The sequence below is a fragment of the Panthera onca genome, chromosome B2, assembly GCF_046562875.1.
Source record: "Panthera onca isolate mPanOnc1 chromosome B2, mPanOnc1 haplotype 2, whole genome shotgun sequence".
NCBI classification, from domain to species: domain Eukaryota; kingdom Metazoa; phylum Chordata; class Mammalia; order Carnivora; family Felidae; genus Panthera; species Panthera onca.
Genome location: NC_138343.1, coordinates 86,246,976 through 86,535,333, shown reverse-complemented (window position 1 = coordinate 86,535,333; position 288,358 = coordinate 86,246,976). Strand labels below are relative to the sequence as shown.

The following is a 288,358-nucleotide window of genomic DNA, read 5'->3' as shown; positions in this document are numbered from 1 at the left end:
TATTTTTAAAAAATTTTAATGTTTTATTATTTATTTTTGAGAGAGAGAGAGAGAGAGAGAGAGAGAGAGATAGAGACAGAGTCAGAGATAGAGACAGCATGAGCAGGGGAGGGAGAGAGAGAGAGAGGGAGACACCGAATCCTAAGCAGGCTCCAGGCTCTGAGCTGTCAGCACAGAGCCCCATGTGGGGCTTGAAGTCACTAACCATGAGATCATGACCTGAGCTGAAGTTGGACACTTAACCGACTGAGCCACCCAGGCACCCCTTTTCTTTCATCTTTTAGTAATTTAAATCATATACACTTTTAATTTAACCTTTCTGTGACATAGCAAGACCAAAACATGTCAGGTTGGATAAAATGTATTCCTTAAGAATTAGTTATATATTATCCTAAGGAATGATTGTTATTAACACTCCTGAATAGTTTCTCACAACAACAAGAAGAGTGTTGTAGAAGAAGATCAGCAAAAACAATATTTTATAGTTGACCCTGAACAACTTGGGGGTTAGGGGTCCTGACCCCCTGAGCAATCAAAACTCCGTGTACAACTTTGATATCCCCAAAACTTTACTAATAGCCTACTGTTAATCAATAACAGTTGATTAACACATATTTTGTATGTTATGTGTACTATATACTGTATTCTTACAAGAAAGTAAGCCAGAGAAAAGAAAATGTTAAGAAAATCATAAAGAGAAAATACACTTATAGTTCTGTAGTGTATTTCCTGAAGAAATCCACATGTAATACATGTAAGTGTATTTATTGAAAAAAATCCACATGTAACTAAATGCAAATTTAGTTGAACCTGTCCATACCTAGAAAAATATGCTTGGAGGAAATACATGAAATGTAAATTCTGGTTTTTTAATTTTTATTTTCCTCTTTACACTTTTATATATTTTCTAATTTTCGGCAATGTGTATATATTACTCTTCTGCAATTAGGAAAATATAAGCATTTGACATAAGTCATGAATTTTAGTACAGGTTAGCCCGCAGACATCAATCCCCAGTCCATAAAGAAGGAACCACAGGATGTGGGAGGCTTTGGGCAGCAGCAGTCAGAGGAACCAGAAAGCAGAACTGAAATGAACCAAGGACAGTTCAGTACCAAGGGGGGAAACATTTGGCCACGAACATCATTTTATCATAGTGAGTATTCATTTCATTCTTAGTCCATCCACTCACTGCCCTCAGAGCCTTACATTAATTAACTCATTAAATCCTCACAGCAACTCCATGAGGGAGGTACTATTTTATTATACTCACTTCAGACTTGATAAAAAGACTGAGACAGAGAGATTAGTTAACCTGCCCGGGTTCTGACAGCCGGTGAGTGCAGAGGGCAGGATGTAATTAAGGGCCATCACTTCCCAGAGTCTGTGCTTTTAATCCTGACGTCCCACTACCTCCATGCTGGCATTTATTCGCTTTTGTTATGGTCCAGGAAGGGACTTTTAAAGGCGCAGGTGCTCTTGTAGACACTTTGACTTTCACCACAAGAGTCCCTTTATTGCCGTATTAATTGTGTGGCTCCAGAAGTTTGGTAGGGGTCAACTCCAGGATATTTGAATCCAAATTTCATGTTCTTCCTACCTCACTATGCAGAATACCAAGAAAGTGTTTTCTTGCTATTGTAAGAATGAATTTTCTTATACGAAGGCTTGTTACACTAAGAAGCCAGTTTGATCTGCACACTAGGTAGCATCTTGATGCAAACACTGCTGATTATTAAACACAATATTTTGATTTGTCATGAACAATTCATGTTTTACTTTCTAGGTAGGTTAAGAGATTTTAGAAGGCCAAAAATTGCATTACTTAGTATTATTTAGCTAGATTGTGAACATTGTTTAGAGAGAGTAGGACACCAAAAAATCAACTTCCAAAGTTGAAGGAGCACATATCTCCATTTGCCCCACAACTAAAAGTAAATTAGTCATCAAATTTTTTAAGTAATGTGTGTAGATTAAAATAGTACAATGAAAACAATTTGTGAACTCTTCAGTATCCTGAGCTGTCATATGCCCTTTACTAAAGGTATTAAAATATGCCAATCATTTGGGGTCTGAAAATAAATGATCTGTCTCTTAATTGTGTCATAGTAGGAATCAGCTTCAAGGATCCCTAAAAACACTGTCAATACAGAATGATTTGAGAATAATTTGAAAAGCAAAATAAATGACAACCCATTACTCCCCCTAATTAAAACAAATTAATTGCAGCAACTTGTCAGAGTGCTGTATAAGGTAGGTGAATATAATCAGTTTAAATAGCTCATTGATTACAAAAGAAATTCAAATCATATGAGATTTCATTAAGGAGCACTAGATAGTTAAAGTCTGTTACAACTGAGAGTTTCATACTGTTTTCAAAGTAGTTTATATATTTTTTCAAAATATTTGGTTTAGTGAAAATTATGGGATTTACAGTGTTATAAATGCAATCCATGGACCAATTCTTGTGCTATATGACTTCCCCCATCCAATCCTTATTCATGGTGTTAATTCTCATCCATTCAAAGAAAGATAATAATTTTCATGATGCACTTGATGGTTTTCTTTTTTCTCACTTTAGCAAAGTAGCCTGTATAGAACAAACAGGTTCTTGAGAAAACTTCAATTTTGAATATATTGTCTTAGACAACTTGAAAATGGAAATTAGGGAGGATGTGGCAGTGAATGGATGGTTTTGATTAAAGACCAGTCTTGAATAAATCCATTTTACCTGACCCCAGTTTGGAGAGACGATGGTATCCGGGATTGGCTAATCCCAACCAGTGCCTCCCTCCCATCTCACATGCCATCCAAACATGGATACAGCTCTGAGGAAATTGACTGAGATTAAATTGCTGCTACTCGATATATTAGAAACTAAAAATAATAAAATTTCAGAAAAAATTAAATTTATCAGAAAAAATTTTTTTTTCAGAGAAAAGTAAATTTAGTTGTTTGCAGACCAGTGAGGGGGGGAGGGAGTAAAAGACTAAACAGATTTACACACACACACACACACACACACACACACACACACAATGCTACAGAATTTCAGGAGACATCTTTAAAATTATGTGAGCAAGAAAGCATGTCAAAGAAGGTGATACTTAAGCTGAAACATGAAGGGATGCATTGAAATAGATCATAAAAATATGTGGAATCTAAAAAAGCTGAACTCACAGAAAGAGAGTATAATGGTGGTTGCCAGGGTCTGGTGGGGAGGGGAAATATGGAGATGTTAGTCAAAGGGTACAAACTCTCAGCTTTAAGATGAATACCTTCTAGGAATCTAATGTACTGAATGGTGACTATAGTTAACAATACATTATTATATACTGGAAAGTTGCTCTGAAAGTAGATCTTAAATGTTCCCACCACACACACACACACACACACACACACACACACACACATGCACAGTAATTATGTGAGGGGATGGAGATGTTAGCTAACCCTATTGTGGTATCATTTTGCACTATATACACATATGAAAACCATCATATGTACAGCTTAACCTTATACACTGTTAGATGTCAATTATATCTCAATAAAGCTGAAAAAGCAAACAAAAAAATATGGAGAAAAGAACATTGTAGGCAGAGTCTACAGCATGGGGGGACACCCTGAGGCAGGAGAGAGCTTGTACCTGGAGGAAACTGTAAGATGCCTCCGTGTGTGTGTGTGCGTGTGTGTGTGTGCGCGCATGTGTGTGTCTGTGTGTCTGAGTGTTTGTATGTGTGATAGTGAAAGAGGATGTGAGCTATGCAAGGTCAAGTAGAATAGATAGACAGAAGATACATTCTCCTTTCACAATACCCTACCTACTTACAGTGCTGGGGGAGGTCAATGTAACTTAACCAGACCTCTGACCTAACTTCAGTCATTCTTTCCCTTGGACATCTAGAATTTGGGAGTAGAGGCTGAGACAGTGCAGTGGGGAACTGAGCAGCACAGCCATATTGCATGGGCCAGTATCAGCATCAAGGGGAGTAAGAGTTACATGGAAGCTAAGGTCATGGGGAGCCAGAAATAGGAGCTTTCATGAAAAGGCATATGTTTTGTAGAGAGAAAAAAGAAATAGATGCTCAAAGAAAAGCAGAAGTGAGAGCACATGGGGATCCAGAGACTGACTGTCAGAGACAGTGATTGCCTAACAATTTTTCATTTCTATAAGGCCCTGCTCTTCATATTTCATGTGAGTCTGTGGTAGACACTCACCATTTTTGTCTGCTCAGCACTCATTCATCTTTTCCCCAACTATGGACTCTGGTGAGACTATCCATCACAGCATCCCTCTGGTCCTTTGGTCCAGGGATGAGCCTATGGCCCAGACTTCTAAGAAGATCAGATTTAATCTTGGTTGAGAGAGCCATCCTTATCTATGATTTGGCAAACTAGAGCCCATTCAAAATATTAACATTACATGTACACATAGGTGTAGAAAACTTTCCAGAAGGACACACCTCAACATCTTCAAAGTAGTTATCTAGTTTAACCAGAGATATGAGTTAATTTAATGTTCTTTATTCTTTCTGTATTTTAAAACTTTCATTACAGTGACATGTATTACTTGATAAATAAAAGACTATAAAAACACCTTAATAACATAATTCATGTCCTTTAAATTAAAAATATTTTGAAAATATGTTCACAGCAGTCATTCAAAAAATATGTATCATGTTCCTATCCTGTACATGGTATGGTGCCAGTCATGGTAACATCACTGGAAAAGAACAAGAACAAAAAATTCCACATCCATACTTTGGTGGGGAAGACATGGACATTTACACACAGACCAAACACGGTTATTCAAGACAAACACCATCGGGGCACACAAGGGGAAAGCCCTGAGGATTTATGGAAGGGTTTTGGAAAAGGTAATTGACACAGACCTAGAAATACTTCACCAGATATAGAAGTGAGATGAAAGAGTCCAAGGAGTAGCATAGTGGAAGCATAAAAGAGTGCTGCATGTTCAAGGTTGGGCTGGAGTGCTTGTCCCAAAGGACCGGAGCGGAGCACTTTGTGGTGGGGGATGAAGGAAGTCAAAGTGATTCATCTGTGAAGACTGGATGGAGAGGCAGCATTGCCCACAGGAAAGTGCAGAGCTTTGGGGTCAAAGAGACCGTGGCTGAAGTCTGGAAGTTGAACTCTCAAAAGATAACCAAGGGAAGCAGCTGCAACTCCGTTCCACGCAAGTGCACCTGTGCAATCTGAGTCAGGTACTCATAGAAGCACATTCTGGCACTAATGGCCTCAGAGGATGCATTCTAAGCTTCCCCTACAAATGACTCACTGCATATTGGGACTTTGTGAAAACAGAACAGGAAAACACTAACTTGACTTGTTCTCTAAAACAACACTGCAGATGAGCTTTAGTCCATTTTTCTTTGTTATTTCCTACCCAAACCTCCCCAAACTTCATTCCTCCGAGGATATGTTTCAAAAACCAATAAAAATTAGAACTCTTCTTTATGTACCCTTTGCCTGACACCTATCTTCCTCACATAAGTGAGATGTTGCTTACCTCACTCCTTCCCAGTGCAGTGCCAGCAGCTGGGGCCAGGCAGACAGCTGTGAACCTTCCAGAGTTGAGAGAATGTAGGGTGTGGCAAGCCAGTCCCCAGAGGAGTCTCTTGGCACCTAATACAATGTCCTGTGAGATCTGGTCTCACTTTTAGGCAGCTCAGACACTTCTGTTTTTCTTCTCGTGCCATCTTCTTTCTAGTGAAGCTTGCAAAGCCAAGCCATGGTTACATGCAAACGAAAGATACAGATCCAGTAAATGAGCCTACAGGCTGAAGAAATAAATTAAAATTTAGACTCAATTTGAAAGCAGCTATGCAGGGCCTTATGTTTGAGATATCCTGAGCTGTTCCATAGAAGAAGATTGTTATTTGCTGTGGTCCAATCTACATCATGGAAGCTATAAATGTAGATGCCAGTCACTGGAGATATTTGGAAAGAAGAGTTTAGTTGTTTGAATAATTGAAGCGACTACTGGCACTTGCATGCAAATTTGCAGCATCCCAGCATCCCCAGACACCCACTCTCCAACCAAGCCTGTGAAATTCCTCTTCTACTCTGTTCCTGGATCTCACATTTTTGTTGTAACCAACACCTCTCCTGGAGACAGCTTAATGTCTACATATTACTCCTTGATGAATCTGTCTACTGATGTGATAGACTCTGTAGGAGGTACATGTGATGAAGGGGTTTAGATGAAATATAGTTGGCTTCAATTCCTGGGACTTTATTAATAAATCAAGAAAAAAAAGCCCTTCTCCTATTTCTAAAACAAGGTTTCTCAAAATGTAGTCTTTCCCAGAACTACATGCATTAGAATCTCCGAGGTTATGCTTGTTAAATGCAGATTCCTGGGTCTTTTCCAGACACACTGCATCTCCAGAGGATGGAGATCTGGAACTACATATTTTGAAAGCAGCTTAGGCAATTTTGTTAGGCTTTAGCATTTGAGAACCACTTCTAAGGCAAAGGAATAAAACTACTCTCTTTCTTCTCTCAGATTGTCTTGTAGTGAATTCTTTGCCCACCAAAGTTGACTTTGAAGATGTGTCTTAGTCCTTTGGACTGCTATCACAGAATACCATAGACTGGGTGCTCTATAAACAACAGAAATTTATTTCTTACAGTCCTGGTGTCTGGGAAGTCCAAGATCATGGCACAAGCAGATTCAACGTCTGGTGAGAGCCCACTTCCTTGTTCATAGATGACTGTCTTCTTGCTGTGTCCTCACATGGCCAAATTAAGAACAAAGGAACTCCTTGGAATCTTTTTTGTAAGGGCACTAATCTGTTTCACGAAGTCTCTGCCCTCATGACCTGATCACCTCTGAAAGGCCCCACGTCAAGATACCATGATGCTGGGGATTAGGTTTCAACAGATGAAATTGTGTGTGTGTGTTGGGGGGTGGGTAGAAATACACACTTTCAGTTTATAGTGAGGATGGAGGAAGGTTGTGTGGGATAGGTTTCAAAGAAGGAATAAGAAAGTTCGGTGAAAAAGAACAAAATTCAAGATCGCTTCCTCATCATATCCTGACATCTGAGACCTGCCTCTGGAAATTCAAACATACAGATTTTGTCATGGATGTTTTTGAGATGTATACTTTCAACTTTGGTTCAGAATTATAGTTACTACAATTCTGATGCCTCTGATTCCTAGAGAGAAATTTACTGGCAGCTGAGGATGGAGAGAGCAAGAAGACTACAGTCAATCCAGAAGGTATTACATTTGTTTCAGGCCAAATTTAGGAGATAGCTGATTGATTGCATGTGTTGTCTATACTTTAGGGAATATCAGGATTCTCTGCATTTATACAGTACATTAATACTCATTTTATTTATTTATGCATCAATTCAGTACTTCTCCCATTGTGAATAATAGGTGTTCAATAAACTACTCAGTGAATGCATGCTCTTTGTTATATTTGTCGTTTATTTGATGTTGAGTAGTTGATCATGAATATAACCTCAATTATGTCACTGAAAAGATGGGGTGGTATAATGGAAGGGCTCAAACTTTGTAGATAGAAGATTATGGTTAACATGAAACAAGAGCTTTTTTTAAAAGTTCATTTATTTAAGTAATCTCTCCATCCAACGCAGGGGACTCACACAACCCCAAGATCAAGAGATGCATGCTCCTCTGACTGAGCCAGCCAGGTGCCCCAACAAGAGAGCTTTTTAAAACTATGTATCACAGTGCTCAAGGCATAATCTATGAAAGATAAAGTGTAGGTGGGTCCCTTGAAAGATATGTTTCTTATTATACCATATGTTCCCAAAGAGCAGCTGATAGAAAGCAGAGAGATTAGGTAGACTGTGATGAGCTGATTAAAATTTCTGTGGATAGTGGTGCCTGGGTGACTCAGTCAGGTAAGTGTTTGACTCTTGATACTGGCTCAGGTCATGGTCTTGTGGTCATGAGGTCAAGCCCCGTGTTGGGGCTCTGTGCTGATAATATAGAGCCTGCTTGGGATTCTTTCTCTCCCCCTCTCCCTCTGCCCCTCCCTCACTTGTGTGTGCCATATCTCTCCTTCAAATAAACCAACATTAAAAAAACTTCTGTGGATAATAGAGCTATCCTGCTGGATGTAGAGACAGCATGAGGCACAATGGCCTTTATCAGCAGGTGCAAGAAAGGAAGACAGACAACCCTGAAGTACACAGTTTCCACCACTCTTGGGTGCACACATATGACAAATAGAACTAACATGAATATAGTGTAAAAGGATATGCACTTTAGAGACTGTCTACATAGGTAGTTTTCCTTTTAACTCTTCACTCCAGATAACAAGCAAACCTTTGTACAAAAATTCCCTTTGCACTGATTCTTGGATAAAAGCCAAAGTATAAACACTTTGTAGAGAAGTTGACAAACTGATCCCTAGGGTTTAAAAATAATCCCAAAGTAAAACTGGTAAAGGAAGAGAATTATTTACCTGTTTTTTGACCCTAGGCAATTTACTTAGCCTCTTTTTGAGCCTTAGTTTACATATTTGTAAAAATGGGAATGGGAATGTAAAGGGATTGTGTAACTATTAGCTAAGAAGAAATATATAAAATGCTTAGCACAAAATAAATGCCCAGTGAACAGGAGCTATTTACATTAAATGGAATAATATGGAATGACTAATAGCAATCAAAAATGTTATTAAAATAGCCATGAATATAAGAACTGGGGAGGATGTTGAGTCTAAAACTGGATGTATTTTGACAATGATCTGTACATATTTCTACTGCAGCATGTGTTATTGTCAATTGCCCTCTCCTGCAGATGACACAAAATACTTTAAATGCTGAAGCAGATTTTATTTATTTTTTTATTTTATTTTTTTATTTTTTTATTTTTTTTTTCCAACGTTTTTTATTTATTTTTGGGACAGAGAGAGACAGAGCATGAACGGGGGAGGGGCAGAGAGAGAGAGGGAGACACAGAATCGGAAACAGGCTCCAGGCTCCGAGCCATCAGCCCAGCGCCTGACGCGGGGCTCAGAGCCTGACGCGGGGCTCAGAGCCTGACGGGGCTCGAACTCACAGACCGTGAGATCGTGACCTGGCTGAAGTCGGACGCTTAACCGACTGCGCCACCCAGGCGCCCCTGAAGCAGATTTTAAAAATGGTTTCAGGGAAGGCTACTTGGTTATCTTTCTAAAGTTACTAATACCCATAAACCCCTCTGGCCAGCAATGTACTCCTATATGAGGAAATTGCTTAGCAAATTCTCAACAGTAAGCTGCACAGAAATTTTGATCAACATATTTTATGGGAAAAATTACACTTTTGGATAATGTTTCTTTTTCCTCATATATATAATTTGCAACCAAATTTCAGACCATTTGTAGAATTATACAATTGCCATGAATCAGTTAAATGAACAGAAATGTTTTCTTTTTAAAATTTTTTTTAAAACTTTTTTCCTTTTCAAATAAGTACAGATGTAAGATATAAGAATTATGTAAAATATTTTAAGGTTTTAGGAATTATTATATAACTTTGTATATGATGGTTTGGCTAGGTTATAGGTTTAATTCACTTACCTGAGCCCATGAGTTTATCGAATTGGCTGAGATGTAAAAATTAGACAATTCCCACTGTCAAGGAACCCATATAAAGAAATGAAAATAATGATATAAGTAATATCTTTAGTAAAAAATCAAATGAGATTTACAAGTGCTATGAGTGAAGTATACAGCGATGGTGCTAAGGGATGAGGGGGGCTTTCTTGAAAAAGGACATTTGACCTGGGCTTGGGGGTCCAGATAAATTTGTATTCTAGAAATTGGTGTTCCACTTGTCAGAAAAGGCATAAGCCTTCTCTCTCAGAGAGAAGAAAATACATGGCTAATTAAGAGAACCAAAAAAAAGTAGCCAATTTTGGCTGAAACAAGGGATATGGGGAATCATATATAATAAATCATACTGGTGGGCTAAGGCCCTGTATGAAGTATCATAATCTTGGGAACTGTAAGCATTGAATCGTACTGAGTGATAATCCTGATGAAAAAATTACTCATGTGCATAGTGGTGGGGACTGTAAATGGGTTGAGAACATGTGCTGTAGTTAATGAAAAATAGTTGCTTTAGTCAACAGAAAAGTTGATTGTTTCTAAGCAGAGGATTGACATGACCAGGGAGTTAGAATACTAGTAACTTACTAGCCAAGAGGAAATGATGGCCAATATCTATGTAAACATGCAAGTCAAACACATGAATTGAATTTCTGCCCCTTCTTCAACCCACACTAAAATGACAGTAAGGAGATTTAAGTTTTTAAGCCTAAAATTACAAAGAGAATGTAGAGGAGCCAATAGCAAAAATTGGGGAGCTGGCAAAGTTGATGGATGAACAAAAACTTAACTAACAGCCCTGAGAAATATGAAGAGCTGAAAAGTAAACCCAAGTTACAGTCCAGAATTCTCAATGGCTAGGGAGTTGGTGGCATCAATTGGTTCTGAGAGTGTAGGTGGATTTGGGGCTGTAAACTGAAGAATTAATTGAAGATTTATTTAAGTAGAAGATGGTCCTATAGTGGAGGCAAATTTTACTTCTACTCAACTTAAGTTTTCAGCTGGGTCTCTTTAACAAAAAGATTAGCAAGAGCAAAACAACAGTTTATTAATGTGGGCTGTACATATCACATGAGAGAAACCTAAACCAAAAGTGGAATTCAAAATGATGGCGTGGAATTCCAGCCAATATAGCATCTTCAACAAAGGACAATACATATGTGAAGAAACGACATAACAAAGAAAGGCAGTTTTAGACTTCCAAGGGCCGCAAACTGGGAAGGTAAATATAATGGGAGGAAACTAATGGAGTAAAGTTTGTTTGCAGATTCCTTTGGTGCCATCTCTGGGCTGATAAGAGTCTGTCTCTAGTAAAAGGAGAATCTATATCCTGCCTTCAGGCAGAAAAGGGGGAGATTTCCATGGCTTTTCTGCTTCTTAATTGCCTTCAGCTCACAGAATTTTTATGTCAAAGGGACATATTTTGAGGTGACATATTCTGGTTTCCTTCATCTTCTCTATGCTTTCTTCTTTCACATAGAGCCAAGACAATTCCCTCTTTCAACCAGACAGGAGACCAGAGATTTATTTGGATTGTAAAATAGAGGGATTTAGGAATGGGGATTACCAAACAGATTTGAGGACAAGATTATTGTATGAAAACAGGGGTGTTAAATGAAAATTAACCCTGAATCTGAGACTCTCAGCCCACTCTTACCTCTCATTTATCATAATGCGCTTAGCTAGGCTTACACCATTTCAAGCAAAAATTGGAAGTTTTCCCTAGGGAATCTGATCAGCCAAGAGTAAAAGTTTTACAGAAATTGATATCAGATGTTTCTTCCCAAATCCAATCTGACTCTTTGAGACTACCCTTTAGTCAAACTCCTCATTGACAGCCCCACATATTCACTCATTCAAGGCTTCCAAGTAGCCCATTAGTGGATCGTTCTGAAATTTAAGCTGATACCCCAGGGTCATCACAAATTTGAATAAAACCTCTGACGTGGAAGATAGAGACTAAAACAAAAACTTAGAGAATCACACTATGCAGGGAAAAGAAAACATCAACGAAATCAATCATTAATATCCTCCAAGACACAAAAGATTACATCCACGAAACAGAGTCAGGTGCTATGAAATGGAATAGAGAGCAAAGAAGAACTATTACAAATTAAAAACATGAGATAGCAGAAATGAAAAAATAAATCTCTAAGCATGGTAAGTGAAAGTTAAGAAAACCTCCCAGAATGCAGAGGAAAAGGGGAAGGTCCCAGGCAGTCCAATATCCAAATATTAGGAAATTTAGAAAGAGCAAACAGAGAAAGTGAAGAGGAATATTTTTCAATTATATATATTTCAATTAAATATATGAGATTTCAATTATTTATATATCTCATATATAGTATACATAATTTATGTAATATAATTAGATATCTTAAATATCTAATGTGCATATATATGTGTATGTACATACATTTATAATATATGTAAAATCTCACTATTAAAGGGCATACGTTTTCATATGGAAAGGGCTCTCTGAGTTGAGTGATCAGCAAAATGGGTGAAAATACACCCCTCATTGTGAAATTTCAGGACACAAGAGACAAAGGAAAGATCCAACAAGCTTCTAGGGGGATAGAAAAATAAATAGTAGTAGTAGAAGAAGGCGATTCATACAAAAGATCAAAATAAAAATGTCACAGATAATAGCAACACTGGAGACTAGAAGATATTGTTTTCTAACCTAGAATTCTATACCCATACATATTCTCAATCAAATGTGAGGGTAGAATTTTATAAGTCTTAAAAAATGTACCTCCATGCACCATTTCTCAGCAAAATGAGAAGTTATTGCTAGGAAAAAGAAGACACGGGGTCCAGGAAACAGCTCCAACCTGAGTTAAAAGATGGGGGTCATCAGGATGATGGCGGAGGGTAGTTGGCCTGGGGTTGGCCTGGGGTAGGGCACATCTGAAGTTCAGTGAGAGGTGTCATTCAGATGACACTGAAAGCACACCTGAACTATCTGAATATATTGAGAAGATGCTCACACCATGGGGAGGATTCATGGTTGAATTTGTGATTGAAACACTCTAGAGAAAACAAACTGTTCATTAATGGAGGGAAAGACATATTATGCAACATGAGTCAATAAAAGCATTTAGTTGGTCATTACAGACACTGATCCAACTGAAATTACAACATATTTATAGAAGGATGAAGATTGCAGTGGGAGCTGAGGCCAAAGAGAGCAAAATCTGTACCTTCTGCTGAGAGAAATCAATGGCCAATGCCTAACATTAAAAAACAAAACAAAACAAAACAAAACTCAGGGAAGCCTGGGTCAATTAAGCATCCTACTCTTGATTTCAGCTCAGGTCATGATCTCAGGGTTCATGAGTTCCAGTCCTGCAGTGGTGGGCCCTGCACTGTCAGCATGGTATCTGCTTGGGATTCTCTCTCTTCTCTCTCTGCCCCTCTCCCCACTTGCACATGTGCACGTGCTTTCTTTCTCTCTCTCAACATAAATAAACTTAAAAAAAAAACTCAAGGGGGCGCCTGGTGGTTTGGTTGGTTAAGCGTCCGACTTCGGCTCAGGTCATGATCTCACGGTTGTGAGTTCGAGCCCCGCGTCGGGCTCTGTGCTGACAGCTCAGAGCCTGGAGCCTGTTTCGGATTCTGTGTCTCCCTCTCTCTCTGCCCCTCCCCTGTTCATGCTCTGTCTCTCTCTGTCTCAAAAATAAATAAACGTTAAAAAAAAAACAAACAAACTCAAGCAGTAGCAGTATATTCATGTTACTTAGAAGTAAGGATGTATGTATCCAAAAGAGCAGAAAAAAGGAAGTAGGAGTCTAAAATTAGATGAGACTGTGAGGCGACGCAGGAGCAGTGAAAAAGGAGGGTTAAGACTAGATTAGAGGGGTGTGTACAGTTAGATCTATGGGCTTCGGCAACTGGCTGGATACAAATGGGCCAGAAAAGAAGACATGGGTTTCAGACAGGGTAACTGAGGGTACAATGATGTCACTAACAGAATTCAGAAAAGAGAAGAATTCCGGAGAAGACATGGGTTATAGTGGAGGCAGATAAAGGGAGACAGTGAAATGTAGTAGAAATATAATGGCTTGGGAGTATGAAGATTCTAATTCTGCCACTTTGTCTATGTGACATTGGACAGGCCACATAATCTCCGTGGGTGGCAGTGCCTTTACTATCAAGCAGGAGAGGCAGCAGAAGATAGTGGTGAAGAAGCCAGTCTCTGGAACTAGATTGCCCATGTTCAAGTACCAGCAAACCCCATTCTCCCATCCCATTTACTAGCCATGTGGTTTGGGCCATGTCTGTGTGCCTCAGTTTCCTCATCTGTAAATGGAGATAATTATATATTTGTTTGGAGAATTAAGTGGATTAATACATGGATTCATGTATTAAATGCTAAATTCAGAGCAAAATCCTATGTACAAATTTGCTGTTTTTATTTTAGGTAAACTCTAATGTCCATTCCACATCTAAGCTTTTTATCAATACATATTAGGACATCTTGTATTTGAGATTCCAATGGAATATTCAGGGGAAAGAATAGGACAACTAGAAATACACTTCTGGAGCCAAGGAGGGGAATGAGGATGATAAAGATTTGCAAGTTATCTAAGGTGATTTTTCAAACTGGGAGAGTGAATGAGATTGTTGAAGGATAGGAGAGGAAAAAAACATAATATAAAACAAAATACCTGACTGAACATATATTATAAATAGACCAAATTTGAAAAATAAGAAAGAGGCCATGCAGAAGCATCATTAGACTTTCTTCCAGTGCATACCAGTTGCTATAAACATGTGATGGCCAGAACCTGAGTCTTGGACCTGAATATCAGTGTTTGAGCCTTGATTCTCAAGCCATGTGAATTGGTGAAAGTTATCCTCCCTAAACCCGCCTCTACTGGATTTCAACTGGAAAACTCAGAGGAGTTTTGTATGAATTAAATTACATCAGGAGCAATGCGCCCAACACAGTGCATATCATAGAATAACACTCAAGTGTTCTACAAGCATAATGGGGGTTATTTAGTACCACTAGCCTGCATATACCTGGGGTACCTCTGTGTGCGTGCCATCTGGAAGTGCAGCTGTTTAATCCCCTCTGTCAATCTCTTTTCCAGGTATCCCCTCTCATCAATCAGTCTTCATCTCTCTTAGAGTCCCTGTGCAGTTATAGCTTTCTAATAAGTGTCCTTAATGTAGTGTCTGCTCTGTTAATAAGGCCAACTACTGACCTAGTTCACAGAGCCATAACCATGTGCAACATAACATCTATAAAGTAGGTGTAACATTTTGCATCTGAACACTGAGTTCATGCTCAGTGCTGTCATTGCACTGAAGATCATGATTAGATTTGAGAGTCCTCTGGTTTGATGTGATGAAGGAAATTCGAATCCTTAAAAATGACAAGCTGACCTTAAAGTCAATTCCAGTAACTAAGAGTGAAGAAAGCAGTCAAGTTTGATGGGCAGGATATGAATACACTAGGAGTTGGTTGCAAAAGTAAAAGAGGAAAAGTAGGAGTTCAGTACATGCTCAATAAAAATTGAATGCTCAATCTCTCTGTGTTCCAAAGCACTGCTCTATGTGCTTGAGGAAAGGAGGAAAAAAATTTAAAAGACAACAAAATAAAAACAAATAGAACACTGTCCAATTCTTTGGACAGATTGATACAGGATAACTAATCATAAGTTAGGATCTGATAGTATAGATTTACGCTACATATTTGAAGTCTTATCATAATCAACATTTTAGCCTTTCCTTCTTATTTGAGCATTCTCATGCTTCTTCACAAAATATTATGGTATACATTTATATTATATTTATACTATAACAATAAATGTTATAATATACATTTAAAAGATTTATATACAAGAAATTGAACATAACTCACAAAAAATATCTGCTATACCCTCCAACGTGTGTAGTCATAGCCTTGAAATTGTGTCTTGAACTGAATTGTAATCTTGAGCCTTGAAACTGTGTCTTGCAGAAGTGGAAAGAAAAAAAATAGGAAATCTTTCATATCCTATAAGATGTATCACATTAAATAGGTCCACGTGAGAACAAGAGAGAGCCAGAAAAGGGAGACGCTTCAAATTCTTTCATTGCCCACTAAAAGTTCTGCACGTGTCTTTTTCTAGTAAACCACAGTATAATTCCAACATGTGGATTTATGCTCTATTTTGTGCTCTAGGTAAACTGGTCAAGGTTTAGTCAATACTCAGCACTGACTCATGATTCTTAAGGTTTTACATGGCCTAGCCCAAGCTAGTCAGTAGGGTCAGAATGGCCTCTAGTAATAGGCAATATTATTGTTATTATGAAGAGTCTCCTGCAGGAAGTAATGAAATCCTTAGATCCAGCAAAACACATGCAGCATAGGGAGGCAGCATTGGCTTTGAAACTTGATAATTTGTGTGTTGTATGTCTTTGGCTAATATTAAAGCATCAGTTCCCTCATATGTAAAATGACGATAATAATACTTTTCAGGTTTATTGGGAGCACTAAGTGATTAAACATAAAACAGGTGCGAACTCAGGGTCTGCCATACATTTGGAACTCAATAAATTTTAGCCATATTGTGTATTTCTCTAAATGGGAAAAGAAAACGTTCCTAGATAAATGACTATAAAGCCTATCTTTGAGTAGCTGAAGGTAGAGACGAGACTTGTAGTCACATCAGCCCCCTTCCATTTTGTTATGACCAGAGAGGTGAGCATCTGTTGGCCCTGTGAGCTTAAAACTCCACAATCATTTTTAGTGGGGAAAGGCTGAGAAAGGCAGCCTTGGTAAAATGCCAGACACTCTTGGTTGCTCAACTGGTATTAATTAATCCTCACTGGCAGCATTTTGGCAACAGACCTTGACTTATGTGACCTTTCATGCTGGATTGAATTATTCTCCGGTGATTCCTTTCCTCAGCCAAGCCCTTGAGAACCTTCTTCAGCTTCTGGCAGAATTCTGTGAGCATTATAGTTTCTTGAGAAGTCTGAATTTGGCACCTTAAATGTGTTATTGCTAAATAAGTGGAGTGTGAGACATTACATATCCAATTTTGGTGATGGAAGATGCCCAAATAATCATTGTAAATATGCAAAAATTCTCACTCTGAGTTCTGTGGGGGCTCAGGGGGATGGGCTCGGAAATAGTCTCCTACCTCCTACCTCCAGTCATTCACAAGGTTATTCAGCCTGTCCACCCCCCATGATGAGGGATATTGCTGGAAAAACATTGCTTCTCTCAGAGGATGAACAGCTTCAATTTAGTGTCTTGAGTTGAATGGGCTTGACCTTATTTTTAGTCCCTTCTCACTTTTTCTCCTGCTGTTTATGAAAGGTTTCCTATTATGTGATTTTATTCTGTTTGGAAAGGCAACAGGAGTCACAAAGCTGGCACTTCTAGTCCTACATGGGCCTCTTTCTGCCCGCGATTGATCATGCCCAGGCCCCAACTGTAGCAAAGGAAGAGCATGTACAGTTCTAGTAACCTTTTGCATTCCCCACAACTGCATTTTATTGTATCATATGTTTCATGCAATTAAAAAAATCTACTGTAAACATGATTCTCAAGAACAAGTTGTTATTTTTTAGTTGGAGGTACTGTTACTACCGTTAATGTTACTTCTTTCCTAAAACTACACAGCACTTTGTCAGGTGTGTTGAAATTGTCAGTTTATTCCTCTCTCCTCTACCATAATTTATGATTTTTTTCATTGTATCCCAAGCATCTGGGATTGTGACAGAGTAAACTATTCAATAAATATTTGCTGAATGAGTAAATGATGAGGTCCTGATGTAAGCAGTGAGATACATGTGATAGAAATGTAGCCAAAAATTTAGACCTCATCTGATGAAAATGAGTATTTTTCGCAAATGTTTTCACTGCTGTAGACTTGCTCTTGGTCAACTCCAACTTATCTTTCAGATAAACTTAGTTTCTCAGGGGAACCTTCTTTCATGCTGCTTATCTTTTAAGCTTTGTGAGTGTAGAGACCATTGCTGTTTTGTTTCTGCCCAACATTCTATTTCTAGCACTGAGTGGAGAGCCTGGCATTTATAACATGGCAAGTATTTGGTGAAAAATTACCTGTGCTCTCACTGCTCCTCTTTTCTCTACGTACTATCCAATTGTCTAGGCATTCATCATGATTCATTTGGACCACTTTGGTGATCTGATCGCTGGGCTTCCTACGTCTATCCCCTCCTCCTGAGAATTGGTATTAGGCACAGCTGCCAAAATAATATTCACCGAGTGATTCTCAGGCCATAAAATTTCTGTCCTAAATTGCTTTCAAATTAATTCTATTTATTAACTTATAAATAGGGACTTAAAATTTTTTATGTTTGTTTATTGAGAGAGAGAGAGAGAGAGAGAGCAAGCCAGGGAGGGGCAGAAGGAGAGGGAGAGAGAAATCCCAAGTAGGCTCTGCACTTTCAGTGCAGAGCTGGATGCAGGGTTCGAACTCACAAACTGTGAGATCATGACCTGAGCTGAAACCAGGAGCCAGCCATTTTGAGCCACCCAGGTGACCCGGGGGACTTTTAAGTTTTACCCCAGTTGTTTTCCATCATCTTTGAAATCTTATTTTTCATAGAAGTGCTTTGTACAACTCAAGCCATTTTTGCTTTGTCTTTAAGTTTACACCTACTTCTCTTGGGCCATACCCAGGTTCTTGTCTTTCCCTCAGTTGTGAACATTCAGGTCTCCAGAGTCATCTTTATATTGCTTATCTCACATGCTTTACATGAATGAAAATGACCTAGGAAATGTTTTAGTTCCATGGAAGATGGGCTCAAGATAAAACAGCAAGTAACATGAGGAGATGAACCACAGGCAAAGACTTGAAATTATTGAATAATCTGAATGAAACTATAAACTAAGTATATTTAAGCTAATCCTAGAAATAAAAGCCTTTCCCTTTCATCAGGGAAAAGGGAGAGAGGAGGAAGCAGGGAGTAGAGATCCCCACTGTGTCACTGCTGTGTCTCTGGCTGACTCACTGATTCTCTGAGCTGGAGTGGGGTGGGGTGGAGGTATGAGTCTTGGAAGTGAGTGAAAGCACCTTGGGGGTGGGGCGGGATGGTAGGTAGGTAGTAGTGGATAAGGATAAACTCAACAATGTCAGAGGCAGCATTGATTGGCTGTTGGAAGTCAGAGGGTCAGAGCCTGGGGAGAATGTCCACCTCAGGCAAAAAGACTTCAAGAGGTCTATACTTGAAGTCTTAGAAAAATCTGTCAGGCCGTCTTATTAGAACTTGAATGCCACTCAAAATATATGCTGGTATCCATGGTCTGTCTATATATATATTTTTTGCCTTTCTCGAGTATGGTAGTTTACCCCATAAGCAGCTACTGTTTCTTGAGAATATAAGATAGGGAAGTATACCTTGCATTCACCATCAGTGTACTGTTGGTCTACAAAATTAACTACCCAGATGTTTTTTTTTTTCCTTCTCAAAGGAAATAATAAATATTAATTGAATTCATGAATTTTATAATGAAAGTAAAATAAGATACAATATTGAACCATGAGTTGTAAAACATTTCCATAAGTGAGATTTTGAACTTATATATAAAAAAAGACTTTCAGTTGGTTTAATGTTGACATAAATATCTGCAAAGACACAAAATTATTGTGAAGAATTTGATAATGCAGTTGCCATGATGAATGTAGAAGAAATGCTTACATGTGTTCTTTCTGTATTTTTAAAGTTTCAAGGAAAATGAAGCCAAATCTTAGTAGATTCATTATACCACCAAAGGGCAAGATCAAAGAGCAAGCAAGACAAGCAAAAAGGTCAAATTAATACTGTTTACTTGAGACTTTTAATACAATATAGCTAACTTTCATTTTTAAAACTGAAATGCATACTAGTCTTTTTTTCCCAAATAAATAATGAGTTCATGTGTTTCTCACCAATTTATCATTTAATAAATAGCAGTTACTGGTTATAACATGAAAGATTTTATCCATTTCTAAGTATAGTGTTTCTTATAAAATTAAATTCTCTATTCCATTTTTAAGCAAACTTTATTCTGAAAAGTTACAGATGTATGCTCCAAGGCATCAATATAGAATTGGTCTTATTTTTCTCTTTAAATTTAGTATGACCGATTATTAATTATTTTTCTGCATCATTTCTTTCTTTCTTTATTTACCTTTAAAATTTTTTAAAATATGGTACAGTTAACATATAGTGTTATATTAGTTTCAGGTGTAGAATATAGTGATTCAACAATTTTATACATTACTCAGTGCTCATCACCATAAGTGTACTCTTAATCCCCTTCATCTATTTAATCCATGCCCCCATCCACCTCCTCACCTCCTCTCTGGTAATCATCAATTTGTTCTCTATAGTTAAGAGTCTGTTTTTTGGTTTGTCTTTTTCCATTTTGAATTGTTTTATTTCTTAAATTCCATGTATGAATGAAATTGTAACATACTTATTTTTGTCTGATTGACTTATTTCACTTAGCATTATATTCTCCAGATCCATCTATATTGTTGCAAGTGGCAATATTTCATTCTTTTTTATGGCTGAATAATAGTCCATAATGGTATGTGTGTGTGTGTGTGTGTGTGTATGTATGTATGTGTATATATATATATATATATATATATATATATATATATATATATATTTCACGCTTCTTTATCCATTCATCTTTATTCATCTATCCATTCATCTATCCATCATCATCTTGGGCAGATTCCATAATTTAGCTATTGTAAATAATGAAGCAATAAACATAGGCGTACAGATATCTATTTGAATTAGTTTTTTCATATTCTTTGGTTAAGTACCTAGTAGAATTATCAAACGTATCATAGTTCTATTTTTAATTTTTGAGGAACCTCTGTACTGTCTTCCTCAGTGGCTGCACCAGTTTGCATTTCTCCCAAGAGTGCACAAGATTCCTTTTTCTCCATATTCTTGCCAATACTTTTTGTATCTTGTGTTCTGATTTTAACCATTCTGACAGGTGTGAGTTGCTATCTCATTGTGGTTTTGATTTGCATTTCCCTGATGATGAGTGATGTTGAGCATCTTATGTGCCTGTTGGTCATCTGTATGTCTTCTGTGGAGAAATGTCTGCTGCCCATTTTTATTTGAAATATTGGTTTTGTGTGTGTGTGTGTGTATGTTGAGTTGTATAAGTTCTTTATATACTTGGGATATTAACCCTTTATTGGATATGTCATTTTTCAAATGTCTTCTATTCAATAGGTTATCATTTAGTATTGTTGATTGTTTCCTTTGCTATGCAAAAGTTTTTATTTTGTTGTAATCCCAATAGTTTATTTTTGCTTTTGTTTCCCTTGCCTCAGGAGACATATCTGGAAAAATGTTGCTATGTGTCAAAGAAATTACTACCTGTGCTTTCTACTATGATTTTTATGGTTTCAGGTCTCACATTTATGTTTTGAACCTATTTTGAATTTATATTTGTGTATGGTGTAAGAAAAAGTTCCAGTTTTATTCTTTTGCATGTAGGTGTCTAGTTTTCCCAGTACCATTTGTTGAAGAGACTGTTTTTATTCCATTGCATATTCTTGCTTCCTTTGTTGAAGATTAATTGACCATAAAATTGTGGGTTTATTTCCTGGCTTCCTATTCTGTTTTATTGATCTATTGTGCCTATTTTTGTGTCAGTACCATACTGTTTTGATTATTACAGCTTTGTAGTATATGTTGAAATCTGGGATTGTGACACGTCTAGTTTTGTTCTTTTTTAAGATTGCTTTGGCTATTCAGGGTATTTTGTGGTTCCATACAAATTTTAGGATTATTTGTTCTAGTTCTGTGAAAAATGCTGTTGGTATTTTGATAGGGATTGCATTAAATCTTCTGATTGCTTTGGGCAGTATGGAGATTTTAACAATATTTGTTCTTCCAACTCATGAGCCAGGGATATCTTCCCATGTATTTGTTTCATTTTCAATTTCTTTCATAACTGTTTTAAAGTTTTCAGAGTATAGGCCTTTCACCTCTTGGTTAAGTTTATTCCCATGTATTTTATTATTTTTGGTGCAATTGTAAATGGCATTGTTTTCTTAATTTCTCTTTCTGCTACTTCATTATAGCTTATAGTTAGCTGTGGGGTTTTCATAGATAACCTTTATTTTGTTGTGGTATATTCCCACTAATCCTACTTGGTTGAGGGGTTTTATTATGAATGGATGTTGTACTTTGTCAAATGATTTTTGGCACCTATTGAAATGATCACATGCTTTTATCCTTTCTGTTGTTGATGTGATGTGTCACATTGATAGATTTGTCAATATGGAAACTTCCTTGTATCCCAGGAATAAATCCTACTTGATGGTGGTGAATGATTTTTAAAAATGTATTCTTTGGGGGCACATGGGTGGTTCTGTCGGTCAAACATCAGACTTCGGCTAGGTCATCGTCTCATGGTTTGTGGGTTCGACCCCTGCGTTGGCGTCTCTGCCGACACCTCAGAGCCTGGGGCCTGCTTTGGATTCTGCGTCTCCCTCTCTCTCTGACATCCTTCACTCGCTCTCTGTCTCTCTCTCCTTCAAAAATAAATAAACTTAAAAAAAAGATAAAATGTATTGTTGGATTCAGTTTGCTAATATTTTGTTGAGTATTTTCGCATCTATGTTTATCAGAGATAATTGGCCTGTGGTTCTCTTTTTTTGTAGCGTCTTTATCTGGTTTTGGTATCAGAGTAAGGCTGGCCTCATAGAATGATTTCTATTTTTTGAAATAGTTTGAGAAGAATAAGTATTAACTCTTCCTTAAATGTTTGGTAGAATTCACCTGTGAAGCCATCAATCTTAGATTTTGGATGTTGGGAGTTTTTTGATAACTGATTCAATTTCATTGTAGGATATCAATCTGTTCAAATTTTCTAATTCTTCCTGATTCAGTTTTGAGAGGTTATATGTTTCTAGGAATGTATCCATTTCTTCTAGGTTGTCCAATTTGTTGGAATATAGTTTTTCATAATATTCTCTTACATCCCTTATATTTCTGTGGTGTCAATTATTATTTCTTACTTTTCATTTCTGATTTTGTTTATCTGAGTCCTCCCTCTCTGTCTTTTTTTGATGAGTCTTGCTAGTGGTTTATCAATATTGTTGATCTTTTCAAAGAACCAGATCCTGGTTTCATTGATCTGTTCTATTGTTTTTTTTTATTTGTTTTGTTTTAGTTTCCATTTTGTTTATTTCTGACCTAATCTTTATTATTTCCTTCTTTCTACTGGTTTTGAGTTTTGTTTGTTCTTCTTTTTCTAGCTCCTTTAGGTATAAGGTTAAGAGTGTTTGAGATTTTTGTTGCTTCTTGATGTAGGCCTGAATGGCAATAACCTTCCCTCTTAGAACAGCTTTTGCTGCATCCCAAAGATTTTGGACTGTTGTGTTTTCATTTTCATTTGTCTCCATGTATTTTTCAATTTCCTCTTTGATTTTTTGGTTGACCCATTCATTGTTTAGTATCATGTTGTATAACTTCCATGTATTTGTGTTCTTTCCAGGTTTTTTCTTTTGATTGACTTCTAGTTTCATAGTGTTATGGTCAGAAAAGATGCATGGTATGCCTTCGATCTTTTTGAATTTTTGAGACTTGTTTTACGGCCTAATGTGTGATCTATTCTGGAGAATATTCCATGTGCACTGGAAAAGAATGTATTCTGCTGTTTTAGGATGGAACGTTCTGTTCTGTTAGATCCATCTGGTTCATTATGTCATTCAAAGCCCGTTTCCTTATTGATTTTTTTTAAAGTTTTTATTCAAATTCCACTTAGATAACATACAGTGTAATATTAAATTCAGTGAACAATATAGTGATTCAACACTTCCATCCAACACCCAGTGCTCATCCCAAGAGGGCATTCCTTAATCCCCATCCCCCATTTAACGCATCCCCCCCATCCATCTCCCCTCTGGTAACCATCAGTTTGTTTTCTATAATTAAGAGTCCGTTTCTTGGTTTGCTTCTCTCTCTCTTTTTTGTCCCCTATGCTTATTTGTTTTGCTTGTTAAATTGCACATATGAGTGAAATAATATAGTATTTGTCTTCCTCTAATTGACTTATTTTGCTTAGCATAATATTCTGTAGCTCCATCTATGTTGTTGCCAATGGCAATATTTCATTCTTTTTATGGCTGAGTAATATTCCCTTGTATATCTATATCTATCTGTATCTATGTCTATATCTATCTATCTATCTATCTATCTATCTATCTATACACATACCACATCTTCCTTATCCATTCATCAGTTGATGGACGCTTGGGTGGTTTCCATAATTTGGCTATTGTGGATAATGCTGCTATAAATATTGGAGTGCATGTATACATTTGAATTAGTATTTTATTGATTTTCTGTTTGAATGACCTATCCATTGATGTAAGTGGATGTTGAAGTTCCCTACTATTATTGTGTTACTACTGATTACTTCTTTTATGTTTTTTATTAGCTTCTTTATGTATTTGGGTGTTCCTATCTTGGGTACATAAATATTTACAGTTGTTATATCTTCTTGATGGATTATTTTCTTTATTATTACATCATGGCCTTCTTTGTCTATTGTTAAAGTCTTTGTTTTAAAGTCTATTTTATCCAATATAAGTATTGCTACCCCGGCTTTCTTTCACTTCCATTTGCATGATAAATGCTTTCCCATTCCTTCAATATCAATCTGCTTGTGTCTCTAGGTTTGAAACAAGTCTCTTGTAGTCAGCATATAGATGGGTCTTGCTTTTTTATTCATTCCATCACCCCATGTTTTTTGATTGGAGTATTTAGCACATTGGCATTCAAAGTAATTATTAATAGGTATGTATTTATTGCCATTTTGTTACTTGTTTTATGCTTATTTTTGTAGTTCTCTCTTCCTTTCTTCTCTTGCTCTCTTCTCCCATGGTTTGCTGGCTGTCTTTAGTAGTATACTTGGATTCCTTTCCCTTTATTTTTTGCTTATCTATTACTGGTTTTTGATTTGTCATTACTTTCATATATAGCAGTCTATATTAAGTTGCTTATCTTTTAAATTTGAACCCATTCTTTACTCCTTTTCCACCATGTTTTAGGTATATGTAATCATACTTTACATCCTTTTATTTTGTGAATCCCTTGATTTTTATAGCTACACTTATTTTTACTGCTTTTGTGTTTCTTACTTTTCTTATTCCAACTTATGATCTTTCCTTTCCACTCAAAGACTTCCCTTTCACATTTCTTGTATGGCTGGGTTAGTGGTGATGAATTCCTCTAACTTTTTTGTTCATCTGGGAAACTCTATCTCTCCTTCTATTTTTTAAAAAAAAATTTTTAATGTCTTATTTATTTTTGAGACAGAGAGACACAGAGCATGATCAGGGGAGGGGCAGAGAGAGAGGGAGACACAGAATCCGAAACAGGCTCCAGGCTCTGAGTTGTCAGCACAGAGCCCGACGCAGGGCTTGAACTCACAGACCACGAGATCATGACCTGAGCCGAAGTTGGACGCTCAACCGACTGAGCCACCCAGGTGCCCCTCTCCTTCTATTTTGAATTATAGCCTTTCTGGATAGAGTATTCTTTTTTTTTTTAATTTTTTAAATGTTTATTTATTTTTGAGAGAGAGACAGAGCATGAGCAGGGGAGGGGCAGAGAGAGAGGAAGCTTTAGAATCCAAAGCAGGCTCCAGGCTCTGAGCTGTCAGCCCAGAGCCCGATGTGGGGCTCCAAGTCACGGACTGTGAGATCATGACCTGAGCCGAAGTTGGCCGCTTAATCGACTGAGCCATCTGGGCTCCCCAAGAGTATTCTTGACTGTAGGTTTTCTTTTTCTCTTTCAGTACTTTGGATAAATCATGCCACTTCCTTCTGGCATGCAAAGTTTCTGCTGAAAAGTCAGCTGAATGCCCTATGGGGTTTTCCTTATATGTAACTATTTTCTTTTCCTCGCTGCTTTTAAAATTCTCTATTGATCACTAGTTTTTGCCTTCTTAATTACTATGTGTCTTGATGTGGATGTCCTTGGGTTGATTTTTTGGGGGTGCTCTGTGCCTTCTGTTTCTGGATCAATTTCCTTCCCCAGATTCAGGAAGTTTTCAGCTATTATTTCTTCAAATAAAATTTCTGTCCCCTTTTCTCTCTCTTCTTGTTCTGGAATCCATATAATGCTGATGTTATTATGCTTGATGCTGTCACTGAGTTCACTAGGTCTGTTTTCCTGTTTTACTATTGTTTTTCTCTCTTTTGTTCAGCTTGACTGCTTTCCATGACTCTATTCTCTAGGTCACTGATCACTTCTTCTGCTTCTTCTTGTCTACTACTTATTCCTCTAGTGTATTTAAAATACAGTTATTGAGCTCTTCATCTCTCATTGGTTCTTTTTTATGTTTTCTTTCTCTTTGTTGAGGATCTTGCTGAGGTCCTCCATTCTTTTCTCAAGTTCAGAGAGTATCTTTGTAACTATTACTTTAATATTAGGAATATTACTTATCTCCATTTCATTTAGGCCTCATGTTGTGATTTTATTCTGTTCTTTCTGTGGTACATATTCCTGTGTCTCCTCATTGTTTCCACCTTTCTATGTCTGTTTTTATGTGTTAGGAAAGTCAGCTCTGTCTCCTGTTCTTGAAATTAGGTGGCCTTATGAAAAAGAGGCCCTGTGGTGCTGTGAAGTGCAATGTTCCCTGTTCACCAGAACCTGGCACTTCAGGGATGTCTCCTGTGTGTTTTTGCACCCTCCTGCTATGACTGAGTTGTGTTTGCCTTCAGTCTGGTTGTCTGCAGTGGCTCTCTTTGCTTGTTGTGGGCAAGGTCTGGTGCCTGTGCTGTTCATGGGCCATTGTGGGGCTTTGTTGGTCTTAGATTGAGTGAGACTAGGCATTTGCCTGAGATGCAGTAGTACTGAACTGCAGGGTGCTTTTGCTGTATTTCCCTGAGAAGCTTTTGTGGAGGGCAGGGAATGCAGTCAAATCAGATGTCTGTCCCTAGTGCACTGCCGAGGTCAGAGTCAGACTGGTGTGTGTAGTTATCTTTCCCTCTCCTTGGGGGAAAGAATAACTTTGGAGGGGCCAGGGGCTGGCTCCTGTCTGGGCTACCTGCACATTGCCAGCCTTTTGGTTTTTGATGGGTTCTGACCAGAATTATGTCTGAAGTGTGGTGCTCACAGGTCCATGTGGTCTGTTGTAAGAGAGGACCTGCAGCTGCAAGGGACTGAGGCTGCCATGGTTCTAAGGGTGGATCTGTAGAAGTATGTGGAGGCAGGGCTCCTGGTATGTGCAAGGTTTGCACAGGTCCACTGTGGGAGGATATCTAGAACTCAGGCTTGGCTGGAGGGTGCACATCTCCAGGAGAACATGGGAGTGGGGTGCACTATCAGCAAATTAAGTAGTGAATATTGGCACCTACTGGTTCCTGCAGGTGTGACTAGCCTAAGGGGTAGGGAAGGGAATGGTGCCTGCCAACCTTTTTTTATTGGAGAAGTCTTCCAAGTCTTCCCTGCCCCTCTGAGATTAGTAAACAAATCTACCTCCTGTATACCCCTTGTGTTTTTCAAACTGCTCCTTCTATATTATATCTCCATGAGGCTGTTTGTTGTGCTGTCTCTTTAAGGGGGAGAACTCAGTTCCCCTCACCCTACCTGCTCTCCCAGAGTGAGCCTGCTGATTTTTAAAGTTCCAGGTGTTAAGCTCTGCTAACTCTAAGAACTCATGAAATTCGACCCCTCTGGTTTTCAAAGCCAAGAGGATTTGGGATTCCTCTTCCCCATGTGGGTTGTCCCTGCCTGAGGTGCCTGCTGTGAGGGTATGTTTTTTCCCCTCTTTTCATCAGTGGCATCCCTCCCTTCTGCTGATAGTCCCTTGGGTCCCTTTAGTTCTGGACCACATCTCTGCCCTTCCTACCCTCTTTGATGTGGCCTCTTCTCTACATTTAGCTTTAGAGAATCTGTTCTGCCTTGTCTTTGGGCCATTTTCTGGGTTATTTACACTGATGTTGGTATTTACCTATTGTATCCTTGGGACAATAAGCTTAGGACCCTCATATTCCATCATTTTCCCCATAAGTGTTAAACTCCAGTTTCTCCATCATTTCTTTCATCCTTTACTTTTCTCCATCCTTAACTTTGTGTCTTTATATTTAAATTGGATTTCTTTTAGAAAAAATATACTGGATCTTGAGGGTTTTTGTTTTGTTTTGACTCTCTTACAGTCTTTGTCTTTTTTTTTTTTTTAATGTTTATTTATTTTTGAGACAGAGAGAGACAGAGCATGAACAGGGGAGGGTCAGAGAGAGAGGGAGACACAGAATCCGAAACAGGCTCCGGGCTCCAAGCTGTCAGCACAGAGCCCGACGCGGGGCTCGAACCCACGGACCGCGAGATCATGACCTGGACTGAAGTCGGACGCTCAACCGACTGAGCCACCCAGGCGCCCCCAGTCTTTGTCTTTTAACTGGTATATTTAGATCACTCACAGTTAAAGTGATTGGTGATATATTGGTTTAGTATCTAGCATATTTGTTACTAACATCTATTAGTTGGTTGCTCTTAGCTTTTTGGGGGACCACTACACTTTTTCTGCCTTCTCTAGTTTTAATCGAACATTTCATATGATTCAATTTTCTCTCTTAGCATGTAAATTATGCTTTAAATTTTAAAATTAAAAAAATTCTCTTTAGTCATTGTTCTAGATTCTGCATATATATTCACAACTAATATTAAGTCTGTTTCAAATAATGCTGACAGCACTTTATGGGTAGTGCTTATACCTTATAATAGAATATTCCCAATTCATCCCGGCAGTCCTTATAACACAACTGTCATTTATTTTACATATGCATAAGCTATAACTGCTGAGTACATTGTTGCTATCATTATTTTGAACAAACTCCTCTTTATTAGATCAAATGACTAAAAACATTAAAAGGTATTTTACCATCTTTTATTCCCTGATACTCTTCCTTTCTTTACGCAGATCTGGGTTTCTGACTTACATCATTTTCCATCTCTCTGAAGAACTTATTTTATTCTATTTATTTTATCATTTTATTGTTTTTATTTGAATGTAGCTAATACACAATGTGAAGAACTTCTTTTAACATTTCTCACAAAGCAGATCTTCTATTGACAAATTCTCTCAAGTTTTGCTTGCCTGAGAAGTCTTTATCTCTTCTTCATTTTTAAAGGATAATTTTGTTGGATAGGATATTCTGAATTGGTGATTTTTTTTCCATAAACATTTTTTAAATAGTTCACTTCACTATTTTTGTGCATGTATAGTTTCTGAACAGAAGTCTGATGAAATTGTAATTCCGGTTCTCTGTAGGTTGGGTAGTTTTTTGTTTCTTTTTCTCTGAGTCCCTTCAAAAATTTCCCTTTGTCTTTAATTGGTTTTATGAAGTTTGAATAGGTCTTTTTGTATTTTCTGCTTGGTATTCTCTGAGATTTCTGGATCTGTAGTTTTTCATTTGTCATTAATTTTAGAAAATTCTCCGCCATTATTAAATTAGAGAACATCAAAGACAGAGAAAATATTTTAAAACCAAGCAGACAGGAAAAACACTGTATGTACCAAGAATGACAATCAGACAGCAAATTTCTTATTCAAAAATAGGCACTTGAATACAATAAAATGATATCTTTAAGTACCGATTCTATACCAAGATAAACTAAATTTAAGAGTGAGGCTGTAATAAGAATATTTTCAGAGAAAGACTCAGAGAGCTAACAGGTCCTAACAGGTTTTAGAAGATCTACTAAAGGATCTAGTTTAGTAAGGAGAAAAAATGCAGAAGGAATTCTGGATTCTGTCAGAAGATAAGTGACAAGTTTATATTTGTGAATATAGTGGACTGCAATCGTAAAGAGTATCCCTCAATAGAACACATAAATCCTGAACAACATGATAATAATTAATACATATTTTCTTAAGTACATAGTTCATGGATCAAAAGTTTAGAAATGGAAGATCATTGTGGTAAGTGATCAGGGACACTTGGGCTGCCCAGAGAATGTTTATTAATGAATTTGGATTCAATAGATTGCTGGAATTAGCCACAAGGTGTAGGAAGGAGTTGGAAATGTGACACCCTTCCCTAATACAGCTAAAATTCTTGTAGTATGTGGTATTATTGTTCCCAAATTTTTAGTCCTTTTTATATCCATGTCCTTTGCTGCATTGAAACTAGAAGAGAGACAATGATCACTGTGGCAGGCTTTTGGCTATGACAACCAGATCTGTTTACAGATCCAAGCAATATCCTAGGAGGTTGCCAGTATATTTCATTCCCAGGGACACTCTGATCCACCAGCCATCACCAAACATCTGTATGGGTCAAAATGTTTTGAACACCACTGGGTGCTTGAGTCCTTTTTATTTAAAATGTCCACTTTGTTTTTGGCTGTAAATGCTAATATTTGGTCCCTGCTCTTTGGAGTCTCCAGGGTAGTGAGGGAATTCATCTCAGTGGCAGTATCCAGTGATCATTACTGGCTTAGAAATGTGAGCAAACAGATATTTTCAAGGATATTCTCACTAATACATTTCTCAATGCCTTAGTGTAGGGAATGAATATCTTTTGGGCCTTCTCACAGGACATAGTTGGTATGTGTGTATGTAGGTTATGCAAAATAAATCCGCTCTAACTTACCTATCTTCCTAAGTCTTTGTATTCTTTTCTCTGTATTGTGCCTGGGAAACACTAGAATCTCAACTTCATTAAGAATAGGCCACTACTGAGTCCAAGTTTTAGTCAAGCAGTTAAACTGTAAGAGTACATTCTGGCTAATAATGCTAATATTAAATATTAAACCAAATATCTCTAGTAAGGGAAGCCGTATCAGATAATTCAGCCTGATATATATTGTAATCTGTCCTTCTTGGTATACAAACTTAAAATCTATTTACATACATATACCTCAGAATTCTTTAATATACATTAGCAAAATATTACAATTCTTTGGTATATAACTACTTCCTCTTTGGTCATACTTATATTTGACTCCCTGGAGCAAGTTCAGAGTTGAACCTAGTTATGGCTCTAGGAACAAAGGGGTGTTGGGGTAAATTTTGAGCAGAATGGGCATTGCCTACTAAGGCATCTTTCTCAGGTGAGGTGATTATAGGGTTTACAAGCAAGGAAAGCTATTTTCCTTACAAAGAAGAGCCAGCTCATTGTCCTGATAAGAAAGACTGATGATGACTCAGGTTTAAAGATTCTCAGTTTTGTCTAAGTTGAACCAGATATTCCCATTCAGCTTCAAGATCCTATTCCTTACCAAATAGTGCCCTAGATTTTACATGAGAAACTTGGCAAGGTTTCAAATTCAACTGTTTTTATAATTCTGCAACCCATATATTAAATTTTATATTTAATTTTATTGAATTATTAAATATTAGAATTTCCAGTTCAAAGTACCGGTGTGATCTCTACTTACCAGATTCTTACTTATACAGAACAATGAATTATAAAAATGTTTATTAAAACATTGATTTAGCGATGTCAGCGTCCAGTTACATTGAGATTACAGTAGCAATGGTGACAAACAACACTGACCATGATCTGCAGTAGATTCTACTGAGTCCACTCAAGTCCTTACATAAATAAAATGACAAGCTCAATTCAAGTCCGAGGACCAGAGAACTACATAGCATTCCTTACAGAATCTTTAGTTTCTCAAAGTTAGGGGGCAGATATTGCTTGGGAAAATGGTCTCTCCTGCATTCTTATCTTCTCCCTCTAACACTTGCTATTGGCAGAGCTGACATCAAGTCAGCTGGCAAAGAAGAAAAGTAGCTTGCATAGTTCAGGTCCGGGATCGTAAAGTAAGGAAAAGACAGTGGGTTTGGCTCCAAGAGGCAATAATTTAAGGGCTGGAGGCAAACCTAAATGTGGCACAAATAAGCAGCTTGAAATTGAAATAAGCAAATCCATTTCTAACTAAAAAAGTATAGATTTCTCTGTAACTTATCAGAAGAAAGGATTAAAACATTCATGATTTAACCACCCATTTTGTAATCATTTTTCTTATGTATAAAAATGTGCCCTTAAAATAATGATACATGTAGGTCACCGCTTTAGGGAAGAATTTTGGAGATGGAAGATAGCTTTGAGTTTTCTAGTACATCTTCTTGTCTCTGGCATGTCTGGATTACATAATATTAATATTAGCCCATTGTATTCAAGCCAAAATTCTTTGTTCTGAGATATTATGCTCACATAGGAGTGGAATAAGCACCTAATGAGAGGTTAATTAAGTCAAGTCAGTTTTTGGTAATCTTTAGACATCAGCTTGCTATTTTTTATTGGGCAAGTATTTTGACTCCTTTGACTCTTTCTTTACTTTTTTTCTTTTTATTTGAGAGAGACAGAGAGAGACAGAGAGGCAGAGGGAGAGGGACAGAGAGAATCTTAAGCAGACTCCATGTGCAAAGCCTGATGTGGGCCTCGATGCCAGGCCTAGTCCCATGGTATCGGGATCAAGACCTGAGCCGAAATCAAGAGTCAGGAGCTTAGCCGAGTGAACCACCCGGGTACGTCTGCTTTTAGTTCCTTTATCTGTGAAATGAGATTTTTGAGGTCTAATATCTTTAGGACTGCACACATATGAAAGAATCTCACAGGATGTCCTCACTTTCCACTGGGATTACAGAAGGTACTTATTAGAACAGCAAGAGTCAGAACCACATTTCCAGTTATCTGTTTTATCACTCAAGTGGTAAAGAAGAGGAGAAAAATTATGAATTTTTTTAAGTTTATTTATTTATTTGGAGAGAGACAGAGACAGCATGAATCGGGGAGGGGCAGAGAGAGAGGGAGACAGAGAATCGCAAGCAGGCTCCACACTGTCAGCACAGAGCCCGTTGCAGGGCTCAATCTCATGAACCATGAGATCATGACCTGAGCTAAAACCAAGAGTCAAATGCTTCATCGACTGAGCCACCTAGGCACCCCTCAAAAATTATTTTTTAAATGACTTCTGTCATAAGCTTTTAATTCTGAGAACATACAGGCACTTTGTATTTATGGATTTTGTGGTAATAAGTCATCATGTGTTGGGAGTTTTCAACTGTCATTTTTAAATGTATGAGAAATGTGACTATAAAGAATTGGAGAATATTCAAGCTCATTAAAAGAGGTAGAAAAATACTAAATTTCTTTTTTTGGGTTTAAAATTTAACTGTAGCACTTGTGAATTTCTAAGGTTTCAAACTTGACTGTTTTCACATCCATATTCATGATGCTATATCTTATCTGGAAATGCTACCCACTAGGTTTATTTTAGATGATCTTGTTAACACCTTGACAAGCAGTGAACTTCTCATTCCATGTTTTTGTATCAGACTCAGAAATGTGGAACAGAAGATTTGGTATGGTAGGGTGAGAAAAAGAAAGAAAAAAGAGGGAAAAGGCCTTCTAATAATGCTCTAATATCAACATGGAAAGATTAATATGCAAGTCTTAACATGAAAAAAATTTTAACATGAAAAGTGGTCAGAAATGAAAGTGAAATATAGACAAAATTGTATTAAATATTCTAGTGATTGGGACATAGAGCATTCAATGAGCTATATTAAATTATTTAGTTATTTCCAATCAGAGGAATATTTTCAACTATATTAGAGATGTATTTCTCAAGGATTAAGTGCTTTAAAATGTTGCATTTGAGGGGCACCTGGGTGGCTCATTTGCGTAAGCATAGAAACTTCGACTCGGTTCATGATCTCAGGCTCGTGAGTTCGAGTTCCACATCAGGGTCTCTGCTGTCAGCACAGACCCTGCTTCAGATCCTCTGACCCCTCCCTCTCTCTGCCCTTCCCTTGCTTGTGCTCCCTCTCTTTCTCAAAAATAAACAAACATTAAAAAAATTGGTGCATTTGACTCTTAAGGAGAAATAAATCTGAAATCACTGAAGGATCAGTAATCATACCTTTAGACCTAGTACCTCAGTTTTGATTAGGTTATTTTCTACCATTTTTGTGAAAAGAGAAACATCTTAATATAATGATGAATATATAATAACATAAAAATTAGATTTCAGTGAACTTTAGGGTAATCTTTTCAGCCACAACAATAACCCAACAAGAGGGCTTGAGGCAAACCAACTTCACTTAATAATTTAACTTTTATTTTTGATGTCTAGTCATCTTTCATTATTTTCTTTAAAAATATGGAATCTGGGGTAGATGTATGTGTTGGTGTAAGAAAGGGGAAAAAGAAAATTCATTTAAAATTTGATTATAACCTGCAAAATAGCTTTTTTTGCAATTTAATAACTTCAGTAATGTACTTTTTAAAAAGTGCCTTCAGGGGCACCTGGTGGTTCCGTCGGTTAAGCGTCCAACTTCAGCTCAGGTCATGATCTTGCAGTTGGTGAGTTCGAGCCCTGCGTAGGGCTCTGTGCTGACAGCTCAGAGCCTGGAGCCTGCTTCAGATTCTGTGTCTCCCTCTCTCTGACCCTCCCCCGTTCATGCTCTGTCTCTCTCTGTCTCAAAAATAAACAAATGTTAAAAAAATGTAAAAAGTGCACTCAAATGTATCTAATAATAAAACTGTTGGTTAGGGATTATATCATCAAATTACTCATTACATTGAGGAAATGAGGAGTTGGAATCAGTCTTCCACTTCATACTATGTTTGACAAAATGGATGACATGTGTAAATTGTCTTTCTATGTTCAGTGTGAAGAGTGATCAGGTCCCTCTTCAGCTAGACAGCCAGCCTGTAGAGGTATACTACTGGGCATTACTGGTTTCATTTGGAGACTTAGATTGTACAGCACCTGGAAAAATAAATGGGGAGTAAAAGCTTGGTGTAGAGACTTCTCATTTCAATATTTGTCATTGAAGCATCTCTTATGCTTACCAATGAAAAATAAAAATACCATGCCCACTTCATATTCCTTAATAATTTTCTGCAGTAAGCCACAAGAATCCCACAGAAATGGAAGTTTTATAGACGCCTCCAGAGATACCAAAGTGACAGTGATATCTGTATCCAGGATCAGAAGATATCTGTCACTGCCGAAATGAATTGGTACGACTAAACTCAAATAAATCTTATTTATACCCCCTCACCCTCTTCAAGGTGCTTATTTCATTTTATTATTATTGTTTAATTTCCTGCCTATGACAGTGTAAGCTAAATAAGAGCATAATTTACATACCCTATATTGCAAAACAATCTGTATTAGATCTAATTAGATTGTTTTACCCTGTTGTCACAGTACTTCATGCAATGTCTGGCTCATGGTAAATTGTTTAATAAGTATTTATTGAATGTGTGTCTATAGAATAAACAAATGAATAATGCTATGATCTCATTGCTAAAACATGCACCACTAAATAGAGAGCAAAATTTTTATATAAGTGAACTAAAGCCCAGAGTAGGAAAAATCAAATGATTCATCCTTGACCAAGCATCAGTGGCTGAGCCAGTAATATTCAACCTAGTGGGAAATTCTAAAGTTTAGCCATTCATTAATCATTCTTTGAAAATCATGTATGGAGCACCTGTTATGTACTGGTTCCTGGAAAAAGCTTTAGGGTGGCAATTCCCAGCAGGAGCAATATGCAACTCCCGCCTCCCTTCCTGGTGGTGTTTTGCAGTTTATAGGATATTTTTTCTTATCACAATCATAATATTTAGCCATTAGGGACCAATAATTCTAGGTATCTTTCAATTTGTAGGACAGTCCTTCACAATGAAGAATTGATCCAGATTCCACAGGATTTCAAAGTATTTCACAAGACATTTGTGTATCATATTTCATTTGACTTAAACTATTGGTTAAGATGTACCATTATTTTATGTAACTGAGAAGGAAGAAATACTGCAGGTTAAACCGTGACATGGTACCTCTACTACAGTTCCACATGACAATCAGATCAGTCTCCACAGGTCTTGTTAACTTTCTTTTACCTTCTCTGAGGGATCTACAAATTCTCCTGCCATCTGTTGCACTGAATGACATATGATAAACAGTCCTTGCATATGTTTTATTAAGAAAAAATGTAAGCCACTAGGTATTTATGGTACCTTCATTTCTTTTTTTTTTTTTTTCTTTTGGTACCTTCATTTCTTAAAGAACAAATGTGCTCTTTATTCCTAAAGGAGGAAGCAATTAAATGTTCCTTTGGAAAAAAAAATATTGAAAGATGGTCATTCTTCCAAAGATGAATATTTTAAAATTTCAAAATCATGTCCCATTTCTCTGTTTCCATGCTTGTGAATAGCTATTTATTTCAATGCTCAGTCACAGCATAATCCTTTAAAATGGCATTTTCTATAGTAATTAAACTCACAGCAGATAACTGGAAGTGACACTGAGCAGCTGACAAAGTTTGCTGATCTTGACTGCCATCTAGTAGAAAGAGACTGTAAGTAGCTATCGACTGTAAGATGAATTTCCTAATTTGAGAGAGGGGGGAAATGTGAGGAAATAGTGTACTCAGTGACAATAGGGGAGAATTTTGCTTTTGTAATTATCCGAATCCAGAGCCCAACCCCATTTTATTTATGTATGGTGACTTTCCCAAGAATGCAAATGTTGTGTAAATCACAAGAAGATTGTGTTTCACTTTGTCCAGAACATACTGAGTTGTTCATCATTTTGGAAAGTTGAGATGCTGATGGAAAAGGTATTTGTGGTGTCTGAGTCTCTTACAGTACAAGCCTCACACCTATAACTGTCTGCATTATGAGCTACTATGTAATTCTTCATATAGTTGAAGATATCAGACTAATTAAAATTTTGTTCTGTTTTGAGGATTTACATGTTGACATACAGCCTCCTTAAGTATAAATAATTTCCTTTTGTTACTCCCTCATACTATTGTAAGGGTTAAATTGTAGTGTAGGGCTAATGCTTAGCTTGAAAAATAACAGCTTTGTGTTGACGATGAACGTGAAGAGATAACAGCCTTGCTTTGCTCTGGTAAACTACGCCTCATACCCTTGTAAATTAGGCTTCACCAATTAAGGAAACAAAAGTTCAAAGAAAAGAGCATCAGAGGCAGGGTCAAGGAGATCCACTGGTTGCAACTTAGAGGCAGAAAGTCTAAAGTAAACACCTCATTAGGCAACTGTTTCTAACTCATCTGGAACCTGTTTCTTTGTTCTGTTCCCAGGTGATGATAAAACGATGTGATCGGTTATAAAAACTCTGTACCCCGGCTGTTCAGGGCCGCACTCTTATCAAAAGAGTGTTGGTCCCGATCGGTCGGCCTTGCCTCTCATTGTAATAAACTTTGTTGTGACTGTCACTGGTGCCCGTAGCATTCTGTTTCAGGAGTCGTGTGGATGCAACACTATAGTTGAGGGCATTTCGTTGACTTCTTTTGAAGATAGAATGATGCTTTATTATATTTATACCAATATGTAAAACAAATATCATTTCAAATGATTGGAATGACATTGTGTATTATATGGTCAATAGTATTTATATACTGATATCACAATAGTGTTTGTATAATACTTGAAATTCACTGACATTCTTCATACAGATGTATTTGAAATGCACGCACATGTTTTTCTAAGGTATGCAAACGTCTAATCTGATCTTATTCAGAGTCTTAGAATTTTCACACATTCTTGAGTTAACTAAGCTCAAGGATTTTTTTTTTCCAAAAGAACTGGCTTTTTTTTTACTAAAACAATTATCTCCTAGAGAAGCTGTTCTTAATGATACATAGTAACTGGTAGGATACTGATGGGTTTTTGCCTAGTTCTTCCCATTTAGAACAAAACCAAAAACTTGCACCTAAGCATTCAGACTGCCTCCTAAAGACTGACAATATCCTTGAAACAGAACTAATTTCAGACAGCCATTTCCATTTTTATAGTCAGATGAAGACTGTAGCCTTTAATCTGAAAATCTTCAGCTTTGAAGTTTTTAATTATCTCAACTTTTTGAAGATTGTGAGCTTGAGGAAATGTCTAATTATCAATGGTTTGTTGTGATTTAAATAATCACAGATCTGTGCACAAACTTTGTGCACAGTCACTTGGCTTCAGGTCTGTGATGTGTGGGATCATGTAGGTGATGCAGAAAGGCCCCTAGGGGACCCATGTCTCCTGTTCCCTAGTAAAGTTCACTGTAGGACCGACAACTGGGATGCCACGAGCAACGTCAAAGGGACATTTTTGTAGATTTTAAGCACACTTGATGATTCTTTTGTCACGGGGTTGACTTTGACTGTGTCAGCAACTGATGGCAGTTGGTTGTCTCCTTGAATAATCTGAATTCATCACTTTGCATTCTGTCCCCACACCTCTACTGAAAAGGTGGTTCCCAGTCCCCTTCTTCTGTTGGGAATCTTAGACTGCCCAGAAAGTTTTCTGGATCCACTGGCATCTGATTTTCACTTCCTTGGGAGATGGTTCTTAAGTGTGTGTGGATGCCTTGATACACCATAGTAAACCCTCCAGAATATCCTCTCAGGGCACACATTTGGTTGCCAACAAGGGAAACTGTTCTCTCAGGCTGAATGGCGCTTGCACACTGGATGCAGATGGTGCTGATATGACCACAGTGAGACTGTGTTAAGTCTTCTAGGGTACTGAAGCTGGCTACATGGGTGCCACTTGGGTTCTGGCTCTGGCTCTGTGTCCCAACAGGCGGGCTCCAAAAGTCAGTGCTTCACTCCTGTGCAGCAGGAAACACCACAGGCTGCTGCAAGGCCATCAGGCTTTGGATGGATTTCATTTCAGGATAGTGAAAGGACTAAATAGGCTTCTAAATAGAAGGATTTGATCTGGTAAGATTGAAAACCACCAAACAGAAATGCACTATTTCTGTCCTTAGGTAGCTAATAGTGTCATTGGAGAGGTAGAAATAAACAATCACAGCAAAGAGGGAAAAGCGCTGAGAGGGACAAGCACACAGTGCTGCTATAAAAGCAAGAAGGAGGACACTTAACACAGACAGAGGGGCTGACAGGCAGGGATTCCCAGAGGAGGGGGTTTCTGAGCTGACTTGAAGAAAAGTGGAGCCATCCAGATGAATGGACATCTTTCCAGGCGGATGAACCCTGCTATGGAGGTACGAGCCAGCATAGCACGCTTGAAGATCTGCAAATGGTTCGGGAGGTTGAATCAAAAGAAAGAGTCATTAAAGTCAAATCTAGACTTCCTTTTAGTTACCCCACCTGAACCCAAACAATATGTATAAATCCACAGGGAAAAAGAGAATGAGAGAGGGGATATTAGTGGATAAAATTTATTGCATGTCGTGAATTAACCAAGTTAATAAGAGTAGAGATAATTTTTAACATATTTGAAAATAATAACGGCACAGGGTCCAAGCAACATAAGAACTGTCAGATGAAATGCTGGAGTTTTCTGGGGACCCTCTGCTGACACACTTGTGTGCTGCATGATCTCTGTCATGGTCTGCTCTCCACCTGACCCTTCGGGCTGAGAGGGCTCCTTTGCTCTTTGGCTTGGCTTCCTGTTCTTCAGCTAATACAGGCATGGCAGGAAGCGGGTGAGGGGGGGATGGGAGTGGTGGTGTCAAGGTCTTTATTCCACAGGCTTCTTCCTTCCTGGGCCAAAGTTTGGCGATTCCCGTTAAGCTCCACTTGTGACCACAGCTCCGGCAGGGTGATCACTCATTCTGTTAGCTATAGCTGTGCTTAGTTGTGACAACTCTTCTCTTTCCTTGTCCCTTCAGGCCTAGAGGAGTTGAGAGCTTTAAAGTCTTGATGATTCTTGGATCCTGTCTCATTGTTTGTTGATTTCCCTTAACTCTGTCCACATCTTTGTCAATGACATCTTCATTAAACCCTTCAACAATCCCATTTCGGGGTACTATCTGTTTCCTGTGAAGAGGTGTGTGTGTGTGTGTGTGTGTGTGTGTGTGTGTGTGTGTGTGTATGTGTGGAGTGGGGGGTTCCCAGGAGATGCTATGTGACAGGAGGGTGCATAGGGGTTTGGGGTGGAGGCTGATGGCCAACAGGTACAAGAGTATTTCTCTTTCAAAAGCTGGCATGGCTAAACTGGTGAATTCCAGCTGAGTAGAAGCCCTGGATAGAGTAAAGGTTATGTACTTAGCAGAGTAGAAGTTATACAGGAGAGGTGGGGGAGGGCTTGTTTGCCCCCCTCAAATGCAGAAATAGTCAAAACCTAAGGATAGTGTAAATGTGAAAGTACCGGAAGAGAAGTCCAGAACTGAAAGCGGTGCAAACAGAAGCACTGATGATGTCTGTATATGAAATTTAAACCTCAAATACTATTTCCATCCCAAGATGTATGGCCCTCGGACAAGGAATTGTAGGTTATTTCTCTGTAGAAATTGAAAAAGAAATACTTGGGATTTCAGGCAAATGCAGGAGTGTTAAGTAAAAGGCTTCATCAGAGGATGACCGATTTCTATTCCCTTGTCCCCATCCAGGCTACACTGCAGACAGAATATTGGAGAATCTTCTCTGGAGAACAGAATGCCTCCAGAGAAAAGTTCTGCACATATTGAGCTGATCCAACAGGAAGTCAAAGAATTCTCCAGTGCAAATATGGCTCCCACTCAGTCACCCCAAAGTGAAACAGGCTTAGTTGTTGACCCAACTCTTCCATACACAGAAAGCTGCCAGTTAGCTTTTTAAACCTTTATCTTTAATATATATTATCAACCAAATATCTCTAGGTATAAGAGATTATGCCTAGGCAAAAGCCCCAAGGGAAAGAGAGACAAAATAAACATTCAGAAAAAAATACCCAGAAGAAACAGAAACAATACAAATGTCAGAATTAACTTCTCCCAAATAAAATTTTATGACTCTCATATTTTAAGATGAGCAAGAATATGTTACAGCTATTAAAAAAACCCAGAATACTACTTTAAAAATCAGTTCAATCCAATAGATTTTTTTGAAAGCCAGGTGCATGTGCTGGTATAATAAAAACACTTGTAAGCACAGAAACAGAAAGATGAGTCTGGGAAAATAGACAGGAGTCTAATCTTGTATATCATGGTAAGCAGTCTGCAGTTTGGATGTGATCGGACTGGTGTTTTGGGAGTCATCAGATTGATGACTCCCGCAAGTAATACGGAGAATAGAGCTGAAGGGGCAAGAGTCGGTAGCTATACTAAACAATAAAGAAAGAAGTTTTTATATAACTGCGTGACATCATCCAGATTAAACCAAGGCTACTGTAGAGGGGGCCAGGTCAAGCAATATCAGAGAGAGCTAGAATTGACAGAGCTACATTATCAACCATGAGAAGGAGGTAGGGAAAGAGAAGGGGTTGTACAAATAGTGAAGCCCCTGTCTCTGAAGTCCTTCTGTCTCAGTCGGTCACTCCCTGTTTGGTTGGGCAAGCTTCTGTAATGATGCTGTGCTTCCCTTTCCTCATCTGTAAAATGGGTATAATAGTGGTATCCTTCTTAGGGTTGTGGTGAACATGACATGCAAGTGTGCAGATGAGAAACCTAGCAAACTGCTTAGTGCAGACTGAGCACTAAGTATATGTTAACTGCTAGAGTTATATGTTATATTTTATATAGTAATATAACATACATAGTATATGTTAACTCCTATAGTTGATACATCCATGGAGAGAAGTACAGCAGAAGGTTCAGACCACAGAGTGGGAAGACTTTAAACTCTATTCTGGAATGTGGGGTTTGAGGTACTAGATATCCAAGCGACTCATCCGGTAAAGAGGATTTATAGGAGAGAAGTTAGGCTTACATAGGAGTCACGGGTATCTGGGTGGAATTTGCAGCTCTGGGAAAAATTAGTTCTGCATCGAAGAGCGAGGAGGGGAGGAAGATAGCAGGAGCACCAACACTGAAGGGAAAGGGAGACTTCAAAGAAATGAAGAATGAGAAATCAGAGATATGGGTGGAGGACTAGTGGGGAACAATGAGAAATGATTTCAGAGTGCCTTGGAGTTTTTAAACATGATGAGGTTGTTAGACATGTCCATTGGCTCAGCACCTAAGGGACTGATGCCAAACTTGGTGGTCCATGGAGCACAGGAGCCAGAGGGCAGAGGTGCTGCAAACGTGAGAGAACCAAATGGAGCCCCTGGTTGAGGACTGTTATTTCTAGAAGTCTGTCTGGGAAATAGAGAACCGGGAGAGATTTGAGGATGTTTACACATGAAGGTTAAGACTTCAGAACAAGGGAGAGAGAAAACAGGAGAAAGACTGCACATGAGTGGTAGGGTCCCTAAGGATCTGTTCTCTTCTCATTTTTCTATTTTGCCTTCTTAGATAAGTGAGATTTGTAAATACAAAAAAGATGAATTATTGTTCTTGGAACTTTCTTACATAAGAGCTGTTTTAAAGCCCTCATGGGAGAGTGTGTTTTTCCTGTTATATATCCTTTCTCTGTATGTTTTCTTAAAATAAATAACAATATATGCAAAGGAACACTGAGAGGGGAATCAATCCTAAATGACGTCACATGTCTAGGGATTATCTCTGTGCCTAAACTTTTCTCTTTCAACTTCTCCAAAAAGGTAACTGACTGATCTGTCTATAATGGTAGCAGGTGTGTGTGTGTGTGTGTGTGTGTTTGTGTGTGTGTGTGTGTATTTAAAAGAGACTTCGGAGTTGAAATAGAACTCTTAATATAATTAAAGAGAGATTTTTAAACCGTTCAATGAAAACAATGACAAATAGAATAAAATGTATTTGGTCTCAGGGTGTGACAAACGCATTTCCGGTAACAAGCAGTACGTGCATGCAGCCTCTGGAGGGTGGCTCCTGTGCTGAGCTCTGTGCTCCCGCAGCTGTTTTAGAGTCGCCATAAACAGGAATAGGTAAACTCTTCTGCACAAGCATTGGATTGACCCAGGAAATGAACTACTCTTAAAGTTGAAGAACTGGATGTTTGCTATTCTGACTAGGCTTTCAATGCATATGCTGCTTGACTTGTAAGGGAAAGGTTATTTACACGTATCATCATTTTGAGAGAGCTGATGAAAGTTCCATAAGAAATGGCCTTCATGATTGCCACGCACATGTCCTTCTAGGCAAAAATACCGTGATTTGTGTTCCTCGTGTGAGGCCTGATTGTTTGCCAGGCACTGTGCTACATACTTGAAAAGCAATTAAAAATTGTACTAATTACAATCCTAGGTCATAAACACCAGTAGTACCTAATGTAGCAGAAGATGAATTTGAGACTCAAAAGACTTTCCTACAGTTTGAGATTTGGTGTGTGAGATTTAAAGCTATTAGCAGGGAGGCCAGTCTTCCCAGCAGTAGTATTTTTGGGGCTATACAACTAAGATATGAAGACATTATCCTTATTTAGGGGCACCAGCCATTTATCAAAAGAGAGTCTTTATGTCTAAGAAGTTTTCCTTTTCTTTTTAATGTTTATTTATTTTTGAGAGGGAGAGAGAGAGAGAGAGAGAGAGAGAGAGAGAGAGAGAGAGACAGCCACGTAAGTGGGGAAAGGGTGGAGAGAAGGGGGACAGAGGATCCAAAGTGGGCTCTGTGCTAATGGCAGAGAGCCCGTGGCGGGGCTTAAACTCATGAACTCAGATCATGACCTGAGCTGAAGTCTGATGCTTATCTGAGTCACCCTGGAGCCCTGTCTAAGAAATTTTCAGCTTACCTGAAAAACTCTGCAAAGTCCTATTCTTCTGATTGGTATATTCAGTCCTGTGTTCATATATGTTATATGACTAAAATCTATTGCTACTTTTCAGGGTCCCTTATTTTATGGAATTGGTGTACTCCTCAAAAATTATGGGTTTCTTTCTTTCTTTCTTTCTTTCTTTCTTTCTTTCTTTCTTTCTTTCTTCTTTTCTTTTTCTTCCTTACCTCTCTTTCTCCCTCTTTCTTTCTTTTTTTCTTTTCTTTTATCTTTTCCTTCCTTCCCTTTCTCTCTTCCTATTTCTTTCTTTTTCTTTTTTCTTTTATCTTTTCTTTTCCTTCCTTCCTTCCTTCCTTCCTTCCTTCCTTCCTTCCTTCATCCCTGCCTCCCTCTCTCCCCCTCTTTTCTTTTCCTTTATTTCTTCCCTCATTCTTTTCTTCCCTCGTTCTTTTCTTCCCTCATTCTTTTTTCTTTTCTTTTCTTTCTTTCTTTCTTTCTTTCTTTCTTTCTTTCTTCTTCTTCTTCTTCTTCTTCTTCTTCTTCTTCTTCTTCTTCTCTCTCTCTCTCTCTCTCTCTCTTTCTCTTCTAAATGTCTACAGCTCAGTTTGAAAGGGGTCCTGCTGTGGACACTGGGTAAAGAATAGTTATATATTATTAAACAGTATACATGATTATCTTCCAAATAAGGACACTTTCTAACTAGCTGCACACATGGGGATCTGAATGCTTCACATCATGTAGCTAAGATATGGACTTGTTGTAAATTGAGTAGCATGGCACATGATGGCCACTAGAGATGGAGCCACTCTCCACCAAAAGGACTGAGCCAGATTGGGCCTGGGATTATGTATAGCCTAGTGACACACAATCTCATGCCCTCTAAGGGTCATCTAGCATAGATGTGTATGATTCTTTCTATGTTTCCATAGTCACAAATCTGTTATAGAATATTTTTGTAAGTTTCCTGTAGTCTCCTAAGAAAGTATTACCTTGTGCTCCTTTATTTCTTGCTTGTTATTGTTATGTCATTTTAAACGTATAGTGATGTGAGACGAATAGTACAAAGTACAACCCTTACCCAGACACAACACTTGCTTACATTTCACCCCATTGCTCTATCATTTTCTTTACTCTTGCTAAATATTTATTTGTGTTTTTTTTCTGAAACACTTGAGAGTAAGTCTTAGACATCATTCCCCTTTGTCTTGATGACTTCAGTGTGTATTTACTAGGAACAAAAGATATTCTCTTACATAATCTGCATAACTGCAAGCATTAAAAAAAACAAACTTAACATTGATATATTACTATTATGTAATCCATGGTTCATAGTCAAATTTTATCAATTTTCCAGGGTGTTTTTTATAGTTATTTTTTTTTTTTCTAGTCCAAGTTTTAACCCAAGTGTGTGCTTTGATGTAGTTATCATGTCTCTTTATTCTGGAACTATTCCTGTCTTTCTTTGGTCATTCATGATCTTGACATTTTAAAAATGTACAGCTTGTTATTTGACAGAATGCCCCTCCGTTTGGGTGTGTTTGATATTAACTCATGATTAGACATTAGATCATGTATCTTTCGTGAGAATACAAAGGAATGATGATGTATCCTCCTTGGTGCTTCATAGCAGGTAGCGCAAAGATTAGCTTACTCCCATTACTAGTGATCTTAACTTTCACCAGTCAGTTTAAGTGCTTCTACCGAGATTCTCCTCTGTAAAGTAACAGTTTTTTTCTTTGTAATTAATAAATAGCTTAAGGTGGCATTCATTGATGATTTTTATCTGAATCATTTACTACCATGATGTTGCAAAATGGTAATTTTTCTAACTCCTTCTATATCAAAGAACTTTTTCTCTCCCATTATGTATTTATTTTCATAATTTGGATTTGTGGATTTTTATTGTAGTCAAAGGGTACAATATTTTATTATCATTATGTGAGGTAATGGATGTATTAAGGAACTCCATGGGGGAAACCCCTTCACAATGTACATGTGTGTGAAATCACCACATACACTTTAGATATCTTACAATTTTATTTGTCAATGATACATCAGTAAAGCTGGAAAAGTACATTCTCAGACCATGGAATTTGACTTTACTTAATATATACAATAATTAATGATTTTGAAGAGTGCTAGTTTTGTTTTAATTAGCCTGCAACTTCCTTAATAATCTACTATTTCTTTTTTTAAAAAAAAATATGGTATGAAGCTCACCACCATCAGTGGCATGATTTTATCTTTTAGATTTTAGGTGCTTGTACAGTCACATTAATCAAACCTCCTGTAAGTTTTTCCTGTTTGCTTGTACACCCTCATCACCTCAAAGAACAAAGGTCAGGAATGGATTGAAATATATTAATAATAAATAATTGCTCCTAATTATTTAATTATTATTGATTCATTTCTTCTGTGTGGTTTAACTCAGTAAGTGTTATTCATTCTGGCTTTTAATAGGTCTGTTTTGTTTGGGATACCTTCTGGTCACTTTCTCTTTGAAAACCCTACATAGTAGTGTTTCCATAATTGGACTTTATTTGCCTAGGTATAAATCTATAGTCTTGGACCCCAAAGTAAAACTGTGGGAATAAACTTCAGTGTGAACCTATTGATTACCATTGCTTTTCATATTGTCATTGAACAAGGGAGGCATGGATATATTTCATTGATATTGTACCCACAAAACTCTGTATGGTAGTTCAAAGGCTAAAGAACAAGGAATCTATGAATTGTGAAACTTCCTAGGGGAAAATTTCTTGGAGGAAAATTAGTTTGGAAAGATTTCAAATATAGGTCAGAAGTAAGGAAAACATACATATTGTGCCTTTTTGACAGGCCTCTTTTTGGACTTAGGAAAACAGGTGGGGTTATTAGGAGTGAAGGAAGGAATCTACTGGGGCAAAGGCATTGAAATAAGATTGACCATCCATTCGGCAGGTTATTTAGGGCTTGTGCTAGTTTTGTGCCCAGCCCAAATAAGGCATTCTGTTGCTTGGGGAAGTATTTTCCCTAAGATACTCTAAGTCCTTATTATGTTCTGTGGTATTTTTAGAAAACAGCCTTGGTTCTCCATTAGAGGGAGGTTTACTTGAGTTTGCAAGTTGTTATTTTACAAGGTGAAAACCACACTGATGTAAAACTTCACCATAAATATGGTCTTAAGTGGCACCTACTCTTAATCATATTTAGATACTTTCATGGAGAAAGAGTTTCTGTTTGTTTGCATTTAATTTTAGGGAAATGCTATGTGTTTCACAATGGCCTCAACTCAACCTCTCTGAAATGTTGTTGGTGCTGGAAACACAGCACTCTATAGTAGGTTTACATTTATTTGCTGGAATAGATGATAAAAAAGTTAAATATCTCCATGCTGCCTGCAGTAGTATATAGAAAATGAGTTCAGATGACCTCTATCTATCTCCAGAAGGTACGGCTTCCATTCTTCCCACACTGATTCAAACAACCTAAAAAATAAGTCCAGTTGCAGAGACTGAACGCTGCCACTCTATTGTGTGGGTGCACAGTGGCTTTCCAGTTCAGCCTTGCAAAGCTGGCTGCGGCTCAGTGATTGCACATCAGCTCTGCAGCAGAGAGCTTCAACATGAGGGTGATGAATCCACCCAAATTCAACAGAGTATTGCTCACACTCATTTTAATGAGAGGGCCTTTGCCTGTATGCTATTGCTGTTTTCCTTTTTCTTACAAGAATGTATTTACCATCATTTAGTCAGTTAAGTGGGGGACTGTTTTTATATTTTAGACTGTGAGTTGATTATTTCCTCATTTTTATGACCAACTGATGACTAGTTGCAAGTTAGAAGCAAATGTTGATTGATGATAATATTTATTAAATGCTTGCCAGTACTAAATGTAGCATAAAACATATGAAACCATGTTTCCTGTCATCTAACGGCTCATTATCTAAGATAATAAGATAGTCATATATTCACCCTTCTGCCTTACTTACCCATTAGTTCCAAAGGAGAGTAGCAATTAGTCTGTGAGTGAAACAATACCTTCTCTAGACATTCTTAATTAAGTCAGCTGTTGGTTCAGTAGAAGATATTTGAGAATGTTTTGGGGAGGGGTAATTGATTACAAGTGCGCCCAAGGGAACTTTTTGGATGATGGAAATGTCCCATGTTGATTGTGCTTGTGGCTACATGAGTGAATACATTTGTCAAAACACATCAAACTACATATTGAAAGTGGATGAATTTTAATGTATTTAAATCATACCTTGCTTCTAGTTTATAAAGCAATTTTAGACGTTAATGTAAAGCCAGACTAACTGATAGAATGTTCTTCAAAGTATATGAGCTATCAATTCACAGAAAAGGAAATACAAATTGGAAAGTATATGTTGAGGCTATAATCCTCTCAAAATAAAGGAAAAACAAATGAAAATAACATGAAATATTCTTTTTCACCTGTAAGTTTGGGGGAAATTATTGATAACAAACACACAGTGCAGAAAAATAGACACTCTCATACTTAACTGGTTGAAGTATAGATTGGTACCATTCCTATGGAGGGTAGTTTGGCATTAACTCACAAAATTGTGAGTGCATATAACTTTTGAACCAATCATTTCATTTTGGGGGAACTTGTCCAACAGGTATAATTGCATTCATGAAAAATAACATATGTATAACACATTACTTGTAGAATTGTTAATAATTTCAGATGATGGTTCAAATGTTCCAAAATAGGGGACTGGCTAAGTGAGTTATGTATGGCTTATCCATGCAATGAAATATGTGTAGCCATAAAAATGAGACAGTCTTTATGTTCTGGTACAGATAACTCTTAATAATGAAGTGAAATGACAAGTTACACTTTCCAGGAAGATAGAGTGGATGCAATCTTCCCTTTTCCTTTCCCTAAGCACAAATAAAAATTCTGGACATTATATGTGTAAACAAAGAAACAAAAACATAAGAAAACTCTGAAAGATGGAGAGAAGGCACAAGAGATAGGAATCTCAGAACCCAAGAAAACCACGGTGGTGAGTGCCCTGGGTTTCCTTTTTGCCTCATATATTCCAGACTTGCTGCTGAAAAAGTGGCAACTTGGAAATGCTAATGGGAGAAGACAAAAATGCCTCAAAAAAAGCTTACTCTCTCTAGCCAAAAGATTAGGAAATGGGAAGGCTAGCAGAACAGAAAACTTTTAAAGAATAACTACTCCAGTCAAACCCCACAGAAAAAAACTATGGCCCCACCCCCAGACATACAAGCAAAGGCTGAGTAGGGAGACAAGATTTCCATCCCACTTTCTTCACACCCCTTTTGTCAGGGTGGTGTCAGAGAATGTGTAGCAAGCAGGGAGACTGAACTTTCATCTATGCTGGGGATAAATTTGACTTAATAAAAAATTAAATTTGTTTTTGAGTGACACCATTGGAGGATGAAAAGACAAGCCTAGATTGGGAGAAAATATTTGCAAACCACATATCCAACAAAGGACTAATAAGTAAAATATATGAAGAACTCTTAAAACTCAACAGTAAAAAAAATTTCAAATACAAAACAGGCAAAACGTGAATCATTTTACTGAAGAGGATATACATATGGCAAATAAACACATAAAAATATGTTCAACATCATTAGCCACCAGGGCAATGCAAATTAAAGCCATAATGAGATGTTACTACCCACCTTCCAAAATGACCAAAATAAAAACTAGTGACAATACCAAATGCTGGTGAGGATTTGGAGAAACTGGATCACTCATGTATTGCTGGAGGGAATGTTAAATGGTACAGCCATTCTGGAAAACAGTTTGATAGTCTCTCATAAAACTAAACATGCAATTACTTTGTCATCCCTAAGTTTTACTCCTGGGAATTTATTCTAAAGAAATTAAAATTCAGGGCACCTGGGTTACTCAGCTGGTTGAACATCTGACTTCGGCTCAGGTCATAATCTCACAGTTCCTGAGTTTGAACCCTGCATCAGGCTCTGTGCTGACAGCTCAGAGCATGGAGCCTGCTTCAGATTCTGTGTCTCCCTCTCTCTCTGGCCCTCCCCTACTTGTGCTGTGTCTCTTTCTCAAAAATAAAAAATAAAACATTAAAAAATTTTAAAGAAATGCAAACTTATGTTCACACAGAAACCTGTACATGAATGCTTATATTGGTTTTATTTATAACAGACAAAAGTTAGAAATATCCCAATGAGTGAAAACTTAAAGAAACTGTGGTTTACCTTTACCATGGAATACTACTCTGTGAGAAAAAGGAATGAACTATTGATATATGCAACAACCTGAAAGAATCTTTACAGAATTGTGTTGCATGAAGAAATTAAATTCCTAGAGGTTACATACTACATAATTTCATTTATATAATGTTCTTTTTTAAAATTTTATTTATTTTTGAGAGACACAGAGACAGTGTGAGCAGGGGAGGGGCAAAGAGAGGGAGAGAGAGAATCCCAAGTAGGCTCCATGCTGTCAGTGCAGAGCCCAAAGCAGGGCTCGAACCCACGAAATGGTGAGATCATGACCTGAGCTGAAACCAAGAGTTGGATGCGCCTAACCCACTGAGCCACCCTGGTGCCCCTCATTTATATAATGTTCTTGAAATGAAAAAATTATAGAAATGAAGAACTGATTTGTGGTAGGAAGTGGGTGTGGCTATCCAAAGGACGGGGGAAGGATCTTTGTGATGACGGAACTGTTCTGTGTCTAGACTGCATCAATCTCAGTATCTGGATTGTGATATTGTACTATAGTTTTGAAGGATGTTACCATTTGGGGAAAATGGGTAAAGGATGCAGGGTTTGCTCTGCATTATTTCTTACAACTGCATGTGAATTATCTCAAAATAAAAAGTGTAATTTAAAAAAGTCAATATGCAGAATAATCTGTCTGATATGCTACATTATATGTAAAAATTGGGAGGAACAATCTGTACTCATTTTGTTTTAAGTGAATAATGGAATGCTAGAAAGACCCACTAAGAACCTTAAAAATCTTGTCACCAATGGAGGAAGGGAGGGAGGGGAAATGGGGACAAGAATAGAAAGGAGACTTCATTTATACTCTTTTAATTTTCCAATTTGTGTATGTTTCTGTTTTAGGTGATAATCTCAGGTAGGCTATCTATCTATCTATCTATCATCTATCATCTATCTATATAGATATTCTTTTGACACAGACCTGCACAGGTCTCCATGCAACTAGTTATGTAACAATTTGTTTAATGCTTGCTAACTGGTTTATAAATGTGAGAAGATTTGCCAAGAGGACAAATCTAGTTGAACAAAATTCAGAACATGGAGAATGGATTAAATAAAGCTGGAATTTGAGTGGTAACATAGAATGTAGTAAGAAATATGAGAAATAAACATACTTGTGAACTCTTATCTAATTTAAATTAATTTTTTCCATCCTCTTTTTCTTCATTTGATATTAACATCCTAGAAACTCTCTTTTGTTGGCTCTGCCTGTTGGGTCACAAAACTTCCCAACTCTTGATCAGTGTCGATTTCATCTGCCTACTTCATTGATTCAACTTTATCTCTTGTTATGCGTGGTGTGTGGGTGTGTGTGTGTGTGTGTGTGTGTGTGTGTGTATTAGGTGAAAGGGGAGTAAGGGATAAGGAGAAATGGCATATCCTACAGTTTAGTTTTTGGGTTTCTAGTCATTTCTCAATTCACTTTCCATCCCAAAAGCCCACATATATTAAACACTTACATGCTGGTCACCATGTAAGTACTTTAAACATTAGTTAACCTAATTCTTGTAACAGTGCTATGAAGAAAGTTGTTTTTTATTGTCATACCCATTTTATGGATGAGTAAAATAAAGCTAAGTGGGGTAAACAACTTTCCCAATGTCATCTAGCTATATGGGATGGAACAAGGATTTAAATTCAAATGTTTCTGACACCAAAGTGTATGCTCTTTGCTGTTCTGCTTATCCAACAGAGGGGTTATTGCATGAACTTTCGGAAAATAGAGGTGATGCCTTGACAAATGACATGTAACACATCTCCTGAAGACTTCATCTGGAGAAAGGTGAGAAATGGGTAATACACTGACCAGATTAGAGTAGTCTGTATGTGAAGTGCCTGGGTTATCATAAATGCTTGGGTCATCATGAAGGAAATGCATTCTTGATAGAAATAATGAAAACCATTATGTAAAAAAAATTGAATGTGAGAAAAAAGAACAAAGGGTTTGAGGTTCTGCATTGGGGTGAAAGACATGGTTGCGACTCTTACTAGGGGTAATTTGTAGTAGAGGTATCTTGGTTAATGAGAGAGAGAGAGAGAGAGAGAGAGAGAGAGAGAGAGAGAGAGAAGGGAAAAAGAGAGATACTTCTATTGCCTGGTTCTGCTAGGTGTGTTAGGATCTTGTCCAGATAGAGAATGAGGAAGATACGAGGAGTGGCTACATGACAGAAAGGGAGAGGCTGGTGATGTAAAGTATATGTGGAAGGTGATTAAGATGATTAGAATGGCTGAACTTGTTTAAATAGCATACTTGGAAAGAAAAGAACAGTGCCAGAATGAAGATTAAGAAAAGCAGACTCCTAGAGAAACAGAGGAGGAAAGAGAGAGTTGACTATGAATCAGTTCAATGACAGCTTGAGAAAATTGAAATAGGTCTTTGAAAGGAACTATCAGATGTGTTTTTGTATAACTGTTTAAGATAGGATGGTTCACTGTGCTGAATTATATCCATGCATAATCTTCAGTTAGTTTTAGGCTGATAGAAACATCACTTTCATGTAGCCTGCTGTATCTCACTTCTCATGTTTGGGTTTCTGCCACTGAAAGTGCACTCAGGGACCAGAGCCATAACACCGTGCCAAGTCCCATTCCAACTCTAAAATTGGCCATCATGGCCTTTTGGGAACCTCAAAGATAGTCTTCAGTTATAAATTGTCTCCTTTCCTTTCCACACCTCTTCACTTTATGAAGCCAGAATTAATGCCTGGCTTTCCCAGATAAATCTTGGGTGGCTGCCAGACCTGACTGGGACAATGGTTTAGAAAAAGCCTCTCGTTGACCTTGGGGAATTTGCACAAAACAAGGGAGAAATACCCCTTGCTGTGGTCCACACCTCCGGGACTTAATGGACCAAGTAACTAACTGCACACAAGGGAGCTCTGCCTGGGGAGACAGCCTCCATGTTAATCCTATGTCTTCAAGAGAGAAATTCTGAGCCCAAAAGGCTGTTGTCAAGGTCATCTCCTTGTTGAGAGTCCTTCCTCCAAAGTCAGCATCCCTCATTGCACTGTCTGATTGCAATGAAAGTCTCTTCATGACTTAAAAATTATCACCCAATCTACAGTTTGGGGGATGTATAGTAGACTTCTGTGATATGTTAAATCACTGTGTTCCAGTATCTAGCACAATGTATGCCACTGATATTTAACCCAGAAGAAACATGACACCCAGATTGCTAACAGACACATGAAAAGATGCTCAGCATCACTCATCATCAGGGAAATACAAATCAAAACCACAATGAGATACCACCTCACACCTGTTAGAATAGCTAAAATTAACTCAGAAAACACAGATTTTGGTGAAGATGTGGAGACAGGGGAACACTTTGCACGGCTGGTGCGAATACAAACTTATGCTACCACTCTGGAAAACAGTGTGGAGGTTCCTCAGTTTATCCAAAGGATACAAAAATGCTAATTTGAAGGGTCACATACACCCCATTGTTTACAGCAGCACTATCAACAATAGCCAAATTATAGAAGGAGCCCAAATGTCTACTGACTGACAAATGGATAAAGAAGATGTGGTAATGGAATATTACTCAGCCATAAAAAGAATGAAATCTTGCCATTTGCAACAATGTGGATGGAACTAAAGTGTATTATGCTAAACGAAATAAGTCAGCTAGAGGAAAATAAATATACGACCTCGCTCATGTGGAATTTAAGAAACAGAACAGATGAACATAGGGAAGGGAAGGAAAAATAAGATAAAAAGAGAGAGGGAGGCAAAATATAAGAGACTTTTAAATATAGATAACAAACTGAGGGTTGCTAAAAGGGTGTTGGGTGGGGGGATGGGCTAAATGGATAATGGACATTAAGGAGGGCACTCATTGGGATGAGCACTGGGTGTTACATGTAAGTGATGAATCATTAAATTCTACTCCTGAAATCATTATAATACTATCTGTTAAATAACTTGGATTTAAATAAAATTAAAAAATTAAAATTTTTTTCTATAGCGAAATGGTTACTACGGAGATTACGACTACTTAGCAAGAATCAGACATAGTCTAAAGTTTAAACAAAGTGGTAGGAGAGAATAAGGTAAACTTTGGTGCAGTACTGAGGAAGTTTATATTCTTCCTGGTTAAAACTCATCAGATAAAACACTGAAATTAAAAATCAGATACTCAATGCTAACCTACATTCCTCAGGGCCAGGGCCTCCAATAATGAATGGGATCTAGATAAATGGGTTCTAAAAATGTAATTATTATTTTTTGTTTAAATTTTTTAAAATGTTTATTTATTTTTGAAGGAGAGGCAGAGCATGAGTGGGGAAGGGGCAGAGAGAGAGGGAGACACAGAATCTGAAGCAGGCTCCAGGCTCTGAGCTGTCAGCACAAGCCTGACATAGGGCTCCAACCCACAAACCACGAGATCATGACCTGAGCCAAAGTTGGATGTTTAACTGACTGAGCCACCCAGGCGCCCCTAAAAATGTAATTATTAATTTAAGTATCATGTAATGATTATGGTCTCTTAAGAAGAGCCCTTTTCTTTTGGAATGTGATCCTAAAATTCTTACAGATGAAATAATATCATGTCTGGGGTTGGCTTCAAAATAACCCATGTGTGAGGGCAAGGGAATAGAGGTACAGATAAGGAATTGACAGGGTGTTAATAATTGTTGAATTTAGGTGATGGGTACATGAGTATTTATTACATCACTCATTCTACTTTTTCATATTTTTTCCATTATAAAAAGTAAAAAAAAATAATATCACATGATGGTCACACTTAGGACCATTTAGTTCTTGTGAACATCATTATTCTCCTCAAAGATCATCCAAAAGTTCATAGCAACTGTACATCATATTTACTACTTACCTCTGTCTCCTAGGTCTTCATTTAGCAAGCAATGTTGACAAAACGTATTTTCTTTTCAAGGCTCCAGGGAATTCACCTTGTTAAGTCAAGTGGGGAAGAATCTATACCACGTTCACTTGTGCTTCTAAGGAAGTTCTCCCTGCTGGGTCAAGAGACTTACATGTTCAATGCTCCAAAAAAGTGAGATTCTAAAAAAGGAGCACAGACTGTGGACAGAATTTAGTTTTATTAATCTCTTATGAGTCCTGGAGTGAAACCCCTGTCAATAAATGTTTATATGATTAATTTAAGTAGAATTTTCTAGAAAATTTCAATAAGTGCATTTCAAATGCTCATCTTTTGCAAAATGCCAGAGATTACTGAGTTCAGTTACAATTTAATCCAGAAAAACAACACTTTCAAATATACTGATTTTTTTTACAGTTGGCCTTTGCCATGCACAGTTCCCAGGTATATTATGGCAGTTATGGCTTAAATAACAATGTAGGAACCATAATTGTTAGTGCAGGTACAATAGGTAGAAAAATAGAGATGGATATAGTTTATTCATTAATCAACTATTTATGAGGGAATTATGACATGACATTATATGATCAGACTCTAGAACCAGGCTGCCTGGTCATATCTCATGTGGTGTTGGGCACATTGTGAAACTTTTCTGTCTCACTTTTCCCCAGCTTTGTCATAGTTGTGTGAATCGACCAAGTTAATAATCGTGAAGGATCTAGAGCAGAAGTAGCTCTCGCACTCATGGAGTGTGTTGTTAGGCATCAATTCTAGAATTTAATGCTGGAAAAAAGACTGGAATGTCTACTTGTATCCTCTTATTGTATATGAGGAGGCTGTAAAAAATACCAATGCCCAGGCTCCATCATCAGAGATTTGGGGTCTGGGATAGGGCCCCTAGGGTGAGTCTACCATGTAACAGGGATGAGAACTTGGGCTTGAAAGTTACAGAAAACCATCCTACTGGAGGCTTTCTGCTCAACTTTAATATCTAACATCTGGATGGAACATTTTATGTGGGATACCAGCCTTTCTTCCACAAGTCTCTGCATCTGTTCATACTATGTTAAAGCAGAGCAACACAAACATATAATTAGCATGCTCATGCCTAATATTTATTCCTGTGAAAACCTCTGATTTTTCCCAGCTTAAAAATAGTTGTTTGCTTTAAAATGCCATATGTGAAAAGGCCAGCATTGCTAGGGGTAGAGGTAAAAGCATTTGGCATAAATCTGAAGCTAAGAAAGGAGTTGGGACTCAGCCAGTAAAGTTGCTTTAGACAGTGACAGTTTTCTGCCATCTAGTGGATAGTTCAAAGAATAAAGTATGTCTTTATTTTAAGATCACAAAGCTATGAATTCCAAGCCTCCTGATGCTGGAAAGGAATATTTTCGTGTCAACAAAAACAGTTCTCCACAAATTGCACCTCAAATCTATTCTTGCATTTTTATTGATTTGTTGACTTCTTTTTTTTAATGTAAAAAATGCATGATGTCTTGTTACTTCTTTTACTGTTGCTAAACATAATTGTGGATCATAAGGTATGATCCCATTTTATCATGCCTTACAAGAGTAAGGGTGAATACAGTACGGTTAGATATTTTGAGAGATGCACCACATCCACATAACTATTATTGCAGTATATTGTCACAATTATTCTATGATATTATTAATATCATTGTTAACCTCTTAGTTCGACTAATTTATAAATTAAACTTTATCACAGGTATTTATGTAAAGGAGAAAAACATAGTATATACAGGGTTTGGTATTATCTGCGGCCTCCACTGGGGGTCTTGGATGTGTCCTCTGCAGATAAGGGGGGATGGTGGCTACTGTATGCTGAATTTCTAAGTGTTTGAATAGTTACAGGCCTGTGGCATAGATAAATGTGGCTCCATATTTGGCTCTTTTAAAAAATACCTATATTTGACTCTTAAAATTTCTCCTTTCTCCAATATTGGAAGAGGCAGTCATATCCAAGGTTAAAAGCATGTGCTCTAAAGTCAAACCTCCTGATTTAAAATTGAGGATCTCCCTTGGCCTAACTATGGGAATTTGGAGAACTTAATCTATTTGTTCCCCAGCTTTCCTATCTGATAATGATAGTACCTGACTCATAGGGCTGCTAGAGGGATTAAATCCATGCAAAGCGCTTAGTGTTCAATGTCATTACTGTTTTTACCATTGTTATTTGTTTACATGTGTACCCATATTTACTAATATGAGGAAGAAGTTCAGAACTGGCTTGTACTGAGACTCAATTCAATTTAAATAATCAACAAACATTTGTTTAGGCTTATATTATATTCAACATTATGGGGGATGCAAAGCTGAATAAGACATTGCCCTGTTCGTGAGTCAATGTTTTCATAAGCTAATGGAGGAGACTTAACTATAATTCAAAGCAAATGCAGTGAGTGTGAGACCAGAGTTATCATAACCAAAGTATGGGGGAGAGGGAGGATGTTTCCAGCTGGAGAACTTGACTTATGAGCTATAACTTAAGTAATGGGTAAATTGTAATGGAAATTAAATTGTGTAAATAGGAATGGTAGGGAAGACTCCCTAGGTAGGAGACTATTTTAAGCAAAGGAACCAAGTTGGAAAAAATCTAGGATTTATTTATTTTGGGAGCAATGAGTAATATGATCTGGCTAAATCGCAAGATTTCTTCATTCTTATTTGAGCTCCTACTCTGCCAGGCTCTGTTCTAGATGGTACATATATGTTTGTGAATAGAATAGAAAAAGACTCCATCTTCAAGCATGTGTATTCTAGTGTGGAAGATATACTGGGACAGAAACCTGAGAAGAGGTGGGGGGGCTAGATTTTGGAGGGGATCTAGTGGAGAGCCAACAAAGGCTACTAAGCAAGATGAAACCATGATCAAGCATTACTTAAGAAATATTTATCTGTTGGAGGCAATGTGTAAGATAGACAAAAGAATGAGGCCATCAAGGCACGGAAACATATTTCTTTTTTTTTAAATGTTTATTTATTTTTGAGGGAGAGTGCACGTGAGTGGGGGTAGGGCAGAAAGAGAGGGTGACAGAGGTTCCCAAGCAGGATCTGAGATGACAGCAGAGAACCCTATGTGGGTCAAAAACTCACGAGCTGTGAAATCATTACCTGAGCCAAAGTCAGATGCTTAATCTCCTGAGCCACCCAGGTGCCCCAGAAAGATAACTCAATAGGAGGCAATTTGAAGAGTCCAGGTGAGATTTAAAGAAGCTGTGCACCACGGAAGTGAAAAGGACAAACTACAAAGATATCCGGCAGGTGGAAGATTGGTACCAGCAGGAAGTGGGCATGTGCTCAATGACGTGAAATGACGATTCTAGGTTTGTTGCAGAGGGGAGGGAGCCTAAACCATGTATCCAGTGTACCATTTGCAGATCTGGCAGTGTAGACTCTGGAGGCAGACCTGCCTATGTTGCAATCAGTCAAGGAAATTATTTTATCTATTTAAACCTCAGTGTCCTCATCTGTACAGTAGGAATAATTAAAAGTATCATTTTATCAGATCGTTGTGGAAAACAACGACAACTACTTCCACATTACTGGGGATACGGTGAACACTTGACCCTGGAGTCTGGAACTGGGGGAGTAAAGAAGTAACACAGAGCCACCTACACCTGCTTGCATTGGCATCAGATGTATTTGAAGGGGTATTTGCTCTCACCTTGATATTACAGTTATTCACAAAGAAGATAATTAGCTGAAAAATTTTCACAATTACTCCACATTAGAAAATGAACCACAAATCAAAGGATCTTATTTTGCCTTTGGGAATCAAAATAGTTGTGAGTTTTGATATTATTCTGCTCATTTCAGTAGCTGTAAACATGAGGGACAAATAGATATTTCATGAAAAATCTGAGTGAGAATGAGACTAAAGTTTCAATCCCCAGAATGTTTTCTTCTCCCCAACCTCAGGGCCTGTCTCTGAACACTTGTTGGCTGCAGACCTCTATTATCCCATCCTTCGAAGCTACACACAAAGCTTAATATAGAAGCATGAGGCAGCAGAAGTGTGGGTGCTGGTTAAAGATCAGGCAATACAGGGGTGCCTGGGTGGCTCAGTCAGTTGGGTGCCAACTTCAGCTCAGGTCATGATCTCGCAGTTGGTGAGTTCAAGCCCTGCGTTGGGCTCTGTGCTGACAGCTCAGAGCCTGGAGCCTGCTAGGATTCTGTATCTCCCTCTCTTACTGCCCCTCTGCTGCTTTCTCTCTCCCTCTCTCTCTCTGCCCCTCCCCCACTCATGCTCTGTCTCTCAAAAATAAATAAACATTAAAAAGAAGGTTAAAAAAAAAGACCAGGCAATGCAGATCCCAAAAGTGCCTAGGTGCTTATTTTCTGGGTTTCCACCCAAAATAATTCTGTGAATAGTTGGAATCTAAGTCTGGAGGGAATTAATGCACATTAAGAGAAAGAGGACACTGAAACAGGGGAAGTGAATCTGTCAAGAAAAGGGGAAGCTTAATAAGGAGAAACAAGAGGAATGCTGTACCCTGATAGGACTGAGGCAGCCCATGCATGCTGTTCTGGCATGATAAGAGAATTTCAAATGCCCAAAGCTACACATAGTCAGCAATCAGTTAAAGTAAAATCCTCTGTACTTTTGAGAGACACAGAGAATGCATTTTGCAGTTTAAGCGAAGCAAGTGCAATTATATTTCTGTCTGTAAGTACATGATACAAAACTTGGGGGACAGATTGACTCCAAAGTTGGCAGGCATGGGATGGTCTGGCTTAACCTAAAGCTGTGCAGTGTATACAGAATCTACTTCAGATGCCATAAAGGAAAACTTCAGATGCAGTTCTTCTTCAGAGCACCTGAAAAATAAGTGTCTCAAGACACCCAAATGAATGCCAATTGAGAGAGGCACACTGTCTCATGATATAAGGTTAGGTGGAATTTGCAGGAAGGATAATAGAGTTGCAGTGAACTATCTGCACAACACTGAGTTCCATCTATCCCAGAAGACAGCGAAAAATTTGAGTGGAACTCAGAATTTAAGGCCAAGGACATAGACTTGGGACTCAGCTGCACAGAAAAGGCAGTTGAAATCATGAGGAGTTCATCACGAGGAGTTCAGAGGAGTTCATCAGCATAGAAAATGAGCTCAAGGAGCTTGAGGAGAGAATATGTAGAAATATCTGTTTTTAAGGAAGAGATGAATGGTGTGCAAAGTTTTAGGAGACATAGGAAAACTGGTGCCATAAATGCCATTGGAATAAAAGTGTTTTTTGCTAATATTAACATTTTATTTTTCTTCTTTGCAGACTTTTCCTTCACACATAAATAAATAACATTGGATCATATCATACCTGTTATAACATTCTTTTTCCACCTAACCCTACGTCATGAACATTTTCCCATGTCATTAAGTAGTCTTAAAGTTATTTTTTAATCGCTGTTTTAAAAGCATTTCATTGCAGTTATGTACCATAATTAATTTTTCCCTTTTATTGTACATATTTAAAAATCCCCTTTATTTGGACTTTTAGGTTGTTTTCTTGGGAGGGGAGGCTATTTTAACAACGCTGCAATAAACATTCTAGTGTAGAAATATTTCTATGGCTCTTATGTGACTTCCCCAGCATAAGTTCCTAGGTTTCAGAATATCCTGGTCAAAGCTTATTGAAAACATTTTAAAGGCTCTTTTTTAGATGCATTGCCAAATTGTTTTCCAAAAGTGTTTTTCTCTCCTCAGCAGTGTATGAAAGTAATGAGACAAATGTATTGAACGTGAAAAAATATCTCATAAATGTAAGGAGAATATTTAATATCATTATAATTTTAGAAGATCTGTTTCCAAGACTGCTATGAGCATCTACTGATGGGACTGCCTCCGAGCATTTGTGGGTTTTTTTAAAGTTTTTGAAATTATTTAATTTTTTAAAAATAAAAATTATATATATTTAACACATACACCATGATCATTTGTTATACATATACATTGTGAAGTGAGGACTATAATCAGATTTTGAAAAAAACGAGGAAAGGCCAACAATAGCAAATACCTCACAACAGCATAAAAAGCTGAAGAGAAAATGATTATTGACTTTGGCGACTACATAACCATTGGTGGCATCTGAGAGAGTAATTTCCCTTGCAGGGAGGAGACACACACCATATTGCAGTTCTCAAGAACAAAATTTTATTGCAATTTTTGGTCCATTAATTTTGTTTCCTGTGAATGCCTTGTAGTTTTGGAAATTTTTTATTATATGATAGGGAAAACAGTTTAAAAATTCAAATTAATTTTCTATTTTTTCAGGACTGTCAACTTTTATCACCACTCTTTTTTCTCCATTTTTTCCTTTATCCGTATTCCATCAATTTCCTCTTTGAGGACTTGGGTTGGGATTCTCAGATCAACAGCTTCATCCATGAAGAGACAAACCAGGGAGAGGCTGTCATTTGTATAAAGAAAGAATAAGCCCTTGGGATTCAGTATGTGGACTACCATAAATATCAAACTTGATTTTTGTTTTTGTGTGTATGGGAATAGCATTTAATGTCACTGTTTGAGTCATTGAATGGATGTCTGTTGAGCTCATTACTGTTTCTTGTTCAGAGAACCCTTCATGGACATCCACTCCATAAGTTTATTACCATTTGTGGGAAAATATTTGACCCAAATACTCTGTGCTCCTCTGTGACATGGATCATAATTCTATCACAGTGAGCTGTTTCCTTTCCAACCCAGAGATATACAATCCAGTCATTCCAGATACACATAAATCCTGTTATTTCTTTTATAGACTCAATGTTGAGCACAAATCTCATTTTTCACTCCTTTCTGGTTCCCAGTTTGAGAAATATCTCCCCCACCTTCATATTCAACAAGGTAGCTGGTCCTAAAGCTGGTCATTTGGGAAAATTCAGAATGGTCAGAATTCTGAAAAGAACTTCTCTGATTCTCTCTGGATGATTCATATTTAGTACCATCTGGGAAGCTATGCAGATGTCTCAGTGAATGGACTCATTTCTAATTCCTCTTGAGTTGGGTGGTTTAAGGGAAGACTTTTGGTATCCTTGCTCCTTGGTGTCCCTTTGTTATGTTGGCATAAAGAAAAAATCCAGATACAGTAATTTCTGAGAAGTTGGAAGGTCAAACTATATTATGACATATTTTCCCAAGTTTTGATAGATATTCTTTGCCTCTCTCTAAAAAGAGGTCATCACATTCCCCAATCATTTCTTTACAGTTATCCCAGCTAACTCTTAAAATGTTTCTGGTCAAATAATGAAGATCTAAAGGTTTGATGCTTTGGGGAAAGAGGTTCAGGATAAAAGTAATATCCTGCCAATTATAATTTCTAGTGATATTTTGACTCTTTTGTTGAAGAAACACTATTCTAAGGCATACAGTTTGTCTTTTGTGTACCCATCCAAAGTTCATTATATTTGAAGGCCACGTGATTTTCAAAAATGAATTAGAAATGTTTGGTAAGAATAAGAAACTCTTAAATATAGAGAGCAAACTGAGGGTTCCTGGAAGGGTAGGGGGATGGGCTAAATGGGTAATGGGCATTAAGGACGGCACTTGTTGGGATGAGCACTGGGTGTTTTACATTAAGTGATGAATCACTACATTCTACTCCTGAAACCAATACTACACTATATGTTAACTAACTTGAATTTTAAAAAAATGTTTGGTAAGAGATGTTTTTCCAAATATTTCTTTGTGGAACACACTTTGACATTAGAAGAACTCATAATCTGACAAAATTCTGAAGAGAACCTAACTAATGCTAATAGTGTGAATTAGCTAGTTTCTTAAGGGCTTGTGTTATAGACACAAACTTTGCTTTAGATAAAATAAGAGTTTGAAACCACTATGATTTTTTTTGAAGTCTAATTGACATATAATATTATATTAGTTTTGGGTGTATAACATAACGATTCAGTATTTGTATGTATTGCAAAATGATCACCCACAAGTCATCACGCATAGTTATGGGATGAGACTTAAGATCTGCTCTTAGCAACTTTCAAATATGCAATACTATATATTTAACTATATACTTCAAATATGCAATACTATATATTTAACTATAGTCATCGTTCTGTACATTACATCCCACGACTTATTTGTAACTGGAAGTTTGTACCTTTGACCCCCTTCACCAATTTTACACTCCCCCACCCCCATCCCTGGCAACAAGCAGTCTGTTCTTTGTACCCATGAACTTTATTAATTTTTCTTCTCCAAATTTTTATTTAAGTTCCAGTAAGTTAACATACAGTGTAATATTAGTTTCACCTATAAGATTTAGTAATTCATCACTTATATACAACACCCAGTGCTCATCACAAGTGCTGTACTTAATACCCATCACCTATTTAACTCCTTCCCCCACCTCCTCCCTTCCAGTAACCTTCAGTTTGTTCACTATAGTTAAGAGTCTGTTTCTTGGTTTGCCTCTCTTTTTTCTCCCTCCACAAATTTGTTTTGTTTCTTAAATTCCACATATGAGTGAAATAATATGGTATTTGTCTTTCTCTGACAGACTTATTTCACTTAGCAATTATACTCTTTAACTCCATCCATGTCATTGCAATTGACAAGATTTCATTCTTTTTCATGGCCAAATAATATTCCAATGTGTGTGTGTGTGTGTGTGTGTGTGTGTGTGTGTGTGTGTATATATATACATATGTATATGTATATATGTATATGTGTACATATATGTATATGTATATATATATGTATATATATATGTATACACACACACACACACACACACACACACACACACACACCCCTTTCTCTTTATCCATTCATCAGTTGATGGGCACTTGGGCTCTTTCCATAATTTAACTATTGTAGATAATGCTGCTACAAACATCAGAGTGCATGTTTCCCTTGGGGCCAGTAGTTTTGTATCCTTTGGGTACCTAGGAGTTTTAAAACTACTAAGAATACCAGCATTTCCTCCAATATAAAAATAATAAGAAATTAGCTAAAGAGTATCTTAGTCAAAACAGGAAAATCAAATTAAAATGAACTTTTTCTGATAGAATATTTTTAGAATCACAGAAATGATAATTAGAAATAAAATAACTCTTAGTTTAAATATTTAAAAATTTTATCACTGTAAAAAAGAGCACAGATGTGTTTCCCTTAGTTTCACAGGAGAGGCATTACTGTTTGGATCAGACAGAATTCAGTTATGCTATTTTTATATTAATGCCCTGAAATGATATCACTATATAGTTAATTTGAGTGTTGTAAAAATGGTTGGGACAAGAAGGTAAAAGTCATCATGCTACCTTATGTAATAGAAGTAGAAGCACCACAAAGCTACTCCATATTGGTACAGTTAATGTAAAAAATAAGTCTCTAAAAACAATTTGAGAAATTTGTACTATGCAAATTTATTCAGTATAAGAAACTTCTGAAAATGACAATTTGTAAAACAAGTAAAAACTGTATTATCCCAATAACAAACATCTATCTATAAATGTATATGATAATAATTTATGTGCTCAATAACTAGATCTAAAACATAGTGTAACAATCATTTTATTTAAAATATGAATTATCAATACATCAAACAGATTAAAAATACTTTTTTATTAAATTCAAAAGTGGTATTACTAACATCAGGCAAATGTTTTTGAGTTAATTTTTCATTTGTGGTTCTATATTTTGCAACCATTTTTAACCAAGGCCATTTGTGACAATGTTATACATTTTCACAATGGTTGACCAATCTTTCACTCCAATGTACAACTTAATGTTTCTTTTTTTTCTTAATGTTTCTTTTAAAGTTATAGTGACTGTAAGTTTTGAATCTATCATGGTACCCCTATCATATTTTAGGTAACCAATGGACCTAGATTGTTCCAATATAACATGTTTATGATTTTGTTAAGTGAAAATTGAAACCTTGGCCACCCCATCTGTTATAGAAACAGAAATTCCTTTCTGCCTTTTTCTTTGTCATGTTTAATCCTAACATGACAACATAAAACATTTTGATTTGTTGACTTGTATTTTCAGCTGTATCAACAAATATAGCTCTTTGCCTCCATTAGCTATTGCTTCTTCTCTCTTTTCTGTAGCCAGGAACCAAATGTGTTACTGCATTAAGAGACTTAGCCTTTGGAACCTTGCCCTCTTCAGTTCTAGGCCACACAGAATCATTAGTATAATGTTCCTCAAACACTGTCATAATGCTTTTCTCCCTCTATTTAAGAGCAGTTAGTAACTTTCTATTGCCTGTTATATCAAATATAAAGCTTTTATGCTAAGAGTTAATATCTGTCTTCATCTGACCTTTTCTCTTTGAGCTATCTCATTTCTTCTTGCTCTTTGGCACAGTCTCTCTGCTACTTCCAAGCCATCTGGTTGTTATTAGCACACAGGATTTGCTTCTAACTGCTTTCCTGCCTGTGCAGATGTCACTCCTTGAATCACTGGGTGCCCACTGCTAACTGAGGCAGTCCGTTCTATCTTTGGATAGGTCAGTTAGAGAGCTTTTCTCTTTACTGACCCCAAATCAATTACAGTATACAGTATAAGGTTTTCATTTTTATCTTTGTGTGTATGGCAGTCTAATGAGGTCTTCTTTCTTAATTGTTTTGTATATGTATATTATGTCCACAGTGGCGCTGTTTATCAGCTTTGGGGAAAGATCTCTACATCTGGCAATTTTTCATTTCCATACCCTGGTCTACCCGCCCACCACCCCAGAACCACAACAGCTCAAACTCTTAACTGAGCACAGTATGTGTTTAATACATATGTGATAACGAAGCTTTATTCTATATATGGAATTATTTATATGTGAAAAATATATACTTAAGTATACGTATCAAAGGATAACAGAATCTCTGTCTCAGAAATGATTCTGTGAATTTTAGTTGTACAGATACAATGCAAGCCTGATCATATGCAAGCTCAGCCCACACACAAGGCAAAATGCTTAAACATTACTAATTGTTTGAGTCAGAAAGCAGTACATTTTGCATGCTTATCTATAATCGGTTATCTTGGCATTGTTACTACAAAACAAAGACAATTATATCTTTCAAATAGCCTTTGTAGCCTGACCTTTTATTAGTGGCTCTAAATTGTTAGCATCTCCAAATGTCCTTGCATTTTAAGCTATTTCAAAAATTGTGTTTCCATTAAAATTTTAATGGAATCTCCTGTGAAACTATTTTAATCATTGTAATCAGCCATATCATATAATTAGATTTTAATCAGGACCTTTAACAGTAATCTGAGAGTAGACACTTATAAAAATGTTATGTCTGTGTGGGTTTCTTCTCCTGACCTCCTCCTACCCCAACCATGTGGCACTATAACAATTGACCATGGAGAAAAAAGTTTGCTTTCCATTGGTCCCACATAATGTGGAAAATATTGCCCAGGAACAGGTAGGTAGGGCCATGATCAGTCGATGTCTAGTAGAAAGATACACATATAGTGACAGGCTTTTCACTAAGGCTGTTGCTTCTCTTGTGACCGATAAACACTGACTTATTTGTAGAATGGCCGCTAAGGTTGGGAGTGTACCTCTGGGCCATGCAGAAGATTGGAACTCTGGGGCATGGTTGGCATGGGGTGAGGTGGATGGCATGGGTGTGGAGGAACGGTGAGGAGGGCTCATCTACAACCCATATTACTCTATTGTACTGCTTTGCAGGTCCTGAATTATCAGCAGTGAATTAATCTTTTTCAGTTCTTATTATTACTAGATTTTGTTAAAGCCCACTTTTATGTCTTCCCATTAGTCATCTATGTAATTTTGGAAGGCAAAATGCATGAAGCTCAGAGCTAATTATGCATTCTATTATGCCTTTAGATATCTGGATGAAAGTCATGTTCCGACGCTCAATCCCTTCCCTAAAACTCATTTCCACGAGTGATGACTTAATGATCTATTTACTTTAAAGGTTTGCCTTTGGGGGACAATGATTTTCCTGGTTAGCTCATTTGAAAGAATAGACTTCTCTTTCATGGAATCTGTAAGTATTTAGAAAAATCATTGGGAGCTTTGAAAATGCAATTGATACAAAATGTGTTGAAACCTATGCTTTAACTATCCCTAGGGAGAGGGGACCCCTTTATATCCATGCAGAGTATGAGAGCCATAGTGTCCAAATTCTCAATTCCATTTGTTAAGCATGAAACCAACCAGCTGTGGAAGCAGTGTGGATGAGGGCAAATTTGCAGCTTTGCAACTCCAAAGTCAGTGTGTGTGAATAAAAGAATGATAAAATGACACAGTTCTCAAGTAGGATGATTGTTAATCAGTTTTCCCTGATCAGTTTTGTTCTTCCACCATTAATAGCCAAGCTATCATATTATTTATAGCTAGCTATCTAAGAATGCAAACATTAGCCTCATGTATGCCTTTCACTTTGATCTCACTTTCCTTTTTCCCCCTGCGGTTTTAAAAACAGCAGTCTTCAGTAATAACATCCATGACTTCTAGGTATAGGTCATATTGTTGGCTACAATAAAGAGATATTTTCTTATGTTTTTAACAGCAGAGTGCAGTATTTTGCAAGGAGAGATGCCTTTGTGAGTTAGGATAGATATATTCATTTCTGTTAGACTATGCTTTTTCTGAGCTTTTATGACACAGTTCAATCAGAATGTGTGCAAAACCCCTTCTGCTATAAACTGTATGTTAATATTGGTAAAACATAAGTCATAAATGCAACTTCAAGCAAGTTCTGGATTTAGTGAGAACAAAAGCAAGGTGGATTTCAGGTGAGGACAGACTGTCTCCCTCTAGATGTCAGTGTCCATTCCAGAACCACACTTGCGGCAAAAGATTTCCTTGTTCTGGGTCAGGAAGCCTTCCCCCACCAAGGAGACTGAGCACTTCCCACAGTTGAAGCATTCGCTGTGCCACTGCCGGTCTTGAAAGCAGATAAACTTGGCACCTTTGAGACCTGTAAAGGAATTGCGGAAAAGAATATTCTTTCAATGAAGAGATTAAGCATTCCATCAGGTACTCTTCTAGGAACTGGCGATAACAGCAGTGAGCAAGTCTATGTAGAGGCAAGTAACCTAGAAGAGAATGCTGCTTCCCATGACCCTGTGTCCATCTGGGAATGTCGCCGTGGGCAAGGTCCCCCTTGAGATCCAGCCTGATTCCCAAATTTTTCTGTAATCTACACAAGTAGGTAGAATCTGAGTATACAAACCAGGTATTTTTGGAAACAGATGAAGATTGCCTAAGACAGATAAGGAAACACAGTAGAATGCCATGGGAAGAGGGAATGGATTTCGAAGTCAGAGATACCTAAGTATGAATATCTTCTTTCTGCTTTCTTAGAAGCAAAGTGAAGATAAAATAAAATAAATGTATACTTTCTAGCCTAGTGCCTGATGTTTCAATGACTTTTAGTTCTGTTACCTCTATTCCTATGCTCAGTTTTGCTTCAGATAAAGTTCCATGGTCATATTGTGGTGTGGGGCACAATTTTCCAAAAGCCCCAAATAGAAAATTTCATCCAGACTATCATGGAGTTAACCTAACATGACAACCTTACTACCTTGCCCAGAGACAACTTTAGCCCGGGCTTGCAACAAAGATCTGTGAATCTGATCACTCTGGCCACTGAGGCCATGCTATCCAATGGTTAGTCTCTAAGAAGTACTTTATCAGCCTCCACCATTTCAATCTGGGCTTCACTTTAGCTGTAACATTTCTACGAGAGGTAGAAGAATTTGAGTCTTCAGTGAGAATCTCTTTGTATACCCCTAATATGGATCCAGGTTACAATTTAAAGAATTGATTTTGAGGCGTTGAAAAGGAGAAAAGGTGTAGGGATTGGGAAGGAGTTGGGATGCCTTGGGCCTTTCTTTATTTGCCAAGGTTTTTCCAAGTGATCATAGTGCTATGAACTTCCTGTGATTTGCTCCTTACCCATAGAGTGAGGCTAAAATAGTTCATGTGTTGATGCACATACAGTTTCCAAATATTACATTTGGGGAAGCAAAAAAGGTGAATAAGCATTCTATTTCAGATAAACTCTCCTTAAATATGATAACGAACTTTTATTTTCATACTAGAAGTGTTATTTGATGTCTTTACATATAATTTACTAGTTCATAAATAAACGTACATCAAATTTCTCTACTTTCCTTGATTAAATTTATTGCTCACTTATTTATGATGCTATCATTACTTGCTAATAAGAGTAAATCAGTAATGAACCAATTAATTCCCTGAATATTATTCAAAACATTAATAAGCTGACTGCAAGAATCATGTTCTATATATGCATGAATCATCTTTGTTCATGAAACTAATTATTACACATCTTGAATTTTGATGCTCATGAGTTTTTCTTGATTTTATTAGGTAAGCCTGTACAAGTGGTAAATGTAAAAATAATTCTTCTAGAATTTTACAAAGAGAGAAATAGAAGCGTCTGGTAGTAGGAATTTAAGGAAGGCCTGACTCAGTATGTAAGATGTTTACAAACTGTTTCAACTTTGGATGCATTTACTCCCTCAGGTCATGAGGGTCATTTGCAGTAAGGAAGTCCCCCAGGAAATAAGTCTCTGGCACCTGTTTTATTTGACTTCATTTATTACTGAAGATTTTGTAGAATAAGAGCTAGCATTTGTTGAACACTTGAAAACGAGTCAGTCACTATTGTTTTTTTTTCTTTAATGTTTATTTCTGAGACAGAGAGAGACAGAGCATGAGTGGGGGAGGGGCAGAGAGAGAGGGAGACACAGAACTGGAAGCAGGCTCCATGCTCTGAGCTGTCAGCACAGAGCCTGACACAGGGCTTGAACTCACAGACCGTGAGATCACGACCTGAGCCGAAGTCAGAAGCTCAACCGACTGAGCCACCCAGGTGCCCCACGAGTCAGTCACTATTCTAAGCCCTTTACTTATATTGCTTCACAACTCTGACCTTACCTTTATGAAAAGATATTATCATCAACCCTATTTGGCAGAGAAAAATTGATGAACAGAAAGGTTCAAGCACTTGCCCAAATCAGCCAGCTGGTATATGGCCGATCTGGGATTCAATCCTAGGCCATCTGGCTTCAGAGCCTATGCTCTTAACTTCACCAGATTAAGTCTGAATTTATCTATTGTAAAGACCATAACCAGGAACATTAGCATTCTTTTCTCAAGAAATAACATTTGAAACTCCTTTTACTCAAAATAAACATGGAAGAAGGGTAAGACGTGATCCTCTTCAACTCCTCATTTGCAAGTAAGGCAAATGAGAACCTCAGTGGTGAGTCACTTACCCATGGCCACACAGTAGTCAGGGCCAGAGGCAGGACCAAGTCTTTTACTCCCTAGTCCAGAGCACTTCCCACTACATCAAACTGCTTCACTTAACCCAGAAACTTTGAAAGGTTAATCCTATCTTAGAGGGCGAGAGAAAAAAAAAGAAAGGTTTGTAGTTATACCTTGGGTTTGTTCAAATGAATTGAATTTATTCTGATGGGATTTAAAAAAAAATCACATCTGGAGACTCACAGATAGATTTAGTTAATATAAAAAAGTATTTTGAAAAAAATGTATTTTGAAATATTCTAATACAGTTTCTTAGGTTGGCACATTGTTTGCATGAATGTGCAACTTCCAACAGATAAATTTATGGCCGTATAAGAACTCCCTATGGTACATTAATTCAAATGCTCAATTTTCAAGAAACACTACTTATTGCAAAGCTTATGATTAAGATAATTATCATAAGACTGATTATTCTAAATTAAATACATAATCCTGTATTTGGATTACTTTTGGGTCAAATCTGTGGTTCCTGATCATCCTTATGTTACATGCAGAGCAATGTGGTTTTTTTTTTTTGGTCTGAGCCTGAAAGAGCTAGGCTCAGATACTGATATGAAACAATCCAACAGAAAAAAAATCACTTAGATACGTGAATCTGTGATAGATCAGAATTGAAACTCAAGTTCAGGGCTCATGGTAGGCTCTTTGCAGGTCAGCATTAGCCACTGAGTACCCAGGAAAATTTCAACCCATTTTGAATTATTTAATTTTCTCATTTCCTCATGGAAGTCCCCCCTTTTTTCTGGGTAGTTCAAGAAAAGTGTCATGGAATAAATCAAATGCATCCATTGGGCAGGAATCGCAGATTCTACTAAGGAGGTTTTTGAGCTCTCAGTACTGATACATTTCTGGAAGCCCCATTTTCTAACCAAAACTGGTGGATATAGTGGCTTAGTCTTTTGACTAAGGGATTGCCAGATGTGTAGAGGCAGGAGAGCAGAGTGGTTAAGAGTTCAAGCTTTAGAGCCTGATAGTCTGGGATTGCCAATGCAATCCAATGCAAGGACTGGGAAGGTGACATGGCTGAGTGATGGGGACAAGGTGTGAGGAACAGAGCAATGGGGCAGCCGCTGAGCCTATGACAGAGACCTGGCAGGGGAATGGGAGGGTAGTCTGCTCATCCCTGGCAGGCTCTTCATTTACTTTTAACCTCAGAGAGGAGTTTTACATGAGTTGTTTCCAAACATGTGCAGGCCAAACAAAACACACCTGCCAGCCAGATATAGCCATGAACCATGTGAGATTCTGGAAAACATGGTGCCCTGTGCAGGCAAACGGGACCTTGTCTGTTTGTCTGGGTAACTCTCTCCTTCCCCTTGTAAGTCAGTGAAAACCTGCCAAGCTGGGTTTGCAGTGAAACACTTTTTCTTTCTTTGAAGAGTTAACTTTTATTTTGTGATATATTTGAAGATGGAGGAGGAGGAAAAGGATAAAATAATCTTTAATACTGTGTTACACAAACTGAACTAAAAGAAATGAAATATGATCTAAGAATACAAGGAATGGGGAAGAGAAGTACAGTTCTGCCACATTATTAGGTGACTATAAATGCCTAAAAGAAAAGCTGCTGGTTTTCTCAGGTTATGCCAACTTCAAATTTTACTATAGGATTAGCATTCTTCAGAAGTATCTCTGAGGAAAATATAATGCACTATTTTACCTTGAAAAATCTATGTAATTGGATCAATTTATCATTTGTGATATTTTCAAATCATGTCACATGTGTTCTGTTCTTTCATCAGAATGCTATCTTGTTTTATTTCATCTATTCATAATTGAAATGTCTCACAAGTGAATAGAGAGAAAACAGAATGATACACTTGTTAGAAGCATCTTAAAATGAAGTTTAATTAATTCCTGACCTTGGCTACCCTAATTATTACAGCTTCAGATTTGTACAATCCTTGCATTTAATTAAAACCTTTTCTATTTTAGGGTTCCTTTGCCCTTGTTGGAAATTAAGTAGGATTTGTATTTATAAGCATCCCTTCCTCCCATTCAAATCTTTAAATGTCAGGCCTCCTTGTGAAGTTCTTCTCTGACCTCTCAGCGTATCCTGTTCTCCTCTTTCACTGAACTATTACTTAAAGTCATTACCATTATGTTTATTTATTTATTTTTAAAATATTTATTTATTTTTGAGAAAGAGAGAGAGAGAGAGAGAGGGAGTGAGTAGGGGAGAGGCAGAGAGAGGGAGACAGAGTGTCCAAGCAGGCTCTGTGCTGACAGCAGAGAGCCTGATGCTTGAACTCATTAACCAGGGCTCGAAGGCACTAACTTTGAGATCATAATCTGAACCAAAGTCAGATGCTTAACTGATTGAGCCACCCAGGCGCTCCTCCATAAGGTTTAGTATTAATTACCCTCTATAGAACATGGCTACCCTAATTATGCTATACATTTGTCTTGAGGGGTCTGTGTAATGTTTCTATTTATATATGGATATCCATGTGTGTGTGTATCAAAAAGAAACATAAGGGAAAGATTATATATATATATATATATATATATATATATATATATATACACATATATATGTATGTGTATATATATATTAAAGATAATATATATAAGGGAAAGATTATATATATATATATGAAAGATTATATATATATATATATATAAGATTATATATATTTTTTACTTGCCTTTTCTAAATTAACTATAAAGTATCTAGATAGCCACAGCTGTCCCATTAACAGACCATATTAAACTGAAGAACTCACCAGTAATGGGTTTGGTGCAGGCTTCACACCTTTTGGCATAAAGATGATTGTAGCAGTCCACACAGAATGGATAATCATCTCTGGACATAAACTCCTCTTCACAGAGCTCTTTCCTACAGCCACTGCACAGAAAACACTCTTTATGCCATGGCTGGTCACGAAATGTTATCCCACCTGAAGTCACCACCTGCCAAAGGACCACAAAGGCAGTGACCATGGAAGCTATTACAGTTCAGACCTGTCATGATCCTCTTCTGTGCCCATGAGTGTACTTTGGGTTACTCCATCCCCTTGTGTCAGGATGTCCTTTCCCTGTGGTTTTTTTTTTTTTTTTGAATCAATATGAGAATCAAAAGGCTATAAGGATTAAGTAGAACTGGCAAAAAAAAAAAAAAAAAATATATATATATATATATATATATATATATATATATATATGTATATATATCTCCTAATTTTTCTCCTATTGTGGAATAGAAAAGAATTAGGGCCATAACAGACTCAGGAAAATGAAAAAGAAGTAGAGCCCTGATTCCTTTTCTCATCTTTAACTTTCATGTTGGTCTTCAAAGGTCTACCATTAGAACGAAGATGTTTTCTATACTGTGTTCTTACTTCCATGTCTAGCTTTAAAGGATATTGAAAAAAGCTACTTTTCCCTGAAACCTTTCTTCCAGCAGAAGCAACCCTGACTATTATTGATAAGCACCATCATCCACTAATAATGACTAATATTTCTGAAGTGTGTTTTCAGTCCTTAGTCCTGTCAGGCCTTTAACTGTCAGGCCTCCTTGTGAAGTTCTTCTCTGACCTCTCAGCGTATCCTGTTCTCCTCTTTCCCTGAACTATTACTTAAAGTCATTACCATTACGTTTATTTATTTATTTTTAAAATATTTATTTATTTTAAAAGAAAGAAAAGGGATGGCCTTTTCTTATGTTCCTAACATCCTGACATAACCAAGACTCTTATTTTTTCCTCCTTTAAAAGGTGAGAAACTATTGAGGGTTACAGTGGTCAGGTCACTTGCCAGGTCACACACAACTAACATGCAAACCTAAGCTGACTCCATAGCCTGTATACTTAACCAGTAATATAATATTGAGACAAGGTTACTTTCCACTAATGGCAGTTGGTTAGTCCTTGCTGAATTAATGAATAAACACCAAAGGGAAAAACATTTGGATAGCAGTTCCAGTATTATCTCTAGTACAAATGGGGTGCTGTGGCAACTGCGTGGGTTTTCAGCTTTAGAATTCTAAGTAATGAACACAGCTTGTATGTTGAACCTTAATGTGTGATGTGCTAGGGTTGTGTCAGAGAAGCTTATTATTCCTCCATAACATACATACATACATACACACACGCGCGCGTGTGTGTGTGTGTGTGTGTGTGTGTGTGTATGTATATATATCCCCATGGATTAAACTGGCTTATATAAGTCTTTTTAATCCACAAATAGTACTTTTTAAAAGGCTGAGATATCTTTATTCAGAATCAGATGGGTAAATATTGAACAACTCTTCTTGGATAGCAGTTTTGTAGTCCTAGCATCTTTTGAATCCATGGCTATTGAGCTCCTGGAGTAGCTGTGGAAACTGGAATGTGCTCATGTGGTATCTGAAATGATTCCTGTGATCGTTGTATCCAAATTCACTAGATATAGAAAATGTGGAACCTATGCAAAGCCATCTCATTGCTGAAAAAATTTAAAAATGTTGTCTATGACACAAGCTTTTGAAAAGATTATTCTAGGGGCGCCTGGGTGGCTCAGTCGGTTAAGCGTCCAGCTTCGGCTCAGGTCATGATCTCGCGGTTTGTGAGTTCGGGCCCTGCGTCGGGCTCTGTGCTGACAGCTCAGAGCCTGGAGCCTGCTTCAGATTCTGTCTCCCTCTCTCTCTGCCCCTCCCCTGCTTACACTCTGTCTCTCTCTATCTTTCAATATTAAATAAAGGTTAAAAAATATTTAAAAAAAGAAAAGATTATGCTAAAGATATTTTAAGCCTTACAACAAATCTCTTAAAAATTAAAGATATTTAATAGAAAAGTTATTTTTCCTAAAGGAAAAAAATGTATACTATTCTAAATAAGTAAATGGGAAACATAATGGCATGTGTGAACTGAAGCAATTTAAAATACCCCCTACTGATTTCAAATGCCTTACCGCAGGCACAGCAGAATTGAAGATTCCTTTCATTTGTTCAGTCAAATTATTAGCAGGCAATGCTTAAAAGACTCAACACTTGAAAAATGTATTCACAGCAAAATAAAACTTGATATATAGACTATTTAATTAGGAAGAAGAAACTCTGGAACATTAAAAATAGTTTGCTTGTGATTATGTTCCTTTTGAAGAGGCATGCGGGCTAAGATGAAGTCTAACATCTAGGTTTGGTGTTTGCCACTGATTGATCCCAGGATTTGGAACAAGTTTCTTCTCTGGCAAAGTGGACACAGTATTGGTTTTGTGCTCAGTAGACAAGAGCCAATGAATCACAGGACACTCTGGGAAGCTCGAGGAGTTTGAATTTAAAACACTTGTAGTTTGAGGTTACTTGTTTTTGGTAGAAAACAAGTTTTAGTTTCACAAAATAAAATCTATGAAAAAAGTTCTAAGGGCCTGATTTTTAAGTATTTTTTGCCTATTTTGTTTGTTTTATATTTGGTCTCTGGTTTGAGTTGAAACAAATTGTTTTTCTTCAGCTTGGGTCATCTTGATCAGAAACATTTATAGCCAGCTTTCCTTGAATGGCTTGTGGTTTTAAAAATTAAATAGAAAACAATCTGGCATGTTGTGGTCTGTCTACTACCCAATATAAATATTTCACAAAGTTTTCATGACTTCAGATCATGTCCTAAATATAGGACAGGCTCCTATAACCTGGGAAATGCCAGTGCTTTACTCTCTAATAGTACTTAGCACTGATGTACTGGAGAAATTCCCCTCTGAATCTTTATACAATTGAAAGAAAGTTTATATTGCATTCCCAATAAATGGTTTTGAGGTAATTCCAACAGGTTGCACTAATATTTCAGCTTAAGTATTTAAGAAAAATAACCTGAACATGGCCAATTTATTGTCCCTCAAAACAGTGAGATCAACCTACCATTTTATTACAAGAATCTGTTCCTAAAATGCTTGCCATTGACTCTGGTGAGTCTTCTGAGTTTCATATATCGCAGGTTCATAGCATCTGAGGGTTGCTTATAAAGCCATTTTTAAAGTCAGTGTTTCTGGTAGAGTGATGGAAGTCTCCGGGTTTAAGATGGTTTTACATTATGTTACTATCAATTGTAATTTCGGCCATCATCATAGTATAATCAAGATTATAATCCGATGATTATAATTTAGGAGTTTATTGATGCCTCTGCAAATGCGGTACTCGTATTTTAAACATATGTAAAAAGTTACTGTGTGCATATGTTCCCATAGAAAGAGGTAATGAGACTTCTAGCTGTCCAGATGCAATTATACAAATAGTCTTGAGATCTGCCAAAGCAGCTCATAGATCAAAAATGTTTAGACAACGCTGCATGCTCATCACAATTTATAGTGTTATTTTAAACTTATGATGTCTCATGGGTCAAGGATTTCTTCAAGTACATCAATATCTATTTTATGAAATACAAACAGGTTTTATCAAAGTGATAGAGAGGAGTGACTTTTTCACATAAAAAAAAGAATTGGAGAAAGTTTACTTGAAAAGCTTGACTTTTTTTCTTATTGGATGATATGTTTTCAATGGGTATCCAAGTCAAAAGGCTGTAAATGACACTCTGGAACTGGAAGCAAAGGAAACCACTTGCTACCCTTATTCCTTTTTCTGTCTGTATGTCTAATTAATTTCTCTAGTGGTCTTGTCACTCTCTTGAGTCTACCTGTCTACTCATTAGAAATATAAAAGCTTCAAGCCAAGAAGACATTTGTGTTGCTGGGACATAATGTGAGAAGTTAAACATTCTGTTTAAATTGGTTCCCTTAATGATTCTGTGAGACAAATTCATATTCCTCTGAAAGGAAAGGGATCAAAAATTATTTTCTAAGAAGTATCTTGTATTCAACAAGAGATGTGTGTCCTCTACCAGAATACATGAAATCTTATGTAACAGCAGCAAATGGAATTGGACTATCTATAGCTTTTGGAACTAAAGTCATGTTCTGGGTAGAATTTTATGATGATAAAAATAGGTGGCCATCTTCACTGTGGCAGGCAGTGTGCTCTTGGACATGCTGGAATTTAAAAGTAACATGAATGTGTAAAGACAGACATAATATGATAGTATCAGTTCATTCCAAATATAGAATGAAGTTAAAAAGCAATGGTCCGGAAGGATCCACAAGCTTCATCCCCTGTAGATAATTACCTTCTTACAAAAGCTGCAGTAGTGAGCAAACTCCTTCTCAAAACACGGTACACAGTAATTGCCACTCTCTTTGGAAATCAAAGGTTTAGTTCCTATTGGCTGTCGGCAATGCTCACACACAAAGCAGGTTTCATGCCAGTAGTTTCCCTTAAATTCCATTTTGCGGGAACCTGTACCCCACAAATAAGAACCTGTTAGTACAAATGAAACATCATCTTTTTAAGTAAAGATATGTCAAGTTATTTAGAATATATATTTTAACGTTAAGATGATAAGCTAATTGTCTTTATAGAAAAATAGTGTTTTGTTGGTTTTTAAAACATTTATCTGAAAAAGAAAAAGAAAAGGTAGAGTTCAGCCATGATGATGATGAATCGCTCTTTTACTGAAAACTCTTATGCTGTGTAAGCTACAATTTTGAGATTTGAAAGTACAACTAGTGGAGACTCTGAAAGGCTGCATGTGGGTTAGATAGATTGGGCCATAATTATCAGTATTGGGATATTAGGAATGCCTGGGGCACCAACTCTCAAGAAGGATGTTGTGCAGTTATGGTCTTCTAGAAACTCTTTTGAATTCATAATAAGAAAATGAGAGAGAACTGTGTTGTTATGCTGATGTCCAGAGGGATTTAGTAGAGAATCAAAACAGCAAAAGTGCTTGCCTGAAAGTATAATCATGTACATGAATCCTTGTCTTCCCTAGAAGGAATAAAGATGACTGACCCTCAAACTATATTTTGTCCTGCTACAAAATGATGGTTGGCCCCATTCTCCTATGATGGATTATGCTTCCTGATGCCATTGTTTATGCCTAGGAACCGGTGCTTAATGCACTGTTAGTGTTATTGGTTTAGATTTCATCTTTATGGCTCAGGTTGTGGTTGAAAATGCCTGTATGAATTAGCTTTACAAAAATACATAGAATGCTGTATTTTACCCATTCAAAACAGAACGAAATGGTCTTTTTATTTCTAAAATACACTAAGTGAAATCAAGAGATAGCAAGATAGATGTCTTTCTCAAAAGTAGGGTTTTATTAGCGACTATACTCTTCCTATACTTGGGCATAATTCAAAGTGTTACAGCTTCCATTAGAGACCTGAACTCCCTTGTGATCTCACCAGGCATGATGGTCTTCTTGCAGTGGAAGCACTTGGAGGAGCACTCGTTAGAATAACATTCTGAGCACAGCAGTCGCTCATCCTTGGCAGCAAAAGGCTTTTCCACCAGAGAGTGATTGCATTTGGCGCAACTGAAGCATCGTTCATGCCAGTGTCGGCCTTTGTAACAAAGATCCTTCGAGACAGTAAATACGAGTTAATTAAATGTGCTTGTGACAAAACAGGTCATTTTATAAGACTAAACTGAACACTCCTGGGACTCTGGTACCCGTAGTTTGTGCTGGTAGCTTGAGGAAAAGTTGTCATTGATAGTATTACCCATAGAGAGGAGACTCTCTGGGGCAATTAAGAGCTAGAGCCTGGGCTTTCTTAGTTGGTCAGTAAAGACAGATAGAAAATAAGTGAACCTTTTCCTATTTCTTCAAATTTCCTCTCACTCCTTTTCATAAGCTATAAGAGGGGCTTTTCATGGAATGATTCTTATTTTTACCTTGTGATATTCTATTATTGTCTGAGATTAAACAAAATGCCAACACCACAACAAAGACAAAAAAGAAAAAGGAAAAAAATACAATAATGTGCATTGTGAGAGGAATGGACCGTGTCAGGGCACAATGGACTTAGTGGAGATGAGGCTGATTTGAAGTCAGAAGATATAGTTTTTTGAAACTTTAAATTTTCAATTATTTATGTATTTATTCATTTATACTCTTGTCATTCCAGAAATAAATCAACATTTTAGCTGTGTAGCTTTGGGCAAATAACTGAACCTCTTTAATCTTTAGCATCTTAAACTATCTTCTAAGATCACTGTGAAGATTAAAGTATATGTCATATTTCATAGTGCTGAGCATAGCATCTGGCGACCGATGGTAACTTTGAAGATGCTTATACCCAGCAATAGAGCAATGTGGTATTAATAGTCAGTACTAAAGGAAACAAGGCATTCCAAAGCATTTGTCTCCTTGTTTGCATGCAATAATTCTGGGAATTGAAGTGAGACCTACCTTGGAATCTGATTCAATTGGTTCTTTGCATTCCTCACAATAGTTAGAAAAAATACGATCGTAACAGGAAACACAGTATGGATTGTCATTCTTCAGTATGTACTTCTTCCCAAGAAGTGATGCTGCGCAGTATTGACAATCAAATTGACCAGTTGTCATTTTGGTTCAGTCCTGTGAATAAGAAAATGATTCATGTTCATAAAAACAATTTTTTTCTAAGATAAATTATAAAGCCTCAATAGGAGTCAAGCACTTGAATGGATTTGTGTCTTACACAAAACAAACAAACAAACAAACAAAAAAACCCCATCAATTAGGAAAATATGCTGTAGTCATGATGACATTTGGGAGTGATTTAGGAAAGGCTACTCTCCTATTTTGGCAGTTCCTGTGTGTTTTGTTAACAAAATGCATTGAGCCTGCAGCCAGATTGTGAAAAACATCTTTTATTCATCATTCACTAATGTGAACTTCAATAAGAATGTGATAGGTGTTGAAAGAGGATGGTTTCACCCCAAGGATATAAATATGAACTGTTGATAGGGCTTTCACTAACTGCCATCACTTACTAACTTGCTGGAGAGTTCTGGAGGAGAGTTCCTTGGAAATCACAACAGGCTCTTTTACTCTAACTGCAATGGAAGTTGATAATCAAGTACATTGTCATTTTCTAAGCCATTCTTTTATTTCTCAAATCTTTATTGGGCACCTACTGAGGTTTCTGCGCGTTAGTCCTAAGATATTCCGTGCTACATGCTTTCTGTTGGGACATCCTCGTTACTTGTGGCTTCAACCTCCCCAAATATGATGTTGACTCCAAAATCTGTAGCTAAAGCTACACTTGCCTCCTGGGCATCTCCATTTAGATGGCCCACACTAAGTTGACAAATAAAATTTCTGAGCCGGTAGGATTTGGTCCAAGTGCTAGGTCTTTATGACTGTTGTTGAGCCATTGCCCAGATGTAAAAGTGCAGCCAAACCATCAGTGGTAGAAAAGAACTCCAGGCTTCTTCAAGGTTTAGGACTAAACTAATATGGATATAGAATGGTTAATAATAGCAGCATCTTACAGAACAAAAACCTGGTGTGAAACATAAAGCCAAAGCAAGGATAAGAACTTGAGTTATTCTATAATAGGAAAGCATGAAAGAACAAAACATATGGATTTCAAAAAGTTTAACTGGGCATTGAACACGAATGTTTCATTGTCCCCCAAGGTAGTACCACTGATTTTCTTGGAAAATGAGACTCGTTACCTCTGGATTTACTAGAATATATTAGGAGCTATGAATATTTTCTAATTCTCCACCTCAGAAATGTGTTTTTTTAATTTTAGCAAAATCAGAAAATTAGTTAGTGTGATGCTTTTTACAGCATTTTTAATGCTAGTTTTTATTTAATACATTTAAATTGTATTCCCATACGTTTTTGCCTTCTTCTATTTTAATGGTTTTTTCCAGCAGACTGTCTTGCTGAATATATATTGTCATTAATTCTATATGTAGCAGTTTTGTTATATTGTTCCTCACTAACAGAGAAGAGACTGAGGATTTGGAACATGTGGAGTTTTTCCCAGGAAAGCTGAAAACTCCTACTAGAAAGTTCCCAATGGAACATGCCAAAATTATCTGCAAGGAACATTGAATTCCCTATTTGATTAATTCCACAGAACTGTCCCTTCCAAGTGAGTACAAACACACTCAGAGAGTTAGTGAGGACTTGGAAACAGGAGGAAAATAGATGTGATTCCCTTGGAAGATTTTCAAATGCGAGTTTTAATCACATTTACAATGATCATGTGTTTATCTCTTAATAGTGAAATAAGTTATATACCTTTAACTTTCATCACAATATCATTTTATATATTTTATAAATATATAAATATTGATACCACCATGTATATCAATAAATATAAATATTTCTCTAAATAAGTATCCCCATCCTAACCACATAATAGGCCTTACTCCATAGAGAATTCTTAACAAAATGAACCATACTTAAAATTTTTTTTAAAGAAGAAAACTTACTTCTTACCTCATCTTTTCTTTATGGCGACATCAGAGGGTTGGGTAGGGTGAGAACAGTCATTTCAACACCTCAAAACCTTGTGATTTTGCATTTTATAGAACTATACAGTGAGATTTAGTCTAGGTCAATATGTATTGAATATATACTCAGTAACATTTGAACTCCCTGTCCTCCTGAAGTCTGGATTCTTCTAGCTTAACTCTTACTTGGTAATGGTGAATATAATTTGAGGTAAGAGAACAAACTAAATGTTCACTTTCTTATTCTTGGTTGGGAAAGATACACTGAGAAATTCAGCCCTCATTTTCATGAAGTCTCTCATTTAACTATGGATGTATGAACACATCCAAATAGAGTTTCTTAAATACAGGTGTTATAACCATATAAATGATGCATATTCTACTAGAACCACGGAGTTCTTAGGGAACTAATAGAAAGAGGGTGAGGAGCTATAGTATCAGGAAACCTTCTCAGAAAGACTTTAAGGAAGTTAAGCTGTTGGAACACAGAAAAGAAGGAAGGAGGGAAGGAAGGGAGGGAGGGAGGATTGATCTCAATTTGGCAGGAAAGTAAGAGGGAAAGACAAATGGGGGAATGGTATGGGTTCTCTTCTGATGTTGGGAAATGGTGAGTCTTGTGAACAGATTTTCACCTTGGTACATTCAGGATTAAAGAAGACTTTGAAGCTAAAGCTTTTTAAAGCTATTTGAATTTTTTTTAATTGTTTAATGTTTATTTATTTTTGAGAGACAGAGAGAGAAGAGAGAGAGGGAGAGAGGGAGAGAGAGAGAGAGAGGCAGAGCACAAGCAGGGGAGGGGCAGAGAGAGAGAGGGAGGGAGACACAGAATCCAAAGCAGGCTCCAAGCTGTCAGCACAGAGCCTTATGCGAGGCCTGAACTCACAGACCCCGAGATCATGACCTGAGCCAAAGTCAGACGCTTAACCGACTGAGCCGCCCAGGTGACCCTAAAACTATTTGTACTTTTAATAGAAGCAGTGCTAGATGGGGTGGGGGCAGGCAAAAGAGGCAAAAAAATTCTCCAGTCATATCACCTTTTATCTAACATTATTCCATTCTAAACATCATTCTGTCCTTTTCCTTTTCTTTATCCCTAACATTAATATTTTTAAATACTCGGGGAATAACTCTGTGTCTAGGAGAGCAGACCAAACAACTTGCTTTTTTAATCATTCCCGAATAGGTAAAGCTGTAGGAAAGAGGATGAGAACCATGCGATTCTTACTTCAGGAGCCCTCATCTGAGGATTAATTTGGCAGAGATATTGGGAAAAGTTTTTCTTTCAAATAAATATTTAAAATCATTGAGCAAAGCTCATCTATAATTATGAAGCATAAGAAATCTTAATACTAACAATGTGACCCAATTAGATAGCATTTGACTTTTTTAGATACAAACTCAGAAATGCTAGTATCAATATCAATTACACATTCTTGTCAAACTTCTTTCAAAGAGGTTGTATATATCAATTAAATATATTCTAATCAAACTTATTTCAAAGTCATTCTGCAATTATACAATAGTTTAAGTGAAGAATTTTTATCATTGCATACTGGGGGTTTTAGAAGATTGATTTAGAGATACACTGATATATCAAAGAAGCTATAAAAATAAATACCTCAGAAATCCAATGCCTTGAATGGACTTGGCTTTCATTTTCCAGTTCCCACCTTTATTTTAGATTTCTACCTAAAAGGATGTGTGTTCATTGGCAATAGTTTCCATAGCTGAGAATGAGGTCTCTTAGATGTTATTTTTTAAACCAGGAATAATTTTGTGTCAAGTTATATTTTATGGTGAATTATTGATTAGATGGCTAATGCTGTGTGCAATATATCCACTTATATTTTTACTATGCTGAGCACAATTAATAGATTCACAAGAAGCGTACTTGAGAGAATGTCAAACAAGAGCAAGGCAGGGACCTGATACCATGCCTGGTATCATTAATATGCTTTTGTTTGCAAGGCATAATACATCATTCATTTAATCATGCAGTCAATAAACATAAAGTATCTTTCTACTTCCAAAGTAATCTGCCAGAAGTTGTAAAAGACATAAAATAGTAGATTCAAATCCTATCCTCAGAGAATTTATAATATAGTAGGAAAAGTAAGAATATTTTATAAATAAACAAAAGTTAAGAAGTGATGAGGAGAAATGAAAGGTTTTAAGAATTTAGAGCAGTCCTGAACACAGAGTGCACATTAGAGTTTAAAATTTTCCAAAGTGCACCCCTACCCCAAACCAATTAAATCAGAAATTTCTGGAAATAACGGATAAGAATAAGTATTTTTCATTTCCTGGGTGGTTCTAATGTCCAGTGAGGTTTGAAAACTACCAATTCATAGGAAGCGGACACACAGTTACTTTTAGCTAGGAAAAATCTGGGAACAAGTTGGAGAAGGTGGCCTTTAAATGAATCATGCAGAAGATGTTATGGATTTCTTCTCTCAACCTTGGCTTTACCCTTCTAATTGGAGAGGTCAGGAAGCTAAAAATAATTCCTGGCCCCTCTACAGAAGTGTTCAGGATGCAGATTTGGCTCTGCTAACACAAACCATGTGTATAAACTGGAAGATGGAAGGGAAACGGAAGACATGTTCCTGCTGCTGCTGCTGCTGGCAGACTGTGTCAGACCTATGTGGGTGCTTTCTACTATTTTGAAATGCCTGGGCTCAGGTTGTCCAGGGTTCAGTGACTAGATTTTTGTCTATGAGATATTGTGGTAATCATATCATTGTGGCAGCTGCAGCAGGCTCTGTATTACAGAGCAGAATCGATGTAGAGGTGGGAAAAGAGCAGTCTCTCCTATCCCTTGGTCTTTTATAAGAAAAATACTACCAGTGATCTCTCATATTCCTGTTTCTGAGCGTCAAGTACTGTATTAACCACTTTATGTGGACTGTTTCCTCTAGTCCTCACAATGGCCCTCTAGGTGAAGTCTATTATTATCCTCATGAATAATATTATCCCCTTAAAGAAGAAACCAAAGCTTAGTGAGGCCAAGATCACCTGACTCATAAAAATGCAAGATCAATGCTAGATTCAAAACGACACTTGTCAGAAACTGAAGCCTAGGATCTTAGCCTGTGCAGACCTCTCTTTCCCTGGAGATGTGGGGAAGGGCATTAAGATAGAGCAGCAGAATTAGGATAGACATTCATACTTGGATATGCGAGGTAGGCACGGGAAGCAGCAAGTAATTTATTCAGTGGCTTTCAGGGCACAAGGAGGCAAATATTGGAGGGCAAATTAGAAAGGTAGACTGGGAGAGATCATCAGTGGTTTAAGTTTCAAGCGGGAGTTGAACATATATATTTTTTTTTCTATAGAAAAGGAAATGACCACTGATGACTGGAAATAGGTACGTGAAATGTTTTGAGCTGAGACTTATAAAAATTAATTTAAAAATAACGATAGAAAGGATTGCATGATAGACATACCACAAATAGGCAAATCAATTAGGATTCCATTTTTCTTTTTTTTAAATTTTTTAATGTTTATTTATTTCTGAGACAGAGAGAGACAGAGCATGAGTGTGGGAGGGGCAGAGAAAGAGAGGGAGATACAGAATCTGAAGCAGGCTCCAGGCTCTGAGCTGTAAGCACAGAGCCTGAAGTGGGGCTCGAACTCACAGACTGTGAGATCATGACCTGAGCTGAAGTCGGACACCCAACTGACTGAGCCACCCAGGTGCCCCTGGATTCCATTTTTCAATATGCCATTTGGTCAAGAAATATTATTTTTCTTCCTATGTAAAAAAGTGTGTTTTACACGTTTTATGGGGGAATATGAGGAGAATTCTTATTGAAAAAATAATGGCAAGTCCTCCAAAACTGACAAATGACATCATGCTACAAATTTAAAAAAAGAAAGCAAAAACCAAGAACCTCAACCAGCCTAAAAACACACCCACTGAGTCATCTCGGGGTAAAACCACTAAAAACCAAAGACAAATGACATCTAACACATGGGGTAAAAGTATTACTTTTGGTGTAACAACAAATAAAGAAGTTACCTACTTCTCAACAGAAAAAAATGGAAGCTGGACAATAGAAAGACAAGGTAAAATTGCTGAAAGAAATTAGAAGCCAACCTAGAAATCTATACTCAGATAAAATAGCTTTCAATAATGAAGGCGAAAAAAGATATTTTTCAGACAATCAGAAACTGAATATATCAATAGCACACTCATTAAAATAAATACCAAAGACTGTTTTTCAGGGAAAAAAGCATTGATCTCAGATTGAAGCTCAGAGAGGAAGCAAGTAGTGAAAAACAATAAAAACTATAAATAGGTGTATCTAAATAAATATTGACTATATGGAATAACTTTAGCTAAGGAATTAGAAAAATTGGATAAAACAGGAAACTTCTAAAATAAGTAAATATTAAAACTGGTACAAGAATATAACATTTCAACTAGTTGGTAACTATCAGAGAAACTAAATTTATCATTAAAAGCCTATTTACACAGTAAAATGCAAGCCCAAAATGGCTTCACTTGTGAATCTTACCAAGCCTCAAGAGATAATACTAATCTTAATAAATTATGCCAAATATTATAAGCAGGAAACATGTTAGTTTTGAACCCATTAAGCTGATACCAAAATCTGAAAACATTAGAGAAAAAATTTATAGGCCAATTACACTTAAAATAAATAATACATTTTGCAGTACATACAATCTTTACTCAAATAATAACCAATTATCTCTAGTAATATATAAAAATGTTAATCATGTCATGATAAATTGCATTTATCCCAAGAATGCAGTTTTGGTTTAAAATTAAAAAGAGAATCACTGTATTTCACCACATTTATCAAATAAAAGAGAAAGCCATATAATTATCTCAGCAGATGCAGAAAAGACTTTTGATGAAATTTGACTTCAATTCAAAATAAAAAACTTAGCAAACTAAGAATAAAAGGAATTTCCTCAATGTAATTTAAAAATATATAGCAAACATATATAATGGTGAATGCTGATAGCTTTTACGCTGAGATCAGAAACAGAAAAAGAATGCCCGTGATCACGTTTATTCAGTTCTATACCAGAAGTCATAGCCTGTGCACTAAGATGAGAAAAAGAAAAATATCAGAATTAAAAGAGAACAAATAACTGTCATTATTTTCTGATGGCTGATTTTGTGTGAAGAGAATCTAAATGATTCTATAATAAACAATTAGAATTTGTAAGTGAGTTAACAGAGTTGCTAGATAAAATGTTTATATACAAAAATCTATTGTATTCTTACATAACAGCAAACAAAATGAAATAAAAGCTGTATACCATTACCAAACCCTCATATACCTTGTAATAAATATAATAAGCATGTATGAAACCCCTACACAGAACACTTTGAAAGAATATAAAGAAAACACAAATACATAAGTAGAAAGATAGACCATGTTCATAGACTTGGAGACTCACTATTTTGAAGGTGCTATTTCTCTTCTAATCCTTTTAGAATATAAGAAAATGTCTTCATTAACTTGTAATAGGGAAAAATTTCTTGAGCAATGCAGCCATATAGGGAGAATTTGATAAATTGGACTACATTAAAATTAAGGCCACTGTTTTAAAAAGATTCTAGATAAGAGCATGAAAATAAAAACCACAGAGTCAAAGAAAATATTGTAACTCATGAACCAACAAAGGAATCATATCCAGAATACATAAAGAAATTCTAAAAGTCAATAAGAAAAAAACGGACAATACAATAAAGGGGCAAAGGGCTTGAATAGACATTACACAAAAGAGGATGTCCAAATACTAATAAACATGAGATTGTGCTCAAGCTCATTATCAGTCAAAGAGAGGTTAGCAAGTTTCTTGATACAAAATCAATATACAAAAATCAACAGAATTCCTATACAACAGAAATATAATGTTAAAAACTATCATGTTTGAAAGCAATAAAAATAATACTTGTATTAAATGTAACACAGTATATCTAAACCTTATGATATTGGGAAGCCTTGTCATATGAAATCTCAAAACTTAAAGTCATTAAGGAAATATAGTATTAGAACTGGATAAACTAAGAGACCAGTGGAACAGCATGGAGAACACCAAATCAAGTATGAATCAAATCAGAACCAAATAATATCAGACAGAAATTATATATCTATTTTTGATATATTTACATTATAAATATTGATCTATTATATAAAGAATGAAATTTAAGTTTAGAAAGAGTAAGAAATTATTCAATAAGTGGTCCTGGAATAATTGGTTACTTACATGGCAAAAAACTAAGTTGGATCCCTACCTTATACTATACTCAAAATAATTCAATCATCAATATGAAAAGCAAAATTTGAAATATAGGAGTAAATGTCTATGCTTTCATGTTAGTAAAAGTTTTTTGAAAATATGCAAAACACAAACCATAAATGAGCAGATTGGCAATCAAAAAAATTGGTCATTGAAAGACACTATTAAATGAAAAGACAATCACAGAATAACAGGTTAACAGATGATATTTGCCACACATATAACTGACAAAGGATTAGAGTACAGAATATATAAAACACTCCCATGAGTAAATAAGAATTAAAAATTAACAGAAAAATGGGAAAAAGATACAAACACATGTTTCTTTTCTAAATGACAGATATTTTAAAGAAAGCTCAATCTACTCCATGGAATTTGAATTGATCTGTTTAGCAAACCATAATAAACTATATATTTACATTCACAGAGTCAGAAAAAATGAACAAGTCTGACAATATCAAATATTGTTGAGGATAAGGACCAATGGAAACTCACTCACTAAAAATAAAAGTAAAAGATGCAAAGGATAAAACTGCTCTGAAAAACAATATTTCATAATATTGTAAAGTTGAACAAGAACCTTTTGTATGACTCAGCAATTGCACCCGTTAAGTGTGTAAGTCAGAAAATCTTGCAGAGATCATGTGCAAGAACGCTCACAGCAGCATAGTTTATAGTAGCCATAATAGGAAACTGAATATCTCTCGAAGGGAAAAATGGATACATAAGTAGGTGTGTGGTCATACAACATACTAACATATGGCAATAAAAACAGATGAATTACAGGTAATTCATCCTCAGTATAGATGAACTTCACAATATTGAATGAAGCAATTAGGCTGTAAAAGTAAATACACTTTTATAAAGTTCAAAAACATTCAAAATGGATTATTATGAATTATAATAGATAGGTTATTAACATGTTAAAATATGTTAGTATGTTAGTTAACATGTTATTAAACACAATAAATTTTAGTCAAGCTATTTTAAAAATCATGATGATTATAAACACAAAAATCAGGATGCAATTAAAGTTACCTAACTTCTGGAATTAGACGGGGTATTGAGAAGTTGCAAAGAGGATTTCAAATATATAGGATCTAGGTATTTACCCAAATGATACAAAAATACTAATCCAAAGGGATACATGCACCCTGATGTTTATAGCAGCATTATCAACAATAGCCAAATTTTGGAAAGAGCCCAAATGTCTATCAACTGATGAATGGATAAAGAAGATGTGGTATATATATACAATGGAATATTACTCGGCCATTAAAAAGAATGAAATTTTACCATTTGTAATGACATGGATGGAACTTGAGTGTATGACACGTGAAATTAGCCAGTCAGAGAGAGACAAATACCATATGATTTCACTCATATGCAGAATTTATGAAACAATGAACTTGGGGAGGAAAAGGAGAGAGGCAAACCAAGAAACAGACTCAACTATAGAGAAAAAACTGAGGGTTGCTGGAGGGAAGGTGGGCAGGGAGATGGGTTAAGTGGATGATGGGTATTAAGGAGGGCACTTGTGATGAGCACTGAGTGTTATGTGTAAGTGATGAATCACTGAATTCTACTCATGAAATTAATATTACATTGTATATTAACTAACTGCAATTTAAATAAAAACTTGAAACTACAAAAAAAGTATTTAGGGAATGTTTTGATTTCTTTACTAAATTGCTATTTCTTTACTTTGCAGATATATTAGAAATATTCTTTCCTATATATGAAATGCTTTATTTTTTAAAGATTTCAAAAAATGAGTAGATGATAAGTAGAGTGGTATGTATTAAATTATTTTTTCTTATGTTTGTCAAAAGAGACATAATCTAGATTCATAATCTAGATATAATCTAGATGGGGGTAGCAATATCTAAGAAGGGTTTGACTGCTAATGATGGTCATGGAAGTTGTCCAAACTGGGAAGATCTGGGATGCATGTGGGCTGAATCAAAGGGAACTGAGCAGGACCATTTTAGATGCAAGAGAGGAGAGGGAAGCAATAAATCTCTCTCTCTCTCTCTCTCTCTCTCTCTCTCTCTCTCTCTGTCTCTCTCACAGTACCATGGAAGTGTGCAAAGTGGGAACATGGTTGCAATATGCATGAGCTTTGTGCATGAACATTGTGCAAATCAAGGACAACCTGTCTATGTCTTATTACTTTCCTGTCATGGATTACACTTTTGAAAACTGAGAGGGCTTTTCCTTCTTATGGTGGACTTGAAATATACAAGGATACAATTTGAGCCTTCTGGTTTCCAATAATGTCTCTATTGCCGATGTGTTTTTGAGGAATTTTACTTACTTGAGGCAGTTGAATTACTGTCAATATTTTATTCTAAATAGCAATTATAACTTACATAGTTTTGATTACAGCTTTTTGTTCCCCATAGAGACAGGTAATACTATATAAATCAACACATTATGTTTCCTAAAGTAGAGGACATACAATAAATGGTATATATGGTTACTTCTGTCTCTAATACATGATGTGTAAATTTTTCTAAATAGATGCAAATAATGCCATACCCACTACTTTTGCACATAAGTCAAAGTGCACTGTTCTTTAATTCAAAGTTTGCTGGGATACCTGGCCTAATTTCCATCTGGTTATTCAAAGCACCTTCACTCAGCCTGTGTAAATATATCTGTGTTCTTATGAGAGTACTGCAGGACTATTTCGACTGCCCGTTCAGGCTTTCATTGATTCAGTAAAGTAGATTTGTTTCTGCTTTTTTTTAGGGAAGAACTTGGGGAGAATTCAAATCTAAATGGTGTAAGGAATATTAAAATCCTCTTGGGAAGTGTTAGTGCAAAATGTTTAAGTCTTTGAAGTGTGTGATTGATATACCAGACTTGAACGGAAACAGAAACTGGATGAAGAATCCTAATTCACACTATATTTAACTTAATTTACCTGTGGTCCTTTTTCCATTTAGGATTTTATTTTGAATTGTTTCTCTGATGGCCAGGCAGGAGCATTTTGGAAACCTCACCGAACAAAGTATATTTCTCTGTGCTCTATGGTTATAGAAACCATCTATAGTGCATAGTTGTATAATCACCTAGTCTCTTGAGGCAACTGTTTCCATCATTCTCTCCTCCCTCCCTGCATGCACTCCCTACATATGTTTATTGGGTACTATATCCCATTGATTCTATTTCAGAAGCATCCCTTAAATCTTATTTTAGGCCCTCTTCCTATCTCTGATGGGCCATAGTGGTTTACATCTATCTGGGGATATTATTCAAGATTTCTTCCTCTATTGAGTGGAACCAAACACATTGCTACTACATGACTTTTGTTCTGTAATCATAAGCTCAATTTCCCCCAGGAAGTTCCAGAATATCCTCCATGTGCTCAAGAAGAATCTTTTCTCAGACTCATCTGATCATCTCCCTTCACTGGAAAAATCTCCAACAGCTTATTTTTGACTCTGAAAGAAAGTCTAAACTGCATTAGCATAGAGACCCTTTACTATCCTGTCTGCTTTCCCCTCCTCTAGCCCTTTCCAGACTCAGCACCGCCCAACATACACACATCTCCCACGTATGCTTTTAGTCACTTCCAGTGACTGCCTATTCTTCACACATGCTACATCCTTTAATGGCATTGAGTCTTCACCTGTGGCTTTTCTTCTAAATCTAATACCCTCTTTCTCGTCTCACTGACCTTGTCTGCCTGATGATTCTCCTCATCCATCAAGGTCCAGTTAAAACTCCTTTTCTCGGTAGCTTTCTCATATCCCTCAGGAAAGAGTAGCTGCTCTCATTAGTTCATACATATGTCTATTTTTCTTTTGCCACATTTTGTAACAGTTTTTTCTGTCCATGTGTGTCTCACTTGTGAGCTCCTCAGAGAGGAAGAATGTTGCTTACTTCATTTGTGTATATCAAGTCCGAGTATAGCAGGACCTCAGAACATCGTTTATGACTAAAGAAATGACTGGGAAACTTCCTGTTCTCTAAGGGCGCGGAGTCCAAGGCAAGTATTGATGAAAACATATATGCAAAGAGGCTTCTATCAACAGAATAAGGGATAAATTTTCAATTAGTAAAGAGTTAAGAATTTGTATATCCACTTGACTAGTGAATTAATTGTATCTATTACATCTGTGGCAAATATGTCCAAGGACTGAAAATGAAGGTTAGGGAACAGAAGGTAAAGCCCTAAGGACCTGTCTGTGGCAAGGAGAGTTCTTTCACTTTCCCTGTGAGGGCAGCTGAGGAAGACACCTGGTGGGTTCCTTCATTACCAACTGAGGAATGTGTCAGAGAAGCAGCAGAAGTAGGTGGTTTATCCGTGGATATTAATAAAGGCTTTTTTTTCCTCTCAACTAGGGGGACTGATATGCTTCTATTAACAGTTTTGGAGGTGTTGGCTCAGATTCTTCAATTCTCTGTTGGACGTTACACCAGACTTTTTGGATATGTGCACATAACATTTTGAGATGAACCATGTCCTTAACCAGTTCATAAGATCTTTGTCTTCTGAGATCTATGATGTTAGCTGAAATGTTGTTTGATCAAGTGACTGAATTTGACGAAGTTTAGGGGAGTTAAATGAGCTATATGAAAAAATAAATCTTCCAAAGTCTGGGTAAACTAGGCCAGATGGGATAAATATATGTTCTGCAGCAGAAGAAATTAAAATGCACATATTTAAAAATATGAAGGAGTTAGGATAACTAGTAAAAAAAAGTTCTTTTAGTTTTTTTTTTTTTTCTTTTCTTGGTTCTGAGGGTTGAGTTCAGCAGGCCTGTGTGTACTTCCTTATCTGTTTTTGCTTGTCACCTAAGACAAGGCATATTGAGAAGAATTAGGTTAGAAATCAGAAGCTGGAGATTGTGGCACCTGTTGCTTTAGCACTAGCATATAACTTATCCGCTGTTGTGGAAACCATTTAACCTTTCTGGCCCTTACGTTCCTTAGCTGTAAATGAGAACAGTAATAGCTGTCCATGATCCCACTCAAGAATCGAGTGGGATGTAGGAGTGGAAAAGTCATGGCTAAGTCATCTGTAGGTGTACTTGACTTGGTGGAAAATGTGCAGTTATAACTGTAGCTCCCATTTTGAAGAAGGAGGCTATTTTCTTCCCCCCTCATGCACTACTTTTTAAAAACTCAACAAACAATTTAAAAATAACTAAAGCCATAACTTCAGGCCATCAATCAAAAATAACCTAAAACAAGCATCATAGAATGGTGGTGGAATGTTTGATATTAGTCTCTAGGGACATATTTGCAAGTCCAGTTTGTTGGAAGCTGAATGTCTTGTGTAGAGAGGTCAAATAGTAATTCTCCTGAGAGCTGATGAACTACTCTCCCATGAAACAAAACAGCTGACTAGAGCTTTCCATCTGGTTAATTTGTTCTGTGGATACTAACAAAGAAAAAAAAAGTGATGATTTTCTTGGAGATTTACAGAATCATGTAATTATAGCAGCTATTATTGAAATGGTAAAATATATCATGGTAATACACAACTATATTTTATCAAACATTATATTCTTTAAAAATAAAAGAAGTAGAACTCTTATAAAATATGTAGGTTTAATACCATCCTTGAGATTTTTCTCACTGGGAAATTTTCAAGACCAAAAGATGAAACTGTATTATCTAAATCTCTGTCTATTCGGATCCCACTTTTCTGCTTTTAAATTTGTCATTAAGTTTGCCTCTACAATTTTGATCACAAAGGAACCACAAGCATTCAAATTATGTATAAGTTGAGTTTTCTCTTCTCCTTCCTGCAAAATTGCTGCTATTTCTGTAAAAAGTCTTCTGGAAGAACAGATCTGGTTCCTGGGTTGACTTAGGGTCTCTCTTGCAAGCCTTGTTTTGAAGTGCTGATTAAGTGCAGGGTTTAATAAATGTAAATACTGAATTAAAAGAGACGATTTATCTAAAAGTATTTAGCATAGGGCCAACACGTGGTAGAGGGGCAGAGTGAGTGTTTCTTGTATATGAATTCCCCTGGATCAACCTTATTTCCTACACATGGAATCTATGAGGACACTGCAGATCTAATGTAAATATTAGAAAGTATTTTTCCTGCTTCCTCTCTATGCTTTTTGGAAAACTCAACAAATCTTCTATGGAATTCCTTAAGGGTAGTAATTGTATCAGTTTGTTTTGTTTTGTTTTGTTGGTCTTCCTTTTATTTCAAGATCGCCTTCATCACACTCATTAATTACTAACAGTATGTAAACACTAGTAGCTGTTTTCTGAGCACTGAGGAGGGAGCTCCATTGATTCATCTATTTAACACTTTCTACCTGCTTCCCCTTGCATCTCATGACAAATACAAACTTACTTGGCAATAAGCATGACGTGTCGTTGTAAAAACGAAGTCTACCTAAGTCCACTGAGGAAAGACTGAATCTGTAACCATGACCATGTGTGTAACACACACTAATCAGCTCCATGACCCCCACAGGGCCAGGTATTTGCACAAGATTGCATGAAAAATTTGCTATGATCTGGGGAATATACTGAACCAGAGAGGAAATACAATATCTTTTGTACCTTTTTCATCTTTCCATTTTTGAGTTCAATATCATGTGTTATAAAGAGATTGTGAACTGATCACTGTAAAGCCAAGATGGCTATTTTATTTTCCTGAATGTTTTTAAATAAATTCTAATATCCTTCCATAACTAGTGATGAGAAAGCTCAAACCTTGCTCAATTAACTCACCTTTAAAGGGCGACAAACATATTCAATTTAAACAATGGCTTGAGAGCAGGTCAGGTTAATAATTGTGGATCCAGGCACTATGCCAAGTGGTCCAATCACAAGACAGTCGGTTCATCTGAACCCTATACAATCTTGAAAAACTAAAAGTACATGCTCCTTTATAATATAGGAGAATCAAGCAAAAAATACTTTCTATGATTTTCTTTTAAACAAATATGTTTTTAAGTATAAGAAATAAACCATTTCTATTCTGATAAAATAGTATTAGAAACTGTCCAAGAAAATGAATTGCTCTTCATTTGGAAGGTGGCCAATATAAAATGATAGATGTATTCTTTAACTAATAGATCCTACAAGGTAATTTTTTAAATCCCCGACTTACCTAAATGACAACTCCAGTCAAACAAATTAGTTAGGAAGAACTTTCAGCCATTCAACTAAGAGCAATAAATAAGATTTCACCATTGATCACATAATTCCTTCCTGAGAATATGCCAAGTCTAACCATACAATATATTGGCTTTCATATATCCTGGCATTAATGTGTATTACAGCTTCTGTTGGTTTATGATCTTCAAATTCATAAAACACAATGATGGAAGAAGAGTCCAGTTTTGGACCTTCTGAAATTAGGAGAGCCTGTCAACAAGTTCTACTTCACCTTGGACTTAAAGCTTCAGCCATTACTGAATTTTAAGATTATGAAGGCACATTTATAAATTGTATTATGATATTATGTATTATGTATTGTGATATGTTTAATGAATGCCCTTTGTGTTTTTCTTAGATATTATTTATATTCTACCCTGTATTATAAATGATTTGGAGCTTTGTTGTATTTCTTATAACCATCATGTAGACTCACTGAGAGCAGCTACCGTGTCTTACTCATTTCTGTGCTCTACTGGAAGATGAGCAGTGCCGCATATTTTGTGGGTGATCTTCAAAAATGTCTTGGATAAAACTGTTGGTAATTAAAAATGATTTCTATTTCATTAAAAGTGATGATGGCTCAAGACCAGGAAAATAAGCTGTGGCTCCTCCAGTCTTGGAATTTTCTGCTGGGGCATCATATGATTCCCTAGTGACTAGAAGCACTCTTCAAGCAGCATTCTCTTCTTGATTTCTGGGGCGGAGGCTCCAGATACTCTTTCTCTTCCTCTGAACTAATAGGCCTAATCAGAGGATAACAAAGTGTCCTATATCTTTGCAAGTCTACCAGCAGTTTTCCAGATGATTGTATGCATCGAGCAGGTATTTGCTCTCTCTTTGGATCTTTCTATTCTGTTTTCAAAGTTGGTGGTTCCTGCAGCTTTAGGCTCTTATTAAGCCTGTTGAAGGCTGGGTGGGGAGGGAAGGGCTGGACCTTTGATGGGAGGAGCTCTTCCTGGCCCTTCACAGACATGGGGAGGATGCAATGCCAGGCACTTGTTGAAGCCCAGCAGCCTGCTACTAAGGGCTGGTCATAAGGCATATGTACCCCTTGTCATATACATGACATTTACAATCTATCACCAAATTCTTAACTTTCAGTTGATTTTTTGGGATAGGTAACAGTAGTATTATTTATAAAACCACTCAGTTATCAGTATCCTATTTGGCATTTTGTCAACACCTAAATATTTATGTGGTTTAAAAAAATGGCATTTATATTCTTCCTTGCAAGGTAGAAAATTGTAAATGGTATCCGTAAGTGGTGCTTTAGAGCAAATGAGATAATATGTATCAAAATACCTTAAAAATTATGAGTTATGCAAGTATAAACATTGCTGAGAAGGAAAGTATGTAGGAATTAGAGTAATTATAGATGGAAAATGACAAAATTTTAAGAACATTTACAACTTGTTATGCTAATAGTGTTGTAATACTTGATATTGATCAAAACCAATCTTGGCATCTCATCAACTGACATTTCACTTAAAAATACTTAGAGTAACCCTTGAGGAAACCACAAGATACAATGTGATGGAATAGACAGGGAAGGTAGAGGGATTTACTTTTCACTGGGTAGCCTTTTGTACTTTTTGAATTTTGTTCCAAATGCATGCATGGACTATCTTAAATAAAATCTTAACACAAATCAAAAGATTAAGTTTATTTCACTTGACTCTCTTGTTCCTGATCATAAAATGTAAGAACTAGACGAGATAGATCAGTTTCAACTCATTTTACAGATATGAAAACTAAATTCTGAAGATAGTATTCATAGTTACTTTCCAGAAAGATTAGGAAAAATGGAATATATCTTCCAAATAAAACTGTGTAAGCACTTAATAGAAAATACCCAAATTGCTAATCAACATGAAATTTTAAAATATCACTCATTACTTTGCTTTATTACCACATCTGTCATTTGCATGAATTTTAACAAGCTTCTTTTTAGACTAGATTACTACTTTGTAATGAGTGACCAGGTTGTTAAACAAGCATGAATGATTTTCTTTAAGATTGTCCAAAACTAGATGCCAAGTTAGTGACCCACTTAAAGAATCTTACATTTACCACAATTTTGGTAATTTTTCACAATTTGTTTCTCAGCTCTGCTCTGTGTGACCTTGTTTTCTCAAAGAGAAAGAAAGAATTAACTTCCATTTTCCAACAAATTAGCTGCACAACCAGTCTTCTCTGCAATAGTTTTCTGCAATAGTTTAAAAAAAAAAATGTCTACCATTAGATCTAGGAGGGTGAGGAGGAAGAGAAATAAGGAGAAGGAGGAAGGAGGGAGGAGAGGGAGCCCAGAAGAGAAATTTCGGAAACTCAGGAAGAGGAACCCCTCTGGGAATAGTAAGATATTTAGAGATAAAGCCTCTTAGTGCTGCAGTCATTTTGATGTTTTTCCTTCCCTATAAAAGCACGCTTCTGATCCAATTCCATTTTTACGGAACCACTAAATCTAGGAGCAGGGAGGGATTTTTGAAATTCTCTAGTTTGTGCCTCTCATCTAACAAATGAGAAAAACTGAAGGCCAGGAAGGCAAATTGTTTTTTAAAGCTGAAAAAGTGGTTAGTGCAAAGGTTTCCACCAGAGTCCAGATCTCCAACTTCTCATGGAAGCCATTTGTCATTGTTTTCATATATAGATGGGCAAAAAGCTTGTATGGAGTGACAGCTTTGGTTACTGCTGTGATTTTTTTCCAAAAGAGAAAAAAACGTATTTGTACCTGGCTCTCCAGGTTTGAATTACTGACCAGGTAACAACCTCACATGCATAGAGAGGTTCATCCTGGAGCTGAAGCCAAGCCACCACTAGCTATACAAAACAAACCAATTATCTTCAACAGCAAGTACATGTCCCCTCCAACATTCAAGGCCAATTCAATTTCTATTGGTTTTCATTTATTATAGTTGTTACTGGTTGGGAAGAAAAACCCAAACCACATTCGGTTTGATTTTCTGAATCCTCACCAAAAATATGAGGAAGTGATGCATGTGTGTATATGTGGTTTGTATGTTTGTGTGCATGTGAATATGTGTGCTGTGGTGTGTGTGTGGGGGGGGTGGGGGTGGGGGGTGTTGGGGCTGGGGATGTGTGGTGAGTGCTGGAAGTTGATGTTAACTAGTTTTTCCAGTATTTCTGCCTGAAGCAAAATAATCTTCCTACCCGAATGTGATTTACAAAGATACCAGGCAGGACTGTATCCTGTGCTTTGGTGATAGCATTAATCAATAAATTCAATAATTCCCTTGACAGTTTAAAATTTGTTGGTGATGGAGGGGGTGACCATTTGAACGGCTGCATGGTGATATTGAAAACCAGCTTTAATTTAATTTTTATCTATTCTTGGTCTTTGAGTTGTAGACAAGGTTGGTTCTCAGCATCTGTTGAAGGAAAATGCTTGTGGTCAAAGTGCTCACAGCCTCACTCATCAGTTGTGGTTTACACCTTTGGAAACACAATGTGTTGATCTCATGTTGTTCATGCTAATTTTGAGAGTAAACGGCAAAATCTGTGTTCATTCCCTTGGAAACCAAATGTTCACAGTATTAGCTGACAAATACTGGTTACGAGCTAGTGTTGTTTTCATTTTCACCCGAAGCATCACTCAGTGTGTGAATTTTTAAGTCATGCGGATGTGTCACACACACAGGAGCAGAGATCTCTCCTTGCCTTGCTCAGGGCTGTGTCCCTGGCACCTAAAGCAGAACTTGGCACAAATATGTGTTAAATGAATGCAGGAAGAAAGAAGTCAGATGTTTGGCCACAGAATCTTAAAGGTTTAGAGCCAAACAGACACTCTTCTCCCGTTTTATAAATAGAAGCCAACCCAGAGTCTTTAGATGACTTGTGTTTGAATCACACTTTCTGCGACCTTCATAATCTAAGCTCTTTAGCATAGCATTTCAGACCTTTCATGATCTGGCTCTTTCAACCCAACATTATCCAACAGTGTACTTTTAGTTCTATGGGTTTCACAAAGAGCTCTGGAGTGCCAACTCCGGGCCATCCACAGTGCTTGGCAGTGAAGGTGAAACCAGGTTTCTCCTTTGAAAAGCTTCCATGCTGGGAGAGAGACTCACAAATAATTCTTTACTCCATGACTCTTCTACCAGATGAGGACTTTGGCTCTAAGTTCTCATGCACAGCTCTCGGTACTTCCCCACACACAGTTCATCTTGGCTCTAGTTAGTCATGTTTACTGCTCAACAGTAAGCTTGTGGTGGGACAGACGCTACATTCCCACCAGACTTCTGATGTCTAGCAGTATCACCAGCATATGTTGAGTACTCAGTAACCATTGTGGATGGAAGAAATGAGGGCAGAAAGGAGAGAGGACATGCGGAGATACTTGGGATAAATGTGTGGGGCCCTCTGGAGATTTCAGGAAGTTTCTAGAAAGCTTCAAGTGAAGCCTCTTCTAGAGCAGTGTCCTAAAGTTTGAATAAAGCTAGTCTGTAGGAAAAGCAGGGGAAAGTTCCTAAGCAGTGGGGAGTCCACATGGTTGTGGAGGTGGTGACCTAGCATGCCAAGGTATGTGGACGACAAGCCAGTGAGCACAATAAGAGCTGCTCGAAGGACCAGACCTGGAAGGCAGCATTTCATCCATAGTTGAGCAAAAGAAACGTCACTTATGAAACTAAATATTTTTACATGTCAGAGCTTTAAAAACCCAGCTATACATTGCTGCAAATATATTTAGCCTACTGTTTGCTTCTTGGTCAATGGAAGACCACACTATAAAAGCAGGTCATACGTGTGACATACGCTGACATACGCTGTTAACTAAAAATCTTAATTGACATTTCTGCAATTTACATCGATGACTTAAATTTATAAGAAACCAGGAATGGTTTCTTGAATTAAAAATCATGTAAGAGAAGCTCTCATTTCCCCAAGTTTCTATACTTGTCATTTCTCTTTTGAAATTATTGGGGATAAAACGTTCCTCCCTTGGCTCTTTGATTCTCTTATACTTGTGGGATGACTTAACCGATAAGTAACTGGGCAAAAGGGTCCTCTCTAGTGTAACCCATTCTCCCTCAACACTCAGGTGGAAATTGCGTGCTCACAGGCTGCAACTCTGCTCCTCTCCCTCGAGGGAATTCACTGCAGCCACCTAGCCTCAGGAAGGAGCACTGTCACCTGCAGGGCCCACATTCTCTCTCTTCTGGGAGTGAACTCAATTCAGGCTGGAAGGGGCAGTCTTTTGAAAAACCTTGTTTTCCAATTCCGTTTCAGTAATAATAAAATTGAAAATAAGTTGATTCACATATGACACCTGCGTCTACTTTCAATTCTTAGAACTCTGAAAGTAGAGATACGTGATTAAGTGGAACTTTCTAATCCATACATATGTTACAATAAAGGTGGTTTATTCTTAAGTATTGTTTGTTGTATTGTGTATGGATATGTGGGGAAAGAGGAGGTGAGTGAGTAATATACATACCAGCTTTTATTAACCAGGATGTTAAATTAGGATTCTCTGATTATGCTAGCTTTGTAGTTTAACATTAAAAACAAAATGAAGGAGTGAATAGCATTATTTGTAAGCTCTTAGAAAACAAGCAAAACAATAAATATTCTAATTATCTTGATCACAATAGCTGTTAATTCTTATTTTAAAGAATTTTGGAATTTGACTTAACTGTTTTCTCTTTAGGTTATAGCGTGTAAGGTTTTTGGATTTCAAATATTAGTTTCCCAGGTGCAATTTTCATAATGGCATACGTTCATTTCTATTAATTTGTTTCAGATCATTTGCGGTTTAACTAACATCAAAAGTAAAGTACCAATATGTGTTTTAATAATGATTTATGGTTTACAAAGTACTTTCATGTATATTATCTGAAACAGTGATTTTTAAACATTTTAGTTTAAGAATTTATTTAGCATCTAATGAAAACTATCACTTAAGAATATATACATATGCATGTGTTCACAGATACTTCTCAAAACTAAGGAAACCAGGATTCTTGGAACCAGGCTTTAGATTAGAGGTTGCCAACTCTAGCCCAAGGGCCAAAACCTAGCCACAGCCTGTTTGAATGGCCTGAGACCTAAACATAGGTTTTACATTTTTAAATGATCAACACACACACACACACACACACACACACACACACAAATGAAGAATACAATATTTCAACATGTGAAATGATATAAAATTTAAATTTCAGTGTCCTTAAATAAAGTTTCATTGGAACATGGCCATACTCTTTAATTTACATATGGTCTGTGGCTGCTTTTTTTTTTTTTAAACAATTTATTTTTAAGTTGGATCGCTACATCCAACATGGGACTCAAACTCACAACCCTGAGATCAAGAATCACATGCTCCACTGCCTGAGCCAGCTAGGTGCCCTTGTGGCTGCCTTTGAACTATCATGGCAGAGTTGAGTAGTTTCCAGGCCTAAAATATTTACTATCTGACCCTTTACAAAAAATGTTTACAGATCCCTGATCTAAAGTTTCAGAGTATATTTTGTGGTTTTTAGTTATATTATGTTGAGTGTTTGTTTAATTATGCTTACGTTTAGGATTTGAAAGGGACCTCTACACACTGCTTAAAAGAATATAAAATTATTGACTAAATGACTTGGAATGTAAGGGCATGGCAAAATGGTTCTGATATTGCTTTAAGGGAAAAAAGGAGTCTGAAGTGAACAATCAGTGTGATCTCAACTACATAAATACTATTAAAGAGTAGAAATCAAGTTTAGAAGAAAATATGCTCAAATGATAGACCTCTTGATTGAAGTTATGGATTTTTAAAATCATGTTTACTATTCAGGACTTCATATATTATACAATGTATCTCTTTGACAATAAGGAAAAACAAAATATTGAACTAAATTAGAGTACAGTTGTTCAGTTAAAGATTAGAATCTTCTGTGGTAGTATAACTATAAATATGTTCAAGAGAATGAGTTGATAGACTGAATGTAATTATAGGACCAGAAATCATTTTGAAAAATTAAATTTTACTTCATTTAGGTAGCATGACAGCTTGGTATCAGATGCTTTTTCTTTTCTTTCCTGCATGCAAATTTATACCCATGAATCTGCTAAAGAAATGTTGATCTTTGTGTTAACAAACAATTTTCCACAAAACTGAAGCATTGTTAGTTCTATACTGAGAGGCATTTGGTCAAAATTTATGATAGATTAATCCTTGTTCATAGGAGACTCATGAAATGGTCATCAACATAATGCATAGATTCATGATGTAAAGAAAATTAAACAATTTGACCATTTTTTTTCTGTAGCTACTATACTGGCTTTATCTACTTGGTGAACATTTGAATGAATATATAAATGAATAAATTACCTTGTATGACTTTCTGGCTCTGGAAAAAATACATAGTTTGATATCTTGATCAGGACAACTCTTAATACTCTTAAAACATATTAGGGATAACATGACCACATTAATTAAATTGTCTTATGAAGAGTTGTGAGAAATCATTGAAGAGAATAAAATCAAGCTGGGATACAAGGAGCCCAGAAGCCCATTCCCCACTGTCTTCAGTGCTGTAATTGTGACTAAATTGTGAATAAAACAAAAAGGTGTATTCTTAAATAATGTGAGGGGAGAATCTGATGTATCAAAATGATCTACTGAAAAGTAAAACTCAGAATCCATTTGGTGGTTACTGCTCTGGCAAAATGAACAAACAAAAGAATATCTCAAATCTATGTTAGCAGCAACAGTATTATAACAGAAGAATTTGAGAAGAAATAAAAATAACCATAAGAGACTCAGCAATAGAGAACAAACTAAGGGCTGATGGAGGGAGGTGGGTGGGTGATAGGCTAGATGAGTGATGGGTATTAAGGACGGCACTTGCTATGATGAGCACTGCGTGTTATAGGTAAGTGATGAATCACTAAATTCTACTCCTGAAACCAATAGTGTAGTGTATGTTAACCAACTAGAATTTAAATAAAAATTTGAAACAAAAGAAATAAAAATAAAAATAGAAATGTTACTATTACGCTAATACAAAATTCTACAAAATGGGTATTTTTATTCCATCTTTAAGACAGGGAGGCAAACTAATTTGCCTGAGGTTGCAGAAGACTCAACATGGACCAGACTTCAAAGCCTTGATTCTCTTCTCTGTGTCACACTATCACCATTGCATTGACTTTTTAGTCTTGTTTATTTATTTAATGAATTTGAAGATCTTTGTCCCTTTCTAGTGTGTTAACAGTCCAACTCAGAAGCAGCATTTGGAGGACTACATCTAATATTTCCTTTTACTCAAACCAGATCTTAAAGCTTTCTGTTCCCTGTCTCCATTTCTCATTTTACAGGTCTTTGGAAATGTGTCTATAAAATGCATTCACTCTTTACTGATCACCTGCAATCTGCAAAAGAGTGTTTGAGGTATTAGAAATTTAGTATTGCCACAGTCCTTCACTCTAAAGGGGCAGATAGTCTTATAGGCGAGACAGATAAATAAATGAGATTATTATGTGAGACCAGAAGGCACACTGGTAATATGAGAATACTCAAAGTGGTATGAAATGTGGACTTGGGTGGAGGGTATTCTGTAAATACTTCCCAGAGGATGCAAACCTGAGCTGAGATCCAAAATATGAGGGTGACTGAGTTGAGTTAACTTTGTAGGCAGAGGCTCTGCCAAGAAGTGCCTTTGGAAGTTTGGCAGAAAGCAGGCATTTGCTCTGTTCTTAATGTGCTGAAGGTCATTCGGCATGTCTGAGCAGTAGTGTGTGTGCGTGTGTGTGCATGTGTGCCCACCAGTGCCACAGTAGAAGAATGTAGAGGCTAAGTTATTCAAACTATTGACTGGTGATAATAATAAGGCCATTTAACACTTACTCTGGGCCAGGCACTCTTGCAAGTAATTTTAATATCACATGTTTATTTGTCATAAAAAACCCAAGAAAAAGGTACACCATCATGATCTCCATTTTATATACAAGGAAAAGGAGACACACAGAAGTTGAGTGACAACTTCAGGTTTCCAGACCTAGGGAGCAACACAACTGGAACTTGAGTTCCAGCCAATCTAGCATGAGAAGCATGGTCCTGGGACTAGTATTATCAGCTTCACCTGGAAGCTTGTTAGAAATGTAAAATCAACCCAGACCTACAGAACCAGAATCTGCATTTTAACAAAGACCAGGTCCTACCTGAGCACTTCAAAGTTTGAAGAGATCTGTTGTAATCCCTTATAATCTATTATTGTTTCTCTTTAACTTTGAGAAGGAATCTGGACATTACCTTAAGGCCAGTGGAAAAGGAAAAGTTTGAAGTAAGAGGTTGGCAAAGTCAAATGTGTTTTTACACCAATTGTTTTAGGTCAATCGCTCTGGCTTCAGTATGGAGCCTGCAGTAGCAGAGGGCAATCCTGTAGGCAGAGAGACCAGTGAAAGGCCTACTGTTCGCGAAGTACAAGAAGATGGCAGCCTGAAATTGGGTGGTGGCAGTAACAAAGGAGAGGTGTAGGCGAATGCACAGGACAACCTTGCCAGAACTTAGAGATTCTTTGGGTATTTGAATTGAGGGAGGGGAGGAGTTAGTTCCCCCAAGTTTATGGCTTGAGCAACTGCTTTCACCATGGTGTCATTTACTATGTAAGAGTATACCTGAGAGAAATTGGGTGGGGAGTCGGAAACGATAATTTGCTTTTAGATTAAATGATGAGATTTGGGAAGACTTTGGGGCAGCCAAGTATAGCTGTTTAGCCAGGGCCAAAGAAAGCCCCGGAAACCACGTATAAATGGCAGGGAAACCATATAAATTACTTGGGTATGTTGGAAGGGGTCTTTGTGCAAGTCCTGGTTTGTCCCTGATATCCCTTCCTCCTCTACCATTTAATTCATTGGGGTCCAAGCCTACTCCGAGCAGTTTTGTATTCAGCAGACAATTAAACATACAGGTCTATGGCTCAGAAAAGATACTTAAGCTAGAGATACAGATTTTGGATTCATAAGCCTATAGAACAGATGATAACTGAGGCAGTGAGATTTCCCAGAAAGAGAAAAGGAGTCCAGGATACAGGGGAGAAGAAGAGAAATCTGCAAAGCAGACCAAAAAGAGTGGTCTTTGTGGGAGAGAAGTAAGAGTTTGATATCATGGAAGCCCTGGGTAAAGCGTGTCTCAAAGTGGGGGAAATGGAGAATAGGGTAAAATTGATTCTAGACACTGAATAGATAACGAGAAATGTCTGCTGGATTTAGCAATACACTAGTGATTGACAATCTCCATGAGAGCTGGGAAAACCTGATGAGGACTAAAGCCAGATTACAATAGACTGAGAAGTGGGGCTCGGGAAGCGGAGATTAATAGAGTGTAGACAACTTTTCAAGAGATTGATCTATGAAGCTGAGGAGGAGGGTAACTGGAGGAGCTCAGTAATGAAGGAGAAACGTTTTAAGATGGGAAATTTGAGCATGTTTGAGTGCTGATAAAAGGAGCCCATAAAGAAGGGAAGATTAAAGACTGTGATGCTTGAAAGGGTAATGGACACTTGTATAGCTCTTCCTTTTATGTTCCAGTGTACCAGTAGGTAGGTATGGAGATATGGGAGGATGGTCAGAGAAATGGGAAGACTCCTCTGCTGGAGTGGAAGAGTCATCTGTTCCACATTCTGGGGTCTTTAGTGAGTTAATCCTACCAGCATTCCATCCTAAGCCTTGCTCTCCACAAAAGGAACTGTTCTGCTCCTTGAAAACTCCACTTTTATTTCCGTTACACACTGCTCAGGACAAGTATGTACATGAATTAACTAAGCACCTGCTTTAAAATTTAAACTTTAAACTTGGGGCCCCTGGGTGGCTCAGTCAAGTTGAACATCTGATTCTTGATTTCTGCTCAGGTTATGATCCCAGAGTTGTGCAATCAAGACCTGTATTGGGCTCTGTGCTGAGTGTGGAGCCTGCTTGGGATTCTCCCTCCCTCTCTCTTTCACTCTTTCCCCCTCTGTTCCTCCCCAACCTGTGTGTGCTCTTGCTCTCTCTCTAAAAAAAAAAAAAAAAAAAAAAATAACCCTTAAACTAAAATCCTTACCTTAGCCTTACCTGTCTTCAGGTGAGGACAGTTTAGAGAGACAGTTTAGGCATACTTCTGTCCAAAACCCTTTAAAGATTTGGTGAACCCACTGGTACCAAAATATGTCTGAAGCTGAGGTCTCTGCTTTCACAGAAACCAGTGGCTCGTAATCAGGACCCCAGAGAATACTCAAGGGCAGATTTCAGGTATCTATCAACCCCAGATATGTAATTGAAAAATCTATTTGCAATGGGCTTTTTTTTTTTTTTTTTTTGAGAAGAGGGTCCATTGATTCTATCAGAGTCTTAAGGGCATCTGTAGTCTGTGGAGATAGATAAATGCTCAAGCTGATAATTTCCAGGGTACCAAAAAGTAACCAATACTAATGATGACAATCAGAGAGGAAAAAAGACAATTATAAGAACATGGAAATACAAGTTTGTTTAACTGTCATCTGACTCAGAATTTCCCATGTGAACCCAAGTATTTGGTTTTCAATTCTAAAGAAATCATGTTTCCTAGATTGAAAACATAAAAAACAAATCAAAGCTTTTCCAACATGTTCTAGATGAACATTTATTTTCAATATTATAGTTGAAAGTTACTAGGCTTGCCTAAGGAACCCAAATGAATCTACCTTTATTCAAAATGTTGTTGGCAAGTATAATAAAAATCAGAGGTAAACTTGTCAGTGAGGTGATATGACATTAAAACACAAATCTGCTGCTCTTGCTTAGAATTGGCAACTAATGGTAACATGTGGAAATCAAGGAAGTGTAGAAAACAGACATCAGAGTTTACCTTCCCCATCAAACAATTTGGATTATGGCTTCAGGCATGTATCATAACAAATATGTTAAGAAATATCTTGTATGATACATGCTTGCAATATTTGCATTAAATATTAATCTATAGGCTTTGCTGATAAAAATGCTAGAATTTATACATGATGATATTGTGAATGTGAAATGACAGTTAAAATGATGTGAGGACTTTCTTACATTTTATTTATAAGGATTACACGTTTTATTCATGATTCTTTTCAGTTTCCACATGTTTGAAACCCAAACTAACAGCTTAGTTTTCAAATGGCTGACAGATACCACAGAGGGTCTGACTAAACTAGTGAGGGAGAAAGTGTAAACACATATGGAATGTATGCTTTTGCTTAAGAAACGCTGTTTGTTTCAAGAAGCAATGCTTAAGATTCCTGTAATAGATTATATATTTGTGTGGGCCAGACATACAGACATTTCAATTCAATCTCAGAAAACGTAACACTAGGAATGATCTTGGGGCGACTGGGTGGCTCAGTCAGTTAAGCATCCGACTTTGGCTCAGGTCATGATCTTGTGGTTCATGGGTTCGAGCCCCACATCGGGCCCTGTGCTGGCAGCTCAGAGCCTGGAACCTGCTTCAGATTCTCTGACTCCCTCTCTCTCTGCCCCTCTCCCGCTTGCACTCTGTCTCTCAAAAATGAATAAACGTTAAAAAATTTTTAAAAAATTAAAGGAATGGTCTCTAAGCCTGCTTCTGGAACAAGCAGGCAGATTTTTCTTGAAAATAGCAGGAATCTCACTAACTCACTTCAAATCTGTAAATGACTTCAAATTGTGCTCCGGATACATAAACCCAGCCATAAAATAACCGCAGTGATAAAGTTAGTCATTCAAATAAACGAAGCCAAATAAATCCCCAGAATCCTGCCACCTTTTTTTTGTTGTTGTTGCTGTTCTGTTTTATGGCAATGAAACTATAACGTGTATAAAAGCCATTTTCACAACTCAGGAGGCAACTCTGAAGAGTTATCTGTCCACTATGTGGCCCCCACACACATATTATTGAAGTGAGAAATCTGAAAAGCTCAGCTTATAACATTTGATAACTTTTGGCTCAAATAGCTTTTTAAAGTTTCTAAGAAACTTCAAGATATACACTTACTTGCCAAGTAAAAGTGTTCTCATAAGAGGTTACTAGAAATTTTATAAGAATCGCTTATACTTAAAAAGAAATGAACGCTGAAATACCACATAAAAACCACAAAGGAAACATGGAAAAGAAAACAGAACTTACTTTTTCTTAAGTTGCTTCTTCCTGTGATTTAAAGAGTAGGAAAGAAGAATATATGATGATTTTTTTTCCTCCAACACATCCAAATGTCAACTCCAAGAGGAATAGAATGAACCACCAGAGCTATCTGAGGGTCCCCCCAATTGCAGCTTTTTCAACTTTGTAGAAGAAAATAGGAGGGTGAGTGGGTTTCCTCCAAGTCTTGTGATGTGTACGTAGCTGACTCCTACTGGGCTGAAAAAGCACTCCTTGTCAATTTTTACTTAAAATTGGGAGTAACAAATTGTCTGCAGGATATCCTTAAAGGGAAATTCTGCCAAAATTAGTATTTGAAATATCTGGATAAGCTCCAGAATTTTAAAGTACAATGTGTATACACAGACAACTCACATGCACACTCAAGAAATTTCCACTGCCTAGGCTAAATTAAGGGCATATTTAAATTTTTAACAATCTCTAAAAGGATGATGTATTTTCCTTTTCCTTGATTAATCTGTTTTGTTTGTTTGATTTTGTTTCGTTTTCTTGCTTTCTGGTGACTATCTGAACCTGTCTCTTAGGTTAGAGATGGCTGCACTACAGAGCTTTTCTGTCGAACTATCTGGAAAGAGATGAAGCCCCATGTTCTTACCTGAAGAATTTTTGGTAGCTTGAGAGATAAACCCTGGGTTGTGGCTTCTATCACTGCCTTCTTGGGAAACTTGGGAACTTTGAGCCTTGGATTTGACTAGAATAACTCCAGGTAGCTACCTGCTTCCTGCACGCGCACTGAGGACTTACCACTCCCTGCTTCTTTCTGCCTGTTGCCCTATGAGCTGGCACCAATTGTTATGTCACAGTCCTGGCTATATGACTTCACTTAAACATAGACTCATCTGGTCTTTTGAAATCTTCAATTCAAAAATGAAAAGTGGGTAGAGATTTTGAGAGTTGGATCTAAAACTGTATTTGAATATCGTAATCCAGAACAGGAATTCTCCGTGGACCAGATGGACTAGGGGACATTTGCTCCTAGAATTTCTACTTGAGGCCATTTCTTCACTTTATAAAGTGGGGTGAGAGAAGAAATGTTCTCTCTGAACTTCATTTGTTCCCAGACAAAAACTGTTCTTGTTCTAAGTGCTAAAGAAATTATATGTTAATATTTTCTGAGATTGAACTCAGGTACACACACACACACACACACACACACACAACAAACAAAAAAACCCAAAAAAAGTTGAGTTGGGGAAATGTGTGCATTGCTATTCACCTGAATTTGATGATTTAAGATGAGAATGAGGGGCACTTGGGTGGTTCAGTTGGTTTAGTGTCCGACTCTTGATTTCGGCTCACGTCATGATCTCAAGGTTCATGAGACTGAGCCTGGGTCAGGTTCTGCACTGACAGAGCAGAGCCTGCTTGAACTTTTCTCTCCCTCTCTCTCTGCCCCCTTCCCTGCTCATGCTCTCTCTATGTGCCTCAAAATAAATAAACTTAAAAGATAGATATGAAAATGAAAACATGGTGAGCAGCAGCAACAAATCAATTCAGTGAAAGGACACAAGTACATTCAACTAGTAATAGATTGTAATCCGCATGACCCTACTGCTAGCCAGGCATTATTTTTACCCTTTTATAGGTGAGGACGTAGAGTCTCGGAGATATAAATTGCATATGTTCCCCTCTAATTATGGGGCCATCACCGTCTCTGTTTACACCCATGCTTCCTGAGAGGGTAGTCTACATTCTCTGATACAGCTTCTGACCCTACTGCTTTATCCTCCCACAGTTGCAATCTGTCTTCCACTTGAACCACTCCACCAAAAAAGCTTCAGTAAACTCATAAAAGGTCTTAATTAGCCCTCCAAAGGGCTAATTAACCTTCTTTAACCTTCTTTAACCTTACTTGAGATTTCTCATCTCTTTCCATGTCTGTTTCTTTTTGAAATTTGCTTTCATTAAATTTGGTTTCACTAAGTTACATTCTCTCGATTTCCTCCTTTTTTAGCACCATCAGCCTCCTCTCCGGTTATTCATCTCAGCCTTCCCTAGAGCTATGGAAACCATTAGCAATTATACGACTACCAAACCTGTGTTTTCAATTGTTATCACTCTCTGAGCCTCCAGACCTGTTACCTGTTGCCTGTTGGCCATCTTTTTCTACAGGTCCCCAGGCATCTCAAACTGAACAGTCCCTAATAAAGCTCCTCATCTTCTCCTCACTTCAAATCCTCTCTAAGGGCATGGGCACAATCATCCAAGCCGTCACCTTAGACTGTCCTCACTTATTCTCCACCATCCCCATCAGTCATCCCCATCACCAACTTCTGCTGGTTCTACTTTGTTAGCTCTCCCTCAAATTTGTCATCCTCCCTGCACTCTGGTTCTCACCTTTCTCACTTGGATTACTGGATCAGTCGTAGAACGACCAGTAGCTGCCTCAGTCCAGTCCCCTTCTATCATTTCTCTACATCACTATAAAACAGTATTTTAAAATACCAGTTTATCAAATTAGAAAATACCTGCTTCTGGAGCACCTGGGTGGCTTAGTCGGTTGACCCCCCAACTTCGGCTCAGGTAATGATCTCACAGTTCGTGGGTTCAAGCCCCATGTTGGGCTCTGTGCTGACAGCTCAGAGCCTGGAGCCTGCTTCAGATTCTGTGTCTCTGTCTCTGTCTCTCTGCCCCTTCCCTGCTTGTGCTGTGTCTCTCAAAAAATAAATAAATGTTAAAAAAAAAAAAAAAGAAAATACATGCTTCTTGCAGAAAACGTGGAATAAGAATTGAAAAAATAAAGAAAATTTAAAATGACTTGCAATCGAAGAGACAGCCACAAGTCAAATCTTAGCCCAAATCTCTTTAGAATATTAGGTATGTACATACAAAAAACTATACAAGGACATTTATACAAATGTTTATACGGTATATTTAATTAGAAAACCAAGACCACATTATATAGTGTTCTGCATCCTTTTTTTTTAACCTAATATACCATGAACAATTTTCCAAATCGAGTATCTTTAAGGTGGTTGTGAATAAAGGCTGCAATATAATGAAACACATGAAATATATTATGGACTAGTGGTCTCTCTTCTCTCTGTCTCTCTTGCTTTCTGATTTGTTTTCTTCAACACCAAAACTTACCCTGAGCGTTTATCATGTATGAGTCACAAGGACTTAGATTTTGGTGAGAAAGGGGGGAAGGAGAAAAATATAAAACACTCACTTTAAGTTCATTTACATTTATTAGATACTATTTAAACAACTGTATTTTCTATACTTACCATGTGTCATGTCTTCAAGCAATTAACCCAGTCTGTAAGTCTGCATAGTAGAGTTAGGTGAAAGGTATATTTTAGGTGAGTAGACAAGATCAGTAGGAAAGCAATTTGATCAAGTGCTTTTTCTTCTTCACATTGAATGACAAGAAACATATGAGAAACCCCATAGGACCTTTGTCTTAGCTTGACTAGTCAGATATAGGTTTTTTGGGGGGCAGACTAGCATCTGAATAAAAAAGAGTACTTCAGAGCCAAGGAGACTGCCTCCTTTCTGGGCAAGGCAGGCTGTCCATGCTCCTCTTCGACTAGAAGCTGGGGAAAAAGACTTGTACATATCAAGTCCACATTTTACTTTTCAGACAGGAGAGACATTGATTTCATAAATAATAGTAATTTTAAAGGATTTTGATATGTTCTCAAACTACCTTTCAGAATGGGCAGTCTTTCTAAAAGACAAATCTAATTACCTTATTTTCCTGGTTAACCTTGTAAAACTCCCCGTTTTCAGGATGATGGCTAAACTTTTTCGCTTAGTGTACATATAAGGTAGTTCATGATCTCCCTCTGGTCTCTCCAGCTTCAGCTTACAATGCTTCCCCAGATCATTTTTCACATTTCTCATACTTAGGGTTTCCCAAATGTCTCATTATTTCATATTAGTTCATGTCTTAGTACTTCCCGATCTCCTCCTCTCTCTCAGAAATGCCTGATTTCACTGGGCTTGTCCTACTTTTCTGTCAGGACTCAGTTCAGGAGGTCATCTCCAGCCTGTTCAGTTCCCCTCCCCACTGTGCAAGACAGTGGACTTTCATTTCTTCCCCCATAGCATCCTCTGCTCGTTGATTCTTGCCATCTCCTTGAAACAAGGTGTATTTATTTTTCATACTTTTACTTATTCAACTAACATATGTATTTTTAAATTATTTATTTAAATTCAAGTTGGTTAACATACAGTGTAGTATTGGTTTCGGGATAGAACCCAGTGCCCAACAAGTGCCCTTCTTAATGCCCATCACCCATTTAGCCCATACCTCCCCTACCTCCCCCATCTAGCAACACTCAGTATGTTCTCTGTATTTAAGAGTCTCTTATGGTTTACTTCTGTTTTTATCTTATTTTTCCTCCCCCCGCACCATGTTCATCTGTTGTCTTCTTAAATTCCACATGTAAGTGAAGTCATCTATTTGTCTTTCTCTGACTACTCAGTGATCAAGAAGAAGGAAATGTTGCCATTTGCAACAACGTGGATGTAACTAGAGTGTATTATGCTAAGTCAAAGTGTATTTTTAAGATTTACATTTGTATTCCTAGTTCTTCGTAGTCATACGGGATCCAGGAGATTGTTGAGCTCAGGATTGAAATTCACCATGTCTCCCCTTTCTTCATCGCACCACAACACAATCTCTTTCCTCCTGCTCTGTAAACACACATCCACGATGTGGATTAGTCATATTACTGATCACTGAAGAGAAATAGAGGTGCAAATAGAGGCAAACCTGGTAAAACAAATAATAAAACACTGGGAACTTATAAAAATTTAATACATATTCAAAGTAGTTATTCCTTCTTTTTTGGTGATGTAAATTGAATAAACACTTTTTATTTGTGTTTCTGTGTATTCTGTTTCTAAAAGCCTGAAAGTCAAGGTTTCTTTGTTAGATGGTTTGGAACAAATTTTTCCCAGGTTCTATTTAATTTTTTGTTCAGTGTCGTCTTCAAAGTAGAGCAACTTGTGTGAATCTAGGCCATTTTAATGGCCACTTTAATGTGGTCCTAGATTTCTGTGGAAAATGTGCATCTGAGTTTATGTTTTTCCTTCATCTCCCATATATACTGGGGTAAAGGCTTCATTGGTATTAGTCAAAGAAAGCAAACCTTCCATGGTCTCCAACCTCTACCCAACTAACATGTTAATTCTTGATAGAAAAAAAATGTCCCATTGGCCCTGGGATGAGTAGCATTTCTGGGGAAGCAATGAACTCTTTGTTCTCATACGCTGCAGGGATGAAGTTTTGGTGTGATGGTGGGGTGGTCTGGAGCCAAAGGCCAAAGAATTCTTGAAGACATCTTTGGTGCAAAAGGTGATTTATTAAAGTACAGGGCAAGACCCGTAGGCAGGAAGAACTGCATGGGGTCATGATGGGTAACTCCTTACATACCTTCAGGTTGCGAGAGGATCAAGGATATAGTATGTCTCTAAGGAATTTTGGAAGCAAGGTTTCCAGTAACTTGAGGGGCTAGCTGTTGCTAAGGAAACATTTATTACCATTTAATAAAACCTTAGTCATAAGAGCCTTTAGATGTATACTGAGGGGCCATAAGCTTGGAGTATGATTGCCAGCATGTATCTTGGGGCAGTTAAGATAAAGGAAGTAAACTTACAGGATCCTGGAGGTTGGGATAATGTTAAGCTAAGGTTCTCCTTTTGCCCTAAAGAGTCATCCTTGAGACAGCTGAGCTCCTAGAAGGAGGTCACTCTGCCTGTTTCAAGGACTTGTCAATGGGCTGTAGGCAGTAAGGGAATTTAATTTTTCATTTGCCTTAGATTCCCACATTACCATGGCAAGCACTTAAACTCTTTTCCTTTGTTCTTGGGTAGCCAGAAGTGTCCAAGGAGTATCACTCATATTCAAACGGGGGGGTGGTGCCAGCTTGCATTTTGCCCTCTGCTTGCCCCATGCTCCTTCTTCACGAACAATCACTGTTGCACTCTGACCTCATCTTTGGTGCTTTATGGTCTGACTAAAACACACTCCCTAAAAAGTTCAAGATGGTTCTATATTCAAATTAAGCAACTTATACATTTATTATTCTGATTTCATATCAGTATCTTTTCTGAAAATTCACTGATTTTGATAAGATAGGCCATGGTTCACTGAATCATTCTGATGGCTAGAAGTGGGTTTCCCTTGACTCTTCAGAAACATGTGGTCTGGAGAATGGAACACACGAACACATTATTCAGAAAGCTCTATTGTATCTGCAATAGTAGGAAGTGGCAGATAAGAGTATAGCTGTACATTTGCTGACATGTAGCTAACCGAAGATGATTTACTCAGGTAAAATGGTTCATGACTGGCAAACTTTCATGGAATGAGACACTGAGGACTATAGAACTATTTTTGTGCAAGAAAATATAATAAAATCTTTAAATATATTCAGGAAAAGAATTTTAAAATGTGAATACGTTACATGTAACATATGCATCAATTAATCCTAGTAGTAATTAAAATAATGGAAGCTCCAAAGTACCACAAAATTTAACAGAAATAGGCAACTTTATTTTTAATAACACTCTTAAATCTTCCCATCAAGATCATAGTAGATAACCATTTAAGAATTTTTATTTATCAGTGAGATTAGATTTTTACATACAAAATCAGCTATACCACTTTGTTTTCAAAAACAATAAAAATTGTTCTTATTTACTGTGAAAAATATGAACCATTTTGATAAATGAAAAAAAATTAATGTAACCAAGACAATCCTTTTCTTTTTATTTGCTTGGTCGTCTCTCCTATTTTTATTCCTACAAATTAGGAAGGCCAGAATGATTTTATTTGCTTCATTGTTTATGACCTAGTTTGAATCAAATGTGGATTACTCTGGTATCTGCTGAAACATAAATGATAAGTTCTTAAAGACTGGATAAAACCTTAGGTTTGGTTTTTAATATTTTGAAAGCTGAATAAAAAAAACTACGTGGAGTTTGTGGTCACAGAGGATTTGTCATTTTCTTCCTTTGCCCATATGAAAATACATTAATAGAAAATTACCAGTGGAAAAACATTTTTAAATTTAGGTTACATTCCTATCAACTTTAATAATAATGTTTAGTTAGCAATTGTATCAATTTCTTTCACTCAATATTAACACTCTGTCTGAATTAGAGTAGAGGTAGACTGATATTTGTATTCAAACATTTTGAAACAGGAAGTTTTAAATGCCATATGAGGAATTATATAAAATAGTATTTTAATATTTGAAATTTAACTTACTATTATATTCAAAATAAGTTTCTTTTTGATAATAATAAATTGTTGCTTAAGACTCACTTGCTTGAAATTATTACACCAAGGAACTATTTTAGTTACTTTTAACTACTAGTAGTCTTTAGAAAACAAGAATACCTATTTTCTTACATGGATTTCCATTTTTGGAAAAAAAAAAAGTTTCAATGACTTCAATGCACTTATAGATCCTCCTACAACAAAGCATTAGGAGCCAGAGTGACTACTGATATAAAAAATAACATTTAGAAATGCAAATTGGGTTAAAGAAAAAATACTTGTATTACATTTTTAGTTATTCTAATGTGATTTATATCTATTAAGAAGTAATTTTATTTTTTCTCTCACTCTTGTTAGTGTCTTGTTTTACAATAGACCATAGCAATAAATGGGCCCCTCTGGTGTTTTTCTGCAGCTGTAAAGACATCCCTGAAACTGTCAACCACATAAAAGTTCACTCCTGTGGGGGCAATGGGAGGCCCTCTATCTGCCAGAAATAAAAGCAGGGGCTTAGTAATAAAAAGTTCTTCTGCAAATTTCTGTATTTTAGGTTTGAAGCATTGTCTATTAATTTTCAAATACACGATTTTTATTGTTGACACCAAAGGGTTTTTTTTTTTCCTTTTTAAAAAACACATGGCCACATTTTAAGTTTCCACCTAATATGGGTATAAATATAATAATGTCACTTGAAATCTAACAACACAACGAATGAGTCCTTTTCTAGAGATGAAAGATATCAGAAAATTTATTCTTCATTTAGCATCTGAAAATAAAACTGAAATGGTTAATTTTTAGAATTATATTGTGAAAAAGAAATCTTCCATGGTTGAACCCAATTTATAAAATTCACATTTTTATAAGGTTTACATTGAATACAACACTACTGTTTAGACTGAATTGCGTGTATGTGGGTGTATGCATGGGGGCATTACTGGGAGGAACTGAGGACTGTGAAATGAACACTTTGTGGTAACCACTCACCATATTAAACTTTGGGAAAAATGTATACTATATGATAAAAGTAAATTAAGATCATTACTCTTCTGTCATAGATGACTTCCTGGATTTGAGAACAAGGTCTTTAATGGATGAAGAAAGTTCTTGAAGCTCTTTACGAGTAGTATTGGTGATATCTTCTTGTGCTTTGTCTAATTCATCACTCAAAGGATCATCTCCCTGGCCAGTCTTCTTATTTTGACTAACTAAATGCTTTACAACTAAACCTTGATACTTTACCAAAAGAGTATGCTGATCCTGTGAAAAGAGAAAGGAGAAGAAAAGTTAACAAACATTAAATTAATTTTCTGTGGAACAAGCATGATTTGTTCAACCAACACCGATCTTTATAAATCAGTATAATGATCTTAAGTAGAAAACTGAATCAAGTAAGGTCCTTGTTGGCAAGTTGACAGGTTAGGGGTGATAAAACATGAATACAGATCAATTTAATGTAAACCGACTTGGCTAGGTTCTATCACCAGACATTTAGTCAAAGTTACATGGAAGTTCAAAGAAGCCCAATTACTTTTAGCTGAGAAGTTTCTCAGAAGAATCTGTGCAGGGTAAGACTTTTTGAACTGGTCCTTGAACAATAGGTTAAATTTATAAGCTGAATTGGAAGACTGGACATTATTACATCTTTTGTGAAAGCTTAAATTTCCAAATTCAGAATATTTTTTTTTACTATAGATCCTGTAGGATCCCAAAAGATTCTTGAGCTATGCTGAGTTTTTAAAATCAATCTTCTATCACTGTTCACATTCTTCAACGGGAAATCATATTAACATGTTTTGTGTCTTACTGTTTACGATGATTCAAACCTATCCATTCAAAATCTTCAGAATCTAAAAGCTTTAAAAGTTTCAAGTGCACTGACAAGATGATACCTCTGGAATTTTACTACTGAGAAAGGCGATGATCTGTGGGACACATCTTCCAGGTGCATGGAGCATGCTGTGGGTTGAGAACTGAAACAGAAGGACTGATGTGAGGTGCAGAATAAGAGCAGGGTCTTCTGTGACTTTTAGCTGTTCAGCCAGTGCTTGTCGATGCTGGAACAATATCTGCCTAAACAAAAATAAAATCACAAAACACATTATCATATTTTCTCCAGCTCTCACCAATTTCACTTCTTCCCTTCTGTATTCATTTTTAGCTTCTCCAGTTTAGTTATCTAGCTCCATAAACATCTTAAGGGATATTTTAAATAGGAAGTATAGATATACTTGACCCTAAATGGTATGGATAAACTAATATGCTAGAGAATGATACAGAAAACTAGATAGCAGGGATACTCAAGGTATACTTTTTATTTTAAGTTGTTGGGAATCAGACAGAAGTGCACTAATGCACTTAAGCTTTCTATAGCAGGTCTCAAAGCCAACATAAAGTTTCCAGGCTTGATCTACTAGGGGATTAGGGAACCTTGCTACCCTATCAAAATGGGTCAGAGAGGGAGACCTATGTATTGAATACGATTAAAGGTATGCAGCCATTTGGATACAAGAGTTCTCTGTGCAAGATCCACACAGTCATCAACTTCAGACATGAAATATCATACATCGAAGAATCTGTTAATAATGTAGATTAATTGAATGTTGTTACCTTTCCCTTTTTTTGTCTCCCCTTTTCACCATAATATCACAAGCCTCTGCTGCAGAATCCAGACAAGAAAGAAAGTCTTCTATGCTCTGAAAAGGTATTTAATGCCATAATTTACTTTTATTAACAGGTTTCCTAAAGAAATACAGTCATTTAATACTGTTCTATAGTATTACACCCTAAATACAATTTTTAAAAAGGTCATTTTGTTATTAAACTTGACATTGTGATTTAGGACTAAAGAGGATAAAATGTCCCCAGCCTGTTCTCCCCCTTCACCTCCCAAAGAGATTTAGTTTACAATTATTCTTATAAAAATGTACTCAAAGGTCATAAATTCTAGCCCCATTATCTAAACAGAATCCAACTTACCTTTTCATTCAGAGAGCTATGTAGTTTTGTGAGAGCTACTTTGGTTTCTTCTGATAATTTACTTAAAATTTTTTTTCTTACCTATAAGGGGAAAAAGATTCTTTTGGGATTGTGACTTTAACATGTGGTGGATATAAGATCAAACAAAACAAAACAAAGTATATTTGTTGCTATAATAGAATACTGAATAGAGTTTTAGCTCTCAAACTAGGGATAAAAACATGCCAAAAGCATTCTAATATCTGAAAGCTAGCTAACAACCAGTCAGCCAATGAAGCTAGATATAGCTCTACTCCTCCCTTCTGGCCCAGCAATGTAAGAGGAAGATGGGGCAGGGGAGTGGCAGGGAGTGGGCCGAGGGACGAGGGAGAGAGAACCATTTACCTTGTGGGTAAAAGAGAATTTGGGGCAAGAGGCTACTCCCTTTTTCATTGGGGTGGGAAGAATGTTCTTCCTAATGCCAAGTGAAGGGGGGGTCTCACTCTTGAATAAAGTTTAAGAATGCCTATAAACTAGAGAACTTGCTCTATGGATGGACAGTTGTTATGCTATTTGGTGTGTGGTCTTTTCAGCACGCCGTCCACACAGATGTGTCTCAAGAAATTTGGTGGCATTCTTGACCCATCTGATGGCCCTACCTAGTATGAAATTTCTGGTGGAGGCCTACTGGAATGGCTTGGCCAGTAGGCCCTGAAAGTTACAGTGAGTCTTGGAAGACTAGGGCAACCTACTGACTCCCCGTCACATGGCACACTAAATCCTTCTGTAGCCCCCAAAGGGCACAGGACAGGACCCCATGTATTTCTCACAGCAGAAGTTGGCACAGAGGCAGGATACATGAAGTGCCCAAGCATCTGGAGATTCACTGTCAAGCTAAAGGAGGAAGGGGGACAGTACTTTGCTGGGGTAGACAGGAGAAATAACCTGTTTGGAAGTTTAGGGGGTGGTCCTTGCCATGAGAGGGTGTCACATGCTAAAAAACTTCCCCCAAACAACCTATGCCATCTATGTGGCAACGGCCACATCACGAGAGACCACAGCATTGGACCTAGGTCATAATCAGTGATATGCAGTCATTCTTATGAGGCACTTTTTGCCTCTTTCATTTTTTCTAAATCTCAAACATTAAGTGGATCAGAGAAGAAGGACAGAGAAGAAGTAGAGGAGGAGAGTTAGGGACAGATCACACTTTTCCTTCTCTAGGCAACTAGGAGCCACTGCCATACCTTACATTTCAAGAAGGGAAGAAATAAACTTTGAATTTAGTTTGAGATTAGAATTTTAACAAATAAACTGCAATTTATTTAAATATTGAACAGAGATGGTGCCAGTAAGTGAAAATGACTGCAGAGTTATGCAATCAGGCCATAGCACTGTTAAGGGATTTGCAACTCAGCAGGAGAAAGGGATGTGACACCATAATAATTAGGAAAAAATAAAAGTGTTGATTCTAAAGTAATTAACCATCATTACTTTCAAAAGACCGGTTATATTACCAATTTGAACTAAAAATCTGACGGATGTTTTCCCTAAAAACCCTTTCTTATATTTTACTCTCCTTTAGACTATTCCTGGTGTGAGAAAATAAAGCATGCTTTTATTTCAAAACTAAACACATCAAGAATGGCAAACAAATCACTATCATACTTCATTTGTGATGGTTGCAGGATCGTCTACTGCCATCATTAAATCCGAAGCTAAGAAGTTGAAAATGAGGTTAGTGATATCCGTACACACTGTCTTCAGCAAATGCTTTGTAAGAGTAGCTTGCGTATCATCTGGAAAATAAAGGTGTTTTATTAAAATGAATGTCCAAGAACAATTATGAGAATCAATGAAAAAAACAGCACCAAGTATACCTGTGAAGAACTTCACCCCCTTTTCAAAAAGCCGAATGTTATTATACAGGTTTGAAACCTCTTCTTGCAAGTCCTTGATAGTGCGCTTTCGACCAGTTCCAGAGGCAGAAGAAGTTGAAGACATGAACACTGAACGCACCACCTCGAGGTAAGTTTTATTAAGAGGTCTGTGCACAAGATAAATATATTTAGTTTATTAAAAAGTACTGGATTTATGCATCTAAGAAATTTTGCTTCTATGGAAATAGGCCTTAAGGGAAGACCTCTATATTTTTTAAACAAACAAGATTAATTTGGAGACTAGTTCCCAAGAATTTGTCCTCTAAGCCTAGGACTTATCACTTAAATACATTTACTTTTCTCCGTCTTACAGTACTCAAAATTATTGCACTAAAGACAGTAAGAATAGCAGTAACAGAAGTTTCAATTCAAATTCAAATTCAATTCAAGGTAGTTTTTAAAAGTTAATTTGGAGATAGACTATAAATCTGTTTCCCATCCTTGGGAATAATAAATTCTCAATTTCTAAATACTATAAAAGATAACACATTAAAAACTTTATGCTCAACAATTCAGAATAGATTATTTTATTTTTATAAAAAAATTTTTTTAATGGTTATTTTTGAGAGAGAGACAGAATATGAGCAGGGGAGGGGCAGAGAGAAGGAGAGGAAGGCACAGAATCTGAAGCAGGTTCCAGGCTCTGAGCTGTCAGCACAGAGCCTGACATGGAGCTTGAACTCATGAACCACGAGATCATGACCTGAGCCGAAGGTGGACGCTCAACTGACTGAGCCACTCAGGCACCCCCAGAAAAGATTTTTTACAAAGTAATGGCAAATGATTAGAAGTAACTACTCCATCTGTTTACATATGAAAAATATGATTATTTAATATATTCATGTACAAAAACATTCAGTGAAATGAAAAAATCTCACTACAAAAGCTATATTCTAAATTCAATGTTAGATGCACTGGGCTCCTGGACTGCATTTATAGCTTACACACTGGAACTACCTTGAGGGAAAATCACGTTAGTTAGTAATGGTCAAGTTATACACAATGTTTTTCACTTCTGTAAAATAAATTTAGCTTGGCTCAATTACAAGCTAGTGCTGTCTAAATTTATTCTCTTTGAAGACAGTTCGTTACTTTATTTCTCCCTTTTTTTTAAAAGTGCACTGTTTACTCTCTGTCAAGTCCAGATAGAAAATGGTCTTTTCTTTCTTTTAGATGTTCCTTTTCACGCTATGTTAGAGAGCAGCCAGCTATTATGTTGGTGTTTTTCTCCCAACTAGTACTGTAACATCAGTGAATGAGGATGCCTCCACACTCTCGCCTTTTCTTTCCTATATTGCCTTCCCCAGAGCACTTACATGTTTGTTGAATTGAACAGCCTCTACAGGCAAACAAAATCTGCAATTTGGTGGCTAGATTAAGTTCTAAGCTTTGAAAAGAAAAGACCTAGAGTATATGTTTTCTATGATCTTGGTAAAAATTTTTATTTAAAACCTCTGAATCTCTATCATAAAACAGAAAAAAATATGTTTTTATACTTACTTTATTAAGTACTCGGCAAGTTCAGAAATAAACTCCTCAGGGGCATCTTGTACGTGTTTTCTTAAAAAATCTTCAATCTCATCCTGGAACATAAAAGTGATCTCTGGCTTCTTCTTTCCTATAGTAGAAATGAGCAATGTGAAAAACAACAAAACCATAAAGCAACCTAAAAGCAAATAAGGTTCAACATATTTAATAAGATGGTAATTCATTCACTTCATACCACAAAGACTCTGATATTGCCAATGTCAAATAGCAATAACCAATGAAAATAATTTTAAAAATAAGAGATAGTGGCATCTCTTTTGAGTAATAATTTCCTAACTTCATTTTGTGACTGTTTTCTGAGTCAATTAGAAAATCATAAAGATGTTTTCTCCCCAGTCTAACTTGGATGGTACAAATAGTTGAAAATCAAGGAAAAAAATCTTTTAAGAAAAGATAACTTCGCTGTTGAACAATATATAATGAGCAGAATTTCTGTCTTTATAAAAATGAATAGGCACTAAAAATCAAATCATCCTTGTAAGTTACATAGGATCTTCAGGAAAAGTCTTTATAATCATGTGAACTACAACTCTGGTAGAATTAAGCTAAAAATTGTCTTTGGGAAAGGCACAGATTTTACACTCATTTTTTGTAATTTTACACTCATAATTTTACACTCATAATTTATTCTTCTTCTTACAAAAATAATTCCATACCAAGGAAAGCTTGTATGCAGCTAGTGTAATGGAAATAATTGTTAACTGTGCATGCCTACTCACCGACTTGGAGAAGTACAGGTTGCAGACAAAAGAAAGCTAACAATATTTCCGTTATTAATTGTAAAGATATAAAAGTGATTATTTCCAGCTAAATTTGGTTATTGTAAAACCTTAGAAATAAAAATAAAAAATAATAAAATAAATAATAGCTCAAAAATCAATCTTCACTATGCATCACGATCTAAGTAGTTGATATTACAGCTTTAGAACAGATACACCCATTAGAAGAGATAGACTATCCTTTCTTTTTGTGATTTGCTATCCATTCCTGATCTTCCACATCAAATAGTTTCTGCTTTGTTTGCTTTCTGCATGCATGTTATAAGTGATTACATTATATTTCCATATAGTAATCTTTCACACTGAGTTGATGCTGTATTTTAGCTGAGAACCTGATTCCATCCCCCATTGCGAGATTATAACACAACCCCTTTTCAAAAGCACTGAAATTATATTTTTTTAGGTAGAATGGTTTTGCTACCTTTATAGCCCCTCTCTATAACCTGTGCACAAAAGAAGTAACACATGCCTCATTTAATAATTACTTAAGGCTACAGATAATAGAAAAATATTTTATTAAATAAATATCCTTTCTCTCCCACCCCTAGTACATCTGGGGAATAGAGAAATTCATTTACTAATGAAAAATTAAAACCCACATAGGTCAGTCTTAATACTAGTTAAAATAGGAACAGGGCTACTAGTTTCTATGAAGATAGGTTTTTTAAAAAGTTTTTTAAATGTTAGAGAGAGAGAGAGAGAGAGAGAGAGAGAGAGAGAGAGAGAACGAACACAAGTTGGGCAAGGGCAGAGAGAGAGACGGAGACAGAATCTGAAGCAGGCTCCAGGCTCTGAGCTGTGAGCACAGAGCATGATGCAGGGCTCGAACCCACGAGCCATGAGATCATGACCTGAGCTGAAGTCGGATGCTTAACCGACCGAGCCACCCAGGCGCTCCTTTATGAAGACAGTTTTAATTAATATTGTTTTATGCATGCTGAGAACAGTAGCTATTTTTATCTATCTTAGAATACTTTAAAGACAGATCTTAGGCAAATACATTATCACTAGTAGTGGCACACTAATAACTGAAGCCCATGTCAACTGATTTCTACGCCTCCTGGCTCTAGCCCATACAAAATGAGCTCTGTGGAAGAAGTAAAATAAAAATTTCAGATTATTATCATTTCAATGTTTTTTCTGTGTTTACTGGGGAAAAGGAAGAGGGAGGTATCACAGTTGCATTAAGTAAATTTATTTACAACACAAACATAGAAGAATCATAACTTTACTTAGAAAAACTAACATGTCTCTTGCTAACTTAACAATACTGAATAATAACAAGTCTTGGAAAAGGAAGATGCATATACTAATTCTCTTCCTTAAATAGAAGCAACCAATCACTTAAGTGTTACCATAAAACTTAAACGTGCATAATATTAGTGTTTCCTACTTGAATATGCAGAAATCCACTTTTGTAAAATATTATAATTTGTTTTGCATGGCAGCGGGAAACCATAAAAGCGACTATGCAAGCTGCAACTGTGCAAGGTGTTCTTAATAAACAATGGGAAAATTTGATTGTTCTGTGACCCTTTAAAAAATGTTTGTGAAAACATTAGAAGTTCTGCTGGTTATGAATATAAAGGGAAATGAAAAAGAAAACTATTAATTTAGCATACTATAATTTAGCTCATTAGAAACCCTGAGCATGAAAGTGTTTGATTTCTTTGTAAAAAACTTATCAAAAATAATCTCAGTGGTGCTTGCTTCTTCTCATCCGGTGACTTATATTCCAGAGCAAGCATTTTTCTGTGGCTTGGCAAGTTGTCATACTCCTTTTTTAACTCCGGATCAGCTTACTGCATTTTATCCTTTGCCCTTTCAATGTTGTGAAACATCTCGTGAGAATTCCTTTATTGGAGGTTTTCTGCCAACCTCACCCCCTCTAAAACATTTTCATCCTTTCTGTCATGATCACTTTCCCCATTTACGTCAGTTAAGTGCGCTTCTACCAAGCTCCTCAGGCTGCATACTTGGTCTCTTGAACAGGGCAATACCAACGTTCCCACAGTCAGCTACTTCTTCCTTAACTCCATTTATTCCTGATTCATATTTTATTTCCAATGTTATCACTTTTTATTTCTTTGCTGCATTTTTGTCTGTGTTGGCCGGTTCCCTTTTGATTATCCATTTTTTTTTTTAATTTTTTTTTAATGTTTATTTATTTTTGGCAGAGACAGACTGTGAGTGGCTTAGGGCAGAGAGAGAAGGAGACACAGAAGCAGAAGCAGGCTCCAGGCTCTGAGCTGTCAGCACAGAGCCCGACGTGGGGCTCGAACTCACGAGCTGTGAGATCATGACCTGAGCCGAAATCGGACGCTCAACCGACTGAGCCACCCAGGCGCCCGATTATCCATTTTTTAAAATGTATGGATTCATCACTGGGAGACAAGGAAGCAACACAACTACGTGGGGTGTTGTCTGAGCATAAAGTGAGGAAGAGAGGCACAGGGATCCATCACTGACAAACTCTGAAATCAGTGATGTGACTATCACAGCTCATGATGTACCTGGGTTATTTATGTGCTCATCTGTGGACTGAGGAGCCAGCAGCAAATTTGTACTTTATGCGATTACTCACAGCTGATACACGCTGGTAACTCAAAACATGAACCATGTTGTTGGGGGGCTGGTGTCATCAACTAAACTGTGTAACTGAAATCTGTGTCCACAGAAACTATGCAAAGCGAGGACTTCTTGTATAAGCGTATACACGTAACAGTACGCATCGTAAGAAAATGTTTAAAATCATGCACAAAGGAAGAGTAATAAAGCTACATACCAGTATGAGATGACTCATCATCACTATCCTCTTCTTTTCTTCCTTTCTTCTTGATTTTTTTAATTTTGTACTCTCTGGCATTGCCACCACCACCTCCTCTCACACTTCCACTGCCCTCTGGTGGAAGAGGATACTCATTAGTCTTCCCTAACTGAATTACCATTTTTAGAATGATGACACTACATTGTCATATTTAACTTTACAGCAGAACAAGAAAAGCCAAGTAATTAACTTTTAGGTGCTACTTAAGGTTAGAGTTTCTTTATTACGAAGTTTTGTAATTCAGTCAATAAAAAATTAATAAAGTACGAAATCTGTTGAACTTGAGCAATTCAGAGAGCTTACCTGCTCTAAATACAGTCTCTCCTTCCTTCTCCAAAGACATCTCTTTTCTGTAGCTTTGTCTGGCTTTTTCTTGACCAAACCCATTCCTTTACCTCGTCTTCTACCTTCCCCAAAAGAAATGTGCCCTCATTTGCTCATTTCTGTTACCACAGCCTCATTAATATCTCCATTACAGTATTTCACAAATTTAATTACCCTTGGTTTTGTCTTCTTGGTCGAAAGATTATTACTCATGTTTATAGGAGACATCCTGAGTCTTCCACCACTGAACGAGACAATGAACTCCTTCAGATAGGAAGCATGTCTCACTAATGTTTGTATCCTTGGGGTTAAAGCAATGCTTGACACATTAACAGGTGCTTGATAAATTTTGACCATGAATATTAAATTGGGTAAGTGGAAAAACAGAGTTATCCATCACCCATTGGCCAAATAAAGACTAAAAAATACAAATTATGAGACAAACCAAAACACTGTAAATAAAAGTAATCTTAGTGAGGTATTTCTCTACCATTACATATTTACATTTAAAGTATTTATTCAAAAAAATAGAATACTTTCTAATAATGGGATTGAAATACTGAAAAATATTGAAAATATGTTTCTTCATAAAAGATTGATTTTTCAATAAAGTAAAATGACATATAAACTACAGATCTTTTTCTAAATCCTAAGTAGAATTCCTTTAAATTTCATCAAGTCCTCTAATTGTAAGTTCTATTATTTTCCCTTGCTTTTGGGATAGAAAAATATAATTTTCAAAACACAAGTCTAAGGTGAATGTAATTTTTACATTTGGTAATAAATTTCTTATTAGGGAAGACTTATATATTTGACATTGTTCCATGCACTATACCTAAACTATTACAACAGGATAGTACTATCACTGAGATGAAGATCAGATAACTCTGAATTTTTAGAAGGAAATAAAACAGACTAGCTATTCTGACATAAGTACAATTAACTGATTAAGGTAAATTTATAAGTATATCTTCAAATAATATGATAAAATATGCATGGCTGTGATACTACTATGATTTATTGGAGTAATTTACTTGTCTATTTCCCCCAGAAGAATACAGAGAAATTTCAAAGTATCAAATTGAAAGATTTTATAGTAAAAGGTTTTTGAAAAGAAACAATCTCAAAGAAATAGAAGTGAGTTCTCACAAATAAAAATTGAAGTTTTTATAACACATCTTCATTATAGTTGGTATTTATTAATGAAACATGTTGAATATCTAATTTCATTAACCTTGATACAGCGCTAGTAAAATTATTCCTACTATATAAAGTATAGAAAATACATGTGCACCTAGAATAATTTCCATTGGCTTTTAATTAAAAAAATGAAAGAAATAGTATCTCCTTGGGAAATTTATTCATTCAATATTTTATGAGCACCTAAAATACACCAACAAGTGTTCTAAAGACTAGGGAAATAACAATATATGAGATGGACAAGGCTTCCAAACAACAAAACGCATTACAGTGATGAAAGTGATGCAAAAAAACCAGGAGATAATATGATGGAGAGTGACCATGTCTACTATTCCAGGTGGTTAGGGAGGCCTCTCTGAGGAACTGACATTTGAAGTGGAGTTCTGAATGATGAGAAATCAGTTCCCTGATTAGGGAGAGAACATTCAGGTGGAAGGAAGAGCTAGTGGTAACCACAAACTTGCCAAATTTTGAGATTCAAGAAAAAAGGCTACCAGGGTAGAACATAAAGGGTGAGGGAGTGAACAATGGAAGATGGCCAGGTCATGAAATTCATTTAGTTCTGACAAAATAAGAAAGAGTAAGTAATCACTAATATTTCCATTTTCATCATCAAAATTTAATTCATTAGCAAAAGATTTGGTTAATTTAGCAGTTAAAGGTAAATCAACCAAATGAAAGAGCTTTCAAAGGGTCTAATAAATGCAGAGTTCACTCCAACTTGTAAAAAACTCATCTTTGAATCTTCTTGATTAATAATAATTTGTTACCTGTTGCTTTTCTCCTTCGTTCATCTTTTTTATCCTTTTTACTTGTGTTAATGCTTTCTAAAATGGAGACTTGTTTCAGATCTTCTTCAGTGATTAAATGAACAGGATTATTTTTCATTTCCTGAAATAAAACATGCTTTTCTTGGTAAGCAAAAATATATGGTATTACCAAAAACATAAAAGTTATTTATATAGTCAATCATTATTACTCATCCTGATTATTCTTGTTTGATTTCATTGCTAAGAACTATAGAGCTCTGTCCAACAGCTGACACTCTGAGGTGGTCCCTCCTTGCCAAAGATCAGTCTCTTCCCTTGCAGTTCCTGGCTCTTTGAATGTGTCATCAGCTAATGAGAAATCCTATCTGGTCACTGAAGAATTGATCTCGTAACATCAGATGCAATTTGGCTTGTTCAGCCGATTTGGCTTTTTTATTTTTATTTATTTAAAAAAAATTTTTTTTTACATTTATTTATTTTTGAGAAACAGAGTGAGACAAAGCGTGAGTGGGGGAGGGGCAGAGAGAGAAGGAGACACAGAATCCGAAGCAGTCCAGGCTATCAGCACAGAGCCTGACGCGGGGCTCAAACCCACAAACTGTGAGATCATGACCTGAGCCGAAGTCAGACACTCAACTGACTGAGCTACCCAGGCGCCCCGCTTTTTTATTTTTTTTAACCAATGCTTCATAGGTGGCCCTTGCTCTTTTTCTTTTTGAGTTTCCCAACTCCAATGCCACTTGGATACCTAAGTTTACTACAAAGATTAACAAAATCTACACTCCCAACCCTAACATAATGACCATGTATGAGTTGCACATTTAGTCATTTAAACTGTTTTTTCCTCTGGACTCATTCTTTACCTCTGCTTTTTTAAAAAATATGTTCAGAATAATGAACTATTTATTTCCAAGTTCAGAAACTGTTTTTCATTATGGGACAGGGCTCTAAATTTGTAGCGACAAAAGTACATTTATTTTCATGTGAAAAATGGTATTTCCCTTTTGGTTTCCTGAAGAAAAATGTTTAGGATGTTACAGTTCAAACAACAGAATCACCTTCTTTTCCTGAAGTTATTTTTGTAGTTGGAGGGAGGAGCAGGAAGAAAGAAAAACTGATGACCCTGTTTTTATTTTAATAAAAGATCATAAATAATAATGTAGCCATCTAGCAACCGGTAGCTAATATATACCAGAAATTTTGTATACATCCCTCCTTTATTTACATTTATCTTTAAGAAATGAACCACCATCATCCTTTTTTTTGAAGATATGGAAGCAGAAGGTCTCTTTGTCCAAAGTCAAACAGAGAGTAAACAAGTTGAGATTGGAATTCAGGTTTACTGTTGTCAATCCTATGTACTTTTACTCTTCAATGCTGCTTTAGTAGCGGGCAAGTCATAGAAAATTATCGTTTTTTACAACTACTGGGGTGCCTGGGTGGCTCAGTTGGTTAAGTGTCCGACTTCGGCTCAGGTTATGATCTCACGGTTTGTGAGTTCGAGCCCCACGTTGGGCTCTGTGCTGACAGCGCAGAGCCTGCAGCCTGCTTTGGATTCTGTGTCTCCCTCTCTCTCTGCCCTCCCCCACTCATTCTCTCTCTCTCTCTCGCAAAAATAAATAAATATTTAAAAAAATTAAAACTATTAAAGAGCTTAAAAGGAATACAGATGAATACAAATTATTTATATATTTAATAAGCTCTCATGAATTTATTAACAGTCTAAGATAAATGGGCTTGTTCTACCTGTCCGTGAGCAGGCTTTATAAGTTGATGGCATTGCTAACTAGAAACACGACCTGAATATTCGTTAAAGCAGACCTGGCAGGACCTCTGCTTCTTGACAGCACTTGCTCTGAAGAACTAATCAATTTTGATAGCAACAATTTCTTTCCTCAGTAAGTTACCCCATTTGTGCATCCTGAATAGGTAAAATTAATAAGGCTCTGCTAGACTTAGTAAATATATAGTGTAGTGATTGATGGATACACTGTATACTTGCGCATTTAATCCACAGATAACATTTTTGTGGATTGTAACGTTGAATCAATACCCTTAGGTGACTTAATTGTGAAGTGTATGATTTAGATGATTTCAATTTATAAAATCAGCTCCCTCAGTTCCAACATACATGTCCTGATGGGAATGAAGAAGGGGAAAACAAATCGAGGAGAAGAGATACAAAGGAGTAATACATTAAAGGGAAATGAACAGTGTTCATTCCTGGGTATATACTGCTTACCCCATTTTTCAGAAGATGGCAGATGAGTCTAATGTGAAAGTACCATTAAGATTAGCAGGGGAAAGGAAATCTGGCATACCTTTTCAGCTTTTTGGTGCATCAGTTCACTGAACAGTTCTGCGCAGCTATTTATGAATTTTTCGCTGACTACAACAGTGTCGCTAAAGACTACAGCTGAAGCCTGCTTGCTGAATGCTCTCATCACCTGTTGAAGCAACATTGCAGCATCTTCAACTGATAAAGAACTGGGTAACAGAGGCTAGAGTAAGAAAAAGAATGAAAACAAATATAAATATAATATCATACATATAAACCATTTGTTACATATATGCTCTCCCTAGGTGACTTCAAGTCCAGTGGCCTTCAGAACCATCTCTATGCTGATAACCTCCCAAATTATATTTCTGCTTTCATCATCCCTCTGAGCTCTGGAGGTCTATGTCCTACAACTTCCCTAACCTCTCCGCTCATAGGTCTAATAGGCATCTCAAATGTCACATATCCAGAACAATACTGATTGCAGCTGCCACCCTTAGACTCCCAGCTCCTATCCACCTTTCTCCATCATCTCCCCCTCTCAATTAATGGTACTGTTCTCCACTCAGGTGATCAGGCCCCAAACTTTCATGTCACACTCAGCTCCTCTCATAAACCCACAAACAATTCACCATCAAGTCCTGATACCTTTACCTCCAAAACAGGTTTCTTCTTAGCTCTTTGATGGTCTAAAATTATCATTTTCATTAACTATCTCCCTCTAGGAAACTTTTCTGGACACCACATTCCCAGCAGGTAAAATGGTTTCTGGTACATAAATAGTACTTACTAAAATCTTTTGAATGAATAAACGAACACTTATATCTGGAATCTTTGGAAACTTGTATATTCAAAACAAGGAATTTTCTGCTTTGTAAGAGAATCTGGGCGCTGACGAGTAAAGAATGGATTGGCCTCATTTCTTTCTCTTCACCCACTCTTATCTTTTCGGCATAATAAAGGCAGGTCAATACTAAACACTGAAGTAAAACAGTATCAGGGCTAAAGCAGCTCATGTTAATACATGAGCAAAGGTTAATGAATGGATAAAAGATACAACAAATGCTACATTAATGCCTGGTGCCAGTAAAGCTGTAAATGCTTAGATAAGACTGTGAGAAATCTCAACAATTTCTGTATGGCAAGACTGATATGAGTGTCATATTGTTTGCTTGTTTGTTTTGAGATTTATGGAATTCTGGATGTTGTCTATCCATATATAAAAGGTCATTCTACCTCAAAAGCTATAAAGTCTTTAAGCAAGATTGAGGTAGTTTTTGCTATAACAATGATTGCTAGAATTTGGCTATAAAGCCAAGACTACTTTTATGTATCCTAATACTTAAAATGGCCACATACTAGTGAATATCAGTTGTCCCTGGTTTAAAGAAAAATTAACAAGAAAATGATAAAACGTACTGCAATATCAACCCATGTTCCAGAGCTGATGGCTTCCTCTACTGATGCTTCCACTTGATCTACAAGTCCTTGACCAACACAAGCTGCTTTCAAAAACAAGAGTTGTGTAGTCTTGTATCTTTTCTTTATGTAGCTCACAGCATCTGGGATTCCAAGTCTGGACAAAGCATCAAATTCTAGATATAAATCACAAATAGAATTAGAAAAGAATTCATTGGAATATAACTGTCATTCACACCTTTTAGAAATCTTAGAACGAATTAAGTTCTTCCAACACCTATTCTTTGTGAATGCACTATATTCTATTTTTCTTTTTTTAAAGAATAAAGCATAGAAATGTACCACAGTCTATTCCCTGGTTAGGCTACCTTCCCAAATTTTTATTACTAAACATATCTGTAGAAAAATTAGTTCAAATACTTCCTCCATCCCAGCTATGTCACTCCCTCTCCAACTGAGGGGTCAAAAGGAAACATGAGAACTACAGAGCAATAAAGTAGAAATGGGGCTTAAGAGAAATGTAATAATTTAAGTAAAGAAACAAAAAAGCAATTTATTTTGCTTATTACACTAACTAAAGGAATCAGACAATTTAGGACAAAGTAATTCTCTATTCTAAACTAGTAAGGGATTTAGCATATAAAACAAAAGTTAAAAAAAAAAAAAGACTTCAGTTTACAGCCATTAAAGTAATTGGAGATAGCTACTGTTCTCTTTATCCCCAAATAATCATATTTCAGTAAATTAATTATAACGAAGTTCTAACCCAAGTTCATGGTTGAAGAAACAAAAGTACATTACAGAAAGCCAAGAAAACATAAGTGCAGCCTAGTATTCTAGCATACATTTAAATCGCTTGAACATTAATGTCTTATAGGTTTATCACTGAGAAAGGAACTGAACTCTTACATGATTTGAGTTGGACTATGAAACTGATCAAACTAACTGAGCAACATCTATCTATATATAAGTGAGCTACATATTTATGTATGTGTGTGTGTGTGTGTATGAGTGTGTGTAATATGTGTGTGTATATATATTTGCTAACTGTTTTAATGACTAAATTCAATCTACTTTATCCAAATGACAGAACCCTAGAAACAGAATTAAGAATAATTTCAGGTTTTCTGAAGGAGTGGATGTCTAATAAAAATGAACACTGTAAAGTTGATAGCCAATAAGCCAAGCTGATAGCCAAGATTATGTAATTAAACAACTGGGCAACTTCATAAAATATATTTGAAGTTGTAACAGTATTATATCACTGGAACATTGGGAGCAATCAATAGAAGCTTTTGGCCTTTCTATGTTATAACTGTTCAATAACTATGAAATTAAACTCAATTCCAAAATCAACAAAAACCTGTGTGTGACTACTTTTATATTCAAAGAAAAACTTTATAATTTGCTGGAAACAGTAAAGTGTGTACTCCCAGGACTAATACAATACTAAGAATGTGTGTAGTATTAGTTTTAGTTTCAAAGGAAAAAAGAAACAGTTACCTAGATAGCCATTCTGCCTGAAAAAGGAATCCACCCAAGTACTCTGTGTTCTGGAGTAAATGTCAGGAACAAACACCGCCTTATCCTGTCTCCCACCAACCACAGTACCTCGTAAACGTCCACTATTAACAAGTTCCTCAAGCACAGCTTAACAAAACCAAACAAATAGAAATAAATCAGAGCAGGTATAAATGTCAAAAAGTAAAATACTATTTCACAAGTTAGTTACTCTTACCTTAAAAAAAAAGCAACTTAAAGTTTAAATTGCATAAATGAAGACATTATATTTTAGACAAAACTTTCCTGCCATTTACAAGAATATACTGAGGTCATAAATTCAGGACATTCTGGCAGCTAGCTAAAGGTGCTGACCTTGAACTAGTTAATACTAACGTTGAATTTTTTAGTTAGAGTAATTTTGGGGAAAAATCATGCTATTATTTATCTTATAATATGTTTGAAAGTGGATGACTAAATGCTTTGAGAATAATTAATATGCAATCACTGGTGTTACTAAGTTTAATTTTCTCATATTTAGAAAACTCAGGATACATGGATCACATTAGAATAAACTGTGTGAAATAAAGTCATGACAATTTTTATAAATTATTACATTTCGACTGTTTAAATTGAAGCAACACATGTACAAGTATAATGCCATGGTTAAGAGGATCAATCTGGATCTAAACACCCTAAGTCTAAACCTCAACTCTGTCACTTACTGACAAACCATGCAAGTCATTTAGTTATGCCTCAATTTTCTCAGCCATGAAACAGGGATATAATAACAGGCTCATGGAGTTATTGTATTCAAATTAAGTGTTTAGAACAGTAGCTGGCATATAATAACTACTCAGTAAATGTCAACTAAGTATCATCACAAACACCACTGTCATAAATCATCATCATCAAAGGACTGATGCCAGTCTGAGAACTGGATAGCACTGCCATTAACATAAAATAGATGCTTTTTATTTAAACGAGAATATTTAACTAAACATGTTGTTAAAATATCAAAATCCCCTGAAAAAAACAAGCAGATAAGGAGTTACTTCTAAGTGAATCAGCAAGCACAGTCAAAAGATGTCTGGCAAAGAAATGTTTATGAAAATTAGCCTTTCCCAGAAATAAAAATTAGTTTACATATGAATTTCAGGACTGCAATGCTGAGTAAATTAGGGTACATTAGAAAAGTAGATTTTTCAACAGACTGCACACATAATTTTAAATTCTGTGACTATACAACACAAATGTGTGTTAAAGACCAAAGTCAGCAAGTTATCAATTATTTGAAGAACTATACATGATAATGAAACCCCACCAATCTCCAATTAGTAGATTCCAATATATGTTACATTTTAAATTTCTCTTAAAATATTTAACTCCATATGCTGAAAAACATAGTGAATGAAAATTGTGTTTTGGTTTTATACGTGAATTTCTTTTCCATTCTTCATTTTAATTCTTCTATTTGCACAGATATCTGAGCTGAAAGATTATGTCATTGTTTTTAAAAATTATTCCAGCAAAGGTTTAAAAACACCCCTTCTGATAAGAGCTTCACAAACACACAAATAATACAGGTAATGAACCAAGACTATTTTGGAGATATTACAATGCTGTCTGAATGCTAAAAATATATTTTTATTGGTATTATTATCTTTGTAAAAATTGTTCACTTTTTATTTTAAAAATAATTCATTCATTCATTCATTCATTTTTTGGTAAGTTCTATGCCCAATGTGGGGCTTGAACTCATGACCCTGAGATCAAGAGTCACATGTTCTAATGACTAAGGCAGCCTGGCACCTCTATAAAAATTTTTTAGACAAATATTATTTACTTTCATGTTAGAAAATATAGTAAAAATCTGTAAGAAACAAAGTGAAAATTATTCTTAATCCTACAATTTTAAATCTCTATGAATGTATATGTGTAGCAGTATTCTACACACACACACACTTTTTTTTTCTCATTCTACTCCTCTGGAGGTAAGCCAACACTAAATGTTTGATGGATATAACAGATAGATATATACATGAAAATTGGTATATTTCAACTAGAAATATTTCAGTTATGTAAGTTTTAGCATTAGTGGAAGTAAAAATATGAAAAACCAGTAAGTTTTACAATAATACTCTAATAAGCAGCTAATTAAGTGACATATAATTTAAAGTAAACTCACAGTAAAGCAGCTGCTCTTGAAATCCATATTTTGAAATGAGAGAATTCACTGCTGTAGGCCTTTAAGAAAAGAAAGAAAAAGAACTTCTTACTCATTATACAGTTACACATATTTATGAATTAAAAAAATAACTAGGATAACGAGTTTATGAATAACACCAATTAATATAAATTTTTTTTAATGTTTATTTATTTTTGAGAGAGAGAGACAAGAGGATGAGCAGGGGAGAGGCAGAGAGAGAGGGAGACACAGAATCCAAAGCAGGCTTCAGTTTCCAAGCTGTCAGCACCGAGCCTGACGCAGGGCTTGAACTCATGAACCATGAAATCATGACCTAAGCTGAAGTCAGACGCTTAGCCAACTGAGCCACCCAGGCACCCCAAACACCGATTAATGTGAAAGACAAAAATAACACCACATTTTACATCCTTAATCAGAATTACACTACTGAAGTTCCAGGGGGAACTGATCTGTCTCCATAATTCAGGATCAATTTACTTTCTTACCAACTTTCCACCTCTGATTTAGTGATACTTGATCTGCCTTTACTTTGTTTTCTTCATTCTATTCTTTCTCTCTGGGAGGCTCTTTCCCCACCTGGGAATAGTCAAGTGAATGTTACAGGATTCTGCTTTTGAAGAAAAATGAAATCTTGTATGTAATGAAAGGAATTTGGAATGAAATACTCCTAGATTAGGTGGATGACTAGGAGGGATCCACTTAAAATGTTCCTTTTTGCTTATCACTATTTTCTATAATGACTACATATGTCTTTTTAAAGAAAAAAAACATTTAATGAGGTATAATTTACGTATCATAAATCCCATCAATTTTACACAATTAAATCATTTTAAGAAATTTATAAAATTGAGGAACAATCACTAATAGTTCTCGAGTCTTAAAATGTTTCCATCACCCAAAAAGTTTCATTATAGATATCTGTAGTTAATTCCTGCTTTCACCCCTAGTCTTAGAGAAACTGATCTGCTTTTGGCCTCTATAAATTTGCCTTTGTAGAAATTTCACATAGATGGAATCTATATGTGGTCTTTTATGTCTGGTTTCTTTCACTGAGCATGGTATTGAGGTTTGTACATTATGGAGCATGAATCAGTATTCATTCTTTTTTAATGATGAATAGCATTCCACTGTGTGGAGATACCACATTTTGTTTATCCATCCATCAGTTGATGGACATTTGGATTATTTCCAGTTTGGGGCTATTATGAATAATGCCACTATGAACGTTTGTGTTCATGTCTTTGTGTGGACATATCTGTTCATTTCTTTTGGGTAGGTCCCTGTGAGTCCTTTTCTTTTATAGTAATTACCTTTTAAATAAGGGAAAATATAAAGAAAACGACCTAGACTTTCTTTTTCTGACTTTATATATTTTCCCTGTTTAAGTCAATTATGCCTGTGTTCTGGTTTGGGTTTAGTCTATGTTTTTATTTTTATGCATATAATTAAGAGACTTTTAAGTTATTCCAAGTAACTCAATCATCTATTGTTGATTATTCAAGATATTGTAAATTTTCTCTATGACAAACTGGGAGAGCAAAAACATTTGTCTGAATATTGAATTGATATTTAAAACCCCTATGTTTGGGAATTTTTGACTAAATCATTATTTTTACCAAATTCTTATGTAGGCTAATTTGTTTTTCATTAAATTGCTTTACCCTACTTTTTCAGCTAAATTATCTAGAATCCCTAAACCAATTAGGTCCATTTAGGTGCTCAGTGAAGTTTGCTCTCCTCTGTTTATAATCATTACAACTTTCTCATGTTTTGTTTTTTTGTGTGTCTTCTGTTCCCTTCCACCTGAACACATCCCTACAAAAATGTAGAGGGCTCCTGGAAGGACTTTATCTTAAAATTTCTGGGCTCATAACATATTGTGGGTGTTCAGTAAATGTTTAATCAAATTTCACATAATTGCTAGCTTTTTTTTGTACACTAAAACTTAGCTGTTGAATTTCTATTTCAATTTGGAATACAGTGTAGTTTGGTATACCTACATATCTCGCTCTTATAATTATTTCCTACTCTTCTTTCTGGCTATCTATAACAACAACAAAAACCTTTTTTAAATCAGAGATGGAGATATTTTCTCTGAAGTTAGACCAGGAAAGTGGGGTAGTTCCTTATATTTGGGAGACAAATATGACAATATGGTACCTTAAGTGGAACTATCTGGAAGCCACAGAGCCTAGCAACATCTTTTAAGGCTCAGAATTTATTTTTCTCTCATGGTTTGATAATGCCTCTACACAGAGAAACTCAGGGCTAGTACGAGTCAGAAAAAATATTATTTGCTGAACCTGATGATAACTACACTCACCACAATACTTAGCCAAAGAAAAAAGATAAATGTTTGTCAATAAGAAAATATAATTTTAGTATTTTTAAAAATGTTTAGTTATTTATTTGAGAGAGAAAGAGAGCATGCACATGCACACAAGCAGGGGAGGGGCGGGGGGGGGGAGAGAGGGAGAGAGGGAGAGAGGGAGAGAGGGAGAGAGGGAGAGAGAGAGAGAGAGAGAGAGAGAGAGAGAGAGAGAGAATGCATCCCAAGGAGGCTCTGTGTTGTCAGCATAGCCCCCTCCCCCAGCGTGGGTCTTGATCTCACAAATCACAAGGTCATGACCCTGAGCTGAAATCAAGAGTCAGACGCTTAACCAACTGAGCTACCCAGGTGTCCCTATATTTTTAATTTTTTAATTTTCTGACCAAGTAATATATATAAAGAGCACAAAAGTTACAAAACTGAAGCCCCCTCCATTTTTATCACTCAGCTACCCAGTTCTTTTCCCAGAAACAACTACTGTTACCAGTTTCTTGTGTTAGGAGGGTGATTTGGTGCAAGCTGTCATAGCCTGTATGGAGAAAGGAGAGCATCCACATAAGGAAGAGAGGTGTAGCAGCAGTGGGAGCTCAATCACATAAAGGGGAATTAATTAAATAAGTAAACATATCTGACCCTTGAACAATGTGGATTTGATCTGCATGGGTCCATCTTATACGTGATTTTATATACACACACACACACATATATATGACAGTACTATAAGTGTATTTTCTCTTATGATTTTCTTAATATTTTGTTTTCTCTAGCTTACTTCACCATAAGAATATGGTATATAATACATAAAACATACAAAAGATGCATTACTCAACTATTTGTCATTGCATTGGTACGGTTTCTGGTAAACAGTAGGCTGTTAATAGTTAAGTTTTGGGGGGGGGGTCAAAAGTCATTTGCAGATTTTCAACTGCAATGTGGGTGGGGGGTAGATGCCCCTAATGTCTGCATTGTTCAAGGATCGACTGTATATTAAGAATAATGGGAGCTACATTTTTCATGGTCAAAGAAGGGAGTTGCAAATATGGAAAAGGAGACAACTAGAACAAAACTAATGGAGGTTTGGAAGGGAACTGGGAGTATCAGTGTGAACTCATGGTTTTTGATAAACATATAGATATAGAGAGGGGTGTATACACATGTGCATGTGCATCCCTTAACTTGTCTGCTGAGAGGGCTTGGGAGTAGTAACAAACAAACAGCAATAAGCAATTTAGTGTCCAGATCTTGGTCTGTAAATAGTACACTAAAAAGACCTAGGGTTCTTTGGGGAAATGGCTGATTCCAGGGATGGGACAAGGAAAATATGAACTGAGCCTAGAACTTTTTGTTGTACCAGAAAGAAATGCTCCAAGAATGATGGAGACATATTAAAGGACACAGAGTGCAGCCTGAAGCATGGGCCAATAGCTAAATCAGAGCCCATTAAAAAATATCTAAGTAATGATAATTATAAATTTTAATCCAATGAATAAAACAGGGAGCCAGGAGTTCATAGTGATTTATAGAAATAAACTGAAAGTTTGATAAAAAAGAGGATAACTTACATGATCTCAAACTGCCCTCCCCAAAAATACTTAATTATAAGGGAAAAACAAGTATTTTTATGAAAAGCCTAACAGATATCTGCTTATTAAGAAGTTATAATGTACATCATCAGTAACTACAAAATCTAGACTGTTTACCACCTGATAGGATTCAATGACAAGAACACACAATTACTTCAGTTATACTCCTGTCAAAGATGCATAACCTGAATATCAGAATGAAAAAATAGCAAACAAAACTGAACATTTTACAAAATAAGTGGCCTGTGGTCTTCAAATTGTCAAGGTCACCAAAGTTAAAAAAAAAGACCAAGTAAGTGTTCCAGATTGAAGGTGACTAAGGAGACATGACAATCAAATGCAATGTGTGATTCTGAACTGGATCCTTCACTATAAAGGCTATTATTGGAAAACTGGTAAAACATGAATGAGATCCAAGGAGTGGATGGTAGTAATGTACCAATATCAATATTTTGATGTTTGTATTACAGTTATGCGATTGTATAGGACAATGCCCTTATTTTAGGACACATAGACTAGAGTATTTGTGGTGTTGGGACACTCTGTCAGGAACTTCCTGTCAAACAGGACAGAAAAAAAAGGTTCTCTTGTAACTTTTCTGTAATTGTGAGATGATTTAAAAAAAAAAAAAATGGTTGCATTAAATTGCAAGCTCTGTCCTCTAACCTAGTCTTTTATACCAGTGCCTTAAATGTATTAAGTACTCAAAAAATGCTGTGATTTGCTGAATGACAAAAATAAATCACTGTGACTGCCATGTAAAAAAAAAATGTGCTGGAAGGTAATGAGAGAAGAAGGGAGACTGATTAGAAAGCTACTAAAATAGTCCAGTTAAAAAATGGACTAAAGTGGGGGGAATGGTCATAAATAGGGAAAGTATATAAATATTTAGAATACAGAATTCAAAAACCTTTGTGTTCTGAAAAAGGGGGCGATGAAAAAAGGATGATGTAAAGGAGGACTCCCAGGATTGTGGGAAAACCAACTGATAATAACATTTACTAGTAAAATGGAAACAAAAGTGGAAGAATAAATTCAGGTGGTGTGGGGTGGGGTAGCTCAGTGATAGTGAGTTATTTTAAATATGCTGAATTAGAGGGACTTCTAAAATATTTCAATACAGATGTAGGGTGGGTAATAGAAGTCTGAAATTTAAAAGAAAGGTAGGGCACCTGGGTGGCTCAGTAGGTTAAGCATCCAACTCTTGATTTTGACTCAGGTCATGATCTCATGGCTAGTGAGTTCAAGCCCAATGCTACTCTGATAGTGCAGAGCCTGCTTGGGATTCTGTCTCTCCCTTTCTCTCTGCCCCTCCCACACACAGACACACACACACTCTCTCTCTCTCTCTCTCTCTCTCTCAAAATAAATAAATAACTTAAAAACAGAAAGGTAAAGTCACCTAGGAAGACAGTAATGGACTAAGAAGAAAACATGGCCTGAAACAAAACTTTAAAGGGTAGAGAAAGGAGAAAGAGACAGAAAAACGTGCCATATAAGGCACAACCAAAGGAGTAAGAAGAAAGCAGTAAAGTGCAGTATTAAAACAACAACAACAAAAGGAATGACAACATTTCAAGAAAGAAAGAAGGAAGAGGTAACTGGAATTAAATGGTGCTGCAAAGTCAAGTAAAACAAGGGCAGAAAGTATCCACTAGAGTTCATGACATTGACATTATTGCTTTGTAAGTTGGTAGAAGCCAGATGGACGAGTTGAGAAGTGACAGAAGAAAATCGAGATAGTAAATGTAGACATCAACTCTTGAGAAGGTTCACTTTATGGAAACAAACAAAACAAGATGGTAGATGGAGTAGAATATGGGGTTGAGAGAGGTTTGACTGTTTTAAAATGGGAGAAATCTGGACATACTTAAATACTGATGGGATCCAAAAACCACTGAGGTAAAGTTAATGACACCGGAGAGAGGAGATAATTAAGAATGTAGGTTTTCTTAATTCTATATTAGAGTGTCACTCAGGCTCCAAACATTTCAAAAATTCTCACTTTAGAAAAGTTAAAGTGATTTTGAAATTAACACTGTTATTCATTTGAATTGTAGAATGTTAAATATTTAGTAAAAAGGGTTCTAAAATCATCTAGCCCCATCTGAGGCTCGAAGGACTTACTTATGTGACTGACTTATCTGCTGCAGCTCACATGGTTATTATGCAATAGAATGAGGACTTCTTACTTTAAACCGCAAGCTCTTTCCTTATCCCAGGATGACTCTATATACTGATTTGGGTATTCTGCAGACCTGCATCTGGGGTCATGAGGATGATTAAGGTAGGGAGTGGGAGGAGATGTGGGTTGAAGAGAGTTTGGCTACATTCTGGGGCTCTGGAATCTTCACTCCCAGAAGCTACCTACCCTTCTATATGTCTAAAATCCTAGAGTCCTGAATGAAATTTTAATAAAAAAAAAAAAAAAAAAAAAAGAAAAAAGAAAAGAAAAAAACCTGATAGAACAGAAAAAGCAAACCATGATCAATGAAATATAAAAATATACATAATTTATTATTATTATTATTTACTTTGAAAAAGAGAACACGAGCAGGGAAGGGGCAGAGAGAGAGAGAGAGAGAGAGAGAGAGAGAGAGAATCCGAAGCAGGTTCCATGCTGTCAGCACAGAGCCCACCGTGGGGCTCAAACTCATGAACCATGAGATCATGATCTGAGCTGAAGTCAAAACTTGGATGCTTAAACCAACTAAGCCACCCGGGTGCCCCAAAATACACATATTTTAAAACAGGCTTACCGGGTAATAGCACTGAACAGTCCACGGATGCGTGCTTTATGTCGAGCTACAAAAGCTTCAGTAAATATTACTCCTCTGTTATCAAGATCAATGTGTCCATTAATAATTTTACCTAGTCGCTGTGTTAGTGCCTGAGGGTAAAATGCGAATTTTTATTAATTTGAAAGAACAAAATTCTAAATATACATTTGTATAGCCTTATTAAAGGTACAATGCATGCTGTTGTTGTATTAACCACATGATTGAGAAATTTCAACAAGCACAAATTTATAGGATGTATAAGCTAAAATGAAGATTTAGGATCTAGGAAACTTCAAAATCTCACAGCCGGGCAAAGAACCGAATGAGTCAAATAGATAAGTTAAAAGGCTTAGCTACATGGTAAGAAGGGCTTTTTCTAATGTAAAATAAAATTGAATGATTAACCAATTTTTCTAGATATAGGCAGCCTGAAACATAGACAGTAAGACATATACATGGGTCTTGAAGACTCTATCTGGAGCTTCAAACACTGAGTAAAATAAATGTTATTCCAAGATGCTGAAACCTAGGGAAATGTAATAACTAAAAAGTTACCTTCTTGGACGCAATTATCAGTAAGTTACTTGTGCCCAGAGATCTATACTAGCAGACATGATTTCCTGGTAACCCCAAGAGAGTATTTCTCCATAGCTACATTATGACTGGGGTCAGGTACATCTGAAATAAGTCTGGATATATTTCACATCCCAAGATAAGTTAAAACTACTCAAGGCAGCCTGGCTGATAGTTTTCTGGTATAAAAAAATGCATTTCAAACCATTTCTTAATGACTTTTTAGAATACTGCCTGTAATATTCAGAAAAACTAGAACTGAAAAATGTTAAGAAACCATATGTATTTCCAAAATGTGTCAACAGCACAGTTTTATATGAAATCATTTGGGGCTGTTCTGATATCTTTAAACAGTGTTCTAAAAATTTATTTTTTGACTTTCTGTGATCAACATATATATGCTCACTTAAAATAGAACTTAGGCTCCTGATATGCTCTGTAAAACAGATCTGTATTCAAATTGTATTTTAGATGCAATTATAGGAAGTCACTCTCTTAAAATAGGTTAGTAAATCTGTTTGTATTATAAATTAATCTCATGCAATTATGGTTTGGTAAATTTTTGTAAGTTGGATTTTCTTAAAGAGATATATACCTAAAAAGAGATTTCGCTTTTCCCTTATTTATTCCAGTAAATACAAAACAAAACCATCATTTTTTGAGTACCTCCATTGTGCCAGACATCTCACTGATACACCATATATATAACCTTATTGAAGTCTATGAAAAAGACAATTATTCCCCTTTTAAAGATATGGAAATTCAAGTACAAAAGAGGTGAAATAATTTTCCTAACATTGAATAACAGTGGCATAAGCAGAATAAAATCAAAGTCTGTTTAACTCCAAAGCACATGCACTTTCCAGTATACAAAATGAATGTCTATAATTCTAAAATGGCAAACTATTTTAAGAACAAAGAAATAATCATTTCTAAATGGTCTGTCTCATCAGAGCCATCAATGTATTGGAAGCATCCCCAAAATATACAACTACATCAATAAACACTTGCAAAAAGTTAATGCTACAAAAGTCTAGTTTTTTTCTTCCAATTAAAATTCTTTATTTACCTGAAAAGACACTAAGCTATTAAGAAAAAGTACCTGTGTCAGAAAGTTTCCAGGAAGATCATAGGTCTTACATAGTTCTGATATGGTGACCTGACCACTTTCTTGCAATTTATCATTTACCTCTTCTGCTAACCGATCCAAATAGTTGCTAATAGTTAAAGAAAAAAAAAATTACAATTATTTTCCTCTTTTATGTGCAATAAGGTATGCTCACAAAATAATGAATAGGGTATGTTTAGGTAAACATAAGTCATTATTCATATTCTGAAAATTATTTTTCTTATCAATGTAATTAATGTAAGGTTAACCAAATGATAAATGCTGGGATTTTTTTAACTATGTAAATTCTGCATTTTTCATTAATATTTTTGGAACAAATCTGCTTTCGGAATTAAGATCATAGAGTAAAGATTGTAAGAATTATGTTTATGCTGCTTTAATAGAAAAAAAATCAAAGTTTTTATTATTCCCAAGTACTCCATACAATTAAGCACTTACTTTTTTTTCTTTGAGAAAGAGAAAGAAAGTGAGTGGGAGAGGGATAGAGGGAGAGGCAGAGAGAGAATCTTAAGCAGGTTCCATGCTCAGCACGGAGCTGAGGCAAGGCTCAAATTCATGACCTTGATATTGTGACCTGAGCCAAAAATGAAGAGTGGGACGCTTAACCGACTGAGCCACCCTGGTGCCCCAAGCACTTACAATTTAAATATAATGATCCTAAAAATGAAAATCAGCACTTGAGTTCTAAATAAAATGCCAAACTGGTCACAATTGTTCTAAATTTAAACACTATGGAAAAAAAAAAAAAAAAAAGAAACACAAAAAAGTGCTCCTAAATATTGTACTTACTCATCTATCAGTTGTCCCAGAACTAGCTGAACATGCTTTTCTGATTTTACAATGTCACCAATTCTACTTTCAATATGAGTCAGATCCACATTAATTACCTGGAAAAAAAATAAAATTCTATTAGTGATAAGTTCATATTGTTTCTTAAGTTTGAAACTATATATTAGAACATTTTTTTCTATGACTTTTATTTTTATTTTTTTAGTTTATTTTATTTTAAGAGATAGTGTGAGGGGGATAGGGGCAAAGAGAGGGAGAGAGAGAATTCCAAGCAGGCTCTGCACTGTCTGCACAGAGCCTGACGTGGGGCTCGAACCCATGATTGGTGAGGTCATGACCTGAGCTGAAACCAAGAATCGACAGAGCCACCCAAGTGCCCCAACCTATCTTTTTAAAAACTTACTTTCTCTTAGATGAATTTCAAATTAATTTGAAATACTGTCAAAAGTCTCAGTCAAATAAAAATGAGAGGTTTATTGCTTATTTACTTTCATTTCTGAACAACTACATTTTCACTTGTTAGCAAAGTTTGCATTAAGAAACTGTACTGTCATACAATAGGCAGGATTTGCACAAGATTTTCCAGCTTCTTGGATATAGTGTAACTTGTTGATGACATGTGCTCTTATATTTTATAAAAATATCTTCTTCTTTTTAAAATATTTCTTTACTCCTTCCATATACTAAAGTAAACATGAACATTATTTTTCTCCCTAAATACTTAAACCCTGTTACAATGAAAAATCATAACTATGAGTTTACTCGGTAAAGAATAAGCAAATAACTAAGAAAGAAGAACTTATTAAATCAATTCAATATGTCAGAACTTATTAAATTAATTAAATATATTAGTGTGGGATATAAAACTATTTCTTCACAGATACACAAAATAAGACACCAGTATTAGTGAATTCTTAAGTCATAGTATCAAAAAATTGAGAAAGGAAAAAAATTTATAAATTAAAAATGTACCTGTTGTAGATCAACAATGTTTACTCGACCTTTAAAGAAAAGACATTCATTGACTTTAATTCATGTGTAAGTATACACCAGACAAAAACTGTAAATTTCAATAGATTTACATCTTGGACAGTTGAAGGCCCCCTTCTTGAAAGCACATAAAGCTACAATAATTACCGTTTTCAAATGCAAACCATTAGCTGAATACATCCTCATGGCTGAAGGCACAGGCAATAATTTATTTTTGAAGTTTCATTTGTCACATTAGGCCAATAACGAACATCAATTGATTGATACACAATTTGGCCAGATCTATGGATTTAAGATGGATTTCCCTGGCAGAATTTATCTATTGTACCAAAGTGATACTGACAATTAAATTCAGATGAACTCATTTAAAAAATTTTTGGAATGAGTAGATTTCCATGTATTGGCAAAAGAAGTCTGTCAAGTATTCCAAATTATAGCTAATATTTTATTAGCAATATGGAGGAAGATGAACCAACACCAAGGGTATATCTGATAACATCTAATGAAGAGCTGTTTTCATAGTTGCTTATATTTTAATCAAAGTGTTCAAATTTGCTCAGTAGTTCAAATTTAAAAAAAAGAAAAAAAAAACTTTTTTATATGCTTATAATTGCATTTCCCATGATATACAGGTATAGCACCATATCGTTTCCTAATCTGCAAATACTTAAAGGTAAGTTTTTTTTTTAAAAAATGGCAGTATAGCTCTGATTTTCAACAATTTATAATCCTTCAAAATCTCTGTTCTCATTTCATAATTACCACCTGATAATAGACAGCTAAGTACCCTCCCCTGCATCATGCAATAAATTCATGAACTGTGAATAGGAACAGTTGATTAATTCACACACAGAACACATAACTCAAAATAATAAAAGATGCTATTTTGTAAAGTGACGATATTTGACTTCATTTAAATTATATGATCATCTTTACCTGAAGCTATTAAAAACATTAACGCTGATTTCCATATTAACAATTGAGAAGAGTGTCCCACATCCTCCAAATAATTTATTAGTTATGTTTTATAAGTTTTTTCCCTCTTCCAAATAACCAGAAGAAAAAAAACTAAGGAATTACTTACCTCCTCGGACATGTAGCTCATCTCTCATTTCTTTACTAATTTGGGCTGGAGTAATATATTCCTTCCCATCAAGTGTGTGAACTACATCTAGCTGTTTCTGAGCAATCAATTTATTCACAATCTCAATGCAGTTCCGCTCTGACAACCTGAGGAAAACAAGAAGTTTTAAAATGCACTTGATACATTTGGTGCTTAACAAACTTAACAATTTATGAACTTTTAAAAAAAGTTTGGGTAAAGAGTCACTAAGATTTACATTACAAAATCTGTACCTTTGATTAGTATAACCATACTGATTCAATGTGTTAAAACACACACACACACACACACACACACACACACACACACACGCACACACCTCTTGGGAGTAAGCAGGTTTACATAAACTTAAATCATGTACCTAACTGGTACAAACCATTCTATTACAGAATTTCAAGTCTGCTCTCTCCTACAGGCCTGCTTGCACCCTTCAAATCTGAATAGAAAAGTTAGCACATATAATTTAGGTAGCACATATAAATTAGGTAGCCCTACTTTTACTTCAATTCCCAGTTTAAGTTCAGTAAAAAAACCAAAACCAAACAAACCGGAATTTTCTTTAAGTGTATAATTGCCTACTACTATTGGTCTGTAGGCAGGGGATATGGCCTAGGAAAACCATGACTACAACTGTTATCCAAGCTCTTAAGTATGTGCCCTAGTTTGTCCTCAGTACTACAAAATACAGTATTAAGGGATTAAGGTCTTCAAGCCCCATTGGGAACAAAAACATCGAAGTAAGAGATAGTCAATGGATAAAAAAGGATTCTATCAACATTGTTTATGTGTTCTGTAATATTAAAAAGCAGAGTTAGGGTGCCCAGGACACAATCCCGCCAAGGTTGGTGGGTTTGCAAGAAATGTCAGTGTCCGGGAGTTCTTAAAAATGACGGATGGGACCATGGGTCTGGCCTGGCACACTCTCCTGGTGGACAAAAAAGGCAAAATGTTTAAAGGGTCAACACGGCATTTACAAAGTACTGCATTTTGTTGTTGCCTCTCCCTTCCAGCTTATTCTAGGTCAGGAAGTGCATACTAATCAATGATGCCATAGGGGGTTGGGTAAATAAGGATCTGAGGGACACTCTTAAGACAGTGAGAAATCAACAGCTTCAGCCATCAAGAGGGCGGGGCGCGGCAGCACTTGGCTGGGGCATGGCTGGGGGCGGGGGATGGTCCGGGGCGTAGTAGCTTTCGGGTTTCAAAGCTGGGAACTATACTTGGAACTGCAATCCAGGCTCGGGGAGGAAGGTGAGGGCGAAATCGGTGACACGGATTGGGAAGGTGCGGGGTCCAGAGCCAGGGATCTGCGGCCTCAGATCTCGGCGTGACTACCCAGGGGCTATTTTGGATTCTGCAACGAAAAGGGAGGGTCAGGCACCTCTGTGTGGCCTCGGCGAACTGCGCCCGCTGAAAGTCAGCCGCCAACCGCCTGATCTCCTCCCAGGCGTCCGCCATCCCGGCCCTACTCGCAGAGGTTCCGAAGAACTGCCGACACGTCAGCCTAAAGGAAGCGGGAGCCGAGGCGGAACGGGCCGCGCGGAGGGACAAGAGACTCCTCCCCCGACGCAGATACCGAACGCGCGCGCCCCGCTCCGGCAGGGACGGGCCGGAACAGCCTCAGCCCCGCCCACCTCACGTGGCGGGGAGCGTCCTGCTGGTTGTGAGGCGGAAGGGCCTTGTTTGGGAGCCAGGTGGCTAGGTTCCTGGAATATGGCAGGCAGGATGCAGGGGGGCTCAAGTTAGTAAAGTGTTACTTTAGGTTTTTGTATTGTCAATAGTGTTTAAGAGCAGTGTTGATCAAATTAACTACTTTTATTTTTCTTGTGCCCTTCATTTGTTTTTGGGGGAGGAAAGGGGAGGAGATGTGCCTGTGCCTGCGATTAGTATCTCTTCTTCGCTGGCTATTAAGGAGCAGTCCGTAGTGAATTATGTTAATTTTTATATGGACACAGAGCAATTGTACCTTTTGGGTGACAAATGGGAGACAGTACTGAAGGTAGGTACTCTATTTTTTTGCACAAAGATGACTAATTTGGGTACCGTTAAAGATTGGGAATTGCTTTCCTGTTATTCTAGATTTAGAATGTCATTCTTTCCCGTTTCTCCTATAGGGAATATTGGCTCTATCAAGTAATGAAATAGGAACATATGATAATATGCATATATAGCTACTGATGAAACGGAGGAAGCAAAGGGCACCTTTATTTTGCTTTACTCTGCATTGAAATCAGTAAAAGGTGGGTATTTACTCTGAAGTAATTTACTCTGAAGTACTCATTCTCTGTCAGATACCATGGATTACATTGGTTGGTAAGGCAGATATGATCTTGCCATAAACAACTTATAAGTCTAATGAAGCAGATTTTTTTTAGTACTTAATATAAACTATAAAAAGTAGAACAATAGGGAAAATATAGCATACCATGTGATCACTTGGCATCCAAACTTGTTACTTACTATATAGGACTCTGTCAGCCTGGAGTCTACTTTTTGGCAGCATCAGCTGCTGCACACCACATGTGGATTGTGGCCTAGACACACCAAACCCTTTCAGTATGTTTTCTGGAATGCCTGTCCTATTCCTCACTGCACCATGCCCCCATTTATTTTGTAACTTATTTTTCCATGATGTCCCAGATTAAATAAAACTCTTCAATGAAGCCTTTTTTTAAATTCCTACAATTATTGTAGGAATTATATATATGGTGTCTAGTAGCTAAATGCTATTATTGTCTCTAATAGCAAGCAAAACTACATTGCAATTTTTACTTACTACGTCTCTAAGTCTGAGCTCCTCGGTGCTCCTTAGCATTAGTATGACATCGGGTACATAGTACCCTGGTATACTCCGTATAGGTTAAATGAACAAGTCAGTGTAACTGTTTTGGTGCAGCATTTTACTTTGGTATAGTAATAACATTTACATTTATTCCTAAAAAGCAATAATTCCTAAAAAAAGGAATAATTACTGGTTGTATTTTTTAGATCCTAGACTAAAATGGTAGCCACTAGCAAGATGAAGCTATTTAAAGTAAAGTTAATTAAAATTAAATAAAATTATACCAACAATGAACAAGTGGAATTTGAAATTGAAAACACAATACAACTAGCATGCCCAAAATTACATTGGCACCCCCAAAAATGAAATACTTAGGCATAAATTTAGCAAAATATGTACAAGATCTATATGAAGAAAATGACAAACTTTGATGAGTGAAATCAAAGAAGAACTAAATAAATGGAAAGGTATTCCATGTTCATGGATAGGAAAACTCCAGGAAATCTTATATTTTCAAGATGTCAGTTCTCTTCAACTTGATCTATGATTCAATACAATCCCAATCAATTTCCCAACAAATTGTTGGGTGGATATTAACAGTCTTATTGTGAAGTTTATATAAAGAAGCAAAATAGCCAGAATAGCCAGCACAATATGGAAGAACAAAGTTGGAGGACTGACACTACTGGACTTTAAGACTTACTATGAAACTACACTAACCAAGATAATGTGGTATTTGTCAAAGAATAGACAAATACATCAATGGAATAGAATAGAGAGTCCAGAGATAGACCAATATAAATATAGTCAATTAATTTTTGAGAAAGGAACAAAAGAAATACAATGGAGAAAATACAATCTTTTTGACAAATGTTACTGGAATAATTGGATAGTCACACACACACACACACACACACACACACACAAATGACTATAGATGCAAAACTTAAAGCCTTCATAAAAATTACATTTGGAGTGGGGTGCCTGCGTGGCTCAGTGGGTTGACTGTCCAACTTGTGATTTCAGCTCAGGTCATGATCTGAGGGTCATGGGATTGAGCCCCGCATCAGGCTCTGCACTGAGCACAGAGCCTGCTTGAAATCCTATCTCTCTCCCTCTGCTCCTCTCCCCTGCTTGTGTTTGCACTCTCTCTCTCAAAAAGAAAATTACATTTGGATCATAGATCTAAAAGTAAAATGCTACTATAAAGCCCATAGAGATAACAGGAGAAAATTTAGATGACTTTGGATATATCATTGACTTTACAGATACAATACCAAAGGCACAAAGCATGAAAGCAAGAACTGATAAGCTGGACTTGATTAAAATTAAGAACTGCTCTGCTAAAGTCAAAGTCAAGAGAATGGAAGACAAGATATAAACTGGGAGAAAATCTTTACAAAAGACATTTCTGATAAAGGACTGCTATCAAAATATACGAAGAAGTCTTAAAACTCAAAAGTAAGAAAACAAGGAGCCCAATTAAAAAATGGGCCAAAGACCTTAACAGGCATCTCACCAAAGAAGATGTATAGATGGCAGAGCCACCTATAAAAGGATGCTCTGTATCATGTCATCAAAGAAACACAAATTGAAATAAGATATCACTACACAGCTATCAGAATGACCAAAATATGGAATATTGACAATACCAAATGCTGATGAGGATGTGAAGCAACATGAACTCATATTTGTTGCTAGTGGGAATGCAAAAAGGTACAACCACTTTGAAAGTTTGGTGCTTTCTTACAAAATATAAAAATACTCTTACTCTGCAATTGAACACTTGCACTCCTTAGTATTTATCCAAAGAAGTTGAAAACTTATGTCCACATAAAAACCTACACACAGGTATTTAAGGCATCATTATTCATAATTGCCAAAACTTGGAAGCAGCTAAGATTTCCTTCAGTAGGTGAATGGAAAAATGAACTATGATACATCCAGGCAATGGAATATTATTCAGCACTAAAATGAAATGGGCTATCAAGTCCTGAAAAGACATGGAGGAACCTTAGGTGCATACTGCTAAATAAAAGAAGCCAATCTGAAAAGGCTACATACTGTGTGATTCCAACTATATGACATTATGAAAAGGCAAGACTATAAAGACAGTAAAAAGACCATTGATTGTCAGGGGTTGGGGAAGGTGGAGGGATGAATAGGCAGAGCCTGGAGGATTTTTAGGGCAGGGAAAACACTATGATATTATAATGATGGATGTGTGTTGTTATCATACATTTGTCCACCCCAATAGGATGTAGGACACCAAGAGTGAGCCCTAATGTAAACAATTAACTTTGAGTTATTATGATGTATTAATGTAAGTTCATCATTTATAACAAATGTTCCACTTTGGTGAGGGGATTTTGATAGTGGAGAGGCTACATATGTGTGGGTGCAGAGAATCTAGGGGACATCTTTATACCTTCCTTGCAATTTTCTTATGAACCTAAAACTGCCCTTAAAAAACAGTTTAAAACTTTAAATAAAATATAAAAGTTAGTCCTTCATTCACAATAGCCACTTTTCAAATGTGCAATAGCCATATGTGGCTCATGGCTATCTTATGGAACAGTATAGAAAACCATTTTCATCTTCAACAAGAGCTCTATTGGACAGTCCTGGTTTCAATCTTTGATAAAGGCACACATTTGTTCACTCTGAAATCATGAGACTCAAAACAACTATCTGCACCTAACAACTATACCTTAACTGCAGTGTCAGTTATTTTGAGTGGGGAATAAGAATGAAAGGGGACTATTTCAATGTTGGCTAACATCATGATAAAGAGTAGAGGAGCTTTAAGTAATCTAATGTATGAATAGGATAATGGTAAACAGTACAAGTGGCTACTGAATAAGAGATGAGAGATTCCTCTTAAGAACAAACTGTATGTAGACTTGGAAAATAAAGCTTCATTTCTCTAAAAAAACCTTTCTAACAGCTTGTGTCTACAGACTTACGTCAAATTTTTGACACGTATATTATGTGGGAAGGACTCATGGTCCTTCACTACACTAGGTACATGATTGTGTACGGATGCTACACTAGGTACATGATTGAGAAACCATCCTCAGATTCATTTTAAATTCAAAGGCTAATAAAATATTCTAACATTTGTAATATGGATTGATGGTTTCTTTGATGATATGAGATGTGATCCTGTAAAATTCCTCCAAGGTAAACCATACTTTTAATAAAATTTGAAGACTTTTTCTTTGTTTACTAGAAAATAAAACAATAAAATGTGAAGTACTTTTTCCAACTCAACTAGGAAAATAAACCCAAGCAACTGCAAAATGTGTATTCTTAACCAAGTCATTGCAGAGAAATTACAAAGACATTGTGTTAATATTGTCACTGATATTACCTTATTGTAGTTAGGGATTTAACAAGCACCTTGATACCACCATCAAAGATGGCAGTTCAATCTTATACATAGAAAGCATCAATACCCTTGGAAGCTACTATGATTTATGGGTGAAAGAAAAGCCAAAAGGTCAGAAAAAAGAAGATGAAATTGAAGAACTAGAAATAAGGGAAGCAAAGAAGGTATAGAGGGTGGAATAGTTAACAATACCTCTACGGGGTCAAAGAGAATGAAAATAAATGCAAACCCATTGACTATTAAAGCAAAGAGGTTATGACTTTTAAGAGGGGATTTTTTTTTTCCTGCTATGATAGCAATGGAAGTTAGATTGTAGGATACCTCAGGAACAAATGTGAATAATGGGAGCAAGAACAAAGAACTGATCAAGTATTAAATGAATAGAAGATAAGTCAGTGAAAAGAGAGATTACAATAATGTTCAAGAGGTAGGCAGCAATTACGCAGGGACCATAGAATCACAGCGTATTAGGGCAGGAAAGCCTCTTCAGATCATTCATGCTAGTATCCACCCACAGTAATAATTTCTCTGCAAGGCCCTGGCAGATTATGTACTTTTTGTGTGACCACTTGAAGTGATGAAGTATTCCCTTCTTTGCAAAGTAGGATGATTCATTTTGGGACAGATTTAACAGAAATTCCTTCCCTATACTAAAGCAAGATCTATTTCTTTGTAACTTCCGTATTCTTTCCTAGAGTCAACAGAATGACTCTAATATATCTTTCCCATGACCACTCTCAGATATTCAGTATGTCCCTCTTGTTTTCTTTCTCTAAGTTTAGCATCTAAGATCCTTCATTAGATCTCCTGAAAGAATTTCCAGACCTCTAGATATCCTGGCCATCTTCTCTTATTGAACTCTAGTTCGCCAGTATTAGCTTTTGAAAGTGATGCCCAGAGGAATTTAGTATTTTACACACAGTCTGAATAGAGCAGATGACAGATTAATTTCCCTAGATATTATACTTCTGTTAATTGGACTCTTGGCTTAAATTGAGCTGGTAATGAACTGTATCTAAATTGCTATCAAACTAGGTTTAGTCAACTCTGTATCTGAAAAAATTAAATTTAATTTGATAAATTTCACCTTGTTAGCTTTGACCCATTCATTCATTTATTATTTCAACAAATAGTATTTGAGATCTACTATATGCCAGTCTTTTACCATGGGTGTACCAAGAAGAGCAAACTGTTCTAACTAGTTGAAATTATTTCCAAAATTAAATGTCCTGCAACATTGTTATTTCTGCCATCACCTGCCATGTATAAGTTTTTAAAATATAATTAAGTTTTTTTATTCTAGTTAATAGCAAAATTGATTAAAAGAGAAACAAGGATATAGTCTGTGATAAGTTGGTGACACTGGTATGTTAGGATTCTAGATTCAAAAAATTTTAGAGCTAGAGGGAACTTTAGGGACATCTGAAAGTCTGATTCATTAGTTTTATAGAGTTAACACATACCTTTGAATATGATTGTCTTAAATACCATATTTCCCCTTTTTTTAGGGGAAGATGGTGGAATGCCAACTTGTTTATGGAATTCCAGAATTGAAATTTATCAGTCTTGGAAAAAACTTTTCAAGACTTACTCTTAAAGAACTTTTGCTGTTCCATAATAATCACCATTTTCTTTATCAAAATCCTACAAAGCTATTTAATAACTTATTTTAGAATATTTTTTTGCTTTCCTATATTTTTCTTTTTATTCTCCTTCCAAAATGAGATTTAAAATTCTTTTTTGATATTTGTAGGTTTTGTTGGATGGGGGAGCAAGTTTTTGTTCATTGTGACCCTTCATCTTTATCAGTAAAGCAATAACTGGCATCCCTTCTGCTTCACATCACTTTATCATTGGTACATAACCTTTGTAGTCTGACCTATGGAGTCAAATGCATGTACTTTATAAACTATAAAATTACTTATCTATTTATGCTCCCCTTACTCCTCACTAGTGTTGTGACTATATTGTCAGAATTTCATTTTAGAGCCACATTTTTGTGAAACTTGTTCTGCAAATATATATATTTATTCCCAAAAACACTAAGTAGTCTTTTGTTTCCAAGGGAACAAATTCTATATTAGTCTTTTCTGGTTTTGTTCCCCCCCTCTCCCGCCATTTCTTCACAGTGCTGTATTTAGAGCCAGACGTATTAGCTCCAGGCATCAGTTGCTTTGCTGAGTACACTTCTCCACAGTATAACTGCCAGGCAAAATGACAAAAAGTCCAATTCGGAAAGGAACAAGTTAGTGTTCTTGTCAGTGCTTGGATGTTGTTCTCAAAGAAGCTAAAATTCTTCTATTTTATCAACAAAATATGATGTAAAGGACTATATTGGCAGTTTGTATCACTGCTAAGGTACTGGTGTGTAGAATGGTATGTAGAGTTAATAGTCATAGGGACACATTCTAAAGAAATGTATAGTATCTGTGTTTCCTCCAAACAAAAAGTCACACTGGCTCAAATCTCCAGAAATGATTTGTGTCTTTCTTCTTCTTCTTGGTACCTTTTCACCACTTTCACCTACTTCACCCACGTCTAACACCTAACCTCTGGCAACTGACGAGTGTGTTGTCTATATCTATGAGTTTGTTTTATTTTAGATTCCACATGTATGTGAAATAACATAGGATGTGTCTTTCTCTGTCTGATATCTTTCTTCTTTATCTCTTGCTCCTTCTCCTCTCTCAATTTTCTCCTCCTCTTCTTCTTCCTCCATGTATTAATTATTAGTTACACCAACAAGATATATGTTGTAAAGAGATTGAAGACTTTATAGTAGCAGCAGTGATAACATCTGGAAGTTGTGAAGAGCCACAGCTGGTATACCTAATATTCACCCTTTTAAATTCCATTCTGAGATTGTTTCAGAAAGTAAGTTCTGGTCAAGTTCCTAAAGGTACTCCAATCAAGAGTAGTTGGTAAAAATGTCTTCAGATATATAGATGCACAGTGTATGTTATTACAAATCTTTACGGCAATTCTTGTGTTCTCTTAAATTGATTTGTTTCTTTGAATCTTAAAATCTGTGCTCATGTTTTAAGCAGATTGACTGTGTTTATAAGACAAATACTATTGCTGATATCTGTTATTAATCATCATAGTAACTATATCCCTGTGTAATTTTTACATGGATTAAACACTTAATGTCTTCCTTATATCTGTTTGACCATAGCAATTCCAATTGATTTCATTTGGTCAGCAAATACACAGCACATAAGCTAACACTCTTCCTTTTAGGACCTAGAGTAGACCACTAATCAATTATAGCATTTGTCTTGCTAAGCCTGGAAATGCCTCAGAATCCTTCTCAAACAATGTTCCAGCCACTGCTAACAATATATTAAAGTTGGCACTTACTATGAAATATATTCCCCATTCCAGAGCAAGGCCATACTTCTGAGAAATATCCTAATGTAAAAAGACCTCTGGGCAGTAGCATCAGAAATATAAGGATCACCAGTGAAGTATGTCAGATACTTCTCTGAATGAGGAATTGTACCAGGAGAATCAGATATAGATCCTAATTTCTCAGGAGCCAGGAATTGACAGAAGAGAATTCTGTTTTAGACTTAGAGTAAATGTTGCATGGAAACAAAAAGAGAAAACATACTTTGGGGGTATATCTATAGATCTCTAAATTGTCTATCTGTGTGGCTACCACTCAGATTCCCCTTATTCTACTGAGTAGTTTTTTGTATTGCACAATGGTGCTTAATTGTGATGTCATACATGTTTCCTGGAGCTAATGATCCAGGAGGTAGTGAAAGGGGACACATATGTTTTTAGTTTTGTTTTTCCACAACATACAGGAAGGAGCTTCTTAAAAGTGGGAGTTCATTCTTTCCCTAGTGGTTCTTACTGTTTGGTTTCAGGAAACTTTTGTGGTGTTAAACATTTTGAGGATCTCTCAAAGAGCTTATGTATATGGGTTATATCTATTTATTGTGTTAAAATGGAAATAAATTAAAATAGTTATGAACAATGACTGCAGTAAAATGAGTGTTAATGTAAATAATATATGTTTTTTTGTAAAATTAATCTTGTAGAACAAAAAATTTAGTGAGAGGAGTGGATTTGCTTTAGGTTTTCCCAAGTCTTTTTAACATTTGGCTTGTCAAAAGAAATTTCAGAGAATTTCACTTGATATATTTTATTGAGAGAGAAACAAACTATTCATAACCTGGGAGACTTCAAAACTAAAACTGGTGGAAGCATGGCTTTCAGTAGTTACAGCTCAGTTTATAAAGCATGAATGAGGAAGTGCATTGTTTTTTTTTTTTTTTTTAATATATGAAATTTACTGTCAAATTGGTTTCCATACAACACCCAGTGCTCATCCCAAAAGGTTCCCTCCTCAATACCCATCACCCACCCTGCCCTCCCTCCCACCCCCCATCAACCCTCAGTTTGTTCTCAGTTTTTAACAGTCTCTTATGCTTTGGCTCTCTCCCATTCTAACCTCTTTTTTTTTTTTTTTTTTTTTTTCCCTTCCCCTCCCCCATGGGTTTCTGTTATGTTTCTCAGGATCCACATAAGAGTGGAACCATATGGTATCTGTCTTTCTCTGTATGGCTTATTTCACTTAGCATCACACTCTCCAGTTCCATCCATGTTGCTACAAAAGGCCATATTTCATTTTTTCTCATTGCCACGTAGTATTCCATTGTGTATATAAACCACAATTTCTTTATCCATTCATCAGTTGATGGACATTTAGGCTCTTTCCATAATTTGGCTATTGTTGAGAGTGCCGCTATAAACATTGGGGTACAGGTGCCCCTATGCATCAGTACTCCTGTATCCCTTGGATAAATTCCTAGCAGTGCTATTGCTGGGTCATAGGGTAGGTCTATTTTTAATTTTCTGAGGAACCTCCACACTGCTTTCCAGAGCGGCTGCACCAATTTGCATTCCCACCACAGTGCAAGAGGGTTCCTGTTTCTCCACATCCTCTCCAGCATCTATAGTCTCCTGATTTGTTCATTTTGGCCACTCTGACTGGCGTGAGGTGGTATCTGAGTGTGGTTTTGATTTGTATTTCCCTGATAAGGAGCGACGTTGAACATCTTTTCATGTGCCTGTTGGCCATCCGGATGTCTTCTTTAGAGAAGTGTCTATTCATGTTTTCTGCCCATTTCTTCACTGGGTTATTTGTTTTTCGGGTGTGGAGTTTGATGAGCTCTTTATAGATTTTGGATACTAGCCCTTTGTCCGATGTGTCATTTGCAAATATCTTTTCCCATTCCGTTGGTTGCCTTTTAGTTTTGTTGGTTGTTTCCTTTGCTGTGCAGAAGCTTTTTATCTTCATAAGGTCCCAGTAATTCACTTTTGCTTTTAATTCCCTTGCCTTTGGGGATGTGCTGAGTAAGAGATTGCTACGGCTGAGGTCAGAGAGGTCTTTTCCTGCTTTCTCCTCTAAGGTTTTGATGGTTTCCTGTCTCACATTCAGGTCCTTTATCCATTTTGAGTTTATTTTTGTGAATGGTGTGAGAAAGTGGTCTAGTTTCAACCTTCTGCATGTTGCTGTCCAGTTCTCCCAGCACCATTTGTTAAAGAGACTGTCTTTTTTCCATTGGATGTTCTTTCCTGCTTTGTCAAAGATGAGTTGGCCATACGTTTGTGGGTCTAGTTCTGGGGTTTCTATTCTATTCCATTGGTCTATGTGTCTGTTTTTATGCCAATACCATGCTGTCTTGATGATGACAGCTTTGTAGTAGAGGCTAAAGTCTGGGATTGTGATGCCTCCTGCTTTGGTCTTCTTCTTCAAAATTACTTTGGCTATTCGGGGCCTTTTGTGGTTCCATATGAATTTTAGGATTGCTTGTTCTAGTTTCGAGAAGAATGCTGGTGCAATTTTGATTGGGATTGCATTGAATGTATAGATAGCTTTGGGTAGTATTGACATTTTGACAATATTTATTCTTCCAATCCATGAGCAGGGAATGTCTTTCCATTTCTTTATATCTTCTTCAATTACCTGCATAAGCTTTCTATAGTTTTCAGCATACAGATCTTTTAGATCTTTGGTTAGATTTATTCCTAGGTATTTTATGCTTCTTGGTGCAATTGTGAATGGGATCAGTTTCTTCATTTGTCTTTCTGTTGCTTCATTGTTAGTGTATAAGAATGCAACTGATTTCTGCACATTGATTTTGTATCCTGCAACTTTGCTGAATTCATGTATCAGTGCTAGCAGACTTTTGGTGGAGTCTATCGGATTTTCCATGTATAATATCATGTCATCTGCAAGAAGCGAAAGCTTGACTTCATCTTTGCCAATTTTGATGCCTTTGATTTCCTTTTGTTGTCTGATTGCTGATGCTAGAACTTCCAGCACTATATTAAACAACAGCGGTGACAGTGGGCATCCCTGTCGTGTTCCTGATCTCAGGGAAAAAGCTCTCAGTTTTTCCCCGTTGAGGATGATGTTAGCTGTGGGCTTTTCATAAATGGCCTTTATGATCTTTAAGTATGTTCCTTCTATCCCGACTTTCTCAAGGGTTTTTATTAAGAAAGGGTGCTGGATTTTGTCAAAGGCCTTTTCTGCATCGATTGACAGGATCATATGGTTCTTCTCTTTTTTTTTGTTAATGTGATGTATCACGTTGATCGATTTGCGAATGTTGAACCAGCCCTGCATCCCAGGAATGAATCCCACTTGATCATGGTGAATAATTCTTTTTTATATGCTGTTGAATTCGATTTGCTAGTATCTTATTAAGAATTTTTGCATCCATATTCATCAGGGATATTGGCCTGTAGTTCTCTTTTTTTACTGGGTCTCTGTCTGGTTTAGGAATCAAAGTAATACTGGCTTCATAGAATGAGTCTGGAAGTTTTCCTTCCCTTTCTATTTCTTGGAATAGCTTGAGAAGGATAGGTATTATCTCTGCTTTAAATGTCTGGTAGAACTCCCCTGGGAAGCCATCTGGTCCTGGACTCTTATTTGTTGGGAGATTTTTGATAACCGATTCAATTTCTTCGCTGGTTATGGGTCTGTTCAAGCTTTCTATTTCCTCCTGATTGAGTTTTGGAAGTGGGTGGGTACTTAGGAATTTGTCCATTTCTTCCAGGTTGTCCAATTTGCTGGCATATAATTTTTCATAGTATTCCCTGATAATTGTTTGTATCTCTGAGGGATTGGTTGTAATCATTCCATTTTCATTCATGATTTTATCTATTTGGGTCATCTCCCTTTTCTTTTTGAGAAGCCTGGCTAGAGGTTTGTCAATTTTGTTTATTTTTTCAAACAACCAACTCTTGGTTTCGTTGATCTGCTCTACAGTTTTTTTAGATTCTATATTGTTTATTTCTGCTCTGATCTTTATTATTTCTCTTCTTCTGCTGGGTTTAGGCTGCCTTTGCTGTTCTGCTTCTATTTCCTTTAGGTGTGCTGTTAGATTTTGTATTTGGCATTTTTCTTGTTTCTTGAGATAGGCCTGGATTGCAATGCATTTTCCTCTCAGGACTGCCTTCGCCGCATCCCAAAGCGTTTGGATTGTTGTATTTTCATTTTCGTTTGTTTCCATATATATTTTAATTTCTTCTCTAATTGCCTGGTTGACCCACTCATTCGTTAGTAGGGTGTTCTTTAACCTCCATGCTTTTGGAGGTTTTCCAGACTTTTTCCTGTGGTTGATTTCAAGCTTCATAGCATTGTGGTCTGAAAGTATGCATGGTATAATTTCAATTCTTGTAAACTTATGAAGGGCTGTTTTGTGACCCAGTATATGATCTATCTTGGAGAATGTTCCATGTGCACTCGAGAAGAAAGTATATTCTGTTGCTTTGGGATGCAGAGTTCTAAATATATCTGTCAAGTCCATCTGATCCAATGTATCATTCAGGGCCCTTGTTTCTTTATTGACTGTGTGTCTAGATGATCTATCCATTTCTGTAAGTGGGGTGTTAAAGTCCCCTGCAATGACCACATTCTTATCAATAAGGTTGCTTATGTTTATGAGTAATTGTTTTATATATCTGGGGGCTCGGGTATTTGGCGCATAGACATTTATAATAGTTAGCTCTTCCTGGTGGATAGACCCTGTGATTATTATATAATGCCCTTCTTCATCTCTTGTTACAGCCTTTAATTTAAAGTCTAGTTTGTCTGATATAAGTATGGCTACTCCAGCTTTCTTTTGGCTTCCAGGAGCATGATAGATAGTTCTCCATCCCCTCACTCTCAATCTAAAGGTGTCCTCAGATCTAAAATGAGTCTCTTGTAGACAGCAAATAGATGGGTCTTGTTTTTTTATCCATTCTGATACCCTATGTCTTTTAGTTGGCGCATTTAATCCATTTACATTCAGTGTTATTATAGAAAGATATGGGTTTAGAGTCATTGTGATGTCTGTATGTTTTATGCTTGTAGTGATGTCTCTGGTACTTTGTCTCACAGGATCCCCCTTAGGATCTCTTGTAGGGCTGGTTTCGTGGTGACAAATTCCTTCAGTTTTTGTTTGTTTGGGAAGACCTTTATCTCTCCTTCTATTCTAAATGACAGACTTGCTGGATAAAGGATTCTCGGCTGCATATTTTTTCTGTTTAGCACACTGTAGATATCGTGCCAAGCCTTTCTGGCCTGCCAAGTTTCAAAGGAGAGATCAGTCACGAGTCTTATAGGTCTCCCTTTATATGTGAGGGCACGTTTATCCCTTGCTGCTTTCAGAATTTTCTCTTTATCCTTGTATTTTGCCAGTTTCACTATGATATGTCGTGCAGAAGATCGATTCAAGTTACGTCTGAAGGGAGTTCTCTGTGCCTCTTGGATTTCAATGCCTTTTTCCTTCCCCAGTTCAGGGAAGTTCTCAGCTATAATTTGTTCAAGTACCCCTTCAGCACCTTTCCCTCTCTCTTCCTCCTCTGGGATACCAATTATGCGTATATTATTTTTTTTTTAGTGTATCACTTAGTTCTCTAATTTTCCCCTCATACTCCTGGATTTTTTTATCTCTCTTTCTTTCAGCTTCCTCTTTCTCCATAACTTTATCTTCTAGTTCACCTATTCTCTCCTCTGCCTCTTCAAGCCGAGCTATCGTGGTTTCCATTTTGTTTTGCATTTCGTTTAAAGCGTTTTTCAGCTCCTCGTGCCTGTTCCTTAGTCCCTCGATCTTTGTGGCAAGAGATTCTCTGCTGTCCTGTATACTGTTTTCAAGCCCAGCGATTAATTTTATGACTATTATTCTAAATTCACTTTCTGTTATATTATTTAAATCCTTTTTGATCAGTTCATTAGCTGTTGTTATTTCCTGGAGATTCTTCTGAGGGGAATTGAGGAAGTGCATTGTTTTGTGATTTGTTACTAGAAGCTTACATTCCTTTTATGGTAGTAGCACTCTATATGCTGATTTGTTTGCATATCTTCTTACTTGGTTGGCTAGGAAGCTGTAAAGTCATGCTTATTTGAAGGAAATGTAAGTTTTATTTAAGGTTAGAGTTGGCATTTCAGGGAAATCAGGACAGTTTTAAACTTTGGTTATGTGACTATAAATGTTTGGTCCCAGGGGTATATTCAGATTGTGCCCTTCATTTTGGATTCTTTTTAACAGGGTCAATAGAAACCTTTTCAGTTTGTTACGATATCACACATCATGTAATTGCTGGAAAACTTCACTGTATGCCCATGAAAAAAAAATAAGCGTGAAAAAGACAAATAATGATGTAATACCACTTTGACAATAGTTTGACATCATAACCTCTGAAAGATTTTAGGGACACCGGAAGTTCCTTACTGACACTTTCAGAACTGATGCTTCAACCTTTTCTGTGATGACTGCTGACTTGGTGTAGAATGAATGTATCAAGTCTCCTGCTAGGGCTGTCCTTGACATTGCATCATTTAAAAGAATCAGGCCTGTGGAAACACTATAATCAGCCAAGATAATTCATTCAACCAAATATTTATTAAAGACATTTTCACAACTTTTACAATATTTGCATTCATAATTTAGAGAAAGTGTACCCCTAAATACAAGCAAAAATAGAGAGTTAAGATCTGGGGAAAAATAGTGAGGTTTTCAGGCTACATAGCTCTGTAAAGTTGGCTCATTCATTTATTCAATGCTTATTTATTGAACACCTATTCTGGGCAGAGGGAATACATAAATGGCTAAGACAGCTCTAGTTGTTACCTTCATCTGAGCTCATAGTCTAGTTGTATAACTTGCACCCCAAATATGGCTTTTAAGCAAAACAAAAACAAAAATGAAACAAACAAATATGTCAATTACAGGATTATCACCAAAAGGTAAAGAGGGACCCTCAGGGAAAGCAAAGATTTTTGGAGATGTACTAAATAGTTTGCCTACAGTAAATGCCACGATGGACTTTTTAAGCTGTTTGTTCATAGCCTCCATTGACGAAAGCTGAGGACGAGAACAACATGCAACTCAGAGTATCACAGAAACTGCTTTCTTTGAAACAAGGATTATCATCCATTTGTTGTCAGTCTTATAAGATGGTGACTCTAAAATGAAATTACTTTTAGGGGCTCCTGGGTGGCTCAGTCGGTTGGGCGTCCTACTTCGGCTCAGGTCATTATCTCGTGGTCTGTGATTTTGAGCCCCGCATCGGGCTCTGGGCTGACAGCTCAGAGCCTGGAGCCTGTTTCGGATTCTGTGTCTCCCTCTCTCTTTGACCCTCCCCTGCTCATGCTCTGTCTCTCTCTGTCTCAAAAATAAATAAATATTAAAAAAAAATTAAAAAAAAATGAAATTACTTTTGTTTTTTAGATCCATATTTTCATAGTACAGCCTCTACTGGTCCATTAGACCTGTAGTGCTGCCTACCAAAAATTAGTCCCAAGGTTCTACCTTATAGCAAGGGGACCAAGAAATGTGGAGAAACCCAGACTATTTGATGGGAAGTAAATGTCTGATAGAGCTGGAACTGTATTATACAGCTGAGGGAGTATTTCTTTAGATGGAAGGTTTTTTGTTTTTGTTTTTTCTAGAATGGGAAAGAATGGCCTGTGTTATGGAGTGAATTGTATTCCACCCCCCCACCAATTTATATGTGGAAGTCCTAATCCCAGCACCTCAGAATGTGACTGTATTTGGAGACAGAGTTTTAAAAGAGGTAACTACAGTACAGTGAAGTCATTAGGGTGGGCCTTAATCCAATATGACTGGAGTCCTTATAAGGAAGAAAATTAGGACACAGAAATGTATGGAGGGAAGATCATATGAGAAGAGAGAGAAGACAACCATCTACAAGCCAAGGAGAGAAGCCATAGAAACCAAGCCTGCCCACACCTTGATCTCAGATTTCTAGCTTCTGGAATTGCGGGAAAGTAAATTTCTGTTGTTGAAGCCACCCATTCTGTGGTACTTTGTTATGGCAGCTCTAGAAAACTAACAGTATGAGTATATGATGAAGAGAAGAACTATTGAAGGAGAAGTAATTAAAGATAGGAGAGTAAGGGAGAAGGAGGCAGAAGGATTTTCTGGAGAAAATCCCCAGAGTGACAGAAAACTATGTGGTAAAATCCAGATAGATGGTATGTAGTGATTTGAAAAATAGCACCAAAGATATCCATGTCAATTTCCTGGAAACTATGAATATTACTTTATATGACAAAAGATGTGATAAAGTGAAGTCTCTCTCTCTCTCTTTTTCTTTTTTAATTGGCAGGGGAGGGACAGAAAGAGATCGGGGGGAGAGAGACATTCTCTTCATTGAGTATGGAGCCCGATGCTGGGCTTGATACCATGACCCTGGGATCCCATGACCCTGGGCTCCCATGACCCTAGGATCATTGAGCCAAAATCAAGAGTTAGATGCTTAGCTGACTGAGTCACCCAGGCACCTCTAAAGTTAAGTCTCTTGAGAGGAACAGTTTATCTTGAATTATCTGAGTGTGTCCTAACCATAATCATGTGTGTCCTTATAAGAGAGGCAGAGAGAATTTTGAGACACATACACAGAAAGGGAGAAGGTAATGTGATATAACCTCAAGCTGAAGAATGCCTTAGCCACCAGAAGCTGGATGAGGAAAGAATACATTTCTCATGTTTTAAGCCACCAAGTTTGTGGTAATTTCTTACAGCAGCCAGAGAAAACTAATAAAGATGGGCTAAGGAAAATGTCTTCCCTTTAGACATGAAGTATAAAAGTAGGGATGTTTATACATTAATTATCTTGGAGGTGGTGAAGTAATTAAGACTACCCATTTTTAAAAATTTTTTAAGTTTATTTATTTATTTATTTTGAGGGAGAGAGAGAGAGAGAGAGAGAGAGAGAGAGAGAGAGAGAGAGAGAATGCAAACAGGGAAGGAGCAGAGAGAGAGGGAGAGAGGGAGAATCCTGAGCAGGCTCTGCACCATCAGCCGAGAGCCCAACACGAAGCTTGAACTCACCAATTGAGGGATCATGACCTAAGCTGAAATCAAGAGTCAGATGTTTAATCGACTGAGTCACGCAGGCGTCCTAAGACTGTCCATTTTGTAAGCAATAATGCCTCACAAGATTTTCTGATGTTTTTATTTGGTAGAGACCCCAGACTTTAGACTGAACCCCAAATATAATAGAAAGCATTCAGATTTTAAAAAATCTTTTACCAACAAACAGTAAAGCTTATTTTGCTTCATGAAGTACTTATAGATTAAAAAAATCAGACAGTAAATACAGGTTCAGTAATGAAATACCCACCTCCTCAAGATATGCATGTTTCATAAGTAAGAAATTTCCAATTGCTTTTCTTGAGGTCAAAACAACATTCATAGCAAGATTGCTTCTTTGAAATTCTGTAATAGTACAGTGTTCTAGATTGTGATATACTGCAACATAGCAAAGTCTAATGGATTTTCCTCATGAAAATCTATAAAAATTGCTATGATTGAACACTGCTTCAGAACTTGGTAAATGCATTATCTAAAATCTTGTATGTGTTATCATACTTATTCTGGCAGGTGGGGGGAAATTTGGGTGAATGTTTGTTGTTAGCAGAAGGATGAATTAGTTTTGCACCTATGAGTTGGCATCCCATAAAACCCATTCACAAATAGTTGCTTACTGGAGTTTTTTATCATTATGGCTGAGAAAGAGAGGCACATCTGTGCTCCTTGCAATATGAGACATTCATCTTTCAAGCAAATATACGTGCCAGAAGAGATTAGGATATGAGCAAAAAGATTCAGTAAGTGGTTCTATTTGAGACCATGATTCCAACATTAGAGGCAAAATTGAGATTCAACCCTATAGCTGTATCATGAAAAGCCACAATAACCATATGGAGGCTTCACACATTTTACTTCTGTTTGAGTAATTTGGTAGAGAAAACAACATGAAAAAGAAACATGTTTAGAAGTCCTTAAAGTATTACTAATTATTTATTTAGCTTGTTTCAGAAATTTGATATGTTATCTTAAACAAATATGAAATTCTCTAAGCATACAGCATAAAGTCATGTTCTAAACCCAAGTGTTTTTTTCTTCCTAAGGACATTTGTTCAACAACACACAAATGAAACAATGGAAAGGGACACTGTGTGTGTGTGCGCACGTGCTGGGGAGAGGCTAGAAGGTGCAGAAAACCCAACCACTGGGGGCATCTTCTAGCATTTCTTGAACCCCCAAAATTTTTTTTGAGTTGAAGTTTTCTTTCTTTCTTTTTTTAAATTTAAATTCAAGTTAGTTAACATAGAGTACAGTCTTGGCTTCAGGAGTAGAACCTGGTAATTCATCTCTTACATATGACACTCAGTGCTCATCCCAAAAAGTGCCCTTCTTAATGCCCATCACCCATTTAACCCATACCTCCCCTTCCCTCCAGCAACCATCCATTTGCTCTCTGTATTTAAGCGTCTCTTATGGTTTGTCTCCCTCTCTGTTTATTATCTTATTTTTCCTTCCCTTCCCCTATGTTCATTTGTTGTGTTTCTCAAATTCCACAAATAAATGAACTCTAAAGATTCTTCGCCTCTAATCTCTGACTCTAATCCTTCACCTGTTTCAATTCTCTTTACGAACAACAGCAACCTGTTTTATAAGTTTCCTGGGTTTAGTGACAATGTCATTCATTTTTGTACCCACATGTGTATATAGCACGGTGCCTTGAGGTAAAATACTAAATTGTCCTATGTTGATAATTACAATAGTCACTTATCTGTTTTGCTGATTTCAGTTTACATTTCTACAACATATTTATATTAAAAACATAATTATATTAAAAGTGTAGTTCAGGCCACACGTGCTTTTAAAAACACTTAATGGCTCTGATTTCGTCAAACTAATGAAGTACATACAGACTCCTAAAAATCTCCTGAAATAACCCTACACAATCTGTCCCAACTTACTGTCCCAGCTGTATCCTGATATCCTCAGCACCCTTAATGAAGGCTGGGATCCACCAACATGCCACATTGTTGTCCTTCTCAAAACCCACAGGATTACTGCAGATCTCTGAATATTTGCACCCAATAGTTTGTCTTTTTGAAAGACCCTTTCCTCTCTTTATCCCTGGCAATGTAATTTTCTCCTTCCTCTCTGCTCTAATATCCTTGATCTGCCCTCTTCTTGAATAATATAAGTACCTTAGAAAGCTTTAATTTTTTTCCACATATAATTTTTAAACTTTATTCCATTATTTTATTCTTCACATTAGTCAAAGGTATAACATTTTTTTTTTCTTCTGAGTTTCACCTTTCATATGTTCCTTCTTTCTTGTTTCAAATTCCTTCATTATGAAGTAGATCCATTTGTAATACTTTCTGCAAATAGGTATCGGTAGTAAAACTGTTATAGTCTTTATTTGTTCATCAGAAAATCCCATTAGATCTTCAAAATGGCTGCAGAATCTGACCGCTTTTACAACTTCGACCACCATCATTCTAGTCTTCTTCAAACAGGTGATGGGAACAGCTTGCTACCTGATCACACTGCTTCTGCTCGTCCTCTCAGTAAATATTGCTAATTACCTCCCAAAGATCCATTCTCTTCTCTTTTGTTAAAAATCGTATCCTATTATAGTAGAATGACATAGTAATGAGCTAAAAAATGACAATTCCTCACCTCTCTTGCAAATGAAATGGTTGAGGGGATGTCAGAATTGTCTCTGGGTAAAGCCTTGAGGAAAGCTCTCTTTTGAAGGAGCTGATAAATCTGGGAAGAACACTCATTTCCTATTGCCTCTTCCTGCATTTTAATGCCTGTCATGTGAAAGTGGTAGCAAGAATTTCAGCAGCCACTGAGTCTAAAGTAAATCCAGGAGGATTACTGAGACTTTGGTACTGATATCTTTGAGGAATAGAGTCTATGCTAGCAATCTCCTAATTGATACAATTTAAGACTACTGCCCACATAGCAGCTAGAGGAATATTTTGAAAATGTTGGTTTGTAAGAGAAAACATAAAGAAATGTTTTACATTTTTGGAGTAGCCAAAATTTTTTTATACATTACCCCTAAAAATACTAACTAAAAAGGAAAAACGTGACATGAAATATATTAAAATTAAAAACTTTCACCAAAAGATCACAATAGATATTAAAGATGCAGAGTGGTAGAAAATATTTTTTGACATATATATCTGACACAGACTTTATATGCAAGAAATATAAAGGACTTCTACAAACAAGTAAGAAAAATACTACAATCTAACAGGAAAATGAGCAAAAGACCTAATAGGTGCCTCACAAAAGAAAGTATCTAAATTACCATTAAACATTTGAAATGTGCAACTTCATTAATTGGGAGGGAAATTAAATGAAAACTAAATATAATGAAAACTAAGATAATGAAATAACAATATACATCCCCCAGAACAGCTAAAACTAAGAAGAATGACAGTATCAAGTATTGAAACACAGCTGGTGGATGTGTAAGTAGATACAACAATTTAGAAGAACTGATTGGCTTATCTACTAATCCTTATCATACTTAATAGCTTATACACCAACAATTTCACTCCAAGGTAAAATCCAGGAGAAATGAATATATATTGTGGTAAGCTGAATAGTGCCCCCATAATGATGGCCACATCTTAATCCTCAGAACATGTGTTACCTTGTATGATAAAGGCAGGTGTGATTAAGTTAAGGCTATTGAGATGAAGAGACTATCCTTGATTACCTGAGTAGGCCTGATGTAATTGCAAGGGTCCTTATAAAAGGGTTGCAGGAGGACTTAGGGAGAGAGAGAGCAAAGAGTGGAGTGATGCTGTTATAAGTCAATGAATGCCAGCAGCCTCTGAAAGCTAAAGGGGCAAGGCATAGAATTCCCCTTGAGACTCCAGAAGGAACTAGACCTGCTGACATCCTTATTTTTTCCCATGCACTTCATTTCAGACTTCTGAAGTATGAGAGCAGGAACCTTATTTTCATTAGTACTATGTTGCCATGTCTAGATAATGTAAGTGCCCAATAACAATTGTTGGAAAAAAATATGTGAATGAATGAATGCAAATGTTTTTATTTCATTCTTTTTGATAGATAAATTATCATGGTATATAATTGTAGGTTGACCGTTATTTCCTTCAGCATGTTGAAGAGGCTTCTGGCTTCTCCTTATTTTTCAGTTCTTTCCGTTGTAACTTCAACTGGATGTTCTATCCTCTCTGTCTCTAAACTTCATTGTATCCATCTCTTTATTTCCTTATGCTGTTCTCTGAGTAGTTTGCTTAATTCTATATCAAGTTTGATGAATCCTTTCTGTTTAACTCATCTATGTAAAGTGCATACATTGTAAGGCTAAATCTCAATGAATCATTACAAAATAAACATACCAAACATACCCTGTAACTACCACGTAGGTCAGTAAGTTTTGTCAGTACCCAGAAGCCTCCTGTCCTGATCAGGGTTACATTCTTTTAATATTTCCATTATAGAATTTTAGGATGACAGTTAGTTTCTTTTGGCCCTTTAAAAAATACAATTTATTGTGTTCTGGCTGCTATTGCTTTTATTGAGAAGTCAATGATGAGTTTTATTATGGATCCCATCAACCTAGTCTGTTTGCCTTTCTTGTAACCAATTTTATGATTTTGTTGTTTTTCTTTGTTTTTCATTGATTTTACTATGATGTGCTTATGTGTAGCTTTCTTTGTATTTATCACTTTTGGGTTTTCTAATGCTACCTGAATCTATGGCTTGATCTCTTTTGTAAGTTTTTAAAAATCCATAGCCATACTCTCTTCAACTATTTTTCTGCCCCATTTTTCTCTCTTCTTTTTCTGAGACTTCGGTTACACATCTGTTCAAACTTTTGCTGTATCCCCTTTGAATCTCCTTTGTAATTTTCTTTATTTTCCTTCCTTTTGTTTCTCTACTTAATTCTGTACATTTTCTTCTACATATTTTCCAGGTGACTTATTCTTTTTTTATCTGTGACTAATTTACTATAAGCCCATATATTATTTATATTCAGTCATTACATTTTTCATATCTAGAATTTTCATTTGATTCTTTTTTCATTATTATTTATTTTTATTTTTAAATCTACATCCAAGTTAGTTAGCATGTAGTGCAATAAAGATTTCAGGAGTAGAATTGAGTGATTCATCCCTGTGTATAACACCCAGTGCTCATTTCAACAAGTGTCTGTTCATCTGTTTTGTATCTTAAATTCCACATATGAGTGAAGTCATATGATATTTTTCTTTCTCTGACTTATTTTGCTTAGCATAATATCCTCTAGTTTCATCCACATTGTTGCAAATGGCAAGATTTCATTCTTTTTGATTACCAAGCAATACTCCATTGTATTTATGTGTGTATACACATACATACATATATACATACCACATCTTCTTTTCCATTTATCTGTCAATGGACATTTGGGTTATTTCCATACTTTGGCTATTGTTGATATCGCTACTATAAACATTGGGGTGAATGTATCCCTTTGTCACAGCATACCAGTATCCTTTGGATAGATACCTAGTAGTGCAATTGCTGGGTCCTAGGGTAATTCTAGTTTTCATTTTTTGGGGACCCTCCATACTGTTTTCCAGAGTGGCTGTACCAGTTTGCATTCCCACCAGCAATGCAAAAGAGTTCCCTTTTCTCTGCATCCTCACCAACATCTGTTGATGCCTGAGTTGTTAATGTTAGCCATTCTGACTGGTGTGAGGTGGTATCTCATGGTGGTTTTGATTTGTATTTCCCTGATGATGAGTGATGTTGAGCATTTTTTCATTTGTCTGTTAGCCATCTGGATGTCTTCTTTGCAAAAGCATCTATTCATGCTTTTGCCCATTTCTTCACTGGATTATTTGCTTTTTGGGTTTTGGGTTTGATAAGGTCTTTATAGATTTTGGAAACTAACCCTTTATCTGATATGTCACTTGAAAATATCTTCTCCCATTCCATTGGTTGCCTTTTAGTTTTGCTGATGGTTTCCTTCACTGTGCAGAAGCTTTTTATCTTGATGTCCCAATAGTTAATTTTTGCTTTTGTTTCCCTTGCCCCTGGAGACCTGTTGAGTAAGAAGTTGCTGTGGCTGAGGTCAAAGAGGTTTTTGTGTACTTTCTTCTCTCAGATTTTGATGGCTTCCTGTCTTAATTTTAGGTCTTTTATCCATTTTTTAACTTTAATTTTATTTTTTTTGTTTTTTACTTTTGACAGAGACAGAAGTGTGAATGGGGGAGGGGACGAGAGAGAGGGAGACAGAGAATCTGAAGCAGGCTCCAGGCTCTGAGCTGTCAGTACAGAACCTGACACAGGGCTTGAACTCATTGACTATAAGATCATGACCTAAGCTGAAGTTGGGCACTTAACCTACTGAGCCACCCAGGCACCCCCTATCCATTTTGAGTTTATTTTTGTGTATGGTGTAAGAAAGTGGTCCAGGTTCATTCTTCTCCATGTTGCTGTTCAGTTTCCCCAACACCATTTGCTGAAGATACTGTTTTTATTCCATTGGATATTCTTTTTTTTTAAATCTGAAACAGTCTCCAGGCTCTGAGCTGTCAGCACAGAGACTGATGTGGGGCTCGAACCCACAAACCGCGAGATCATGACCTGAGCCGAAGTCGGATGCTTAACCGACTGAGCCACCCAGGTGCCCCCCCATTGTATATTCTTTTTTGCTTTGTCAAAGATTAGTTGGCCATACGTTTGTGTGTCCATTTCTGTGTTCTCTATGGTGTTACATTGATCTGACTGTGTGTTCTTGTGCCAGTACCATACTGTCGTGACAATTACAGCTTTGTAATACATCTTGAAGCCCAGGATTTTCATGGCTTCAGCTTTGCTTTTCTTTATTTATTTTTAGATTTTTTTAATGTTTATTTATTTTTGAGACAGAGATAGACAGAGCATGAGTGGGGGAAGGGCAGAGAAAGAGGGAGACACAGAATCTAAAGCAGGCTCCAGGCTGAGCTGTGAGATCATGACCTGAGCCGAAGTTGGACACTTAACCAACTGAGCCACCCAGGCGCCCCTGGTTTTCTTTTTCAGAATTGCTTTCACTATTGGAGATATTTTCTGGTTCCATACAAGTTAGAGGATATTTTCTTCTAGTTCTGTGAAGAATGCTGGTGTTATCTTGATAGGGATTGCATTAAATACGTAGATTGTTTTGGGTAGCATTGACATTTTAACAATATTTGTTCTTCTAATCCATGAGCATGGAATCTTTTTCCATTTTTTGGTGTCTTCTTCAATTTCTTTCATAAGCTTTCTATAGTTTTCAGTGTATAGATTTTTCACCTCTTTGGTTAGGTTTATTCCTAGGTATTTTATGGTTTTTGATATAGTTATAAATAGGATAGATTCCTTGATTTCTCTTTCTGTTGCTTCATTACTGGTGTATAGGAATGCAACCGATTTCTGTGCATTGATTTTATATGCTGTGACTTTGCTGAATTCCTGGATCAGTTCTAGCAGTATTTTGGTGGAATATTTTGGGTTTTCCATATAGAGTATCATTTTGTCTATGAAGAGTGAAAGTTTGACTTCTTCCTTGCTGATTTGAATGCCTTTTATTACTTTGTGTTTTCTGAGTGCTAAGGCTAGGACTTCCAATACTATCAGTATTGGATTGAATATCCGTGAATATTCATTTGAATATTAGTGTCAAGAGTAGACATCCCTTCCATGTTCCTGAACTTAGGGGGAAAGCACTAATTTTCCCTATTGATGATGATATTAGCAGTGGATTACTCATATATGGCTTTTATGATCTTGAGGTATGATCCTTCTATCCCTACTTTCTTGAGTGTTTTTATCAAGAAAGGATGCTGTATTTTGTTGGATGCTTTCTCTGCATCCATTGAGAAGATCATATAGTTCTTGTCCTTCCTTTAACTAATGTGACGTATCACATTGATTGATTTGCGGATATTGAACCAGCCCTGCATCCCAGGTGTAAATCCCAATTGGTCATGGTGAATAATTTTTTTAATGTATTATGGATCTGGTTGCCTAATATCTTGTTGAGGATTTTTGCATCCATGTTTATAAGGGAAATTGGTCTGTAGTTTTCCTTTTTAGTGGGGTCTTTGGTTTTGGAATCAAGATAACGCTGGCCTCATAGAATGAGTTTGGAAGTTTTCCTTCCATTTCTATGTTTTGAAATAGCTTCAAAAGAATAGGTGTTAACTATTCTTTAGATGTTTGATAGAATTCCTGTGGAAAGCTATCCTACCCTGGACTCCTGTTTTTGGGGGAGATTTTTATTAATTCAATTTCTTTACTTGTTATGGATCTGTTCAAATATTCTATTTCTTCCTGTTTCAGTTTTGATAGTGTATATGTTTCTAGGAATTTGTTCATTTCTTCCAGATTGCCCAATTTATTGGCATACAATTGCTCATAATATTCCCTTATTATTGTTTGTATTTCTGCTGTGTTGGTTGTGATCTCTCCCCTTTCATTCTTGATTTTATTTATTTGGGTCCTTCCCTTTTTCTTTTTGATCAAACTGGCTAGTGGTTTATTGATTTTGTTAATTCTTTCAAAGAAGCAGCTTTTGGTTTCATTGATCTGTTCTACTATTTTTTTTTCATTCAGTAGCATTGATTTCCACTATAATCTTTATTATTTCCTGTCTTCTGCTAGTTTTGGGTTTTATTTGTTGTTCTTTTACCAGTTCTTGAAGGTGTAAGGTTAGGTTGTATATCTGAGACCTTTCTTCCTTCTATAGGAAGGCCTGGATTGCTATATACTTCCCTCTTATGACCACCTTTACTGCATCCCAGAGATTTGGGGCTGTGATCTTCTCATTTTCATTCGTGTCCATGTGCTTTTTAATTTCCTCTTTAACTTCTTAGTTAACCTATCCATTCTTTAGTAGGATGTTCTTTAGTCTCCAAGTATTTGTTGCCTTTCCAGATTTTTCTTGTGGTTGATTTTGAGTTTCGTAGCATTGTGGTCTGAAAATATGCATGGTGTGATCTCGATCTTTTTGTACTTGCTGAGGGCTGATTTGTGTCCCAGTATGTAATCTATTCTGGAGAATGTTCCACATACACTTGAGAAGAATGTGCAGTCTGCTGCTTTAGGATGCAATGTCCTGAATGTATCTGTTAAGTCCTTCCAGTCCAGTGTGTCATTTAAAGCCATTGTTTCCTTGTTGATATTCTGTTTAGATGATCTGTCCATTGCTAGAGGTGAGATTCTTTATGTTTGTGATTAATTGATTTATATATTTAGGTTCTTTCATGTTGGGGGCATAAACGTTTACAATTGTTACATCTTCTTGGTGGATATACCCCTTAATTATGATATAATGCCCTTCTTCATCTCTTGTTACAGTCTTTACTTTAAAATCTAGATCGTCTGATATACGTATGGCTACTCCATCTTTCTTTTGTTGACCATTAGCATGGTAGATGGTTCTCCATCCCCTTACTTTCAATCTGAAGTTGTCTTCAGGTCTAAAATGGGTTTCTTGCAAACAGCATATAGATGGATCTTGTTTTCTTATCCATTTTGTTACCCTATGTCTTTTGATTGGACGGTTTAGTCCATTGACATTGACATTTAGAACAAAAACTGAAAGATACGAATTTATTGCCATTATGTTGCCTGTAGAGCTGGAGTTTCTGGTGATGTTTCTCTGGTCCTTCCTAGTTTTTGTTGCTTTTGTTCTTTTTTTGTTTTGTTTCATCTTTTCTCCCCTCAGAGAGTCCCCCTTAAAATTTCTTGCAGGGCTGATTTAGTGGTTATGAACTCCTTTAATTTTGTTTGTCTGGGAAACTTTTAATCTCTCCTTCCATTTTGAATGACAGCCTTGCTGGATAAAGAATTCTTGGCTGCATATTTTTCTGATTCAACACATTGAATATATCCTGCCACTCCCTTCTGGTGTGCCAAGTTTCTGTGGATAGGTCTGCTGTGAACCTGATCTTTCTTCCCTCATAGGTTAAGGACTTTTTTTCCCTTGCTGCTTTCATAATTCTTTCCTTGTCTGTGTATTTTGTGAATTTGACTGTGATATGCCTTGTTGATGATCAGTTTTCGTTGAATCTGACTGGTGTTCTCTGTGCTTCCTGGATTTTGATGTTTGTGTCTTTCCCCAGGTTAGTAAAGTTTTCTGCTATGATTTGCTCACATAACCTTCTACCCCTTTTTCCCTCTCTTCATCTTCTGGGACCTTTATGATTCAGATGTTGTTCCTTTTGAATGAGTCACTGAGTTCTCTAATTCTTATGTCATGCTCTGTTGCCTTAGTTTCCCTCTTTTTTTTTTTCCTGCTTCATTATTCTCCCTAAGTTTGTTTTCTATATTGCTGATTCACTGCTATGCTTCATCCATCCTTGTTGCTGTAGCATCCATTCGAGATTGCTTCTCAGTTACTGCATTTTTAATTTCATCCTGACTAGATTTTACTTCTTTTATGTCCACAGATTTTACTTCTTTTATGTCCATAGCTTTTTTCAACCCCAGCTATGATTCCTGTTGTCATGACTCTAAATTCTGGTGCAGACATCTTGCTTATATCTGTGTTGATAAAGTCCCTGGCTGTCATTTCTTTCTGTTCTTTCTTTTTGGGTGAATTTGTGCCAAGTTCTGTGTTTCAGCTTATGCAGATTGTTTTGTTAGTCCTCACATCAATTTTCTTGGTGTGCAAAATGCTTTGGTGCTGATCTAGCTGCATTTCAGGGATGAAAGAAGCGGAGAATTTCCATGCTGCTCTGCCATCTTGACCCTGCCCTGTTAATCCTCTCTATAGTTCTAGTTTAATGTGATCTCATTTGATTCTTTTTTATAATTTCTACTTATCTGCCAATATTATCAATTTTATATTTTATTTCCTTAAAAATATTAAAATCCATTTCCAATAATTCTGTTATTTGGATTTTGGGTTTGTTGGTTTTGTTACCTGTTTTTATCTTTGTTGTGATCATGTTGTCTTGTCTCCCTGTATCTTGTTTATTTTTTTAATGTAAACAGCACATTTAACCCGATGCAATATGGCTAATTTAGGGTATGATGATGTTATTTTCCATCAGAGAGGATTCATATTTTCTTCTGGTACATGGCTACAAATTCCAGATCATCTTTTTTTTTTTTTTCAGATCATCTTAATTCAATAACAGTTTGTGATGATTCTTATCTGGGAGCCAGTGCTGATTAAAAGCCTGTCTTTTAATGATGGACTCACATTCCTAGGGTGTATTTCTGTGTGGACCCAAACCTAAGTCCAGGGTGTTTGCCATGACCCATATTTTGAGTATGCAGTGAACTCCAATTCTTGTCCCTTGATACCATGAATCTGTTCAAAATCCTACTAAGTTCCTGATTTTCTCAGATGGTTCTTCTGGTATAAGCATGTACATTAAGGAAAAGTGACCCCAGATACAAAGCTCTTCTGTCTTCTTAATTTTATCCCCTAGATCTTGGTCTTATAATTTATCCTTGCCTCTTTAAATTTCAAATGGAATCAAGTAGATTAAAAAAATATTTTGCCAGCTTTAATAGTTATTCTTAGCATGAGGGTTGATCTGTTTTAATTTGCTATAATTACCAGAAATGAAAGTCAGGAGGAATTACTAGCCTTTTCAGTTATATAAGTTCTATTTTATTCTTTCTAAAGTTTGTCCTTTTCTATAGAGACTTCTTTTGGTATGCCTTAGATTCCTTTTATATGTCTTTTATTTTTATTCTAAATACAGTTATCTTATAGTGTCTACTCAGTAACTACATTATTGGAGGATATAATTTGTTCTTTATTGTGGGTTTTTAAAAAAGAGAGCTCTGGGTTTGCCTGCTAGATTTATCTCTTAATGGCTGTATGACCTTAGGCAGTTTGCCTAAATTTTTAAGGCTAATTTTTTTTCATCTTTTTGAAATGGAAATCGTGTTAAATATAATTCTCATAGTTGGTTCTGCAAGGTCGATTTTTGTTTTTGTCTGTTTGGTTAATATAAAGGGAAGGAAATTGGGACTAAATTAAAGTTATAAGTTATAAATAAGTTATAAATGTTTTATTTTGTAGGTATAGAAAACTTGTTACTTTGGATCTTCCTGTAATCACAGTAATTCAGTCTGACATTACCTTGATGGATAGGACTTTAATCTTACTGCTAGAGAAACTTGGGAATTTTTGCTTCTAGAGCTATGGAGAGCTCTACTACAAAATGTGCTAGATGTAATTTAAAACCTTTTAAGGTTTATAAGGGAATTCCTCATTGTCCAAAAATAAAGAAAAAGCAGGAATCTAGTGGGGTAAGCCAACATTGGATTTGTGGCCTCATAAAGGTATTTTCTGATAAAAGAGGCTTGTGTTTTCGTGGCTAATACCTTGTTCCTGTGCAGTGATTCCAGTAGTCAGTTCCTTCAAAGGGATATTTTCTTGGTAAAAAAGATAATCTAGAAAAAAAAATCTTCCCATCAGCAAAGATATGTGACAAGGTCATTTGTTCATTCTTGGTTCCGGCAAGGGAGGGCAAAAGAGAACAAATTTCTTAAGAATTCCTGAATACAACACTGACCACTTGTGGAATTGTTATTCAGATTTATGTAATCCCAATCCTAGAAATTAGAATAATGTGGTCATGGGTATCTGGCAGAAACAAATAAAACTATTCTCCAGAAAAGTCTGCATTTAATTCTGATCCCATCATTATTTCCATAGATTTAGACTAAGTGAATTTACAATTCAGAATTAGAAAACATTTAAGAAACAAGCCATTGTGAGTGAGAATCCGTATGAACAATAGAATCTGAAATTGGGTAGAGCATCAGTGGGAGTTTTTGTTTTGTTTCATTTCATTTTTTTGTTAAGATGGGCTAGACTTAATTATGTTTATAGGTCAATATCAAAAACAGATTTAGATGGGAGTGTCAGGGGAAATAAACCAGAAGAATAGAGAAAAGTTGGAGGAAGAGGGCCCATTCATCCCCTGAGGAAATGAAGCTGAGGTTGAAATATGAATTAAGCAGGGAGAAGACCTTGACTGATTTGTGTTTCAATTTTATCAATGTAATAGGAAAGCTGAAGGAGGTGAGATTGAGTATTGGAATTGGAAACTTGAGGACATGGGTAAAAGTTTAGATTTTGCAAAGAGGAGAGGAAGATGAACAAGAGAAGGACTAATAATGATCAGTGTTGAGTGCCTGGATGTGCACATGAGAATTTGAGCTATTTTCATCTTATGAAGTGTGGCATTTTCTGTCAGGTATGGGAAGATGGAAAAGCTGTAAAAAACAGTTACAACCAAAGGCATATTAAGAGCAAGGACAAATGACAAATTCTTGCATCAAGAAAAATATGAAATTCTATTTAATATTTTTATTTTAAGAAGAAAGGGATTATGTTTAGGAGCTTTGAGAGATTTTGTTGCAGTTGAAGTGATTACAAATTTTAAAGTTTTTATGCTAGAAAGAGTAAACATTAGCTATCCAGAAAATTTATTTACACGAACAAATACTGGACAAATAACTCTTACTGAATTTCTTTACTTTTTACCTGATTATATTGGTTGCCAAACATTCTAAATAGTGTTTTCTCTTTCTCTAAATGTGTATTGCAAAGCATGGAACAAAAAAGTCAACCTTAAAACTTTTAAACTATATTCAGAAACCGGTTAGACACTATGCATGTTAAATTTGAAACCTTGACAGCCAAAGAACAAGTGCATGTATGAATTTTAAGTGATTTCCTACATCATTATTTCAATGCTACTGGAATCATTCACTGTGTTAGGTGTTCTAATCATTTATTGATTTTCTGGTAACTAGGATGGCAGCAGCAACAAAACCTCACTACACTTCTGTCTAGAATTACTGCTGTACCATAGCACATGCTGTGAGGAAAATTAAGTATAGATGAGAGATCCTTGTTGATTTAACTCCCAGCAGGTTCCACATGAAAAAAAAAAACCAAAAAACAAAAAACAAAACTTTGTTCCAGGACATCCTGAAATAAGAGAAGAATAAGGAGAAATGAGGGGATCTGAAACAATAAAAGGTAAAACGAATTGAAAAAGTAAACAAGGTAAGACATAATTTTTAAGAATTGTGAAATTCAGGGGCTCCTGGGTGACTCAATCAGTTAAGCATCTGACTCTTGGTTTAGGCTCAGGTCATGATCTCACAGTTCGTGAATTGCATTCCTGCTCTGTGCTGTCAGTGCTGTGCCTGCTTGTGATTCTCCCTCTCTCTCCCTCTCTGTCTGGCCCTCCCCTGCTTGTACTCTCTCTCTTTCTCAAAATAAATAATAAATAAACTTAAAAAAATAGAAATGAAATTCAGAGGCCAAGAAGAAAGGGCATCCCCAATAATGGTTTGGTGAGAGAGCTAGGCTTGGGAACTGCCCATTGTCAAAGGAAGTTGGAGTTGGTCTGATTCCAGTGCTCTTGGCATCTCACACAGCTCTTTGGCAAGAGAGTCTCCTCTGGAGGCTGCTAACAACTTAGTATCCCTCAGAGGGAGTTTATGAAGAACATTAGGTAAGATAGAGCCTTGTTTAACTTAGTTTCTATATTCAGTTTTGCTACTAAGAATTTCATAAATTGCCAATATTTTCTTTTTATTATTTTACCATTGTGATGTTTGTTTAGAAAGACAGTGAGAATTAAAATGAGATATATTTTAGGCCTGACTAAAATATGACCAGGGCCTAGAAACATCTCTCCAGACATCTCATTATTTTGACTTAGCCTAGGAAGCTCAAGAAAACTATTTCCAAACCACCCAGTTGTTATATGCTACTCCCTTGATAGCATGCTGCTTCGGTCCATCTAACTCCCTGCTTCTGTTTCTGCCTTGAGAAAAGAAGGCATCTAATGTGGAGTAACCGAAAATCAAAAGAAACATGCTCACAGAAAATATGGCTAAAAGAAGTAAGTTTTTTATTTATGGATGTGACAGAAGTAATAGCATCTGTAAAATAATACAAATGTATTAAATATAAAAATTATTTTTTTGTAATAATACAATAAAATAGTGGTATAAAATAAAACTAGAGAGTCAAGAGAAATCATATCGGTGTTTAAACTTCAAATCATAAGGCCCTAATGCTTTATTTCATAGGAAATCCCCTCAGATCTTCATCCAGAGGCTACCTGATTATCTACTTTTTTCCATTTGCAAATGGTACTTGGAATAGGTTGATCTAGATAATCCTGAGAAATCCACTAACCTGCAAACTCCATGAGGGCAGAGACCATATTTACCTTACTCAATTTTGGATTTCTAGTGCCTAGCATATGCCTACCACATAGTAGCAGCACGATAAATATTTGTTGAATTAATGAATAAATGAAAGTTAGTTAGGGTGATCAAGAAATCTAGATCTTTTGTATTACCCAGATGTGTGATATATCCTGTGAGACATGAAAAATCTCAACTGTGATGCTAACAGTCTTGTCTTTTGCAAATAATTGGAATGGAAAATGTTTCACCTTTTTTCCCCCAATCTGTTAGCTTTGTGTTGAATGACCTAAAATGTGGAATTTATAACTGAGAATATTGGCAACTACTTAGATTGAAAACAAACTATATTCAAAATATTCACCTCCATGTGGAAAACTGATACCATTTTTTAAGCTTCTATATATGTATGTTTTTAATGTGTCTTGCTTGTCTAAAACAGACTTTATCAAATTTAACTCTAAGTTTTGATGCATACAACCTAAATATTGTCTCAGCTAAGAAACTTTTGATCAAAGTAACAAGCTACTTCTTGCCTTAATTCAGCATAAGGAAGCTGGTGTTTCTGAACTCCAGACTAATCCCATGATAGCAATAGTCCTTGAGTAGTGTAGATTCCTTTTGCTTCTATTTCTGAAAAAAAGATAATGAATAGAAAGACAGCTGTAAACAATAGAAATCTATTCTCTTACAACGTGGTTTAAAATGAATTCAAAAACTTGTCAGAATATTATTATTTGTATGTGTTATAATCAAGGATGTGTGCCAGGGAATAATCCTTTCACCTAGAATGAGAGAGCTAACCATAAAATATGTTGATTAAGAGCACAGACCCTGGAGCCGGGCTAAGGTGCTTAAACTGTGGCTACACCACTTAGCAGCTATGTGAATTTAAAATGGTGGTAGTAATATTACCTATGTAAGAAGGTTGTTGGGAAAATCAAGAGTTAATATGAAGTTCCTAGAAAGTGTCTGGAATATCATTAGTGCTAGATAAGTGTTTAGTCTCCTATCCTTTCTGATAAAGTAACATGGAGAACTTTAATCATCCTTTGGAGAAACCTATGTGAAAGGGAAGAATGGCATGTAACCAGGTTAACATTAATTACATCAACAGGTTGGCTGTATTCTCTGTGCGTTTGGGCAGTCATTTTACTACTGGTTCTGTCCTAAGCTGACTTTGTTTTGGTGGACCTGGAAGAGATTTAGGGAATTCTTTGGAGATCAAATTCCTCAGCATGGCTCTCTCTCTTGGCTTAGACTAATGTACTATATTTGAGCAGTAACCCCCTTAAATAGAGCAGTCAGTCCCCAGGAGCTTAGATGTCCATCTCCAACTTCTTTGCTGAGGCCTGTTTTTCCTTGTAGGTGACAATTTTGGACAGGACCAAAGACAACTCCCAAGCTTGTTCTCTCTAATATGTGGACACATCTGCCCACATGCACCTTTTGTGCACACTAACCCCAAAGCGGTAAGTAGCACCTCTTCTTCTCTCCAAAGCATCCTGCCAGTGTGCTCTTGCCCTCTATAGTTCCTGGGCAGGAGTCAGTAACCAGTCCACATGGTCCTTCTAATGCTGGAGTACATATCAAGTTCTCTGACTGCTCTTCCTGAAGATCCTCTGTAGCCCTCTTTGCTCACAGCATCCCAGTGGCTCTCCCCACAAGAACCCTAAATCTTTTCTCCGATCTCACTGTTTAACCCTTAATACTCTCAGTGTAGGCTTTAGAATTGTCTAATTTTTGACAACATCACTTTGAAATGTTTAAGTTCTACTGGATGCAGTCCTTCATCTCATTTTAATAGCTAGTGTTCATCCTATCTGGGTATTTCAGTTAAAATTTCCCATTTTGTCCCTTTTTAGAAGCAAAACTTGGTTCTGTGAGGACATTAATGGTAGAGATTTTTTTAAAAGTTTTTTTTTTAATCTAAATTTTGTTTCCTGGAAGTTCCTTCTTTCCAGGTGTGTTGTTCTCTGTCCTTCATCCTGGGACCTTTCCTCAACAGACTGGTGGTCCCTGACTGCTCACATTTCAGAGTGAGATACAAAGAGGTGACAGAAAGCCCTCTCCACATGTGTGTAGATTGAAGTATCAACTGGTGGGTTTCTCTGTAGCATAATCCAGCTGGACAGTTTCATTGAAGAGTACAAGTCATAAAGGATCTGTTAGGTCTTTCCTTTAGGGATGGTCACCCCAAGGAGGAAATCCTCCAATCTCCTGCTTTTGAGTTGTGGATTATTGAACCTGGATTTCCAGTTTTCTCCAAGCCAAGAAGTGAAGGGTATTAGGGTTTCACCCTTTATAATGTAGTACTTGACTAACACAATCTGTGGAATCAGCTTTATCATCTTTGTGGAAATGACATTTAGGTGAGAACCTGAAGGTTAAGTCAGATGATTTATACAGGGAGTAGAAAAATCACTGGTTTAGTAGTGGTTGTAGCATATCTGAAATCCCTGAGCAGGTGTTTAAAGATTTGAGGTGTTACCAAAACCCAGTGGGCAAATAGAGCAGGTAAGATGGAGTAGAAGAGATAGACAGAGGGGCAGATTGTATAAATTGTTAAAGGACATAGTTAGAATTCTGGATTGATTCTAGGTGTAATGAGAAGCCATACAAAGATGTTAAAGAGAGTGGCATGATTGATTTTAGGTTTCTAATAAAATAACTCTGGCTGCTGCCAGGAGAATATATTTGAACAGTACAAAATTGTGAGTCAAAGAAGAGTTAAAGGCCCTTGGGAACTAGAGGCTCTTGCTGTAATTCAGACTGATGACTTGAAAATGAATGCCAAGAGGGAATTCTAATCCCAGGAATTGCAGAGGACTGGACTGATCCTTCCACAGATAATAATTATAATACACATACATGTGTCTATGCATACGTGTGTTTGTGTATATAGAATTTAAAAGCATTGAAAATGACCAGAAGCAGGCAGAACTTAGGACTTCACCCTAAAAGGAGACACCCATACACACTGGGCAAAATTCACATTTATATAATTTATTTTTAACACAGTCTACACTGAAACAGAAAGCCAGAATTCTACTGGTTTGAGAAATGCGAGGTTGGAGTTCCAGGATGTCAGAGTGACTAAAAATGTAGAAGAACCTCCTGCAAAGAAGGAATTTATAGAGAGGGAGACCAAAAATATGAAGATGAACTCTCTTCAAATCCTTGGCTAACTTCTGAACTATGTATGCATGGGGGAGAGGCCATGAAGTCCATTAAAAGTAATAGCTGAAAGGATGGAAAACTGAATAGAAATTTTAGATGCTTTTCAAAGCGGAGAAGTCAGAGTTTGGAATTTAGTCCTTTCAAATTAGGGAACTTGGTAAACTCCATGCGTTTTCCACCCACCCATCCACCCTCACAAAGCATAACACTAAGCCTCCACAAATTTTAGGTGATCATCCAGGAATTTAACTCCTTTCCAGAACAAAACCCAACATTTTTCTAGAGAAGCTAATAGATTCCAGCATTTCTACAATGAAACACAATATCTGATATACAACAAATTTCCAGACATGCTGAGAAACAACAAAAAAAGTTACCCATAATCAAGACAAAAAAAGCAAATGAATCAGATATGAAAATTAGCATACAAAGACTTTAAACTTGATTTTATAAATATGTTAAATGACCTGAGGGAAACAATAGTTCTAAAGGGTGAACAGATCAGAAATCTCGGTAAATATTAGTTCACAACCTAGGGAGTTCCCAGGGTAAAATTCAAAACTGGCCCTCATACACATAAGGCAAGAAGAGACCAAATAAAAAGGCAGACCGCTGCCGGTTGGTAGATGGCAGTTTTAATAAGCAAAGAAACTTGGATATGAGGCTTGTCTTGGGTGTCCACAGGATGAGTAGATCTGCATATACACCCACCAGAATCTAAAGCTTACATAGAAGGCTTAATGGAGTTCAATTGTATCAGCTTTTTACATGAGGGTAAAAAAAAATTCAGATAAATGAAAGCTGAGAGAACTAGTTTTCATTAGGTCTGTACTTCTTAAAAAAAGTTTATTTATTATATATTTATTTATTCATTCATTCATTCATTCATTCATTCATTTACTTATTTATTTTGAGAGAGTGTGAGCAGAGAGAGAAAGAGAGTCCCAGATAGTTTCAACAATGCATTTATCTTCATGCCTGTGTCCTTGAAAGAACTCCTAGAATAGGAACAGTGGGTAGAATGTACATTTCAAGTAAGGGAAGGGAATAACCAGCCTCTGATTGCCTGGGTCCAGCTCACAAGTCAATCATAGGTTATGTCCTTTTGATGACTTCCTGTAATAGTAAAGAATGAAAATCTATAAAAAAAGCTAGAAATTTTAGAATTGAAAAGTACAGTTTCTGAAATGATCAAAATCATGGGATGGGCTTAACAGCAAATTAGAGGAAGCAGAAGAGAGACAGTAGCTAGAGGACAGGTCAATAAAAATTATCCAATCTGGAGAAGAGAAGGAAAACCAAGACTGGAGAAAGAATTAACACAGCTCCAGTGGCCTATTGGATGATATCAAGTGATCTAACATATGACTAATTTGAATTTCAGAAAAAAAAGGAAACAGAATGAGGAAGAAAAATATTTCAAGAAACAACAGCTCAAATTAAGTGAAAAAACATCATCTCACATGTCCAGAAAGCTCAGCATATTCTAAAAAGGATAACTACAAAGAAGAACCACACTTTAGGCACATCATAGTCAAAGTGTTGGAGAGAAAACATGGATTTTAATCACATATCATACATAGGAACTCTGAGATATGAATGTTAGCTGCCTTTTCCTTAGAAATATTGGAAGATAATAGAATGGCATCTTCAAGATACTGAAAGAAAAATAAAATAATTGTTGAGCTAGGGTTCTATATCCAGTGAAAATGCCCTTAAAACATGAGGGTAAAAAAAATTGAGATAAAGGAAAGCTGAGAGAATTAGTTTTCATTAGGCCTATGCTTTTTTAAAAAGTTTATTTATTTATTTATTTATTTATTTATTAATTTATTCATTCATTTACTTATTTATTTTGAGAGACAGCATGTGAACACAGAGAGAAAGAGAGAGTCTCAAGCCTGACACAGGACTCAAACTGTGAGCTGAAATCAAGAGTTGGATGCTTAGCCAACTGAGCCACCCAGGCACCACAGGCCTGTACTTTCAAGAAATATAAAAGGTTGTTCTTCATGCCAGAAAGAAATAATGCCTGATGAAAATCAGATGTACTGTAAAGAAGGGCACAACAAATGGCAAATATGTAGTAAAAATAAAATATTGGTTTTTTTTTCTACTCCTATTTTCTGCATAAGATTACTGATGGAGGTTAAGGCATTTATAACACAAGTAAGATATATAAAAACAATAACAAAAGGATAGGAAGCAGTTAAATAGAATTTTACTCTCACAAGATTGTTAATTTTACATGAATTAATATACACCATTAAGTCTAAGTAGACTGTGGTAAGGTAATCTCTAGGATAACCACCCAAAATTATACAAACAGGTATAGCTAAAAAGTTGATAGACAAATTAAAACAAAATCCTGAAAATTATTTGGTTCACCCCTCCTTTCCCCCAAGAAAATCAGGAAAGGAGGAGCTGAGAATCAAAAAACAAGACAAATAGAAACCAAGCAGCAAAGCAGTATACTTAAAACAACCACATCCATAACAGCATTAAATTTAAATGGTCGAGCAGACCAATCCAAAGGTGGAGTTGATGACAGGAGAGATGGAATTGAAGGATGAAACAGTGATATGCTGGTAGTAGATTCTAGCTAATGTTGTTCAGTAAAGGTGTGTATTGTGAAAACTATCTGATATAAAGTGATATTGCTTTATTTTATATGTTAAAACATTTACAGATTTATCAAGCCTAACTTTAGAGCCACAAACAGAATTCACTATAGTTAATGGTTTACCTCCTTCCTTCCCTGCATCCGCTGGAGACAAAAGTACCCACCCAGGTACTAAATTATCTCTTTCTTTTGGATGTTTACAGTCTGGAAGGCATTGAAATACCTAAAGAATAATAAAACAGGAGAACTGGGGCTGATACACCCGTGGTTATTTCTTTCCAGAGTTATTACTTTCCTTTATATGATCCAGCACAATGTAGTATGTATCTATTTTTAATGATACCCAGGGGATAAGATTCCTCTTGGCAACTTAGAGCAATGCTTAGCAGGTTTCTCTGGAAAGGAATGTTTTATATGTACCATGAATCCCTTGTGTTTCTCTTTGAGTTTATTTGAATAAATTAAGAATTTGTTGAACACCTGCTATGTGCAGTACAGTGAGGAATGACAATTAAAGGCAAAATCAATATTAAAAAAGTGTCTTGATTCTTACTAAATTTAAATACATGTGTGGAGAGAGATACATAAATATTCAAGTAGTTAATTAAAAATCTAAACATTAATGCCAAACATTAATTGAATGGCAAAGACAATAAATGCAATACAAGTCCCTAGGAAGTATAGACAACTGTGAGATGGGCTGGTTAGGAACAGCTTCAGGGAGAACCTGAGACTTTCTCTGGCTCTGAAATCAAATGTAGGGTTCAGACTGATAGGGAAAAGGATGAGAGCTCATTTTAAGAGAAGAAAATTGAAGAAAGATGCTGTGCGCTAGTGGATCTACATGTTGTGCTTGAAAACAAAGAGCCAGCAAGCCCAGCTACAGCAGAGGGTTTGAGTGGCCATGCACCACGGTCTAAGATGGCAAAGGCAGGCTGGGCAGAACTCATGGGAGGCAGTGGATGCAGGTTAAGTTATTTTGACCATCACCAGGAAGTCACTGGCTGTGGTTGAGAAGAAATGTAACATGGTGGAAACAGTATGAAACTTAACCTTGTAAAGGGTTGCCTGGATTAGTGGCAAGAAGATTCCTCTTATTTTGACTTTAGTATAGTCTGAGAAAGATTTGAGTAAAGCAGAGTTAGATGTGAGAAAAGAATAAGCAGGTTTACTATAGTGCACCTTTATAAAGCAGATACGAAAATGCTAATATTGTTAGTTGTGGAATCGTTTCAATGAGAACATTACATATTGTTGAGTATCTGTGAATTTTTGCCAAAGAAAATTTGTGTGACCTTAGTTATGATCTTTTAGTGATCATATAGTTATATCTTCTAATAGCCTAGAACTCAATTTAGATGAACTGCCCTGGGTCCCCAGGAGAAGGGCTCAGAATTTAAAAGTCTGTCACTGGTGTGACTTTATTAGCTCTCCTTTGTTCACGGGGCATAAGCTTTCTACAGAGATGTCATTTTTTTTGTACTAATAAGAATGAATTAATAATTCCTCCATAGAGGCTTTCATTCTGCATTTCATTTTGGTTTCGGGCTTATTTCAACCTTCTTTGTGATAAAGTGGAGGCACATTTTTATCTTTACTTGTTTGCTATAAAATAACTCAGGTACCAAAATATCTACAGCATCTGTATAGAATATGGAAACTTTGGAGTGCTAATTGGCAATATGGTACATCACCAGATAAGCACTTCAGGTGGAACTCTTAAAAAGAAATAGCAAAAGCTCTTTTCCTCTACTTTTCTTGATAAAAGCTTTATTTATTACAAAAAGCTGGGGCTTGGGTTGTGGGCTGAATTGGGAAGGAATTGGAGAAGATAGTTTAAAGTGAAAAAAACACTTTAGAGAAAAATTTATTCTTTTGAGCTTTTCTTGTGATATTGTATCATCTGCACCCATGAGTCTAGTAGGCATCAGAGTTGGTGAATTTTCCTAGGAATTATCCTCTGCCTGCTTATGTCACCTTTGTGTATCAGGAAAGCTATAGATATCAAAGGAGGCCCTGGCAGCAGTATGGAATGGGACTCTGCAATTTGATGACATAATGATACTACCTGTTAGATCATTTCAGGGAAAAATTTGATAATAATTAGGCTGGATATGATTTATATAGTGCTATTATGGGTGAAAACATTAGAAACCATTTAATTCTGATTTCTTTTCATTTTTGGCTTTTATATATTGTTTTGGATTATATGTGTTATTAAATTTGGTAAATGCAGAGATCATTTAATGTTATCCAGAATTCTACAAACTTGATGCAATTTGGGTTCATTATAGATGGTCAGAATTACTGAATTAAATGAATGAATCATTGTGTGCTTCAAAATAATTTTATATGTAGAACAAAGCTTAGTAATTTTTAAGACATAGCTTTTGAATTCTTCTGGTCTTAACATAAAACCTAGCTTTAGATGAACCATTGAAAAAAATCAGGGAAAATTTTCTTGCAAAAAGTATCCTGCTTGCTAGAATCTGGACAAATCCTTGGCCAGGCCATTTCCACCATGGTTAAATTCTAGGATAATTATTCTCAACTAACCTTTAGGGAGTGTGGAGAGGATAGCCATTCAGAGATGAAATAGGGTTATTTTGTCCTCAATCCTCTTGTTCTGGGATTTCACATGAGTAAATTTTAAATTTCCATGAAATAGAAGCTTCCCACTTATAGATATGAAGGATGGATATGCAATTATTCACATATTGGCTTTTATCTGCATCTCTCAAAGGTTTAGAGATGTCTTACCTTAGCATGACTCTATTTCTGACTATTTTTGCTTGCATTTGTGAATGTTTGTGTGTGTGTAGGTTTCTGATCTCAGGAATGCTTTGCTGTGCTCCTTTATTTTTTTCTTTTTTGCAATTTCACATGGCTTATGAATCCTTTTCTAACATATTTTGTCTACTTATTTGAAGTAGAATTTTAACAAAAGGCATTCAAAGGCATTACTTATAAAAGATATTATAAAGTAGCTTCAAATACTCAATTTAGTATGGAGTTTGCTAAGGAACCAAAACCTGCTTTGTATTCTCTTCAAAAGAGTAGAGTTGCCCTGGGGCACCTGGTTGGCTCAGTAGGTTGAACGGCTGACTTTGGCTCAGGTCATGATCTCACGGTTTGTGAGTTCAAGCCCCACAAGGGGCTCTGTGCTGACAGTTCAGAGCCTGGAGCCTGCTTCAGATTCTGTCTCATTCTCTCTCTGCCCCTCTCCCACTTGTGCTCCCTCAAAAATAAATAAATGCAAAAAACAAAACAAAACAAAACAGGAGTGGAGTAGTCCCCAGTTTGCCTGCAGCAGAGCAAAATAATGATAAGATAGGGAGGAAAAATTAGAGGCACGTCTCAGTACTTACATTTTTCTTGTCCTTGGTCTAGCCTTCCAGAACAAATGTGATACAGTATTATTATGATGCCTGTTCCTAATTGAAATCTATAGCTTTATTGTGATTGCATTTAGACACATGCAGTCAAGTCCTATCCTATAAACTGATGGTTACCAGAGGAGAGGTGGGTGGGGGGGGGGGTGTGAAAAAGATGATAGGGTTCAAGGAGTGCACTTTTGATGAGCTCTGGGTGATATATGGAATTATTGAATCACTCTAGTGTATGCTTGAAACTAATATAACACTGAATGTTAACTAACTAGAATTAAATAAAAACTTTAAAAAATCCTATCCTATTATAACATGGAGATCCAAGTTTATATTTCATCTCTGAATGCATTACATACTGTATGAGAGTTCAGCCACTAAATAATTGGGGGGGGGGTGGTAGCAATCATGCCATTTCTTGAGGATAATTGGGAGATTGGATTGCCACTTGGTCTACTGTCTAAGGAAAGGAATGCCAACTTTGATTCATTTTAGATTTCCAGATATCTGTTGGACTGTAGCTAGAACACTGTTTGAGAGTTAAAATTCTTTATATTTTTTCCTAACTTTGACACCTCTTTCTATCAAATGACCTGAAAATATCTCTGATATCTCCATGACTTTGCTTCATTCCATTCTCACTGCTGGCTGGACAGTTGCAGGTGATTGTGGAATGATTCTACTCCTGAAGTTTGTAGATGAATGCAAAGAGGATCAACGTAGGGGCGCCTGGGTGGCTCAGTCGGTTAAGCATCTGACTTTGTCTCAGTTCAGGATCTCACAGTTTGTGAATTCAAGCCCCACATAGGGCACTGTGCCGACAGCTCAGCCTAGGGCTCTGTGCCGACAGCTCAGCCTGGAGTCTGCTTTGGATTCTGTGTCTCCCTCTCTCTCTGCTCCTCTCCTGCTCATACTCTGTCTCTCTCTCTTAAAAAGAAATGAAGATTAAAAGAAAATAAAAAAAAAAAAAACAGATGAACGTATAGGGAGGGGTTAATGATGAAAACCGTAAAAAAAAAAAAAAAAAAATGAAAAGAAACAAAAGAAAAAAAAAGTTGGCCCAGCAAGAATCAAAGATGGTGACAGTTTATGGAAGTGTCATGTCAGCGAGAGAGATTTGAAGACTGGAAAGGAGGCATTGGTCACGTATTAATGGAGGATGTGGGGAACTTCCATATATTTATGGCTGGACTTTTTCCCTTTTGCATAATGGATAGTATTAGCAAAACATTCTTTCTTGTGGGATGGAAGTAACAATTTTCTTTGATTTTCTTCTGATCCTCATGAAATTTCTAATTATAGTGACAAAACCTAACTAGCTGCTTATGTCCTATGCTGTAATGTGTAATTTTAATCCCTGAACTCTAAAAATGGTTTACCCACAGGTGTGTGCACATAGAGAGAGAGAGCCTTGCAGAGAGGTACAGAAAAGCCTGTAGCTGAGGCTTTAGGAAATACCTGCGGCATACGCCCTCTGGTCGCCGTTCTCCTGAAGTGTACGGTTTATCAGGGCACAGCAGGTGGGACTGGGACACCCACACGTGGGTGGTAGGCCAGGAGGGAAGAAGTTCTAACTCCTGTATATTCCTCCTCTGTTCTAAGAGAGTATTCCCATCACAAAAATAAAAGTAGTACATTGCCTGTGAGGGACAACTGGTTTAAAAATATTACTTATAAAGGATGCTATTTATTTCTAATTTAAATTACTTTCCCCCTTTTCTTGATCCTACTTACATAAAATAGGTAAGTAATCAACTTACACTATAGAGTTTTAAAATGGCTTTTAGAATGCATGGCCAAATTCTATTTCGTGGCCTTTCAAGATCACTGCCTTGGTTATCATTATGAAATAGCTGTCTCTAGATGGCAGCATTTCAAGCCTTTATAGTACATATTTTAAAATATAAAAAAGAGGTGGCTAGTGATGATTTGGGGGAACTGCCTAGTTTGCTGAGAAAAATCAAAGACTTGTTCAAATTTTAGGACATCTTTGACATTAATTGAAAGCAAACTGGTAGGAAAATAACTGCCCATGGAATAAAATAAGACTGTGTTTTTGTTCACAGCTGGGCTTCCTAAGGATCGTCAGTGTGATTCTCCCTCCACCACACTGTCTAGAGCTTTGGTGGAAAGAGGACCCTCTCCAGCCATCCTTCTCAGAGTGTGTGAGTGCAAAGAGAATATTCTGCTGCACCATCTGTATGGCTCCCTCACCAGTTTAGCAAAGGGGAGGAACTAGGACCTGACCCTGGTTGCATGCCCAGGACACTATCAGATTGGATGTCTATTATTACAGCTAACATTTATTGTCTGTCTATTGTGTGCCAGCTTCAATCTATTTACTTTATGTATGCTTGTAGATTTATTCCTCATAATAGCTCCAACAGGTAGGCACTGCTCTATTCCACTTGGAAAATGAATACTAAGGCACAGAGAGAGTAAGTGACCTTGTCCAAGGTAACACAGCTAGAAAAATGGCAGAACAGAGGTTTGAACTCAGCCATCATGCTCCAGAGATTTTGCACAGATCTACCATGCTTGACTGTATAGTTCTAGCTGGGGAAAAGGCCTGGGGAGAGTGAGAAAAGCACAGCAGCAGGTATGGTGTCACTTTTATTGGGCTTAAGGAAGAAATATCACTTCTTTATGCTCAAGGCTCTGCAGGGTATTCTTCTGAAGGTTTTGCATCTACTTTCTGACCTGGTACTTCAATTCAATTCAGCATACATTTATCGAGTGCCTCTTTATGATCTAGGAATCATGTAAGGTGCTAGGGACAGGAAAGCAGATAAGATATAGACAAAATTATACATTAAATCTTAGAAAGGTGTTCTTTATTTTATAAATGTCCTCTAATGGCAGTTCTTTGCTGATGTCCTTGAAGTAGTGGAATGACACAGTGAGAATGCAAAGCTCCAGATACATGCTTGTTTCTTAGTAGAAATCAGCCTCCCTTTTTGTTCACCTCTCAAATTATTCCGTGAAGTACCACGGAAGATGTCCATATCAGATGAATCTGATTAATAGTGTCCTGTCTGGCTATCAGTAGCAAGCCATGGTTGCCTGAAGCTGTCTATTAACCTGATGGCTCCAGGTGAGCGTCTCAGACCGCAAACATGCAATGACTTTAATGGAAGAAAAAGAATCAACTCTTTTTTTCCATCTCTGTGTTTTCGATCATTTTTGTTTTGACTCCTGACTTCCCCTTGATCTCTAAAATAGCAAATAGCATGTAGGAAAATCTATCATCTGTTAAACAATCATGCAAAGAATGACATGGCAATACTGCCTCTTTTTTTTTTTTATTTTTTTTTTAACGTTTATTTATTTTTGAGACAGAGAGTGACAGAGCATGAACGGGGGAGGGGCAGAGAGAGAGAGGGAGACACAGAACCGGAAGCAGGCTCCAGGCTCTGAGCCATCAGCCCAGAGCCCGACGCGGGGCTCGAACTCACGGACCGCGAGATCGTGACCTGAGCTGAAGTCGGACGCTTAACCGACTGAGCCACCCAGGCGCCCCAATACTGCCTGTTTTACATGAAGGGCATCATCTGACATACTTACTACCACCCAAACTCATGAATTACTTAAAATAAATGTATGGAAACCTCATCCTTAACCTTAAGCAATTGAACTTCTTGATTCTGATTATTTTCTACAAGTGACTTTGAGAGTTAATTACAAATTATAAAATGTGAAAAGAAGATGCTGAGCTTCACAAATACGTTTACAAGAAGGACATCAAAAGACTTTTTGTCTCTAGTATCTATGGGGTAAGTAGCAAATTTAGAGGTAGAGATGACTTGGGACCATGCTATTGGTATCACTCCACTTATTTCATGATAATAAGAGCAATAATCCATAGTTATTGAGCCAGGCCCTATGCTGAGTACTTAAAGTGTATCATCTCATTTAATACTCCCAAACGTCCGTTTTCACATAAGAAAACAGGCTCACAGAGGTTACTTTTCCAAGGTCACATAGCTACTTGTGGCAGAGTGGGGCTACCAACCTGGGAGATTTGTCTAAGTCTATTCGTATAGTTACCTTTCCATACTCTCTAACAAAGTCATTTTAGTTATTGACTTTAGTGAGTGCCCACTTGCTCAGCATATCAGAGCTGAAAGCCATTCCTGACTCCCTGAATTTTTGCACATTTATTGTGAGAAATACATTCATCCCCTAATTATATATGCATACTGCTTCAGACACCTTCATTTTACAACTTGTCATAGTCATTATTTTACCTTCACTGGTGTTGTGGGTTTCATCAGTGCCAGTATTAGTTACCTATCGATGAAACAAATGACTCCAAAACTTTGTGGCTCAATGCAACAATCATCACTTATTATTTCTCATGGCTTCTGAGGGTCAGGAATTCAGATAGAGTACAACAGGGATGAATTGTTTCTGCTCCATAATGTCTGAAGCCTAAGCTGGGGCTGGAATCATCTGGAGGCTTGCTCACTCTAGAGTCTGACAGTTGATGCTGGCTGTCAGCCAAGGGCCCAGCAGGGGCTTTTGTTGGAGCATCCATACATAGCCTTTCCATCAGTCCTGGGCTTTCTCACATGATGGCTGGCTTCAAGAGAAATGATCTCAAGACAACACCAATGTAAAAGCTGAATTACCTTTGTTTTTTCTTTTTGAGCGTGTGTGTGTGTGTGTGTGTGTGTGTGTGTGTACGTTTTTATGTGTGCAGCTTTTTAAGGTGTAATTCACATACTATACAGTTCACTCATTGCAAGTGTATTGAATATTTTTTCAAAGTCTGTACAATTGGCATTTATATAAATGGCTACATAGTTAAATACATACTAATGCTAGGGTTATTGATAAAGTGAAGATAATTAGGTATCCTTGAAGCATTCCATAAATCATCTCAACATCTTGGACTATGCTTGCCTTATTTAAAAAATGGGGTCCTTGATTGGAGAAAAAGCATGATGAGTGCCTGGGCATTATACATACATGCTCTGTATCTTTATCAGGAACTTTCTGTACACATGTGACTATCCCAAGAGTTGTCACACAAGATAACTGATAAATGTGACTTCTGTTGGGGTAGAGCAAAGAGTTCCAGGTGTAGATACTACTGCCTGGCTGTCCTGTATTTGTTCCTCCATTGCAAACAAATCTCTGATTTTGTCCAGGTATATGATGAGATGTGAGCAGAGAAGGTGGAATTCCACTCATGCCCCCTAGCTTTAGGTAATAAACAGTGAAGGGAAGCCCACACTCTTCTTTTATGCCTTGGGAGATGTAGTGTGACGGCAAGACACTTGGAGGTGTGACAGCCATTTTGTGACCGTGAGGGGAGAGCCAATGAAGTAACAGAGAAGACAGTTCAAAGCCCTGACAGTTTTGAGCAGCTATAGTAATGAACTGTGAAACTTCTACTTCAAAGAGTCTTGATTAGTGAGCTACTAAAATGTCCATAATGTTCAAACCACTTTAATTCACATATTTTGTTACTTGAAGCAGAACTCCTCCTAAGTGACAAACTCCTGTGAAAAATACAAGTCATATTCATCCTTATTGGGAACAGAACAAAAGTATATGACTACTTGCTCTCATTAACAGCACTGCTATAAACTGTGAGTTAAGATTATTACAGTTTATAATTTTTCTTTTGGGAAGTCAGTGTCAGTGATGGTGTTTGTATTTTCTAGGCACCTGAGGCCATAGTGACTGTGTGTTCAAGAAATATTTAAGATTAAGGCAAAAAATAGTTCACCCAAGATTTGAACTTTATGCTTAAAGACATTATAGGAGGTAAGGAGAAAGCTCTAAAGATCTGAGAAAATGATTTAGAAAATAAAAAAGTTGGGAATTGGAAACTATAAAATATCTTTATGGAAAGGGCATAGACTGCTAGGCTAGGATCATTTTGTACTACCAAATTGTGTGCAGGACTCCCACTGGAGTCAATCGGAGTCATATGCAAAAATCAATGTCAGGATCTTTCCTTGAAACCACAAACTGAAAGCTGAAAAATCGGAACTATTTCTTGATAGATGCCTGGGAGAGCGCCAAATGTCAGGGAGGCCAGGTGTTTGATGGAAATGAATGTGCTTGATACTCTAATATTGCTGGATAAATTAGCAAGAAAGAGAATTCCATCACTGTCTTTCCCAAAACTTGATTTTTTTAAAGCCCTCAGAACTTCTTCAATTATTTTTTCCAGATGGTTGAGAATTTTAATGAATAATATTCACTCTTTAAAGAAATGATATGAATAGACTTTTTCTTTCCAATAATCTTAGGAAAAAAATCCTTTACGTTTAGACCTGTACTTAATCTGTGGGTCAGAGGTTAACTTCTGTGCACTCTTGTTTCTGGAGTAGAAGGTATTAGTTTAACATGCAATGCACCAACCACTCTATTATGAGTCTCCTAAACTGTTAGAAAGAGGGTGAGGAAGGGAGGGTGCAGCATTTGGGAACGTCAAGTCTCTGAAAACCAACTTTTTGAATAATTTTTCATGGAGGTTCAAGAGAATAATTAAAAATCATCTTCTAATGATTAAAAATCATCCATATATGGTTATGTAATTTAAACAGAAGGTGTGATTTATTAAAATATATAATGCTTTAATTGAGTAGGAATTTGAAGAGCTAGTACATAGAATTTTGCTTAATATCAGTATTGATTAGAATTTTTTCTTATCAGTTATAATAACAAAAGGAATTTTTTAAAAATATTGATTTTAATCTTCAGTTATGAAAATTTTCTCAGGCTTTCCCAGGCCAGTTCTGTAATTTATAAGTTCATCATTCATGAGGATAAGTGCTTATTGTATTTTTGTTGCTGTCTCCTTCTTGTGAGACCCAGTTCATCATTTTTATTAGAATGTTATCATTCTATAGTATTTATTAAGTTGGTAACAGAGATTTATACTGTGCATCACTTTAGGACCTGCTATATGAGATCTAAGGCAATTTTCATAAAGAAGTAATAGTATTGATATATTGATTGAATGATCTAATTTTTTTGTTTATTTGAGAATCTTAAGAGTTTCTTGGTGGATAAGACCAAAGGTGTAGAAAGTCTAGTGTTAGTAGACAGAGTCCTCAAGAAATTTGCAATGTGCAGGAAATGTGATTTTCATTATATTGTGTGGAATTTAGGCTTTACAGATCATGTATTCAGCTCTTTCTTACATTCAAAGGACTGGAGGAGCACCTAAGAGGTCCCTTGACTTTTCAAGGACCATACAGTGGGTCAGTGGAATAGAAAGGGAGGCCATATCTTCTGACCCCTGTCCAAAGGTCTTTAGGCTATGTCATAATGTCAATCTCAAATTTTTCTAATAATCTACTGGAGTCTATCATTTTACAGTTCTCTAAACCCTTGTTTTTCAAGGGTTTGCAGAGTTACAAGTTCAATGAAGTTAAAGTGTCAGTACACAAAAATTGCATTTATTATTTTTGTCTTATAGCAATCTTTAAAATTTCAAGTTTACTTCTGGCTCCAGTGTTTTGGGATTTAATAAACTATTGCACAATCTACTTCTACTCTTCATAACGTACCTTCTCTGGGTTGCAATGGACTCATCACAAAGTAAGGATGTTGCTATAATTGATCTTGGAAGTCCAGCCCTACAATTCTATTAATCTATATACAATTTCCACTTACTCTTTGGATGAAGTCTTCCTGGTATTAGTATTTTATTGTGTTTCTTTCATTGGGCAATGAAGATTTTCTTTGAGTACGTAAAATAATCTTAGGCATGAATGGTTAGAAACATTTTTTTTTTTTGGCAAAGTAGCCTCTGTCTTCTTGGATTAAATTGGGTTTAAGGCTAACTCTGAAAGTAAAACCACTGTTGGCCTTTAAATGCCCTGGAGTCTGGATTAGAAGGAAAGTCCCTGGTGGGTAAGGAAGGCACTTGAGATGAGCACTGGGTATTATAGGTAAGTGATGAATCACTAAATTCTACTCTTGAAGCCAATATTACACTGTATATTAACTAACTAGAAAAAAGAAGTAAAGTCCCTGGCTAGCTCCTGTCTTCTGTATTTATTAACTCAAGTCTCTTTTCTGATCTCTCAGTCTTTAAATTCTCAAGTGCCAGAAATGCAGAATCATTACTCATTCTTTTTTCTCTTGCCACCTGCAACTGCCCACACTTACTGAACAGACACTCTGGGTAAGCTATGGCCTCATTCTCTACTATTCCTAGGGCCTTCAAGCCCTCTATTACCCGAAATTCCTGGGCATGTCAGGGGGTGGTCTGGTTACTAACTCCTTGAAGATTTCTGATTGTAGTGATGGGTCTGGGAGAACACTGAGGGGGTATAAACCCATATAATGTCAATACCAGGGTGTGAGGTGGGAGTCAGTGGTGCTGGAACTCCAGGTCCTGGTTTTTCTAATGTGTCAGTGCAGTGTCAGTGTGAAATTATACTGATGATGATGGGGAAGAACTAACTAGTAAGTGCCATGGGGGAAAACTGGAAATCTGTGCTTGTAATAGATCCAACATAAGGAGGGAAAATTCAAAATTTAGTTTGGTTATGAAAAAAAAAAGTTATAGTACTCTGGTGACTTGATCTTAACTTAGGTTTACTTTTTGAGCAACAACAAAACAACAGCTATATATACAGCTAAATATATCACATGGGTCTTATTGCTTCACTGTTCAATTTTATTCATGTACTTTCGGTGTTCATATAATCTAGTCCTGTACTCATGCAATGGGATTATTGTTTTAGATCTTACAGGAAAATTAGATTGCATCCTGACCAAGGTAATTTTGAGCTTAAAGGATTTGTGTGAATGCTAATGAATGCCCACTCGAGAACTCTCAGGTACATACAGGCAGATCTTGAGAAGCATTTTGATACAGCGAGCTTTTTATCACACATCAGTTCTTTGAACAAATTTTTTAAAGCAACATCTCTTGTTTGTTTCTACATGTTCATTGGAAAAATAATAAGAATAGAGACAAACAATATGTGAAATGATTATTTACCCACGTACCCCACAGATAAATGAACACCAGTAACACTTTGGCATAAACTTTTATAATTCTTTTGTACACACACACACACACACACACACACACACATTTTTTGTTTTGGATACCAAATTGCTCCCAATCTATTTCTTTTGTTTCTACTTTAAAATATTAACTTTTCTGGGTTTCACTAGATTTATCAAAAAATGAGGGTGTTGCTGTAATTGATCTCTGAGGTTTAGTCCCACCAATTCTATGGACTTTTAAAATTTTCACATATTCATTGGGTAAAATCACTTGCACAACAATATGAAAATTCTTTTAAATTTCATACCTAGTAATGTTTTGTGAACATTTCAATGTCATTGAATATTATTTAATAATATAATTTTAATGACTTTATATTATTCTATTATGATTATAGTATAGTATTATTACTAACCTTTTTTTAAACATTAAGGATTTTTTTCTAATTTTCCAGTTATATTTTATGCTCAATCATCATCCTTATAAATAAACTCTTATACTTGTGTCAGATGATTTGTGTATAATAAATTCCTAAGTGTGTAATTTGTAGAAATCAAGATTCCCAAAGTTTAAGTGTTTTATAAATGTGGTGAAAATTACCTCCAGAAATGATGTGCCAGTTTATATACTCCCGAATTTTAGTTCAGCATATTATTATTCAAAACTATTAATTGATGAAGTTTAATATGATGACAAATTGTTTTATGTTCGTTCCTTTGCCAAATTTTTAATATATTTTTTAATAACTTGTATTCCTTTGCACATTAAAAAAATTTTTTTTTTATTACATTTCTTTCTTTTTGAGAGGCAGAGCATGAGTGGGGGAGGGGTAGAGACAGAGAGGGAGACACAGAATCCAAAGCAGGCTCCAGGCTCTGAGGTGTCAGCACAGAGCCCAATGTGGGGCTCGACCTCACGAACCATGAGATCATTACCGGAGCTGAAGGCAGACGCTCAACCGACTGAGCCACCTAGGTGCCTGCTTTGCACATTTTTTGTACTTACCTACTTTATTCCTTCACATGTTAACACCTTGTCAGAAGTGTTGCCAAATGTAGTTCCCTGGTTTAGTCCATGACGCACTAGCTGTATGATTTTTGGAATGCCGTTTATCTTGTCTGTGCTTCGGTTTCTTTAAAGCTGGAGTGATGAAGTCCATCTCTTTAGTTAATGTGTTCTGGGTCTGAAAACTGGCTCAGGTTTGGGGTCTGAGTGGGATTGTGACTTTTTATTGGACTGAGCACCCTCACCTTCCTGGTCTTCCATTCTCACCTTTGTACCTGGTTATAGAAGTTAAGTAGCACCACTGTTGGCTGCAAGTCTGTTTTGTCCCTAGAGGTGAGAAGCTCTTTTAACAATTCCCTGCAGGTCAAAGCCCCTAGGTTGTCCGTCTGGCCTTGCTAGTTGTTCAGCTGATGGTGGCTTCCTGGCTTCTAGTACCAAGCACCACCCTGTGGACTCTCATCTCCACAGATATTAACAAACCTAGCTCTGGGTCTGCCTCTCCTTTAGTCAGCCCTGGCCTGCAGAGAGGGCCACCTACCCTCTCTGTACCCATACAGCTTCTCAGTCATTCTGGCATTCTTCTCACCAGTGCGTTCCTTATGGCCTTGCTGAATGCTTGTTATTTGGTGTTCTGTCCTTCCAGTGGAACGTAATCCTCTGATGAGTATTCCAGCCTTACCTAAGAATTTCATTCCAGCTCACCCACCCCTCAGCCTCTTTAATCTTTACTACCTGTCAGGCAAGTCAGACATTACCACCTCATTCAGCAGGGCCCATCATTTTCCTTAGACTTCCAGGAGCCACTCTGGCAACAAATGGAGTATACTCCCTGAAGTTCCTGCCAGCTTGTTAGCTCTCATGCTCTGAAAAAGTGCCCCAAGTAAATAAATCCTTTTTTTATCCAGTCTTATATTCCAGCCCCACCTATTAAGCTCCCTCTGGATTTAATACCAGATTCACTTTCCTGGCTCCTGCTGGTGTAAGGCAGATAATTCTTGCAGCTCCTTGGGTGTATAGTCTGTTTCCTTTGTCATGCCCAGAGTGGACCCACACAGGTTATGCCAGGATGTAATCCTAGCCCTCAGTCTGGCAACCAGGAGAGGAAGTGCAGGCAGTTTCTGAGAGGGGTACCTGCTGCTTTGCTACGGAGAGGCCTCTGCAGCATTTTCTGGCACAGGGACCTGCAAGTCAAAGTCCCATGTTGTTCTACCCCGGGCCCTGACCTTAGGACAACAGACCTTCCTTGACTGAGTATTTAATCATCTGTGGAGCTCTGAGACTTTAACTTTCAGAGCTTTGATTTGCTGTTCAGATGTGTCTTTTCTTGCACTTTGTAAGCTATTAAACAGGCCAGTGATTCTCACACTTAACACTTAGCCTTTAACTGCTTTCTCACAGCACTTAGTTTCTTGTTATTCCTTTGTAGTTAGCAATACAATTTACCTGTAATCAACCAACTCTGCTGTGTTTGTAAGTATTTTTCCTCTTTATCTTCCAAATGCTTTTCAGGTCACTATTGATGACTGTTAGCAGTTGGGATGGCTTGTGCCAGGGACTATCCATGTCCCATATATTATGCAGGATGGCATCATCTTTGAGTTGCTGAGCAGTGAGAGACCCCTTCCCCCAAACCCACCGTATTGCCTCTTTTCTTGGATCACAAGTGGCACCAACCATGTTTGTTCAGGTCCTCAAGAAGCAGGTTCCAGGACAGAATTAGAGATGTGTATTAATTCCCTCTGGCTGTTCTAACAAATTACCATAAATTTAGTAGTTTTAAAAGTGCACATTTATTCTTTCACAGTTCTGGAAGCCAGAAGTTCTGAGATCCAGTTTTGTTGGGCTGAAATCAAGCTGTCAGCAGAACCACAATCCCTCCAGAGGCTCTGGGGGAGCATCTGTTCTTTGCCTCTTCCAGCTTCTGGGTTCTGCCATACCTTTGCATCACCAACATCTTCAGATCTCTCTCACTGCTAATCTTCACATTGCGTTCTCCTCTGCTTGTGTTTATGTCAAATCTTGCTCATCCTTTCTCTTATAAGGGCATGTGTAATAGCATTTGGGCTCACCAAGGTAATCAATCAATAATCTCCAAATCCTTAACTAATCATAGTTGCAAAGACCCTTTTTCCAAATAAGGTACATTTACAGATTTCAGGGATTACGAACTGATATCTTGAATATCAAAATTAAAGCCTCCTACAATATGCAAGAGATTTATTGGGGAAATATATCCATGAAGGAAAAAGAGGAGGCGGCTAGAGACAGTTAAGGCCTGATGTCTCTGAAAGAGAGTGACAAGGAAGAGGCAATGTGTATAAAGTGCTTCAGACTGAAATGTAATTGCAGAAAATTTGGGCAGACTGATGGAGAGTCCTTGAGCCAAAGTATTCCACTGAAAAGGTTCTGTCTCCAGGAACAGGTCTGTATCCATAAGTCCATCTGAAAAGTCATTGGTTCAGTGCTGCTCATGGGAACTGTGGCCTGGGCAGGAATGTGGTGGTAGATCCAGAAAAGTAATAGCTTGAGCCATCAATCAATTATGCTTCCTAAAGAGGAGAGCTGAGCATGTATTTTCATGGCCACCGCATCCATTGATGTACCTTTTTCTCAGATCTTGTCATCAATCTTCACCTTTCTAAAGGTCCCTGACTAGCTAGGCAACCTATAGCCATTACCCCGTAGCTGTTAGTGATTCACTGATTCGTGCAATTTACTTTGCTATGTAGACCATCTTGAACCTAATCTTGAGTGTTCCATTTAAAGAGTAGAATGCTGCTGTACATGTCCAACTTCATAATTTAGCACAACAAATAAGGCCTAATTCATGATGGGCAGCCCTGGTCACAGAATCACATGGTATCTTGTATCTCTGCCAGACTCGGTTCCAAGCCAAGACCTGCTTTTCAAATGAGGGCTGGTGTTGGAAAGAGCATAGCCATACACCCAAATTCTAAAATCTGTGTTGTGATTCTCCTATTCGGTATTCTGTCTGCCAAAGTCACTTCAAATACCATTGAATCTATCTGGTCATAAAGCCTAAACGGCTGTGCCACTTATACCACAGCTTGTACCCAATGTTGAGGCCTGTCTTACTCTGGAACCTACTTGGAACTGGCAGCTTTATATATTAGCTTGAAATGGGTTGGGGCAGCACATCCAAATATGGTATACATTCTCTCAAAAATCTGAAAAAAAATCTACCAAGCACTGTGTCTCTTTCTTCATGGTGTGAGTGCCAAGTGGAGATCTGTCACAGACCACTGCTCATCCAGAAACGTCATCTATGTGGTTAGATCTCTGAACTTTCAGGGGGTTTGGCTCACCTCTCTTTGGGCACGCATCTGCATTTCAAAAGTATCTTTTACTACTTCCTGATTACCAGGTCTGATTACCATATTGCCATCAATGTAATGAACCAGGATGGTGTTCTGTGGAATATCAAAGCAATCAAGTTTCCTCTAGGACATAAAACTGACAGCCAAGAGCTCATATAGCCTTGAGGTAAAAGAGTGAAGGTGAATCACTTCTAATTTTCTCTATTACCTGGTGTAAGAAAGAAAATGTTTGCTGGGTCAGTGACTGCATAAAAGGTGCCAAGGGCCGTGATGATTTGCTCCAGTGATGTGCCACATTGGGAACAGCAGCTGCAATTGGTGTCACAACCTAATTAATTTTATGATAATGCATTGGTATCCCTGAGCATACATCTGGCTTTTGCACTAGCTAAATAGGTGCATACAAAGAGAATAAGATAGAATCGGCACTTCTGCATTTTTCATGTGTCTGATGGCCGCACTAATCTCTGCACCATTCAGAGATATAGTTATTGTTTTCAATAATGGGGGGAATGTAAAGGGGCTTTTACCATAATGACCCTTACAACAGGGGTTACAGAACCAATGTTTAGACACTCCATATTGGAGGAAAATAACCACAAAATGGGTCTTCAGTCCCAGTGGGATCAATCGTGAGATGGACTCAGCCCAAACCTCCATCTATTATCTTACCTCCAGAAGCCCTTCTGCCGGTCTGACCATAGTGGAATTCTAGGCTTTAGGGGTAAACAATGAGTTCAGAGTTGTATCTGTTAATTCCTGAATGAGTATTTCCCTTTCTCCAGTGCACAGTCACCCTGGTGAATGGCCACATGTCCCTCTGAGGAAGGCTTGGAGGATAAGTTTTAGTAAATATGTGTGGCCATGTGCAGGGTCTAACTCAAGACCCTAATCAAGGGACTCTGGGTCTGAGAACTTAAGTGGTCTTTTATCCCTACTATAGTGACTCACATCAAGTTTCTGCCACTAGATCTGGAATTTTTTTCACTTTTATGTGTCAAACAGTATTTTAATGGACACCCATTTTTTTATTCCTCAGGATTTTCATACTCAATTACCCACCATCAGAGATCATTTTAGGTTAAAAGACTTTGATTACTGCTCCACCCCATTGGCTTATTATAGTAATTGCACACAGCAAGTCTCCAGTGATTAAACAGTGCCACCTGGTCTCTATCCATCTGGAAATGAAACTAGGGAGCCCAGTTTTATGATGGCATCTGCAACCATCATCTCTCCCTTATAGAGAACAGCCACCATAAAGCTTTTTGAGGATGTTGGTCTTCTCCACAGCAATGCATTTGTTAATACCTTGGTGAAGGCAATGCTCTCTGGGCTCTACCAAGAGGAATGGCTAGAGATGGCTACACAATTTGCACATAGTAGTTTTATTTGAATATTATCTCCTTAAGTCATCATACTTCTTTTAAAATTCTATACAGGGTCTGTCATCTTATCCTCACTGTCTATAGGCCACTAATGAGTTTCTACTTTAAATTTTATCCATCATTTCTAGGTGTTTTGTACTTAGAATTTTTTTCTGCTTATATAGTCTGTCAGATTGCAAGGACTGTGTTATTCTATGGTTTAAAATTAATGTTCATATTAGTTAGAATGCCATCTACATTTATTCATTATTTCATATTTCTCTTTACTACAAGGACCTTGTTATGGTTTAATTTTCTGTTTAAAATTCCTTACCATATGATTAATATTGTTTAAAGTTTTTAAGTAAACCCTCTATTATCAACTCATAAGTAAGTTTTAATCTTAATCTTTTGTGTTTTTATAAGTATCTGTGATTATGCTCTGCATTCTAGTGAGTTTCTCAATTTGTGTACACAGTGAAGTTTATCTCTTCTCATTCCAGTTGCTATATTTTCTATTTCCAACATCTTAATTTAAACGGTTACATGTACCTCCATCCCAAAATATTCTATAATACATATGTAATGAGCAGAATTCTAAGACAACCCTCAAGATTTTCATCCCTTGGTGCATATGCCCTGTATAATCCTCTCCCCTTGAATGTAGGAAGGTTTTTTTTCTCTTACTTGTTATTCATCTCTGAGGAGTGGTTTTGGTTTTGCCTTCAGTCAACCCATTTGTCCCAATATAGAACCAGGTCATATAATTTTTTTAATGATGATGGTGGGGATGGTGAATGCAGAGTTGGGGTGGTGGGGGGAGAGGAAGTTTCCTGGTTTTAGGTCCTGGTTTAGAAGCTGTTCAAAATCCTCTGCCTCCCTAATTTGGACTATAATGCCAGACAGCATTCTACAATAAGATATATATTTATTATTTTTAAGCTTTCTTTCAGGACTTGGTATAGCCAAAACATAGACCCTGGCTTCAAAAAGTGAGACTGTCATTAGTTTTATGTGGAATTTTTGAGCTTCCTTTGTCCCCACTGTCAGCTTCTGGCCCAAAGGCCAGCCATTGTGTGGATTCAGTCCCCACACACGATTTGCTTTTCTACCCATTTCTAGTCTGTCAGTTTAACTGTTAGGTTGTTTGATTTTCTCTTTTTATATTACTTTTCTTTCATTTATCTCTGAAACAGAGACATTAAAAAAATCTTTTTAATGTTTATCTATTTTGAGAGAGAGAGAGAGTGCAAGCAGGAGAGGGAGAGAGGGAGACACAGAATCCAAAGCAGGCTCCAGGCTTGGAGCTGTCAGCACAGAGTGCGATGTGGGGCTCGAACTCATGAACTGTGAGATCATGACCTGAGCCGAAGTTGGACGCTCAACCGACTGCGCCACCCAGGCACCCTGAGACAGTTTTCAAAGTATGAAATCATTATGTCATTTTCATCCAGAAGTCCCTCCATATGGTTATATTCCTTATAAGATGTATTTAGTTTGTTATTGTTTCTTCTCCCAAATCAAGCATTTTTGTGATTGAATGAGGGAATTTAACCCATTTACACTTATTTCTTTACAGACAGATTTGATCTTTCTGTTATATTGGCCGTGCCTGGTAGTCCTATTAGTGGGCATAAGATGATTGTGAGAGATCTCGTTCATGACTGAAACCTGGTGAATAGGGCTTATCCTTCTGGATTATTGTGTTGATTTTGCCCCTTAAGGATATTTGTATGTTAAAAAAAGTCACAGTCTCCATTACTAGAAGAAGGTTGATTAATTTAATAAAACAAAATACCATAAAATGTCTACATGAAATTTAAGTGTAGACTAAGTCTGGGTCTTCCTCAGAAGAACCTGACTGAAGAGCTGCCACTACTTCTGGCTGCCATCTTTCCTCCAAAGACTTTGGTTATTATACATAAGGCAGTGGCTTATTTTAGCTGTTTTCTACAGTTGCCCTCCAGGGCTCCAAATCCCTACTCCTTGGACCTGGTGAGTAAAGAATTTTTTTAAAAATAAGCTTTTAATTTGGAATAATCTTAGATTTACTGAAAAGTGAAAGACAAAGATAATACAGAGAGCTCTTATATATCCCTTACCCAATTTCCTCTAAAGTTAACTGCTGATAATTCATGGTACATTTATCAAAAAACTAATGATACTTCACTTTAACTGCATCCTAGACTTCATTCAGATTTCACCAGCTTTTTCCCTAATGTTCTTTTTCTGCTTCAGGATCCAGTCCAGAATGCCAAATTGCATTTAGTTATGATGAATAGATCTTAAAACTTAAATAACAGATTCAAAAACATTTGATTTTTGACAACTCCAGAGCAAACTGTAGCTGTGTCTAGGATATATGATTTGAAACTGCGATTTGTAGGGACCAATGATGTTGCCTGTTGTGGAGAGCCTTATATAGAGACAAGATCACATAAGTATGCATTCTCTATTGGTTTCCTTGACATTGTGGAGGCCAATAAAAGTGAAGAAAAATTAAAACATCAAGGCCTTAGCATCATGTTTAGTTGTGTCTTCTTATGGATAGAGATTTGTTGCTAATACAGAAAAGAAGTATCTGGAATTCAGGACAGGTCAAGCTGACCCAAAAGAGCCTTTTAAGATGGATGGCAGACCATTTAACATCCCAAAGAGCTGGACTCTCTAAGCTGGTTTCCCTGGCTACTGGAAGACTCTCTACTCACTGGAGTTGAATGACCAATTGTTGAACATTTGAAAAAGAGGTCAGGGGACTATGTGTTAGTATTGGGGGTACATAGTTACTAAGAAGGCAAACTGTCTCCAGAGCACTATAGGTAACTGAAAGAAGATATTCTCCACAAAGGTACATCCTAATTTATCAGAAAAATGTTACATTTGTGTATGTTTGAGACTCTTGTGCCCTTTCTAGTAGCTAGAAGGGGTGTAACTTTTAAATATTAAATGCTTTTACTCTTAGCTGACCAAATACTCATAGGATTCAGAATAATGCATGGAGTAGCACTTCTGTCTTGAGTCATACACTCCAACCTACAGAGTCCATGGGAATCTAGGGATGGATCCCCTACCCTATTCATCTCATGCCTCCAGCTCTTCAGGTTCAGCTATGGAGCTGCCTTATGAAGCTCCTGTCTCATAGTTACAGGGAAATTCAAAACCTTTGCTTCTTTTGACCTCTGCTTTCTCTTCATACTTCCCAGATACCACTAGCCCCGGTTTTCCACCCAGTTTCAGAGGAATTATTATTCAGTTCTGTCTGTTTCTATTTTAGTTAGGGTTGGGATTCTGTGGGTGGGGGCAACTGCACTTTGGATTGTGCGGGAGAGGAAGCTACAACGCAATCGAACATTACTCAGACATATTATAGTACATATGTCCCATACACTATTATGCTAGGAACACCCTGGTTTCTTTCTCTAGTTTTAGTTGCAACACCAAATGTCTGCTTTTCTTCTCCTTGCTTACATATGTAACAGGAAGCCAGAAGGGACTTGGCATTTCCTAGAAGTCAAGAATGGAACATAGGGTGGGGGGAGTGAAACGGAGATGAGGAAAATACCTTGTAGTGACTTACTTGTTTTATGCTTTTACGTTCTTCAGACTTGCTAGTTTCTCTTTTTTTCTTTCCTGTATTCCAATTTGGACTCAGTGTGTTGGCTTGTTTTTCTCTTCTGGTGAATTGGGAAGTCTACTTTCTATTTTTATTATGCTAATGGTTATTTTTGACTTTTATACCATATTTGAAGCTCCTTTTCTCTAATGAACAATGTCAAAATGAGACAAAGTTTACTGCAGAACTGAAATTCAAACCTAAGCAGTTTTCATTCCAGACTTGTGCTTAGTTATTATGCTCTTAAACCTACACAATGATGTTTCAACCTTCCCCTCATTTAAGCGTTATTTTTAGTATTATTTCCTAGCCTTTTTAATACACATTATTTACAGTGAGATTTCTTGAATTAGGGTTACATTCTCCTAGAGTATTCCTTGCCTAAGTTTATCTTAGTCAGTAAATGATGGTTTGTTTTACTGGAATGCCATTTCTCTGAAGACTTGGGAAAATATTGCTGAATATTTGTTGTCATATATATTTACAAAGGAATCAGCAGAATCCCCATTCTGTATATATCTTTGTACATTGTGTGTATGTGTGTGTGGGGGGGGGGGGGTGGGGAGAAGGAGAGATATTACCTAGAAAAAAGAAAATATGCAAAGAGTATATGGAAAATTTGGTGTTTTATGTATTCTAGGAAATAACTGTTATTAGATTGGTATGGTGGATGAAGCAAAGTGGAGTATGCCATGGTGTTAAAAACGTATGCTCACGCCATCTACTCCCATAGCTTTTGCAAGTCTGTCAGACAGGAGTAGGGCTGTGTGATAGTTTACTATTTTTATGGGGGTCCATATAGCTGTTTTCTAAAAAATAACATTTACCACCTCATAAACCATTTCTTCATTCCTCCACTTTAATTAATTGCCAACCAACCAAACTCAGCTCCATCAATTAAAATTTTTGCTGAAATTGGGCTTTAATGCATGTTAATTTATAAACATAGGACTTTGCTTTTTTAATTACCAATCAAAATGAGTTCTCTTTTCAAAAAAGTGTCCTCAGTTGTTACCTTTTATTATTTTACGTGTTCTTCTTTATCTTACTGAAGTGTCCTCATTTATCTTTAAAATTTTTTTTAAAGTATATTTCTCTTTGCAACCTGGATGTGTGAAGCACAATCATAACAGAATGTAAGTACATGACATTGTAAGGAAATTGAGAACAATATGAAATCATCATATATTGTGGTGAATGAAGCCATTATCCCTAAACTTCCCACAATGAACTTAACAAAGAAGTTGATAGCTCTTTCTAAACACAACCACTAAGTTGATACCAAGCAGTAATCAATCATAAGAAATTTTGAATGTACTTAGAGCCAATTTAAAAGTATAGGCTTTTATTATTGTAGAGATGCAAATGAACCTAAATTTTGGTGTCTTTTATGTACGGAAACAATGAGTGATAACTTCATGAAATATAATCATTCTTCCCATGCCATTAACAAAGATTCACTCTCTTTGTGCATATAAGGTTTTTCTTTTTTCTTTTTTCCCAGTCTCCAAGTTCAGACATTTTATCAGAATACATCTAAATATACATTTTTCTCATTGATTTTGCTAGAACTGAGCTTTTTAATATTTTGATTTGTAGACTCAGGTTTTTCTTTGGTGAAGAAGACTGTTCCTTGATTAACTTCATGCTTTTTAACAGTTCCTTCTCCTCTATTGATCTTATCTTGGAATTCTTGTTTTTATAAGTTCAGTATTTCATATTTGTTTTTTAGGGATCATCATTTGCATCTCTTAAACTTCTATTCTTCTTCTATAAGATTTCTCTAACTTTTTGTCTCCTACTTAACATATCTAAGTTTCCTTAGACAATACTTTCTGATACTCTTTCAGGTTCCAGAACATTTTTTGCCTTATTAGCTTTTAATAATATGCTGTTTGAAAGAGTTTTGCTCCCAGAAATGGTGAGCTAGCTTATTCAGACAAATGAAGAACAACTAAACAGATTTGTAAAACATATACAAGAGTTATAAAAATAAGAACCAAAAACCTGATTGCAGGCACTGCACAGCTACCTTGGTAGAGAGGACTTGACAGTTTAAGACACGTAGAAAAGGAAAGAACAGGGAGGTGTGTGTCAGACAGTTTGGCCTTGCTTTTTTCCCTCAATGCACTTGCCAACTTGAAAGCAGTGACTGAAAGTCTAGGAAACTCAGCAGAACTTCTGTCAACCTCACAGTATTAGCAGAACAAATATTGGAATTGGGGCAACAAGGAAGTGTACCCACAAACAAACTAGGCTTTCAGTTGAAGCCCTGAAGGACTATACCTTAGGAGTAAGGGTAAAAATAGCATAGAATAGCTCTTGGAAGGCCTGACCTCAACTTCAAAATCATTTTTTTTAACTTTATTTATTTATTTTGAGAGAGAGAGAAAGACCACGCTGGGGAGGGGCAGAGAGGGAGAGAGAGAGAACCCCAAGCAGGCTCTGCACTGTCCACACTGTCAGTGTGGATGCCCATGTGAGGCTCGAACCCACGAACCATCATGAGGTCATGACCTGAGCCAAAACCAAGAGTCGGAAGTTTAACTGACTAAACCACGCAGATGCTCCTTAAATCGATTTCATCTGTGATTGGTTTAAGAGGATATCCTCCTAGACTTATTCTTGGCTGAGAAAATGCAAATCAATTTTGGATGAAGAAAAAATTATTATTACCTTCAAATGACCTCTAGATATTTCTACATATAGTTTTCAACACTCAGTAAAAAATAACAAAACATGAAAATAAAAGTAACTAATTAAAAACCAACAAAAACCTAAACATGTCCAAAAGAAATGCCGATATTATAGTTGGCAGACACAGATTTTAAAATCACTGTGATAATATTTTAAGATATTCAATGACAAGTTGACATATTTAACTAGAGGACTAGAAATTATGAAAGACCTGAATGGAAATTTAAAATTGAAAACCAAAATAAATAAAATTAATTATGAGGGGCTTGGCTTTAACAGCAAATTGGATGCGTTTACAAAATTGAACTGGAAGATAGGTTAGAAGAAATATCTAGAGTGAAACAAAGAGAAACAAGATGGAAAAGATGCAACAATGGAAAAGAGAATACTATGCATGTGGCATGCAGTTAAGATGTATGCAATTGAAGTTTTTGGCAGAGGACAGAGAGAATGGGGCAGAAACAATCTGGGAAGACATATGAGTGAATATTTTCTAAAATTTATGAAAGATATCAAACCATATATGCAAAAGTATAGATTTTCAAACATATGAGTACAAAGAAAATCCCACACAGTCAAAGACAAAGGTAAAATCTTAGGGAAACCAGAGGAGAAACCAGAGAAAAAGATATTCTATCAAAGGAACAACACTGAACTGACAGTTGGCTTATCAGAAGACAAGGGAATAATATCTTTACAGTATTGCAAAAAAATAATTACCAACACAGATTCTGTACCCAAAGGAAATATTATTCAGAAGGGAGGACAAAAAAAGACTTTATCATAGAAACAGAAACTGAAAATTCATCAGCAATAAACCTACATGAAGGAAATTCCAGAGGGAGATTATAAGGCAAAAGGTACATGACTACAGATGGAATGTTGGAGGTGAAGAAGAAATGAAATGTATCAGAAGGAATAAATGTTAGGTAAATATTAATGAATATTGTATTTGAAACAATAATAACGTTTTATGAGGTCATAAATATATGTAGAATTAAAATACACAAAATGACATAAAAAATTCATTGTCTGGGAAATGTTAAAGAAAGGTAATATACATAATAAGTATTTAGTAAATCAAGTAGTAAGACTGTGATGACAGATAACAGTTCACTAGCACAATAGTAAAAGAATACATAAACCACAAACAGTTATGGGGGAAAATGAATTAGGCACATTTAGTTAATCCAAAAGAAGATAAAAGAGAAAAACAAATACAGAACAAGTAGAATAAACATTAATTGACTAGCAATTATACATGAGGCACTGGACTAGGGGTATGAAATGTATTTAACAAATATTCTTTGCCTTTAAGGATCTTAGAGTCTAGGTATTAGGGAATGTAATAGAGCTAGTAGGAATGTTTGGATTCCCCAGAAGCAGACCTGAAAAGGATTTGAGTGAGTGCAGTTTGTTTGCAACTTGCAGAACACACTGGTAAGAGAATGAGGAAACGAGACAGTAGGAAATACAGCAATAATAAGTGTGCTATCAACCAGGTATTACTATGAGCTCACTGAGCTTTATTTCAAAACTTTTTTTAATGTTTATTTATTTTTTTATTATTTTTTTAAATATATGAAATTTATTGTCAAATTGGTTTCCATACAACACCCAGTGCTCATCCCAAAAGATGCGCTCTTCAATACCCGTCACCCACCCTCCCCTCCCTCCCCTCCCCCATCAACCTTCAGTTTGTTCTCAGTTTTTAAGAGTCTCTTATGCTTTGGCTCTCTCCCACTCTAACCTCTCTCTTTTTTTTTTCCTTCCCCTCCCCCATGGGTTTCTGTTAAGTTTCTCAGGATCCACATAAGAGTGAAAACATATGGTATCTGTCTTTCTCTGTATGGCTTATTTCACTTAGCATCACACTCTCAAGTTCCATCCACATTACTACAAAAGGCCATATTTCATTCTTTCTCATTGCCACGTAGTACTCCATTGTGTATATAAACCACAATTTCTTTATCCATTCATCAGTTGATGGACATTTAGGCTCTTTCCACAATTTGGCTATTGTTGAGAGTGCTGCTATAAACATTGGGGTACAAGTGCCCCTATGCATCAGTACTCCTGTATCCCTTGGGTAAATTCCTAGCAGTGCTACTGCTGGGTCATAGGGTAGATCTATTTTTAATTTTTTGAGGAACCTCCACACTGTTTTCCAGAGCGGCTGCACCAGTTTGCATTCCTACCAACAGTGCAAGAGGGTTCCTGTTTCTCCACATCCTCTCCAGCATCTATAGTCTCCTGATTTGTTCATTTTGGCCATTCTGACTGGCATGAGGTGATATCTGAGTGTGGTTTTGATTTGTATTTCCCTGATAAGGAGCGATGTTGAGCATCTTTTCATGTGCCTGTTGGCCATCCGGATGTCTTCTTTAGAGAAGTGCCTATTCATGTTTTCTGCCAATGTTTATTTATTTTTGAGAGACAGAGACAGAGCGTGAATGGGGGAGGGGCAGAGAGAGAGGGAGAGACAAAATCTGAAGCAGGCTCCAGGCTCTGAGCTGTCAGCACAGAGCCCGACGCAGGGCTTGAACTCACGAACTGTGAGATCATGACCTGAGCTGAAGTCGGACGCCCAACCAACTGAGCCACCCCGGCTCCCCTAACTGAGCTTTATTTTATTATTTTTCTCTTTTTTATATTAAATGTAATTTATTGTCCAATTGGTTTACATACAACACCCAGTGCTCATCCCAATAGGTGCCCTCCTCAATGCCCATCACCCTCTTTCCCCTCTCCCCCACCCCCCCCATCAACCCTCAGTTTGTTCTCAGTATTCAAAAGTCTCTTATGGTTTGCCTCCTTCCCTCTCTGTAACTTTTGTTTTCCTCCTTCCCCTCCGCCATGGACTTCTGTTAAGTTTCTCAGGATCCACATAAGAGTGAAAACATGATATCTGTCTTTCTCTGCCTGACTTATTTCACTTAGCATAATAGTCTCCAGTTCCATCCACGTTGCTACAAATGGCCAGATTTCATTCTTTCTCATTGCATTGTAGTATTCCATTGTATATATAAACCACATCTTCTTTAGCCATTCGTCAGTTGATGCACATTTAGGCTCTTTCCATAATTTGGCTATTGTTGAAAGTGCTGCTATAAACATTGGGGTACAAGTGCCCCTATGCACCAGCACTCCTATATCCCTGGGGTAAATTCCTAGCAGTGCTATTGCTGGGTCATAGGGTAGATCTAGTTTTAATTTTTTGAGAAACCTCCACACTGTCTTCTGGAGCGGCTGCACCAGTTTGCATTCCCAGCAGCAGTGCAAGAGGGTTCCCATTTCTCCACATCCTCTCCAGGATCTATAGTCTCCTGATTTGTTCATTTTAGCCACTCTGACTGGCATGAGGTGGTATTCTCAGTGTGGTTTTGATTTGTATTTCCCTGATGAGCAGTGACATTGAGCGTCTTTTCATGTGTCTGTTGGCCATCTGGATGTCTTCTTTAGAAAAGTGTCTATTCATGTCTTCTATCCATTTCTTCACTGGATTATTGGTTTTTTGGATGTGGAGTTTGGTGAGCTCTTTATAGATTTTGGATACTAGCCATTTTTCCGATATGTCATTTGCAAATATCTTTTCCCATTCCGTTGGTTGCCTTTTAGTTTTGTTGATTGTTTCCTTTTCAGTGCAGAAGCTTTTTATCTTCATGAGGGCCCAATAGTTCATTTTTGCTTTTAATTCCCTTGCCTTTGGAGATGTGTCGAGTAAGAAATTGCAGCTGAGGTCAGAGAGGTTTTTTCTTGGTTTCTTCTCTAGGGTTTTGATAGATACCTGTCTCACATTCAGGTCCTTCATCCATTTTGAGTTTATTTTTGTGAATGGTGTAAGAAAGTGGTCTAGTTTCATTCTTCTGCATGTTGCTGTCCAGTTCTCCCAGAACCATTTGTTAAAGAGACTATCTTTTTTCCATTGGATATTCTTTCCTGATTTGTCAAAGATTAGTTGGCCATATTTTTGTGGGTCCAATTCTGGAGTCTCTATTCTATTCCATTGGTCTAGTTGTCTGTTTTTGTGCCAATACCATACTGTCTTGATGATTACAGCTTTGTAGAAAAAATGGACAAATTCCTAAACACCCACACACTTCCGAAACTCAAACAGAAAGAAATAGAAAACTTGAACAGACCCATAACTAGAGAAGAAATTGAATCAGTTACCAAAAATCTCCCAACAAATAAGAGTCCAGGACCAGATGGCTTCCCTGGGGAATCCTACCAGACATTTAAAGCAGAGATAATACCTATCCTTCTCAAGCTGTTCCAAAAACTAGAAAGGGAAGGAAAACTTCCAGATTTATTCTATGAAGCTAGCATTACTTTTATTCCCAAACCAGACAGACACCCAGCAAAAAGAGAACTACAGGCCAATATCCCTGATGAATATGCATGCAAATATTCTCAACAAGATACTAGCAAATCAAATTCAACAGCATATAAAAATAATTATTCACCATGATCAAGTGGGATTCACTCGTGGGCTGCAGGGCTGGTTCAATATTCACAAATCAATCAATGTGATATATCACATTAATAAAAGAAAAGATAAGAACAATATGATCCTGTCAATTGGTGCAGAAAAACCATTTGACAAAATACAACATACTTTCTTAATAAAAGCCCTTGAGAAAGTCAGGATAGAAGGAACATACTTCAACATCATAAAAGCCACTTATGAAAACCCCACAGCCAATATCATCCTCAATGGGGAAAAGCTGAGAGCTTTTCCTGTGAGATCAGGAACACGACAGGGATTTCCACTCTCACTGCTATTGTTTAACATAGTGTTGGAAGTTCTAGCATCAGCAATCAGACAACAAAAGGAAATCAAAATTGACAAAGATGAAGTCAAACTTTCACTTTTTGCAGATGACATGATACTACACATGGAAAACCTGATAGACTCCACAAAAAGTCTGCTAGAGCTGATACATGAATTCAGCAAAGTCTCAGGACACAAAATTAATGTACAGAAATCAGTTGCATTTTTATACACCAATAATGAAGCAACAGAAAGAGAAATAAAAAAACTGATCCCATTCACAACTGCACCAAGAATCATTAAATACCTAGGAATAAATGTAACCAAAGATGTAAAAGATCTGTATGCTGAAAACTATAGAAAGCTTATGAAGGAAATTGAAGAAGATATAAAGAAATGGAAAAACATTCCGCGCTCATGGGTTAGAAGAATAAATATTGTTAAAATGTCAATACTACCCAAAGCTACCTGCACATTCAATGCAATCCAAATCAAAATTGCACCAGCATTCTTCTTGAAGCTAGAACAAGCAATCCTAAAATTTGTATGGAACCACAAAAGACCCTGAATAGCCAAAGTAATATTGAAGAAGAAGACCAAAGCGGGAGGCATCACAATCCCAAACTTTAGCCTCTACAACTGAGCTTTATTTCAAGGGAAAACTCTGTGATATGGTGTAGAAGAAGCACTTCAAAATATATCCCACAAGGCACAAAGAGTCTAGCTAGAAGTCAATCATTGTTGGACAGCTGTTCCCAGAGTATGGATTCCTTGGTGCTTCCAGCCAGCTGCTGTGTAACAGCAGAGCAGCCTCTCAAGGCTTTGGAGAAAGCCATTAGACAGATACAGATACTGGTGTTTGGAAGTCGGGAACACGATGTATCAACAGCTTTGGCTACATTGCATCCCTTCATCATTTAGAGCCACTCTTCCTTCTATTAAGTTTCACTCCATCCTGTGATAGCTTCTTCAGGCTGGTAAACACTCAAAATTTCTATCAAACATGCTTTACATGGAAAGGTTTGTAGGACAAACTATACTCTCTGATGCTAAGGCCACAATTCATACTCATCACATACTTTATTTACCACCTGTTTGAGATTTTCTTTACCCTCAGCCAGCATTTCTATTGATCTAGGATGCTTAATGAGTGGGGTAACCCAGAATTTTATGCCTGAGGGATCTGAGACCATGGTTCTTGTACTCCTGTAAGGCAGTGGTTGCTACAACTGTCCACCAAGAGCTGTCATGCATGTGGAAGTAATCAGAGGTAAGTCAGTGACTTTGTCAAGTCCCAGACTTTCTGCTCATGATCAAAGAGCAATTCTATCTCCTCATGATAATCAGGGATTAACTGATTATCAATGACTCGTGTTAATATAGCATAGCAACTCTTTGTTTTTGCCTTGTGGTCTTTAGGCATGAGGAGCTTAAAATTGCCAGGCATAAGATATAAATTTAGAATTAGTGGAATCTTTGCTGTGCCCCTGATAGAAGTACCTCCTCATCCACTCCCAGGAACCAGAAACTAAATCAGTAGAGCCAAAAGTTGTGGGAACAGAAAGCATAAATTCTTCAAGTGGATTACTGGGAGTGACATTTAGAAAAACTTTCCCTATATCCACATTTTGGTTCCCAGACCAGGGACATAACACTGTAAAATAGACATTGGTTCAGTGTCTATACTTCACTTTGAAGGACAGCACTGCACCCACAAGCTGGAATCTCAGGTGCACTATGAAGGGGCCCCTGCAGTGTTAAATTAGGAGGGCAACTTCTGAGTGATGAACTTTGTGATAGGCACCAGGAGAGTGTGTGTATGTTCACCGTCACACCGTCTTTCCTGTGAAGTGGGTGCCTTGGCCTGTAGTGATGTTACGTACGAATCCCATGATAATAAACACTGTTAGTCCTTACAGAGTGATGCTGGTAACGGGACTTCACAAAAGGAGAGCAAACCTATGCCCAGAATATGTGCTGATTTTGTGAAAGGGTAAATTTCTGCACTTCTGGAGTAGAAAATATGTGAAGTAACCAATTTGCTATCCAAGTGGCTGTTTGGTCTCCTAGAGGGGTGGTATTATACTGAGGACATAGTGTCAGTCTCCACAGCCTATCAGCTAGACCCACAGCAAGCTCAGTAGAGGTGAGAGGAAGCCTGTGCTTCTGACCACGTGCAGCCTCTGGAACAGATGGTATCATGGTTGGGTTGGCCTTCCTGGGTTGATTAGATGTGAGACAGTAAACTTCTCACATACCAGCTCAAACTGAATTCCTCTGACCATTCCCTCATAACTGAATATTAATCCTAGTACTCCAGTCGAATTCGTATTCCTGGTATTTATTTGAAACAGATACATTTTAACCTTGAATATATTGCTCCTTCTAAATTTTTTATTTTTAGGTGCCTTATTTTCAGATTGTATTTTGCCTTACTTAGTGTTGATTATAACATCTGAGAGCACATTTTTCTCATTCTTTTTGAATTAAACCTACTAAATACTTTATATTATTATAATGATGAAAATAGTTATTATTGAACAGTAGCAGGCAATATTCTTGAATTATAAGCATCACAAGGGCAGAGATCTTTGCTACGTTCATAATATATTCCAGAAACCTATAAAAGTGCCTAGCACATAGTACATGTCAAAAAAATTATTGATCAAATAGATTTTCCATAATACTCTTGTAGGGTATTGTTATCCTTATCTTACTGATGCAAAAGTTAAGGCTCAAAGTGGTTAAATGACTTTCTAAAAGTAACACAGTCAGTGAATGGCAGAGGGAAAATTTGGACTTAATTCAATCTGACTTCACAGGTGTCACTTTCCCACAACTCAATAGAGATTACAGGGTGACCCTGATTGTCAGACAACTCATTGTCACACAATTGATTTGTGTTTCCCAGTATTTGGAAAACTCAATGGGGGCAGGAAACTTTATCAGATTTTGTAGCCATAGGAATTAACAAGTAGCTTGACACAAAATAGGCCTTCCATAAATATTTGTTAAATAAATGGCTCTGATTTACTCAAATAGCTCAGGTGAGTTTATGGCCATAGGGAGTCTGACTTTAAACCTGCTGTGTCTATTTATTGATCATGAGTATCATCATTCTGCCAGACTTTTCAGGTTCAGTTACACAGGACTTAGTTATGTAGCCTCAGACACAAAAAATGGGAGGCTACTGCTAGGTTTAGCTACTAACCTTGGAAATAAGAAGGTATGGGGGAGAGCAAAAGATAGGTTCACATTCTGCCAGTACTTGAAAGCCACTTTAACAGAAACACAACCTATAATCCTTGGTTAGAGAATTATCTCTGACATTATTACTATTATTTATGATTATGATTCTTATCACTGACTCAGTTATTATTTTGGATTGATTTGTTTTAACGGTACTCAAATGGTCCCCAATGACTATGGAGTTTTTCCCCATAAAAATTAACTCACATGGAATTGGATTCACTTAGAACTTAAAAATGGGAGCAGAAAAGTGCTCCTTGAACTTAAGTGATCATACATTTCTAAACTAACATATTCAGAGAAAAGATCTTCCATGCTTGTACTTGTTTTCCATAGATCCTATATCTTTTGAGATTTCTTATTTAATGTGGGAATTAGCATTTAGTTCCCAGAAGGCATTAGTGAAAACATTTTTCCTTTTCACGGAATTCACGGGCATATTTTGTTTTGAAATATGAAAATAACTTGTACAGATGTAACAAAAGTGCAGAAAAAGAACAAAAAAAATTAACAAATGCATATTTATGGGATCAAAGAAAATAAGAGGTAATGGTCCCTGTCACAAGCGTAAAAAAGAATTAAGCAAAATTACCAATCTAATTCATGTTTTCATTCCATAATTCAACATAAACCCCTATTTTCCCTAATAAAAATGTAGCCTAAAATTTACTTTATCAATCAACAATAATATTCTCAATATAATTGTCAGTGTAAGAATGGCTAACACAATGAGAACAGCTTTTACTAGTTACAGTTAGGCCAGTGTGACAGACAGACAGACAGACAGATGGCCTTGGAACACTGCTCTGGTGCTATGACAACTGGCATTTAAAACTTCCTCAAATACCAGCAAAGAGGCAAGGAGAAATTTTACTGTATTTCTTTTACCTGAGAATTTTGACTGTCAAAAATGAGATAAAAAGGGAAAAATATCACCAGGAAACTTAGATTGTTTTAGAAATTTAAAATTCCTAAATTTAGAAATTTTAGTTTCTAGGAAGAAAAAAAGAAACTTTAGTTTCATTGACATTCAGTCCTCTGATTTTATACCTGAGAATAGATCATTTAAATATGTATTTTAATATTTCGTGTGTGTGTGTGTGTGTGTGTGTAGGTGGGTGTGTTGCTGGTTAAATCTATCATATGTCACTTTTGCTAGAAAAACTTTTGATAGGTTTAGTCTGAGTAACATCACTGCTATTATCATTTTTTCAACAGTAGGGGTGAAAATATGAATGCGTAACATTAGATTATATCCCAGTGGAAAAGAACTAAGAGAGTTTCTGAAGCAGAGTAGGGAGGTTTGCAACATTCTGTTATAATTAATGCTTTTCCTGGTCTTTGGATAAGGAGGCGTTTATTGCCCTCTGCTCTAAGCAGACATATTCATCATAGACATATTCTATGATGAATTCGCTTTGAACTGTAAAACAAAGAGCTTTTTCAAAGTATAGACTATAAAGAGATGATAGTTTCTAAAAGAGTGACCAGTATGATGAGAGAAATATTTCCATTCATTATGTAGGTTTATATTTTACCGTACAAGATTAGGAAAGTTACTCTTTTTATACAAGGATCGGTGAAATAAATCTCAGTAACAAATGCAAAGTTGAATTTTATAATTCAAAATTAATATTGATAATAAAAAGTAGCTCAAAATCAATATTGATCAAACATTTAAAGTATTTTAAAACCATGAATAATGTCAGTACCATCATGGATATTGCCATAATTATATGAGGTCTGGTAGACTAGGTAACAGAGCAGGAAATCCATGAGGTTCCTGTAAGAGATTACACCCCAATAGCAACCATGCCAAAGGACCCCTTTTTATGAGGTTCCTCAATCTGATGGTTACATTTGGCATTACCTGAAGAGATCTTTTAACTTGGAACTTTTAGAGAGCCACTGTGCTACAATATGGCATGAAACATAGAGTTCACCAAAAGTTAAATGAAACTTAAAACACCAGTGTTGCCAAGGCTTAGCTAGAAAACCTTTCTCTTATTGAGGTGCCCATAGTGGCATAAGGCATAAAAATCTGAAATCATGGAAATGTAGGGAAGACAGAGAAGCCAGGTAGCAAATCAGATACAGTATTTGAGACCTAGGGTAGGTATGTGTGGGAAGGAGCCAAGGCTGGATGCCAGCAGTGAATGTTTAGCAGAGAGCTGAGCCAGAGCAGTACTGAAGATTTTGCCAAAACACAAATGTGGAAAGCAGGTGAGATGGCAGGAGGTGAGGACACTGGGTCATCTAAGTTAATTAAGTAAACTGCATCTCTTCCTGGCCTGGGGCTGTTTATAATAGGCTGCTGGATGTGTGGCACAGGGAAGTGCTGACTAGTACCTGAATAATAGAATACTGCTGAGACCATAAGTAGGATTGAATCCAGCAGTGCCTCTGAGGCAATTCTTTCTGCATTTATCTTCTGGTTTACCTTGTTCTCTGCCGGTGCCTCTTCTTTGAAGGTCCATGTGCCATGCTCATCTGGTTGCTTCCTGATGTCTGCACAAACTGGTACAGATATATATATATATATATATATATATATATATATATATATATACACGTGTGTGTGTGTTTGTGTGTGTATATATATATAGTCTTGTTAGTAAGTGTCTTATGGGAACAATAGCATTCTCTGTTCCTTAGTTTTCCTCAGCACACCACTGTTCAATAGTCCTTTTTATCATATGACAGAGTGCAAAAAGTATACCAAAGATGAATTATAATCTAGAAATGTTTCCCATTACTGGGAGTTACAAGTTTATAGTTTTGGGCTAAGAAATAGCAATTTTATTCACTTAGTATGTATATTAAGATCAAGAGAAGGAGAGAGGGAAGGAGGGGAGGACAGAGAGAGAGAAGAAAGAAGGAAAGGAAGGAAGGAAAGGAGGGAGGGAGGAAGGAAGGAAAGAAGGAAGGAAGGAAGGAAGGAAGGAAGGAAGGAAGGAAGACTTCAGAGAGAGAGAACAATGACAGAAGAACCCAGCCAAGTCAGATGAGACTTCCAACAAGGAGTGGCCTGAGCAGAGTCCTGAACAACTGAGTGGGAGTTATCCAGGGAGAAGTGGGGGTGGGTTGAGATTTCTGGAGAGCAATTTCCAAGCAGAGGGAAAAGCTGGAGATGAGAGGTTGGGGCACATGACAGGAATGACAAGTAGTTAGATGTGGTGCCAAGTGAGAGAAGGGTGATGATGAGGGATGAAGTTGGAGGCATAGGAAAAGGGGAGAGCGCAAGGGGCTTTTGCTGTGCTAGGGGATTTGGACTTTATACTTATGACTATGGGGAGTCCAAAAAGATTTTAATTGGTACGTTGTCATGATCAGATGTGTGTCTAGAGAGTCATTCCAATGGCGGTGTGAAGTGGTGGTCAGAGGTGGGTAAGGCTGAGAGAAGAAGGCCAGGTAGAAGGTAGTTGCAGGAGTCTAGGGGAGACTTGATGGTTACCAAGACTATGGTAGTGAGGGTGGAGCTCAATATAAGTGGGTAGATTGGAGAGGTTAAGGACGTAGAGTCAGCTTTTTGACTGCTCTGCTTATTATTTCTTTTTTAAAAATGTTTTAATTTTTAAACTTTTTTTCAGCTTTATGGATGTGTAATTGACAAAATCGTAAGCTATGTAAAGTGTATAACTTTATGACTTGATACACATATACATCGTGAAAAGATCCCTGCTATGAAGTTAATGAATTAATTAACACATGCATCGCCTTACATATTTAGTTTTGTTTTTGGTGAAAACATTTAGGTTCTATTCTGTCAGCAAATTTCAGTTATATAATATAGTGTTATCATTGTGTTGTAGATTAGATCCTGAGAAATTTTTCATTTTATAATTGAGATTTATACACTTTTACCAACTTCTCCTTATTCCTCTTCCACCTCCCAAGCCCCTGACAAGCATTTTGCTGCTCTCTGTTTCTATGAGTTTGACTTTCTGTTTACTTATTTTAAAAAGATTCCAGGTATCAGGGATACCGTGTAGTGTTTGCCTATCTCCGCCTGGCTTATTTCACTTAGTATAATGATCTCTAGATTCATCCATGCTGTTGCCAGTGGTAGGATTTCCTTATTTCTTAAGGCCAAATTATATTCCATTATATTTATATCACAATATCTTCATCCATTTATCCGTTGATGGACACTTAGGTTGTTTCTATATCTTGGCTATTGTGAATAATGTTGCAATGAACAGGAGAGTACTGGTATGTCTTCAAGATAATGGATTCATTTCCTTTGCATATATACCCGGACGTGGGATTGCTGGATCATATGGTATTTCTATATTTAAGTTTTTGAGAACCATCCATACTGTTTTCCACAGTGACTGTACCAATTTACATTTCCACCAACAGTATACAGTGGTTCCCTTTTCCCACAACTTCACCTTGCTATGTCTTGTCTGTTTGGTAATAGCCATTCTAACACGTGAGATGTGATATATCATTGTGGTTTTGATTTGTATTTCTCTGATGATTAGTAATGTTAAGCACCTTTTCATGTACCTGTTGGCCATTTGTATGTCTTATTTCTTACCTATTTGCTACTGCCTAGGTCTGTGTAATGCTGAAAAAAATAGGGATCTGACTTTCTTTGTTTTCTTTTCAATATAAACATCTCTGCTGGTGCCTTCTCTTGAAGGCCTCCTATAGAGCAATGCCTTTTGTGACTACGGGGGGTAGATTTCATACACTTGCCTGAATTTGGGTGCGAAAAATAGCTTTCTTTTTTTAATGTTTATTTATTTGGAGAGAGAGAAGGAGAAAGTGTGTGAAAGCTCATGAGTCAGGGAGGGGTAGAGAGGGAAAGAGAAAATTCCAAGCAGGCCCCATTACTGTTAGTGTGGAGCCTGACTTGGGGCTGGATCTCAGGTCATGAGATCGTGACCTGAGCCGAAATCAAGATTCGGACACTTAGCCAACTGAACTACCAGGCACCCCAGAAAAATATTTTTCAAACACAGTGTTCAATAGAAGGATTCCATTCTTCAGATGATTTTGTTTGGTGGTATTTGCTGTCTCACCCTCCTGTTACTACGTGGGTTTCAAGCTTTTTGCCTGTAGCATTAAGGCGGTCATTCTGTTTGTCTGTTTCATACTCGATCATGCTGAAAAATCTTTCTTCAGGAGACTGAGCTAGTGTCTCTGATGACACTTTGACAACAAGATCAATGATTACCAAACATTTGGGTTCATCAGAATCCCCTGGGGAGCTTGTTAAATAAAAGATTCCTGGGCCCTGCCTTCAGGTACTCCAATTCAGGATGTGTGGAATGGGGGCCAGAATCTCCATTTTTAATAAGTGCCCTAGGTGATTCAGAAACAAATGATCAGGTAATTATACTACCCACTCTTCACCCCCCAAATCCCTATGATTTAATTGTTTATATTTTATCTTATTTTTGAAGTGGAACTTGAAATAAATACATTACAATAAATAATGAATAAAGACCATGATTTTTGTATTATGTTCATTTCACTATTTATTTTGTGGGCTATAGTCAGTTTAAAATAATGAAGGTATGGAGCTTATTAGGTGAATGGCAAGGTATTCCAGGATGTTAAAAGTGGCTTTGCCTGACATTTAGAAATTAGAATATCCTGATGCCAGGGCAAGGAGCAGCTGTGTCATGCTGTGGGACATACAGAATATGCATATGTTGGAGGTGGAGGTGTATTCTGGGGCAGTGACACCTGGGGTGTGTGTTCCACAGTCAGGCAACACTGGCATCACTTGGGAGGCTGTTAGAAATGTAAATTCTCAGACCCACCCTGACCTACTGAATCAGATCTTCTGGGGTTTTAGGGTTTCTTGTTTTAACAAGCTCTCCAGGTGATTCTGAAATACATGCAAGTTAAGAATAACTGGTCTAGTGCACTTCTGTCTCTCCATGGAGACTGTATGTTTGGGTTTTTAAAGTTTAGCAGTGTATCTTAAATGGTAGAGATATCGCCTGATTTGTTTCTCTAGAATAAATCCACATCTTAGAGTGTATTTAGTTAGGATTTGGTCCACCCTTAAGTGAGCAAAACAAAACAATAGTGGATTTAAAAGGTAGAAATTGCTTTCTCTCAAAGTACAAATTAGGAAGAAGGATCCAGGACTGGTTAGATACTCCACAATATTGGATTCCCAGTCTCCTTTTATTTTATTTCTCAGTCTTGCAAGCACTGCATTCCCAAGTACAACCATTATGTTACAAGGCTGCTCTGTCCAGAGCACGTACATCTACGTTCCAGTCAGCAGCAAGGGGAAAGGAGAGGATGGACACTTCACAGGAGATTCAGACACTACTGCCACTTACATTCCGCTGGCCGGGGCTGCACAATTGGTCCTCTTTAGCTTCATAGAAGGTGGGGATGTGGAGTGTTGATTCTAAAAGGTGACATGCCCCACTGAAATTCAAGAGTTTTATTGCTGAGGAAGATGAGGAAAAAGAGAAATGGGGTGAAGAATAGGGGGATGGATTTGTTGTTTCTGTCACCCAGGAAGTGTACATTTGTGATGTGTTCCTTTTCTACTTCTATTTTTTTTTAAACTTTTTACTTATGTGTAGTTACTTATTCATGCATTCTATCTTTCCACTTCAGGTTTTAATCTGTTTCTTTAGTCATTCTCAATGATTTGGGGGAAAGGATGCTTAATCCTATGGATGTTATTATGATGAAATGATCTTTATTGTATCTAATCTCTATCTATCTATCTATCTTTGTATCTGTCTGAATGCGTACATAATGTGTCCACGACAAACTTTTACTTCTCTTAAATACTATTATTTACCAATTTGTTATATATGTGAATGTATAAGGAACTTTCTGTTTTTTAAAATAATGCTTCTAATGGCCCTCTTTCTCAGAATTTATAAGTTATGCCATGTCAGAGAATGATTCCAGAACCTTTAGGGAAATATCAAATTTACATGATAATATCAATGACTTATTTTAGGCCACTTTAAATAATTCACTCCTCATTTTTTCCAACTTAATACTTCCTGACATTTGAACCAGACAATGGCTGAATACAAATGTTTTATGTGCTCTTTAGTGGAGACACCTACTGTAAAATGGTTATTGAAAAGCCTATGAATCATCCCTTCTCTAAAATATTCAGTTCTTTAAGCTGATTGCTATTAGCTGTTCATATTATTTTAATTAGAAGAAAACATGGCTGCTGAAAATCAGCTGAAGGTTCTATAAATAAAAGTATCCATCCTGCAGAGTCAAATTTTAATTAACCTTTTAGTATGCCAACCTTTCCACTAGCATTTTTCAGGGCTTTCAGCCATTCATTTTGTTCAAAAGCCATATGGGCTATTTTTCATCTGTATATAATCCAAATCTATGAGAGAGCGTTCCTGGAATACAAACGCACTGTTCATCAGCTGTCACTTAAATACCTTTATTTAAATGAAAAGACATCCAAATGCAATACAGTGTGGTGTGATGGAGGAGAAAATACACAAGATAGAATTTATCTTTTTCCCATTTATCTACTCATTTGAGTCACAATTTGTATCCTGATCTGCTTCAGGCATGTTAGGTTTCTTAACGATAGACTACTTACTGGTGATTAAAGCAACACCAGACTGTAATTACTGGGAATCAGTCCACTTTTCACTTCTAGTCATTATCCACATGAAAGGTGTTTTCATAAGCTATTTGTTGGAAAATCCATAGATGACATAAATAAGTATTTTCTGTGGATTGACTTTGTATGTTGCTCTGACCGTGACCGTGGAAGAAATGCCAGTTCAAAGTACAAAAGGTAGCTAGACCTGAATTCACTTCAGTTCCTGGTTACCAGAAAAATTAATTTTCAGAAAAATGTTTCTAATTGTTATGCAGTCAATGAAAACCATCAAACACAACCATGGCAACCACTGTCAGAACCTGACCTTAATAAGCAAAGAGGACTGATATTAATTCAGTTTCTATGGTTATAGTCAAAGTAAATGTGATATTTTTCTATTTAAAATTTACAACTCTCTGTGATTATTATAGTAATCAAACATCAACTACATCAAATTTATTAAACTTACAAAAGAACGAAATGATAAAACTCTGCAGTTTGCAAATAATACTCTGGATCTACAGTGCTGATTTGGTGAACCCAGTTTTGAGTAGAAAGCACAAGGCTGACCACCGAATGCTTGAAGCAATTCATTGCTATGATCCTGCACTATCTGGACATTTCCACTTCTCTGACCACTGCTTTTCTGTCATTTGGTTATATCTCTTTCTGAAATTCAGTTCCTTTCAGGTAAAATACTTTATAATCTATACATACACCAACATATAAATGTTAGTTATTGCTATTGGGCAGGTCAGAAAGGTAGACAATCAGGGAAAATGCTTAAAACCAAGGGTTCAATGAGTATAGAACCTTATGGTGAAGACAAAGTGAGAGTCTAGGGTGAATTAGAGGGGAGAGAGAAGGATAGATATGGATATGAATGGGCAAACCATACAGCCAGAGTGGTAGCATCTCTGACATAGCTCCCAACCTTCTCTCTCCTCCAGCGTCTGCAAATACTTGCCCTCCCCTACACTCTAACCATGCTTGGTAGGCAGTCTCTGAAATGGCCTCCAGTGATCCTCACCTCTGGGTACTTATATATACCCTTGGATAATCCCTTCTCCTTGAATGGGTCTAGTAACTTGCATCTGAAGAGACAAATATAGAAAAATTAATTGGATATTACTTCTGTGATTTGATTACAAAAGATAATGACTTCTATCTTACTGGCACGCTCTCCTGCTTTATAGCTTGTTTCACTCTCATGGAGCAAGCTACAAGGTTTTGAGATACTTTCTGGAGAGATACACATAACAAGAACCAAGGGAGGCCTTCTGGCCAACAGCTCGTGAAGAACCAAGGCCTCAGTACAGGAGCTAGGAAGAATTGAGTCTTACCAATAATTACACGACTGAGCTTAAAAAAAAAATCCTTTCCACTTGAGTTAAGTCATGCCTAGACTCCTGACCTACAGAAACTGTGGGATCGTTGCTACTGTTATTTTAAGCCATTTGGAATAATTTGTTACACCACCATAGTACTACCGCCAGATTCTGAAACAGCTGTACAATCCAGCCACATAGAAGGCAAGGGGAAAAGAGCTGGAAAATGGAAGGAAAGAGTCCTCTCAGCGTATAGACAGGGATCAACATCCAGAGATGCAGATCAGGAAGAGTGGGAGGGAAGGAGGGTGAGGAAGAGAAAAAAAAAAAAAAAAAAGAGAGAAAGAAGCATAAAGCATACTTTCCCTCAAAGATCAATGTTAAAGTAGAAACAGGACAAGGACAACATGAACATGCTCTAAAAACAGGGTGGGAGGGTGGTACCATAGTACAACCAGAGGAAAAGCTTGGCTCTTAGAGTGGAGTATATTGTAAGATCTCCTACTCCTCACAGGTTACTCCAGTGAGTTACTCCATTAGAGAAGAATAATCCATTATATTCATAATAGATCTCTCCATAGGATACCTGGTTTAAGAACTTGCAAATATTTATACTGTCGCAGGAAACAGAACTCAGACTTATGAATCATACATTATATACCTCATATTTCATGCGTTATCATGTTTTATATTTTATATTCAATTGTAGAGTTGTCTTTTTCCTCTGATTCATGCAGATATTACAGGGTGATGTGAATGGAGTGTGTGTGTAACATAATCTGAAGAAACTACACTGTGATGTGCTCTCTGAAGCCACTTACCGCAGCTGTCCCACTGAGATGCCTCTAACTCACAAAGTGCGGAGTTTGCAGTGTATGCCACCAAGAAAAAAAAAAAACAAAAACCAAACATGTTTCTGCAGACATCTGTGGCTTAGCTGATAATCACAAAGAGCTTTCTACAGTTGTCATCCAACTTGGGGTCCGGAGAATTCTCACAATTCCATCAGGGACTGTTGAGAGAACTGTTTCAGGAATATGGTGAGTGATCATCTTAGATCTCAGATATAAAAATTCCCATTAGGTCTTTTGAATTAGAAGTTTTTCCAGGAAGACTTGCTTTAACAGTTTGTATCTACTTCCAGTGAATGAATAGCTTCATCAAAATGACTGCTGGCTCTCAGCACACTCTACTTCTTATATCTCTCAGATTTTCCCAAAGAGATTGGGCTCCAGTGTAGGTGGAAATGGCGCCTATAATCAGGATCAGAATCTCTGCTGTCTTTTGCTCTAGCTACACTGATCTGTGCCTCCTGTAGAGAAAGGGGTGGCTGGGATTTTCCTGCTAATGCTCCACTGGGCCTACCCAAGGCTTAGAGCTGAACTGTACTGTTATAGGCTTTAAGTGTTAGCATTTTCTCAATATTTATTCTAATTGTTCTGCTTTGTTTACAAATATGTGCAGCCATTAGGCAGACCGTATTCTCTTCCATATCCCACTTGAGATGAATTCACCAGTTTTGGTAGTCAGGAATCCTTGTGACCCACTTCAAGTTCAGGTTTCTGCTGCTCTCGGAACCACAACTAGTTTTCCAGTGCTTAAGTCATGGTGCCTAATGGCTATTTTCTGAGAACTTTCTGTAATTAAAAAAATCTCTCTTGATCTGCTCATCTTCTCTTAGGACTTGGCTTCCATGGGAAGATGAGGAATGGGCAGTTTTTTCCAGATATGTCATTACAGATCCAAACTCCAATTATAGGCATATGAAGATACGTTTATGAAACAACTTTTGAGTATCAATATCAAACATTATATTAACTTTCTCTGATAAATTTATCTCACATACACTACCCTCCTTTTCCTTTCAATATAAGTGTATTACTTTATAATAGGTTTATTATAATTGTCTATACTGATTTCCATGTAATTTTAAATAATATGTTTAAATTTTGTCTTGATTCATCATTTACAGATAGTCCCTCTTTCTCCCTTATGATCAAAGATGAGTTAGTATTTATAAGAAAACAGTTTATTTGTCAAACAAACTCTGTCACTAATGCCTGTATAGAAATAATTTTTCCGTTCTGCACTCCTTTCCAACAGCTACCTAAGAAAGGAAGGATAATTTTGTGAATCTTTGCGTATATGAAAATATCTTTATTCTACTCTTACTCTTTTTTTTTTAATGTTTCTATTTATTTTTGAGACAGAGAGAGACAGAGCATGAGCAGGGGAGGGGCAGAGAGAGAGGGAGACACAGAATCTGAAGTGGGCTCCAGGCTCTGAGCTGTCAGCACAGAGCCCGATGTGGGGCTCAAACCCACAAACCCTGAGGTCATGACCTGAACTGAAGTTGGACGCTCAACCGACTAAGCCACCCAGGCGCCCCATATTCTACCCTTACTCTTGAATGAAAAAATTCTAGTTTGAAAATTTCTTTCTTTCTGAATCATCAGGTGCTGTTGTTGAAAAGCTTGATTTAATTCTGATTCTCATTCTTTGGATGGACTTCTTTTTAAAATTGTTAATATTATTATTAATTGTTTAGGGTTTTGTCTTTAACATAGTATTCTAAAATGTCATGAATGTGCCTTGTTTGGGATATTTAAAAAATTAACTGTGCTGGTACATTTTCGGGTTCTTTTAATCTAGAAATGTACATTTTTTAGTTTTGGGAAAGTCTGCTTTTGAAGATATTTTTATCCCCATGACTCCCTTCTATTCTCTTTAGGAAACTCATAATAATTAGTTGTTTGAGCTCCTGGTTTGATGTTCTTAATTCTTAACTTGTCTCTCATATTTTCCTTCTTGACATTTAATTTATTTCCAGTCTTCTGTAGAAACTTTTTTTTCAACTATGTTATTTTAGTTCTTCCTTCTAAGGGTCATCCATTTGTATTGATGCAAAAATGTCTATCTCCCTGATGCATTAATTTGAAGTTTTGGTTTTAGTTTTGAGATATTCTTGTATCTCATGCATTATCTCTCCTCTGGATTACTTTTCATGGTTTTCTTACTTGGTCTCTCTCTCTCTCTCTCTCTCTCTTATATTCTGGAGATTTTTCACACATATTTCCTGATCCTTGGTGATCATTCCTCCTTAACAACAAGGCCGTCAAGGTCAAAAATAAGAAAATAGACCTATATGAGTGGAATGTCTTTTATCCCACTGTGCATTAGTCTGAGCTAATGGCAAAGCTATGTGTATGTGTTCTGATGATGTTTATATGTTAAGCATTTTATATCTAGTTGAATGACAGGAAATGTCACTTCCAATAACTATTGCAACTTTGGAAAAGAATGGATAATTTTTTACTATGGATTTTTTCAGAGTTCCTGAGGGCATATCTGAAAGATACATATCCCTTCCAACGTGACTTTGTCATAAATATCACCTACAAGGGTTGAATTCTAATCAGGGTTCATTAGTGAGTGAAAAATATACTGCTGTACCTTATGACATAAAGACTTTGGACTGCAAGATACAAATGAATAAAAGAAATGGTCTGGCAAGGAAAAGGATGCAAATGTCCTGGGATCTCACTCTCAGCAAACTCAGTCCTTTCTTTCCTCAAACAAAAAGAATCTTGATCTCACGAAACAGAATGCTTAAACCTCACAGTTAATGACAGACGGTGCTCAAACTGCTGTGTACATTTGAGTTTTCAGCATAGCCCTGGGCTTACAAATATCCAGCTACTTTAGAAAAAGTTTTCTTTATCATTCATAAAAAATGCATCAAAAATCTTTCACCGACAATAAAAGATTTTTTTCCCAAGGCAAAAGAATAATTAGCCTGATTCTTGCTTCCTTAGTCCTATTCTTGCAATCAAACAAAATAGAACCAGACTTGAGATGCAGGCAAGAATTACCTTCAGGGACTTTTACTAGTAGGGCAAAAGAGGAGCTTTCTTCCATCTTATGTTTAGGAACTACTCTCCAAAGACCCTGGAGCTAGAAACACTAGTATTTTGTACTGTTCTTTTTTGACTCACCAATCTCCCATGTAACCGCTTTTTTGGGAGAAAGGAGTTGGTGGTGGAGGAGGGAGTTCCTGACTTTATTTATTTATTTAGTAACTTTCTATTTTTTAAAAATATTTATTTTTGACAGAGAGAGAGAGATAGACAGAGCATGAGCGGGGGACGGGCAGAGAGAGAGGGAGACACGGAATCTGAAGCAGGCTCCAGGCTCTGAGCTGTCAGCAAAGAACCCAACGCAGGGCTTGAACTCACAGACTGCAAGACCATGACCTGAGTCGAAGTCGGACGTTCAACCAACTGAGCCACCCAGGCGCCCCAATAATTTTCTATTTTGATATACTTTCAAACTTACAGAAATGTTTCAGGAATAGTACAAAGAACTAGAAATACCCACATAACCTATACCCAGATTCAATTATTTACATTTTGTCCCATTTGCTTCCCCTCTTATATACTTGCATATTGTTCTTTTTTTTCTGAGTCATTTGAAAGTAAATCAAAGAGATCACAAATTTTACCCTTAAATAATTTACTGTGTGTTTCCTAAGAGCATGTTCTTTCTCTTACCTATCGATAACATAGTTATCAAAATGACATTTCCTTACTTTTTCCCTATTCAAGATCCAAACCAGTAGCAAGATTTACATTTATGCAATTTTTGTGTCTCTTTGGTATCTTTTCATCACTATTTTTCCTTCCTAATTAATAGGTAATTTGTGAAGAGATACTTTGAGACTACATAAATATCCTGTTCATCAAACTTTTATCTACTAGATTTGATGTCTGCTCATGGCTTTCTAACTCCATTCTTTCTTCATTTATTGGTCTTCATTCTACCATAAAAAGTGCATTTCCTTTTTCCTGCATTTATTTTTTTTACTCATCCGTGTCTTTATGTCAGTATGGAGTCATGGATTCTTATTTTACTCACCAGGTTATAATCCATTACTATCAGTATTTATTTTAGTGGTCAAATAGCCCCAGGTTCAGCCAGTGGGAGCCTTTTTGAGTTGACTTTTATATTCATTTGACACATTCCTTTATTCTTTACTTCCTTACTTTCTGTCACAACAAGAGGTTCCAGGTTTATCTTGTACTTTTCATGTCTTAGTGCTGGTATCGTCTAATTCTCCTAGGAATTCTGATTCCATTTAGTGGAGAATAAATTTAGAAGCCAAGACCTGGAAAGTAGGCATGTCATTGCTACTGGTTTGTCTTTGCTCCTCTGCCTTCTCAGTGAATAGAAAATATACATGTATGTGTGTGTGTGTGCGTGCGCGCGCGCGCATGCGCACATGTGTGAAAACTTCCTCCAATTATCTTCAACATATTTATTCGTTTGCTCAAGCCTAGAGTATACAAAAGAGAATTTCAGAATTGATAAACCATAGCAAACCTACTAATTAGAGTTTAATATTTACTAAGTTTTCTGTTTGAGGTAAATTGAATAAATTGAAATATATAAATCATAAAGATACAATTCAATGAGGTCTGAAAAAATAATATACCCATGTAGCCCTATCCATAACAAGATATAAAACATATTCCTTACCAAAAAAGTTCTCTAATTCCTCTTCCTGGCTAATGAACTCTCTCAAACCCCTAGAAAACCACTCTTCTAATTTTCTTCACCTTAGATTGCTTTTTGCCTTTTGAAAAACTTCACATAAATGTAATAATGTGTGTGTGTGTGTTGTCTGTGTGTATAGAAAGAGAGAGAGAGGGAGGGGGAGAGAACGGGGGGCAGGGCAGAAAGAGAGGGAGAGAGAGTCCCAAGCAGGCTCTGCACTGCCAGTGTGGAGCCCGATGCAGGGCTCAAACCCACAAAATGCTATATATGACCTGAACTGAAATCCAGAGTCAGATGCTTGACGGACTGAGCCACCCAGGCGCCGGAAGTAAAATGTTTTTGAGATTTACATGTTGTTGCATATATCAGTACCCTACCTTTTTATTGCTCAGTAAGTAGTATATCATTGTATAAAATGTCAGTTTATCCCTTCTTTTATTGATGGACAATTGAGCTGTTTCCAGTGTTATGCTATTGTGAATAAGTCTGCTATGAACATTGTGTACAAGTCTTTATGTGGACATATGTTTTCATTTCTCACAGTTAAATACATAGGAGTAGAACTGCTGGATCATGTGGTAAGAATGTGTTTCACTTTACATGAAACTGCAAAACTCTTTCCTCAGTGGCTTTATCTTTTTGTATTCTCACCATGATATATGAGAGTTCCAGTCTCCCCGTGTCCTTGTCAACATTTAGTATGTTCAGTCTTTAAAATTTTGGTTATTCCAGTGAATGTGTAGTGTTAAATCATTGTGATTTTAAATTGAATTTTTTTGGTAACTTATGATGTTAAGCACTTTTTTTATGTGCTTATGTGATTCCTTTGTTATTTGTTAGTTTCATTTATTAATATCACTAATATTATGAATGATTTTGAAAAAATCGTGAGTGTTGACTTTTGTAAAATATTTTCTGCATCTATTGAGATGGTTTTGTCTCATTTTATGTTCTGTTAAAAAGATGAATTGGATGGATATTTTCAAGGAACTAACTTACAGTTTTGTTAATAATTTGTTTTCTATTTTATAGTCTTCTTTATTTTCTTTGTCCTACTTGCTTTTGTTTTAGTTTGCTCACATTTTACTGGATTCCTAACATGGACTCTTAAGTATCTGATTTCAAGTCTTATTTTCTAACATAATCACTTAAAACTACAAAATTTCATCCAACGACTGCTTTACTCACATCACACAAATATTGATATGTTGTGTATTTATCATTATTCATCAGAAAGAATGTCCAATTTTCAGCCAATTTTCACATCTTTTACCCATTAAATCATACCATGTTGGTAACTGTATTTATTGTTTGTGCGTAAGGCTCCAGGTATCTGCTTTCATGACCTGTGTTGGCCACAGTTATCAAAATAGTAAAAACAAAAACAAAAACAAAAACAAAAACCTTGTGCCTAATCCCAGAGTCAGTCATCCAAAATTAACTAATGGTAATTTTGTCTGTGTTTTATATTTGAAGTTGATTCTACAAATTCATCATCATGGAACCTATCTCAACCTCCATTATCATAGAGATATGATTCACATGTGTAGTTCTTGGAAAATGTGTTAAAACCATGCTTCCCCCCTTTTTGCCTGTTCATTTTCCAAACTCCTTTTGTATTTTAAGAAATATCTCATTCCTAGAATCTTGGTTGGATCCAGAGCCCCAGTTTCCAGTACAGAAGCCAAAGGTTGACAAACTTTGCTTTCCTCTACCCCTGGCATTTATGTTAGTGATAGCTGTAGGTGATATTAGCTCAACAGATAGAATGCTTCTGCCTGTGATACTGACTCCAAAGTAGTAAATACAAAGATGGAGGGACAGTTGAGAATATAGTACCAGTTGCATTGTACAACAATGACTGCAATGGCATCCAGTGGTTTCTCCGGTAATTCCCAGTGACGGGATCTGATGATTCTAAGGGCAGTGGAGCTAATGGCTGCTTTCTGACCAGACTGGTTTTACAGGGTGACCTCACCTGATGCTCTTCTGCCTGTCTGTTTGGTTCCTGCCTGTTTAGGGAGCCTGATATCCAGTTTTCCTAACAATTCTTAATATCCTACATCTTTCCAGTAAGACCCACTTCTGCTTAAAGTAGAACTGATTTTTCTTTCTTGAAACTAGGAAACCTAACAGTTATAGGACTCAAGGACAAAGGTCAGAAGGACAGTTTGTTGCCAATAAATAGAACTTCAATAAATGAAAATCCAATGTATGTAATTCTCGTTACTAGGTAGCAATAGCACCAACTTTTCAGCTTGAAGCTGTAAGTTAGGGGAGTACGTGTAACAGAATTTATTGTATTCTTAAGTATAGAATGAGGAAATTTATAGATTATTGTAAATGGTGTGTGCTAGCAAATGACAAAGGGTATATCCTAATTCTTGTATACAAATCAGGTTTTCATCAGTAATGTTAGAGGTAGAGAATTATTAAAAAACAGATCATTCTAATTCTTTCATGGGATGGTATAATATTACACTCACCCTAAAAATTCCATTAGAAAAGAATACTGCATATTAAGGAAATAGTTATATGATTTTATGGCAAAAATAGCTCAGCTTAGTTTTTTTCTAGAAAGTAAACTGTGTGTGTACTTGGAGTTGTACAGTTACAGTATAGATGATATGGCTCCCCACTCCCAAAGTGTAACCTGGATGGATGCTATCAGTAAGAGTTAACATTTACTTTACTACTTACACTTGTACATAATTTAGAATATTTTTTAGCATTAATTTCCTCTTTAACATTTTTAGGACATTAATATTAAGATACAGCATTAGAATGGAAGGTTACACGAGCACATGACTAGAGAGACACAGATGTTGGGCAAGCAATTAGGCATAAATAACATTAAACACTCTGCTCCTTTTTTTCCCACAATAGTGTAACTAGTCTCCTAAAGTCCATCTCTCAGAAAATGACACCTTTTAAACTTTAAATCTAAATTAACTTAGAAGTTCATGGACACATATTAATGCTGTTGCATACAGAATTGACTCAGATGTGGAATCAAGATTACAGCCTTGATGAGGAGGAAGGTATAAGTAGGGAATCAACATTTTTAAAAAGTTCCCTAGGTGATCCTGACATATAGCTATGTACTAACTTATGGCCTCAGGGTCTTACCTTCTACCCCAAATTTTCTGCAAAGGAATTGTGGTGCCAGGTTTTTTAAAATAAGAGAAAACAAGGTTGTCTCTATTATAACAGTGTAAATTATGACTTCTTAAAAAGCTACAATTGATTATTACAAAAACATTTTATAGCCATCCTGGAAGAGAAAATAATCTTCTACTTAAACATATAATTCCTTAATAATCCCTGGTTGACCAAATATTTCATATTTTATTACATAATAAAGGCTCTTGGAATTTTTACTTTTAAGGTGAGTAATAATGTCAGCCAATATTCTTATAGCCACTCTTGAAAGGGTGAAAGCCATAAACTTCGGGTCAGATGTATCTTCAACTTGGAGCAAAATTATACTCCTTTCTACTTTCACCCCAGTCTTTAGTAATTGATTTGACCTCTGGGAGAGGTATTAGCAGTGCTTATAAGCTGTTCTCTTTTTCTTTTTAGCTGCTTGACACCTCTTCACCTTCACTGACCAAAGTCTTCTGGGTGATTCTATAGCTACTGACAATCACAGAAGACTGCCTTGAGAAGTCATGTGGAGAATAAAAATCCATTTCCTCTTCAACTTTGGGGGTAGAGTAGGGTGGTGGATTATGGAATATATATATATATATATATATATATATATATATATATATATACATACACAGACACACACACAGTTTTGAATATAAAAAAGCATATTTTAGTAAAGTATAATAAAAAAGGAATAAGAGTGAATAAGTGCTATAAAAGGTATAAAAAGCAATTATACTTTATACTGGTAGTGAATAAAACTGAAATAAATACACGTAATTTGAATAGCCTGAAAAGGTTAACATTATACTTTTATGTTTTATATTCAGAAGTTACCTGGGGGTGCCTGGATGGCTCAATCGGTTGAGCGTTGGACTACTGGTTTCGGGCTCAGGTTATGATCTCATGGTTTGTGAGCTAGAGTCCTGCGTGGGGTGTCCATGCTAGGCGGGGAGCCTGCTGAAGATTCTCTCCCTCCCTCCTTCTTGTTCTCTTCCCCCACTTCAAAAACAAAGTTACCTCAAGAAAAAATCCAAACGCAAACTACGTACATTAGTTATGTCTGTGCTACTCAAATTAGGAAGCCAGTGTGGTGCTGAGTGACAGGAGCGGGTGCAGAATCCACTGCGTCTTTCAGCAATTTGTTCTGACTGCTACACAGCGAGTTGCCCAGTTTCCACTCACATTTTCCTGTTTGATTGTAAGAGAGCGGGACTCAGTGGGAGTTACTCATTAAGATTCCATTACAAAACTGTATTTTCTACCAAATTGTAAAATTTCCACAGACAACGGTGTATAGTAGAGTACGTTTTAGGAATGGGCTGTATGATTCTCTTGGAAAGAACACTGTACTCTTTGTACGAAATCACCTCCAGGCACTTTTCACATTTCCACGAAAATAGCCAGCCAAGTAAGTTCCTAGAATAAATTCAGTCACCAGGTGTGTAAGTAAAACCAGAATATTTGTGTAGCTATTTCTAGTCTCTTTTCATCACGAATAAACTTTGTTAGTCTTAGTATTATCAGGAAGCAAATCTAATGAAGAACTGGGGAGATGTTCTTGAAAGGTCATCACTAAAGGAGTTACAAGCCTTTTTCCTAATTTTCGGAGTTTACCAGTTTAGAGCAAAACGTTTAAAACGATTGCTTTGCCTTGTATACACCATCAGAGCTCCAAGCTTACCGCCTGTTATATGCAGGGTGGTACCCAGAGGAGGGGGCAAGGAGAGACTAAGCGCCCCTGATTACTGAGGCATTAGAAAACCCTCATCAAATGACTCCCCAAACGAAGTGAAGCTAGAAGAGGGTTACGCTGGCCTCTGTTTCCCAAGGGGCGCTTGGGCCCTCGCGAAGTGAGGCTTTCACTTTGATTTCCCTTTAACGAAGCAGGTGAAAGGCCATTTGGCACCAGGCGGTTTCTTTTACTCCAGCTGCCTGTGAAGAGCGCGGTTGCCAGGCAACCAAGTCCCAGGCTCTCTTTGTGCCCGCATCAGGCTAGGAAATTTGGAGGTTTTTAAAGCTGTTGTCTATTGCAGACAACTTATACCGAAATGCCTTTAGGTTTTTTGGACTGTTTCTTAATTCCTTATAGTAAAACTACATTCTGTCTCCTAATTTTCTCTCTTTTGTAGAAGAGACTGTTTAAAGTGTACATGGCTATATTTCCACAGGAAAATATCAAGACCTTGACTTCAAAATCAGAAGTAATTTACATTTTAAAAGAGGAGCAAATGAGCATCACAGCTGCATTTCATATGTTCCTTCCTGTCAGCTTAATTTCTTTCATTTTCTTTTCTCCTTCTTTGCTTTTTAAATTTTTATTTGCTTTCCTCTCTTCTTTTCCCCCCTTCATTCCACCCCACTTAGACATATGCTTCTTTTATCTCTTTCTTCCTTATTCTATCCGGTGACATGAACTCTGTGTTATTTATGCATTCGTCTTTAATCAGTTGCTCATCCAATGAATGTGAAGTGAATCCAGCTTTTCTTTACAACCTTCCTAGTTTATACTTTCTTCTTACTTCGAACTCCTTTTCTTTTTCTTTTTCTAACCTGTGGCTAGGGAGGACCATAGGGAGATAACTGACAGAATATTTCCAGTTGTTATTTAGGCTTGTCTTGTTCCTGACAGAGAAACCTGCACCATTACTCTGTGAGCCTCCCAGTGTGGTCTCTCTGCTTGTATGGTAGCCCTCTTGGCACATTCCATTAACCTTGAACTCACAGAGTTCTCTGAGGTATTTTGGGCCTACATCAATGTAGGACATTCTCTAACATATTTGATAGTATGAAGATATTTCATAGAAGATCATTCAATTTAAAAAGACATGAAAAGGATATGCTTCCTTTTGTTCTTTTTCTCTGAGTCTGGCAATGGCTCAAAATAAATGAGAGCAAATTGGTCTGGCCATGCTTTTACTATCCATGCTCGACTCTGGTGCTGTGCTGCAAAGGGAAACACCTGGTAATGAGCCAAAAAAAGAAAAAAAAAAAGGAAGTCAGAGTTCTTCTGGAAAGATGTACACTCAAGACAGCAATGCATTTCAAACTTGGACACCTTCTGGTTCCCTCTACCTTCTCTCTACCCTACCCCCCAAAACCACCCAAAACAACACCAAAAACATCAACAAATCCTGGTGTTTCCTTATCACTGTGAGAGTTAACAATTAGCATACGGATTTTCATTTATTTGCTCACTAAATATTTATTATGATATGAAAGTAGACCTACTTGACATCATTGCCTGAAAATCCACTGTTGTAGATAAATTTATCTGTTAAAACTGTTAAAATGAAAAATGGGCTTAATTGTTAATACAATTTATTGTTGTGATTTTGAGTGAGTAGTTATGCAATCAATAATATATATATATATATTTCTGGAATTTATACTAAAAACTACTCTCCCTTTATGCTCGGTGTTGGGGTCATCCATATATTTGCTATGAAAAACATAACAGAAGTGTATTCTTTTCTATGTGATAACATCAGAGTACTGTATTATAGTAGGCCAGAAATAGATGGTATGGGGTTTAATGTGTGTTTGATCTCTAGCTAGCTTTTTGACTTTGGGCAATTTCCTTAATCTTGGTCTCAGTTCCCTTTTCTGTAAAGTTGTGAGGTTGGAGTAAATACTCTCTGAGATATATTCTGCTATTAAAATTCTATTATTGAATTTGAAAACCACTAAAGCTTTCAGTGAGTCTGATTTAGGAGAGGAATGATACAACTTTTTTTTAAGCTGGTAAAGTTTTTCAGTGAAAAAAGTATTTAAAACTTCCTTGTATTTGTTAATTGAGCTATTTTTTACTTAGATGTGCAAGTTCAAAATTTAGATGTGTTTTTGACTCCATAGCCAGTGGTTAAAAAGTGCAATTTCTGGAGAGGGCCTATGCTTCATCATTTTGAATTTGTGGAACATGGGCATGTTCTGTAATGTCTTTGTGCTCAGTTTACTCATCTGTCAATAGGAAGTAATAACAGCACCTGTAACAGGGATTTTGTGAGATTATTCAGGTAAACTCTTAGCAAATGACTAGAACATTAACATATTCTTGGTATGCTCTGCTGTCACCAGCTATCCCAGGCTATTATCACTCCATACTTTATTAGTGTAATAATAGCCTCCTGGTTTTAAAATCTCTTCCTTTAAAATCTATTTTATGCATTCCTCCCAGCTTACACTGCCCAAAATATAATTCTCATAATTCCCCTCCCCTGGTAAAAACTATAGCAACAGATTTCCAATGCAACCATAACCTGGCATTTAAGACTTTCATTAATATATTGGTTCAATTTGTCTTCCCAGTTTCATTCCATTACTTCCTCATATATAAAGGCTTTGCATGAATGGAACTCCCCAAATGTCCCTGAGAACAAGTGCTCTGCTCATCTGTGTTATGCAATTAGGAGCAGAGGTTATGATGCTACTTTATACCCCAGTATCAATCCAGGACCTGGAACACAGTGGGCAGGCGATGCTTGTTGAAATGAGCAGCTTCTTCTAATACTATTTTCCTCCCAGAAATTCTCTATTCTTATCTTTACCTACATAACACCTATCCTTCAAGGTCCCATTCAAATATCATGAGTTACTGCTATTCATAAGCCGCCTACTTCCTCTCATAGTAATATCATGTGTCTCTCTGGTAGCATTTATATTCTGCTGTGATTATAATTGTTTTTGTCATTATCTTATGTCCTAATTTTTCAGTGGCATTGAGAGCAGTGTACTATGTCTTCTTATTCAATTTTATTTCCTGCAATGCCTAGCATTTGGCTTTGACTGTGTTAACTGCCAGTGGCCAGTTGTGGAGTCAATGGACATGACTAACAGAATAATATTATTCATTGTTTCATCTTCATTTTTTAAAAAGTGACCCTATTTCCATAGAAGCAAATCTACATTCCTTGTCTCTCCATATCCACTCACATCCTCTCCATGTAACATGACTTTAGGGAACTGTTGAAGTCCTACTGGCCTTCTTATTATTCCATGGACATACCATATTCATTCTTAACCCCCTCCCTTTGCTAATGTTTCCTTGGCCTGAGTGCAGTCCTGTCTTCTTTTTCAGCTTTCCAAGCCTTATTTCAGGTCCCAGCTCAGTTCCTGATTTTTCCATGGAGCAGTCCATGATTATTTCAGCAATGTTTCTTCTCTTTCACAACTGAAAGGAGAAATTAATACACTTAATTTCATACTTAGTCATACAAAGACTTCCCCCCCAAACCCAGAACAATTAAACTGGAAGAGAATTTAAAAGTGCGGTACTACAGGTGTGCCTAGGTGGCTCAGCTGGTTAAGCATCCAACTCTTGATTTTGCTCAGGTCATGATCTCATGGTTTGTGGGATTGAGCCCTGTGTCAGGCTCTGCACTGGCAGTGTGGGACCTGCTTGGGATTCTCTCTCTCCCTCTCTCCCTCTTCCCCTCCTCCACTTGCACTCTCTCTCTCTCAAAAATAAATAAATAAACTTAAAAAAGGGTCATACTACAGAAATTCTAATATGGAAACTTGAGAGGGGCTGTTTCCATATTAACCCACTTATATTATCTATGTTATCAATATTATATTATCTATACAGATTATCATTCTTGACTACTTGTTTGTAAGATGGTTAAGCAACTGAATCACCTCTAGCAAATAGTATGACTTTTTATATATAAGTGCTGATCATATGTTAATTCAATAGAAAAATATGGCTTACATTTGCATCTTATTTTTCATGTGTTTTAGTCTTCTAAGCCAATTAGATATTAATTAGGTCCTTGTGGGAGAGGTCAAATCTAGAACTCTTTGGATTTCCTATGTTAGCAAACATAATGCTGATTGTGCTGGAGATTTTGACACATGAACAATATTCATTGTTGGATGGGACCTACCTGCCAAAATGCCTGGTTTACTTTAAATTTATTTCATAATACCTGGCACTCTAACTTCATTCCATTTTTCCTGGTCTATTGGCTCTAAGTTACTGCCACACTTACACTTTTTCTCTGCTCTATTGCCTTCTAATTTACTGTCACACTTACTGGACTTCCCAGTAAATAAGGCAACTAAAACTCTATCATTAGAGACTTACACAGATACATTCTGGGGGGTAGGTACACAGGGTGGGAGAGGATTTATTCTTTATATCACATTCATGCTATTTTCGCCTTTTGACAGAAGATGAAAATGGGGTATAGTATAAATATTTTTTGAGTGGTCATATGAAGAGTAGTGTGCTAGACCATTTATACACACTATCAAGTTTTCTCTTCTCAACAAGTCTATGTAGTTGGTGGTACTAAGCTACATTTATAGTCATGAAAACTAAAGTTAAGAAAGAAGTAATTTACTCAAGTTTTTATCCTTGAACTTGATCTCCGGTCTGTCTGATACTAAGGTCCCCACTAACAGAAGGAAATAAGACAGTGGATCTCCAACTTTAATAAGCAGAAAAGCCACCCAAGGACCTTCTTAAAATACATATTACTGGGATCTATTCCAAAGAGTCCAATTTGTTAGGTTTCGGGTAAAGCCCAGAAATGTTTATTTTAACAAACATAAAAAAGGGTTCATTTGGAAAAATTTTGACATAAGGAGTAGTTACAATAACAATAGTATTAATATCAATAACAACTATACAACGTGTGGATCAACACCACATTGTCTACCAATCACTGTACCACATTACTATTCCTCAGACATTGCGTTAAGTATTTATAACACATTTGTCATTTAATTCTCATGGCCACCTTAAGAAGTATATATTATTATCATCTCCCTTTTATGTGGGGAGGGAGCTATGGTCAGAGAGGTCACATAGTTAGTAAATGGTGGAAATAGTCTGGCTACAAAGCTCATGTCCACAACTCTAGGAAAGGGGCAGCCAAATGAAAGGAAAACCAGGGAGAATGCTATGACAGAGCCCAAAGGAAGAGTGCACAAAAGCAGAAGATGTCAGTGCCAGAGTTAAATGGGATAGGTAATGAGAAGCATTCCCTGGATTTGTAAATGAGGAGGTCATTGCTGATATTAGCAATGTCAGCTTGAGTAAAAAGATTGAGCAGTAATGGGAGTAGTAAGGCAGAATGTACAGAGTTAAAGAATGAATGGAAGATGTAAAAAAATAGCTTAAATCCTCATTTTATGAGTTCCAATAAAAGGTAAGGGAATGAGGAGGGATTGTTTTAGGGAGAAATGCAAATTAGGTGAGCATTTTAAAAAATATGGGATAGTCATGAAAATATTAAGAAAAAAGGAGCAATGAAGAAAGTGGATAAGGATCAAAAAGGTAAAATTAATGACAGCTCTTTGGAGAAGGTAGGATAGATTTGTTAGCTTTGTTTAGAAGCACTTATTTTTCTGGGATAGGAGGGAATAGGGTAAAGAGGAGCACAGCTATGGATACAGGTGTAAGTATTTGGTAGAGAGGCAGACATGGGCATTTACAGATAGTGCAATGGAACGTTAAAGTAGCTCATGTGTGATGGATTTTATTTTTTGCATTGGGAAAATTAATAGTGCCTTCCAACAAACTGATGAAGATTTAGTATAGCTATTGTGGGGAAATAGAGTCAGCACTGATTAGAAATATATAAAAGGATTGCTGTGGGGTTAAAAGCCCAGTTGAGGGGAAAAATAATATATTGTAATAGTATCAATATGCATGACTGTGTAGTTTTTCTTCAGTGGTGATCAGTGGAGGGAGAGAACTAGACGCCAGGACTGGGCTCATCTTAGCTTAGGGATTTAATAAAAGCACATAATGTGGGCAACAATGTCACGTATCTGAAGGTGTTGACAATAGGCGTGGTGAAATGAAGGACTTTGAGGCTGGAATTTAAGGAAGACAGTGAAACTTATGGACCTAGAGGTAAGGGTGACCAAGGAATTGGGTTTGAAAGAGATGGTAAATTAGTACATGGTAAAAATAGTGAAAGAACTGGAAAAGTATGCAGTTGTGGGCTCAAAATGGGAATGAATGGGATCAATTGTATTTTAGTATATATGGCAGCAACCTGACAGGAGTGTGGTTTTTTAGCTCCCACGATCCAATCTATCTTTCTCTTACTTTTCGGGAAATCTGAAATCCTAAAGTCAAAGGACAAGGTCTAATTTTGGCTTTGTGTTGTCCTTTCAGGTACTGTAAATTTTATAATTACCTGGACCTTTGTTCCCTATGTCTCCATCACTATCAATTCCACTATCAATTATTCTTTGTTAGTCAAATGAGGAATGAGAAGTATTTATTCCTGCAATTTCTAGAATAATTATTGCGATGTGTAGGGCCATCCATCTGTTTCACCTGGAGAGCATGTTAAAAATGTACATTTCTGGCCTTTCACCAGACGTACTGAATCAGAATCTCTGTGGGAGTAGTTCCCAAAGAATATTTATTTTTATGAAATTCCATAGGAGATTCCGACTCTCATGACTGTTTTAGGAGATGACAGTTTCAATTGGGCAGAGTTCATTAGATTTTTCTCCCTTGACTTACAATTCATATTCGCTACGTTTTTGCTGTTGTCTCCTATTCGTGAAGCATTAATGCTGCTGGTGAGCTTTAAGGTTGGGGTGGAGAGGCAAGAAAGCAACAATTCAATCTTGAAATTGGTGCATTTTGTAATTTTCTTTCTTACACACAACCTCTCTTACCCACATTTGGAAAAAGCAAAACCAAAAGAGAGATCAAGGTGGAAGAGATTTATAGAATTAGAAACTTGACGGAAGGACTCCAAATAGTAGAAATGATTACAAGTAAAAAGTGTTTTGGAGGTTGGGTATGTGTAGAGAATGAGAGGCGAATGAAAGTTTTATTTCAGAGAAATGTGTTATTGACGGTGACCACAGATATACTATGTTGCTTTCATCTGCATTAAACATCTGGTAGATGGCCACATATTTGAAACCTACTGCCCTTGTTATATTTTATTGTTTTGGTAGTTCTGTGATCATTAATAATAAATGGTTTCTCTTGCCACTGAACTCTTGTGTCATTAGATATTCTACAGTGAAAAACTTTTAGTTTACAAACAAGAAGAAATCTTATTTTTGGTATCCTGGTACCTAGAGGCAAGTAGAACATATATGATTTTTTTCGGTATCTGCTGACAAGTTTTCAAGGAACAAAGGCACAGGGCTGCATCTCAAGTCTCCCGTCAGTGACATAGCAGTCAGGCTTCTGTGTATTGGGGCTATGAATCATACAACAAATGAACAAACTTGTAGATGAAAAAGTTCATCACTTGATAATATTACATGGTGAAATCATAAGCCATAAGCAATGAAAATATTTTTAAAAATATTTTGGGAAGGAACTATATCTTAGATATATTGTCTTTATATTTGTAAATTGTGTTTTATTATATCTTGATTAATGATTTCAGCTTAACCTAATACAAAAGTTCTTTCTCCCCATCTCTCTTTTTCTCCTTCATCTTCCTCTTCTTCTTCATCTTCTCCTTCTCCTCTCCTTCTCCCTCTTCTTCCTCCCCCAGCCCCTCCTCTTTTTTCTATTTCTCTGCTCCCCCCCCCTTTCTGCTATACCACTCCAGCGCTCTTCCCTCTGTTTCTCTGTGTATATAGGCTTATTGGCATGTTTGTTACTTCATGTTAGAAATCTTACTACAGAAAAAATTGCTAGTGTGATAATGGGAAAACTCAAGATTGCATAATCTGAATAACATTAACAATATGGAACACGCCTTTCTTTGATTAAGAATAAATGGCTGGCTGTCAAAGACCATATAAATTATTCTTTACTTGGTAAGAATCCATAAGTTAAGTTTCAACATGAACCATGTACATTTCATCTCCCTGAAATGAATTACCATCATCTTGTCCCTTCTGCTTCGAATCCTAGTGCTCAGGTGCATGGACTGTCTATATTCAGGTTGTGCTGCATGGCAACATCAAATGTTACCATTCCATTACTTCTACAAACACTATTTTGAATTTTTCATACTCTCCAGTGGGGGGGAAATTTAGGTTTGGGCTAGAAGAGTCAATATTAGTTTATTCACTTAATAAATTCTGTCCAATATTAACTGTTTTTTTTTTTTTTAAATGAATGTATAGCCTTTCTTGTCTGAAATCCACAATCCAGTTACCCTATTCAGTTTGGACTTTGGCTAATAATACTCATAGTCTGCCCCTAAGGTATGTCTCTTGGATTTGTTCATATTTTAGGAATTATGCTTATCTCAGAAGTAACTAACCCTTGCCCTTGACCTTGTTTCCATTTTCTGATTCTAGATCTAAGCCCAACTTGATGTTCTTTCAGTACTTTGGCCCCAGTGTTCTCTGATCTGAATTCCAAGGCCATCAATGAAACTATGCCATACAGCTCTTTGTTTCAGTCCCAGTACATCCGACTTTGTACTCACTCTGTAGTCCTTTCTTACATTACAGCCATCCACCTTCATTTATGTGTGATTACTTCATACCTCAGTGATGGAAACATTCCTAAACATCTCCTAAATTGCCTCTGTGTTACTCTTCACCGAATCCATTGTCTATATTATTGCCAAATTAATAATCCTAAAAATACACTCATTGTGGTACATTCCCTCATGAAAAAACTTCATTGGCTCTACAATGCTTACAAAATGAAATTGATAATCCTTAGTTCACCATTTTATGTCTTCATTCACAATCTGTGCTCTACTTATTTTTCCAGCCTTATCTTTAGTTATCTCCCTACACAGCTTTAACTCTGACTTTCTTGACGTTGCTGAATTATACCTTTTGCTTTTTTATTTATTATATTCTTTCTCCTAAAAATATCCTCCCTCTCTAATTCACTTATGGAGATCCTACTCATTTTCTTAGGTTCAATTAAATTGTATTTCTTCCATGAGATTTTCTTAATCATTCTTGTAGGACCTTATCTCTTTTATCTAAATTCCTGTGGGTATGTTTTACTTATTTGGTACTCACAAATATTACTGTAGCTGTCTTGAAACATAGCATATCTACTCAAGCAGATAGAAAAACCTGAACAATAGAAACTGTTTCTTATATATCATGTATATCAGAGGTTTGGGTATAATAGATACATGAAAAGTATTTTTTAATGAAAAGTAATGACAAATACATCCAAACAAAATACCTTCATGAGATAGTGAATAATAAATTAAAGATAACGATAATCATCCTTAAAGTATGAGGGTTGAAATTCATTGGTCTTTAAGACCATTTCCATGTGCCCATATAATCTCAGTAGGAGTATATTTAACTTTTAAAACTAATTCTAAGTAGCATACCATAACACTTAAATAGAGTTCACAAAAAGGAATACTCTCTTAATTTATATGGAAAGTAATGCTAGAACACCTTAGGACTTAACACTAACTAGAAGTCAGATTTAGCTTTATTATGTGTAAATGAACAACAAAAAAATCTCCTTAAAAACAACAACAAAAAACCCCCCACATCTAGCATTTGGCTTACGGACTCATTCATTCCTTTATTATTATTATTTTTTTTTTGTTCATCTAAAAAAAATACTTGTTGAGCATTGACCATATGAAAGCCAGTGAACTTGGAACTAGGGATATGATGACAAACTGTTTCCTGGGCCATACTGAATCTGGGAAAAATTAAAGTATTAAAGTTTCTCACATGGAGGGAAAATACATTTGTATTACAGAGAAAGACAAGAGAATATGGACTTATTTGGGGAGATGGATGACATATTATACAATTTTATAAATTCCTCAAACAGGTTAAACATCCACTATGTGCCATGGACTATGTTAAGTGGTAAGTGTAGGGCAGCTGTTACAGACTTCATTACTGTTCACTAATTCATCTTCCTTTCCCTGTCATGGAGGAGAGTATACTTCACCATTCTATTGATTTTGCACTTGCCCCTGTGATTGCTTTGACCAATGAAATGAGGGCGGGAGCAACTGTGTGACCATTCTTAAATAAGGCTTAGGAATCCACCATCCATTTATTTCCTCTTGCTTTATTGCTTTTTAAAACATTTTTAATGTTTAATTAATTAATTAATTAATTTATTTTGAGAGAGACAGAGCACGAGCAGGGGAGGGTCAGAGAGAGAGAGGGAGACATGGAGTCCCAAGCAGGCTCCAGGCTCTGAACCGTTAGCACACAGCCTGACAGGGGGCTTGAACTCACAGGACAGATCATGACCTGAGCTTCAGTCAGACGCTTAACCAACTGAGCCACCCAGGCACCTCTCTTCTTGCATTATTGTCATTTTCCATTAAACTATACTGCATGATGTCAGTGTTTCTTCAGCCTTGGTTCCAGAATGAGCAATATGTGGAGCAGATACAAACTTACGCAGCCTAGAGTTATGCTTAGCCAAGCCCAGCTGGGTCCAGTTGGGTCAAGCTGTAGTCAACACAAAATGGTGAAGAAGAAATAGATTTGTTGTTTTAAGACTCTAGGTTTGGTTGGTTGTTAATGCGTCAAAAGTTAATGCAGCAGTGAATAAGATACCGTGTCTAGTGGAGAAGAAAGACATTAAATAGGTAGTTACAAATCTTCTTTGTATTTTGAGGAAATGGACTGTTTCCACAAGTATGTATAGCAGGTTATTACATTATTCTGGGGGAAGAGAAAAATCTGGGATGGCTACTATTTATATATAAATCAATATAATTGACTGGTCATTATTTAGTATGTGTCACCCCGACTTCCATTAGAGAACAGATGCACCTGTGGGAAACTATATACTGGTAAAATCAGATGCTATATTCACAACAGGAAGCGATTGTTATTTTTACCTTATGTAGTATGTCTACACAGTAATATATTAATAAAGTACTAAAGGGATCCAATTCTGTATTTTCACTTAACATCAAATTCTTATAGCTTGTTTATGACAGGTAATTTCTATATGACAGGCACAAACTTATTCTGTAGTCATAGAGAATATTTCTCTTAAATTATAGATCAGAGAATTTAGATTGGTTTCGTTCTCAGGATGACCTGGCCAATACTTCATTTTGCAAGACAAGCAACTGGGGTCCACAGAGGCAAAGTTACTTTCCTAAGTCTCCCATTGGAGTTTAGGAAGGGTCATATATGCAGGTCTGGTATGCTGATATCTGGATCATAATGTCTATAACATTGACAAAACTGTTTTTCTCATATAATTGTTTTTGGATGAATTTTAAAGAATTTTAAAGAGTTGATTATAAAAATTCCAAGTTCCTATATTGATTCAATTTAGAGGCAAGAAGTACATTTTAGAGGCTAAAAACTTTTATTAACTGTAGGGCAAAGAGTTTATTTAACCTATCTATCAAATTTCCTGACATTTTCCTGACAATCCTGGTCACAATATAAATTTTTATTTATTGTATGCTTCATAATCTATCATTATATAATTATTTGTGTGACCATCTATTAATGTATATCATTTGTATAATTTTTCTTTTAGGGTCCATTAAAGCAGAGACAATGTGTCCCCGGTAAGGAGCACAGTACTTGACACATGGTAAGTACTTAATACATTTTTGTAGGATTAATGAACAATCTATCATCCATTCCACTCAAGCAGAATGATCATGCTTCATCATATGGTGTAAAGTATGTCCTTGCTAAATGATCTCTTGCTGCCAAATTGTCACCAGAATATACCAGTTTTTCATGAACTCTGAAACAAATGGATTGCCTTTAGCAGATTTTTGTTAACAGATCACATAATGAATATAACATTAAAACATAGTATTAATAATAGCAACAATAAAATCTAAATTGACACAAAATTATTTCATTAAAATTATTTTATTTAAGACGAAAATAAGGGTGCACAGTGGCTCATTAAATGAAGATCTATTCAAGTGGAATTAATAGAATTACTTTATAAAAGATTTTGACATTTGAATGACTAATGCTTAAGATATGGGGAACTAAAAAGGCAATAATGCCTCTGATTTGCTATCTTGATATTTAGAAGAAATATCTGTTGTTTTTTTAGGGTGGCCTGATTGCCTAACTCCTATGTGTTGTATTATTGAGTTGTGTCAGAAAATAAAGTTTTAAAAAGAATAATATAGAATACTTATTTTGCCAACATTTTTGGGATTCCAGGGCTAAAAGGATAAGAGGAAAGGGAACATCTGCATACAGCTGAGTAACTGCATTCCTACTCTTTTTTTTTTTTTTTAATTTTTTGGGGGCTCCTGGGTGGCTCAGTCGGTTAAGCGTCCGACTTCAGCTCAGGTCACGATCTCGTGGTTTGTGAGTTCGAGCCCCGCATCGGGCCCTGGGCTGATGGCTTGGAGCTTGGAGCCTGCTTCCGATTCTGTGTCTCCCTCTCGCTCTGCCCCTCCCCCATTCATGCTCTGTCTCTCTCTGTCCCAAAAATAAATAAATGTTAAAAAAATTTTTTTAAGAAAAAAAAATTTTTTTTAATGTTTATTTATTCTTGAGACGGCGACAGAGCGTGAACAGGGGAGGGGCAGAGCGAGACAGAGACACAGAATCCGAAACAGGCTCCAGGCTCTGAGCTGTCAGCACAGAGCCAGATGCAGGGCTTAAACCCACGAACTGTGAGATCATGACCTGAGCAGAAGTCAGACGCTTAACCGACTGAGCCACCCAGGTGCCCCTGCATTCCTACTCTTGATGTATGGGAGTTACCAGCTCCCCAAAGGATCTAAACTCTATTTTTTATTTTTATTTTTAGTTTCTGCTGTTTGACCTTCTGGATTCTCTAAGAAATTACTGTTTACTCTAAGAATGGACTGTTTAAGAATGGACTGTTTAAGAATGGTGTGAGGCCCGGGTCCCCTGTGTGGCGCAGTCAGTTAAGCGTCGGACTTTAGCTCAGGTCATATTCTTACGGTTTGTGGGTTCGAGCCTGAGTTGGGCTCTGTGCTGACAGCTCAGAGCCTGGGGCCTGCTTTGGATTCTGTGTCTCCCTCTCTCGCTGCCCCTCCCCTACTTGCTCTCTCTCTCTCTCTCCCTCAGAAATAAACATTAAAAAAAAATTAAGAATGGTGTGAAGCCCTTTGGCATCCAAGTTACAACAACATATAGCAAAACTCAAACCAACCAGAAGGTTTTATTGTCAAGTCAAAGTGGTATGTATATACTTATAATTGTAAAACAAATGTATGTCTTGCAGTTTCTGAGGAGGCCACCAACAAATAACGTCTCTCTTTTCCACGTAATTACTAAATGATTGGAGGAATGAAACAAATGAGTAAATATGTCAGGCAAGATATCGCCTTTGTCACTGCTAGAGGTCAGGGTGCAGATTGTGGCTCTAGGTCCATTAGCCAAATGGGCCTGCCACCAGGATCCAAGGATTTGGGCAACCTCATCCATTTACAGAAAGCACTGGACTTGGGGTAGATCTCATTTCACCACACTCACCGGAGCTGACTGCTGTACCACTTCCAGCATGAAAGAGTGAAGGAAGATGCATGGTCTCTGCAGGGGACTGGCTTTGAGAGACACAGGAGGATAGAGGATATCTAGTTATTCTTCTTGCGCTTCCAGTCAGAAACTTCACCCCATCTTCCTAGCAAGGAAGTGAGTAACAACAGCAACAGCAACAACAAAGTTAGCAAAATTACATTAATTGAGCTCTCTAAACACCAAGAAGGTGAAGAATACAGGGAAGCTTGCCGGGTTAGATGTGATGGAAATGTCTTTAGTAGCAATATACTAAAGTTCCTCTCCCCAAAGAAGCAGAGACAAAATTAGATGCCACATCTTACCCTTTTAAGAATAAAAAGGCCTCAGTCAAAAGTGAAAAGTAAGAACGATTTCTGGCAAAAATATTTATTTTGATATGGACAACAGGACTTGGAATCCTTCTATAAAAGAACAGTGACCTCTTGAAAATCTATTGAAGGTCAAAAAAAGCCAACTTCATTCACTTTTAAAAAGAAGAGGTATATTTAAAATATGTTCATCTAATTTTTAGAGTTGTTACTCTATCATAAAAGAATTATATGTAATTTAATAATAATTGCATTTAATAAATTATACATTATTTATTGTAAAAAATTTGGGGAGTAGAAAACAAATGAAAGAAATGTGTCTTATACTTCTCAGAAGAAGCTTGTCTCCACATTTGTGTGTTTCTTTACAAGTGTTTCTATGTATTTTCACATTAGATCATACAGACTATGCAGTTTTATGATGTAAGAGTTCACATATATCTCATCTCTGGATAGGAAACTTACTCAGGTTTTAACGAAGGGACTTTCATGAAGGGGCTCTATAGAGAAGTGTGGTTAGGATTAAGGACAAGGGATGGTGGGCATCAGAGGCTAGCAGCAACAGTATGCTATTGGGTTCCAAGGGTGAAGGAAAGACATTGTGTTTTTCTGGAGCTCCGTGGAAACGGAAGTGACAAAGAATCTATATGATGCAGTTTGTACTAGTCATTTTCTCAGAGGACAGATTAAGGAAGAGAATGGGAGAGAATGGATCTGGCAGAATGGGGAGCAAATGGAGAATAATCAGCACATTAGTTATTAAAAATTGCTTATTAATAGATTTTTATGGCCATGTAATAATCTAAAATAACCATGCCATGTATTACAACCCCTCCTTTTTGATTGACACTTAGATTGTGTCCAGTGTTTTTGCTATTATAAACAACATTGCAATGCATAGATTTCTCTATTTCTCCAGTTTTCTTAGAGTAAATTCTTGGGATTTTAATTATTACACTAAAAAGCATAAATGTTCTTAGGCCTCTTAAAACATGCTGACAGGGTTTTAAAGCTATATGTATTATTATTCCTCCAGCAGTGTAAGAGTGTGCTTATTTTTACTGCACATTGTTGAGGATTGCATATTCCCATAAAAGTTATTTCTTACTTTGATGAGAAATTTTTCCAGAAAACCCACATCTGCATATTTAAAATTTTTTAATTAAAAAAATGTATTTTAGAGACCAAGAGAGAGAAAGAGTAAGCGCCAGACAAGAGGGGCAGAGGGAAAGAGAGAGAATCCCAAGCAGACTCCATACTCAGTGTGGAGCCCCTCCTGGGGCTTGATCCCAACACCGTAGGGTCTTGACATGAGCCAAAATCAAGAGTCAAACACCTAACTGACTGAGCCACCCGGGTGCCTCTCTGCATATTTTTAAAAGAAATCTTTGAAACTGCATCTTTTTAATTTTGTTACAATTTTTCCCATGTGCTTTTTAAATTTTAAAATTGTGTCAGCATGGTGAAGTGATAATAGTGTGTCATTGCTCTTTGTCACTGCTGTGCCAGTGTCACTGACTTAATAATTCCGTCTTTCCAGTGCTGATTTGGGTTGCTTTCTTAATCATGTTGTGCATGGTTACATACAATGATATATGTTTTTGAGCTATCTGGTTTATTTCATATTCCACTCATTTTTTTTTTTTTTTTTTTTTTTTTTTTTTTTTTTTTTGCAATGTGATTGAAGCAGAGCAGCTCTAACACCAAGCTTTCCTATAAAATATTTGGACAGTGGGAAAGCAATAACATGTTCCTTAGTAGGAGGTTCAACACCTCCTTCTTTACCTTTCAGCTGTTCCTATCAACTTTAATGGTGATAATCATAAAATGAAAACAACAACACAATGAACAACAGCACCAGTGAGTGCTTACCACAGGCCAGGCATTAAGAAGAAGCTACCACATCAGCTCAAACCACAGCCACGATGCTTCTCTTCTAAGTCAGGAAGGAATATATTGGGAGGCTGGAGTCTTCATTACCAAATCTTGTTGATTCTACTTTCAAAGTTCTTCTTAAATTTCTCCACTTATTTCTACTCTCACTGCCACTGTCCTATTCAAGCAGTCATCTTTTTTGCTGGAGTAATAGAGCAGACATTTTCAGTTCTCAACTGATTTGGTTTGGTCTCTTAGTAGGCCTGCTCTTTAACTTATCTATTAAAGTTTTTAAAATTTCATTGACCATTTTTATTTCCAGAATCTCCATTTGGTTCCTTTTCAAATACATCTGTGGTTTTTTTTTTTCCTCATAAAATGATCTTTGTTCTTCATGGATTCTCTTGCTTCCTTGATCTCTATGAATATTTTAAACATATTTTAAAAATCTCTTTCTGGTCTGTTTGATCTTTATTTCCTTAGTATAAAGTTTGAGTTCTCCATTTATGGCTTTTCCTAAGCTTGTCTCCATTGGGAGTTTCATCTCTAAAAGGCCTGGACATTTCTTGGATTTTACATGTTGCCGTTTCATTGTTAGCAGGACCCGGTTGGGTCAACCAGTTTGGGACCTATATGCTAGTTTCTTATTCAAAGTCTCTGTGCCTTATGGATACTGTGAATTTGGGTATTATCTGTGTGCAAGATAAAGGCTTTGGTTCTGTATTGTGGAGGATAATTCCTTCTACTAATGGCCCAGGCAGGGTTTCTGTCTGCAAATTAGTTTGGAGTTTTTGTAGTTTCCGTGAAGACTTAGTTTCCAAGTCAGTTGGGTTAATATCCTAGGATAGGGATTGCAGGACGATGTGATAAGATTCTGGTAAGTTTTGTAAGAACCCTCCAAACTGTCTTCCAAAGTGGCTATTGGGTTTTGTGTTCCCACAAGCAATGAATAAGAATTCCTGTTGCTCCACATCTTTGCCAGTCATTGGTATTTCAAGTATTTTGAATTTTAGCCTTTATAAAATATGTAATGCCATCTCATTGTTTTGATTTGCATCATCTTAGTGACATGCCATTGAGAATCTATTCATATGCTTATTTGCCATCTGTATATATTCTTTGGTGAGGTGCCTATCCATTTCTTTTGCTCTTTTTTTTTCTTTTGCTCTTTTAAAAATTAGGTTGTTGATTTTCTTATTGTTGAGTTTTAAGAATCCTCTGTAGATTTTGGATGCAAGTCCTTTATCAGATATATGTTTTGCAAATATTTTCTCTGAGTCTATGGCTTGTCTTTTTATTCTTATAGCAATGTCTTTCATAGAAGTTTTTAAATTTAAAATTATTTTTAATTGTGGTAGAATACACATAACATAAAACTTACCATTTTAACCACGGGTTGCCATTTCACTTTGTTGTTTATATGCTTTGATGCCCAGAATTTTTTTATTTTATTAAAGTCTAATTTATCAATTTTTTTTCATGGATCATGCACTTAATGTTGTGTCTCAAAACTCATCACCAAACACAAGGTCACATAGATTTCCTCTCATTTTCTTCATGAAGTTATAATTTTGCATTTACATTTAGATCTATGATCTATTTTGAGTTAACTTTGTGAAAGGTGAAAGGCCTGTGTCTGTGTTCACCATTTTGCATATGGATGTCTAAATGTTCCAACACTATTTGTTGAAAAGGCTGTGCTTTCTCCATTGAATTGCCCATGCACCTTTGTTGAAAATCAGTTTACTGTGTTTGTAAGTCTATTTTTTGTCTCTCTATTCTATTCTATTGATTTATGTGTCTATTCTTTAGCTAATACGATAATGTCTTGATTGTGGTAGTATATGGTAATCTTGAAATAGAGAAGTGTGAGTTCTATGATTTTTTTCTGCTTCTTTATTATTGTGTTAGCTACTCCACGTCTTTGCCTTTCTATATGAACTTTGGAATCAGTTTGTCTATATCTACAAAATATCTTTCTGGGATCTTGATTGAGATTGCATTTAATCTATAGATTAAGTTGAGAAGAATTGATATTTGAACAATATTGAGTCTTACTATCCATAAACAATATCTTTTTATCTAGTCCTTATACAGTATGCAAGGTAGAAAAATTCCATGTAGTTCTAAGCTTTTTCTTTTCTTTTCTTTTTTTTTTTTTTTTAAGAAAGCCAAGTACTAGGTCCTTTTCTCAGGACAGCCTCAAATCTAATCCATACGCTATGTTAAAATGCATGTCTTAATGTGTATATCATGTCCTGACCACTTCCTAAACCATAGTTTCCTTCTAATAAACTCATTGATACATATCTGAATTCCTCAGAAGACTACATTTATTTTTCTTGATTTAAGGTACTTTGCAGACTTTTTCTCGGGCCTCTTAAATTGATCCTTTCCCCTGAGATTTCTGCCTTCTTCTGGATACTCAACTTTAAATTTGAGTTTAGATGTCATAATCTCAGTGAGGAGTCTTCTGACTCTTCACTTAGGTTGAAGTTCCTCAGTTTACTCCCTGGTACTGGTATATTCTATTTCTCATAAACCAGGCATGAGAACCTGACATAATTTGGAAAGAGTACAAATCTTTATTTACTTGCATTTATTAAAATTTATTTTACAGAGCACACACAGTTACCAACATTCCTTCGCAAAATCCTTTTTCCATCCTCTGCCAACACAAACCCCAGCTTTTTTAATATGCCTCTCTTCTTAAAACCGTAAGAAAAACTCCTTTGAATCCAAGGAACTGTTAGTTTTGTAGTCAACACATTGTCTGTAGTTCAGTGTGTAAATTGACTTACCTGCCATTCCTAAAGCACTCCTCATTTCCTCCTCTGCCCATTCTCTGAATTCCCATCAAAGAGCTAAAAATCATGACCTCAGACTTCCAGGGAAGATGGCAGAGTAGGAAGATCCTAAGATCACCTTGTCCCATGGATACAACTAGATAACACCCACTTTGGTGTAAATACCCAGGAAACAACCTGAAGACTGACAGGACAGATTCTTCACAGCAAAATGTCAAGAAGAGGCCATATTGAAATGGGTAGGAAGGGTAAAGATGCAGTCAGAAGGCAAACTGACATGCTAGACTATCTCCAGGAAGGAGGGATGCTGTGGGTACAGAGAGGAGAGGGGAGCAGACTCTACACGCAGCAGGTACCCACACTGGGGAAGATAAATCCCTATAATATTTGGCTTTGAAAACCAGAGTGGCCTAATGTCACAAGTTCTTACAATCAGTGAGGCTTAACACTTAGAACCTTAAAAATCAGTGAGCATGGCTCTTAGAGAGCCAGAGGTGATAAAAATTGAGTTTCTTCCTTTAAAGGGACAGTACAATGAACAGTCCTGCTGAGATATAGCATGGAAGAGGAAGTTTGAAAAACACTTGGGGTATACAGGAAGATATATTTACTAATATCAGAGCATGTGTTGGAAGGGCAGGGATCTTTGGGAGATGTCACCAAGAACAAAACAGCTGGTGGGCAACATTTCCTTCTCCTTCCCCCCAGCCTGGATACACGGACATCTGCCAGAACCAGCTCAGCACAAGCACTCTCTCCCCAGCTTCCTGCAGAATACCCTGCCACCATGTTCTCCTGTGGACGAGCTCCCTCCAACATACTCTTGGCAAGAGTCCATCAAAGCAGCACCACAAGACTGGCATTGTGCAAGCAGCCCTGAGAAAGGCTAGTACCACTCCAAAGTGACTTCTGCCTCAGGGAGAGAGGAAGATAACCACATACACCAGTATGATTGTGGCCCCAGCAGTGGTAGTGGCAGACATCTGGTGTGACTGTAGGCCCCTCCCAGCAGGGAAAGATTCTCAAGGGACAACTCAGGAGAATGCCCTGGAATTTGGTACGACTGCAGGTCTGGCAAACACCTGATCTGACTAAACTCAAGTCCAAGGTAGCCCCAGACTGGCCCACTAATAATACAGGGACCAAACCCTGCCCACAACAGACAAAAAAAGTCATTACATGACTAGACTGCAAGCAAATGCAGCACAACCAGCACAACAGAAAGCATGCAACACACATAGGAGACATCAGAAATGGTTCTGGCCAATGGGCATTACATTGCAGGGCACTGCAGGACCTCTTTTTCATAAGGCCACTACTTTTTTTTTGTTTGTTTTTGGGATTATCTCTCCCTCTCTCTCTCTTTCTGCTCTTCCCTTGTTTGTGCATGCACTCTCTGTCTCTCTCTCAAAATAAATAAATAAACTTAAAAAATTATTAAAAAATTTAGAGTGCTATATGCATAAGATGTTACATCAACCTAATGGTAACCACAAATCAAAATCTGGTAATAGAAATACAAAAAATACAAAGAAAGGACTCCAAGTATATCACTAAAGAAAACCAGCAAGCCATGAGAGTAGAGAACAAGAGAATAAAGGAACAGAGAAGAACTACAAAAATAATCATAAACCATGTAACAAAATGGCAATAAGTACACACTTATGAATAATTACTTGGAATGTCAGTGGATTAAATGCTCCAACCAAAAGACATAGAGTGACAGAATGGATAAAAAAACAAGACCCATCTATATGCTGCCTCTAAAAGACTCATTGAAGATCTAAAGACATGTGCAGTAAGCTGGTGTAGTAATACTTGTATTGGACAAAGTGGATTAAAACAAAGACTGTAAGAAGAGACAAAGAATAACACTAAATAATCATAAAGGGATCAATCTAACAAGAAAACATAATAATTTTAAATATTTATGCCTACAACATGAAGCACCTAAATACATAAAGCGGCTAATAACAAACATTAAGGAAGTAATGTATAGTAACTATAAAATAGTGGGGGATGTTAACACCCCACTGATATCAATGGCAGGTCATACAAACAGAAAATCAACAAGGAAACAGTAGTTTTGAATGACACATTGGACCACATGGTTATAACAGATATATTCAGAACATTCTGTCCTAAAACAGCAGAATGCACATTCTTTTTGGGTGCACATGGAACATTCTCCAGAATAGATCACATATTAGGTCACAAAACAAATCTCAACAAATTCAAATAGATTGAAGTCATACCATGCACCTCTTCTGACCAGAATGCTATAAAACTAGAAGTCAACCATAAGAAAAAAAATGTGGAGGGGACACAAATACATGGAAGTTAAAGAACATATTACTAAACAGTGAAAGAGATAACCAAGAAATCAAAGAGGAAATTAAAAAATACATGGAATATAATTTTACCTTCCATACAAACCAAAAAATACAAATTAAAATGAAAACACAATAGTCCCAAATCTTTGGGATGCAGCAAAAGCAGTTCTAAGAGGGAAGTTTATGGCAATACAGGTCTACCTCGAGAAGCGAGAAAATCTAAAATAAACCACCTAATCCTAATCCTAATCCTAATCCCAATCCTCCTTTAGGAGCTATAAACAGAAGAACAAACTAAACCCCAAACCAACAGTAGGAAAGAAATAATAAAGATTAGAGCAGAAAGAAATGAGATAGAAACTAAAATCAATCAAACAAACAAACAAAAATCTAATTGAACAGATCAAGAACCAGGAGCTGGTTCCTTGAAAAGTTCTACAAAATTGATAAAACATTATCAAGGTCATCAAAGAAAAAAAGAGAAAGGGCTCAAAGAAACAAAATGAGAAATGAAACAGGAGAAATAACAGCTGACACCACAGAAATACAAAGGATTATGAGAGAATATTATGAAAAACTCTATGCCAACAAATTGGACAACCAAAAAGAAATTGATAAATTCCTAGAAACATATAACCTCCCAAAACTGAATCAAGAAGAAATAGAAGATTTGAACAGACTGATATCCTGCAATGAAATTGAATCATTAAAAAACTCTCAACAAACAAAAGTCCAGGACGGCCTCACAGGTGAATTCTACCAAACATTTAAAGACTTAATACCTATTCTCTTCAGAGGCACTTGGGTGGCTCAGTCAGTTAAAGGTCAGACTCTTGATTTCAGCTCAGGTCATGATCTCATGGTTGTGAGATTGAGCCCTGCATTGTACTTCACGCTGAGTGTGGAGTCTGTTGGGATTGTATGTCTCCCTCTCTCTTTGCCCCTACTCTGCTTATGCCCTCTCTCTCTTTCTCTCTCTCTCTCTCTCTAAAAGTAAATAAATAAACTTAAAAAAGTACCTATCCTCCTCCAACTATTCCAAAAAGTAGAAGAGGGAGGAAAGCTTCCAAATTCATTCTATGAGGCCAGCATGATACCCAAACCAGATAAAGACATGACAAAAAAGAGAACTACAGGCCACTATCTCTGATGAACATAGATGCAAAAATCCTCAACAAAATATTGGGCAAAATGAATCCAACATTACATTTAAAAAATAATTCACCACAATCAAATAAGATTTATTCCTGGGATTTGGTCACAAATCAATCAGCATGATACATCACATCAACAGAAGAAAGGATAAAAACCATATAATCATTTCAATAGATGCACAAAAAAGCATTTGACAAAGTACAACATCCATTCATGATAAAAACCCTCAACTAAGTAGGTTCAGGGGGAACTTACGTTAACATAATAAAGGTTAAATAATAAAAACCCACATCTAACATCATATTCAATGGTGAAAAACAGAACTTTTACCCTAAGATCAGGAACAAGACAAGGATGTCTGCTCTTACAACTTTCATTCAACATAGTACTAGAAGTCCTAGCCACAGCTCTCAGACAACAAAAGAAATAAAAGGCATCCAGGGGTATCTGGCTCAGTCAGTTAAGCATCCAGTTACAGCTCAAGTCATGATCTTGTGGTTCAGGAGTTCAAGCCCCGCGTAGGCTTCTGTGCTGACAGCTTGGAGCCTGGGGCCTGCTTCTGATTCTGTGTCTCTCTTGCCCTCTCTCTCTGCCCCTCTCCTATATGTGCTCTGTCTCTCTTTCAGAAATAAGTAAACATTAAACAAAATTAAAAAGGAAATAAAACGTATCCAAATTGGTAAAGAAGAAGTAAAGCTTTCACTATTTGCAGATGACATAATACTATATATTGAAAACCCTAAAGACTCCACTGAAAAACTACTAGAATTAATGAATGAATTAAATTGAGTAAGGATGCCGGTCACAAAATCAATATACAGAAATCCATTGCACTTCTTTTTTTTTTATTAATTTTTTTTTTAGTCTTTATTTATTTTTGTGAGAAATTGCACAAGCAGGAGAAGAACAGAGAGCGAAGGAGACACAGAATCCGAAGCAAACTTCAGGCTCTGAGCTGTCAGCACAGAGCCGGACTAGGGGCTCCATCTCAGGAGCTGTGAGATAATGACCTGAGCCGAAGTTGGCCACTTGACAGACTGAGCCACCCAGGTGCCCCTCCATCGCACTTCTATACAGTAACAATGAAGTAGCAGAAAGAGAAATTAAGAAAACAGTCCTGTTTCCAATTACAGCAAAAATAATAAAATACCTACAAATAAACTTAACCAAAGAGTTGAAGACCCATGCTCCAAAAAGTATAAAACACTGATGAAAGAAATTGAAGATGGCATAAACGAATGGATAGACATTCCTTGCTCATGGGTTGGGAGAACAAATATTGTTAAAATGTCAGATATTAGGGGGCGCCTGGGTGGCTCAGTCGGTTAAGCGGCCGACTTCGGCTCAGGTCATGATCTCGCAGTCTGTGATTTCGAGCCTGAGTCAGGCTCTGTGCTAACCGCTCAGAGCCCGGAGCCTGTTTCAGATTCTGTGTCTCCCTCTCTCTGACCCTCCCCCATTCATGCTCTGTCTCTCTCTGTCTCAAAATAAATTAAAAAAAATTAAAAAAAAATGTCCGATATTACCCAAAGCAATCTACAGATTCAATGTAATCCATATCAAAATACCAACAGGGATGCCTGGGTGGCTCAGTCGGTTACACTGCCAACTTTGGCTCAGGTCATGATACCACAGTTCATGAGTTTGAGCCCCACTTCAGGCTCTGCTGACAACTCAGAACCTGGAGCTTTCTTCAGATTCTGTGTTTCTATCTCTCTCTGCCCTTCCCCTGCTCATGCTCTGTCTCTCTCTCTGTCTAAAATAAAATAAAATAAAATAAAATAAAATAAAATAAAGTCAAGTAAAATAAAATAAAATAAAAATAATACCAACAGTGTTTTTCATAGAATTAGAACAAATAATCCTAAAATTTGTATGGAAACACAAATGACCCTGAATAACCAGAGAAATCATGAGAAAGAACAAAGCTGGAGATATTACAATCCTGGATTTCAAGATTTACTACAAAGTTGTAGTAATCAAAACAGTATGGTACTAGCACAGAAATAAGTCCACAATTATATGGCCAATCAATCTTTGACAAAGGAAGCAAGAATATGCGATGGGGAAAGAAGTTTCTTCAACAAATGGTGCTGGGAAAACTGTGGAGCTACATGCAAAGGAATGAAACTGAACCACTTTCTTACACTGGACACAAAGGTTAACTGAAATGCATTAGAAACCAAAGTGTGAGACCTGAAACCATAACCATCATAGAGGAGCACAGAGGCAGTGATGTCTCCGACATCAGTCATTGCAACATTTTTCTGGATATATCTCCTGAGGCAAGGGAAACAAAAGCAAAAATAAACTATTGGGACTGTATCCAAGTTAAAACCTTCTGCACAGCAAAGGAAACAATCAACAGAACAACAACAAAAAAAAACCCTACTGAATGGGAGACGATATTTGCAAATGACATATCTGATAAAAGGTTTTATCAAAAATATATAAAGAATTTATACAACTCAGCACCATAACCAAAATAACCCAATTTAAAAGTGGGCAGAGGATATGAACAGACATTTCAGAGGCCAATAGGCAAATAAAAAGATGCTCAGCATCACTTATTATCAGAGGAATGAAAATCAAAACCACAATGAAGATGTTACCTCACATCTGACAGAATGACTAAAATCAAAAACACAAAAATCAACAAGTTTTGGCAGGGATGTGGAGAGAAAGGAATCCTTGTGCACTGTTGGTGGGAATGCAAACTGGGATAGCCACTGTGGAAAACAGTAGGGAGGTTTTCAAAAAATTAAAAATTAAATTATTGTATGATCCAATATTTCCACTATTGGGTATTGACTCAAAGAATACAAAAATACTAATTTGAAAAGATACATGCACCCTTATGTTTATTGCAGCATTATTTACAATAGTCAAATTATGGGAGCAACCCAAGTGGTCATGGATGGATGAATGAATGGATAAAGAAGGTCTTGTATATATATGCATTGAAATTACTCAGCCATAAAAAGGAATGAAATCTTGCCATTTGCAACAACATGGATGGATCTAAAGGGTATTATGTAAGTGATATAAGTCAGTCAGAGTAAGACATATACCATATGATCTTGCTCATACATGGAATTTAAGATACAAAACAAAGAAAAAGAGAGAGAAACCGAAAAGACTCAAGTATAGAGAATTATTGGTTGGAGGTTGGTGGGGGGATGCGTGAAATAGATGAAAGGGTTTAAGGAGTGCACTTGCTGTGATAAACTCTGGGTAATGTATGGAATTGGAATTGTTGATTCCTATATTGTACATCTGAAACTAATAAACCAGTGTATGTTAATTATATTTCAATTAAAATAAAAACAAATTAATTAAGTAGTTTAGAAAAAGAACTAAAAAAGATGTCTAGTAATTCTCAGCATTCCTAAGGGGTTGGAGAGGGCACAAAGCTGCCTGGATACAGCCACACTCTGCTTTCAAGTTGTGGTTCTGTCTGCTTTCTTCTTTGCCGTTATTTCAGGTATTCAGAAAAATACCTGTAGCAAAACATGCACTCAATATTTGTTCAATAAATTACTAAAGTCATTTTCTCAAATATGCATTTCTTAGTTAAGTCTTCTTTCTCCTGCCTTTTGATTTTTTATTCATTTAAACATACATGCACATTTTTTAGTAAACAAGTTAACAAACATTAGCTCATGATGTTTTGTAAACTGGTTTTCCATCTTGATCATTGTCATATTTTGAACATACTATTATGTCAATTAATATAAATCTACACAATTATCTTAAAAGCTGCATGTATAATTTTCTACTCCACGTAAACAATTTCTTAAACTTTTAGAAGGGTAGGCTATTTGTAATTTTTCAGTATTATAAACCATACTATTTTGAATGACCTTTTATATGCATGTTTGTACTTGCTTGAGAATTTCCTGAGGATACGTTTCTAGATTTAAAATGCCGTGCTAAAGATTATGCACAGTTAAAATTGTAATGCAATTTACAGAAAATTTATGTAGGTTTGTCCTCTCACTAAAAGTAATCTGAATTTCCTTTCCCACACACTCTTGATTAGAGGTATCTTCCAAATTTTCATCTTTGCCAGTCTGATAGGTAAAGATAAAACTATCTTATTTTTTAATATCACTTGCATTTCTTTACATGGCATGCAAGTTGTGTACTTTTTCATGCGCTTCATAGGTTTTTGTAGTTTCTTTTCTTAATGCACTTTAATTTCTATCTGGTGTTTTTCACTTTCTTACTATTTTTAATTTAAAGTTTACAAACTTTAAAAATTATGCATAACTCTTTTCCTTTCCTATATGTTGAATGTTGTAAACATTTTCTCAAGTTTTCACTTTTCTTTAAACCTTTTTTTCCATCAAAATAGCAATTAAGGAAGTTCAGACAGCCACATGGAGAGGCTATATGTAGTGTTGTGACTTGCAGTTCAAGCTGAGGTCCCAGGCCACAGCTAGCACCAACCACCAGTCATGTGACTTTAGATGATTACAGCCATCAGCCACCGAGTAATCTTCAGACACTGAGTTTTCTCAGCTGAGACCCCAAATACCATGTGAAAAAACCAAGATGTTCTTAAAGTGCTCTATCCAAATTATTTATATATCAGGTGACTGGAATAACAGTCTTTCATGTTTTCACCCAAATGTAAATTTCCAGTCTCATCAGCCACTGGTCTCCTTCTAAGGAGTGTATCAGTCTAGTCTGTCCCCAAGCCTATGAAGATGCTTCTACCCAAGCCCTCTTTAAAGAAGATAGTATGGCATCATTGTGAGGACCTCCAATAGCTGAAGGAATTAAAGAGAGGGTCACTTCTCTCAACTGAGTTAATTAGATTATTCAAGTGGGAATTTGGAATTGGGGTGATGAGGGCCTGTGTTGTCAATAAATTAGAAAATAAGAAATATATGGGAAAATAGTTAAGATATACATAACAGAGATCCTTAAGTTCTCTAGTTGCTACATCTTTTGTGTCCTAGATGTTTAGATTTTCCTTGGTTCTGACAGTATATGTGTAATTAAGATATTTTTGTTCACTTGCACCAACTTCAGAGACTTTCATTTTCTTGCTACTAACTTGCTTCCTTGACTTTACTCATCCCTTTTGCCTCACTTGTTCAGAACTGATTTTACTCATGCTATTCTTCCTCTCTGGAACACAAACTACAATGCTCAAATCTTAGCTTCTTTTGTAAATATTGAATTTCCAAGGTGGAATTTATGACTTCATCTCTGGTAATTTCACCGTGCTCCACTCATACCTTTAGAACCAACTCTCCCACTGGATTTTAATCAATTGTGTGCCTGTTTCTTCCCTCACTCACAATACTGCACACAGACAGAATGAACATCACTGATTATCACACACAGTGGCACAGGATGAGAAATTTATCCTATGACCTATTAAGTGCACATACTTTTTTATAATTCTACCAAAACCTGTTAGTTCTGGGAAATAGAATGTATCTCATTATCTGTTCAGAATAGATGGGAAACTAACATTCATTAAGTTTTATCACATTACAGATACACTCAAAACCACCTGTGATCATAAAGGGGGCTGAGTGAAACTTAAATCTATTTGAAGATCCCTGCCATCCACCAACAACAAAGGATGCCCAAAAGGTGAAATGCTCGTAGGTGGGCCATGCCATAACCAGATTAACCATTCCAAGGAAAGAGAGTAGTTTACTTTTTTTTAAAGTTTACTTTTATTTATTTTGAGAGACATAGAAAGAGAGAGAGACAGGGAGGGGCAGAGAAAGAGAGAGGGAGAATCCCAAGCAGGGTCTGCACTGTCAGCACAGAGCCCAATGAGGGGCTCGAATTCAGGAACCGTGAGACCTTGACCTCAGCCAAAATCAAGAGTTGGATGCTTAACCGACTGAGCCACGCAGGTGTCCCAAGAGTAATTTACTCTTATATAATTTTATAATTATATAAAATTATGATTTTAAGAACACAGTGAGTTATAAAATGAAAGATGCTACATTAATACTGAGAATTATTAAGTGTCTTCCTGAAAAACAAAACAGGCAAGTTAAATTCATAAAGTTTGCTGATGGCAGACAATTATCATTTATTCTTCACAGGAAGGAGAGGAAAAAGTGAATCGCATACAAATGAATGGGCGGAATTATAAAATGGGTAAAATGTAATGAAATACCCAAGAAAATGGAGAGCTAAGTACCTAGAGGGGAGAGAGGAATGTATTAGCATTAAATAGCAAGGGAAATTATATTTCAGGGAGCATAAAAATAAGGACAGTTTATAGTTAAGGGAACATTAGGAGAGTATGAATACTGTGAAATAAAAACAAAAAGAAAAATGTAAGTTGGGGTAGGGTTTCTGAAGCATCAAACTATTAACTAGCTAGGTGACAATTTCTTTCTATTCAGTAGTGAAACTGACACAGCAGGAGATATGACTTTTCAGTTTCCTTAGTATTTTTGCCATTTAGAAATGGAATATGTGAGGGAGTTTATTCTATTTAAAACAAAAATAGAATTTTAAATACGGTATCATGAAGCTAGGTTTGAAATATTAATAATGTGATTTGCATTCTACCTCTCTGGAAAAATGTAAGCAACAGAATTTCCATGAAGCTCCAGGGGTTTGAAATTAGTTTAGAAAGCTACTAGGGCATGGCACATTACTACAAAATCTTTAAAAACTGTAAGCACCAAGATGGGAAGGAGAATGCTGTCTGATCTAAAAGGGAATAATCAAAAGATAGGAGGAAATTGAGCAAAAGAAACTTTATCCTACCATCCAAAAATTTGCTCAACAGTGACAAGGGAAGAGAGCCCCAAGGAAATGTTAAAAGCTTGATGACATAAATAATTTTAACCAGTCTACATCTCACTGAATATCTCTTTTAAAATCATGCAAAAAAAAAAATGCTGCTTAGGCTTGGTAAGAGAGGCACTATGTAGCCAGCATTATTTTTCTATGATTTGTGGCATCCATAATAGATCAGTTCCAAATAGATTGTACACTTATTATTGTTGTATCTGGAAAATATGAATGCATAGCTCAAGGGGAAAAGCAAAAGAGAATCAGTCATTTAAAAATTGTAGAGCTGGAATCTGAGAGACAACTTTGTGATCTAATTTGCTTTTTCAGATTAAACAACAACCAACCAACTGACCAAATAAACAAAAACAAAAACAAAAATCCAATACCTGAGAATGTAACTCATTGAACACCATGTAATTAGACTGTAGCAAAGCCAAGACTAGGACCCATGTTTTCTAACGGAAAAGTTAGTTCTCTTTCTAAGTATCCTCTGTTGGCCAATTAACAGCTTGCATTAACTGCTCAGTAGCTGAAATCCAGGCACAGCTTAGGCCTCCTATTGTCCTGAAGTATCTATCCAATGCAGCAAGTCTTCATGTCCTGAGCTTCTTAGCATGGCTTAGAGCAGGAGCTGAAAACTCAAATGCTACTGGGACCAGACTTCTTATACAAATTAGCAAAGTAGAGGTCTCTATATTAAATGCACAGAAATAATTCTCATTTGCCACAAAGAAATATATGTGTACTATTTTCTTAAAACGTGTCACCATAATAATTGTTTTTTGATTTTCTACTTTTTATTAGATTCTTTGAATTATTCAACACTTATGGCAGAAACAGGGTTGATATGCATTAAATAACAGCAGAAAGCCACTGTGGCTACAGTAGAGTGAACAAGGCAAAGAGTAATAGAAGATAATGGGCAAAAGAATGGCAGGATGGCCTACTATTTCAGTTTGCCCAAGACTGAAGAAGTTCCTGGGACATAAGATTATCATGTTAAATCTGGGGCACCTGGGTGGCTCAGTCAGTTAACCATCTGGCTCTTAATTTTGGCTCAGGTCATGATCTCGTGGTTCATGGGTTCAAGCCCTGCATCAGGCTCTGTGCTGACAGCATGGAGCTTGCTTGGCATTCTCTCTCTCCCTCTCTGTCTATCCCCTCCCCTGCTTATGTGCTCTCACTCTCTCTCTCTCAATAAATAAACTTAAAAAAAACTGTCATGTTAAATCTGGGAAAACCTTAGACAAACTGAGAGGAGGTGGTCAAGCTAGTGATAGGAAACCATCTGATGGTTTTAAGCAAGGAACATAACATGACATGGTTTAACATTTATAAAGGTCACTCTGGTGAAGAACTGACTAGATAGACACGAGTAGAAACAGGGAGACTTGTTAAGTAACTATTGATGTAGTCTAAGTGAAAAATGATGTAGTGTTTAGGGATAATTTACAGTGAGATGTGGTCAGAGTCAGACAAATACTTTGACAGCAGTGTCAGCCAACTTGTTGAGAGATTATATATCAGGCATGAAGGGTCAAGAATGAGCAAGTGCACAATTGTGGTTCCCTTTACTGAGATGAGGAAAGCTGAAGCAGGAGCAGGTCTGAAGAAATTCAAGAGTTCGGATGCAGACATGTATGCATGAAAGCCTAATCTGTAATCAAGTAGAGACGTTGGCTTGATCTGGGCCTTATGAGTGCAATGTTCAGGGTAATGTTTGAAGCTAGAGAATTCTGAGAATTGTCACGTAGTAAAGGAATATTTAAAGCTGATGGAATGAGGATGGTCAGAAGAAAAGAGATATAAGAAATGGGATGCAGGGAATTAAATATGAATGGGAAATAAAGCAGTAGAATGCAGATAAGATGAGGAGAATCTTTCAAAAAAGCTTGAAAAGGGTCAAAGAGATGGGAGGGAAAAATGCAAGTGTGGTGTCATGGAAACCAACAGAAGAAAGTATTTAAACAAAGAGTATCGAACAACTTGTCAAATGCTGATGAGATGTCTCATTAAGGTAACAACAAAGAGTTGATTTTTAGTTTTAGCAAGATGGAAGTTATCAGTGACTTTGACAAGAATAGCTTCAGTGGAGTAGAAGGGATAAAAGCCCGACTGAAATGGCTTTGAAAAGGGAATGAGAAGACAGGAGGAGAGACAACTCCTGTATCAAGCAGTTGGAAGTTTGTTGTGAAAGAGAAATGAGGCAGTAGTTTGATGTGGGATATGAAAAATGGAGTATTTTATTTATTCATTATTATTTTTTTTAAAGTTTATGTATATTGAAAGAGAGAGAGAGGAAGAGAGAGAGAGAGAGAGATTGAGCTGGGGAAGGACAGAGAGAGAAGGGGACAGAGGATCCAAAGCATGCCCTGTGCTGACAGCAGAGAGCCCTATGCAGGGCTCAAATTCATGAGCCATGAGATCATGACCTGAGTGGAAGTCCGACACTCAACCAACTGAGCCACCCCAGCACCGCCACAATGTAGTATTTTAAAGAGCGAAGATATTCTTGCCTGTTTAAATATTGATAAGGGTAAGCCAGTTGAGAGGAAAAAACTGTAGAAGAGGTAGAACCTTTAAGTATACAAAAAGATAATGGGATTCCGAATACACTTAGAGGACTGACTGTAGGTAGAAGCCTGGCATTTTATCCATTTTTGCATTAATGAAGGCAGACGATGTGGGTATAGGTGCAGATAGATTGAGTACAGGAAATACATTCATACTAGAAAAATGAAAGAGCAGAGCCACAGATATATACAGAAGCACCATCTGACCTTATGGTGGGTAAGAGAGCGCATGAGCAGTGAAGGTATTGGGACAAATTGGAGAGCACATGCTTTCTGGAAGGGGGCTGCTGCTTCTCAGCTCTACACAAGTTTTTTTCTTTTGTTGCTTGATCTATTCAAGAGAAACCTAAAATGTGGATTTTAATGGAAGATCTTCTCTTTTTTTTAAATTTATTAAAATATTTATTATATAATTTTGACATGTGACATTGTATAAATTTAAGGTATACGAGGTGTTATGTTGATCATTCATATATTTAATATGATTGCTGATCACATAACATTATTGAAGTACAATATTATTGTCTAAATTCGTTACACAGTATATTAAATCTCTGTGGCTTATTTACTACTCCTTACAAGTTTGTACCCTTAAACATCATCCCCTGCCCCATTCTCCAGTAACTACCATCTTACTCTCTTTTATTTTTTAAATAGGTTTAGGTTTTAATTTTTATATTTATTTTTTAAATTATTTTTTTAATGCTTATTTATTTTTGAGAGACAGAGATAGAGAAAGTGAGCGGAGGAGGCGCAGAGAGAGGGAGACAGAATCCCAAGCAGGTTCTATGTTGTCAACACAAAGTGTGACTCAGGGCTCAGTCTCACCAACTACTAGATCATGACCTGAGCTGAAACCAAGAGTCAGATGCTTAACCGACTGAACCACCCAGGTGACCCTTTAGTTAATTTTTTTTTTTTGTAATCTCTAAGCCCAACATAGGTCTTGATCTCACCACCCCAGGGATCAAAAGTCACATACTCTACTGACTGAGCCAGCAAGGTGCCCCTACAGGTTTAAGTTTTAAAAAGTCCACATATAGGGGCATCTAGGTGGCTCATTTGGGTAAGTGTATCTCTTCGGCTCAGGTCATGATCTCATGATTCATGAGTATGAACCCCATGTTCGACTCTGTGCTGACAGCATGGAGCTTGGGGCCTACTTCTAATTCTGTGTCTCTCCCTCTCATTCTGCCCCCTCCCTGCCCCTGCTGACACTCTGTCTCTCTTTCTCTCAAAAACAAATAAACATTAACAAAATTTTTTTAAAAATTCCACATGTGAGATAATGTAGTAGTTGTCTTTCTCTAACTTATCTCACGTAGCATAATGTACTTCAGGTTTATTCATGTTGTTTCAAATGGAAGGATATCTTCCTTTCTCATGGCTGAATAGTATTCCACTGTGATTTCATACCACATCCTTTCAACTGGTTTATTCATTGGTGGGCATTTGGGTTGTTTCCATATATTAGCAATTGTGAATAATGCTGTTATAAATATGGGAATGCTTATATCTCATCAAAATCCTATTTTCATTTCCTTTGGGTACACACCCAGATGTGGAATTGCTGGGTCCTATAATAGATTTATTTAAACATTTTTGAGGGCCCTCTATATTATTTTTTACAGTGGTTGAACCAATTTATATTCCCATCAACACTGTGTAAAAGTTTCTTTTTACCACATCCTTGCCAACACCTTTTGTTGTCTCTTGTCTTCATGATAATAGCTATTCTAATGGGTGTGAGGTGTTAATGTAATTTTGATTTGCATTTCTCTGATGATTAGCCATACTGAGCCTCTTTTCATGTGCCTGTTGGCCATTTTGCTGTTCTCTTTGAGAAAATATCTATTTAGCTTCCCGCTCCCCCCACCCTTTTTGAATCAGATTGGTTTTTTTTGCTGTTGTTGTTATTAAATGGGCTGAGTTCTTTATATATTTTGGCTTTTAACCTTGTATTCATTATATGGTTTACATAAAAATGTTCTGCCATTCTGTAGGTTTCTATTTTGTTGGTTGTTTCTTTTGCTGTGCAGAATCTCCTGAGTTTGATACAGTTCCATTTGTTACTTTTTGTTTCTGTTTGTGCTTTTGGTGTTATGTTCAAAAACTCATTGCCAAGATCAATATGATGAGTTTCTTCTCTATTTTATTTTATGAGTTTTATGATATCAGGTCTTGTGTTCCAGTTTTTGAAAGGTCTCTCAATTTTTAATTTTGACCTAAATTTTATAAAACAAAACAAACAATAGCAACAACAACAGAAGCACTATGTAGGACAAGCAATTACTTCTGACATATAAATGTAAGCTCAGGATCATGAGTTTGGAGCTTCTGTTCTGGAGGCTTAAAATCTGGTCTCACATCCATAAGGACAACTGACATTTGTTCATTGCTTCAGAGGAAATGGAGACCAGGCAAAGAGCAGTACATACCAACCTATACTTTTGCTTCCAACCTGAGAGTGGAAATAAATTTGGTTTCCTAGGGAGTCCCCAGTTTCCTGGACACTTGCCTGAGCAGTCCAAGAGGGATTTGTGCAGAAACTGTGGGTAATCCACACATCCTAACCATACTCTCTAGGAAGATTTTTTTAATTCATGAGTGGGTACATGGGAAAAAAAAACATAGGAACCAAGAAAGAATTAAGTGATACAAAAAAGGAGCAGGATCCTGAAAACTCAGAGGAAAATAATGTTGTCTGAGTCTGCTTACTTTGGGGCACTTGGGTGGCTCAGTTGGTTAAGCATCCAACTTCGGCTCGGGTCATGATCTCACCATTCCCGAGTTTCAGCCCCGCGTCGGGCTCTGTGCTGACAGCTCAGAGCCTGGAGCCTGCTTTGGATTCTGTGTCTCTCTGTCTCTGCCCTGCCCCACTCATGCTCTGTCTTTCTGTCTCTCAAAAATAAACATAAAAAAAGAAAAAAATCTGCTTATATTCTCAGTAATATTAATAATTACAAAATGGTAATAGTAGTGTCAGTAGTAGTAGCAGCTGCTGCCAAAATTTACTGACTATTTAGGCCAAACTCTGTTCTAAGTGCTTCATAGGTATTAACTTATTTAAAACTCGTATCAACCAGGTAATAAAATTGCTATTTTTACCCCATATTATAGATGTAAACTGAAGCACAGAGAGGGTGAGTAAATATCTCTAGACTGCAAAGAGTTGACTGTAAAATGATTTAGTAAACATATCACATCGCTTTACTTTAAAATGTTTCAGCATAGAAAATGCTGTGTATGTGAATTTTGATTTATATATACCCCACAGTGGTTACTATGGAGCTGCTGGGTGGGTGAGAAAGTAATCAGAATTTGAAAGACTTCATTTAAAGTCTTCATTGCATGCTCCAAAGACAGTAGCTACAAGCAAGTCAACTCTTTTTATCTCTGGTTAGAACTAGATGGTTTACCAATCAGTATAAAGGGACGTGAGAAATCATTTTCGTTGATGGAATTACTGATGTTTAAGATTTGTGGATTAGCTAGAGATATTAATCAAGCACCAGTGTCTTTGCATAAATAAGATTTAAAATCAAAAGGTCATTCCCTTTGGAGTAGTATCCCTAGAGTCATCTTGGCCCTGAAATGAATCACAAAACAGAATTCTGTCACCTGATTCTGATGAAAAACTGGCTGGATTCTGCCACTACAGAATTGTTACATATGCGTCAGGTAGATCTTGCAAGGTGCTTCAAAGAACAGGTTGATCTAGCTTCCTATGAAAGGTCATATGACTGTTCTTATACTACTTGCTGTTAATCCAGGCAGAAGTGGTGGGATTCAGACCAACCTTATAGAATATCCAAACCATCCCTGGATAGCAAGGAGGGCCTGTAGTTGTCTTCAGTCTTTGAAGTATCTCAGGCCATCGGAAATACCATCTGAAGAATCTAACAATTGTAGGGGGCCAAATGGACGTAGTTCACAGCGAATAGATAGATTTAACGGTAGAGAAATTGACTTTCTGGATATTTCCTAGAGAAAGCTATTTTAAACACAAACCAAGTAATGTTGGATTGTAAAGTTCATTTCATATTAATGAAAGATACAATTAGGACTGAAGGTATAATAATAATAATGTGCTCAATAATAATCCTAAAGATAATAGTTACAGTGTGTTGTATCTACAGTGTATTGTACAGTGACAATTCTTCTGAGCCCTTCAGGAACACCATCTCACTTCAGCTTCACCATCATTCTGAGAGACTCAAAATCCAAATGTTCTTCCTCCAAAGTCTATACTGTTAAGCACTATATGGTATTCTTTGGTATATGCTGAATAACAGCATCTATTCATCCATTTATTTTATAAAATATTTATTGAGGATGTACAAATTTTCAGATTTTAAAACTGATAGTGGAGATACAACAAGTAAGTAAGACAGACACAGTCCATGCTTTTATGGAGGCTGCATTCTGACTTTTGACCAGTAATTACCCAAATAACTGAAAAGCACAATTTTGATATTAACCAAGTGGTAAAGGAGAAAAACAGAGAGCTCTGAGGACATGTAACCAGTAACAAGTAATCCAGAGTGACAGAAAGTAGAGGGTTGATGAGAGAAAGCTCCCTGGGGGAGAAATTAGAGATTAGTGGCCTGATGTCCTCCAAGAAATACAGATGTGGCAAATCTGGAAGATGTTCTGCCATATTGTTAAATAGAATGTTTAACATACCCAAACACCTTATCACTAGGCATGTAGATTAGCAGATGGAATTTTTTACATTAACAGTGAATTCCTCACACCACAAAAATATCACAGGGTCCTCTTAGGTAGCACCTTATCAAGTGTGTGTTTACATATCATTAAATTCTTAAAGAGAGCCACTGCATAAACATCAACCTGAAATTTAAATAAAATGAACCTCAATTATCATAGACACAGGTTATCACTTGTTGGGTGGTTTATTTTCATTTTAGTTGACAGGAAGTTGAAATACTGAATCCTTTGTTTCAATTCCACATCAGTTTTATATTATGCCAAATCATTCAGAACAACCCAAAGAGATACATACTATTACTCATCCCTTCTTATTTTTGGGAAACCTGATGCATAAAGAAGCACATTAACTTGCCAAATCTTACGTGCTTAGTAAGTGGTAAAACTGGAATTCAAGTCCTGGGATTCAAACCCGGGTATCCTGGCTCAGAGTCTAGCTCTTAACACCAAAGCTATGTTGCATAGGCTCATAAGTTGTATGCTTACCTATTTAGAAAATATCCATATACTTTAATATCCTATAAGTTCATATACCTATGAAATACATATATAGGTATGTCTATTTCCAAAGTTTTCGTAAATAGAAGGTAGAAAAAAAAACAGAGGAAAAATTGAGAAATCATCAAAAAACTGCTGAATTTACCTTATTGGTAAATTCTCTTGAAGTGTTTGGCAAAGATAATTGGTGTGCTGCATCCAACACTCCATAGTCTGTGGTAAAGGTGGGGTATCTCCATCTTTTTTCAAAGAGCAAACACAGCTGTGTTTTTACATCTTTACCAAACTGGTAGAGATGGCACCAAGTAATGTCACATTCATCTTACTTTTGAATATAGATGTAAAAATGTCAGAAAAGGCATTTTAGGGACTACAGTTTATCACAATTAAATATGGTTTTCCCTGGATTGCAATTACAGTTAAATATTACCATGTTAATCAATCAATATATCAATATATAATTATATTAGTAGTTAAAATGAGAGAAAAATTATCTCAATAGATACTTCAGACGGTATTAGTAAGTATTTAATAATAATAATTAGTAAGTATTAAGTCCTGACTCTGGTAATTACTATTCTAGGTATTTGGTGTATAAAGCAAGGATTTCTGCTCTTATGGAGCTTACTTAGTAATAGAGGGAGATACACAATAAAAAATAAATCTAATAAATAAATCATATTGTATGATTTAATTTCCTTCCATAAATTTCATGGAAGGAAATAGAAAAAAAAGAAAGGAGGAAGATAATGGAGATTGGTAGTGCTAGGTGGAGTGGAAGAGTAGAGTGTAATTTCAAATAAGGTGGTTTTCAGTAGACCTCACTGAGAATGTGACATTGATGAAGGTAAGAGTCAGTATGACAGTTATCCTGGAGGAGCCCACTCTAGGCGGAGGGAATAACCAGTGCCAAAGCCAAGGTGGAAGTTTCCCTGGCACAGCTGGGAAACAGCAGAGAGGCTGGTGTGCTTAGAGTGGAACCAGCTAAGGCAAGGATAGTAGGAAATGAGGTCAGGGAGTGCCTAGTACAAGAAAGAAGAACATGTAGAGAGTTGGGTTTTATAAAAGCTTTGCTTTTTATCTTAGATGAGAAGCCACCACTGGGTTTTGAGAGAGGAGTCATTTTATCTGAAGCATGTTCTAAAAGGATCCTTCTGGCTTTTCAACTTTAGACTGTACTGTAGGGGAACATAGAGACCATGTAGGAACCAGGCAAGTAATCACCACACATGAGAATGGAGATAATGAAAGTAGATGAGATTCTGGGTAAATTTTAAAGAGAGACCCAACAGAATGCTGAACCGTTAGATGTGGGGTAATAGAGAAAGAATGGGGTGAGGCATGTTTTTGCATGAAAAACTGGAAGGAAAGAAATCTGGTAGTGTAGGCTTAGAGGCAGGGAGTTGGGGGAGGACAGGAGAGCAGTTTAAATTATGTTGAATTTGAGAAGTCTCAGAGGCACTAAGGTGGATGTATCATATAGACAATTCTAGATGTAGGTGAGACTTCTGGGCTGATGCTAATTTGAGATTCATCTGCACAAGAATGACATTTAGTGCTCTGAGAATGAGAATGCTCTGAGCTCACCAAGGGAGTGAGGATTGATGAGAAGAGAGGGGAGGTTAGGGGAATGGAGGGGAGGAGAGGGAAGAGGAGAAGAAGTTAGGAGAGGGGAGAGGCCTGCCATGCACTAATCCCTAGCACTTTCGGCTTAAGGAGCAAGGATATACAAGAGAAACCAGCAAAGAAGACTGAGAAAGGAGGACCAGGGAGGTGATATTGAAAACAAATTAACTGTGATGTCTGTCTTTGTTATCTTCACATGTGGTGCTCTTGAAGGCACATATGGAGTCAGGGATGCTACCTCTTTACTCTTAAAGGCCATGTGGGAGCATGAATCCTGCTCTGACTTTTGAGTATCCACTCATCCTCATTTGTCTGTAGCAGGTCTCTGCCCAGTACTTTCTCCTCTCTCACTGAACACTGCTCAGATTGATGGGGTTTTGGGGTGGTGGTGGGGTAGTCCAGAGCTGACAGCCAAGAAAGAATTCTTGAAGATGTCTTTGGTGCAAAAAGGTGATTTTATTAAGGCACAGGAACAGGACCTCTGGGCAGAAAGAGCTGCACTGGGGTTGTGATGGGTAACTGATTATATACCCTCAGATTGGAAGGGGATTAGGGACAGTGTAAGTCTCTAAGGTTTTTGGAAACAAGGTTTCCAGGACCTTGAGGGGCTATCTGCTATTAGGAAAATGCCATTTTTACCCTTTAGTAAAATCTCAGTCATGAGACCCTTCAGATGTATATCAGGGAGGCATAAACTTGGAGAATGATTGCCAGCCTATATCTTGGGGAAGTTGAGATAAGGGAAGTTTTAAAAGGAATTTTTATATGTTAAAGTAGACTTACAGGTTCCTGGGGGGTCAGGATAACATTAAACCAGATTCCCTTTTGCCCCCTAGCAAAGTGTCATCATCGAGGCAGCTGAGCTCCTAGAGGGAGGTCACTCTGCTTGTTTCAAGGACTTGTCACTGGGCTGTATGCAGTAAGGGAATTTAATTCTTCATTTACCTTTGTTTCCCACACCGACATGGCAAGCACTTTAACTCCTTTGCATTTTGATGAGGGTGATATTAGGGCTCTAGGAAACAGTATAGATTTCTAGAGATTAGGCTATGGATAAGATTGCCTTTTTCTTGCAGTTTACTAAGTTATCTGTAAACTGAAGGAGACTCCTGTCCTGCATGACTGTGATCTCTATCAGTCAACCATTTGCTTTCTTTTCTTTCCCCTGTTCTTGGGCAGCCCAGCAGTGTCCAAGGAATATCACACATATTCTACCTGGTGATAGGGGGATGGTGCTGTTAGCCTGTACTTTGCCTTCAGCTTGCCCCACACTCCACAATCAAGATTATGCCCCTACTTGCCTCTCCAAGGCCATGGTTACTGGTTTGATACAGTGATTGATCCCAAACTGGTATTTTTCTGTACTCTGTTCCAGAAGATGTTACTAGGCATTAGTAACTGTTCTGTCTGTGAAAGAACAGTTTCATGCCTTTGACACGGTTTTCTGAATTACCCTTCAAGGTCCAGTTCAAAAGTCACTTTACTCTGGGCATCCTTCCCAGACCTTGCTTCTCCCAAGCAGGAAGGAACTTCTGCACTTCCATAGCTCTTTACGAGCACTCAATTTATGGGTGCTTTTAACTTTCATCTTGTGTTAGAGTCTTTGGAGGGAATGTTTTAGCTTTTCTCTTAGATTCTAGATTCTTTGACATCAGTATCTAGATACCACCCCCACAAAATGTAGCATTAATCCTACATGTACACTAATCCTACTAATCCTACCTCTCAATATAAATAACATTAACTTATTTGAAACCCAGAGATGAAAGTACAATAGTCCTCTATTTCCTATTCTGTTGTTATGTCCCTTCCCAGAACAAATTCAACTCTGAAAGAAGATATAAATGCCACTTAGATCTGTGTGAATGCTTTTTAAAAGTAATTATTAAAGACTAGTTCGAGCATTGCAAATCTTATGTAATACTTTTATTGATTGATTCTAATTGACTTTAAATATCTGCCATGATATATGGTGAATATGTTTTTTCATACACAAAAATAATGACTTAAAGAACAGATTTTCTTTCCTTAGAAATTACCCAGTGAAACATAAAAATGAAGCTACATAAAGATCTAAAGCAATAAATATAAAAATATTGTAAATGAAGGATCTGAGGCATATAACCTACCATTTGTTTTCTATTAGCAAGGGCATAAGATAGTTACATTTGTTTTGGAAAGATGTATTATATAAGGGCCTGAAATCCCAGACACAGAAGGGAATGCACATTGATTTCTCTGAAAATGATTTATGATTTAGGCACTGGTGGGAAATCTTTTTTTTTTTTTTTTTCATTTTACATCTCACTTGAAAGCATTCACTTTATTTGGTCCCTAAAGTTCTTTTTTCTCTTACAAATGTTTGTGCTAAGTGAAAATTTCTATAGGAATTTTACATTTTTTTGCGTCAATTTTAGACTTTAGAAATTTAAAAAATAACAGACCTTGAGTCCTTCTATAATTATATTAAGCACATAGATCATGCATATCCTAGGGACCTGCTTGATAACAGTCTATATGATGAAGAGATAGATTTAATTCAGGTTGATTTTGCTTATGGACAAAAAGCTGTTCTAAAGTAGTTCATTTAAAAAATCTGATTTGTGTATGTGCTTTATATGCGAAAAGAGTTCACTTTATAGATTCCAGTGGTCTAATCACATTTTTATTAAGAATGATCTAAACTTCTTTGCTAATGGCATTTAACATTACATCATTATTACTGAGAAAGTACTGATATTTGTGTATCTGAGAGTAGAGAGAAGATATTTGAAACTTGGAAACTTTCTTGAAAGTTTGAGGAAACATATTTCATGCCTTTAAAAGTACAAGAAACCTAGGTAGGTTAATAAATTAAAATACAATATTGGTTATTGAATGAGCAATTTAATTTGCATGTGATAAATTAAGAAATAATGACAGATCTACAACTCTGATCTTGTTGAAAATATTAATATTAGAATTATATCTAATTGATGGTAATGATGGATTGAGGATTGATTTAGGAAAGATTCACAGGCAAATAATGTGTAACAGTTTAGTTTTAATAGTTTATTTTTTTTTAGTAAAAATGGAATATTATAGAAGTCCAGAGTATACAAAATTTCCCCATTCATATATGTAACTGTGGAAGAAACTTAGAAATTAGATTCAATTGTCCACTTGAGTTCTCTTAAAATAAAACAGAAAATGAAAATTGAAATAGAGCCTTGGGAATTTGAATAATCCATTTTAGATTAGTCCAGACCATTTGAGACTAATATTTCTGTAATGAAACTTAGCTTTTTCTGTCTTTCTCTAGATTTTCAGCACTGCAAAATACCAATGTTTTTCTGCATTACACTTAAAGAACATATATGCTACTCTTCATTAAAATAATGTTGATTTTAGCTTGTGATTTGTTTGCTGTGCTACTCTTAGTACACCTTAGCACTTCTTGAAAATGGCATGTGAAATGAGCTACATGCATAGTATTATTCATCACCTCCTTTCAAGTAGCTCATGAAGACGTCCATTCAAGCCCATGTAGAAGGTCATAGTTTTTAATGGCCCAATCATGAAAGGAGTCACAGTAGTGTGCAATAATGATAAACTTTCCATAAATGTTTATGGTTTACAATAGAAAGATGCTATTAATATATGTGTATTAAAAATATTATGAGCTTAAAAAACTATGGTATTATTTATACATGAGTGTTAAGCCTAAATGGAAATGTTTTTCTTTCCGAAATTAATCTTTTTTCCTTGTAGTTTCCTATTTCCATACCTCCCTTTGCCCTTACTTTTGTCTAAATATAGTTACAGAACTCTGCATTCTTGAATGCTACCTCCTCCTAAACTTCTACCCCATCACTGCCAAACAAAATTCAGAATGGAAATTTCAAAACAAATTGTTACATTTTGCTCTATATCTAGATTATGAATTAAATGTGAAATTAGTTTTTCACTTATAGAAACTTGAATTACAGCGTGTTAGTTAGACTTTAACTACTATTTGATGTGGCAGACTCATGTAAATAACAGAAAAAGACGACAAATAATTAACAGTTAGTAGAGATACCCAAAGTTTAAATAAATGTAAATAATATAATACAATCCATTATAAAATTTGGAATTTTTAAGCCTTTGGTTTTATTTAATGAATAGAGAGATATCAGAAAGAAGACAGAGGAAGTACTTATTGACTTCATTTATGCACATTGCTACTAAAAATTGTTTATGATCTTGCAATGGATTCTACAGAGAACAGCTGAAAAAGTAAATTAGTATGCCATAAGGACTGGTTAAACTCTCAGTTTTACCTCAAATGTATTTATAGGTGTGTTAAGGGAGGCATTCATCAGACTGTTATGATTTAAAACTTTAAATTGTATGTAATTACAGTTGGATGACAGCTTTAGAATTTCTCTTTGTTTGTTTCATCAGTCATGTTAGCTGATATTTCAACTTGAATGCTAATTTCTTAGTGCTTTAAAGACAGCTTTATGAATGTCATAGGTTAAAGGGAGAAAATGCAACATTAGTTTGATTAATATTTTGAGCTAATGGGAAAAGAATGATTGATCTTAATCTCCTTCACTAAAACAACCAAGCTGGTGCAATAATCTGCAGAATTACTAAGAAAATTTATGTGGTACTTGTAGAGTCAGTTCTATCACAAAGGTCAAAAGCTCAGACTTTGCAGTCTGACAGCTCATAATTTACTGTTAGGTTGACATTTTTTGTGCCTCAATTTCCATATGGGTTTATTAGGGATTAAAATATATTACCAATAAAGCATCTACAGTAGCACATGGTATCATAATGTCATACCACTACAAACCCATCAAAATGACTAAAATGAAAAATTCAAATAATACTAACTGTTGGACCAGAATGTGGAATATCTAGCACTCACACGTTTCTAGGTGTAAATAATGGAACCTCAATAAATACATAAGTGAAAAAAATTAACAAATTAAATTAAACATTTTTTGGAATTTGTAATTCATAAAGGTGAGTTGTTAATATCAGGGCATGTGTAAATTCATATGCATTTAATAAATTAGCAAATTATTTCATTTTTGTCAGCTTGGATGTTTAGATGCCTAATCAGAGCTGTATTTCTCACTATTGTTCGGAGATGACCTATTTTTTTTAAATATTTTTCTTTTTTTTTTTTTTTTTTTTTTTTTTTTGAGAGAGAGAGAGCATGTGCATGAGCAGGGGCAGGGCAGAGAGAGAGAGAGGGAGAGAGAGAATTTTAAGCAGGCTCCATGCTCAACAAAAAGCCCCATGCAGGGCTTGATTCCATGACCACAAGTTCATGACCTGAGCCAAAATCAAGAGTTGGATGCTTAGCTGACTGAACCACCCGGGTGCCACAAGAAAGATGACCAACTGCTAAGAAATTGTTATTGCTTAGAGTGGTTTTATATACTTGGTAAAGATAATTAAAATTTAAAATATAGAATATAGCTTTTTTTTTTTAATTAATGAAGGGAGGGGATATGTCAACAGATGAAATGGTATAGTGTAGAAAAGGAGTTACATACGAGCTCTATTCAATATGACCTCCTCTCCGCTAAAAACTGTGTATTTGTCATATGAATATTTTCATAAAAATAAAGAAGTTAGAAGACAAATCCCTCTATATCTTTCATCCTAACTCAAAAACTGCTTTTGACCTTTACTGTGTTTCCCTCTGTTGCTTAAATTGATATCTATATATGTAGGTACACACATGTGTGCATTTATGCATGTATATTCTGAATTTAGATTATATTTTCTGTTCTATATTTTTACCTAAGATTATATGCTAAGCTGTCATTATATTCAGTATTTAAAATTATTGTATAGCAGTACATTGATTTATTTCATAATTTACTTCTCTGAATATTTGGGATAGGTTTTTGTTGTTGTTATTTTTGAATCACATTTAACCTGGTATAGTTTTTTTGTTTTTGTTTATGTTTTTTATGATTTCCTTAGGATTATTAGGTCAAGGGGTATGTACTTGGTTGTGATTCTGGATAAGTACAGATATTTTGCTTTCTAAAAAAAGTACCAAGGTAAAGTTGTTATTCACACTGTACATTGCACATATAACCAAGATCATATCCCAGTGAAATGGGACATTCTGGTCAGCAGGAAGTATTGTCACTAAAGAAGTTACTTTTACCAATTTATAAAGTAATAAAGACACTATTTTTGAAATTTAATTATTTTGATCAATAGTGTAGTTTCTTAAATGTTTACTTAATGATTGGATTTCCTCTTCTTTTGAATAACCTCCTAATGTCTTTGACTAGTTAGCTATTTGAGTCCTTTTTGTTTTATGAATGGTAGAATCTGTATAATGTAGGATTAGTCCTTGCCTGCCATATATGTCAGATTCCATTCCATTTTATTTTTTGTCATAATAGGAAAACCATATATGTTGTCATTCTGGAGTCAACATACTTTTGCACCAATGTCATTTTTTTAGAACCTTCTACACATTTATGCCATTTTCTTATTAGGTTTTTTCAATTTTAAGCTTTTACATGTAACTTTTTTAAAAAAGATTATTTATTTTGATAAAGAGAGAGCATGCATGGGAAGGGCAGAGAGAGGGAGAGAGAGAACCCAAGCAGGCTCCATGCTGTCAACACAGAGCCCAATGCAGAGCTCGATCTCACAAACCATGAGATCGTGACCTGCTCTGAAATCAAGAGTCAGATGCTTAACCGACTGGACAACCCAGGCGCCCAGTACATTTAACTTTTAATTACCCTAAGGTTCGCTTTGTGTCTCCTTAATTACCATAAAGTTTATTTTGTACATGGCATTTGATATGGTCTAAATAACTTTCCTAAATATTTTAACTTCACTGCATATCACCAAAATAAACTAAATTGAGCCTTGCTTAGAGATAGGAGATTTTGATAAGCACCAAATACAATGTGATAATGAAATTGGGAGGGAAAAATTCCCTGATGTTAAGATTTATGTTTCTATTTCTACACTCATGCTTCACACCAGTACAACCTAGAGATCCATTGGGGTTATCATTTTTTGAGAATTAAATACAAATTGAGTTAAACTTCACAAAGATGATGAGGTTAATGTTTTATTTAATGTGTCAGGATGCTTGGAGGAGGTGGACTTGCATGTTGCCACTGAATTCTCAATCTTACCAAGTCTCACATCCTGGAGCTGTTTTTATTTCTCTGCTTCAGGTGTAAAATACGAACCACATGACTTTTCTTTCTAATGATACTCATTTGCCCAGAACTTTTGTGTGTGCAAAAGATTTTGATGTTTTTCCCCTATTCTAGAATTTTTTTTTTCTAAATAAAGAGAATGTGTCTTTTCAGCAAATAAAATTAATGAAATTAAATGTCAGTGTTTATCATCAACATTCTTTACCTTTATCCGTATTGTCCAATATCCTGCCATGTCGTTTGGGCTCCTTTCTTCCTTATGCATAGTTTCTTCTCCCAGTAATATTTCTGTTAAATTGCTACTTTGAACAGTTTGGGTATATTTCACTCCGCTGTTTCCATAAAGAACCTACTCTCTGGGCACCTGGGTGGTTTAGTTGGTTAAGTGTCCAACTTCGACTCAGATCATGATTTCACTATTCATGAGTTTGAGCCCTGTGTTGGGCGCTGTGCTGATGGCTTGGAGCCTGGAGCCTGCTTCAGATTCTGTGTCTCCCTCTCTCTCTGCCCCTCCCCTGCTTGTGCTCTGTGTCTCTGCCTCTCAAAAATAAATAAACATTAAAAAAATTTTTTAAAAGAACATACTCTCAGGCCTTGGTGTTTCCCTCATTAAAGTTTTCTATGAAGGTATTTCCTAAGTAAAGTCTCTTCTCTCTGGGCATCTGGAGCCAGCTATAGAAATAGAAATTTATTTCTCCTTAATATACCATAACTTACCTCCCTGTTTGGACAAAATAGAATGATATTCTTCTCCTACCCCCTAACCCCCCATTTGCCTATGAACAATGGAAGGAATTTAATTGTGTGAATTGAGCCAGGGTTTATAGTTTATAAGCTTATTTTTTATTTCCTAGACCTGACACCTGTTAAGATGAGCAAATGGAGAAGGGAATGGCATTAGGTACCTTTTGAAAGGCCACAGTTATCTTGTATTAAATGGGATATATTTCTCTGGTAAGGTGAATATCATGGATCTGACTGAAGGAGAGAGGGCCTCGACTCTGTTTCTGGCCATCCCACACCTCTGTTATTTGAGGAAAGTCATTTTGCCTCACCAGTGTTCATTTTCTCATTTGTAAAATGAAGCAATCTGACTAGTTTACCTCTTTCTGAAGTGATCATTTTGGCCTATTTAAAAGATCCTATTTTAAAATACATAGATTCTTGCTTTCAAGCCTGTTCCCTTTTTGCTTTACCTGATAGCATGCCTTTTTACGTAGTCAGTAGTTTCATGGCTACTTTTAAGATAATATTTCATTTTAAATTATAGAATAGTTGGGCTGTGTGGGAGGAAAAAAAAATTTAAAATCATAGAACAGTTAGGCTGTGTGGGAGGAAAAACTCTTCTATCTAAAGAATATCGATCTCTGCCACAAACAACCAAGTTTTTCTTAGTTCACAGGTTAAATTCACACAACTTGGGAAAAAAAACTGGAAAATACCAAAGCAAAATTTATGAAGTGAAAATTATAAATAATCAATCACAGATAATATTGAAATATTGTTATATAGCTTTAATACTTTCTGTTCTGTTCTAAAACATTTTGTAGGGCATTGTTAAGAAAGTCCCCTACTTTGTTTATAATTACAGTAAATGTGAAGTTTAATACTTAAAAGAAAGTTAATGGTCTGTCAGTATTTGTAACAATCTTCAATATTGAATGACATGGTTCAAAGTCCTTATTTTCAGTTTTTTCAAATGTAATTAGCTAATCCCTCCATGCTTAAGGATAAAATGCTTTTTCTTTCTCAAGGAACTTAAAAATTTTTTCTATGCCACTAATGAGAATGTTGAAAATATATCAGTAGCAATGCCTGCTAAATCTCTGCGCTTGGGGGTGGCAGGCTTGGGTGAGGTGATGAAGCAAGCAGGAGACTGCGATGTTGGTGGGTAGCACTTTGGGTCTGGAATCAGACCCGAGTTCTCTGGGATGTGTACTGCACACTGGTACTAGGCTATCTTTAGAAAAAAATGAGATCCTTACAAATAAAACTGTGCTGTAAACCACATCAGGAACCAGCACAAGTGGACTGTGGCAATGAGTGACATTTTATGAAATATTTTGTTCCATAAGCCCTGGGTCCTCATGTTTCCTTTGGAGGCTCTGTGGTTGCTGTGCTTGGAGCATCACTGGATAAAATTGGAAGCAGGTTCTTTTTCTCTCTATTTTTATTTGCATTATCATAAACACAAATACCAGCTGTATTCTCCTGGTGATTTCCAAATGAGCAACATAGTCTTTGAACAAGTGGGTGGTGAGGCCCAGGTGCTACAAAGAATTAAACACATGGGTAGATGGCTGTTGGCAAAGGAAGACCCCCTATTTGAGGAACTGAAAATCTAAAAGCCTTTTTGAGTCTTTGTTGATTTCAATGGGAAGAGGAGTAGGGACTTTCATTCTTAAGTCCCTTTTGACTGATTCCTGCTTCCAGACAAAGTCCTTTATCTTTGTCCTGGGGCTGATCCAAATGTGGAAACAGCTTCTACCACGGGATCATAACACTCCAAAGCACCCTGGATAAAAGAAAGTTACGAAAGCAGCTTTTTCACTAAAGCTTTACTAAAGGGTCAGCTCGATCACCTCACAATAACTTATAATAACCTGATTTATTTCCTACTTAGAAACCACAGTGGTTATTCCTACCCAGGTGGCACCTTGGCTGACTGCCATCTTCCTTGCTTTTCTCCTGACCTTCCAATTGCTTTTTTCAAGGGGTGAGAAAAACCTCTTGCTATTATGTAGGGCAGCATTTACCTCTAGTTCCTGGCCCAAACTTGCAAATCTGTACCCGTAAAAATGCTCAGAGTACAATGTAACAATGTCTCTGCTCCTTTGAAGGCACTTGTGTTGATATATAACAGTTATTTTTCGGTTAGGCCTACGTAGCATTTTCTATCTGTAAATATTTTTGTAATATTGTGCATTGGCTATATAAAGCTGAGATATAAACTACTATTGGGATCACCTCGTAAACATAAGTGCATCCAGACTTCCTGTGAAAGTGGCAATCAGACTGAGCTGCTTCTCTGGCTGTGCCTTGGAGGGTGATTTGGGGAGTAGCTATTTGAATTCTCTTTTCACATTATGCTGGGATTTCTTAGCTATTTTATTTTATTTTATTTTTTCCTGAGTGCCATGCCCACACTCTGGAGTTATCTTCTTGTCAACTTGTATGGTGACACCACTTGTAAATAAATGCCATGGTGTAGTTTTTCTTTCTTACAGAACTGTTGATAGAAGTATAATGAAATTCATTCCTTGTGTCGTTGACCTTTACTTTTAAAAAGTACATTTTCATATTGGAACAGCTAAGCCATTAGCATGTGCAAAAACATCTGTTGTAGCATTTGTAATTAGATTTGGAATGATTTTTTTTTTTTTTTTTTTTTTACCATCCCATGCACTGATACCATAGTTGTTGCCAGCCTATATATTGGTAACATAAGGACTCACCTATTTCCATATCTGTGGTATCACTGCAAAATCATGATGCTCTTTGAGCTGAGTAAAGACAGTCTAATCTTAGCAATATCCTTGAGTATATTTCAAGAATCTTTTAAAATGTCAACTGAGAGCTCAAAGATGTAGAGAGCTGGAAAGGACATTGCTCCCATCCTTACAAGAAAAAAGCTGGACTAACTACAAATTAAAGAGCAAACCGCTAACCCCAAATGGTGAAAGATAGGGAAAAACAGGACCCCAGACTTTGAGTATTTGGGGAGATGTTGCCAAAAATTATATAAACCAATAAGAAAATGTAGCTAAATGTTTTTTAAAAAGAATTACTAAAGGCTAAATATGGGTTTGTGATAGTGGGAAGCCTCTGGAGGCCACAGCCACAAGGGTTTGTACCTTCTTACAGGCTTTTCCTCCATGAAGACCACCAAATACTTGCAGGGACGATTATGGAGAATCCTGAGAAAGGTTCCTTGTGGTTCTGGCTGAGCAAGGGGAACAGAAATCATTGCCAAAATGTCACTGAGATCCACGTTCTTTATCTTCCTTATGGAATAAAAGCGTTGGTACACCCAGTGAAGAGCAACAAAAATCTATTGCATTGGAGCACTGGTGAACCCTTTGCAGTTGGAGGAGAAGAATAAGGAGAAAAATTTTCTCCTTCTAACAAAGGGGCAGAAATACATGCTAGACTCAGAGTACAGCTGGAGGAAGAGCAGGAACCATGGGGAAAGCCACAAAGCCTAGGTGCAGCCTCACAGCGCTTGCCTAACAACAAGGTTTAATCAGAACATCAGAGAAGGCCTCCCTTTCAGACCACCCCCTCCAGGCCGATAAACAGAGATTGAAAAAACACCCCCTCACTGAAGGGCTAGCAGAGAAGTTGTGTTCATCCTTAAGCATAAAATGTATTATCTCAGTATCAACAGGCCTGCACATATATACAGCTTCAACAATAATTATGCGGTATATACAAGGCAAGAAAAAACAGTCTAAAGGGACAAAAAATTATGACTCAGATATGATACAGGTGGGACAGTTACCAGAGAATTTAGTTATTTATATGTTAAATGTTATAATGCAGAATTTCCTTGAAAATGTCAATAAAATTGATTAACCTCTAGCAAGACTGACCAAGAGAAAAAGAGAGAAGACACACAATAATATCAGGAGTGGGGCTGCCTGGGTGGCTCAGTCCGTTGAATGTCCAACTCTTGATTTTGGCTCAGGTCATGATCTCATAGTCATGAGATCAAGCTACACGTTGGGCTCTGTGCTGAGCATGGAGCCTGCTTGGGATTCTCTCTCTCTCTTTCTCTCTCTCTCTCTCTCTCTCCCTCCCCCTCCCCTTCCCTCCCCCCCCCTCTCTCTGCCCCTCCCCCATGGGCTCTCTCTCTCTCAAAAGAAAGCAAATAATATCAGGAATGAAAGACAGAGCATCATTACAAACCCATAGTTATTAAATGGATAGCAATGGGTTACTGAAAACATATTTAAGCCTACATGTTTAACAACTAAGATCCTATGGCCCAATCTCTTGAAAGACACAAACTACTAAAACTCACTCAAAAAGAAATAGAAAATCTGAATGGTTCTATACATAAAAAGAATGAAGCTATGGTTAAAAATCTTCACAAAAAAATAGAATTCCAAACCCAGATGTTTTCATTGGTAAATTCTATCAATATTTAATGAGGAAAATAATACCAATTCTACACAATCCCTTTCAGAAAATAGAAGAAGAAAGAGCACTCCTATGCTCCTATGAGGCCAGCATTATGCTAATATCAAAACCTGAGGAAGACTTTATACAAAAACAAAACTAGAAACCAATATCCCTCATGAACATATACATAAATTTGCTCAACAAATATGAAAGACTGATTCAAAAATTTGAAAAATCAATGTAATACCCTGTATTAACAGACTGAATAAGAAAAACATATATGACAATATCAACAGATGCAGAAAAAGTATTCAACAAAATTCAATTTTCATTTATGATTTAAAAAATTCCTCAGCAAACTAGGAATAAAGGACACTTCCTTTACCTAATAAAGGACATATACAGAAAACTTCCAGCACACATCATCCTCAGTATGAGTGCTTGATAGTCTGAATGCTTTCTGTTAATGTGTGAACAAGGCAAGAATATTGTCTCTCACTAACATTATTAACAATGCACTGGAAGTACTAGCCAATACAGTAAGACCAGAATAAGAGGTAAAGGGCATATGGATTAGATGGGTGAAAATAAAATGATCTATATTTGCTGACCAGAGAATTGTCTGTTTAGACAATCCCATGGACTTTATAAATGAGTTCCAGAGTACATAAATGAGTTTCACAAGTTTGTAGACTATATAGTCAATATTCAAAAGCCAATAATCCCTATTTACCAACAATGAACAGTTGGAATTTGAAATAAAAAACAATACCACTTACAATTGCTCAAAAAATGGAATAGGTGTAAATTAAAC

At 36.7% G+C, this 288,358-nt stretch overlaps 2 protein-coding genes and 1 long non-coding RNA gene across 5 annotated transcripts; 1 reads left to right on the top strand and 2 right to left on the bottom strand.

The window, feature by feature from the left end:
* Positions 1-66,882: 66,882 nt before the first annotated feature.
* On the bottom strand, positions 66,883-108,094 carry FHL5 (four and a half LIM domains 5). 2 transcript variants are annotated; one of them, XM_060616217.3, is made up of 7 exons: positions 107,919-108,094; positions 107,291-107,311; positions 78,719-78,889; positions 77,712-77,886; positions 76,589-76,758; positions 72,224-72,410; positions 66,883-67,116 (listed from the first exon to the last, which is right to left on the bottom strand). In XM_060616217.3, exons 3-7 carry the CDS (start codon positions 78,875-78,877, stop codon positions 66,953-66,955), a joined length of 855 nt encoding a protein of 284 aa, XP_060472200.1. In that variant the 5' UTR covers positions 78,878-78,889; positions 107,291-107,311; positions 107,919-108,094; the 3' UTR covers positions 66,883-66,952. The 2 variants fall into 2 exon arrangements, with proteins under 2 accessions (XP_060472200.1, XP_060472199.1); XM_060616216.3 differs by lacking the exon at positions 107,291-107,311.
* A 5,715-nt stretch (positions 108,095-113,809) lies between these two features.
* On the bottom strand, positions 113,810-147,139 carry UFL1 (UFM1 specific ligase 1). The gene is made up of 19 exons (XM_060616215.3): positions 146,987-147,139; positions 145,567-145,712; positions 144,465-144,493; positions 143,493-143,590; positions 142,677-142,791; positions 140,981-141,111; positions 134,289-134,347; positions 132,104-132,250; positions 130,601-130,776; positions 129,225-129,404; positions 126,904-127,024; positions 124,568-124,684; positions 120,956-121,073; positions 119,396-119,562; positions 119,184-119,314; positions 117,537-117,617; positions 117,168-117,253; positions 116,450-116,630; positions 113,810-115,817 (listed from the first exon to the last, which is right to left on the bottom strand). The coding sequence occupies exons 1-19, from the start codon at positions 147,061-147,063 to the stop codon at positions 115,599-115,601; spliced, it is 2,379 nt and encodes a 792-aa protein (XP_060472198.3). The 5' UTR covers positions 147,064-147,139; the 3' UTR covers positions 113,810-115,598.
* On the top strand, positions 147,009-190,671 carry LOC132667401 (uncharacterized). Of its 2 annotated transcripts, none has more exons than XR_013555693.1 (3): positions 147,009-147,604; positions 147,720-147,845; positions 190,573-190,671. It is a non-coding gene; the product is annotated as an uncharacterized LOC132667401 (long non-coding RNA). The 2 variants fall into 2 exon arrangements; XR_009605127.2 differs by lacking the exon at positions 190,573-190,671 and adding an exon at positions 149,656-151,482.
* The last annotated feature ends 97,687 nt before the right edge of the window (positions 190,672-288,358 follow it).

Bases quoted from the DNA above. Each gene is read 5' to 3' on its own strand.
- FHL5 (XM_060616217.3), bottom strand. From the start codon at position 78,877: ATGACAACTGGTCAATTTGATTGTCAATACTGCGCAGCATCACTTCTT. The intron at 76,759-77,711 runs GTGAGATCACAA...TGTGGGGTACAG, and splicing joins CAAGAAGACCATCATGCCTG to GTTCCCGCAAAATGGAATTT. The intron at 67,117-72,223 runs GTGAGTTCTTCA...ATTCCTTTACAG, and splicing joins CTGCACCAAACCCATTACTG to GTCTCAAAGGTGCCAAGTTT.
- UFL1 (XM_060616215.3), bottom strand. From the start codon at position 147,063: ATGGCGGACGCCTGGGAGGAGATCAGGCGGTTGGCGGCTGACTTTCAG. The intron at 134,348-140,980 runs GTAAGCCTGTTT...CTTTTCTTAAAG, and splicing joins CTGTTCAGTGCTATTACCCG to GCCTACAGCAGTGAATTCTC. The intron at 115,818-116,449 runs GTATCATCTTGT...CTCTTTTCACAG, and splicing joins TCAGTAGTAAAATTCCAGAG to GATCAGCATACTCTTTTGGT.